The sequence below is a fragment of the Watersipora subatra genome, chromosome 9, assembly GCF_963576615.1.
Source record: "Watersipora subatra chromosome 9, tzWatSuba1.1, whole genome shotgun sequence".
Taxonomy (NCBI): Eukaryota; Metazoa; Bryozoa; class Gymnolaemata; order Cheilostomatida; family Watersiporidae; genus Watersipora; species Watersipora subatra.
The window spans coordinates 30,281,768-30,531,950 of record NC_088716.1 but is presented as its reverse complement, the minus strand read 5'-3'; the positions used below and the strand labels follow the sequence as shown (position 1 = coordinate 30,531,950).

At 35.3% G+C, this 250,183-nt stretch overlaps 6 protein-coding genes, 1 long non-coding RNA gene and 1 pseudogene across 10 annotated transcripts; 4 read left to right on the top strand and 4 right to left on the bottom strand.

Annotated features, from left to right (window-relative positions):
- The first annotated feature begins 12,338 nt into the window (after window positions 1–12,338).
- LOC137404494 (uncharacterized) lies at window positions 12,339–23,903 on the top strand. 4 transcript variants are annotated; one of them, XM_068090715.1, is made up of 7 exons: window positions 14,165–14,194; window positions 17,451–17,515; window positions 21,513–21,732; window positions 21,862–22,122; window positions 22,826–22,909; window positions 23,205–23,327; window positions 23,479–23,903. In XM_068090715.1, exons 4-7 carry the CDS (start codon window positions 22,047–22,049, stop codon window positions 23,721–23,723), a joined length of 528 nt encoding a protein of 175 aa, XP_067946816.1. In that variant the 5' UTR covers window positions 14,165–14,194; window positions 17,451–17,515; window positions 21,513–21,732; window positions 21,862–22,046; the 3' UTR covers window positions 23,724–23,903. The 4 variants fall into 4 exon arrangements, with proteins under 4 accessions (XP_067946819.1, XP_067946816.1, XP_067946818.1 ...); XM_068090717.1 differs by lacking the exons at window positions 14,165–14,194; window positions 17,451–17,515 and adding an exon at window positions 18,404–18,463 and having other exon boundaries at window positions 21,539–21,732; XM_068090718.1 differs by lacking the exons at window positions 21,513–21,732; window positions 21,862–22,122; window positions 22,826–22,909; window positions 23,205–23,327; window positions 23,479–23,903 and adding exons at window positions 12,339–12,423; window positions 12,756–13,052; window positions 13,239–13,302 and having other exon boundaries at window positions 14,080–14,194; window positions 17,451–17,523.
- A 6,291-nt stretch (window positions 23,904–30,194) lies between these two features.
- On the bottom strand, window positions 30,195–37,963 carry LOC137405392 (uncharacterized). The gene is made up of 6 exons (XM_068091634.1): window positions 37,920–37,963; window positions 37,214–37,345; window positions 36,491–36,550; window positions 32,901–32,997; window positions 30,528–30,596; window positions 30,195–30,328 (listed from the first exon to the last, which is right to left on the bottom strand). The coding sequence occupies exons 2-6, from the start codon at window positions 37,216–37,218 to the stop codon at window positions 30,230–30,232; spliced, it is 330 nt and encodes a 109-aa protein (XP_067947735.1). The 5' UTR covers window positions 37,219–37,345; window positions 37,920–37,963; the 3' UTR covers window positions 30,195–30,229.
- A 3,587-nt stretch (window positions 37,964–41,550) lies between these two features.
- Window positions 41,551–86,308, top strand: LOC137403916 (uncharacterized). The gene is made up of 19 exons (XM_068090024.1): window positions 41,551–41,690; window positions 42,887–43,152; window positions 44,973–45,058; window positions 49,581–49,751; window positions 52,177–52,348; window positions 57,998–58,088; window positions 58,575–58,742; window positions 64,471–64,631; window positions 65,308–65,434; window positions 66,465–66,662; window positions 73,747–73,861; window positions 75,974–76,315; window positions 77,641–78,053; window positions 80,271–80,411; window positions 82,438–82,556; window positions 83,451–83,537; window positions 84,294–84,513; window positions 85,026–85,197; window positions 85,590–86,308. The coding sequence occupies exons 2-19, from the start codon at window positions 42,916–42,918 to the stop codon at window positions 85,873–85,875; spliced, it is 3,306 nt and encodes a 1,101-aa protein (XP_067946125.1). The 5' UTR covers window positions 41,551–41,690; window positions 42,887–42,915; the 3' UTR covers window positions 85,876–86,308.
- On the top strand, window positions 73,888–75,901 carry LOC137404077 (streptococcal hemagglutinin-like; annotated as a pseudogene).
- A 404-nt stretch (window positions 86,309–86,712) lies between the features above and the next one.
- LOC137404075 (uncharacterized) lies at window positions 86,713–134,098 on the bottom strand. The gene is made up of 12 exons (XM_068090232.1): window positions 133,949–134,098; window positions 133,435–133,548; window positions 130,111–130,179; window positions 129,079–129,122; window positions 120,764–120,902; window positions 101,779–101,895; window positions 95,753–95,812; window positions 93,216–93,284; window positions 91,783–91,953; window positions 91,121–91,239; window positions 90,385–90,575; window positions 86,713–87,038 (listed from the first exon to the last, which is right to left on the bottom strand). The coding sequence occupies exons 1-12, from the start codon at window positions 134,096–134,098 to the stop codon at window positions 86,926–86,928; spliced, it is 1,356 nt and encodes a 451-aa protein (XP_067946333.1). The 3' UTR covers window positions 86,713–86,925.
- On the bottom strand, window positions 109,186–114,579 carry LOC137404076 (uncharacterized). Its single transcript, XM_068090233.1, is given in 4 exon segments — window positions 109,186–112,602; window positions 112,604–112,646; window positions 113,210–113,552; window positions 113,709–114,579. Coding segments are annotated over 4 exon segments (4,674 nt in total).
- Window positions 134,099–140,683: 6,585 nt separating the features above from the next.
- LOC137404073 (connector enhancer of kinase suppressor of ras 3-like) lies at window positions 140,684–150,487 on the bottom strand. The gene is made up of 7 exons (XM_068090229.1): window positions 150,473–150,487; window positions 150,056–150,115; window positions 147,069–147,137; window positions 145,638–145,808; window positions 144,976–145,094; window positions 144,356–144,546; window positions 140,684–140,796 (listed from the first exon to the last, which is right to left on the bottom strand). Exons 1-7 carry the CDS (start codon window positions 150,485–150,487, stop codon window positions 140,684–140,686), a joined length of 738 nt encoding a protein of 245 aa, XP_067946330.1.
- A 40,949-nt stretch (window positions 150,488–191,436) lies between these two features.
- Window positions 191,437–194,343, top strand: LOC137404426 (uncharacterized). Its single transcript, XR_010979684.1, has 2 exons — window positions 191,437–191,556; window positions 193,435–194,343. It is a non-coding gene; the product is annotated as an uncharacterized lncRNA (long non-coding RNA).
- The last annotated feature ends 55,840 nt before the right edge of the window (window positions 194,344–250,183 follow it).

Below are 250,183 nucleotides of genomic sequence, written 5' to 3'. Positions count from 1 at the left end.
GCTACTCGATTCGAGAAAATAATAAATCATGTTTTTTCAACACATAGAGATAACCCATTAGATAGGTACCAGTTTTGCATTTTATTAAATTGTTCTATTGATAGCATCTGAGAATATATCTGAGTACTTGCTGCAGAAATAATTACTGTATCATCTGCATAGGAGTAAGCATTTGGATTTTTATCTAACATGTCGTTAACCATCATGTTAAAAAGTAAAGGCCCTAAAATAGATCCTTGAGGGACACCTTTACGAATAGCTAAAAATTCTGACAGAGTATTACCAATTTTCATTGCCTGGCTGCGGTTGGTCAAATAAGACTGAATTAATTTAGTAGCTGATGAACTAAATGAAAAGAAATAACTAAGTTTTGGTCAACTAGAAGGGAGTGGTCAACTGTGTCAAATGCTTTCTTTATGTCAAGAGACACAAAGGCTACATATTGTGAATCTTTTTTATCAAGGTTATAAGCAATAATGTCAAATATATAATGAAACATTTGTGCTGTTGAGGTCCATTTTTGAAAACCGAATTGTCTACTTGAAAATTTTTGGTTTGCATCTAAAAATGATTTAATCTGTAAAGATATAATCTTTTCAACAATCTTAGACAAAATAGGAAACCTTAATCTAACAAAGCTGTATAGTTTTTCAATAAAAATACCATATCATTGTCACTAAACCAACGAATTGAACAATACCAAACTCATGCACGTCGACTGTTTAACTAAAAGCTCACAACAAACAAATCTGTAACATACATAATAAGACTAACTCGTCTGAACAGTAGCCTAAGGGATGAAATGTGACAGCCACGCCCGATACGATTAAAAGCATTGTATTTAGCTAAGTTCGCCGCACCATTATTGGTAAATATTTCAAAATTAATTACGATATTATTTGACTTACGACCAGTATTTAAACCAAAGTTATTCATGTAAAATAATGCGTTTTGTTACAAATAATGTTGCAGAGCTTTTTGCTAGATGTGGAAAATCCCAATGGTTTCTGACTGCGCGATTGGACCTGAATGATAGACCGAGCATTCAGGTTTATCATAAGCAAGCACGGGCTTCTGCACAGGAGCGGATGGGATGAGTGAGAAAAGCATATATAGGGCCGATGTCAGTAAAACCGAATCGCATACCTAATGTTACAACCATTGAACTTAAAACTCGCGAATGACCTTTATTTTCCATTTCAGGGGTTTGACAAACTGTCTTGACAAACTGTTGTTTTTGCGGAGTTGTCCCCCGTCGAGCAGGCGAGCAACACAGCAGTGTGTTACTCGCCCGCGCGACGGGGGACAACTCCGCAAAACAACAGTTTGTCAAGACAGGCTAGGGTTTTGAGTTCAATGGTTTAAACCAGTTATTAAATTACACAAAAACAGACCCTAATCCTTGCTAAGGTACTTTGAGTTATTCACCCATAATAAAACCCTCAAAACAAAAGGCTTTTAGCATTTATAGTATTTGACATGGTGAACTATTTAACGCATTTTATCATTTAGGTATAAGAGAAATATTTATTAGTGAAAATGTGTATAAAGGTAGGTCTTTTTGTAGAAATAAATGTAATTACGAAGCCTTTGTTCTCCAAATATTTTCCGATGTGAGAAGAGAAGAATCAAAGAAACACACAAAGAGAAGAATCAAAAGCGATATTGGCCAAAAAATGGAGACTACTTCTCCCGTTCATCAATGCAGGATTAAAGCCATACTATTCTAAAAGGATACTAGAATCAACCATAATGCCGAAAGTTTTTTACAATAGTTTTACATGGGATCAAAAAGCTGACATCTCTCTCCATAGTTGTTTAAAAGACATACTAGGAGCAAAGACTAATCCCTCAACGGAAGCACTCCACCATATCACAAACATACCTACAGCTGAGTCTTTAAGCTCCAGAGACATATACACATACTGTAGATTGGCAATAGGACAAAGATATTTTGCAAAAACTTTGTTATCTACAAAAAGCAAACTTCAGAAAAAAATACATTCCCACATTGTAAGTTTAAATGGTAGAAACACAACTATAGCAGTAGTATGTAGAGAGCAGATCTACACAAAAAAGTGACGGATCCAGCGGGGGGATAGAAAAAGGGGGTTGCGAACTAAATTGGCTAGGGGTGTAGATTGAATTGCGTGGAGTTGAATGAGATGTTGGGGTTTGGGGGGAAATTGTGGTGTAGAGTAGGGGGTTGAATTCGAGGGGGTATGGATCCGCTCCTGGCGTAATCGGCGGATTATCTGTGGATGAGTCATCCGATTAGTGGGGGATGAGTCATCCGATTAAACGTGGATTATCGCGGGATTAGTCGGGGGAATCGTTGCGGATTAGTCGGCCGAATCGTCGCGGATTATCGGTGGATTAGTGGGGGTGAATATCTGGGACATCGAGGGCTGGTTGGTTTTCCGGAGTGGATCTCGCGGATTATCGAGGAGAGCGAGAGATTACCGGATGAGTGAGGGGGTTAATATCTGGGACACCGAGGGGTTGATTTTCTGGAGATTGTTATATATTTGAAACATTGAATATATATGAGAAAGTGTTTATGTACAAAGTTATTTTTATGAAGATTTGATGTTTTTGTAATGTTGAAGCTCTTGAATGGTTAAGAATTTTAAGGAATTTATTTTTTGGTTTTTTTTTTGTATTTTTTTTTGTATGTAAGATTGAAATTTGTTGGAGAAATTAATATGTTGAATGAAAGATCAGTTTTATTACAAAATTATTCACTTTAAAAGATATATTTATATGTATTATTCATTATTTCCATCATCATTTTGTTTCAATAAAAATAAAATAGTTTATGTTTAACTTGAAATATATGAAAATGTTCAAGTAGATAGGTCACAATAAAGATAATATAGTATAAATGAAACATTGAATATATATATAAGAAAATGATCATGTACAATCTTTAAAACGAAGTTTGTATCGAGTTGTTCATCAATCACTCATCGTCATCGGAAATATCTATGATAGCAGGATCCTTTTTGCATTGTGCCGAACTCTCGTAAAATCTGCTTGCTTCTTCATGTCCCATGACTACTACATCGTAGTATTCGCGAGTATTGTGAGATGTTACTAGTCTCTTGTATATAATGATACCCGGATAATTTTCTTTCAACGGAAGGGCATATCTCGAAGGCATCGTTAAAGTTCCTTGAACTTCCTCTCCATCAACTTTGGTTGAAAATGCTACAGTTGGTACCACATTCACCTTGCCTTCAGCATCTTTGTATTCACTTGTTCCAACATTGTGATAGTAGAAAATAGATGGTGCTTTGAACTCCTTGAGATGACGAGTCTCGAAAAGTTGTATAAGTTTTTCAAGTCTCTTCGTTCTCAGATTGGCTAGAGTGCGTTTCATGTCCAAGGGAGTTGAGGTTCCTTCTGTTACTCGTCTTAAGTCATGGTAACTTCCCTGTCCATTACTCTTAGGTTTTAATCCAAGATATACCATAATACTTGGATAAGACAGCGATTCATCTAGAAATCGTTTTGGAGCAAATACAGCAGTAGATTTACTAATCCCATTTTCCACATAGTTGAAGTGAATGATACAGCACGCTCCATGGATCGAATGAGCTTCTTCCGTTTTTGTCACCTCCATAATCAATCCTACTGAAAGGTCTGTCATTTTCTGCAGTGATTTTGCTTCCATTAAAGTATCCTTACTTAATGTTCTTAACTTGTCTGCCACATCTTTTGCCCTTTGCTCCAAATTCGTTTCGATTTGGTTGGATTTCTTCTTCTTCGTTGGAGGAGTCGTGTTAGAAAGAGTTACAGGTGAAATTTTCTTTTTCGACATCTTCACTGAACTATTCGATCCAGGTTTTATCACTCCAGATTGAGTATTATCCTCCATAGTTGTGTAGTGTGTTAATTCTCTGAGTTTGAATGAAGAATTGATATCGTTTTAGTAAAATTCTGCTGGTTATATACAATTCTCCTCATCAAATGATTAATGAGTTTTGATAAATTTAGCTGCATCATCCATAATATCAGAAGACTTTTCGCGAAATTAAAAAACGCGAAATTCAATTTCGCGAAAGTTGACTTTATAATATATAATATGTAATTTCGCGAAATCCAATTTCGCGAATTCACTTTCGCGAAATTCAATTTCGCGAAAGTTGACTATATAATATATATGTGTAATTTCGCGAAATTGGATTTCGCGAAATTCACTTTCGCGAAAGTTGACTATATAATATATATAATGTGTAAATTCGCGAAATCCAATTTCGCGAAATTCACTTTCGCGAAACTCAATTTCGCGAAAGTTGACTATATAATATATATAATGTATAATTTCGCGAAATCCAATTTCGCGAAATTCACTTTCGCGAAATTCAATTTCGCGAAAGTTGACTATATAATATATAATGTGTAATTTCGCGAAATCCAATTTCGTGAAATTCAATTTCGCGAAAGTTGACTATATAATATATATAATGTGTAATTTCGCGAAATCCAATTTCGCGAAATTCACTTTCGCGAAACTCAATTTCGCGAAAGTTGACTATATAATATATAATTTCGTGAAATCCAATTTCGCGAAATTCACTTTTCGCGAAATTCAATTTCGCGAAAGTTGACTATATAATATATATATAATGTGTAATTTCGCGAAATCCAATTTCGCGAAATTCACTTTCGCGAAATTCAATTTTCGCGAAAGTTGAGTGAGACAAGATGGATTAGAAGTGATTTATAGCTTTTGTCCGGGTTCCACCTCCTTGAACTTGACTAGTATAAATACAGCCAAGTTTGATGGGCTCACCATTATCGAGACTTTTTTTTTTCCTGGAGTTATTATACATGAAATTCTCAGAACTTCGAACTATTTCTATACCTAACTGGATTATATATCTCACAAAAGTTTGGATTAATTCTACAATTTGGATATCTACGTATAATCTTCTCTCAGAACTTTGGATTATATTTCTCCGAACTAACTGGATTATATATTTCACAAAAGTTTGGATTAATTCTACAATTTGGATATCTACGTATAATCTTCTCTCAGAACTTTGGATTATATTTCTCCGAACTAACTGGATTATATATCTCACAAAAGTTTGGATTAATTCTACAATTTGGATATCTACGTATAATCTTCTCTCAGAACTTTGGATTATCTCTGTTTCACTGGATTATATTTCTCTGAACTAACTGGATTATATATCTCACAAAAGTTTGGATTAATTCTACAATTTGGATATCTATGTATAATCTTCTCTCAGAACTTTGGATTATCTCTGTTTCACCGGATTATATATCTCCGAAATTTGAATACAACAAAGAAATGTATCCGGCATCTTCCCATTCAGAAGGAGACTGGAGCAAATCTGATGCGGTAAGTTGATTTACAATAATTGGTGGAAAAAATTTTTAATGAATGAATAAATGTAGAGAGAATAGTAAAATGAGATTTTTAATTCTTGGCAGCTGGAAATCTTCCTCAAAGATGTTCAAGCTTTCACGAGAGTATAATTTAATTTCATCGGAAAATTCTACTCCTTCCACTTCAATTGATAATAGAGAAAGAAGCAGAAGTAGGGAAAGAAGTGCATCATCCGTTTCAGCTAATAAATATATCTGCTTAGAATGTTCGACTTCATTTAACAAAAAATCAATCCTCAAAAGACATGTTAAACACATTCATCTTCAATCGAATGAAAGTTCAGACCTTCATTTTATGAATGGTGAATCATAATCTGTAACTTCGACTTATAACCGAATAGAGCATTTGCAAAATCTCGAACACCACTTCAAGATATACTTATTTCAGAATTTTATCAATTGGATTTGTTATCAGCTCTGACTCATTTAGTCTCCCAAGTAGTTCAGTGTCAGTGCATGGAACTAGCAAGTCTACTAGTTTAATCTAATTAAAAGATCTATGGGTGCTTTACTACTTCATGGAATAATTCTCAATGTACTGATTACTCATGATGATCTCTCACAGTGAATGGAACTAGCAAGTCTACTAGTTTAATCTAATTAAAGGATCTATGGGTGCTTTACCACTTCATGGAATAATTCTCAATATACTGATTACTCATGATGATCTCTCACAGTGCATGGAACTAGCAAGTCTACTAGTTAAATCTAATTAAAGGATCCATTGGTGCTTTACCACTTCATGGAATAATTCTCAATATACTGATTACTCATGATGATCTTTCGCAGTGCATGGAACTAGCAAGTCTACTAGTTTAATCTAATTAAAGGAACTATGGGTGCTTTACTACTTCATGGAATAATTCTCAATATACTGATTACTCATGATGATCTCTCACAGTGCATGGAACTAGCAAGTCTACTAGTTTAATCTAATTAAAGGATCTATGGGTGCTTTACCACTTCATGGAATAATTCTCAATATACTGATTACTCATGATGATCTCTCACAGTGCGTGGAACTAGCAAGTCTACTAGTTTAATCTAATTAAAGGATCTATGGGTGCTGTACCACTTCATGGAATATTTCTCAATATACTGATTACTCATGATGATCTTTCGCAGTGCATGGAACTAGCAAGTCTACTAGTTTAATCTAATTAAAGGAACTATGGGTGCTTTACTACTTCATGGAATAATTCTCAATATACTGACTACTCATGATGATCTCTCACAGTGCATGGAACTAGCAAGTCTACTAGTTTAATCTAATTAAAGGATCCATGGGTGCTTTACCACTTCATGGAATAATTCTCAATATACTGATTACTCATGATGATCCCTCACAGTGCATGGAACTAGCAAGTCTACTAGTTTAATCTAATTAAAGGATCCATGGGTGCTGTACCACTTCATGGAATATTTCTCAATATACTGATTACTCATGATGATCTCTCACAGTGCATGGAACTAGCAAGTCTACTAGTTTAATCTAATAAAAGGATCTATGGGTGCTTTACTACTTCATGGAATAATTCTCAATATACTGATTACTCATGATGATCTTTCGCAGTGCATGGAACTAGCAAGTCTACTAGTTTAATCTAATTAAAGGATCTATTGGTGCTTTACCACTTCATGGAATAATTCTCAATATACTGATTACTCATGATGATCCCTCACACTGCATGGAGCTAGCAAGTCTACTAGTTTAATCTAATTAAAGGATCCATGGGTGCTGTACCACTTCATGGAATATTTCTCAATATACTGATTACTCATGATGATCTCTCACAGTGCATGGAACTAGCAAGTCTACTAGTTTAATCTATTTAAAGGATCCATGGGTGCTTTACCACTTCATGGAATAATTTTCAATATACTGATTACTCATGATGATCTCTCACAGTGCATGGAACTAGCAAGTCCACTAGTTTGATCTAATTAAAGGATCCATGGGTGCTTTACCACTTCATGGAATAATTTTCAATATACTGATTACTCATGATGATCTCTCACAGTGCATGGAACTAGCAAGTCCACTAGTTTGATCTAATTAAAGGATCTATGGGTGCTTTACCACTTCATGGAATAACTCTCAATATACTGATTACTCATGATGATCTCTCACAGTGCATGGAACTAGCAAGTCTTCTAGTTTAATCTAATTAAAAGATCTATGGGTGCTTTACTACTTCATGGAATAATTCTCAATGCACTGATTACTCATGATGATCTCTCACAGTGCATGGAACTAGCAAGTCTACTAGTTTAATCTAATTAAAGGATCTATGGGTGCTTTACCACTTCATGGAATAATTCTCAATTTTAAAGTGAATAATTTTGTAATAAAACTGATCTTTCATTCAACATATTAATTTCTCCAACAAATTTAAATCTTACATATATACAAAAAAAAAAACCGAAAATAAAATCCTTAAAATTCTTAACCATTCAAGAGCTTCAACATTACAAAAACATCAAATCTTCATAAAAATAACTTTGTACATAAACACTTTCTCATATATATTCAATGTTTCAAATATATAACAATCTCCAGAAAATCAACCCCTCGGTGTCCCAGATATTAACCCCCTCACTCATCCGGTAATCTCTCGCTCTCCTCGATAATCCGCGAGATCCACTCCGGAAAACCAACCAGCCCTCGATGTCCCAGATATTCACCCCCCTAATCCACCGATAATCCGCGACGATTCGGCCGACTAATCCGCAACGATTCCCCCGACTAATCCCGCGATAATCCATGTTTAATCGGATGACTCATCCCCCACTAATCGGATGACTCATCCACAGATAATCCGCCGATTACGCCAGGAGCGGATCCATACCCCCTCGAATTCAACCCCCTACTCTACACCACAATTTCCCCCCAAACCCCAACATCTCATTCAACTCCACGCAATTCAATCTACACCCCTAGCCAATTTAATTCGCAACCCCCTTTTTCTATCCCCCCGCTGGTTCCGTCACTTTTTTGTGTAGATCTGCTCTCTACATACTACTTATAGCAGACATGTCAGCAAGTCATTTTAATAGATCCACTATTCAAAAGCAACTAATTAATGATCGACAACGCCGATGGAAAACTCATCTCATAACAGGACAATGTTCCACTGGTTTATTAAAGGACCTAGCATCAGATCATCTGGAGAAAAACCCTATTCCACTTATATTACCAAGGAGACAAATATCAATTTTAACTGGGCTCTTCACAGGCCACACAACCTTACAATATCACTTATACAAACTCAATTTAACATATACACCAACATGCACATGCCTGGATGAGGACGAAACAGTAGACCATTACCTATACAGATGCAACAATTACACCAACCTAAGAAAGAAAATATTCCCTAACACTCACAACTATCAACACCTGCTAGAATTTGTACATGAAAGCGGCGATTCAATTGAAAGCATAATTAACCCACTGCAGATAAGCCATAGAAGTAAACATCAAAGATACTTACCCAGACAGATGGTACAGACCATATTATAGTCATTCAATTATTAATAACAATCAATCTTGCCACAATCAATACTCATAGAGGATCTATTCTTCAAACCTGAACCCTTGTATATAGTACATATCAATCAATTTATCTTTGTATAAGCTATCCTGCATTACTTATTTGAAGTCATCCTCTCATGTAAATTTTCTTTTAACTTTTACACAAATAATCTCAAACTAAATATGAATTGTTCACTACTATCTTGCATTCAGGATTCTTCTACAATTTCCGTTTTATTGAATAATATGCCTGCAAATAGAGGCTTTTTGTTATTTTGTTATCAGCAAAATAAAAGATTACTAACTAACATTATCCCCATAACCGAGATGGGGGATCACATTATTCCGCCAACCCAGCCTACTAAATTATGTCAGCACCTACCGGACTACCACTTAGATGTCTGCCATAGAAGTAATGCCATTCTGGGACAGAATGAAGTTTTAGGGGAGGATAGTGTTGTAAACGTAAAAATAAAGCGAGATATTCTAAAGAACAAACTCTATGAAAGGAGTGGTGGCCATGAAAAAAGACCGTGGAGGAATAACTCCGAAGAGTTGTCTTATTTGGATGCTATCGGTCCTCTGGACGTCAGGCTCATCAAGGCGCTCCGGACACCCGTCGCAGAAAAAAACATGGTGAACTGATCAAAGGGAAAAGGTGACGTAGCCAATATATATATATATATATAGAGAAGAGACTTCTGGGATAGTGGTTGACCTAGAAAAGATAACAGACGCCATTTATTAAGGCTTTTACGCAGTGAACAATCTTCTATAATTTATTTTTTACCGTTCACTCATTGGAAGACATTTTTTATGTTCATGGTTACATGTCAAAATATTCTAAGTTTCTGTTATAATTAATTGTTAGTGGTTTAAGATTACTTAAACAATATTGTTTCCGTTTTTGTTCTACGTTTTCTCGAGATAAGATTTTGTAATTAGCCCTTTTTGTTATCGAAATATGTCTTAATGTTTTTTTACACTTACTGTTCGCTACCCAGTATATGTAGAATTTCCTGGGTTTTTTGTTAGTGTTTAGATTGTTATGCTATAATGGCTCATTGTCTAGCAATAATTTTTTATTGTTCTGTATGTGAAAATTCTTAGAAACTCGGCAGTCAGCAAGACTATATGATTGGTCGGTTTGAACGATAACCGTCAATTTCTAGGCCAATCGCTTATGTAATATAAATACTGCCACTAATTTTTGGGCAGTTCAGCTTGGGTGTGACTCTTGAATTGGATGCATGATTAGTATTACTATAATAAAGTCGTTATTGTTGGAGAAATATCGTTTATAATCGTCACTAACAGCAAGCTCACACAAAATGACTACAAATAAATAGGATAATTAAATAATTATCCTTACAAGAGTTGTGTTCTCTCCTGTTGGTTTCAGCAGGTTACAGCGTTGGTTTCGGCGCACTCTGTTGGTTTCAGCAGAACGGAAGTGAGTTGGGTTCAGCTCCCTTCTGTTGGTTTCAGCAGGTTGTACAGTCAGCAGCGTTGGGTTCAGCGCACTCTGTTAGGTTCAGCAGAGCACAAGTGAGTTGGTTTCAGCTCCCTCCTGTTGGGCTCGGCAGGTTGTACAGTTGGCAGCGTTGGTTTCAGCGCACTCTGTTGGTTTCAGCAGAACGGAAGTGAGTTGGGTTCAGCTCCCTTCTGTTGGTTTCAGCAGGTTGTACAGTCAGCAGCGTTGGGTTCAGCGCACTCTGTTGGGTTCAGCAGAGCACAAGTGAGTTGGTTTCAGCTCCCTCCTGTTGGGTTCAGCAGGTTGTAGCGTTGGTTAAAGCGCAGAGAACTAGAGCTAGGGATTGTCCCCACCCCACTCTTGCGAGTTTTCTTCATAACACATTTCCCCAATGCTTGGTTAGCAGGTCTGCTGTGATAAGTTTTAAAATAGTCCCTAGACCTGGCTTCCAGTGGGAACCACCAACACTAAAACAATCTTTATAGTCTTACTCCACCGCCACGGACGGCATGTCACATATGTTGGGAATTGTTGTACTTGTTGTTGTAGTAGGCCTACTTGTTACTATGGTGTTGGGTCAGGAGTTGTAGTAATTAGCAGTAGTAGTAGACACAGTCAACCTTGGATAGACTGGTTTGTGGCTTTAGTTTGTGGATGCCTTTATTATCATTCATATAGGGCCTAATATAGTAAATTGGTCCAACCTAAGTGACAATCCATTCCAATCCAAAGTCATGTAATTGTTTTTGTTTATGTGGGTGTGCTGTTGTTGTGATGTTGCTCGATAAATACTATTAATACACAGTGTACATAGTGGACAGTGTACATAGTGGAACGTTTTAACGGTATGTAGTGGAGTACACGGGCACATTATGGAGGATTAGTCCTAAACTTGAAGTTCACAATCAACCCTGTTCTGCTATAGTGTAGAGTACAGAGTATAGCCGCATAGCCATAGGCAAGTATTCGAGGCCGTGTGTACGATATGACCCTATCCTGAACAGTATAACCATATGCAGCAAGTTTTAGAGGCTTGTACCATGTAACCATAAAACCCTAACCTTGTGCAAGGAAGCAAGGACTAGGGTCTCCTTGGGCCCCATATCACATGCGCCACTGTAGTAACAGTATACTAATAGGGTTTACTTGGAGCTGTGTGTTATGTTTTAACCCTCCAGAATGTACGAAAACCGGGTCCAGTTTGGATTGTGTATCTGATCTAGCGCATGTGATATGGGGCCTAAGGAGACTCTAGTCCTTCCTTCCTGAAACTCCTGGGTATGGCTATATTGTGCAGGATTAGGGTCATATATGATACCGGTACTAACCTATAATCCTTGCATACGGTATGGCTATACTGTGCAGTATTAGGGTTATATATGGTACCTGTGCAAACCTCTAATCCTTGCATACGGTATAGCTATACTGTGCAGGATTAGGCTCATATATCTTACTTGTACAAGCTTTTAATCCTTGCATAGGGAATGGCTATGCTATACTGTGCAGGATTGGGTCATATCTGGTACCTGTACAAACCTCTAAGCCTTGCATATGATATGGCTATATTGTGCAGGATTAGGGTCATATATGGTACCTGTACAATCCACTAATACTTGCATAGGTTATACTTTGTACCGTGCAGGATTTGGATCTTATATAATGGTACCTGTACAAGTCTCTAATATTTGCATATGGTATGGCTATGTTGTGCAGGATTTATTAATGCCTTGCCATTGCAAAATGATGGCTCACCCATGGCTGTGGGCTTGTTCTTTTGTCATTGGCTTTTTACCATAATTGGTCTAGCCAACAATTGCTTTTTAAGTTCATTTGGTTACAGACAAGAAGAGTCGACCCTGAAAAATAGGCCTACGGCTAGATTAGAATAGACCGAGGCTAGATTAGATATATCCATGGTTTGAAGATCTCCAAAGTATATGGAAATAATCGTACTAAAATGTCTAAACTTAGGCCGTAACAGTTTACACTTGAGGTGAGTGTGGCATTTTATATATAGTTTTAGCATTGAAAATCTTTGGGTAAGGGAGGCTAATATGTTTGTTTATTTTGCCATTACTTAGGTAATGGAGGCATGTGGATTTTGTTTATTATATTTTGGTATGTTAGAATTTATCTTTCAGGCTCATGAAGTCAATTTAAGTATTCCTTATATACTTTGGGCATACAATGTTTATGGTACACAATCTTGATTTTGGCTTGTCTGTCACAAATCTCTTTCTGTATAAGATGACGCAAAAAATATCAAACGGCATAGAGTCAGTCTTATTAATATGTAAAACTTGCCCGTCATCTGTATATTTTTAGGTTTGTGAAAGTTGACGGAAAAGAAATGGAAGATAATCGTGACTATATCAAAAAGGTGAGTATGTCTACAGATACACTGCTCATTGAGTGTGAACAAATACTTTCTTGGTTTGGGTTAGAACGTCTCTACTGTTTAGTCGAGAAGCTGTAATTAATGTTTTATATCTTTATCTATTTTTCAGATAAGAAGGCTGTGCAGGACAGCTAGAAGTAATGTGTTAACATCAACTAGTGCAGATGGGGAAAAAATGTTCCGTATTGAGAAGAGACATTTCCCTTACCAATTCTCATGCGCTGGTATTTATCTTAGCTGCAATGTGCATTACCTGCTTTGTAAACAGAGGTGCATGACACGGAGAGTAACTGCTATTTGTGTGTGATTAATATTTAAGTATTTATGATGCCTAGTCAAAGGCAACCTTTATGTATTAAAACTAAGAATGTAAACTAAAAGCCTTAAAACTTGAATTTGTATGATTTTAGACAATGAGAAACAAAATATTGGTAGGACTACATCACAAGCAGTCGGTAGTCAAGAACCCAATGCGTAAGTTACTATTTTCATCGTGAATGTTTGTGCCTAGCTAATTGTCAACTTTCTCTGGCCTCAGAGCTGCATAGATGACTCAGATTACCCATAGTTTGAGTAACCTTTTGCTTGCTTTAGTTGAGTACTCTCCATGTAGTATTGTACCATCCTGTAGCATATACTAAGCACACAGTTTGCTGTTTGAGCACTCTTGACAGGGTCCACGGATAAATACTGTGGAGCAAATTTATTTGACACTCATGGAAAGGGTTTGTCCTAGTGCGGGGCAAGGTTGTCATGATCACAAGGATAACGGTTTGTCTTTTCAAGCTCGGGTTTTGGGTTCTTCGAGTACGGTAGTGAAAGTTACTATACCCGAGTAAGTTGGGTAGTCGGATTATCGCCCCTAGTTTGTCGTCGTCCCCATGGTCTCTGAGCTGCGCTGATGAGAAGTCAAACTCCAAAACAGTACTGTCCGCAGATTAAGTATTACACTCCCTTTGCTTGCGTTAGTTGAGCACTCTCCCGTGTGGTGGTGTACTATCCTAAGGTGTATACCATATTTGCTGTTTGAGCACTCTGGGATGAGTCTCTGAGCTGCGCTGATGAGGAGTCAAACTCTGAAAAATTTACTGCCCACTAATTAAGTGATTGCGATCATTATAGTTTTAGTAATATTTTCTATGAGGAGTGCCCAATCTTTCTCCCTACAACCTAGTTGCTATTACTCGTGCAATGTGCTGTAAAGGAGGTGGTGAAATGACCAGTAATTTATAAACCACCTTTTGGTTTTAGCAGTCAAGTTGTGAGAGATGAGGTTGCAGGTAATAGTGAATTGCTGAATAATGGTGATTATGTAGAAAAAACAAGATGTATTGCAGCTAAGGATTCTATTGAAACCCCGTGTATGGTAGGTATTATGGCAGTTGATAACTGTTTTCAGAATTAACCTACATGTCCTTATAAACCTATGTTACATACTTTTAGTTTACATTATGTAAACTGAGTTACCTACATATGAAAAAAAGGTGTATATAGTTTAATTCTTCCTCATTCAATGTACAATTTGTGTGGCATGTACGGAATGTTCTTTCTATGATGTTTTTGTAAATTGATGCTCGAGAAAAATTAACTGCACAAAAGTGTGTTTCGGATTCATCCAAAGTTAGCCTTCATTTTAGTGTAAAACTATTAGAGTGCCCAAAAGTTGTATTACATCTTTCTCTTTAATAGTATTGTTTGTACTTGATATCACCAAAATGGTACCCTTCTTGCAACTTATCAAGACAAAACACGCAAGTTATAATTATGTATTGGTATGCAATATATATATATATATATATATATATATATATATATATATATATATATATATATATATATATATATATATATAATAGTAGTGAAATATTCGTTTCATTAGCTTTCATTTTTGAGGCTGTTTATTAAAGTGGGATTGCAAGGTATGCATATGGAATAGGTCGTGTGCCATCTATGAAGAAATAATAAAATGTCCTTGTAAAACGCTTCTTTGCAAAGTAGTTATTTTCTTCTGCCACTTTGGCCTAACATTGTGAAGACGAGTAAAAGCATTTTTCGTTATTTTATTTGATAATATAGTGAGACTAGTGAGATGGCTGATGAGACTATAACATACAGATCAGCCTTATCTGTGCATGACTGCATCACAGTTTTTGAGAGGATGCTAGTCTCACCTGAATTTGATAGTGACAATTACAAATTAAAGGTATGTTTGCATGTAAACGCATTTAACTCTTTTGTTGGATTAGAACTTTTACCCGTATGTTTACAGGGATTAGGTCATTTTCAGGTCATAAGAGGGTGTAAATACTAAATGTTTGGTGTACTTTTCCAACACTACGACCCGTAAAACAACCTGTATTAAGTTGTAATATAAGCATTCAGCCCTGTAGAAATGCATGTCTTTCCTTCATTCTGTGTGATATAGGTGTAATGTGTTTAGGAACATGAGTTAAGAGTCATCATAAATATCCGTGGTTCATACTATTCCTCTTACAATGAACAAGTGCAGCAGGTGATGTTGTCCAGAGCTGTTATCCACGCATGGAGCACTGTTCATGAGTGCAAACATATAGATGTGCTCAATACTAACTTATTACAAGGATTAAGTAAGTATCTTTGTTATTTAACATAACATCTACTCAACTAACATATTCGACTAATTTAACATAACATCTACTCAACTAACATATTCGACTAATTTAACATAACATCTACTCAACTAACATATTCGACTAATTTAACATAACATCTACTCAACTAACATATTCGACTAATTTAACATAACATCTACTCAACTAACATATTCGACTAATTTAACATAACATGTACTCAACTAACATATTCGACTAATTTAACATAACATCTACTCAACTAACATATTCGACTAATTTAACATAACATCTACTCAACTAACATATTCGACTAATTTAACATAACATCTACTCAACTAACATATTCGACTAATTTAACATAACATCTACTCAACTAACATATTCGACTAATTTAACATAACATGTACTCAACTAACATGTTCGACTAACTTAACATAACATCTACTCAACTAACATATTCGACTAATTTAACATAACATCTACTCAACTAACATATTCGACTAATTTAACATAACATCTACTCAACTAACATATTCGACTAATTTAACATAACATCTACTCAACTAACATGTTCGACTAATTTAACATAACATCTACTCAACCAACATATTCGACTAATTTAACATAACATGTACGCAACTAACATATTCGACTAAAGTAACATAACATCTACTCAACTAACATATTCGACTAATTTAACATAGCATGTACTCAACTAACATATTCGACTAATTTAACATAACATGTACGCAACTAACATATTCGACTAATTTAACATAACATCTACTCAACTAACATATTCGACTAAAGTAACATAACATCTACTCAACTAACATATTCGACTAATTTAACATAACATGTACTCAACTAACATATTCGACTAATTTAACATAACATGTACGCAACTAACATATTCGACTAATTTAACATAACATCTACTCAACTAACATATTCGACTAATTTAACATAACATCTACTCAACTAACATATTCGACTAATTTAACATAACATCTACTCAACTAACATATTCGACTAATTTAACATAACATCTACTCAACTAACATATTCGACTAATTTAACATAACATGTACTCAACTAACATGTTCGACTAATTTAACATAACATCTACTCAACCAACATATTCGACTAATTTAACATAACATCTACTCAACTAACATATTCGACTAATTTAACATAACATCTAATCAACTAACATGTTCGACTAATTTAACATAACATCTACTCAACTAACATATTCGACTAATTTAACATAACATCTACTCAACCAACATATTCGACTAAAGTAACATAACATCTACTCAACTAACATATTCGACTAATTTAACATAACATGTACTCAACTAACATATTCGACTAATTTAACATAACATGTACGCAACTAACATATTCGACTAATTTAACATAACATCTACTCAACTAACATATTCGACTAATTTAACATAACATCTACTCAACTAACATATTCGACTAATTTAACATAACATGTACGCAACTAACATATTCGACTAATTTAACATAACATCTACTCAACTAACATATTCGACTAATTTAACATAACATCTACTCAACTAACATATTCGACTAATTTAACATAACATGTACTCAACTAACATATTCAACTAATTTAACATAACATGTACTCAACTAACATATTCGACTAATTTGGATCACTTCATGGGAACCGTGATGCTGACATTAATATAAATGAGATACAATGATTATGCTAAATGATGTTTTCAAAAAGCATTAAAATTCCTTTTTATAAATTCCAGGTGCATTCCCATTTTCTGTATTTCCATGTGCAGAATTAATTTAGCAGAAACTATAATGACTAGAGAGCATTTGTTATTATGAAATTCGCGAAAATCTTTTTTCAAATTTTTTACCATTTGCATTCACTTGTGCTTATTTATTTGAGGCTATTGAGGTAGAATTCACATTCACACTTCATTCTGTACTCTATGATATTTGTATGCAATGTACTTGTAGATGATTGGAATGGAGAAATATATTCAGAACACCTCTATGCATGTAATTCAACTGAAGATTCCATAGTATGTTGTCATTTGTCTTCTCTAATCCTTTTGACAGTTCAAATTCAATATTTAGATAGACCACTGCAATTGCGTGTTGAAAAACAATATTATGAATGAGGTAGTTGACATGTAATGATACCGGAAAATGTCTTTCAATTGGTGCACGGATTTTTTGCAAATTTGCATGCTGGAAAAAGTATCATCAGAATGCAACAGACCAAATAAAAAAACTGGTAAATTTTTTAGTTTCGCAACAAATATACATCTATAGTACAGTATCAAATGTACAAGCAACAACTGCCCTAAATATCTAAAATACTCATTTAGGGGCTGAACAATTTTACTGGCTATCATGTGTACCTGGAATTATTGTAAGTTAAACCTTTAGCTGCTGCAGATGTAGTTGTGTTTGATCCTATAGAGAAGCACTTTAGAACAGTGTTCATTAGCCTCGGTAATCTTAAATGCAGCTATGGCCATCACCGAGGTCTTTGTTCATACATTAACATTGTGAGAACAAGATTATCAGCAATGGATGATGACGACCATGAGCTTTCTGAGTTTAAAGCTAATCTAATGGCAAAACCTACGCTTATTACAGTTCATGATCGATCCTCCGTGTCTTGGAAAAAGTTTGATATGGCTGCAACCAGGAATGGAAATGTGATGGTGGTAATAATCTTTATCAGTTTGTGCAGAGATATTTGGAGATATGGAAAATAATATGTTATATTTTGCAATGGTGTAAGCCACGCATTTGATAGTATCATTTACATATTCTGCTCTCACTTCATATTCTTTAGATATCATTAAGTTTTGAAAATTCTTATTGTTTTAGTATAAAACATCTGTCCGATGGCGTAATATCACTCGAAGAATGTGATGGGTGCTCTCAAATGGAGTTCACAGGTGTCTCGCTTGTTGAGACACGTTCATACGATTTCAACAGTGTTACTGCAGTTAAAGGTATATTATTCTTCAGTAAGGTGTAACCTTCATTTTTTCCAACTGAGATTTATAGGGCTTCTAAAATTGACATTGATTGCCTTGCATAAACCACAACCATAAATCTGGAAAACAAAATTACTTTTCATAAGTTGGTCAGCACACTTTGTGGGTTTAGGTTCATGTTAAATAATTTTTGTATAATATTAAGTTTCAATTATAAAACACGTTCAACGTTTCTTTATATTGAATTGTAGCGTGGGTGTTTTGTAAAAATGTTTTTCTTAAATTTCTGATTTACTTTGCTAGTAATAATACATATGTTTGAACATGTCTATATTTTCCAGTTGAAGTGGGTTGTTGCGAAATATGCAAAAAGATGTCTCAGCCGGATGGTTTAGCCGTAGGTATTTTGAACATGGGTGACTTTGTTATTACTCATAACTTGCTGAGAGACTATGTTAAGGCCTTTGTGTTCAATGGGTAAGTAGGAAAATTGTAAGGGGATATAATGCAGTGTAGGTAATGCCCTGATGTTATCATTTCACTGGAAATAGAGCAATAGTCGCTCATTACAATATCTTTGGTGAGGTGGCTGGCCATGTTAAAAACATTTTTTTACTTTCAAAAGTTTAACATAGCAATGTATAATGTAGGGAATATCATATGTTGTATGGAACTATTATCTTTTCCTCTTGTACGTGTTTGATTTTGTACCTATTACTAAAATGTCATGAAACTTTCTTTCTTTGATTCTAATTATCAGATGTTTTTTTACATTGGTGCCACTAATAGGAATCGCTGAGGTATAATATATTTACATGTTCTTAATTAATCTTGTAAGAAATCAGGTAAAGATAATAACCGTATATTTTAAAGCAATGTTTTGTATTATTTATAGCTTACCACTGCACTCATATTACAAACAGTGGATATGGCGCTTGATGGAAGCGTATGTTATTACGAATGAGATACCGTCATACCAGCACTTGAGGATGAGATACCGTCATACCAGCACTTGAGATACCGTCATACCAGCACTTGAGGATGAGATACCGTCATACCAGCGCTTGAGGATGAGATACCGTCATACCAGCACTTGAGTATGAGATACCGTCATACCAGCACTTGAGATACCGTCATACCAGCACTTGAGGATGAGATACCGTCATACCAGCACTTGAGATACCGTCATACCAGCACTTGAGGATGAGATACCGTCATACCAGCGCTTGAGGATGAGATACCGTCATACCAGCACTTGAGTATGAGATACCGTCATACCAGCACTTGAGGATGAGATACCGTCATACCAGCACTTGAGGATGAGATACCATCATACCATCACCTGAGGATTAGATACTGTCATACCAGCACTTGAGGATGAGATACCATCATACCAGCACTTGAGATACCGTCATACCAGCACTTGAGGATGAGATACCGTCATACCAGCACTTGAGGATGAGATACCGTCGTACCAGCACTTGAGGATGAGATACCGTCATACCAGCACTTGAGGATGAGATACCGTCATACCAGCACTTGAGGATGAGATACCATCATACCATCACCTGAGGATTAGATACTGTCATACCAGCACTTGAGGATGAGATACCATCATACCAGCACTTGAGATACCGTCATACCAGCACTTGAGGATGAGATACCGTCATACCAGCACTTGAGGATGAGATACCGTCGTACCAGCACTTGAGGATGAGATACCGTCATACCAGCACTTGAGGATGAGATACCGTCATACCAGCACTTGAGGATGAGATACCGTCATACCAGCACTTGAGATACCGTCATACCATCACTTGAGGATGAGATACCGTCATACCAGCACTTGAGGATGAGATACCGTCATACCAGCACTTGAGTATGAGATACCGTCATACCAGCATTTGAGGATGAGATACCGTCATACCAGCACTTGAGGATGAGATACCGTCATACCAGCACTTGAGGATGAGATACCGTCATACCAGCACTTGAGATACCATCATACCAGCACTTGAGGATGAGATACCGTCATACCAGCACTTGAGGATGAGATACCGTCATACCAGCATTTGAGGATGAGATACCGTCATACCAGCACTTGAGGATGAGATACCGTCATACCAGCACTTGAGGATGAGATACTGTCATACCAGCACTTGAGGATGAGATACCGTCATACCAGCACTTGAGATACCGTCATACCATCACTTGAGGATGAGATACCGTTATACCAGCACTTGAGGATGAGATACTGTCATACCAGCACTTGAGGATGAGATACCGTCATACCAGCACTTGAGGATGAGATACCGTCATACCAGCACTTGAGGATGAGATACCGTCATACCAGCACTTGAGGATGAGATACTGTCATACCAGCACTTGAGGATGAGATACCGTCATACCAGCATTTGAGGATGAGATACCGTCATACCAGCACTTGAGGATTAGTTGGATATCTCTTGCCAGGCTACTTAATAAAGATTACTTTTCATATATTAAATGTGGAGACATTCCTGAAACAGTTGTGTGTGATGGCATCATATTGGCTTTCAAGAAACATTTCAGAATAAAGGTTCAAGAGGATGTTGAATGTCAGCTTCCTCTGCTGAACGGCTGCAAGTAAGACAATGGGCACTACAGTTGATAACACAAACATATTACAGCAACACTTTTCACTGTAAAACACATGTAAAATATTTTGATAGAAGTAATGAACTCGTGTCGAACTAATCTATGCTTGAAAATCTATTACCTATGCCATCTTTATTTTCATTCAACGGCTTGAAATAGTTCTGATACGGTAATTATAAGTTTGGTAAGAAATGTAACAGTAATTTATGTATGCTATGTATGTATGTTATGCGAGGTGAAGATGACATGAATAAAATAAATGTTTGTACATTTTAACCATTGCTATTTCTTCACAATATTGTCGCACAGTGTTAAAAACACATGCAGACAATGTGGCATTGGAAGAGTGTTATTAACACTAGTGTTGACATGGGCTTAGCCTTTCTTTCCATAAAATATACGGTTATTATCTTTACCTGATTTATAGGTTTGGTGAAACACTTTTTATTGAAGAAAGGAAGACGAGAAAGCAGCTAAAGGAGTCAATAGAGAATTCAGAGTTTTCAGCTAATGACACTGAAAGCCTGATTACTTTGTTTACTATGACGGCACTTTTCCTGACTCCAGCGCTCCAACATATCTCTGACTGCAAATCACTGCCCGATCACTGGCAACAGTTGCTGAGACAGCTGTCAAAGGATTCCTCTGTAAGAGGCTTCAGTCAATCTTCAAAAGAAGCACTTGAAATGACTTGTGACAATTTTACGGCAGAGAAGTTTTTCGGGAGCATTAGTTGAGCTAAAAAGATTATGCCCTCTATAACTTTTATGTTTTAGCTAGCAGAGATGACATGCCTGTAATACAGCCTATTCTAAACCAAATCTATGACAGATTGGCATATATAGAAGGCATTCAGGAACATAAGCTGTCACCATCAACTTGTTGCTGGATACTCATGGTAAATTCCCTTCATTGCCCATCATTCGACAATGAGATGGTTATGCTATGACCAAGAAGAAAGATGACCCAATGTACCAAGTTGAAGCAAGGGCATAAGACTTTGCTACCAGGGTTATTCCTCCTTCACTGTCCGCATGGTGAAATTTTCTTACTGTTTAAAGAAGCGTATCACATAGAGAATCTAACATATTGAGCAATTTATATACATGTGCTGCTGCAGCTGAAAAGTTGATTGGTAATATTAACAGTGGTGCATCGGTACATGAATGATCAGGAATAGTGCTCCTGTTGGCCTGACTCAACTTGACTGAACAAATGGTCTTGTTGAATCTTTTGGCTTTAATTTTATTCTGCCTATAATAACGGTCTTTGTGAGATAACCTTCCCTGTTAAAATAGTCCTGTCTCAAATTTTCATGTAAGTTAATGGAAATGGTTTTAATCTTCTGTGTAGTAAGCCGTAATAGCCAAAATACTAATAATCTATCGACACGAATTTATCAAAGTGTAGGGGATATTTAAATATTCCTGGCCATTCCTGTTGCGGACAATTTACCAATAAACCGCTGGATATTCGGCTAGTCTGTTTTGTCAAGCCTGTTTTCAGGAGAGAAGATCCTACCAATAATTGTGGTAGTGTTGTAGGATGGCGTGTGTGGGTAGCTTTCAATTATCTAAAAAAATATACTCGTTTCAAATAAAGAATTTTTGTATTAGTTTTTCTTAGTTTAATCGAGTTAATCAGATTAACCAGACAATTATTCTGATTAATTTGAAAACAAGATGAACAGTATGGAAACATTAAAGCTTTACGCTAAAATTATGAATATGTATATTATAGGAATACCCTATGGATATGAGGTCAAAGATGACAGTGAATCTCCCAACATTCCATTCTCTGTCTCTGTATCTAGATTCCAAGTTGGTAAGCAATACGAACTGGTGTCATATTTGTTATACACTGTTACATTTGTGTGTAAAGGCTATCTATTAGTTGGCAGTTTTAGTTAGCATCACTGTTAGAAACAACATAATTTATTGGCTATAAGTAGTTAATGCGTGCGAGTCAGACTAACCCGAATATATATATATATATTATATCAAGAATATGGTCCAAAACATCTAACATCAGTATTCACCTCCATGTTGTCTTTATATATTAATATTCAACTTTTTCATAATGAAGCAATGCCATGTTTTGAACATTTCTTTTATTTTAGCACCTAAGATTGTCATCTACGACAATGCTTGTGCATTACCCAGGTGTGCTCTCAATCGAAATCCGGGCTTCTTCAGAGAGACAAAGTTTCTGGTAGATAGATTTCACTGGCACAACCATACTGGTAAGTGGCGTATAAATATAGTCATCATAAATAGTATAACAGTATTTGGTTACAAATAATGTTATATTACATTTTTTGCTATATTACATTATTTGCGTCATTGAGAGACGCATCTGTATTGCTGATCATGCTCGACCAATTTTGATTTCAGGTTGCTGCGGTGGATATAATATAAATGCATACGACCATCTAAAAACTATCAACACTCAAGTTGCAGGTCAACAGAACGCAACACTTGTGAAGCTAAAATCTTTTATAAGCTATCAGCATCAAGACAATTTCTTTCTCTTACAAACATTCTTATCCTTCCGTAACATGACCCATTCACTTCAACTACGAGAGGCGCTTACTAACTGTGAGCTTATTATTAAGCAGCTGGTATCTTTCCTAAAATAAACTTTGAATAAGGTGATTTGCAGTTAGAATTTATTAGTATTTTAAATGGCAATCTGAAAAGCTATTATTCTACTAGATTTTAGTTTTTATTTTGCACTTCATCTCGAGTGTTAACCAAATGTATAAAAAATTTTACTTAAACCATTAGTTAAGTTTTTATTTATATTTATTTATATTATATATATATAAGCGATTCTCAGTTATATAAATGAAGCAGTGTGTACATATATGATTAACCAATTCTACTAACGAGTAAGTATAATATTGTGGTAATTTGTAAATAAATAATAATTCATGATATCGGCATGTGTGAAGCGTATGAATTATATATGTCTAAGAAGTATTTATGTATATGGGAAACAATTATCTTGGAAATAGCTAGGGTACTGGTTTTTATGAGTTCATGCGCCCATCTGTGAAAGTCAGTACCCGCTTGGCATTTAATTCCCTGTTTAAAATCTGTTTTTTTATGGAGTTGTCCACATGCCACTGTAGAACAACTCCATAAAACTGATTGGCAACTGAGGGTATAATATACATATATTATAATATGTAATATATAATGTAACGTAATATATGTATGTTAGACAAGTTCAAATCATGCAAGAAATCCTGTGAACCTTGTTGTTGGAGTTGCCTGTTCGCAGGCAGGCAACTCCAACAACAAGAGTTCACATGATTTGAACTAATATGTTAGACATCCAAGCAGTAATTTTCTAGGGCGGAAATACAGTCTTCTGACCCATCAATTAATTATGTATTTACACATATGGAACAAGTTGTAGATGAGGTGCCTGTGACAAGGCAGTGAATAATGACATATACAAATATGTCTGATTGCATGTTTGTATTTGGAGTTGCCTTTTCAATAGATATTTAATTTCTAATATTGCATAGATATATGTTAAACTAACCATTACAAAACTCAAAAACGCATAACTAATAAGATTACAATATCAAAATATTTTTATAAGGTTAAAGCAAAAACCTGTATGTATAGGTTGTTGAAATAAAGGGAGGACAACTTAAAAGGATAAAGGAACTAGCCAATTGCTGAGACTTAGCCCAATTGCAAAGTTTTTCATCAATTTTTTTGTCCGACAATAGCAATACTGCTTGCTAATAAGTAATATCACTTGCGTGATAGATTATTATATGTTTTCTTAAAACATTGAATTTTGTGATAAAATAATGTAAAAGTAGCAAAATGTGTGTATAATGCATATATGTTCGAAAGTTAAAATTGTCCTAGTTATGTAATTATGTATTGTAGCAGTGAAATAACATTGGCTAATTAACGATTAATTAAAATGCAGGATTAAAATCTATAAAAATATAGGACATTTACAGCTATAACAAGCTCTGTGTTCTCTCTCAAGAGTTGTGTTCTCTCAAGAGTTGAATTAAATAATGTGTTGAGGATATCACCAGACAAAAATTGTACAGTGAGTATAACAAATATTAATGTACATAACAATTCTTTGATTTTCTGCAAAATACATCTAGTTGTTAAGTAATCTTTGTACAATAATGGGCAACAATGTATAAAAATATAAGCATACATTTACTTCCACTTGTTATGCAAAAATTCATCAAATTCTCTCAGAGTATTACATATATAATACATGTAAATATAGTGTTGTAAATAATCTACTGCTACAATGAACAAAGACTCTTGTAAGGTGGTGGTACAAGTCCTTGGGTGGTCTGTGCAATTTATTCAGCTAGCTCATCCCTCAAGAAGTGTGAAGACGAACTATTTCTGGCCTGTGGACTCCCGCTTTTATAGCGTAAGTACAACAGTTGTTAAACGAAATGTCACAAAAGTATATGTCACTTTTAGTGCTAAGGAAATTTGAGAAAAATGGAGATAAATATAGTAGTAAAAATTATGGAGAGCAACTATAATTTATAAGCTGTTTTAGTGGCAGGTGTTTTAAATGATCTCTAGCGACTCAAGCACAAAAGTTCTTGGCGCAAGTCCATATAGGTAGTAGCTTATAAATAGATGTTTAATTAGTGCTCACGTTTCGAAAGACAAACACATAAGCAGATAAACTCAGGTGAAATTGCAACCGAATAATAAGCGTCTATTTAGTGAGCACAAAATATTTTCTAAATATTGTAGAAATAATACTTTTCTTTCAGCATAATAAAACACAAGTAATTAACACTTAATCTGCAATTAAATTAGCTTTTCTACAAAATAGCTATTCTTCCTCATTAGCTTTGAAGAGAAGCAAGAAAGCAAGAGAAAAGGTTCCAGTGTAACTTTTTAACACAATCATATTTACTAACTCCTATGACTCTTCTGTTTATATGTAAGTACATAACTGTTTATTTAATTTATTAAATGTAATGTATTTTTGTCTATTGTATAATTGCACATACCTGATTGATATTATTTGTTGTTTGCTATAATTGTATGATTGTTTTCAATAACCATTGTTTATTTTAGATGTTATAATTTACTCTTATTATCAACTTATTTGATTGGTCAACAAGCCTATTATTGAAATAGTTGTAAGTTTTTTGTTAACTGTTATATATGTATACGTAGTTTTAAACTCCGCAGTATGTTTACTATTATGTATATCAATGTGAATGCTTAATGTTAATTTTATGCTTTCTAATGCTTTATTGTTAATATGTATCCCGTGTTTATCTTTGTTTTGTTTTTACAGAGATCTTTATACAATTCTGTCAGTACTAATACCAATATCAATAAGCCTGACCAATAAGATGTGCAGGAAGCCTGACCAATAAGATGTGCAGGAAGCCTGACCAATACAAATATCCCCTGCTTTGCTGCTATTTATTTAGTGCTAAGTGTTCTGAATACTATCAGAATAGCAGGCAGAATTAGACATTTGAGAGCGCACTTTGTCCTCCCTTTAAAATTTTTTGATTTTATAACGATTTTATAGCATATATAAAATCCAATTATTTCTTTAATGAAATGAATTTTGATAAAATTATCAAAGGCCTTGCTAAATAACTCATTTGCAAGAACTAAAACAAGTTATAGTTCTGAAAAGTAGTCTGTCATTGGATGGTTCTGCTGTATAGAGCAATACCGCCCTGTATATAATTTATATTATATAATTATTACCCTACACGACAAAAGTATACAGGGAATTTAATTTGTTGACATGCCTAAAAAAGTTTGATTATGTGAAAAAAAAGTACGGCGAATTTTGGAATAGCTAAACCTACATAATCAAATTTTTGTCTTTTACTTTATAAAATGTAAAAAAATTTTTACCATATTAGGTATGAATTGCGTGTTTATGCGGAAAAAAGTTTCAGCAAATTTTACTTTGGGCAAAATGAGGGAAATTTCATTTCAACCAAAACTTTTGTCCAGTAGTAGAGTATATAATTATAATAATTATATGGTGCTCGCATTTCCAGAATTTGAATACCATGTATCTATCTATCTGTCTATCTATCTACCTATCTATCCATCTATCTATCCATCTATCTATCCCTCTATCTATCCATCTACCTATTTATCTATCTATCCATCTACCTATCTATCTACCTATCTATCTACCTATCTATTTACCTATCTACCTACCTATCTATCTATCTATCCATCTACCTACCTATCTACCTACCTATCTATCTACCTATCTATCTACCTATCTATCCATCTACCTACCTATCTATCTACCTACCTATCTTTCTACCTATTTATCTACCTATCTATCTATCCATCTACCTACCTATCTATTTATCTATCTATCTACATATCTATCTACTTATCTATCCATCTACCTACCTATCTATCTACCTATCTATCTACCTACCTACCTATCTATCTACCTATCTATATACCTATCTATCCATCTATCTACCTATCTATCTACCTACCTATCTATCTACCTATCTATCTACCTATCTATCTACCTATCTATCTATCCATCTACCTACCTATCTATTTATCTATCTACCTATCTATCTACCTACCTATCTATCTACCTATCTATCTATCCATCTACCTACCTATCTATCTATTTACCTATCTATCTATTTATCTATCTACCTATCTATCTATCTACCTACCTATCTATCCATCTACCTATCTATCTATCCATCTATCCATCTACCTACCTATCTATCTACCTATCTATCTATCCATCTACCTATCTATCTACCTATCTATCTATCCATCTACCTACCTATCTATCTACCTATCTATCTATCCATCTACCTACCTATCTATTTATCTATCTACCTATCTATCTACCTACCTATCTATCTACCTATCTATCCATCTACCTACCTATCTATCTATCTATCTATTTACCTATCTATCTATTTATCTATCTACCTATCTATCTATCTACCTACCTATCTATCCATCTACCTATCTATCCATCTACCTATCTATCTATCTACCTACCTATCTATTTATCGAGCACTAAATATTCATCACTTTAGTAAATATTATCTGCACTAAAATATTCTCCACAGAAGTTAATCTAGTCTATTCAATGTAAGATTTTGTGGCTATTCTACTGACAGTGGTCACTTGCTGATTGCAGTTGACTTGTCAACGACTCCATGATGTAAAAATACGTGTTCACCACAGTACTAATAATTATGAAACTGTTACATTCTTTGTTCATTAATCTATGTTGTAATGAAGGTATACAAGCGAGTATTCTCAATATTTTCAGTGAAATTGATTTTTTCAGCAAATTTAAAGTTTACGCTAGGAAAACCAAACCATTTTGGCTGTTTTATAGGCTGTGTTACGCTAGTCAAACTTAGTTTTGTTGACACCCACATTATTCATATGTTACATACACCCACCTCACATGCTACGTACACCCACCTCATATGCTACATACACCCACCTCATATGCTACGTACACCCACTTCATATGCTACGTACACCCACCTCATATGCTACATACACCCACCTCATATGCTACATACACCCACCTCATATGCTATGTACACCCACCTTATATGCTACGTACACTACATTTTAAAATATTCAACTCACTTGTTTTTCCGAATAATTGAATAATTACAATGTCTATCACACTATCACATGTGCTTACTGAAATGTCTATCACACTATCACATGTGCTTACTGAAATGTCTATCACACTATCACATGTGCTTACTGAAATGTCTATCACACTATCACATGTGCTTACTGAAATGTCTATCACACTATCACATGTACTTACTGAAATGTCTATCACACTATCACATGTGCTTACTGAAATGCCTATCACACTATCACATGTACTTACTGAAATGTCTATCACACTATCACACGTGCTTACTGAAATGTCTATCACACTATCACAGGTACTTACTGAAATATCTATCACACTATCACATGTACTTACTGAAATGTCTGTCACACTATCACATGCGCTTACTGAAATGTCTATCACACTATCACATGTGCTTACTGAAATGTCTGTCACACTATCACATGCGCTTACTGAAATGTCTATCACACTATCACATGTACTTACTGAAATGTCTATCACACTATCACATGTACTTACTGAAATGTCTATCACATGTGCTTACTGAAATGTCTATCACACTATCACATGTGCTTACTGAAATGTCTATCACACTATCACATGTACTTACTGAAATGTCTATCACACTATCACATGTGCTTACTGAAATGTCTATCACACTATCACATGTGCTTACTGAAATGTCTATCACACTATCACATGTGCATACTGAAATGTCTATCACACTATCACATGTGCTTACTGAAATGTCTATCACACTATCACATGTGCTTACTGAAATGTCTATCACACTATCACATGTGCATACTGAAATGTCTATCACACTATCACATGTGCTTACTGAAATGTCTATCATACTATCACAAGTGCTTACTGAAATGTCTATCACACTATCACATGTGCTTACTGAAATGTCTATCACACTATCACATGTACTTACTGAAATGTCTATCACACTATCACATGTGCTTACTGAAATGTCTATCACACTATCACATGTGCTTACTGAAATGTCTATCACACTATCACATGTGCTTACTGAAATGTCTGTCACACTATCACATGTGCTTACTGAAAAGTCTATCACACTATCACATGCGCTTACTGAAATGTCTATCACACTATCACACGTACTTACTGAAAAGTCTATCACACTATCACATGTGCTTACTGGAATGTCTATCACACTATCACATGTACTTACTGAAATGTCTATCACACTATCACATGTGCTTACTGGAATGTCTATCACACTATCACATGTGCTTACTGAAATGTCTATCACACTATTACATGTGCTTACTGGAATGTCTATCACACTATCACATGTGCTTACTGAAATGTCTATGTAGTTAATGCAGACTTTTGTATTTATTTTCAATTCAACCTACTAAAAATCCGGACTTGCGAGTGGTAATATGATGCAGTAGAATTTATTAAAATGTTATGATAACAACATGATTTAAATGAGCATTTTCAGAAGTTATCTCATTCAATTCGCCAGCAGAGTCTCTGTTGCCAGTAACTCCGACCACACAGGAAGCCTGTTTCTACACTTTCCTTTTGTAACGTCAGAATATTCTTCTTCTAAAATATGTAAAATTCATATTTTTATAATATCTTCTGACAAACTACAAAAGCAAACTATACTGAGAAGAAAATTGCACAAATTGCGAGCCGTTAAAAGCTACAAGCTGACAAGCCTGATTTAAACGAGTGAAGTCATATATAATGAAATGCTCAGAAAGGGAACTCACAATAGAAAGAACAGGTTAGATTCACTCACCTGAACCAACCACTGTAGAAATGACAGCGCATAAACCCCACAGTCATTAGGGTTTGTTTGCTGAGGCACCTGAAAATAGGTAACCAACACAATTATAATATATAGAATGCGAATAAATGTTACCCTTTTTATTACCATGTGATAACAGTACTCGGTGATGCGATTCTAAAATGCTTTGGGTAGTTTAGGACTACACAAACTATTAAGAAATACCCCACTGACCACATTGTTATGGAGTTTAGCTAATAGCTCATTGTTTTACATGGTTTTACAAAGATGGCAGGCTAAGCTGGGTTAGGCACATTTGTTATCCAGTCGAGCCCTAGTCAATAGGGCGTTGGCAAAACTTCAAGGCAGTAAGTTGCTTGCTGGTCTCAGCGAGAGCCATGGGAGCACTTTAGTTATGTCTAGCCTGGGCATGGCTCTCGTGGGGATTGGGAGAGAGACTCTCCCCCCCCCCCCCCCGAGAGCCATGCCCAGGCTAAGTTATGTTCATCTCAATATGGTCAATTAAATACAGTCAAACATGGATAGCTCGAACACATGGTTAATTCGAACAGTTTTTTTGGTCCGTTCCCACGTAATGATAAATTGCTATAGATAACTCGAACTCAACACTGTTAACTCGAACTGTTTTTTGCCCAACGACTACCAAAACGGTTGTTATCGCTTTAGAAAATCACTTTATTCCAAGCCATAAAGGTAAACCTCAACTTTTCGTAATTCATAAGCGTCGTTATTACCACCATCGGCAAAGTATTTTTGTCAACGACTTTTCTAAAGGTTTGGTGAAATTTGATTTATCCAAACATCCGCTTAGCGATCACCCTTCGGAAGCAAGGAAAGTGGTATTCGATCAATTTTGCCGATTTTTCTTGAAGTTTATGCAAAGATTACCTCACTTTACCTGGGATTCGTTAAGAGCAACACTGCGAGGCAGTTCAATTAAAAGTTTTACGAGGTTTTACGGTACATTGTATATCACTCTATCACTCACGCTTTTTGAATGGATACTTATTGAACGTACATGTATTCTGTGTTTAGGTCAAACGATGAATAGTTTTCTGACGTTGATTCCGTGTTGGATCAACGTCGGAATGTTGAATGTTTAAAACGTCTTAAAATTGTTGTAATTAACCGTATACGTTGTCTTAGCTAAAAAAAAACTATTCATCGTTTGACCTAAACACAGAATACGTGTGTACATTCAATAAGTATCCATTCAAAAAACGTGAGTGATATAGAATGTACCGTAAAACCTCGTAAAACTTCTAATTGAACTGCCTCGGAGTGTTGCTCTTAACGAATCCCAGGTAAAGTGAGGTAATCTTTGCATAAACTTCAAGAAAAGTCGGCAAAATTGATCGTGCTCAAAAGAAAAAGATGCCTTTACTTTTGAGCATTTCAACAACGATCAAGTTTTGCCAATGTCAATCTAAAAAAAACGTCCTGGCAATAACATCACCTATACAACAAACCAATCTCAAGTGATAGAGAAATCTCTATACTTTTTGATAAAAACATTTTAAACTTTACATTAGAAGCATTTAATTTGAAACAAGCCATTTGTGCTTTTGATTTATATTATAGTTTGTATATGTACATGTATCTACTAATAAATAAGTAAATACATGGACTTGTGACAGTGCTCTGATAACTTGAACGCTCTGATAATTCGAACACTTTTGCTCGGTCCCTTGAAGTTCGAGTTATCCGAGTTTGACTGTAGTATGTGAGGCACACAACCCTTACAATATCGAGTTTTGTTTTAAAATGTTAAAACTTAATTAATAAAAATATAACAGAATTTTAAATCTGAGTTTTCAAGCTTGAATTCAGTTCAAATTTAGATGCATAATACATTTATATTGGTATAAGTTTAAGCTGACTATAGAAGCTAGCTATAGTCAGCATTTGCAGTCTGCAGCATGCACTGCAACTAGGTAGTCAGCATGTGCAGTCTGCATGCACTGCAGCTAGCTATAGTCAGCATGTGCAGTCTGCAGCATGCACTGCAGCTAGCTATAGTCAGCATGTGCAGTCTGCAGCATGCACTGACATTAATACCATAAAATCAGTACATTCAGTTTTTATAAAAAAAACCTTACCTTTTGATACTGCTGGATCACTGACCCTCTAAAGCACAGCCCAGACTCATATATCATAGAACCCATATTTTATCAAAATTATCATGAATTATTGATACTACTTATGTTTCAAACCATTACATCAAATCAAAATTGTGAGTGCGTTTCGTTACATTGTAATTAATAATGTTAATAAAGACCGATTCCTATGCAATATGTTAACCTCGTTTTTTTTACCACCTGCCGGATGCCAAATCAACGAGAATGTCAAAGTGTAGCAGCATACCTCTTTAACTTGGGGAAATCGCATGGTGTCTGCTGTGCATGCACTGTCATAAACTAAAATGTACCCTGGTGTGAATGCAGCCACAAGCCAATGTAATCTAAAACAATCTGTAACGAGCTTATCAAAAAAGCAACATTTCATATCCTTTCACATATTTCACAAAAGATAACAAGTATTGCAAAAATAAATTATGTTCATCATTAGACTAAACGAAATATATACATGGCAATATATACATGGCAATATATACATGGCAATATATACATGGCAATATATACATGGCAATATATACATGGCAATATATATATGGCAATATATACATGGCAATATATCCATGGCAATATATACATGGCAATATCTACACGGCAATGTTTACACGGCAATATATACACGGCAATATATACACGGCAATATATACACGGCAATATATATACGGCAATATATACATGGCAGTATATACATGGCAATATATACAGGGCAATATATATATGGCAATATATATATGGCAATATATACCTGGCAATATATACATGGCAATATATACATGGCAATATATACCTGGCAATATATACATGGCAATATATACATGGCAATATATACACGGCAATATATACACGGCAATATATACACGGCAATATATACACGGCAATATATACACGGCAATATATACACGGCAATATATACACGGCAATATATACACGGCAATATATACACGGCAATATATACACGGCAATATATACACGGCAATATATACACGGCAATATATACACGGCAATATATACACGGCAATATATACACGGCAATATATACCTGGCAATATATACCTGGCAATATATACATGGCAATATATACATGGCAATATATACCTGGCAATATATACATGGCAATATATATATGGCAATATATACATGGCAATATATACATGGCAATACATACATGGCAATATATATATGGCAATATATACATGGCAATATATACATTGCAATATATACATGGCAATATATATATGGCAATATATACATGGCAATATATACATGGCAATATATACATGGCAATATATACATGGCAATATATACATGGCAATATATACATGGCAATATATACCTGGCAATATATACATGGCAATATATATATGGCAATATATACATGGCAATATATACATGACAATACATACATGGCAATATATATATGGCAATATATACATGGCAATATATACATTGCAATATATACATGGCAATATATATATGGCAATATATACATGGCAATATATACATGGCAATATATACACGGCAATATATACATGGCAATATATACACGGCAATATATACACGGCAATATATACACGGCAATATATACACGGCAATATATACACGGCAATATATACCTGGCAATATATACCTGGCAATATATACATGGCAATATATACATGGCAATATATACCTGGCAATATATACATGGCAATATATATATGGCAATATATACATGGCAATATATACATGGCAATACATACATGGCAATATATATATGGCAATATATACATGGCAATATATACATTGCAATATATATATGGCAATATATACATGGCAATATATACATGGCAATACATACATGGCAATATATATATGGCAATATATACATGGCAATATATACATGGCAATATATATATGGCAATATATACATGGCAATATATACATGGCAATATATACATGGCAATATATACATGGCAATATATACATGGCAATATATACATGGCAATATATACCTGGCAATATATACATGGCAATATATATATGGCAATATATACATGGCAATATATACATGGCAATACATACATGGCAATATATATATGGCAATATATACATGGCAATATATACATTGCAATATATACATGGCAATATATACATGGCAATATATACATGGCAATATATACACGGCAATATATACACGGCAATATATACACGGCAATATATACACGGCAATATATACACGGCAATATATACACGGCAATATATACCTGGCAATATATACCTGGCAATATATACATGGCAATATATACATTGCAATATATACATGGCAATATATATATGGCAATATATACATGGCAATATATACATGGCAATATATACATGGCAATACATACATGGCAATATATACATGGCAATATATACATGGCAATATATACATGGCAATATATACATGGCAATATATACATGGCAATATATACATGGCAATATATACATGGCAATATATACATGGCAATATATACATGGCAATATATACATGGCAATATATACATGGCAATATATACATGGCAATATATACATGGCAATATATACATGGCAATATATACATGGCAATATATACATGGCAATATATACATGGCAATATATACATGGCAATATATACATGGCAATATATACATGGCAATATATACATGGCAATATATACATGGCAATATATACATGGCAATATATACATGGCAATATATACATGGCAATATATACATGGCAATATATACACGGCAATATATATACGGCAATACATACACGGCAATACATACACGGCAATATATACATGGCAATATATACATGGCAATATATACATGGTAATATATACATGGCAATATATACATGGCAATATATACATGGCAATATATACATTGCAATATATACATGGCAATATATACATGGCAATACATACATGGCAATATATATATGGCAATATATACATGGCAATATATACATTGCAATATATACATGGCAATATATATATGGCAATATATACATGGCAATATATACATGGCAATATATACATGGCAATATATACATGGCAATATATACATGGCAATATATACATGGCAATATATACATTGCAATATATACATGGCAATATATACATGGCAATATATACATGGCAATATATACATGGCAATATATACATGGCAATATATACATGGCAATATATACATGGCAATATATACATGGCAATATATACATGGCAATATATACATGGCAATATATACATGGCAATATATACATGGCAATATATACATGGCAATATATACATGGCAATATATACATTGCAATATATACACGGCAATATATACGTGGCAAATGGTAAAATAAACATGTTTAAGCTATGAACAGAAAGCTGATGACATTGAAGCCTCATCAGTGCTGCGCAGATCTATTAGTAGTGAGAGTTGACTTCAGCGTAAAAAGAACTACCGGTAAGTTACCCTAGACTTCAAATAGCAAGTGTTTAATGGCAGATGACACAGTTTAAATCATATGAACTTTTTTGGAGTTGCCTGCCCACCACGCTCGCAACTCCAAAAAAGGGTTCACATGATCCTTGCATGATTTGAACTATGTAACTCAACTCATGTATTTACGTAAAACAAGCACTGTTACCACTTCACAAAATCTAAATAATACCTAAATCCTGGATTACAACACTGAAGGTACAGACAGACCGACTAAAAGCATGTACCAGTTATACTTATCTTTCGTATACCGATTGTTAGTCACATGTACACATGCCTTATGTAATATGTAACCATGCAGAGAATTTATGGTAATAGAACATACCCTGTGTTAAAGACCATGATAGCATGATCTTTACCCTCTTCTTTCCTTGGTAGGCATATCCTATAATAGATAAACATGTCCTGTATAATTCAATTTTATACTAGATGAAGCTAGGAAGTAGTTTACAAAATTTGCAGCTAGTTTTCATGCCAACTATGCACTATCTCGAATCCTGAACTTGTCTACTCAATTACTACTTATTCACTAAACCAAGAACCGAGTCGTTTGGCACCTGGACAATTACACTTGAGTTAGAAAAGTTCATGCTAAAGATATTTGAGGTCGTATTATAAATAATAATAATTATTTTTATTTATATCGCGATTAATAAAGCAGCATGCTTTTTCCAAATAAAAGACTACTATTTAAGCTAAACATAAAAGTAGAACATATTAGAAATATGTAGATGCACTAAAAAGATAAGTCTTTAAAAGTGATTTAAGAGCTCTAAAATTATCTAAAACTCTAATATCTGAGCAACAACACCTGAAGAAAATTACACTCTTCTTCTCAATATGTTCATTAGATAAATCAACAGACGTCTATAATTTCCATTGCCCACAATCAATGTTTATTATACTTGGAGATTGTATCTTAGAAAATTACATACCTAGTGTCATCTAGCTGATATAGACAGCTAGGTATTTACACCCCAGAGGCAAACATAAGAACTAACAGTCATGCTAAGAAGAGTGGATAAATCCCATAAAGCAGTCAACTCACCTCATAATATGTGAAATGCTTTGAATAAAGGATAAACATGGCAGAGAAGTGCAGTTTAGCTATAGACAATAATTCTGCACCTTGTGCGTTGTGACAAGTTTGAAAATTGTCTTCTTTCATAATAATCAGCACCTGTAATGTAAATGCTGCACAATACATTGTAAATTCTATAAGTTAAAATAAAGTTATCAGATATATCTGGCTCACCTAGGTATTACATCAATCACGCCATCATCCAGTCACGCTCTGTCGGCTAAAGTGCGGTAAGATTGAACACTTAAGCTCATTCCATGACAACACTTAAGGTAGTGCAAAAAGAAAAGTAAATTTTGAGTTGATAAGACTTATCAGATGCATGCATACACATTTTATAATAACTATATAATTACATACATGTCAATGAATTTAGTGAAATGCATTTATAAATGGTTTAAGTAACTCATAACGTACATTAACTTTCAAGCCACCTTATTGTATATTCAGAGTGTAACTAGCCCGAGTTTCGGCCCCTACTGGTTGGGTGCAAACTGTTGGCTCTCGGACTATAACAACACCAATAGTCCCCATCCAACAAGAGGACACATAGCCTGGGCTAAATGTAACAACTGTTTTCCTTACAAACATAACTCAAATTTGATACTGTGCATTTCTTCACTGCCTCTTTGTCACACCAATCTATCTATATAAGCTCAGTTGAAGATTTTACCTGATACATCCTTCTTTGATGTTATCCAGATCAGTACAAGTTCTTCTGGATACATACGATGAGGATGCAGATTTCTCATGTTTGATAGGTTTGGTAGGTAGAGCTAATATACATGTAATCGGCACCGTATGCACTATCTCCTCTTCCTCTAAACAGTCCTACAATGCAAAATGTTTTTAAAATTGCATAATTTTGTCATAATATCTGCATGGAATCTAACCAAAGCGAATATTTCAGAAATTGATTCATTTACAACGTAAAAATATAGAGGAGAGAAGGAATATGTGTTAGCATCACACACACCAGAGGAGAAATAAAGGCTATGTATGTCTAATTACCATAGTTACAGTAAAATAGAAAAGTAAAACAACACTATGGTAGAGTTTTTTCTATTGCAAGTGCTTGTTTCGGTGAGGAAGCAGAAAAAATAGTTTAGAGACGTAGAAACTATATATTATGATAATTCTTACAGTATCCCTTTGTTGACCTAATAACAAATCATACTTATATGCATGTAGTTGATTAAACATGCATAAACAATGTTCAAGTCCAACAGTTTGGTACAATGTTTGTGATAGTATAGTACATAAGCTTACTATGTCTGTAATAGGCTTTTATCACTCTAGCCAGAGTCCCACTGTTGTGGACAGCCACAGTCTTCCCATTTACAACTGAAGATTACAACTTTACCTGTAGATCCTACAAACAAAGGTAAGTAGCCGTAATATGCGAGCTCAAAAGCAAATGCTAATTTTGGCGTATAGATTACACAAGACTTCTGCCCTGACCAGAAAGCAATGAGGCGAAACTTGTTTGAGATATAGACAGCCTTTAGTTGTCTCTGAAAATGCGTAATCTATAATACCACGTAACCATGGTACCAGTTCTCACACTGGACCCGCAGAAAGACTATAGCTCAACCAAGACTCAGGAACCAAGCTTCAGACAATATTACAAAATCCTTGAATGGTTGTTCCATGATATACAAAAACGATTAGTAATCCTATTTTAATTAATGATTAATTAATAAAACGCTTCATGGTTTATGTCCTTTATATTATTTATTGTTGAAAATATAACCTAGCTGGGAATAAGAATGAATCAAAATGTTTTATTTGCAGCCTTATATGCAGACTCTAATGCTTCGCCTCCTAAGGTTATGACCTTTACACAGAAAAATAGGAAGACAACATATAATAAATGGGATAACTCTCTATAATAGAAAAACTCAATAATATCCAATAAAGTTTCATCCTTTATAAAATACTTTCCAGCTGGCAATTTGTAAAATGAGTAAAATATTCATGAAATTTGTTCATTGAAAAACCTAGCAGTATTCTAAGAGACAGACGTAACTCCATGACTTACTATTTTAATTCACAAACAAGCTCACGAGAGCTCGTTTATTGTCTAGTGTCATGACATCAATGTCACAGGTGCTCAACTTCTCAATATTTTGAGACTGAATGCTGCTCTGCTGGTCGCTGCCATTAGTTTGGCACTCTGCCACAAGATCTGGAGTACCTCTTAATAAAGGTAATTGAAAGAGAGGACAGCTAGTTTATCTTTGTCATTGATTATAGGGCGCCTGCATTAATGACCGGCAAAGTTGTTTTTTTGGAGTTCACCGGAGAATGCATGCCCAAAAGGTGTTAACTAATATATGCCATCTTATCAAGTATATCAAACAGTGTAGAGTTTGACTACTTTGTTGTTTTATTTTCTAGAAATAAAGACATGCTAAATATTTAAAAATAAACATACCGACTTTCACCAATTTGTTTCTGGGACGGACCACCACAACACACTCTACTCCTTTTTCTGCCAACTTTTCACCCTACATAAGAGGAAACCACGCAAATCATGTAATCAATTGAAGGTAGAACACGCCACAAGATTATTTATCTTATCTTGTTATTTATATGCAACCTATTAGTTTTACAAACTCATGTACACAAGCTCTTCCGTTCTCTTATTTAGAATATTTGTGAACATAATCTTAGTGGCATATTGTGCATTGAGTAAGACTCTGTACATAAGCAATGTCACTTATATGGCAAATTACCCAGCTAAGAAATTGCTGCATGCTATGTCGGTGAGACCAGTCACCAGTTAAGAATGACAGCAGAAAATCATATACAATTAAATGGACAATCAGACATGGGCAAATATTAAATTAAATAGTTAAAAACCATCATACATACCCGCTTCAAAAGACTGTTCAAACCTCTTCTATGGGACCTTGTGATTGCTTTGGCCTTTCGTTGGGATTGTTTCTGTAACAAATATGAAGTACACATGTATATGGGCTATGTTTTGTGCAATAAACACAAATACATGTATATAAAAATAATGCGGTTAACTCATGCAATTATGTACAGGTACATGAAGCTTACACTGTTAACCAAAACAACTAAAGGGAAACTATATGCGTTCATTCGCGCTGTTACCTAACGTAAATGAAGTAGTGACCCGCATTACATAGATATTTCGTGAAGCGCTCTTCATATTGAATGTTTCAACTAAAACATACAGATATCGTATTATTAGGTTTTGAAGCCTGTACTGGTACCCTATTCCTGCTCAGCACCGATACCACATATAACCCTAATCCTGCACAGTATAGCCATACCATATGCAAGAATTAGAGGTTTGTACAGGTAACAGATATGACCCTAATCTTGCACAGTATAGCCATACCATATGCAAGGATTAGAGATTTGTACAGGTACTAAATATGACCCTATTCTTGCACAGTATAGCAATACCATAGGCAAAGATTAGACTAGAGGTTTGTTCAGGTACCATATATGACCCTAATCCTGCAAAGTATAGCCATACCATATGCAAGGATTAGAGGTTTGCACAGGTACCAGATATGAGCCTAATCATCCTGCAGAGTATGACCATACCATATGCAAGGCTTAGAGATTTGTACAGGTACCAGATATGACCCTAATCCTGCACAGTATATCCATACCATAAGCAAGGATAAGAGGTTTGTACAGGTACCAGATATGAGCCTAACCCTGCGCAGCATAGCTATACTATATGCAAGAATTAGAAGTTTCTACAGGTACTAAATATGACCCTATTCTTGCATAGTATAGCCATACCATAGGCAAGGAATAGATTAGAGGTTTGTCCAGGTACCAGATATGACCCTAATCCTGCACAGTAAAGCCGTGCAATATGCAAGGATTACAAGTTTGTACAGATACCATATAAAAGCAATATATTTATCCTTTTTGGTAAAACTACTAGTGCTACTAGTAGTAAACTACCACTACTACTAGTTCTATTAATAGTAGTAGTAGAAGAATCCAGGGGCAGGGTGAATAAAGTACCCTAATCCTTGATGGCGTTGCAATCAGATAGGCACGAATAAGCATGAAAACTAGATCTAAGTTCCTATTTATTTGGAGACAGCTTTATAGAAAATTTGAGATTACGCATGTATTAAATTTTTCTTTCCTCTTACACTAGTTAACGTTGTAGGCGAAGCTAATTTGAATGGGGGCGTTGCGCAGGAGCCCGTTGATAATATACATGCAGTAGGATCTACGCAAGTATCTTAGCAGGGAATAAGGTTATTTTCTGTTTAGCTATTATAGCTCCTATATATGCTCGGTTCATCGTTCAGGACGAATCGAGCGAAGTCAGAAACCACGGGATTTTCCACAGTTTTTTGCAAGAAGATAACAGCTCTGCAACATTATTTGTAAAAAAACGCATTATTCTTCTTGAATAACTTTTGCTTGAATACTGGTCGTAAGTAAAATATTATCGTAATCAATTTTTAAATATTTACCAGTTCCGTGTGCTGGAAACTAAATACAATATTTTTAGTCGTATCAAGCGTAGCTGTCACATTTCATCATTTACTGTTCAGATGCGTTTTTTATGTATGTTAAACATTATCTATGCTGTGAGCTTTTAGTTAAACACTCGATGTCCAGGAGCTTTTTATTTTTCAATTTGTTGGTTCAGTGACAATGATATAGTATTTTGATTGGAAAACTATACAGCGCTGTTAGATTATGGTATAGTGCCCAACAACTGTTTGTGCTTTTGTAGTGAATTTTTGCGCTTGCCTCTCGCTAATGTAGCGAATTACGGCACTTGCAATCACTACTAAGTGGGCCCTGGTTACAAGTTGTCTTATACTGAATGAGTATTAGCTCTCATGCACAACTGTAATTGTTGCAGCAAGATGACTGGTGAATGATGAGTATGGCTCTTTATTATGCAAGCTAAAGCTGCACAGAGATTAATTAATGTTCAAATAATCCACAAATGTCCATATATAGTAATCCACAAACATCCATATATAGTCGCATCGCTTGTAGACAGTATCTGGTGCTCTGTACTCTTTGTTCTTCTGTTTCATAAGCGTATCTTCCTCGTTACTTATAATTACCCATTCTGGTCTACAATGTTTTACATATCCTTATATACAGCGTTCTGCGATAGTCCATTGGCTTTCCATGAAAGCTGGCTTGCATATTACTCTGCTAATCCCAGAACAGCTTGATGCATAAGGCTATTAGAAATAGTTGAGTTTAGCAAATCCATCACACTTTATCTTCGAACTGACTTAGGTGTCGGTTCAATAATCTTAGCCAGTTAATTAATTTTATATTGAACTTGTTCGATCCATGACACTTTGATTAAGTTTTTTGCGATGAACAATTAAGTTTTTAACTACTTTGTGAAGTTCATAGATTGGCCCGACACGCCATACCTCAGCTTCTTTCCCGAAATTTGATAGCTGTGATTGAGCAGTAGCGTTAACTTTCATTTTTTATTCAGCAGAAAAATGCCTTGATGCATTATCATTTTCAAGATGACGCTAAGTTTTTGTATGAGAATGTATCTTGAGGCTTGATATTAAAAACTTAATAGATCTTTACCATTACACAGGAACATCTTTTGCTTGTTCTGATATGGTGCTGTACCATTTTTAGTTACTACACATGAAAGGTGGGATTAAAAAATGGCTACAAGACCATCACAACCTAAGGTGCCTTCTAAGCAGGTTTATAGGCAGCAACAGAGCGAACGAGCTGCTTCCAATTTTATAAGAGAACTTATAAAAGGCAAAGAGAAACCAGAGAAACTTTTTGAGAACCTCGCACTTGCATTTGATGATCAAATTTCGAATGGAATACATGTTAAACGGTACCTTCCACATGATCTCGATTCAATTGACAAACGGCTCTGTTTCAAGCGGGTAAGCTCTTAGTCCCGAGTCATTACTTTGTGCTTTAGCCATTTGTCTTTGAGGTTATCTTTTGTTTATGAGTTTCAAACCTTTTGCTGATATAAATTATTAGGAGTGTGTGTGTGTGTTTAAGGAATCTAAGCATCAACTCTAGTAAACCCAGTCGATGACTATGTAGTCTGTCAGTTGTTGTTCTTCAAATACTATTATATCACTATATATATACTATATACGATCACTTAGCTGAAATCGAAACGATGATTGCTTATTCGTTTTTTATAGCTCCACTGGATGTCCAGTCAGTTAGATCAGCAGTGTAGCCTAGGTTGCTTGCTGCTTCAAATCAATTGTAGAAAAATTGTTTTTAGGAGGCCAGAAAATTGTTCATATAATACACAAAGGGCTGTCATCAGCAGAGGTTGTTATGAGGCTTGTGGCTCATGTCATGATATCATGAAATTATCCAGTGCTCATGAGCCTCATCTACAAAATAGTTCTTTTCCAAATCTTAAAATAATTTTCTTCTCTGCACAACCTTTTTGGAGTATATTTATTAGAGATGCCCCGATTCTAATTTCACTTGCCGATTCAGATACCGATCCGATATACCGATTTTTATTGAAAAATAATCCGATTCAGATACCGATTCAGATATTTTGTGTTGCATAGATAATTGCTAGTCTTATTATGCAAATATAAATATAATGCAAAGAAAATATAAATATTGATGTATTTTTTTGTTTGTATTTATGGAAAAAAGATATATGTATATCGTGTATATTCACATACTGACATACCGTGCATCTACTAACAAAACAGTCCATGTTTCTTGTAATTTTACTAATTACTGTTAGTGGTACATCTTTCTTTGTGATAATGGAGTCTCTCTTCTATCGCTGAACGAACTGCTGCACCTGTACAAGTTTAGAGCAAATAAATGTTTCTTTTAATTACGGTTAGTGATTCAATTCTTTCAGTGAGATGTCTCTATTTTCTATTACTATCGATGTAGCCAGTCGTACTGAAGAAGCCCTCACTTGCCACAGATGATGGAAGACAGGCTAAATACAGATAAGCCACTGAGGTTATTTTATGCGATACAAACGACACAATCTATCGTCAAGATCAGGAGAGAGATAGATAACTTTATGCATTGACTGCTTAAATTACTTTCGTAATGCTAGTAAATAAAAATATTACACCGCATTCATGTTTCCCATCATTGTTATCTTGTTCGTGATTGGCTGCAATAAATTATATCGCTGTAATTGGGAAAAACCGCACTTTGTGATCACGTCCTGACTAAAGCCAAAAGATTCCTCAGCTGTGTGGATGTTTATCAGACTATAGCCATGAAATAGTCTTTGTGACAGGCTTGGAATTTATTACGTACAAATAAGGAACTTGCAGCTGATAATTTTTTATTAGTGTAGCAGGCTGAAATACGGTTTTCTGCTAAATTGTTGATCTGTGAAAAGTATCTGAAGTTTCCGATTTTTTAAGAAAAGATCGGCCGATACCGATTCAGATACTTAATACCCATATCGGCACCGATACCTATTCCGATATTAAAATCGGGGCCACTCCATTATTTATAACAAAGGCATCTTTTATTGTCACTGTGATTGGCTGATCGATTGAATGCATCTTTTATCACACTAGGGTTTTTCCGGTCTAACTAAACTCTTAGATTAGAAATCTGTTTACAGTTTCACTTTTTCCATTTTCCTGTCTAAGACTGAAACCATAAAGCCATCTTAAAATCGTCACTTTCTAACATTCCAACCATTACAGAAAACAATTCGTTAACATCTCGTATTGCTTAACAGGAAGCGGCCCTCTACAACAGGAAGATGCATAACAAGTTCTTCGTGCCGATATGGGCTGCTGCCATGAATGCTGATGAGTCTACTGGGTAAGTTTTTGTACCCTTAAAAATAACATTGATCACCCTTTGAATTTCAAAAGGATAACATGGACCATCCTTTGAATTCCATGAGGACAACATGGACCATCCTTTGAATTCCATGAGGACAACATGGACCATCCTTTGAATTCCATGAGGACAACATTGATCACCCTTTGAATTCCATAAGGATAACATGGACCATCCTTTGAATTCCATGAGGATAACATGGACCATCCTTTGAATTCCATGAGGACAACATGGACCATCCTTTGAATTCTACGCTTATAAATCTGTAGATAGTTCTCTCATCATATGCAGCGGTTTTTCATAGTTGCAGAGTATCATAGAAATGTCTGCAGCCGTCACACCAACTATAACTCACATGTGTTCAAGAAAGTATGATAGCGGCAGAGTCTACGCGCTTAGTAAGATTGGTTGGACACACAAATTGCGCAAAATCAGGAGTTATTTCCTCATAGACCAATTTATTGTTTGGCTAACTAAGCTTACAGTAGCACTGGTCGATGAGATTTATCGTCATAGCGATTACATAGCCGACAGACTACTCATACGATTGGCAAAATTTCCGTTGTTCGATGCATTTTTCGAACTTATTAAAAATGGCGTAATATTCATAGTCTTACTAGCAACATAATTCTGGTTGCATTGTTACTCAACATAACGTTTTATTTACACATTGTTTTTGATTCTAAGTTTATTATATCTGCTGTTAATAAATATGTTACTGTCCACGACACAAACTCGGTTGTGTCGTGGACACAAGTCTCTACACAAGCCTAAAGATTAGAAAATCAATAATAATAATATACCGTAGCCATGAACCGACTGACAACAATTGACAGGTTGACAGAAATTAGATTCTGTTGAAATAGCGATCTTGATGAGAACATAACTTGTGGAAGAGCTGAAATATTTACATGATTGTGCAAGAAAATAGCTTTAACATTACAGATTGATCAATGTGGCTGAAATATTGTACACACAGGTGCAGAGTAATCTACGACTGACTCTCACCGACTGACTTTCACCGACTGACTCATTCTTACTGACTGACTCTCACCGACCGACTCTCATTGACCGACTCGTACCGACTTTCACCGACTGACTCTCGCTGACCGATTCTCACTGACTGACTCCAGAAATATGAAAGCACTATCATGTCTGTAAGAGTTTTAAGGACAATATTGTCTAAACTCGCAGTCTACTCATAGCAAATTTAACAACTGGACAGAGCTTGTTGAAAACTCAAGTGAGAAGATGGGGAGTCAAAAGGGTTGGCTCTATTCCTATATCGAATGTTGGTAAAGCTAAACAAGACCGAAGGCCATTCATTTTATTTGTTATATCTGGTATCATTTCCTTATTCAATTTGCATCCATTCATATTCAATATTGTCTTTTATATCATCATGCTCATTCTCTGCTAATATGACTTAAGAAATATTGTTTTATCTTTTCTTGAGCGCAGGCATGTCAAAGTAGATTGATGGATGTTGGTCAATCCATCTGGCTGTTGATTCGTCTTAAATGCGTTTAATTGAGTGTTTTTCTTACCGTGTCGAGAGCAGAGATGTTGATAAATCAACTAGTAGGCTGACCAGCTCTACTAATTCTTGTTAACTGTCACTTACTGAATGCTGACTCAAACGGCAACTTATCAATGGTATCGGTGTTACGGTTTTATTATCAAGGAAACAATCGTGTTCATCCATGTATGATAATCACAAGTCTATTTACTTCCTTGTCTTGTGTTGCATCATATACATAGTTTATATTGAACATCGGTTTCCTTTGGTCACATGAGGCGTTCCATCATTGCTTCACATTTTTGTCATCCACGTGTCATGTCAAATAGAGGGGATGTGAGTCTACTGTAACTAGTGTATTATATGGGTAACATTTGTGTTCTTAATCATATGAGTCCCTCACCTCTCCTTTGCCCCAGAATCAGCTTTATGCTAAATCTGCAAAAGGTATCATCTTTTTCAAATAAGTAATCACTAAATTATAGCTTCTATACATTTCAAAAATGGTTTTTACACATTCAACACATTTTATCTTTCTAAAAATTAAATTATAGATTATATTTAATTAAATCATGATTTTATATATCACTCTCTTGTAGTCGATCATTGCGACAATGTCACTCGTGTCGACCATGTCTGTCTTATGGTTTAGACTTGATCACTGACTTTCATGCAGCTCTGTTTCTCTCTTCTCTTACCATCTGTTTGTATATCAACAAAATAATTGCTTCCTCAATCTGGTTTACCCGAGTGGGTGGTAATGTTTACTCAAATTCATCCTTACCCAAACACCTGGGAGTGGGACCTGGGACTTTTCAATTCTCTATTTTTATATTTAAATCACAATTTACCAGATTTTTATTTTTACTTGCGCATCAAGCGTGTTTGATGTGCAAGTGTTATTGCCCCAATGACTGTCAGAACTACAGTTGTTCTGACATGCTCTGACAGTTGCTCTGGCATGCTCTGACAACTGCTCCGACATGCTCTGACAGTTGCTCCGACATGCCTGAGCTTCTCCCTCTCGTCTATTTTTATATGTAAATCCAATTTTCTAGATTAAAAAAATATTTTCATGATTTTGGCATAGCAATCATAAAACAATCAAACAGCAGAAATTTCAAATTCTATCCTAGAACATGTCACATGTGTGCACTAGTATATGCGCTGGTAATTTAATCCTATCACTTCCTGATAAATTCATAGCCTTGAATTGTGGAATAACGAGGATAACAGGAATACGAGGTATATAAACCAACACAAATCACATGCTCATTATCTAAAAGCTTTCCAATCTTTTGCCGGCTACACTGCATTTATAAGAAAAGTAAAGTGTTGAAGTAAAATAATAGTTTTCTATCGCACCAAAACTTGACTTGTTATGAATGTATCTACCGCGGTCAAATGTTTTGCCTAATTTGTATATATAAAGGAATTCATTCGTTACTTGTCAACGAATCTTTTGTATTGACATTTCTTCACTTTTATCACTGTTAGTAATTTCTCTGCCATTGTAACTCACTTTTAGCACGGTATGCAGTGCATGCTTGCTAACTTATCCCAGTTTCTTTTGGGAACCGATTTGTACTACCCTGGTTAGAGGTAGAACCCTTGTTTAGACACGCGTGAGTTTAATATATTCAGCGGGTGTATGTTGTTATCAGCCTTTCACTGAACATTTATCGCTCATGCGTACAACTGTGGCATACAGAGATGATTGTATCTCATGACCTGCCATAAGATGGCTGTGTAGTACTTGAGTTTGGTTTATCATGTTTACTTAGAGAGATACTCCTGACTTGAGGTGATCGGAGCCAAAACACAAGTACTCTACATACATGTCTGTCTTCCTATCTAATACAAGTACTCTACATACATGTCTGTCTTCCTATCTAATACAAGTACTCTACATACATGTCTGTCTTCCTATCTAATACAAGTACTCTACATACATGTCTGTCTTCCTATCTAATACAAGTACTCTACATACATGTCTGTCTTCCTATCTAATGCAAGTACTCTATATACATGTCTGTCTTCCTATCTAATACAAGTACTCTACATACATGTCTGTTTTCCTATCTAATACAAGTACTCTACAAACGTGTCTGTCTTCCTATCTAATACAAGTACTCTATATACATGTCTGTCTTCCTATCTAACACAAGTACTCTACATACATGTCTGTCTTCCTATCTAATACAAGTACTCTGCATACATGTCTGTCTTCCTATCTAATACAAGTACTCTACATACATGTCTGTCTTCCTCTCTAATACAAGTACTCTATATACATGTCTGTCTTCCTATCTAATACAAGTACTCTACATACATGTCTGTCTTCCTCTCTAATACAAGTACTTTATATACATGTCTGTCTTCCTATCTAATACAAGTACTCTACATACATGTCTGTCTTCCTATCTAATACAAGTACTCTACATACATGTCTGTCTTCCTATCTAATACAAGTACTTTATATACATGTCTGTCTTCCTATCTAATACAAGTACTCTACATACATGTCTGTCTTCCTATCTAATACAAGTACTCTACATACATGTCTGTCTTCCTATCTAATACAAGTACTCTACATACATGTCTGTCTTCCTATCTAATACAAGTACTCTACATACATGTCTGTCTCCTATCTAATACAAGTACTCTACATACATGTCTGTTTTCCTATCTAATACAAGTACTCTACAAACGTGTCTGTCTTCCTATCTAATACAAGTACTCTATATACATGTCTGTCTTCCTATCTAATACAAGTACTTTTTGCTTTGCTACTTATAATAGAGGTTGAGTTTGTCTTTCCTAGAGCTATAAAAAGCCTAGCCTCTACATCAATTACATTAAGAAATGTCTTCTCTGCTTACAACTGTTGGTTATGGGAATATTCTTTTTAAACCTGAGATTGTTACTCGTGTAATCTTGTTATTTCGATGTTGATCTCTCATTCTAGCCTGCATTCTTTAGGTACATAATGTACCCTCGATTGACACCCCTGACAGAAGTACTGCCAGGTTTGAGGGTCGAAATGACTCCGATTGCTAAAACAGAGCAGAGGTTAATGGAAGTGCTGCGGCGGTGTTTTCCTCCAGTAGCCTTATCACTGGATGCTCTCCACACACCTGTACCTAACAGAAGGTACTTGTTTCATGTACATATCTTGGTTATGTTGGTTAGTCCTGTCATAGCAGATTTCAAATTCAAAATTGATATTATATATGGTGCTAGGACGTTATTCTTTTTTTATAAAGAATATTTGAACTGGTTTTGTGAGTTGAGTGTCCAGATTAGTCTGCTAATCATCCATGCCTATCCAATTCACAAACAATATTCTGGAATAAACTTTCTATATAGATAGATAGACAGACAGATATATTGTTATATATAGATATATATATATAGATATACATGTATATATAGCTATAAATATATATATATATACTCATGCTACAGACAGTACTGTTTCGGCTATTGAAGCCTCATCAGTGCAGCTCAGAGCTTAGGCAAGGGACACAAATCCCATTACCAATGAGAGTTGACTTCCTGCCATGAAACAACTAGGTTGCCTCACAGACTTTAAGAAAGTCAATGTGCTGACACCAGAGTGCTCAAATCACAAAAGTGATGAGCATTGCACATAGGCTAATGGTGCCGCACCTATATATATATATATATAAAATTGTTTCCTCATCCTGGATACCCCTTATAGGTGGTAATTTCTGCTCTAACTCGGGTCTCCTACCAGAAACCTGGGAGTTTAAGCACTCGCCTCAAGATCTTAGCCATTCCCAATAGCGCACTTTTCTGCAACTCACCTGAGTTGATTGCTGTTGGTATTTGGGCAAGCAACATTTTATGCGCCGGTGTTATTGCGCCCAGTGCCCCAATGACTACTGGGATTACAGTTGTTCTTACATCCCAGTATTTTTCAACTTCTTCTCCAAAAGGGAGATATTTCTCTATCTTTTCTTTTTCTTTGCTGGCTATATTGTAGTCATTGGGTACTGCTATATCTATTATAGTAGCCCTCTTGTTCTCCTTGTCCACCACCACTATATCTGGTTGGTTTGCTCGGACATGCTTGTCAGTCCGGATGTAGAAGTCCCAGAGGATTTTAGCGCGGTCATTTTCATTGACCTTACCAGGAGCTTCCCACCAGTGTTGTGGTTTGTTAAGGCCATACTCGTCACATAGACTTCTATACACAACACCCGCGACATGATTATGCCGCTCAGTGTATTCGTTTCCTGCTAGCTGCATGCATCCACTGATGATGTGTTGGATGGTCTCAGGTGCATCTTTGCACAGTCTGCATCTAGGATCGTCTCTAGTGTGATGGATTTTTGTTTGGAGTTGCTTGGTTGGGAGCACTTGCTCCTGGGCTGCCATGATTAGCGACTCTGTATTGGCCGTTAAGTTTCCTTTGTTCAGCCACATATATGTCTGGTGAAGGTCGCCAACCTTACACATTGGTCGGTGGTAAGCACCATGAAAAGGTTTCGTGTGCCAGTCAATTTCCTCATCATCAGGGCGTAGGTCCATTGTAAGAGCAGCCGATTGAAATTCAGCTAGCAACTTATCTGAAGTGGCCATGGAGGCTGCATATGCTTTGATGCTTTGCTCCTCCTCTTTCACTGTCTGCTGTACACTTTTGAGTCCCCTACCGCCATCTTTCCTATCGAGATACAATCTAGTAGTATCAGTGTCTGATGATCTATCACGATGAAGTAGAATGTCAAGGAAGTTGTATATATAATAGATATAACGATATATGCACATCGTTTTTTTTCTTGCTAGTGCGGCGAAATAGATTACAATTTAAATTGAATTTGAAAACTCGCCTTACTTTACATGGAATAGAATTTTTTACACAGTAGGAACCAAAAACTTCACATAAATTTCTTTATGTTATCTGGTATTTAAGTTATAGGAGATATACATGTAAGTTATAGAAGGTATATGTTATAGGAGCGTCTACTGTATATAGATTTATTTATAATATTAAATGCATAGAGTATTTAGATGTTAGTCAATCACAACCATTATTTTCAAGTAGATATATATCTGCTCTTGTCAGGTGATAATATATATAATATTGTAAAGGATCACCAGATCACTTTACCAGCCACTTGTTGGAGTAGTATCAATTATATTTGTGTCAATATAATAGGCTAATATAGTGTTGAGTATGCAACATGTACACACAACTCCCTGCCCTGCTCTCTTCTGTCCTGACAGCTTCTTGTTATACTGGTAGCTCCGCCCTTGTCTCTCCGGAAGACGTCGGGTCTCTCTAGCACAGGCTGGTGCTCAGCTGGTCACTCTCTCATCCCGGTCAAATGCTTCTATTCTCAGCCCATCCACGCTGAGCCGTATCTCTCAGCCGGCGAGGCTAAGCTCGAGCTGAGGCTGGCCGGGCTACCGAGTGTCCTGCCAAGATTTCGATCAGCTGGCATCCCTTACAATATATATAATATAATATTAACTGTGTCTGTTACACCCGTGAAGTTTGTGGCTACTTATAAAGTACATCATACAGGTGATTATTTGATGACTACTTTAGGACAATGTACTACCACCGAGACCTCTCTATCAAGAAAATATACTTGTGTGAGAGTCAGGCTTCTGGAGGTCAAGCTATCTATGGGGATGCTATGCTCAAGCTATCTAAGTTCACTCGTGCCTCACACGAAGAGGAGATGAATGTATCACATTCTATTGGAAATTTCTCCTTTGTATGTGTCTTGTCTTTTGCTTCTTCGTTTATTACTTGACCATCTTGTAAGCATTCATATCATTCCTAGTCTACATCAAAATGAGATGTCACTTCTAATCTATAGCATACATGTACCTCAAAGTAACATTTCATCTCTAATCTATAGCATACATGTACCTCAAAGTAACATATCAACTCTCATCTATAGCATACATGTACCTCAAAGTAACATCTCATCTCTAATCTATAGCATGCATGTACCTCAAAGTATCAACTCATCTCTAATCTATAGCATGCATGTACCTCAAAGCAACATCTCAACTCTAATCTATAGCATGCATGTACCTCAAAGTAACATCTCAACTCTCATCTATAGCATACATGTACCTCAAAGTAACATATCAACTCTCATCTATAGCATACATGTACCTCAAAGTAACATCTCATCTCTAATCTATAGCATGCATGTACCTCAAAGTATCAACTCATCTCTAATCTATAGCATGCATGTACCTCAAAGTAACATCTCAACTCTAATCTATAGCATGCATGTACCTCAAAGTAACATATCAACTCTCATCTATAGCATACATGTACCTCAAAGTAACATCTCAACTCTAATCTATAGCATGCATGTACCTCAAAGTATCATCTCATCTCTAATCTATAGCATGCATGTACCTCAAAGTAACATCTCAACTCTAATCTATAGCATACATGTACCTCAAAGTAACATATCAACTCTCATCTATGGCATACATGTACCTCAAAGTAACATCTCAACTCTAATCTATAGCATACATGTTCCTCAAAGTAATATTTCAATTCTAATCTATAGCATGCATGTACCTCAAAGTAACATCTCAACTCTAATCTATAGCATACATGTTCCTCAAAGTAATATTTCAATTCTAATCTATAGCATACATGAACCTCAAAGTAACATCTCAACTCTAATCTATAGCATACATGTACCTCAAAGTAACATATCAACTCTCATCTATAGCATACATGTACCTCAAAGTAACATCTCAACTCTAATCTATAGCATACATGTTCCTCAAAGTAATATTTCAATTCTAATCTATAGCATACATGTTCCTCAAAGTAATATTTCAATTCTAATCTATAGCATGCATGTACCTCAAAGTAACATCTCAACTCTAATCTATAGCATACATGCTCCTCAAAGTAATATTTCAATTGTAATCTATAGCATACATGTACCTCAAAGTTACATCTCAACTCTAATATATAGCATGCATGTACCTCAAAGTAATATTTCAACTCTAATCTATAGGATACATGTACCTCAAAGTAACATCTCAACTATAATCTATAGCATACATGTACCTCAAAGTAACATCTCATCTCTAATCTATAGCATACATGTACCTCAAAGTAATATTTCAACTTTAATCTATAGCATACATGTACCTCAAAGTAACATCTCATCTCTAATCTATAGCATACATGTACCTCAAAGTAACATCTCAACTCTAATATGTAGCATACATGTACCTCAAAGTAACATCTCATCTCTAATCTATAGCATACATGTACCTCAAAGTAACATCTCAACTCTAATCTATAGCATACATGTACCTTAAAGTAACATCTCAACTCTAATCTATAGCATACATGTACCTCAAAGTAACATCTCAACTCTAATATGTAGCATACATGTACCTCAAAGTAACATCTCATCTCTAATCTATAGCATACATGTACCTCAAAGTAACATCTCAACTCTAATCTATAGCATACATGTACCTTAAAGTAACATCTCAACTCTAATATATAGCATGCATGTACCTCAAAGTAACATCTCATCTCTAATTTATAGCATACATGTACCTCAAAGTAACATCTCAACTCTAATCTATAGCATACATGTACCTCAAAGTATGATCTCAACTCTAATCTATAGCATACATGTACCTCAAAGTAACATCTCAACTCTAATCTATAGCTTACATGTACCTCAAAGTAATATTTAAACTCTAATCTATAGCATACATGTACCTCAAAGTAACATCTCAACTCTAATATGTAGCATACATGTATCTCAAAGTAACATCTCATCTCTAATCTATAGCATACATGTACCTCAAAGTAACATCTCAACTCTAATCTATAGCATACATGTACCTCAAAGTAACATCTCATCTCTAATCTATAGCATACATGTACCTCAAAGTAACATCTCAACTCTAATCTATAGCATACATGTACCTCAAAGTAACATCTCAACTCTAATCTATAGCATACATGTACCTCAAAGTAACATCTCAACTCTAATCTATAGCATACATGTACCTCAAAGTAACATCTCATCTCTAATCTATAGCATACATGTACCTCAAAGTAACATCTCATCTCTAATCTATAGCATACATGTACCTCAAAGTAACATCTCAACTCTAATCTATAGCATACATGTACCTCAAAGTAACATCTCAACTCTAATCTATAGCATACATGTACCTCAAAGCAACATCTCAACTCTAATCTATAGCATGCATGTACCTCAAAGTAACATCTCATCTCTAATCTATAGCATACATGTTCTTCAAAGTAACATCTCAACTCTAATATATAGCATACATATACCTCAAAGTAACATCTCAACTCTAATCTATAGCATACATGTACCTTAAAGTAACATCTCAACTCTAATCTATAGCATACATGTACCTCAAAGTAACATCTCAACTCTAATATGTAGCATACATGTACCTCAAAGTAACATCTCATCTCTAATCTATAGCATACATGTACCTCAAAGTAACATCTCAACTCTAATCTATAGCATACATGTACCTTAAAGTAACATCTCAACTCTAATATATAGCATGCATGTACCTCAAAGTAACATCTCATCTCTAATTTATAGCATACATGTACCTCAAAGTAACATCTCAACTCTAATCTATAGCATACATGTACCTCAAAGTATGATCTCAACTCTAATCTATAGCATACATGTACCTCAAAGTAACATCTCAACTCTAATCTATAGCTTACATGTACCTCAAAGTAATATTTAAACTCTAATCTATAGCATACATGTACCTCAAAGTAACATCTCAACTCTAATATGTAGCATACATGTATCTCAAAGTAACATCTCATCTCTAATCTATAGCATACATGTACCTCAAAGTAACATCTCAACTCTAATCTATAGCATACATGTACCTCAAAGTAACATCTCATCTCTAATCTATAGCATACATGTACCTCAAAGTAACATCTCATCTCTAATCTATAGCATACATGTACCTCAAATTAACATCTCAACTCTAATCTATAGCATACATGTACCTTAAAGTAACATCTCAACTCTAATATATAGCATGCATGTACCTCAAAGTAACATCTCATCTCTAATCTATAGCATACATGTTCTTCAAAGTAACATCTCAACTCTAATATATAGCATACATATACCTCAAAGTAACATCTCAACTCTAATTTATAGCATACATGTACCTAAAAGTAACATCTCATCTCTAATCTATAGCATACATGTACCTCAAAGTAACATCTCAACTCTAATCTATAGCATACATGTACCTCAAAGTAACATCTCAACTTTAATATATAGCATACATGTACCTTAAAGTAACATCTCAACTCTAATATATAACATGCATGTACCTCAAAGTAACATCTCATCTCTAATTTATAGCATACATGTACCTCAAAGTAACATCTCAACTCTAATCTATAGCATACATGTACCTCAAAATATGATCTTAACTCTAATCTATAGCATACTTGTACCTCAAAGTAACATATCAACTCTAATCTATAGCTTACATGTACCTCAAAGTAATATTTCAACTCTAATCTATAGCATACATGTACCTCAAAGTAACATCTCAACTCTCATCCATAGCATACATGTACCTCAAAGTAACATCTCAACTTTAATATATAGCATACATGTACCTCAAAGTACCATCTCAACTCTAATCTATAGCTTACATGTACCTCAAAGTAATATTTCAACTCTAATCTATAGCATACATGTACCTCAAAGTAACATCTCAACTCTAATCTATAGCATACATGAACCTCAAAGTAGCTTCTCAACTCTAATCTATAGGATACATATACCTCAAAGTATCATCTCAACTCTAATCTATGGCATACATGTACCTCAAAGTAACATCTCATCTATAATCTATAGCATGCATGTACCTCAAAGTATCATCTCAACTTTAATCTATGGCATACATGTACCTCAAAGTAACATCTCAACTCTAATCTATAGCATACATGTACTTCAAAGTAACATCTCAACTTTAATCTACAGCATACATGTACCTAAAAGTAACATCTCAACTCTAATATATAGCATGCATGTACCTCAAAGTAATATTTCAACTCTAATCTATAGGATACATGTACCTCAAAGTAACATCTCAACTATAATCTATAGCATACATGTACCTCAAAGTAACATCTCAACTCTAATCTATAGCATACATGTACCTCAAAGTAACATCTCATCTCTAATCTATAGCATACATGTACCTCAAAGTAATATTTCAACTTTAATCTATAGCATACATGTACCTCAAAGTAACATCTCATCTCTAATCTATAGCATACATGTACCTCAAAGTAACATCTCAACTCTAATATGTAGCATACATGTACCTCAAAGTAACATCTCATCTCTAATCTATAGCATACATGTACCTCAAAGTAACATCTCAACTCTAATCTATAGCATACATGTACCTTAAAGTAACATCTCAACTCTAATCTATAGCATACATGTACCTCAAAGTAACATCTCAACTCTAATATGTAGCATACATGTACCTCAAAGTAACATCTCATCTCTAATCTATAGCATACATGTACCTCAAAGTAACATCTCATCTCTAATCTATAGCATACATGTACCTTAAAGTAACATCTCAACTCTAATATATAGCATGCATGTACCTCAAAGTAACATCTCATCTCTAATTTATGGCATACATGTACCTCAAAGTAACATCTCAACTATAATCTATATCATACATGTACCTCAAAGTATCATCTCAACTCTAATCTATGGCATACATATACCTCAAAGTAACATCTTAACTCTCATCTATAGCATACATGTACTTCAAAGTAACATCTCAACTCTAATCTATAGCATACATGAACCTCAAAGTAGCTTCTCAACTCTAATCTATAGGATACATATACCTCAAAGTATCATCTCAACTCTAATCTATAGCATGCATGTACCTCAAAGTATCATCTCAACTCTAATCTATAGCATACATGTACTTCAAAGTAACATCTCAACTCTAATCTATAGCATACATGTACCTCAAAGTAACATCTCAACTCTAATATATAGCATACATGTACCTCAAAGTACCATCTCAACTCTAATCTATAGCATACATATACCTCAAAGTAACATCTCATCTCTAATCTATAGCATGCATGTACCTCAAAGTAATATTTCAACTCTAATCTATAGGATACATGTACCTCAAAGTAACATCTCAACTATAATCTATAGCATACATGTACCTCAAAGTAACATCTCAACTCTAATCTATAGCTTACATGTACCTCAAAGTAACATCTCATCTCTCATATTTGTTGTAATCTGTCAGTTGTCAAATGTCTGTATAATTACTTTCAGCCTAGAAAGTACTTCCACCACCCAGAGCCATGGAGCTCTGAAGAGGATAGCATCTACCGAAGGATGCATGACTGGTTCTCTTTTGGAGTCTGTAAGTTATCTACGGTGTTTAATATTTACTATAACTACTCGAACTGTATCTCTCCAGTTACGGTTTCTCATTGCAAACTATTTATTTATCATCGCTGTTTTGCTCATAGCTGTCTTCTGTAATTATTTCTTGATTTCAATCGGCTTGTGTTATTCGCTGCCTTAAAGGTTGAATATATTTTCATTGCCTCATTATTATGTTTCCTGGGTTTAGACTACTTTTGTAACATTAGCATCTTCTGTCTTTGCCCAGACAGAGCTGTTGATAGCCAGTCTTTTAATATGTTAAGTGCTGTTCTCTCAATCTCTTCGACAGCTATCCTTGTTGAACACATTACCCGCAGTCTGTCAGTTTAGACAGAGCGCAGCAATATACAGGTAACTGCTGACTGCATATGTCTTGCCATTAACGGTGTTTGTTTAGGTTTAAAATCTAGTTTTTAAAATATATTTTAATGCTGATTAAGTTAGAAGTTGAATTTTTTAGATATTTTGGAAGTGCTGCTGAAAGTGCTGCCGATAGAGTCAGCTCCTCAGCTTTTCTACCAACATGTTGAGGATTATGTAAATTTGGCTGAAGAGATCGAGTTCTGTGTGAATTCTGAAGTGAAATGGAATAACCCCCGTTCACGTGATATACTCATGCAGTACCTGTGTAAGACACTTTGATTGCTGTAGTTTATCATACTTGTTAGGGCAGGCTACTCTCGCACTGTGGTGATTGGTTGGTGCTGGTCTAGTTGAAGGTTAACTGACAGTTTTTTATAATCACATCTATTCATAACAATGTGGTCATGATATTTCATTTTTCAGCGAGGAATTCCATGTTAGTTGAACACAGAATCAGTTTCGGGACAAAACGGGGTCATTTTGTTGGCAAGTCATAGGCGTAAGAATTGTGATTTAATGCAAAATCACTTCTGTTGGCCGCCATTCTGATACATTTTCCCTATTTAGTCGTCATGCGACTCGCTTTGGTTACTTACCATGGCAGATGACAGCATAAGATTGAATCAGATTCTACAACTACCGAAAAAGTCTGCGTCGTATTTATCTGTCCTGGATTAATTGTCGAGCAGCAATTTTAGGATTACACCAATTGTGGAGTCTGCTAGCAAGAAATTCTTTCTCTACACAAAATTGAAAATTTAATAAATTGTTTGTAAAAATTAGCTATTTTCAGAAGTCATCTGTTGAAAAACTACCCAAGCATGCTCTGCTTTCAGGCTTGAAAAGTTTGAATGAACTACCTTTTAAATAATCTAGTTAAAAAGTAAGCAATTTTAATCTAGTCAAATCTCTACGTACGAGTGCCCCGACCTGCAAGAAACTCAAGATACGAGCTGACTTTTTGGCAAGTTTCTTCCCTCAAATATGAGTAATCTTAGAGATACGAGCATATGAGCCGTTTTCAATCACCGCTACACTATATGGCCAGGTATGTGAGAGGCCAGGTATGTGAGAGGCCATTTTCAAGAACAGCATCGCTTGGTCTTTCTTCTTGAATCAGTTTGAAAAAAGTTTTTAACAGGCTAAAGTTATAGTGAACTCGAGGCAAAAATCGCTCAACCGGTCACAAATAATAAAAAGAATACGTCGATAAAATTGAAGTAAGTTTAGTCAAAGGTTAAAACTTTTGCTCCAAGTGTGTGTTTAGTAAGCTAAATTTACTGAAGTTAAATCCAAAGTTTTTACATAAGGTTACAAAAGTTTAGTGTATCGATCGCATTGCTCTCAAATCTCTCTCAGACAGCCACTATTCACAACAACTGTGTCTCAAAGGAAAAAACTTCCTACAATAGTGCACAGAGCAGTGTTACATTTTATTGCCCATCATAACAACTAAATAGGTATTGTAGGTACCGAATTAAAACAATATCAACAAATAAAAAAATGTCTTTTCACCGTAATGTATATATACTAGCTGTATTACCCGGCGTTGCCTTGGTAATAACAATTTCTTTGGATAGAAAATTTATTTGTATTTAACATATAACAACATTTGCCATTGCTAGCTTGATGCCTGGCATTGCCCGGGTATTAAAAATCAGCTTATAAACAATGAGAAGTAATGAGTGTTGCCTGCCATTTGTTATTAGCCTGGCATACTGCCAATGGAAAATTTTTGTGCACTTACTAATGAGAGCAAAATCGTTGGGTATTTGCTCTCATATAGCAACATATATCAGCCACTGAACAATCTCTGTGGCCTTAATAGTACGGTGTCGGACTGGTGGATGGGAGAGTCTGAGATCAAATCTTCTTCCGTACAGATTCTTTATTAAAGGATTTTAATAGCTATAGCCAGAATGACAGATCCACAGATCGATAGACATACGACATACTTTGAGAAATAGGTATAATAAAGTATTGGCTAAAAGTCAGCATAAGGTGCTCGATACTAAAGTAGAGCTTACTATAAATTTGGTAAGAACTTTATTAAAATTTGACTCAACATAAAAATTACTAAAAGTTTTATATTACACAACAGGTGTGTGTAATATAATACTCATAAGATAAAATGCTTAGTGAGGACTGTACATGAAATTCTGCATTAGCTGGTAAACTAAAATAGAAGCTCAGGTATTAAAAGCTAGATGGATTGGGTCTATTATGTAACGCTATTTTGTAAAAGATGTTTCTTAGAATGTCTACACATAGATATTAGTTTACTTCGTTTGTTTAGAGTTGCCTTCTCAAGTCTGTAAATGATGAAATATTTTTCCAAAGTACATAACTTGCAATTTCCGCTGTTTTAAGAGTAATGCTTCGCATGGGATAAATTTTCCAGGTTATGTGGTATTCGGTGCTGCTTTCTTTAAGGTCCCATATGTAGCTGCTTAGCTCGGTAGAGTGGCGTTTAGATATGTCCTTGAATGTCGATTTGTGATGGTTATATCTAGTTTTGAATCTGTTTTCGGGGGCCCTACATATGTGGCTACAGGTTAAGAACACCTGCCCATTACCAGACAATTGCCTAGCAAAATCAGTGATATACCAGGCAAGCGTAACAACTATCGATAACACAAAGCCGGTAGCCAATGGATCGATGCTCATAACTCCACTTCTATTGCACATAAAAAGCTAGTTTTGATTGCAAACTGTAGCAAGCACATCAGTGAGTGCAATGAGCTTTTATTCGACAATGTTAAACATAGATATAAAATAAAAATATGTCTTCAACTTTAGAATGAAATAAAAATTGAAATGCCAACAAATTGCAAAGAAGGACACAGGCTATAATATCATCGCAGGTCAATTGCAAGCAATAGATATCAACTGGTAGAGATATTTCTCAGTTTCTTGATGTACATTTATTAAGATTTTTGACAGGTTAGAGGTATGTTAGCGAATTTATTGCATTCAAAATGTTTAATGTCGGTTCACCGAAAAAAGAGGGCAAAATATAGGTGACATTCGCTTCCCCCGTAGAAGGGCTAAATTTATCTTCCGAAAATTCTGACGAGCCAGTTGAAAAATAACCCGCCCAGCCTCTATCTGAACGCTGCCGCTAATTGCCCGTCACTATCGAGGAAGGGTTGAAAAATAGAGCATCATGGCGTTCAATTATAGGTTTTACGGTAAGTTGCCTCACAGACTATATACATTATATATAGTCTGTGATGGAACTTAGTTGTTTCACAGCAGTAAGTATATATATATCGATATAATCGATATATCTATATATCTCTCAAAGTATTTCGTCTGTAATCTGTCTGCATTCCGACTATAGATCTTAAAATCTTGATATTTTAATTACGCATTCTGATGGATTCGAACTCGTGACGAATGCATCGACAAGTTTCTAAACCAGACGCTCTACCACTGAGCTAGAACACCATAGAGATCAGATATGTTTTCATTTAATGGACCCTTTGGTCTATGATTTACTATGCTTCTGTTAAGAAATATTTTGGGAATACAGTGAAACTCGGATAACTCAAACTTCAAGGGACCGAGCAAAAGTGTTCGAATTATCAGAGCGTTCAAGTTATCAGAGCACTGTCACAAGTCCATGTATTTACTTATTTATTAGTAGATACATGTACATATACAAACTATAATATAAATCAAAAGCACAAATGGCTTGTTTCAAATTAAATGCTTCTAATGTAAAGTTTAAAACGTTTTTATCAAAAAGTATAGAGATTTTTCTATCACTTGAGATTGGTTTGTTGTTTGAGGTGATGTTATTGCCAGGACGTTTTTTAGATTGACATTGGCAAAACTTGATCGTTGTTGAAATGCTCAAAAGAAAAGACATCTTTTTCTTTTGAGCGTTTTACCCACGATCAATTTTGCCGATTTTTCTTGAAGTTTATGCAAAGTTTATGCTTACTTTACCTGGGATTCGTTAAGAGCAACACTCCGAGGCAGTTCAATTGAAAGTTTTACGAGTTTTTACGGTACATTGTATATCACTCACGCTTTTTCAATGGATACTTATTGAATTTACACACGTATTCTGTGTTTAGGTCAAACGATGAATAGTTTTTTTAGCTAAGACAACGTATACGTTTAATTACAACAATTTTTAAGATGTTTTCAACATTCCGATGTTGATTCAACACGGAATCAACGTCGGAAGAATTTTCGCCACGCAATTACAAAACAAAAACGACATGCTGTTTTTGTTATGTGCGTGGCGAAAATCCTTGCGCGCGTGACCCGGCTAACCCGTGCTATTCATCGTATAGCAGTATAAATCAAATTTCACCAAACCTTTAGAAAAGTCGTTGACAAAAATATTTTGCCGATGGAGGTAATAACGACGCTTATGAATTACGAAAAGTTGAGGTTTACCTCTATGGCTTGGAATAAAGTGATTTTATAAAGCGATAGCAACCGTTTCGGTAGCCGTTGGGCAAAAAACAGTTTGAATTAACAGTGTTGAGTTCGAGTTATATAGAGCCATTTATCATTGCGTGGGAACGGACCAAGCAAATCCAGTCGAGTTAACCATGTGTTCGCTATATCCGAGGGCGAGTTATCCATGTTTCACTGTATACGCAACGCGATGCTTATTCGTCTTTTTTCAATAGAACTAATTTATTCGGGCTCACGATATCGACAGTAATTTATTTCGAACTTAACATTGTGTACTGATTATATACAGTGGAACCTCGGCTCTTGGACGCTTCAGTTCTCGACCAACTCGGTTATCAACCAAAGATTTTGAGATTTCTTCGTCTCAGGTCTCGAACATATATTTGAGAGCATGCGCATTGAAATTAGAACAGCTCCGGAAACCGCATGCAAACATTTGTTAACAAACGCAGAAGCTTACGCTTCATAAACTCTTTACAAAAAGGGAGGAACCATCTGGGACGAGGAGATTTACCGAATAGATTTGCTAGAGAGATAACCCCTCTAGTCGAATTACCCTAAATTGATTTAGAGGAGGATTCTCCTTCAAAGGTGTGAAATAAACATGCATTGCTGTTTATATTTTCCTTTTCCTACGATTTTTGATGTACCTGATCTGGTGAATTTTTTTGCTGTTTCATTATCAATTTCTGCAATTTTTGTCATTGTATGTTTTTGATGTTTTTAGAGCAAACATATGAAATGTTTACTTTTGTTTTCTCTTCTCATCATCATAAATAGAAACCTTTCTTTAAAATTAAACACGATCTATATCTACCCGTTTTTATTTATAGTATGCAGTATACAGTACAGTTTATGGTGTCAAATACTTTACTGAAGTTCATTTCTCGCCTTGGAATGGATTGAAATTTACTTACCTTCATTCTAAGGGAAAAAATTGTTTCGGATCTCCAACAACTCGGTTTTCGAACCAAGGTTTCACTGTACGTTATTAAATTATATATGCTGCTGAAAGTTATGAAATTTTAAATTTACAGCTGTTTGAAAACATTTACAGTGGTTTGAAAACATTTACAATTGTTTTATTAATTTTTAATGAAGTTGTCCCTCACAAAACATTTTCTTCATGATATGAAGTTTGAAAGATGCAGTTGCTTGACAAAGTTTGAAAACCTTTACAGTTGTTTTTATTTTCTTTTTTAATTTATTTCAATTACACAAAACACTTCTCTCATGATATGTAGTTTGAAAGTTAGAATGGCAAATGTTGTTTTATGTTAAATACAAATCAATTTTCTGACCAAAGACTTTTTTATTACCCGGGCAACGCTGGGTAGCACAGCTAGTATATTTATATATATATATATATATATATATATATATATATATATATATATATATATATATATATCAGTTGCAGAGCTTATCAAAACTTTTTAATGACTAAATTGCTAATCAAATTACATTATGTAGATGTAATTGATCTAAGAAGATTGGGACTGTCAGTATTACAAGAACATGACTATCACAATTTATGTATTTTTTTTTCTCGGCAGCTGTAGCCAAGAAATGCATTTCTCTTGAGCAAGACAATGAACAAGAGATGCACCATGAGTTCTCTGCTGAACTAAAAGACCGTTTTCCAAAAACAGCGAGACGGAATTTTGATCCATACAACTTTGAATACGGTCTCAGTGAATGGACTGCTGATCTATTGGTACGCATCTCTGATCCATACTCTATTTGTACAAGTTCTTGAGGCATCTCTGATTCATACTCTATTTGTACAAGTTCTTGGGGCATCTCTGATCCATACTCTATTTGTACAAGTTCTTGGGGCATCTCTGATCCATACTCTATTTGTACAAGTTCTTGGGGCATCTCTGATCCATACTCTATTTGTACAAGTTCTTGAGGCATCTCTGATCCATACTCTATTTGTACAAGTTCTTGAGGCATCTCTGATCCATACTCTATTTGTACAAGTTCTTGAGGCATCTCTGATCCATACTCTATTTGTACAAGTTCTTGAGGCATCTCTGATCCATACTCTATTTGTACAAGTTCTTGAGGCATCTCTGATCCATACTCTATTTGTACAAGTTCTTGGGGCATCTCTGATCCATACTCTATTTGTACAAGCTCTTGGGGCATCTCTCATTTATATTCCAACTCTCCAAGTTGTTGGGGCATCTCTCATTTATACTTCATCTGTCCAAGTTCTTGGGGCATCTCTCACTCATATTCCAAATGCCCAAGTTTTTTATCAACTTTGCTCTGAGTTTTCAGTGTGCCATCCAAAGAGGTTGGATCTTGTTGAATGTGTCTATGAATTGTTAGTCTATGAAATGTCAAATTCATGCAATGTTGCAGCTAAATTAGATACATTTCAGTGGCTGTATGATGAATCTTGGTCTGAGTCAGCAGCTGACTTTGTGCTGTCACGGCCGAGCTCAGTCTTCATGAAGAAGATTGAGAATGAAAGGAAGTTGTGCCAGGCCTGCCTCCTGCGTGATGCCGGTTGGTGGTTTAGCTTTTTGTCATGACTCATTTCAGTTTCACATACATTTCTGGCATTGGAGAAGTTTCCAGTTAGTTCAATCCTGCATAAAGCATGCTTCATTTTTCAGTTTTTATGTGATTTTTGATATTTTGATTTATTTGATATAGACTATAATAGGCTAAAATAGAAATGATGTACACAATGGTAATAATTCTAAGTTATTATAGTAACCCTGCTGCTCTAACATTAGATCGCTGTGACAACAAACTATAAATTATTTGTAGGAATATGTTTGAAGCTCATCATTATTAATACCGAAAGTGACACTAAATCGCAGCAGCAAAGTTTATAAGTTGTTCTAAGTGCTATTATATTTAGGGTTTGTTTTATAATATTAACAATAGCTCTCTCTTTTCTCATGAACAATTCTTAGTCAAACATTTTAAGCCTGTCTTTGTATCACCCAAGAGGTCCATATTAGAATACTGTATCTCTAAATGAAGAAGAGACAGAAAGAAAATGGGAAGATTATGTCCTCACAGTTTATAAACTGCCGTTCTTAGACTGTTTTTATTGCCTCTTAAGCAGTTGTTCTAGCTGTTATTATATTCATTATTTGTTTTATAATAATGTGTAATAATAATTATTATAACTGCTATTTAGCGTTCAAATATTTCTTATTCAGTTCACTATTCAACATGACCTTTACCTGTGCACACCCATATCCGTTATTATTAATGCTGCGTGTTATTTGTATTTTGACCTGTACTAGTGTCTGTAGGCTTGAGTGGATGATCATCTGAATGTGAACTTATTTGGCTCACAAGATAGTCTGGTAGCACCTCTTGTTTCTTGCTGGTTCTAACATTGTATATTATATTGCAGACATAATTCTAAATGCAACAGACAATAAACCCATTTCATTGTAACATTGTTAATAAACCTAGCTGATCAGCATCCAAAGAGGGTTTATACGCTGTTCTTCCTGAGACTTCCTGTTGCCTTCATTTAACAAACCAGTCAATTGTTTAGCTTATTTCACCACAGTTAAGATTCCTACCCGGACATATCGACGCCCTCGAGACAAACCAGGAAAGGAAGGAATGTCGGATGATGCAACTGATGAAGATGACGAAGTGATAGAATGCGATGAAGAAACATGTGGTGTATACTACTGTGCCTCGTGCCACACAAATAGAGAAAGACTTTTCTGTCCTGACCATGGCACAACAAGCAGCGAACTCGGTGAGCTCTATGGAATTGTAGTGACCTTTGACCTAATGTTTCTTTCTACAGGGTCTTTTATTAAAATTCAAACAGTTTAGAAAACTACGCTGCTTAAAACTATGCTTTCTCTGAGATGACCCAACCAAGCTTCTCAGTTTAAACTTACATAAAACATACATAACTCAAAGTCTGTCATTCCGCGTGTCCAGCTATAGCTATCAAAATCTTGGAATGAAGACTCCGTATCGCAGATTTGATCTCAAAACCTCCCTTTCCCCTAACCATATGCTACACCATTGAGCTAGGGGAGATTTCTGAATTCGTTGGGCAATATATGCTGCTATGTGGTGAAAATATGCATACCGCTCTGCGTTATGGCACATCATCATTTTGAGCTTGCTCTCACTGCTTTTATTAGTAAGTTTAGCAATACGGATACTAGTTTGCACAAATTAGCCATTGGCAATGTGCCAGGCTAAAGACTAGTGGCAGGCAACTACATAACCCACCACCGTTTATCAGCTGTTTTTAATGCCCATGCAACGCCGGTAATTTGGCTAGTATATATATATATACATATATACAGGCGAACAACATAACTCGCCTCAGATAGCTCGAACACATTGTTAACTCGAATGGATTTGTTTGGTTCGTTTCCACGCAACGACAAATTTCTTTAGATAACTCAAACTTAACATCATTAACTCGAACAGTTTTTTGCCAACGGCTACTGCGATGGTTGTTATCACTTTAGAATATCACTTTATTCCAAGCCATAGAGATAAACCTCAACTTTTAGTAGTTCATAGATGTCATTATTACCATCATCGGCAAAATATTTTCATTAATGACTTTTCTAAAGGTTTACAAAAATCAAATTTTGTCAAACATTCGCTTAGCGATGGCCCTCTGAAAGCAAGGAAAAGTGAGCTAACCTTCGAATAAATTTTAAGAAAAATCGGCAAACTTGATCTTGGTTAAAACGCTCAAAAGAAAACGATGTCTTCTCTTCAGAGCATTTCAACAGCGATCAAGTTTTGCCAATTTTAATCTGAAAACGTCCTGGCAATCACATCACCAAAAACAACAAACCAATCTCAAGTGATAGAAAAGTCTATACTTTCTGATGAATTTTTTTTAAACTTTACACTAGAAGCCTTTTAATTGGCAACAAGCCATCTATGCGTTTGATTTACAATGTATATATAGTTTGTATATGTACATTTATCTACTAGTAAATACATGGACTTGTGACAGTGCTCTGATAACTTAACCCTCTGATAACTCGAACACCTTTTCCTATCCCTTCCCACAATCCTCGATCTTTTCAGGCACGATAATAGGATAGTTTTACCAGCTGCCAAGTCACTCGATAACTATCGGTGAACTCTGTCTGCTCATTGATAATTCGATACTATCGCTATCGGTAGGACAACTCCAATGATAGTCGATAACACCTTTTTAAACAACAAATGCCATCCCTAGTATTTGCTCTCATATAATGACTTACATCGGCTATAAACTAGAAAGCAACTCAATCTCGTTGGCCTAATAAAGGGTACTGCGTTGGACTCATGAATGGTAGGGTCTGAGATCAAATCTTCGTCGGAACCTATTCTTTATTCCAAGATTTTGATAGCTATAGTTGGAGGGACACACATACACACATGCTTTGAGAAATATACAGATTATAGCAATCAATGTATCATGTTTATCTTTTAAATTTTAATATTTCCCAAAATGATTTAAAAGAAAACGAGTTATTGCTTGTATGTTAAAGTATTTAGGTATATGCAGCAGTCAGATGTGCTTAAAAGTTTTCAAAATCTACCAATGTGGCTCCATGTCCGTAGTTTTAAACAGCAACAGGTCAGATTTTACTGCTCTTGTTCACAAGTATCGTTTACCGAGTTCATAAATTAGATCGACAGCAGCTGCACGCGCTGACAACATTTGAAATGAGTGTCACAAAGAGGGCAGGCAGTTGTTTATTTAAGATTGTTCCTTGCTTTCAACAGCTAGAGGCTGTCAGACGGATGTGAGATTCGTGTGAATAGATCAGGCCATAACACTAGAGTAATCTGGGCTCACATGTCTGTCTCGTGAATCACCTGATGGCGGAGTCATCCTTGGCAGCCAAGTTTTTGAAACGGCTCACAAATTGTTGTGCTATGGTATTTTATTGTCTTATAGTTCAGATGAGATAAGTTATGACCTGATCGGGTGAAGAAAAACACCAAACAGGAAATGTGAGATTTTCATGGTTACAAACGAAGTTTATGAAGACTCAAACCTAGATAGATAATATCCTGACGATTCATGACTGTCTCCTACCTCATTATTATCTACTGTCATGTGCACAAGTATAGCACCTACAATAACCTAGTACTTCTGAAATATATATAACCAGTTGTAATCCGTCTTAAAAACGGATAAAAATACAGAAACTTGATGTCATTCTCGCTCTCTGTTTTTTGTTACGAGTTACAGTGAAAACGAAACCGGAAACAGAAAGGGGATGAAATTTTAGACGATGACAAAATTAAAGTTTAGTAAAATACATACTAAAACTAAGCTTTAAATGTGTGTTTAGTAAGCTAAATTCTTTCAAGTTAAATTCAAGGTTTATGTTATGCGTTTGCCTTGAAGGTGAGAACTCCCCATGGTACATACTGTACATAGTACATTGTAATGTTACGTATTATTGCAGATCATAATCACTAAATACACGAATGTTACTGTAGGTAACTATAGTTACTAAGGTTAACATATTATTTTGTTACTATTTTTTAATATGTACAGCACTTATAAAATTTTTTTTATGTTTTTTACCAAGGGATGTTTGCATTAGATAATTGCTGTGGGTTTCTATACCCCTCCATACGACATTTATTCTGAGCCATAGAGATAAACATCAACTTTTAGTAGTTTTTAGACGTCGTTATTCCCATCATCAGGAAAATATTTTTGTTAACGACTGTTCTACAGGTTCAGAAAAGTTCCAATTTTACCAGACTTCGGCTTTGCGATGGCCTCTCGAAAGCAAAGGGACAGCCTGAAAGCCTTCGGATAAACTTAAAAAGTAAAATCAGCAAAATTATTCTTGCTTAAAACGCTCAGAAGAAAAAGATATCTGAGATATTAAGATAAGATATAAGATATTTTAACAGCGATCAAGTTTTGCCAATTTTAATCTGAAAACGTCCTGACAGTCACATCACTTAAAACAACAAACAAATCTCAAGTAATAGAAAAATGTCTATACTTTCTGATAAAATTGTTTAAGTTTATATGAGAAGCCTTTTAACTTGCAACAAGCAATCTATGCTTTTGATTTATATATAGTCTGTATATGTTCACGTATCTACTGATAAATACATGCACTTGTAACAGTGCTCTGATAACTCCAACACTCTCGCTCGGTTCCGTGAAGTTTGAGTTGTCCATTTTTGACTGTATATATGTAGATATATATATATTTCTTGCAGAATTAGATAAAAACGGCATCATTCGGGCCAACATCTTGCAGAATTAGGTTGAAAGTTTTAAACAAGTCCGCTAAAAGTTATAGGAAAAGTGAAGATGGAAACTGATCAAGTGATAAAATTGTAGTGATAAAAAGTTGAAATTCAGTAAAATAGTTAACAATACATGCTGAAACTTAGCTTTAAATGTGTTTGTTTAGTAAGCTAAACTTATTTAAGGTGAATTCAAAGTTTATGTTATACTTACGTCTATTTTGAAGGTAAGGACTCCCTTTAACAAATGAAATAAATGTCATTCATATATATGTCGTTCTAACGCGTATCTACTGAAAGCTTTCAATTTGAGAGTTAGATAGATTGCGAGTGAAAATTTCCAAACGAATAAATGTTTAACAAAAGCATAAATATACCCAGCCAACAATTCGAAGCTTTGTTTCTGAGAGTTAAAGATCAGCATCGATCAATCGATTTTTCTCACTTTTGACACACGGAACATAAATTCTAAGCATGAATCTAGTTTACTAGCTAAAAATGCCAAAGAAAATGTTATAGCTAGGTGAAAGGATAAAAAGTTGTGAAACGATTAAAAAGTTATGAAACGATGATTTGTGATAGCAAAAAGTTATAATTGTACTTATTAGTAGATGTATTCGTGAGTACTGAAATTATTACCATTAATTTAGAATATAATTATGTATACGATACTCACAGTTGAAGATAAATTTACCTCCATTCTCCTATCTTCCTCTACAGAATAACTCTGCTAATGCCTGTTAGCTCCAACCATAACCTGTCTTCATGTCTGATGATTAATGTAACATAAATATGTCGATGCATGTAGCTACTAGAATTTACTAGTAGTCGACCCGCATAACTAACTAGTAAGGAGTAATCTCCCTAACAACGAAAATCTTCGACATCACAGACAACTGGTTTTACTACGAGCGATAAAATTTAATATGACCTATATAAAAACTTCGTCCTGATGATTGTCTAAAGAAGAGATCTTATACCCTAGGACACTTATGTATTCGCGGCATCTAACTTCCGCGTTTTCGCGGCAACAGCCTCTCGCGAAAATGTCATGAGCGAAACTAAACTATCATAACGAACGAGCGAAAACGCGAAATTAAATGGCTTTCTTCATTGATATTCACAATAAAATCGTCATATTAGAAATGCAGGCAATTTTCGTGTGTGGTTGGCTCATTGGGCAATTTTTGCTAAACTCATTATAGCTAGTACACCGACTGAGCAGCTTGGCAAAACAAATTAAGATAATCAGGTTTTTTTGGAAAAGCCTAGACAAATGAAGAAGATGATGATATTAGTTTGGTCATTGAATTTGCAACTGATGAGGATGACAGTCTGGTAGGGAAAGTCATAAAATTGAATAATAATTATTGTGGTGATGAATTTTATTACCAACCAAAAGCAATAACAACCCAGGGCCATGGCCACTGCGGCACCGCATGCTATAAATACTTGAATTCTAATATTGGTACAACATCAGTCACTGTGGCAGGGTCCTTGACGTCATTGATAGTCCAGGAGACAAACTGCAGCAAGCGATCAAATTGCATTAATGATCTCGCCTACACATTTCTACCTGCGGTTCACAAATACAAACTACCGTACTTTTCGGACGATTAGCCGCTACTTTTTTCTGATGATTTGAGCCATGCGGCTTATAGGTAGGCCTACAAGGGTGCGGCTAATCACTGTGGCTTATTCTGTGGCTTTTTCTTTCACCGCTAGGGCGCACTAACGGGAATCTCCAATTAGTGCCCTTCTAGCTGTGAAAGAAAATACGAAACAATGCCTCACGGTACTGTCCCGTTAGGCACTAAGTTAAAAAGCGTCAGATAATACGAAACTGTGCCATTCTGCACTGTTCCGTTTTAAATGGCAAAGTTGCTGCCACGTTAAAAAGCACAGTCCTTAGTTCTGCGGCCTATAGTAAGGTGCAGCTTATGTATTGTTTTATTATCGTTTTCGAAATTATCGAAAATAAAGCACATGCAGCTTATATAGAGGTGCGGTTTATAGTCCAAACAGTACGGTAGTCCCAAATTGAAAAAATATTTCGTACCAGTGAACTGGACCTGAGGAATCTAATGTTTGTTCCACTGCATTTATTTTCACATCACTATATTTTCGCACTCATCAGAGCAGCGAAAATAAGTTCCAGCGAAATTTTACTCTGTATGCTACTCACGAAACTAAATACTAGCGAAATATAAGTGTCCTAGGGTATTTATCGCTTGTAAACTCTTTTCACATGTATCACTCGTTATGTCACGAATGAAGCACCCACTGGAATCTGAGCTTTTTAAAAGATTGCCTCATTCAAACGCTTATATCTCTGGACAGGGTTAGTCTATAAAGACAAAAAAGACATCAAATTGCAGCTGATGTTTTAGCCTTTCATTGGTCTTAATTTCATTAAATCGACCTTTTTTGACGCAACCACATCTTTAACATACTATTTTATTACTAATTTTCAATATGTCCAGTACTTACGGTATATAAGATTTTGATGATTGTTACTAGGGGATGTTCGCATTATATAATCACTATGGTTTCTATACCCCTACATACGATTTTTTTCACCATACGATGCCAACCCTGGAACGGATCATAATCGTATCCTGAAGGTGCACTGTACATACATACACTAGCTGTACTACCTGGTGTTGCCCAGGTAATAAAAAAGTCTTGACAGAAAATTAATTTGTATTTAACATAAACCAACATTTACTGCTCTAACTTTCAAACTACATATCATGAGAGAAGTGTGTCGTGTAGTTGAAATAATTTAAGAGAAAATAAGAACAACTGTAAAGGTTTTTAAACTTTTTCAAACAAATGTAACATTCAAACTTCATATCATAAGGAAACTGTTTTGCGCAGGTCAAATAAATTAAAAAAAATAAGACAGCTATAAAAGGGTTTAGATGTAAATGTGGAATCATTAACAAGTAATAGCTAAATTGAGTCGGTTTTGCTACGATTACAATAAAATATGATTCCATAATGATACAAATTGAAAAAAAAACAAAATAACAAGCCTGAATATGTCATATTAATAATAACAATTCTTGCATAGAAGTGTGTGTATAAAAAAGGTTACTGTTCTATCAGAAGCTATCCATCAAAACTTTGAATACGGCGATACTGGACGTCTGGATACAGGTACAAATGTGAAATGAGATATTGTACTGTATTTGCCTGACTGAACGGAGAGGGAATATTGAGGCTCTTCTTACAGAAATGATACGTTCCGTGTGAAAAGAATTAGCCTTGACCGCAATATAGCAATTGAACCTTATGAAAAACCAAAAATAAAAACTCAAGAAAAGACGAAAAAGCCTCGTGTTTTATAGAGTTAATAGAATTCATCGAGTTTAAAATAATATGTCATTTAGCATGTGCATACGGTATACGGTATATGGTATACGGTATACGAAAGGGCCTTTAATCATTACGCCTTGTACGGCTCAGTGGTAGAACGTGTGGATTGAACTCTTATGGTGATATAGTGAGAACCAGTCTTAAATGAGTTTTTGGTGGCCATTGCAGTTAATATCCCAATTTGTACTGGTGTACTGATTTAGGTCACTTTTCGAGCTATGCCCTCATACTCTATGGAGATGAAAAAGATGGTATCTTCAAAAAGGATGCCCACACATTAGAAAATGCTCTGAAACACAAGCTTGTCGTTGGCATTCCGTGAGTTATCTATTCTGATAGTTAGAATGCTGCAGCCACTAATCTAGCACCTCTTACAGGGAGAGTAACTCTACAGGAGCTATTATAGGTATCTCTTATAGGGAGAGTAACACTACAGGAGCTGTTATAGGTATCTCTAATAAGGAGAGTAACACTACAGAAGCTGTTATAGGTATCTCTAATAAGGAGAGTAACACTACAGGAGATGTTATAGGTACCTCTTATAGGGAGAGTAACACTACAGGAACTGTTATAGGTACCTCTTATAGGGAGAGTAACACTACAGGAACTGTTATAGGTATCTCTTGTAGGGTGAGTAATACTACAGGAGCTGTTATAGGTATCTCTTATAGGGAGAGTAACACTACAGGAACTGTTATAGGTATCTTTTATAGGGAGAGTAACACTACAGGAGCTGTTATAGGTACCTCTTATAGGAAGAGTAACGCTACAGGAACTGTTGTAGGTATCTCCTATAGGGAGAGTAACACTACAGGAGCTGTTATAGGTATCTTTTATAGGGAGAGTAACACTACATGAGCTGTTATAGGTATCTCTTATAGGGAGAGTAACACTACAGGAACTGTTATAAGTATCTCTTATAGGGAGAGTAACACTACAGGAGCTGTTATAGGTACCTCTTATAGGGAGAGTAACACTACAGGAACTGTTATAGGTATCTCTTATAGGGAGAGTCACACTACAGGAGCTGTTATAGGTACCTCTTATAGGGAGAGTAACACTACAGGAACTGTTATAGGTACCTCTTATAGGTAGAGTAACACTACAGGAACTGTTATAGGTATTTCTTGTAGGGTGAGTAATACTACAGGAGCTGTTATAGGTACCTCTTATAGGGAGAGTAACACTACAGGAACTGTTATAGGTATCTCTTATAGGGAGAGTAACACTACAGGAGCTGTTATAGGTACCTCTTATAGGAAGAGTAACGCTACAGGAGCTGTTATAGGTATCTCTTATAGGGAGAGTAATACTACAGGAACTGTTATAGGTATCTCTTATAGGGAGAGTAACACTACAGGAGCTGTTATAGGTACCTCTTATAGGGAGAGTAACACTACAGGAACTGTTATAGGTATCTCTTATAGGGAGGGTAACACTACAGGAGCTGTTATAGGTACCTCTTATAGGGAGAGTAACACTACAGGAACTGTTATAGGTATCCCTTATAGGGAGAGTTACACTACAGGAACTGTTATAGGTACCTCTTATAGGGAGAGTAACACTACAGGAGCTGTTATAGGTACCTCTTATAGGGAGAGTAACACTACAGGAACTGTTATAGGTACCTCTTATAGGGAGAGTAACACTACAGGAACTGTTATAGGTATTTCTTGTAGGGTGAGTAATACTACAGGAGCTGTTATAGGTACCTCTTATAGGGAGAGTAACACTACAGGAACTGTTATAGGTATCTCTTATAGAGAGAGTAACACTACAGGAGCTGTTATAGGTATCTCCTATAGGGAGAGTAACACTACAGGAGCTGTTATAGGTACCTTTTATAGGAAGAGTAACGCTACAGGAGCTGTTATAGGTATCTCTTATAGGGAGAGTAACACTACAGGAGCTGTTGTAGGTATCTCCTATAGGGAGAGTAACACTACAGGAGCTGTTATAGGTATCTCTTATAGGGAGAGTAACACTACAGGAGCTGTTATAGGTATCTCTTATAGGGAGAGTAACACTACAGGAACTGTTATAGGTATCTTTTATAAGGAAAGTAACACTACAGGAACTGTTATAGGTATCTCTTGTAGGGTGAGTAATACTACAGGAACTGTTATAGGTATCTCTTGTAGGGAGAGTAACACTACAGGAGCTGTTATAGGTATATCTTATAGGGAGAGTAACTCTACAGGTGCTGTTATAGGTATCTCTTATAAGGAGAGTAACTCTAAAGGAGCTGTTATGGGTATCTCTTATAGGGAGAGTAACTCTACAGGTGCTGTTATAGGTATCTCTTATAAGGAGAGTAACTCTAAAGGAGCTGTTATGGGTATCTCTCATCTAAAATAGCTGCACAGGCATCTTACAACAGCTTTAGTTGCACTCATAACCCTCTTAATCTTGCATAAGATTTCTTTGTAGGGAAGATAATGTCGTAGTTGCTCCAGTATTTGATAAGCAGCATCCAGGAAAGGAAGAGGACTGCTTGGAAAAAGCATGCACTGAAATTCGAAGACGGATTCATAACCGCCAATACCTTGGCAACACTTTGCAATACTCTGATGTCTGTGTGAATGATGCCAGCTATACTCTTTTCATATTTTATTCTGGGCATGGTTCTAAAGGTGGTAAAAAAACATATGGAGGGCACTGGTGCCCTGTGACCGAAGAGCATCTTTTGACATGGGATGTTATCAACAAACACTTAGATCTCCTGCGTCATTGTACCAACGAGAAAAATCCCGCTTGCGAAGCTTCCTGCTTGTAAGTTACCATTTTATCTTTACAACATAATAGCTGACCCACTTTTCATTTGAGCGATCATGTTGTCCTTGACATTAATTTTGGCTACTTCTGCAAATAACGTTTGGTTCATCCTATAATATTGCTTAGTTTGGTCATAGAATGACATTCTATGAGCTGGTATTAGCTCAGAGTTCCCTAAACTGGATAATTTCATTAAAGTTCTACGCGACCGCCCAATAAATATTCAAGACCAGATAGGTTTGAGTCAAAACATTAGCTTATGTATTTGAATTTGCAAATTTGTTGTGGAATTAAACTCACATGGTTAAGGGACTTACATTTGGCTTTGTTAGAGATCACCTCTATTAATAACCGTTTTTGGGAAGCGCACAGGAAAAAAATGTGCCGAAATGGCGTCACAAGTAGCGCAGCTGCCTGTCTCTTTCATTATTATTGTTTTATTCATATTGGCTATTATCATCTATATTCTGTTTGTTTCTTAGTCGATGCACTACTATAACGTCACAATCGCACCTTCGCTTGATTCTGAGCATTTTAACCTCAAGTTTTACTGATTTTAATCTTAAAACATCAAACAGTCACAAATGATAAAAAATTACCCGATACATTCTGATGAAATCGAATCAAATGTTGTAAATTTTTTTAATGGCCTTGCGTAATAGTCCAGCCATCAGAATCAAGTGAAAGGATCAGTTTCCCACAATGCACAATAACTAGATTATCCGCCGTGCGTGTTGTTGTAATTGTTCAGGGCTTCTAAAATTATTCCGCTATAAGCTTACCGTCATTGTTGTTAGGCAAGTTGTCACTGTTTTGCCTCTCACTACTACAATTCTTTGTAGTATGTATGTTAGCTATGTGTTATATATAGTTAAAATATGTTAACATAGTTATCATATGTTAACTATGTTAGCATATGTTAACACCATATGTGACCATATGGTAACATTATATGTTACCATATGTGACCATATGGTAACATGTAATGTTAACACCATATGTGACCATATGGTAGCATGTGATAATAACACCATATGTGACCATATGGTAACATGTAATGTTAACACCATATGTGACCATATGGTAACATGTAATATTAACATATGGTCACATGTGGTGTTGAAATATGCTAACATAGTTATCTATCGTATGTTAACTATGTTAGCTTATATTAACACCATATGTGGCCTTATGGTAACGTGTAATGTTAACTTAATTATGATGATTAGTTAACACATTACTTAACATTTAAAGTGCCATAACATGTTAGTTAGCTCTGACAGACCTAAAGAACAACTAGTGAAATATAATGGATATTGCAGGAAGGTTATCTCTCTGATGGACCACTGCGGAACTATCAAAAAGAGTTTCTCTCTCTCCGTTGAACCAAATCCAGATGGAGAACCTCCCTTGAGTCTTGCAGCATCACCTTCTCATTTTAAAAAGACTGATTATTCAACCAAGACTAACAGCGAAGTAACCAAATGGTTTTGCAACTTTCTCAGAAGCGAACTGTGTGAAAAAAAAACCGATTGCCGGCATTGCTCAGAGATTCGAAACCGTGTCGCTACCAAATGCTACAATGCCTATCTCGATAGTGGTTCACTAGAACTCTATAGCCAGCATTTCCCTAAAGCTGAAAGACCAGAAGTTGTTGGTCTTCAAACTGAGAAGGCCATTTTGGCTCACTATTCCCCTTCGGGAATTCGCTACAGGATTTTCCCATACCGGGAGGGTAAGCCTAGCAGTGCCTCAATTGATATTTGGTTAGCATCTTTGATATGTGTTTGACTCATATGACTTGTGGTCAACTCATACTGATATATACATATACAGTAGATAGATATATCGTAGATAGTTTTGATATGCTACATGTACTAGCTGTGTTACCCGGCGTTGCCCGGACAATAAGAAAGTCTTTGGACAGAAAATTGATTTGTGTTTAACATATAACAACATTTGCCATTCTAATTTTCAAACTGCATATCATGAGAAAAGTTTCTTGTGTAGTTGAAATAAATTTAGAGAAAAAATAAAAACAACTGTAAAGGTTTTCAAACTTTGTTAAACAACTGTAACTTTCAACTTTATATCATGAGGAAAATGTTTAGTGCAGGTCAAATAATTTGAAATAAAGCAAGTAATAGCTAAATTAAGTCTGTTTTGCTACGATTACAATAAAAGATGATTCAGTAATGATACAATTAATACAAACTGAGAAAACAAAATAAAAATCCTGAATATATTGAATGAATAATAACAAGTCTTGCATAGAAGTGTGTGTGTATAAAAAAGGTTACTGTTCCACCAGAAGCTATCCATCAAAACTTTGAATATAACGATACTAGTACCTCTCGATACTGGTACAAACGTAAAATTAAGATACCGTACTGTCATTGTCTGACCAAATGGTGAGAGAATTTCAAGGCTTTTCCTAAGGAAATAATACAATTGTCCGCTTGAAAAAATTGGCCTTGACCGCAGATATAGCAATTGAACCTTACAAAAAAGCAAAAATAGAAGTTCAAGAAAATACGAGAGCATCGTGTTTCATAGAATTCATAGATTTTCAAATAATACATCATTTATGGTGTGCATACGGTATACCATATATAATAGTGCCTTTAATCATTATGCCTTGTATGGCTCAGTGGTACTGCGTGTGGATTGAAATCTTGTGGTTGCACTCTCCGTGAGTTCAAATCCATCAAAATGCAAAATTTTAATATCCAAGAATTTAATTGCTATAGCTGGACATACACTACAACAAATACACAGACACACAGCAAACTTTGAGAAATATATATAAGTATATAAGGTATATATATACAGGTATGAGTTGACCACAAGTCAAACCGATATATATATACCCTATGCATAGAACCTACAATATATATGCATATATAGAAGATACATATATATAGAAAAATATATATATGTTCTATATATACACACCGGGTATATATACTGTATGTTATATATATATATATTCCATATAGAATATATGTATAGAACATATACAGGGTCAGAGCCATAGAAGGCATGTTGCTTCAACCATCCCATTAGTAGCCTTTTTAAAAACCCAAAGCAAGTTTGTGTACATATAGCAGCATTTAAGTTATCAATAGCCTCATATCTACATCACTTGACTCACGGTGTTAATTTCAGCTCCACAACGGTTTGAAGAAATAAAAAAGCTAACTGTTAGCCTATGAGCCTTTTGAGTTCAAGGTCATTAAGTATTAAGTATATCTCTAGAAGACTTAGGGCAACTTATTTGAAAATGGTTCCTTCATTTATATGTGCGCTCATGCCTGCCTTGCCTGTGAATTATATTTGTATGTAACACAGCATTAAATGTATCAGAATTGTTTATTTGGACGTGACTTGAAAGTTTTCACGTAGACATGTGGACCGCCTGGGCACCCTACAACCCGATATGTTTCCATGATGCAGTCAATCTGCAAGTCATTCGCAAAATGTAAATCGCAAAAATCTGCAAGTCAAGCGAGTTATGTTACTTGCAAATTTTTGTCTAATGCCTCATTCGTGCGAATGATGAAAACGGCGCTTGCGAATGATGCGGAAAACTGGTCATGCAAGCTATTCAACTTTGAACATTTTTCACTCTTCAGGCGTTTCTATTTTGATATGATGAAATGGGATTGCGCCGATATGGCGTTGGGCATAGAATTCCTTGTCTCTTTTAATAAAGCACCCGTGTTAATCCGCAACATGCGAATGTCAATTAAAACACTTATCACATGGTAACTCAACTTGAGCACACAACTCTAAATCTGTATCACTCATACCATGGAAACATAGTGACTCACCCTCTCTTCTTTAGGCATCTACCTACTGTGTACCCCATGTACTTACCATGTACACCAATAGCATAGTTTTATGTGTAACCTAGATTTGTGTATTTTTATGTTTTGTATGTTTTGCACAGCGAATGAGGTAGTCGAAGTGAAGTTTGACTTCAGAGTGTCATGCGATGAGTTAAAAAAAAGGGTGAAAGAGGAGCTGTTGTATCAAGACAGACAAAAAAGATTGCGATATTATAAAGGTCAAGAAGACAAGATACAGATAAGTAAGTACACAAAGCTTTTCAATTGTATAGCCAGTGTGAATGTACAACTGTTTATTGGCATTGCATTAACAAAATGTTATTTTTCGTTAAAAGCAAAACAAAAATACATACAAATACAGTCAAACATGGATAACTCGAACTTCACAGGACTGAGCGAAAGTGTTCGAATTATCAGAGCGTTCAAGTTATCAGAGCACTGTCACAAGTCCATGTATTTACTTATTTATTAGTAGATACATGTACAAACTATAATATAAATCAAAAGCACAAAGGGCTTGTTTCAAATTAAATGCTTCTAATGTAAAGTTTAAAAGGTTTTTATCAAAAAGTATAGAGATTTTTCTATCACTTGAGATTGGTTTGTTGTTTGAGGTGATGTTATTGCCAGGACGTTTTTTAGATTGACATTGGCAAAACTTGATTGTTGTTGAAATGCTCAAAAGAAAAGACATCAGTACATATACAAACTATAATATAAAGCAAAAGCACAAATGGCTTGTTTCAAATTAAATGCTTCTAATGTAAAGTTTAAAACGTTTTTATCAAAAAGTATAGAGATTTTTCTATCACTTGAGATTGGTTTGTTGTTTGAGGTGATGTTATTGCCAGGACGTTTTTTAGATTGACATTGGCAAAACTTGATCGTTTTTGAAATGCTCAAAGGAAAAGACATTATTTTCTTTTGAGCGTTTTACCCACGATCAATGTTGCCGATTTTCCTTGAAGTGTATGCAAAGATTTCCTCACTTTACCTCGCTTCCGAAGGGCGATCGCTATGCGGATGTTTAGTATAAATCAAATTTCACCAAACCTTTAGAAAAGTCGTTGACAAAAATATTTTGCTGATGGTGGTAATAACGACGCTTATGAATTACGAAAAGTTGAGGTTTACCTCTATGGCTTGGAATAAAGTGATTTTCTAAAGCGATAACAACCGTTTCGGTAGCCGTTGGGCAAAAAACAGTTCGAGTTAACAGTGTTGAGTTCGAGTTATCTATAGCAATTTATCATTACATGGGAACGGACCAAAGAAACCGTTCGAGTTAACCATGTGTTCGATCTATCCGTGGGCGAGTTATCCATGTTTGACTGTACATGCAATTCACTTCTGTGTCGCACAAATTTGGGTAAGAGAATAGCTGAATTTAATCTGTATGTCCATGTCATTTAAACTAGTTTTATATACCTATTAACATGCTTAGACTGTTATACTTCATACACATACTTATGGATAATAACTTAAATATATATAATACAGTATAAAGTAAGTCTATGGATAATGATAACCTTAATATATATAATACAGTATATAGTAAGTCTATTGATATGATAACCTTAATATATATAATACAGTATATAGTAAGTCTATTGATAATGATAACCGTAATATATATAATACATTATATAATAAGTCTATTGATATGATAACCTTAATATATATAATACAGTATATAGTAAGTCTATTGATAATGATAACCTTAATATATATAATACAGTATATAGTATGTCTATAGATAATGATAACCTTAATATATAGTGATAACAGAGTTGATCCATTTAGATTTGACAGAATACATTTGAACTAAGAAAGTCTTGTGAGCGGAACCTTTACTTAGGAAAACATTTTGTTCTGTAAGCTGTAGAAAAGCATGTAGGAAGCTTCATATATCAAAACACATTTTATCACATATATGCCTTAGTCTGCTTGAAGCCTCCATATAACTTGGACATAAAATTTGTATAGATTATAAAGACATATAATAGTTAAAATTGTAACAAATACATGTTAGAATTATATAAATTTTTACACAGTAAATATAAAATCTTTGTAATCTCTCTTAAACACGAATCAATCCTTAACACAGCACGAAAACCTCATTACTCCGTTTATCTTTAATGGTAGTACTACTTGGAAAATTTTTAAATGTTGTTAGTATATGATTCTGGTCTTTTTGTGGTTAGCTGTATTTTTCACATAAAAGCATACGGTGCACATTATTTACCAAAAGATAACAATTACCTGTAGGTTTGCTGGCCAATCAGCAGAATGATTACTCAAGGTTCACTCTTATTTCGGACTCCACCATTAGACATCTTTTGGATTCGTCTCTCCTCTACTACACTGTCGTCTTAGAACCTGCTAAGGTTTGCAACCTTTATGGTGTTATTGGATGCAGTTTATCTGCATAGTTGGCTGCGTCTATTGTGGTATTTATTTTGATGCTTTTTTATTTTGGTGTTCAGAAAAGTAAAGTATTACAACTGTATCGTCTAGAGATTTAAAAAACCAAACACCGAGTATTAATTTCAGAAAAATCATATTTTATAAAATAATTGTTTATACTAAAAAATTTTTTTATCTTGAAAAGTCGTAAAGCTGGACAACATGAAAAAAGGAAGCGGGATGATTGATCTGTCTATGTGTAAGGAAGCGCATCCAGCCCTGCTTTTGGGCAACCCCTGGTGATTTTAGAGTTTTCATTTAGCATTCAAGTTAATTCAACTGTCAACTTATTTTCCTATTGTTCAGAGAATACATCTGTTTTTAGAAGCTTTGTACGTAATTTCTATGTACTTCAATGAGGATGCAGCATTTCTACTCTCTTTCTCAACGATATCTTACATAGGGCTACAAATCTTATGATTTCTGGCGTTTCATTCTACAGTCATAGCTCGACAGATTAGCGCCCCAGCATCGAGAAATTTGAGCAAATATTTGCTTTGAGATACTTGACAACCTTGAGATAGGAGCATACGAGGCGGTTTTCAAAATAAAGTCAAAAAATTGAAAATTAACACTAAAAGTAAGCTGAGTAATATAAGATTAAAACTTATGTTTAGGTGTGTATGTGGTCAGCGAAATTCATTTAAGTTAAATTTATGTCGAGAAAGATCGAGCAATACTGTTTTCGTAAGCATTTGTCATGGACCTTTGTGACAAATGTTTCACAGTGATCAGGATATTCTGTCATTGCATCTCAATTGAATTAATACTCGAGTTAGAATGCTTAACCAAGCCATTCTAAACTGGCATTGCAGGTGATCCTGGAAGCTGAGTACAAAGGAAGAACATTGTTCGAAACTCTGGACAATATGGAACTTGAAGCATCTGATCTCTACAGACTGGCAAGTTACATGTGTTTATTGCTTTTAAATTCCTGAACTTCTCGCTTTCTTCTCTGTCTTGGCAAGGCTTTCCTTCATCAGCTTTCAACCACCTTTAAAGTCGACTGAAGACAAAAATCTTACTAATTCTGTATAAGAATAACCAATTTTTGGCAACTTTAACCAATTTTGTTTGTTCGGATTTATGCGAAAACCAAATTTAGATATGCCTTCTGCTGACCTGCTGCTGACCTGCTGCTGCTGGTTGCATACGAACCAATCCCATTGCTGCCTATACTTTGTTTGCTATATTGACAGAAGCGTATAAAGCAAGCAATTCGCAATACGAGTTATTTTCATATAATGTATGTAGTTCAGCTAGAGATCGGACTAATGCTGTTTTTATTTTATTTGATCCAATTTAGAAAAAAAAGCAGAAATCAAGTATAGTGAACTTTCTTGACTTGAAATATTGCAATAGCGATATAATATTGCTCACCATTATAGACGTCAGTGCATAATAGGCTAGATTTTTTAGCGATGTTTACCAGAAAATTAGTCTTGGCTTAATGACCCAAAAAAATTTCTTCAGTTGGGTAGGTAACCGTCTACATAGCTACATGTATAACGATAATAATTTGTATTTCTCATTGAATTTTGCCACATCTCGTGCGGTTGGCTCGTGTGGTGGTCAATCAGTGCTTCTTACTATACATTTTTGTTCTAGACCTTGACCAAGGTTCTTTACCAAGACACAATCTGTAATTGCCTTTGCAGGCTAATGAATGCTCTGAAGAGGACAGTAGTCTGAGGAATTTGGGTGGCAGTCAGCTCCCCAACCTGCTTGTGCATGTTGTACATCACATTAGGTACAAGCACTACAACGGGGGTATCCCAAATGACCTTACATTGACCAGACAAACCAGCGCTACAGCTAGTAAAATCCATTCTGTACAGGCAACTACATCACAGGATGACTCTGACATTCCTGAGACAGGTATCTTTGTGCATACACCACTGCTGTCTTACGGTTTGCCCATGGCTTGAATTTCAACTAAGTCTATTCATCAGAGGACGGTCTTAAAATGCCACCTGCTGTGAAGGCTGTACATCATTGGGTGATCTTTTTCTTTTTACTTAGCAGTAATTTTTCATCCATGTGAGCTACACCCTGCTCACTGCCTGCCAATTAGATTTTGCACCTCGATTAGCCAATCTATTGCGCACATGAAGCCTTCATCAATGATTTTTATGGTGTATTTTTTAGTAACTGTCATAGTTAATTAATGGAAAAATAAAACTCAATTCAAGACGAGAATCAGCAAAGATGAGGTATATTTTTTGCCAACTTTTTTTGACTATTGAGATATTCATCCTACTAGCAGAGGTGTTAGTGAATGCGACCATCGTCCGCTTCAAGTACAGGTGTTTCATGGTAGTGTGAACTTACTATAGTGTCTTCTTAATGCATGTAGGTAGACCTTACATATTCTATTCATCATTTTGCAGAACTATTCTGGAACAATTTTGTTGGTTTGCTTTACAAACCCCCACGCTTCCGGCAGCGAGTAAAAGAGTTTACCTCTGTGCAATGGAGAGAACTGGAGGAAGAAGCGACACAATATTTGAGGCAACAAAGAGCTCGTGTGTTTAAAATACAGCCAAAAGGCAACTGTGTGTGGTATGTTATTTTGAGGAGTTGTCCACAGCTGCACAATTTTAGCTTCAAGCTTTAGAAGTGTTGGATCATGCGTAAATCGTGTGATTCATTCTTAATATTAGGTTGTTCCTGATTATGATGTAGCTAGAAGCGTTATAGCTTACAGTCGTTGCGAATCCACATATTGAAGGATCAAAGCAGTATAAAGCTCCGACTATCTCCCGAGGACATGCATGATTCTTATACTAGGTGATAGTTCTGCAATCCACAATATGAGAGGTTATTAAATGATGGAATCGCTTGGGAAAATTTGCTAGAATATTTGCAGGCCGAAGGTTTCACTGACCAAGTTATAATTTTATAACATTTTTCCCTTTTCGCCAGATAAGGTTATGAACGTTTTTGTATTCCAGTGTAATGTGGGACATGAGCTTATTGAGTCCTCCTGCGACTGAACACTTGCCAACTTCACTCGAGACCCCAGCTGAAATAGATATAGGAGAACTTGAGGAGGAAGATAATTACCTATCAAATCCAGAAGGCGAGAATGACAGAGGCGCACCGAATGATCTTGGAGATACGGTACGTGAAGGTGAAGTTGAGTACAATCAAGCCATTTCAGAACGTGATGAGGATGACTACAGTGTTGGCGGTTCAGAATACAGAGGTGCATGTAAAGTGGATGAGGAAGGTGACTAGGTTGTTGATTCAAATGTTGTTTTCAACTGAGTGGAGACTTCTAACAGGCTTGTGTTGAGATGAAAGATGATATTTATCACTGATCAGTAAAGTGGCACTGGACTAGAAAATGTCTCACAAGTTAACCACATTACATTAACTATATTTTGTTGACTATATATATTTTGATGAATATATTAACTATATTCCTGATTTTTCATATGATTATTAAATATGGACACTTATCATGTTACTAAAGGTAACATATTTAATGCAACATATCTATAACATGTTTTATATGGAATAGTCTGCATCTGCAAATACATGCATGTTTATTTATCACGCGATAAGTGTTTGCTCGCTTGTACAGTTTATACATTTGATAACAAGGATATATTGTTATTATGGGGTTTCTTTTGCTCAATGGCATACCCTAAAACATGAATAAAATATGTGTCGGCATAACTATTAGTTCCAAGGTCATACCATTCTCCAGGTCAGAAGCATCGGTATCAGGAATAAACATCAAAATTAAAACAGACTTTGGAACAACTGACATGGCGGAATATAATGTTATATGCTTTGTCAACATGGCATCGTAACTAAACAGCACTACATCTTTGTATTTATTTACTAAAGTATGTAACAATCACCTGTAGATTACCATGAAGGTATCTACAGCTACTCCAGTATATAACAATCTGTTAATCTTATCATTCTCTATATTGACCACAATTATAGATAAAATATAATACAATTAATTTACTTGGACACAGAAAACACAATATTTCAACTACTTATACTTAATGAGTTTCAAAGTATGAAAGAATCAGTCATTAGCACTGACCATTTCTCTCCTCTAATTGTGATCTCTTTAAAGAGTTGATTCGAGGTGCTCACGGAGTAACAACTAGCAGGAATGTAAGATGATGTTGATCCTGTATTGTTAATTAATACATATCATTTTCCCTCAGTAATGCTAACAGAATTGCTCACTATTATGGCTACGACAGCTCCAGATAGCTGAGGCAAACTCCTGCCCAGAAAAGAGAATAATTGAGATAGTAACACTCATGTGCGGATGTGGGATGGTAGCTGCTTTGACTCAGAGGTTCGCAACTCCGGTGTAGACATGACCACATTGTAAGAACTCAGCACCTCTTTTTTACCTGTGTTTCCCACCGCTGCAGCATATTTTAAAGCAATAGTTAATCACAATTCAGCAACAATTACGCAACGTTTAATAGGAGGATCTCAGCCAATTCAAAGTGAAACACATTTTAAACAGCATGGTGAGTTTCACTACTGCAAAGCAGACGATCTTGTCATTGACTCCGGTGAAAATTTTGCATCACCTTTCCAAGTTTTCTAAAACAGTGACTCGGAAAGACTTTACTATTTTACAACTTATACTCTCATGCTTTCCTTGAGACCTTCACCAAAGACTATTTTCTCTTTGTCTTTCCCTAATCAGCAGTTTTACACTTTACTCAAGCATTGTACACTGGCTACAAGGCTCTTACCAATCAGCTATACATTGTATATGTATGTGTGTATATATATATATATATATATTGTGAAACCACTATTTGAACACCACCTTCATTTAAATGCCACTTCTATGTGAACGCCACCTCTATTTGAAAGCCACCTTTATTTGAACGCTACCTCTATTTGACCGCCACTAAGGAGAAGGGTTAAAAAATAAATCGCGACCCTTTAAACGAACGCCACTTCTATATGATATTCTACGACCTTTACGAACCGATAATAGCGAACTATCAGTAGAAAGGTGTATCAGGCTAATGGTAGCTCCTTGTTTAACATGGTCCTGATACTTCGACGTATGTGAAAAACAGTTTAGCAATTACTCTGGAATCTGTACTACTATTTTGAGGCTAAAACTTCTGCTTAGCAATACATGCACAATTTTACATGTTATTAAATCTTCACCTTTATTTGTGCAGAAAGTGTATTCTAATTGACACAAGAGGTTTTTTCTGCTAAAAAATTGTTTGGACAATAATATTGACTAAGTCAGCTGTGCATGAAAAAAGTAGAAGTCAGAGAACACTGGAAGGTTTTGCACAGCCAGATGATAAAATGGGTCCAAATGAAAGCAACAGTCAGAACGAAACTGGCCAAGCAAACGATGCAAATATTTTTGTTTCTGTGTTCCGATTATGGTCTGTTCATGTCACCTGTTCATGAATATATATTGGTAGCATTTGTTAGATTATTATTATATAACTTATAAATTTGCAAATTTGTAGCATATTTGATAACATAATTGCCATTATCTAAACTCGGCTTTTGATAGATCGACGCTCATAATTCCTCTTCTATTGCACAAAAAAGATATTTTCGGTGGTAAACTGTAGCAAACGTATCAGCGAGTGCAATGAAAGTTTATGTAAAATTGTTAAATATGGTTATAAAATAAAAATATGCCTTCAAATTTAGAATGAAATAAAAAGTTAAAGCAACAAAGCTGCAATGTAAGCTATAAGGTCATTGTAAGGTCATTGTAAGTTAATTGCGGGCAATAGATATCAACTGGGCGAGATATTTCTAAGCTTCTCAATGCACATTTATATAAAACTCTATGACAAGTTGGAGGTAAGTTATAGCGGGTTTCTGGCATCCCACAGGGTTAATGTCGCTCTGCCTGTAGCGGGGTGCAAAATTTAGATGGCATTCGCTTCGCCCGTAAAAGGGTTAAATTGATCTTCCCAAAAGTCTGACGAGCTATTCGAAAATATACATATACAGTATATATATGTATACAGCATATACATATATATACATACAGTATGTATATGTATACGGCGTATACATATACATACAGTATATATATGTATACAGCGTATACATAGCTTACCAGTAGTTGCCTCTAAAACAGAAATAATCGATAATGAGAATGTTTACGTTATAGGGTATCGGATTATCAAGCATCTTGAGGCATTTTAGAATAGCTGGGCGTATAATTATTCTCAAGAAAGAAAGTTATACTTTTACGGCTAACTATGGGACTCGTGTTTATCAATTCGAATTTTAAAACTTACACTGACTTGATGCTTTACGTTATGTGGACTTTCTTACATCATGCAATGCAAAAACTTTACATAAATTCTTTCCTTTAAGTAGAATTCATGTAAAAAAAGGTTTACTATATAATAGGGGCGTCTACTGTATATAAGTGTATATAATATTTTATTTAATATACTGTGCATATATATCCTACATTAATCCAGCACGCCCAAGCTGTATTTTATGTACTAAAGTCTTTTAGAATATTTAACGCTATCTTTAAATTCAACATAATTCTATGAACAGATAACTCCAAATGTGCGATGATGAAAGATCTAAAGTTTTTGTTTGCTATAAGCTTTCTTCTTAATCAGCAGTAAACTTCGGATGAAATTACCTCGATGATCGGCCATAATTCCTTCGAATTTGATGTTCGAGTTGCGATTTGCTGAAAAACTGAGACCCATTTGTCCATTAGAAACAATGCTAAGTATTTCAATGCATTTTTATCTCCAAGCAAAATACCTAATATTTTTTGCTTTCTTTTTATCACATGAGTTGTTTTGTTAGACTAATTATCAAGGGCTTAAGCAACACAAAAAAGTAGACAACTGGCAAAGAACTTCAACTAACTGTCTGTCTTACTTGGCTAACAGTCCGAGTAGATGCTTACCGAATGGTGAAGAAGGGCCGAGGAGTGCGTTCGGGGTTCCCACTCGGCATTCTCAAGCTCAAGCTCGCTAATTTGAGCGTCGAAAACCTGTTCGAATTTATATGCATTTGCTACTGGATTTTTGGTTGAGCACTGAATTGTTTGAGTGAGGAGGTCAAGCAGCGTGATTTCACTGTACAGTGGACTGTAACGTATAACTCCTATAACCTAAATTCCAGATAACATAAAAAATTTATGCAGTTTTTGCTGCGCAATACGTAAAAAGTCCATATACTTCAACTGCAACTTCTCAAATTCGATTTGGATGGTGACGTATCTCGCGGCATTCGCGAGGGAAAAAAACGACGTACGAAGAGCATTATATCTATTATATATTAACAACTTCCATGACATCTTTGTTTGTTGTGATAAATCGTCAGATGTGTCGACAAAACAGAGAATAGGTAGCTGCGCATGTGTTAATAAATACTTAAAAACGATCGATTGGGGGTGTTACAGCGTTGGTCTAACAATCTGAATAGTAGTCTGAATAGTGAGTCCCCCATCAACCCATCATTGTAAAATAACCGCAATCATAGTATATAAAGGAGACAAGTTGTTGATGCTATCAAATAATAACACAGTTACGATACAGCCAACAAATTAAAAAGTTGAGCCTAGTTTTTTTTAATGGCGAAAGTGGGAGTTTGAAAAGATCTTGGAACGGATTAGGCAATTTACATGTATTTCACTGTTCGTATAACGTAAAATCCCTATTATGTAAACAATCCTGGAATGGACTATTTACGTCGTAGGAGCACCTACTGTTTGCATTCATGTTGATGTACCTGAGCTGGAAGAGGGTATGTCCAAAGAATTTTGAGGATCCCAGACATCATTGACGAGAATGGTTGGTCTACTAGTTCTCCTTGGAATTGGTTTCACCTCAGCTCCTGACTGCCAAGACTCTTGCATATAACCGGACAACTGAGAAGTATCTGAGGAACTAGGGCTAAGAGAGAAGACTTCATCTGCTGTACTGCAAAAACAGGAGTTGTGAAAGCATAAGTTTGTGCAAACCTCTGCAACTACGTTTAAGCTAACCATTGTCTAAACTCAAACTAAACATGCAATACACAACACATATTATTGTTAATGCTAATAGAGAGAACAGGTAAAACATTTTTAGGGACAGAATTCATAATCTTTGTTTCCCTCAAGGACCCAGCCATTTGACCTCTGTTTAATGGTTGATGAAGCATTAACTACAGAGACGTATTTCGTCTGATTGTGATGTCGAGGCTGACAATCAAAAGCTTTGTTTCTCAGTTCCTAGAGATACATTACAGGAAGGTCGAGTCTTAACTCATCCTATATAATACGAGCATATCTCAAATTTATAAGGAGTCATCCAGCTATAACATTTAAAAAACCAAAAACCATCCTTCTGCCTTTCAAAGTAAATCCGTCTTTCTTCAAAAGTGGCTAAAAACTGATTCAACGTGTTCATCTGATTTACAATAATGAAGAGTTTGTGTAAATTGTATTTAAAAATGTAAACAAGTAAAATATTTTTGTTAGAACCTGCTAGGAGTTGCTACAGTGTCAGTCATGTGACTAGCAGCAACAGGTGCTTCACCAATCGAACATGACTTAGCCTTGCCATCAAATGACCCTTCCTCTGATAGGTGCTTGCTTGCCCTCTAAAAATATCAATGTTACTATATGTATGTAGGAAGTATAAGGAATATGAACTTACCAGTAACTGTTAGGGGCGTAACATCATTGCTGATTGGTGCATCCATGTTAATTGGCTCACATATGTTACTATGCACTCTGATTGGCTCACATATGCTAGCATACACTTTGATTGGCTCAGATACACTAACATGTGTGTCAATAGGCTCATATATGCTAACATGTTCTGTGAATGACTTATATGAGCAAACAACAACTTTGATTGGCTCACACATACTAGCAATAGTTTGATTGGCTCATATACGCTATTGAGTATCTCAATTAGCTTTATATACATGTATGCTAGCATACACTTTGGTTCGTTCATAAATGCTAGCGAGTACTTTGATTTGCCATTATAAGCTAGCATGCACTTTGATTGGCGCACACATACTAGCAAGTATTTCAATTAGCTCACATATGCTAACATGTACTTTGATTGGCTCACATCTGCTAGTGAGTATTTTGATTGGCTCAGTGGTGCAGTGATTGTAAATTGCAGTGTGTACCTTAGGGAAGGTGCTCTGTTTGAGGTTAGTACCCAGAGTCTTTGGATTCTTCGCTCTCCTCTGATTGAAACTCTGTAAGTTGAAATGTCGCGGAGCTTTTCTCACGGTGAGAATAACTTCCTTTGGATTCTTTTGCAGAGCTTTTACCACACCGTTTAGCTGCCAGCCAACCTAAAGAGAATCAGCAAATCTAAAACAGTATTCAACTACTTATCCTGAGTTCTCCGTATGTCTGTATGTCTGTAGCAAGCATGACGGTAAATTATTACAATTTCAGCTACAATTAAGCATTTACAGACAAAGTTAATATATTTTAATATGTACTTAATATTATAATAGTTTGTTGTATTTCCTTAATTCTTTTAACAGCTTATAAAATTTTAGCATAAATGCTTCAAATAACCACATAAAAACCACTACAATAGATGAAACTAGGAAAAGAGTATATAAAGCTAATCTATGTGGAAGAAGCTTAATAAGAAGTGAAAATCACTCTGAGAGGTTTTAATGTCACCTTTACAAAAGAGACAGACAAAGTGAGGTGTAACTTTGGTGATACAAGATATGGACTGCATAGACAGTAACCTTCAAGGTAACATAAGTTATTATAGTTTTACAGTAAGTTTAACATTTTTAACACTTGATCTTTATTAACTCAGCTGCCTTATCGCCTTTACCAGTATATCCGTATAAAACTTTCCTTTCTCTGTATCACTTTTATATACCTCTCCATCACCGCTAGATGGCTTTATAGATTGGTTGAGGAATTGATCCAAGAGTTGTCCACCCATGGTTTACTATTATTTCTGGTAATGGTATGACTTTTTCCATTCTTACCATAAACTGCACTAGTCTTCTAGGTATCCAAAATTTTAAAACAAAAAATTGGAGGTACGAAACACTGTTATAGTATTCGAGCACCTGTGGAGCCAAACCATGTGATGGAGAAGTATCTACAGCACTCCGATGTTTCAAGAAACTTTGGACAGCAGATGCTAAAAATGATTTCATCTGGTTGCACTATTAATGGGTCAAATGACACGCAATATTGATGAATTAATATAATGAGGTCATAACAAGTTGAGGTCTGACCAAACCTACTTTGCTCAAGTCTGATCACTTCAATATTCTTTCTCACCATGAGATGCATGAGCTGTTATTAATAATCGTCATGGCAACAGTAAATATTGGGTTGAAATTAAACAGCTTTCTTTGGGACTTCCTTTAAACTCTTTCTCTCCATTCACGAAACAATTTATACTATAACTGAAAAAAGAACCTAAGACTTAATTTCTAAAACAAGAATATAACAACCAAAAGGCATAAAGTAAAGCTAAAAATAAGGACAATTAGTAAGTAAAAATAGTTCAACAGAGAAAAGGTCACGAGAGATGGTTAGCAGGTAAAATGATATAATAAATGTAAAAGCTCACCACAACCTGCTGATTAATCTCAACTATTTGATCTCCGGGCTCTAGTTTGCTGACGCCGTCACACGCTGTCTGCAAATATGACCATAATATTGAACAAAGTTGAAAACTCTACTTTATGTAGGAATTGTCTCCTCCTAAATTAGCCATCCTAGACTACTTACCAATATAGGGGGGTGAAATACGGCTATATGTACACGATTTGATGAATTTACAATGTTATATGTGGTTATGCAGCAATGATTGTTATATACATGTTGATGTACAGAACTCAGTGCTGCAGATAAAGCTGTCAAGCATTTGTTGAGTACGACATATAATTATATAACGACATTTAGTTCCTTTAATTATACATGCATGGATGTATATTAGGATATAGATATATGCATGTACAAATACACACATGCAGGCATACACATTTATAAACATATGCATACGAACACGTGCACACAAACGCACTGAAATTCTGAATAATTGTGCACCTACTTATTATCTGTGCTTTATTGGCACACCTGACTATCTCTCGATACGTATGATACACTAATCACAAGCAATAGATATTAACTACCTGGCAATGCCCAGGTAATAATAAAGTCTTTGGACAAAAACTTTATTTGTAGTTAACATATAACCACATTTGCCATTCTACCTTTCAAACTACATATCATGAAAAAAGTGTTTTGTGTAGTTGAAATAAATTAAGATAGAAAATAAAAACAACTGTAAAGGTTTTCAAACTTTGTTAAACAACTGTAACTTTCAAACTTCATTACTTGAAAGAAGAGTTTTGTTGAAATAAATAAGGAGGAAGAATAAAAATGTAAAGTTGTTTAAATGTAATTGTGAAATTATTAGCAAGTAATGGCTAAATATAGTTTGTTTTGCTACGATAACAATGAAAAATTATTTGGTATACAATTATATAATTTTAGTTCGTTTCAGCATACTTGCCAAGTAGTTGAGAGAAAAAAGCGTGAGATGTAGTAGTTTAATCTGAAGCCTAGATTTATTTGTGAAGTTTTTTTTTCTTCATCTGTACCTACATAGGAGTCCCTTCCACATATTTATTCAAAGTTCAGGTACTCTATTATCGATGAGAGGTCATGGTCGTTTGCCAATGATATGTCACAGTTTCATGTATAGTCTTTGTTTATTGATGAAAAACTGTAGAGCAAATCGTTAGACATCAATGTTGCTAAACCTAAATAGCCCAGGTTTAATGGCAAGCATACGGTTTAATAGTGGTCTGTTTCATTGTTGCTAACTTTGTATGATGATGAAGGCTTACAACTAGTAAACAAAGGGAAAACGACAAGTAAAAAACTTAAACCACTACTTTTATTGAAAAAGCTGGAGGAAAACGAGAGATTTTGTGCAAAAGGGAGACGGACTTAAAAAACTGGAGGGTTCCGGCCAAACCGGGAGACTTGGCAAGTATGCGTTTCAGTGTTGGCATGCAAACATTGGCATGCCAATTTTCGGGTGCCAGTGTTGGTATGCAAAAATATTGTATTATTATATCGAAACTATTAGATGTACATAGAGTGGTATAGAAACTCATATTATCCAATACAATCACCTGCTAAACAAATTGGCCCTAACGAAAAAAAAGTTGTAAAAACATTGTGTTGCAAATACGTATACCAAAATATTTCTTAACAGGGGCAGCGTAATGCATGGGCGCAAGGCTAAAATAATTAGCGTGTGCATACGCTATACAGTATATGATAGTGCCTTTGAACAATATGCCATGTTTAGCTCAGGAGTAGATTCTAAACTTGGGGTTGGAATCTCCGTGAGTTCACATCTATTTTTAATACCAAATGTTTAAATTTTAATATCAAGATTTTAATAACTATAGCTGGACATACACAGATACATATACACAACTCTGAGAAATAGATATATACATTGTATACACATATATATACTTATCTATATATAACATATATCTAGTAACTAAAAGCATATAAAAAATAACTCTACACTAAAATGAGGGAACGAGTTATCTTCCAATTGCAGACAGGTTAGGAGTTATCTTATCAGTCACGCTAAATCACATTCCTGAGCCCATTCCTAGCATTTTGGTACAGATTTTCATTTTAGTCAAACCTTGTCTGAGGAGCGCATTGCACAAAACAGATTTCTAGTGCTTTTACTGAGAATTTACTTTAATCCTAATATTTCTCCTATTACATACATACATACGTGTATGTACCGTAATAGAGGAAATATTAAATATGTATGTATATCTATATATGCATATATACATATACACACACTACAAACTATATAGTGTATACCATAAACCATATAGTTTATACTACAAACTTGCTAAGAACTCGACTGTTGGTGCACCCTAGACATAGTGCTGATAACATAACATCCATGTCTATGTTCTTACACTCAGTCACACTCAGCTCAGCACTGAAAAGTCTAGCAAATGTATTTTAATAACATCAAGAGACAAAACATTTTCATATATTGATCTACACAAAATAGATTCGTATTTGCCTCTTTTGCCTGAGAACCTAACTCACATTGTCTCTTATCAGCTCAATAGTATGAACACCTTGCTGACTGGAATGCAGGTGTAGCCCCTACAAAAGAGAAAACTATTTGCTGTCTCAAGAAACAATATCACTTTCTAAAATTGATGAAATTTACATTTTTATACGATATTCACGGTACATCACAAACCATTACAGTCAAACCAGTGCAGTTAAATCGGTTAGACCAGTTAAATCTCAACTGAAATCAGTCTTTCTACATCAACATTGAGTCGGTGTTTGTTTCGACACACAATGTCATTTTTACTATACATACGATGTCAGAAATTTTATAATGTACAAATGTACAAATCATATATAAAACTTGAAAACAACTATTCGATACAATGTACCTATATATTAGGTTAATCTAAAACATGTTTATTATGTGATAGGGGTAAGTTACACCAGATATCTATATCATTTACTCTACCACAGAACTTAGGTTTTGCCGAGTATACACGTCTGTTCACGCGTCTCTAACGCTACGTTACAATAAAAATATCATTTTACTGATTTTCACATTATCAACACTTTGGAGCCTGGTCCCGAGATAAATCCGAGAAATTGTTTTCTCATCTGATTCTATTCCGGAGTAAACTCAATTGTGTAGTTTCTCTTTGTACCCAGCTGTGCAGTTTGTTTTTGTACCCAGCTGTGTAGTTTCTCTTTGTACCCAGCTGTGTAGTTTCTCTTTGTCTTTTGCACTTCTTGTTAATGTAGGATTATGATTAATTTAGTTTTGACATACAGTGGAATTTCAGTTCTCGAACGCGCCGGCTCTCAACCAATTTGGTTTTTGACCTAAAAAAATTAAGATTTGTTTGTCTCGGATCTCGAACATAAATTTGGTTTGCGACCGAACCAGAGCATGCGCCTTTGAATTAAATGTTCCGAACAGCTCCAAAAACAGCATGGAAACATTCGTTAAAGGTTGACTTGCAACAAAATTCACATTACCGTTAATTGATATAAAAAGATTCACCATGTCTTACTCTGTTGTGTTGTAGGTGCAAAATATGGGGAAAGGTGATTACAAGCTCTTAAAAGGTAAAAAACGAACAGAAAATCGAAGCCACACAAGACCGCCGTAGTTGGATTCCCTTTTCAAAACGGCTCAAATGTGATGTAGTTGTGAGAGATGGTTTCTGTTTACACTTTCTTGCAACCTTATTCGTCGAAATATTTTCACAAATATACTTCACGCATTCAATAAAACTATGTCTATTGTTCTTACGCATCTGTTTTATCTTCATTGTAATGCTGTCATTTTTAGCACTGATATCTTATAACTTACCGTAAAAAATCATTAAACTTTTTAACCTTAGCTCGAAGGAGTACATATCATTGTCTGATAATCATGACGAGCCTGTTGGTCACCTGTGATAATCGAAAAGTGCTGCAAAAATTATTTGCGAAGTATTGAGTCACATGATCAGAGAACGACTTGACGATTGAATAACGCCGAACCAAAACTGTAAAGTAGCGAGCATCGATATTTGATACGGGGTCTTCGATAAAACCCAAAGTGTTTGTCATAAACTAGTACTACGATAAGTTTTATATTGAGCTTTGAATTAGCCTTTCAATTGACGTGAGAACATACGTGACAAGACGATAACCAAATTTTGTGGTTACGTCATCGAAATAAAGAGATTCCAATTTACGCCGGCTTTTCGTTTTTGAGCTTTTAAGAGCTTGTGATCACATTTCCACATATTTGGCACTTACAACACAACAGAGTAAGACATGGTGAATTTTTGGATACCAAATAACTGTAATGTGAATTTTGTTGCAAGTCAACCTTTAACAAAGGGAGAAGCAAGTTATGCTTCATAAATTCTTTACAAAAAAGGGATCGTCTGGCATGACGTCCCTCAACCAAGAGATTTGCTAGGGAGACAACTCCTCCGGTCGAGTTACCCTCAATAGTTTTGGACGAAGATTTTCCTTCAAAGATGTGAAGTAATCGTGCAATTGCTGTTTATATTATTTTTCAGATGAGTTCTGATGTAACTGATCAGTTGCAATTTTTACTGTTTCATTATCAATTTTTGCAGTTTTTGGTATTGTATCTTCAACTAGAATGTTTTCCAGGCCCATATTCCCTGTGGCAGTTTGTCAGCTGAGCCGTCCCAACTTTTTAATGATTTTCGGCGGCTAAATACTAGGAATTGCAGTCTAATCTCATTCACTTGAATTTCCAAAAACTAACTTACTAGCAAATAGCGTTCTATAGTGTCTCGTGGTGATCTCGCCAAATGAGTGATCTTGTGACACTTCGTTAAGACTTGGAAACTGAACTTTATTGCATATAGTGGGGGTGTGAAAAAGACTTCCAAACTTGCAATTTCCTTATCATAACACAACCGAATCAAAACATTGATAAGGAGCACTATGGGGCAGGTTCGTCTAAATAATCTTCTAATATTACACATACATAAAGATGTTGAAATAGATGCAGATTCAGTTGTGAAAGATTCTGCCAGGTACACATTGACAGAAAGAGAGCTATTACAATAAAGATGTAATAGCTCTTGTTCTGTCAATGTCCCTTACAGAAATCTGTAGTGTCATGAGTTTTATATCGTTTGTTGAATAAAAAAAGGTTTTGCCTACCACAAACAATATATTTATGTAGATTTTGATGCTTACAATTGATTGCATTTACGCATACTTTGAGGGTTGTTGATGCTTAAAAGGTCCAGATCTTTGGGGTGCTGCCCCAAACCCAGTTGGAGGGCTTACACCGCCACCAAACTTCCAGGTGTTTATAAGAAGTCGCCTAAGATTTGCAGCCGCCCCAACTTGCAACCATGGAATACAGGCCTGAAGTTTTCGATGTTATAAGAGCAAAACATACGAAATATTTACTTTTTTGTTTTCTCTTCTCATCATCATAGATAGAAAAACTTTCATTACAAATAAACACAATCTATATTTACCCGCTTTTATTTTTAGTATGTAATATACAGTACAGTTTATGATGTAAAATGTTAACAAAATACTAAGTAGATAATCATTCAAAGTTTCAACTGTTTATTGGACGATTCATATCTCGAGGTGAGAAGTTGATGGCTGACTGTGAAATGTTATTTTAATCAAGCTTTTACAAAGGCTCTGCGCATATAAAACTGAGCAGCGATAATACATAGTAAATGGTGTGAAGTTTTTCAGCAAGCCTAGTTGAAGCTGGTTCACAATATATCCCCGTATATTGGTGTTAATCACACAATACTTCGGTGTTTGTCTCTAATAACAATATTCAGACTATCACAAACCCATTCATGTTTACACCAGTAAATAGTCCGTAGCATAGTGTTCTCATTATACAATGTGGTGATGGAAATACTAGTCCCGCAGCAACTGTTTTCATGTCTCTAATAATTACATCAATTTTTGAAGTGACTGTTTAAAGATTAACTTTGACAAAACTTTAGTATAATTATTTTATTTTAGCGATTGTCCTTCGCGTCTGAAGTCACCAGAACTCCCAGAATATTTCATGATTTAAGTCGAAAACATTAATTTGGATCACAGTTAAAGCGCTTAGAGGGAAAATGCATGAAAAAATGACATTATCAGTTGGTATAGTTGATATCAGCTGTTGTGTTCAAGTTGCAGCGTTATGTGTCTCTATTCGGTCAGTCTCTTGGCATCTATAAGTGTCATAATAGCTACAATATGTCTATAATATACGTTATAATAGTACTTTCACTTAATCTCATCGTTTGAACCACAATCTCAGTGTTTGAACCACAATCTCAGTGTTTGAACCACAATCAAGTATTGTCAATTTTGTTAATCTATAAACATCCTGACAGTCAGATCAGCTCAAACGTAAAAAAAATCGCAATTAATAGAAAAATAACCCGATACTTCTTAATAAGATTTACTAGAACTTTGTACTAGAAATACTGGATTTACTAAAATTCAACAAAGGTTGCAGCGTTATGTGTCTCTATTCTGTCTGTCTCTTTGCAACTATAAATGTCATAATAGCTACAATATGTCTATAATAGACGTCATAATAGTACTTTCACTTAATCTCAGTGTTTGAACCACAATCTCAGTGTTTGAACCACAATCAAGTATTGTCAATTTTGTTAATCTATAAACATCCTGACAGTCAGATCAGCTCAAACATCAAAAACAATCGCAAATAATAGAAAAATACCCGATACTTCTTAATAAGATTTACTAGAACTTTGTACTAGAAATACTGGATTTACTAAAATTCAACAAAGGTTGCAGCGTTATGTGTCTCTATTCTGTCTGTCTCTTTGCAACTATAAATGTCATAATAGCTACAATATGTCTATAATAGACGTCATAATAGTACTTTCACTTAATCTCAGTGTTTGAACCACAATCTCAGTGTTTGAACCACAATCAAGTATTGTCAATTTTGTTAATCTATAAACATCCTGACAGTCAGATCAGCTCAAACATCAAAAACAATCGCAAATAATAGAAAAATACCCGATACTTCTTAATAAGATTTACTAGAACTTTGTACTAGAAATACTGGATTTACTAAAATTCAACAAAGGTTGCAGCGTTATGTGTCTCTATTCTGTCTGTCTCCTTGCAACTATAAATGTCATAATAGCTACAATATGTCTATAATAGACGTCATAATAGTACTTTCACTTAATCTCAGTGTTTGAACCACAATCTCAGTGTTTGAACCACAATCTCAGTGTTTGAACCACTATCAAGTATTGTCAGTTTTGTTAATCTTGAAACATCCTGACAGTCAGATCACCTCAAACATCAAAAACAATCGCAAATGATAAAAAAATACCTGATACTTTTTAATAAGATTTACTAGAACTTTGTACTAGAAATACTGGATTTACTAAAGTTCAACAAAGGTTGACTTGCAACAAAATTCACATTACATTTTTACTCTGCAGTGTTGTAGGTGCAAAATATGTGGAAATGTGATTACAAGCTATTGAAAGCTAAAAAAACGAACAATTAATCGCAGCTATTACGAAACCGCCGTAGATTGGAATCCCTTTCCATAACAGATCAAATGGAACGTAGCTAAACACAATGGCTTCTGTTTACACTTTCATGCAACCTCATTCGTCGAAATATTTTCACAACTGTACATCACTCATTCGATAAAACTATGTCTATTGTCTTTACACCTCTATTTCATTGTCATTGTAATTGTAATGCTGTCACTTTGAACACTGATATCTCAAAACCAACCATAAAAATTTGTTTTATATTTTAACCTTAGCTCGAAAGAAGGCATATCATCCTCTGATAAACATGACGAGCCTGTTGGTCGTCCGAGATAGTCGAAAAATGCTACAGAAATTGCTCATGATATTTGTCAGAAAGTATGGGTCACATGATCAGATTACGACTAGATCATTAGACCAAGCTGAAACAAAACTGAAGTAGCTAGCATCTATATTTGGTACGGGCTTTACGGTAGAATGCGAAGTTTTTGTCATAAACTAGTGCTACTAAATGTTTTATATTGAGCCTTTTATTGGCCTTTCATTTCACGTGATACCATCACGTGTCAAAACATTAACCAAAATGTTTGAGTATGTCATCGAAATGAAGAGATTCCAAACTACGGCGTTTCCCTGATGGCTGCGATTAACTATTGGTTTTGGAGATTTTAAAAGCTTGCAATCACATTTCCACATATTTTGCACCTACAACGCAGCGGAGTAAGACATGGTGAACCTTTTGATACCAAATAGCTGTAATGTGAATTTTGTTGCAAGTAAACCTTTAATATAGAAAAGTCTTGGCAGTCAGACCACCTCAAACATCAAAACCAATCGATCGCAAATAATAGAAAAACGCTTATACTTTCTAATGAAATCTACTAAAATTTTGCGTAAGTTGATCGTTAGAAATTTGAAGAAATGATGAGCTATATCAATATATTAAAGCTGCAAGTATTTCAGTTTGAAACTGAAAGCTCTTTCCGTTTCATCATTGCTTCACCTTGAAACAGCTGGAAGTTATCACACGATGCTCACCAAAGGTTCATCTGGCCTTTTCCTGATTGTCACATTCTCCAAGGTGGCTGGCGTCAATATAATTGGGTTAGCGCAATTCTTTATCAGATCATCGCATCTACTCTCGACCTCTCGCAACTGCAAGTTCATTCTCAATGTGTGATATCTTTGCAAAACGGGATGCCTATTGACAACTGAAGGTGAAGGGTCAACATCATATACATTTATATGCAACCATATAGTTACACAATATGGTTTAATATAAATATGACTCCAGGAAGTATATACAACCATATAGTTACACAGTATGGTTTGATATAAAAAATACTCCAGGAAGTATAAACAACCATATAGTTACACAGTATGGTTTAATATAAATATGACTCCAGCAAGTATATACAACAATATAGTTACACAATATGGTTTAATATAAATATGATGTTAAAATACATTTGCTAGACTTTTCAGTGTTGAGCTGAGTGTGACTGAGTGTAAGAACATAGACATGGATGTTATGTTATGTTATTAGCACTATGTCTCGGGTGCACCAACAGTCGAGTTCATAGCAAGTTTGTAGTATAAACTATATGGTTTATGGTATAAACTATGTAGTTTATGGTATAAACTATATAGTTTGTAGTGTGTGTATATGTATATATGCATATATAAATATACATATATATTTAATATTTCCTCTATTACGGTAATATAAATACGGTAATATAGATATGACTCCAGGAAGGATATACAACCATATAGTTACACAGTATGGTTTAATATAAATAATACTCCAGGAAGTATAAACAACCATATAGTTACACAATATGGTTTAATATAAATATCACTCCAGAAGGTATATACAACCATATAGTAACACAATATGGTTTAATATGAATATGACTCCAGAAGGTATATACAACCATATAGATACACAATATGGTTTAATACAAATAAGACACCAGGGGTTATATAAAACCATATAGTTACACAATATGGTTTAATAAAAATATTACTCCAGGAAGTATATACAACCATATAGTCACACAGTATGGTCTAGTACAAATATGACTCCAGGAAATATATACAACCATATAGTCACACAGTATGGTCTAGTACAAATATGACTTGAGGAAATATATACAACCAGAGAGTTATAGTTGTATACTATGGAACAAATTGGGCACATCCTTATTGATTGTACATGCCAATCTTTCATGGCTTCACGCTCAACATTGCAGGTAGCATTATGCAGATAATGCTAGATAAATGCAGATAAATGCCACACACCAGATATATGCGTGTTCATCTACATGTACATACATGAAATCCTCAATGTTTTTCTTTCATTGTCTGTTCAGGTGTGTAGTTATAACAATAAAGTTTCAGAAACAAAAAATCCACTTCGCAAAGGTTTTCATTTTGGAACCTCCCATCTCAGCGACAGTGAGCTTACCCATTAGACTATGCATCCAACCTAACATAGGGATGAATAATAGTGAAGAAATTCATTGTATCGGTTAAAATACTAACATTTAGAGCACTTGCGATTAATAACTAGCACAGTCTATCATTACACGCAAAGTACCGATTATAAAGCTGGCTTCAAACGTGACTATTGTTTTTGTAAAGTTTTATACAACAAGTTTACTAGGTCGGTTACTCAAATTCATTAGGTAATAAATTTATCAACCCCGCAATGCCGAGAAGTAACCTAGTCCGATAGGAAAATGTTTAATTTCACGTAGCCAACAAAACTAGTGCACTCGGTATAGATCTGTAGTAGGCACTGCAGCCTGTACAGTATGAATTACACAGAAATAAACACAGCAGAAATAAGCAAAACACCTTGATTTAAAATTTACAGTATTAAATGTTGTATAAGTTTAATAAAAATAATTTTTTGTGAAAACAATCTTTTTATCGCCTGTGCAACGCCGGCCATTCAGTAATAGACTAGAATATTACTGTAGTCTCCTGACCCAAGGTTGTTTACCCTCCATACAATCATGCTATTATTTCACACGGCTTTAGTGTAGAACTGAATTGGTTCATTACATGCTGCATGGCAGCAGTGCCAGCAGGTTATCACTGACCACTACAGAGTACAGACTTTCCCTTGCTGATACCTACTCTATGTCCTATAGAGAAGATCCTAATTGCATTAATCAATATATTGCTAGAAGAATCAATTTTAATCATTTACAACCTTCAAATGGCTTTAACTTGAATTTGTAACGCTTGCTCAAAACCTACAACTTTTTAAACCAGCTCAAATTCTTACATCATCAAATTATATGCATAATAAAGGGCAATAAGAGTACATTACTTATAGGTCATGAATTCTGCAGAAATTAGTGATGTCACAGATCTTGTTGCAATAGACAGAAGCGACAACAAAAGCTGCCTTTCCGAAGATTTCTAGTTGTTATCCTCTGTAACCAGATTGCTTACAAGCCAGTCACCACTGCCTTATTCAGATGTAAGTTTTGTACAAAGTCACAAGTTCAATGCTAATACTATTGCTGTTTACTTACAAGTTTGCTATTTAATTTCTCTTTTAAACTGAATTAGATTATTTAGGCCAAAGACTCTTCGACTCGTTAATAACTACAGTGACAAGAGATGATAACTCATGAAGATCAACTATTTTTATTTTAGATTTCGAATTGTAATCATTCGAAGATCACGACTTTGACGCTGAAGTATCATTCAAGATGATGTCATCATTCTGTCAATATCGATGTCAGAATAATTATTGCAAAATATGCAACCATAAGTATGGATGCCACCAGGATGGCACGAAAAGTAAGTGTAGATGTCAAATTTACTGCTTATTGTAGCTAGTAATCATCTGAGTTGTTACTTTGTATCCAAGCAGATCCTTGAAAAGGTTAATGGAAGACATAAAAAGTAAATTAACAAAGATGGCTTTTCTACGGATAGAATTAAGAGTCACTGATTATAATGTGGTCCCGCTAACGTGTGCAGAACTTACAACATTGTCAGCAGTTCATCCAAAGACATCTGAATTGTGTGACATTATAACTTTAATAGGCTTTTTAGTTTCAAGTGAGCTCAAATATTGCTTTCCATGCACTGAAATAAAACCATCATTTTCGGGTTTGTAATTCATGGTAGTCGTCAACGCCAAAAAATATAATATGATTAAATCTGTTTGTAAACGGTCAACTCTGTTTTCCCTTTGACAGGAAGTCTTCATGAGCTGAGAGAAGGTTTCTTCGCAAGTTCATCGAACAATTTTTATTTCTCTACACTTTCCGATCCCAGTACTTCAATCACCACTTCAACCAACTCCACCGACGCTGCAAGGCCCAGTCCCATGCAATGTTTTCGCGACTACGGAAATAAAAATAGCTTCAGGGCATACGCATTAGCACTACCCGACCATCCGACTATTGACTCTACGACAAACACTCGGACTAACTTGATGAATACTTGGACTGAATCGACTCAAACCGACCCGACTACATCTAGCTATACGCAGACTTCGACACATGCGACAGACAAAATGACTATGACAACACACATGACACCGACTTTTCGGGACTGGGCCTTGCAGCTCCTTCATACCTGTTTTATTTCATTTTTATCATTTCTCATTTACTAAATATAACTACTGTTTATCCTCTCCTAACAAGTTTGGCCTCTATCTTTCTAATCACTGTCTACATGCTCTTGATTATAAAACTGACAGTTACTTTTCGCAGAGTTCTAGCAAAAAAACTAACGAGAAAAAGCAATTTGGGCTAAAGGCTAAAAGTTCCAAGGAAATTATTTTAGCTAGTATTATTAGTTTACTTCAAAACGTAAAAATCAAAACATATCGGAATATTTGATGTTCATGAAGTTATCTTAAAAGTGTTGCAAGCATAAGAACCATGGCAAAACCTCCTAGCACTTGTCAGTATGAGACCTCATAGATCAATCTAACTGTAACTACTTCTAAACTTGTGAATATTTTCCTATTACTAACAACAGCAAGGTGTTGTTGCTAATACCGTTGTTAGAAAGTATGTACCTTTCTTTTTAGAAAGGTACATACTTTCTAAAATGGATGCGCCTTCAAAAACTTAATTGGCCAAGGTGTGACAACTCAAGCTTAAATGTGTATATTCACCACGAACAATAAATTATTTAGGATAATCTATACACTACAGCATGATATTTTCAAACCATGTTACAAATTCGCGGCTAGACACTCCATGAATGGTTAAAATCTATAAACAATTAGAGTTGCTGGCTCTCTATTTGAAAAAAGGGGAGAATAATTAGGACATAAAATTAAAGAATAATCTCCCGGCGTAGACAGTAAACATAGCTGAGCTCTAAACTTTGTTGTAACTATCATCAGGGGTTAGAATTGCACGCATTGCCAATGCATCGCAACTCTTTACAAAATTATCCAAGGTTGTCACATTTTCAAAATTCAGCATGTCGTCATAAATCACTCTTGCAGTTTCTCATTCTAATGCTGAAGTAAATGATGAAAATGACAATAATCATCTTGATTTAGACATGGTATGTATACAATTTGCATTGCAAATACGTCTATCTATAGAATAAAAAAAGTCATACATAAGGTTAAACATGTGTTATACGAGTGTGAGCTGGCTGTTATTGCTAGCCGGATTTACGGATTAATTTATTCGCGTACGCGTTCCTCCGCGAATAAAATAGTCCACGAAAATGCATGAAAAGATAAATTTCACGAAATATAACTCTGTTAATAGTATTGCCCCGTAGGAGTATATAAATCTCAGTGTTTGTCTTTTTATCTGTCACCTCCGTGTCCCATTATAGTGATGAAAATCTAGCAATAGAAAATCTGCTTCGCAAAGGATTTGATCTCGGTACCTCCAGACTTGAAAAACTAGCGATCTCAACCAATACCATAGGCGCTCCTACAACGTAAATAGTTCGTTCCAGGGATTTTACGTTATACGAACGATAAAATCCACGTGGATATTAGTGTTCCAAGATAATTTCAAAGAAACCGTTCCAAGATATTTCGAAACTTATCTCTTGGGGCATAACAAAAGAAAAAACTTGGCTTAAAGGTTGACTTGCAACAAAATTCACATTACAGTTATTTGGTATGAAAAGATTCACCATGCCTTACTCTGTTGTGTTGTAGGTGCCAAATATGTGGAAAAGTGCTTACAAGCTCTTAAAAGCTCCAAAACGAACAGAAAATAGCAGCCACACGAGACCGCCGTAGTTTGGATTCCCTTTCCAAAACGGCTCAAATGTGATGTAGTTGTGAGAGATGGTTTCTGTCTACGCTTTCATGCAACCTTATTCGTCAAAACATTTTCCCAAATATACTTCACGCATCCAATAAAACTATGTCTATTGTTCTTACACGTCTGTTTTATCGTCATCGTATATAATGCTGTCACTTTCAGCCGTGACATCTTATAACTTACCGTAAAAGTTCGTTTAATTTTTTAGCCTTTGCTTGAAGGAGTACATATAATTGTCTGATAATCATGACGAGCCTGTTGTCACTTGTGATAATCGAAAAGTGCTGCAGAAATTATTTGCGAAGTATTGGGTCACATGATTAGATTACGACTTGCCAATAAGACCAAACTGAAACAAAACTGTAAAGTAGCGAGCATCTATATTTGATACGGGGTCTTCGGTAAAACCCGAAGTGTTTGTCATAAACTAGGGCTACGATAAGTTTTTTATTGAGCTTTTTATTGGCTTTTCACTTTTCGTGAGAACAACACGTGACAAGACGATAACCACATTTCGTGGCTACGTCAGAGAAATAAGGAGATTCCAATCTACGACGGCTTTTCGTTTTTGAGTTTTTAAGAGCTTGTACTCACCTTTCTACATATTTGGCACCTACAACGCAACAGAGTAAGACATGGTGAATCTTTTGATACCAAATAACTGTAATGTGAATTTTGCTGCAAGTCAACCTTTAACTTTTTAATTGGTGGGCTGTACCGTAACTTCAATATTATTGGTTTGCATCGACAACTTTTCGATTTTCTCTGATTCACCTCACTCGTTTTATGAACCATGACTGCGGTAACTTCACAATAAAATAAGTTGATGGGAAACGCACATCTTCGACGGTCATTTACAGCAATTCACTAAACAGCAAAGCCTGTTCTGCTAAGTAAAACTAATAACAAATATTTTATACGTCTACCTGAAACCAAAACGAAAAATATTTTTATTGTTAAAAAAGCAGTACTACCTGTTCGTCGTCTATCTGTACGGAAGGATCAAAGTTAGGATAAAATATAATTTTCAATGATACTCCAACTCGTAACATTCAGGTTGATCGACCGACGCTGTAACGCCTGCACCAATAGATCGACTTCAAGCATTTACGAACATTGCGCAGCTACCCATCTTCTATTTTGTTGACACACATCACGATCTATCACGACGAACTAGAATGTCACACAAGTTGTATATATAATAAATATAACGCTATACACACGTCGTTTTTCCTCTCAAGTGCAGCGATACACGGTACCATACAAATCGATATTGAGAGCTCACCCGACGACACTTCATGTTATATGGAACTTTTTACGTAATAGGAAGAAAAAACTCCACATAAATTCTTTACGGTAACTGGAATTTACGATGTGGAAGGTATGCGTTAAGAAGCTTCTATTGTACACTATGATCGTTCAACTGACCCTAGCGATGAATGATTATAGCTACATTAATTACATTGAATAAAACATTCACACTCGAAGCACGAATTATTAACTAGCACTGGTGATCGCTACCTGTAGAGTTTTTTGGAAACTCTAAATATTGAGTTCACTCAGGATTTTAAGAGAGACGATTTCACTGGTTAAGTGTGCGGTTCACAATCTTTATTTTTACCGTGAAACCTGAAATAACATTTCAGTACCATTTCTATACCAACTTGCAAAGCACAATAATTATGAATTCAATAAAGTATAAAAAGTTACAGTACAATAGCAAGTAAAAGTACTGAACATCAAATGAAAAGTGACAAGAAACAACATAACATGGTATAATAAAATAAAATAGCATATGCAACTAACCTGTAATCTCTAATAAATAATCCTTTAGTAATTGACAATTGAATAATTAAGAGTAATTATTCAAATCTGGCTGCCTTCTACAGAAGTTAGAGAACGTCACGCTATGAGTTGAGCAAAACCTTAGCTTATGACTCAACGCCGGCAACTATCATTGGTCATCACGTATTAGGCCAATTTGACTTGGCCTCAACTCTTGGAATGCTAAACTAATAAAATTTTCCTACACTCCCATCTAAATTTCTTAAATTTATTGTAATAGGCCTTCATAGTTTTTGTTTGTTTTTGGTTTATTGATTGTTGATTAATTCACACTAAATTATGGAAAATGAATAATCTTACATGATATATAGTTGCTAATCTAAGTGCTCAGCAAAACTACTACACTGTGTACTGACCTCTGCAGAACAGTTGGTGGGTGCATGGGTAAACCTTTTTTATCAAGAAATCGGTTCCCTATTTTGATTTTTAGGTTGCGCACCAAGCCGCCTGAGCCTGAAATAGTTTCAGTCACTCTACCTAGCTTCCAATCATTTCTAGCTGCCTGGTTGTCTTTGACAATGACAATGTCTCCTTTTTTGACATTTGGTCTCGTCCTTGTCCATTTCTGACGAATTGTTATGCTGTTTAGATACTCTGTTTTCCAGAACTCTTCTGCTGCTGTTTGGACTATCTTCCACCGTTTGCTGCTATACAAATCATCTTCGGTAAAGTTTCCAGGCGGTGGTGCCAGTAATGATTGACTTTTCATGGTCAAGATATGATTAGGTGTAATCGCATGATCCTTGGGATCGCTTGTCGAGGTGGCGGTCAGGGGCCTACTGTTGATGATATTCCCTGCTTCATAGAAAAAAGTTCTTAGGGTTTTGGTGTCTAGTTTGTTTTTCAGCATGAAGGTCATTGCATTGAGTACTGCTCTAACCGAACGAATCATTCTTTCCATGGCTCCTCCTTGATGACTTGCCTCAGGTGAGTTGAATTTGAAATGAATGCGGTTCTTTAGCAAGTATTGCTTAGTTTCCTTACCGGTTATCTCTAATTGCTTTTCAATCTCATTCTTTGCTCCAACAAAATTAGTTCCATTGTCACAATATATTGTTTGAACGGGCCCTCTTAAGGCCATAAAGCATCTCAGGGCTTGTATTAAAGTGTCTGCGCTCATGCCGTCTAAGACCTTTATATGAACTGATCTAGAGTAAAGACAGGTTATCAGAAGTTCCCATCTTTTCAGCTTTGTGCGCTTGTCCTTCACATAATAAGGTCCAAAATTGCCGATTCCAATGTTTGTGAATGGAGGAGTAGCCTCCATCCTTTCTTTGGGGAGTTCTCCCATAAGTTGTGTCTCTGGTGCCTTTCTTAGTCTAGCACAGCCTACACACTGGTTAAGCACGCGCTTTACCACACCACTTCCATTTACCATCCATATTCCAGCATTTCTAATTGCTGCGAGTGTGCTTCTCCTTCCTAAATGTGATATTTGTTTATGGTAATGCACTGTCAAAAGATATGCTAGGTGAGAGTTCTTAGGAATGATGATAGGGTATTTCTGCTGATAACTCAGTGTTGAAGCACTGGCTCTCCCACCAACATGAACTATACCTTCGTCATCAATCTTAGGGTTGAGCTTGATGAGAGACTTCTCCTTCTCCTTCATAGGATAACTCTCTGCTTGCGCCATCTTTAAGATAAGCGATTCAGCTTCTTTCAGATCATTGGTTTTCAACTCTTTGTACATCCACTGTTTCTGTTTGACAAAGCTCTTTAGCAATGGTATGCTGTTCACTAGTTTCTTCCAACTACTGAATCGAGTGAATTTTCTCGTTATGCTTGGTGTGTTGAAAGTAGCCATGGTAACTAGTCTCTTTTTTCGTACTTCTGGGTCAGATTCATTAACTGTTGTGTTGACCCAATTTCGCTTATTGAAATCTAGCGCAACGGGGTCTCTGAGAAAGGAGGGCCCATTCCACCACATGTCATTATCAATGATTTCTTTAGCACTTATTCCACGAGAAGCTATGTCTGCTGGATTGAATTCTGTTAGAACGTAATTCCATTGTTTGGGTTCAGTTGTCTTCCTAATTTCACTTACCCTGTTGGCAACATTCAGATGAAACTTTCTGACATCATTGGATATGTACCCCAGAAATATTTGAGAATCACTCCAAAAAGTTTCTTTGTCTACACTAAGCTTTAACTCCTTCCTTAGCACATTGGCGAGGCGAGTTGCAGTTACAGCTCCCTGCAACTCAAGCCTAGGAATAGTGGGCTTTTTTAGTGGGGCTACTCGTGATTTGGCTAAGATCAGGTTGCACAAAATTTTTCCACTGTCATTAACCTGTTTAATATATGAGCAAGCTCCATAACCATTCAGACTTGCATCACTGAAGTGATGCAACTCAGTGCTCACTATGTTGGTTTCTGTTTTGAAACATCGTGGTATGCTCAATGCTGTTAGATTGGTTATTTCAGTTCTCCAATCTTCCCATTTTTGTTTGTCATCCGGACACATGAGTTGGTCCCATAGTTGTTCTGAGGCAACTACTTTCTGGAGAATTTGCTTTCCTTTCAAAACCAAAGGTGAAATGAGCCCCATAGGGTCGTAAATTTGAGCTATGGTTGAGAGTGCGCCTCTTTTAGTTGATGGTTTGTTTTGTTGTTCTGGGATGCCAAAGTGAAAGGTGTCAGTCTCTAAGCACCATTTCATTCCAAGCGTTCGTGCACTAGAAAGTGTTTCGGTGAGTAAGTCTATAGCTTTAGTAGATTCACCACGCTCAGAAATAGGTACTGTGGCTAGTACTTCTTTGTTATTAGAGAGAAATTTGTGCAGTCTTATGTTCCCTTTTGAGCACATTTTTCTTGAGGCTGTGATTAGGCCTTCAGCACCTTCAGCAGTAGCAACGCTCGTTACACCATCGTCGACGTAAAATTCATTCTGTAGAAACTTTGAGGCAAGTGGTGAGAGGGACTTGTAGTCATTGGCTAACCTTCGTAATCCAAAGGTTGCCACACCTGGTGATGATGTTGCACCAAACAGGTGGACATTCATTTTAAACTCTTTGACCTCACCCCCATCATTCATCCACAGAAATCGTAAGTAGTCTCTGTGCTCCGGAACTACCAGAAAGTTGTAGTACATTTGCTGAATGTCGCATGTTACTGCTACAGGCTCTCGTCGAAATCTGATTAGTATGCCAAGTAAGGAGTTGATGTGATCTGGTCCAGGTAACAGCATGTCATTTAATGAGACTCTATCGAACTTGGAACTAGCGTCAAAGACCACGCGAAGTTTTCTTTTCTGTTTATGTGTGACACCAAAATGAGGTATGTACCATACTTGAGCCTCCGCAGCAGCCGATGTTGCCTCTTCAGCATGCCCTGCCTTGATCAGGTTGTTCATAAATGTTGTGTATTCGCATTTGTATTCGAAATCTTTGGAGAACTTTCTCAGCAAGATGTGTAGACGATGTTCAGCTTGTTTCTTGTTATTGGGTAATATAGGTAATGGTGATTTGAATGGCAAAGGCATGACATAATTTCCAGCTGAATTCTGCTGAGTTGATGTCTCTAAAATTTTTGTAAATTTGACATCGTTGGACGAATCCTCATTTGTGTGTTGGAAGTCTCTTTCCAGGATATTTAGCAACCGTACATCTTTGGACGTGTCTGCTTTATAGGCTGTTTTTCTAGATTTGTAGATGGTTTCTAGTAAACCTCCACACATAGTCCACCCAAATAGCGTTCTTACTCCATAGGCTTTGCCCATTTTTCCATTAACTGCTGGTCTTGTTTCTAAAGGCTGAATTACTTCGGTGGAGTTCATTCCTATTAGAAGTCCAACTGGTATGTCCATCAAGGGTGGGAATTGTGTTGCTATTTTATTTAGGTGGTCTAGTCTAGCAGCCTTTTCTTTAGTGGGTAACTGATTTCTGTCACAATATATGTATTCACGCTTGTAGGCACTAATATGTGCATAGCTATTTGTTAAATAACCACACAGCATAATGTCGTCAAATCTTTCGATGTCTTCAGTTACTGGTCCGTTAATGGTGTGTATAGGGACGTTTTTCTCTGTTTCACTAGTTCTCGCTTTTAATGTTGCTACTACATCCTTTGATACATAACATGCGTCCGACATGTTGTCAAGAAGAGCGTAAACTAGCATTTCACAACCTGCGCCTGCTGAGATATAAACAGGTACAGCCATGCTAGTTAAATTGTTCGCTTCTGTTATTTGACATTTCAGTACCTTAGTGGTACTGTGAGCTTTCATTGTTTTTTGTGGCTTTGTTTCAGCATCAGCCCGATTAGATCCACCAGTGTTTGAAGTTGCCTTGCCATACTGGTAGTTGGAGTCGTGATTAGCCGTAGCATGTCCTTTTTTACACTTCATACAACTTATCTTCTTATCACAATCCTTCGATCGATGGCCATGCCTTAAACATTTGAAACATAGTCCATTCTTTCGAATAAGTTCTTCCTTTTCTGGTTTGGACCTTTTTTGGAGACGGTAACAGTCTGCAGTGTTGTGGTTAGTTGATTTGCAACAAATACATTCCTTCTTTTGTTCAATGGAAGCTGCAAAACTTTTAATGGCTCTGTTTTTTGTGCTAAGTTTATCACTCTGATTATGTTTGCTTGGTTTATGACTAAGTGATATCATTGTTTGTGATATTGGAAATGTCATGATGTGAGCTTCTTCATTGATAAATTCTGCAAATTCTTTGAAGTCTGGATAGGTTTTGTTAGCCGAATCAGCTTTTGCTACTGCTTTTATCCATTAAAGCCCTAGCCACTCAGGAAGCTTTTGCACCATCCTTTCATTTTCAATGCAATCGTTGAGAACTTGCAGCATTTTAACAGACTGCATGGCACTCCTTAAGTGACTCAAAAAATCTCCAAAGTCTCTCAGGCCTAGCCCATCTTTGGAAACAATTTTTGGCCACTTATCCAGCTTCATTCTGAAAGACCGAGCTATGTTTTGTTCATTTCCATACCGGCTTTTTAAAGTTGTTCTAGCTGCCAGATAGGCATCATTTGTGTTTGTGCTGAAATGTCCTTCAACACACAACTTGGCTTCTCCTTTCAGAAATCTTTTGAGATGTCGAAGTCTGTAGCTACCCTCTATATGTTCAGCACAAAAGTAGGAATCCAGGTCTACTTTCCAATCATTGAATTCTAAGACATTTCCTTCAAATACACTGGGTTCTACGGATTTATGTGAATTTCCAAATGTTGCTGTCAGGCAGGCTGCTAGTTGTTCTACAACTGATAGTTCTGACTTTGTGGTGTCAGAAGTAGCCATGGTACTTTTTGACTTATCTGGTAGAGCTCTGGTTGGGTTTCTTCTGCTCTGATCATTCACACCTATCTGCTCAGTAATTCTAGCTACTTCTCTGCATGATTGTGCTTGTTCTTGTTTTATTCTGGTTGTGTTGTGTCTGTCTCCTTCAATAGATGGCAACTCAGGTTCCTTTGTTTGGTTGACAGCTCTGTTAATTTGTTCTACGCTATGCATTACAGAGGATGTTGAAGAATAGTTAGAGCTAGATTCTCTCTCTCTTACCATCTCCTCAAACAGCCTTGCTTGTTCTTCTATTTTTCTGTTGGCTTCAGCAATTTTCTGTTGAGCTTCCCGCAGTTGCAATTCTTCAAGCGTCTCCATGTGTTCCTCTACTGAATCTTTCAGAGAATTAGCTGTGATCACAAGGCCATCATACATGGGCTTTATTGTTTCTATCATTTTATTTGATGCCATATCAGTACTAGATAGAGCGACTAACTCATTATACATATCATGAGTCTCGATAATTCTAGCATCAACGTTGTCACAAATTTCATACAATGTGTCAATAGAAGTTTCTCTTATTACATTATGCTGGACCTTATAAGTTTGTACTGAACCATGATTTGTTTGGTTAGTTTAAGGTTTAACTCAGAAATTCGGCTTTCTCTCCCAATGTTAGAAAGTTTTACCTTTCGTCGCAAGCGCATGCTTTCGCCGACTACACTGGAAGTGAGAGCGCTATTGAATTCCCTATCATTATTTGAATTGGCTATTTCCTGCGTTTTATTAGAAGTCAAGTTTTCATTACTGTCATCTATTGAATCTATGTTTAGCATATCATTATGCACACCATCAGTGTCGTCAGTATGTGGCATCGCGGAAGCGTCCCCAACCTCAGACATGCTGACGTAAATGGCCAAAAGCGCGCTGTTTAAAGAAATCGCCGACGTGAGTCACAAGCTACAGGTTGCCAGAAGATAGGTACATATATAGCAAAGTTAAAATGAAAACTGCATGACAATAATGCCTAAATCCAGAATAACCAATTGTATGTATATTAGTAAAATGTTAGTTTAAATTAATGGTTCTATCCAGATACTCACAGTTGACTTTTGCTAAGATGTAATGCAGATCCTGATGTCTAAAACGTAAATGAGTTAATCTTAGTGTTTGTAGTTCAGCTCAAGTGGTTTTTTTCACTTTGGCTGTATGTTTCTGGTGCACCTCACGTGTTGTCTACACTGTTAAGTGGATGGAGTTATCTTTTCTTGCAGTTCGAGAACAGCTCTTATGTTGTCTACACTGTGGCTGACTAAAGTTATCTTCTCTTTATAAATTCGGAACAGCTCTTGTGTTGCCTACACTGTGGCTGACTAAAGTTATCTTTCCGTTATAGGTCCGGAACAGCTCTTGTGTTGTCTACACTGTGGCTGACTGGATTCATCTTGTCTTTATAGGTCCAGAACAGCTCTTGTGTTGCCTACACTGTGGCTGACTGGAGTTATCTTTTCTTTATTGGTCCGAAACAGCTCTTGTGTTGTCTACACTGAGGCTGACTGGATTATCAATTGTCCTCACAGTTGATTAGAGGAAGGTTTCACTGTAGACTTTTTTGGAAACTCTAGATATTGAGTTCACTCAGGATTTTAATAGAGACGATTTCACTGGTTAAGTGTGCGGTTCACAAACTTTATTTTTACCGTGAAACCTGAAATAACATTTCAGTACCATTTCTATACCAACTTGCAAAGCACAATAATTATGAATGCAATAAAGTATGAAAAGTTACAGTACAATAGCAAGTAAAAGTACTGAACATCAAATGAAAAGTGACAAGAAACAACATAACATGGTATAATAAAATAAAATAGCATATGCAACTAACCTGTAATCTCTAATAAATAATCCTTTAGTAATTGACAATTGAATAATTAAGAGTAATTATTCAAATCTGGCTGCCTTCTACAGAAGTTAGAGAACGTCACGCTATGAGTTGAGCAAAACCTTAGCTTATGACTCAACGCCGGCAACTATCATTGGTCATCACGTATTAGGCCAATTTGACTTGGCCTCAACTCTTGGAATGCTAAACTAATAAAATTTTCCTACACTACCCGTAACGAATAAATTTCCTTTGTTTTGTGTCTCACGGTCTTATTAGCTCTAAACAGCAACAACACTGGTGTAAATAAAGTTTACACCTATCTGTATCAAAGTTGTAATGGTTAATGTTGTAGCCTATATGTTTATTAAAAATAAATATTTTGCGCAAGAACGTTTTTCAATGTCTGCGCAACGCTGGACATTCATCTAACAGATTACAATATTACTGTAGTCTCCTGACCCAAGCTTGTTTAGCCTCCATACAATCATGCTATTATTTCACACGGCTTTAGTGTAGAACGTAATTGGTTGATTACATGCTGCATGGCAGCAGTGCCAGCAGGTTATCACTGACCACTAGAGTACAGACTTTCCCTTGCTGATACCAACTCTATGTCCTATAGAGAATATCCTAATTGCATTAATCAATATATAGCTAGAAGGATCAATTTTAATCATTTACAACCTTCAAATGGCTTTAACTTGAATTTGTAACGCTTGCTCAAAACCTACAACTTTTTAAACCAGCTCGAATTCTTACATCATCAAATTATATGCATAATAAAGGGCAATAAGAGTACATTATTTATAGGTCATGAACTCTGCAGAAATTAGTGATGTCACAGATCTTGTTGCAATAGACAGAAGTGACAACAAAAGCTGCCTTTCCGAAGATTTCTAGTTGTTATCCTCTGTAACCAGATTGCTTACAAGCCAGTCACCACTGCCTTATTCAGATGTAAGTTTTGTACAAAGTCACAAGTTCAATGCTAATACTAATGCTGTTTACTTACAAGGTTGCTATTTAATTTCTCTTTTAAACTGAATTAGATTATTTAGGCCAAAGACTCTTCGACTCGTTAATAACTACAGTGACAAGAGATGATAACTCATGAAGCTCAACTATTTTTATTTTAGATTTTGAATTGTAATCATTCGAAGATCACGACTTTGACGCCGAAGTATCATTCAAGATGACGTCATCATTCTGTCAATATCGATGTCAGAATAATTATTGCAAAATATGCAACCATAAGTATGGATGCCACCAGAATGGCACGAAAAGTAAGTGTGGATGTCAAATTTACTGCTTATTGAAACTAGTAATCATCTGAGTTGTTACTTTGTGTTTAAGGAGATCCTTGGAAAGGTTAATGGAAGACTTGAAAAGTAAATTAACAAAGATGGTTTCTCTACAGATAGAATTAAGAGTCGCTGATTATAATGTGGTCCCGCTAACGTGTGCAGAACTTACAACATTGTCAGCAGTTCATCCATAGACATCTGAATTGTTTGACATAACTTTAATAGGCTTTTTAGTTTCAAGTGAGCTCAAATATTGCTTTCCATGCACTGAAATAAAACCATCATTTTTGGGTTTGTAATTCATGGTAGTCGTCAATGCCAAAAAAATATAATATGATTAAATCTGTTTGTAAACGGTCAACTCCGTTTTCCCTTTGACAGGAAGTCTTGATGAGCTGAGAGAAGGTTTCTTCGCAAGTTCATCGAACAATTCTTATTTCTCTACACTTTCCGATCCCAGTACTTCGATCACCACTTCAACCAATTCCACCGACGCTGCAAGGCCCAGTCCCATGCAATGTTTTCGTGACTACGGAAATAAAAATAGCTTCAGGGCATACGCATTAGCACTACCCGACCATCCGACTATTGACTCTACGACAAATACTCGGACTAACTTGATGAATACTTGGACGGAATCGACACAAACCGACTCGACTACATCTAGTTATACGCAGACATCGACACATACGACAGACAAAATGACTATGACAATACACATGACACCGACTTTTCGGGACTGGGCCTTGCAGCTCCTTCATACCTGTTTCATTTCATTTTTATCATTTCTCATTTACTAAATATAACTACTGTTTATCCTCTCCTAACAAGTTTGGCCTCTATTTTTCTAATCACCGTGTACATGCTCTTCATTATAAAACTGACAGTTACCTTTCTCAGAGTTCTAGCAAAAAAACTATCGAGAAAAAGCAATTTGGGCTAAAAGCTAAAAGTTCCAAGGAAATTATTTTATCAAGTATTATTAGTTTTCTTCAAAACGTAAAAATCAAAACATATAGGAATATTTGATGTTCATGAAAGTATCTTAAAATGTTGTAAGCTTAAAAACCATGGCAGAACCTCCTAGCACTTGTCAGTATGAGACCTTGTAGATCAATCTAACTGTAACTACTTCTGAACTTGTGAAATTTTTCCTATTACTAACAACAGCAAGGTGTTGTTGCTAATACCGTTGTTAGAAAGTATGTACCTTTCTTTTTAGAAAGGTACATACTTTCTAAAACGGTTGCACCTTCAAAAACTTAATTGGCCAAGGTGTGACAACTCAAGCTTAAATGTGTATATTCACCACAAACAATAAATTATTTAGGATAATCTATACACTACAGCATGATACTTTCAAACCATGTTAAAAATTCACGGCTAGACACTCCGCGAACGGTTAAAATCTGTAAATAATTAGAGTTGTTGGCTTTTTTCTTGAAAAAAATGGGAGAATAATTAGGACATAAAATTAAAGAATAATCTCCCGGCGTAGACAGTAAACATAGCTGAGCTCTAAACTTTGTTGTAACTATCATCAGGGGTTAGAATTGGACGCATTGCCAATGCATCGCAACTCTTTACAAAATTATCTAAGTTTGTCACATTTTTTTTAATAGTCGAATAATTATTCTTATAATTAAGTATTGTAAAAATCTTATAAAAATCGTTAGAAAAATATCATGGTCATTTCCTTTACTTTCACTGCTTTGGACATCAGTTGGAGTATCAAAGAACTCATTATAAATGTCCAAAATCTCACTTACTTGAAAATTGGCAAAAAAGAAAAGATTACTTTTCAGTACTTCTACGTTAATTACAGAAACCTTCGGCAATCGGACAATGCCATAGACTAGTGAAATGTGCACGCTTTTCTCGTTAAATGCGCACAACTTGATGGTTCTACTCTCTGTTGCACGGCCTTATCGGCCTTTCGTTTGCTAGTCCTAACTTTGATTAAAAAAGGCTTGTCAAGTTTTTATTGCGACTTTAGGCCAAATTAATCTGTCTATTTATGTATAATCCGATCAGATGAGTTAGTTTTAGAATATTGTCTACAAATGATAAAGACTTGGTAACATATTTAAATACAGTAGGTTTATATGAGTTTTGTATCGTTATTATACTTAAATGACTCCGATGGTTAAAAAAAACCGATGGTTAAATTTGTTGATGAGATTTGGGCACAAGGGTTTGGTTCAGCCGTTCATGAATAATTTTCGTGTGTTGCGTGCACATATCTATTTATCATAAAGCTCCCAAACAATCGCTTCGCTCGTGTTTGGTTGCGGGATAATAGAATCCTTTCTATAAACAATTTTACCTTGTAATTTATTAAATAGCATTCGCTTTTTATATACCATACATTATTTCTTAGTATAAATTATGCTATTAAAATAATTAATATTATATATTTTAAGATAAAAGAAACATTTTATATACAATAGCATTATATACAATAAAGCATATCTTATAAATTGTTACAATGTCTTACAACATAAAACAAAATAGAAAATTTGTTGTTATATACGTATTTTCATATGTTATAAGTTTTATAATATATGATAACTATTAGGCTCTAGTACAAGAAAACAAGCTGGGTGTAACCACACTTCACACAAATGGTTCTTTTATGCTAAAGAGAGGAATACAAACTGATGAACCTCTTAAATTAACTCTTTCGCTATGGAAAGCCGTTATAATGACCCACATTAATACCTATACAAAAGACTCACATTAGTACATACACAAAAGACTCACATTGGTACCTATATAAAAGACTCACATTAGTACATACACAAAAGACTCACATTGGTACCTATATAAAAGACTCACATTAGTACATACACAAAAGACTCCCATTAGTACATACACAAAAGACTCATATTAGTACCTATATAAAAGACTCACATTAGTACATACACAAAAGACTCATATTTGTACCTATATAAAAGACTCACATTAGTACATACACAAAAGACTCACATTTGTACCTATATAAAAGACTCACATTAGTACGTATACAAAAACATTGCTCACGGACCACTGAGTTAACGGAATTGACAGATCCACCTAAAACTTTGTTGCAATAAATTTAAGATATTAGCTTATCATTCGGCAATAGGAAAACCAGTTAGTTTTCATTTTACGCGGTAAGGACAGCCTAATATTAGTACCTAAATTGGTTTAATTTGGATTTAGGAGATAAAAACAAAATTTGTAGAGTGACCTATATGAATTTCTGCTAGTAAATTCCTTAACATTAGGCCTAAAATATTACTGGTAACTCCATCCTTATATCGGAGAATGGGAGTCTGTATTTAAGAAAACTTTGAAAACGAAAGCGTTTTTCTTTCGCAGCTGGTTTCACTAACCTAAAAGTAATATTAAACATTCCTACCAGAAAGAGCAAAAGCCTCTGTAGTGAAAGAGTTAATAATTCTTCTAGTGTGTAAGGAGTTACCTGCTCTTGCATAAACTCCTCATTCCTGGTTATTGACTGCACCCGACTTGACTTGCTGAACAAGCTGACAATGCTGGGTGTTGCCTTTCCAATGTGCTCATGCAACGTCACAAACTTGTCCAATGTCGTGAAAGGTCGGCTAAAACCATGAAGAGACTGGAAAGAATGCACCGGTGGTATTATTCAACTGCTAGTAGAGGTTTACTGTGTCCTCGCAACTCTTCTATGGACGTACTATAATATACCTCTACCGATAAATGCTATAATATTAATTGAATCATGTTTATTATAAACTATGTATACTGAGTTACAATATGCTACTTTACATATGCATTGTAATAAAATCAATTAACAAATATCATACTATGAATTAAATGAAATATATTACATAGTTCTACAGTGTTATGTTACCAAATCTTACTGCTAAATATATATTATAAGATATATCTAATAATTTATATTATAATGTAAAACTAACCAAGATCATTAAAATATTTTATTAATGGTTATCATCTTCACATTCTACTCACATGAGTGAAGAGTAAAACTGCATTTAAAATTACAGCTACGTTATAAAAACTGTCTGCTTTGAAAGATTATACACTGCGGGAAATACGAAGCTCTACATTTCAATTCAGAGTCATGAAGTCAATTAAATAGTGTAAACCAATTATAAAACCACTAGCTGCAAATACCTGTCTATGCAACAAAACCACAGCAACAGAGGTTTTCTGAGAGTTGTCTTTTATACCATAGAATAACTCCAAATATGCAGAATTGACTAAAAGTGTTGCACTGCTCAGACTATGCAAACACACATATGCAGTCATGCATGTCAATTAATAACGGTGGGAAGACCAATACAAGTTTATGTTACAGTATCAAAATGTTTGAAGTTATTGGAGTTGTCTTGTTATTGTAGAGACAACTGATAATAAAATTTACATAGGTAGGTGAGCCCAAGTACTTGAAACTACCGTAAAATTTCTATTTGACCATCATGATGCTCTATTTTTTGACCCTTTCCCTATAGTGGCGGTCAAATAGAAGTGGCGCTGTATTTTTTCGAACACATCGTTAGAATTTTGGGAAGAAAAGTTTAACGTATTTTTTTAATGGTTTTACCGCCTATATTTCGCACTCTCCTTTGGGAGGAGCAACATTAACTTTTTGAGGTGCGAGAAATCTGCTAACTCCCCTCCAACTTGTCTTAGATATCTAAGTAAATTTGCACTAGGAGACAGAAATATTATTACTATTTGATACCTATTGCTTGCAATTAATATTTATAGCTTGTGACATGCTTTGCAATTTGTTGGAGCTTTCAATTTTTTTTCTAAATTTGAAGGCATATTTGTATTTTATAACTATTTTTAACAGTGCTGCATAAAATCTCATTGCCCTCATTGATATGTTTGCTACAGTTTGCAGCTAAAGCTGGCTCTTTATTTACAATAGAACAGGTGTTATGAGTGTCAATCGATTTTAAGTTGAGTTTAGCTAACAGCAATGACGCTATCAAATAATATGATATAAATCTGCAAATTTATAAGTTATATAATAATCTACCATCTGCATCTTTTGCTCGGCTAGTTGCGAACTGATTGTTGCTTCCGATGGAACAAACATCTTCTGGCTGTTCAATACCCTCCAGTTTCTCCTGACCTCAACTATTCTTCTGCACTGCTGAACTGTATTAGCTGATATTAGTGTCAAAAAAAATTTTTTAAAAGCAAAACTTTTAAAATTGTATTAAAAATTGTATTTTACATAGGTTCTAAGCACAAATTTTAGCCTAAAACTAATAGTACAGATTCCATTGTAAATGTAAACACAGACTTCGATACGAACAAAAACAACAAAATAATTAGTTGTTATATATGTAACCGAGTCATTATTAGTACGATTTTGAAGACAATTTCACTGATCACCTGTTATTATGGGTTTGTAAAGATCAAACAATGTCAAAATGGAGGTCAAATAGAGATGGCATTCAAATAAAGTTGGTGTGCAATTAGAGGTTTTACGGTAGGTTTTATGTCGGTAAGCATTTCTCTACAGCACTAGAAAGTCTCCTACTCCTGACATGTGAGAGAAGAAATCATAACGTGTACATAAGAAGCTAACTAGTGCAAGAATGATCAGCATTTGAAATATTGATCTGAGCTTATACCTTTTACTTTACTTTCTAAATAATTACAAGATTATGCGCATACGAACAGAAAACAGACTCCATAGTTCATTCTTCAGCCATATTGGTATTAAGAGCAGCAAGAAGTGTCGCTTGAAATGAGACAATACGACACATTAGCATAATTTTATACCAGAACGGTTGAAGGTGTGAGCCCACTTTAAATGATTTGTCGGAGTTGTGTTTTCTCTGAGAGAGTTGGAGTTGAAAAGGCCCCTAGCCTGTATACGATTTGAATTACGTTTTTTAACAACTTCATATTTAACCAATTCTAAATCCGACGATAAAAATGTGTCACCCTTTTTAACCAATGAAATATCACATCGCCAGTCATTCCATATTGACTGCTTCTCAACATAAATACAAAAGAGAGTCACTCTGTTGCTACATGCCATGTACATGTATGCATGATAATTATAGTAATTAGTAATTACTTATTAGTATTGATTTTAAATTGTCCTGGTGTATACACAGCTAATGCTATTTTTAATTGATCTTTTGGGTGAACAAATACACCACCATTGCACTTCCTGTGCTATTACAAGATATGATGGGTCAATTCCATGTTGTACTCCGTCAATGGTATGAATGCACCTTTATGGTGGTAACACCCTAAAAGTTAAAGGTTGACTTGCAACCAAATTCACATTACAGTTATTTGATATGAAAAGATTCGCCATGTCTTACTCTGTTGTGTTGTAGGTGCAAAATATGTGTGAATGTGATTACAAGCTCTTAAAAGCTCAAAAGCGAACAGTTAATCGCAGCCACACGAGACCGCCGTAGTTTGGATTCGCTTTACAAAACGGCTCAAATGTGATGTAGTTGTGGGAGATGGTTTCTGTTTACACTTTCTTGCAACCTTATTCGTCAAAATATTTTCACAAATATACTTCACACATCCAATAAAACTATGTCTATTGTTCTTACGCGTCTGTTTTATCATAATGCTGTCACTTTTAGCAGTGATATCTTATAACTTACCGTAAAAACTTGTTTAATTTTTTAGCCTTAGCTTGAAGGAGTACATATCATTATCTGATAATCATGACGAGCCTGTTGTCACTTGTAATAATCGAAAAGTCCTGCAGAAATTATTTGCGAAGTATTGGGTCACGTGATCAGATTACGACTTGCCGATTAGACCAAACCGGAACAAAACTGTAAAGTAGCGAGCATCTATATTTGATACGGGGTCTTCGGTAGAACCCGAAGTGTTTGTCATAAACTAGTGCTACGATAAGTTTTATATTGAGCTTTTTATTGCCCTTTCAATTCACAGGAGAACATCACGTGACAAGACGATAACCAAATTTCATGACTGTGTCAGAGAAATAAAGAGATTCCAATCTACGGCGGCTTTTCGTTTTTGAGCTTTTAAGAGCTTGTAATCACATTTCCACATATGTGGCACCTGCAACACAACAGAGTAAGACATGGTGAATCTTTTGATACCAAATAACTATAATGTGAATTTTGTTGCAAGTCAACCTTTAATAACAAAACAATCCATCGTTTTTTGACGTCATCAAGCCGTTTGCACATGCGCTCGTTCATAAAAAAGCCACCATATTTGTAGAAAATGATCGTTATTCTTATGTTTAATAGTACTTTTTGATGTTGTTTTGATACTATAGTAAAAGATTGCAAACCAAAGCATCGTTTTCAAAACTTCATTTCAAAACCTTCATGTTTTTAATGATAAAATTGTTCATAAAGATGGCTGACAACAATGAAATGATGTCACGAAAGAACGAAGGATAAGATAGTCGGCAATCGTAGTATTCTTAGCATAGTAGTCTCCAACAATAGAATAGCATAATATTCATTGGTTGGAGGAACAGAATCACTTGTGTATCAAACTTATTCATTGGTTGGAGCAACAGAATCACTTATGTATCAAACTTATTCATTGGTTGGAGCAACAGAATCACTTATATATCAAACTTATTCATTGGTTGGAGCAACAGAATCACTTATATATCAAACTTATTCATTGGTTGGAGCAACAGAATCACTTGTGTATCAAACTTATTCATTGGTTGGAGCAACAGAATCACTTATGTATCAAACTTATTCATTGGTTGGAGCAACAGAATCTCTTATGTATCAAACTTATTCATTGATTGGAGCAACAGAATCAGTCATGTATCAAACTTATTCATTGGTTGGAGCAACATCATCAGTCATGTATCAAACTTAATCATTGGTTGGTAAGAAAACGCTGGTGATAAACGCCTGCCATAGGAATCTATAATCAAAATGTTTCCACTATGCGGCTAATAGGCAGGTTTGCGACGTCTGAAAGATAGAAACCGGAAAAATCCGCAAGTCAAGCGAGTTTTGTTACATACAAACTTTTCCAAGTGTTTCACGCCTTCACAGCAAGCAGCACTTACGAACCATGTACAAGAAAGTTCAACGTAAGCTATTCCATTTAAAACATTTTCCATACTTTTCATATTTTCCATTCCTATTTCGAAGCGCACGGCTAAACGAGACAGGAGTGCGGCGCCACTATGACCTTTGCGTAGAATTCTTCACCATGTTTAGCAAAGCGCCTGCATTAATCCACACCATACGGATGTTCGTTGAAACACTCAGCGCGCAGTAACTCTATGTGCGCACAATTCCAAATCTACAACATCCGCACAACGAAACCACAGTGAGTAATATGGTACAAACAATAAAGTATAACCCTTGACGAGAGCTAGCACCTGCCCAACCAGCTCATCATCCTTTTAATGCCTTCGATGAGATAATAGACAGCACCACAAGCTTCCTGTTGTACTCGACATCTGTTTCAACTGCATGTCTCTCAAACACCTTTTGTAGGTAACTTATACGGCAAGTGACAACCAGGGCAAGTGACTGCAGGTTGTATGAGTGTAACTCATTGCTCTACAATAAGGAGACAGTTTTACATTTTGATTAGTTTTAAATATGAAAACTTATTGTAATAGGTCAGCCTGTCAAACAAATTAGATAATTATTATTATTACAACTACAGTATTATTAAACTTTAATGAGCACCAGCACATTTGGCATCGAAGCAACAATCACTGCACTTTAATGCTTCAAATGGATTCAGAGTTGCTTCCACAATGAACCATAGAAGTAGGGAAATCCGAACGCATTCGACACTATTTTGCTTCGGTAAATTAGTGAGAAGAAATTTACTGTGAGCGTACTTCAACATCATAGAAACACACACTGCTGATGTATCCAAATGTTCACTACTAGTACTACTACTACTATCGTAAGCTCAACTCATCATGTGGCATCATGTGTCAAATCTCATCAACTATTTTTTCCTGCAAGAATTCCAAATGGTAACCTTTTTTCGACCCATTGTATACCTGAACAGCAATGGGCATAATTGTGTGTAATAGTGGTTTTTAGTGCCAGTAATAAAGTGTTGGCTAAGGCTATGTATTGTATCCAGTTTTTCCCACGACAGCAAAAATGAACATCACCAACATGAGCAGTAACATTTGGTGTAGTAGTAGCCATGGTAGTAGTAGCCGTAGTAGTATTACTACGGCTACTACTTCATTATTTAGTAGTCTACAGTCTCCATTTGCTCATAGCATTTCCTATTTATCTCCGCCCTTCATTCATTATTTGAACATATGATTGGCATCTAGTAAAGCAGCTCTTGAGTGTTCTAAGCACCGTTGATGCTGTTAGACAGCGTCGCTTTATATAAACTTAGCTCATCTTAGCTTTCCCTTTCCCATATTTTAAATGCTTTCACAAACACAGTTCATTTCAAATCATGAACAACAACAATCATGTAATATTTTGTTTTGGTAATCAGGACAACCAGGAGCAACAGGACCTCAAGGAGCTTGCGGACTTTGGGGTCCAAAAGGAAGTTGGGGAGCACAAGGCCCATCAGGTATGAGCAAAGCTGGAGCTATATAACGTCTCCATTTTCTATTATCTTGTGTTAGCAGACCAAAGTCGCCAAGCTTGATTGCGTTTTTTTGCAATAGCATAAAGCAAGTAATAGTGATAGCATAAAGCAAGTCCTAGTGATAGCGTAAAACAAGTCCTAGTGATAGCGTAAAGCAAGTCCTAGTGATAGCGTAAAGCAAGTCCTAGTGATAGCGTAAAGCAAGTCCTAGTGATAGCATAAAGCAAGTCCTAGTGATAGCATAAAGCATTCCATAGTGAAAGCATAAAGCATTCCATAGTGATAGCATAAAGCATTCTATAGTGAAAGCATAGAGCAATTCATGTGATACACTGAAATAGCTCAAGTTTTGGGTGTTTTCTGTAGAAAAGTGTTAAACAACTAACTAGTTAGAGTAAAGCTGAACTATAGGCTAGCTTATGAGCACTAGCCAATCGATCACTCTGTATTGTAAACTAGTGAAGCAGTAGCCAATCGATTACTCTGTATTATAAACTAGTGAAGCAGTAGCCAATCGATTACTCTGTATTGTAAACTAGTCAAGCAGTAGCCAATCAATAACTCTGTATTATAAACTGATCAGGGAGTAGCCATTCAATTCTGTCTCACAAGCAAATTAACATGTAACTCAAGACTTCCATAGATGGCCATCATTTTAAAATTGTCTACCCATTCTTTAATTCTAATGTTTTTCGGAGTTAGCTTGTATATTCTTAACGGTTAGTCATGTCATAAGGAATCTTTAAAACCTTATAATAATAAATAATATAGTAATAATAAAAGTATAATAATAAAATTCAGCATGATATGCTTGATGCCTAGTATAAAATAATGCTTTAAAAACTTTTATTAACGACTTGCTGTACAATAACAATCGTTAGGCCAACGATTTAAAGATGTTGAACATTAATATTCTCATATTTTAGCAGGCAAGTATCACCATCTTTTTATAGGTGAGAGTTTGCGATAGTCACTTAACGTGTTTGTTATACATGTATATAGTTGCAGAGCGTAGCCAGTTTTGAAACACCCCAGAAAAATTCAGGCTGTAAAGCCTGAGAGATTGAGATGGGTTGGTCAATGTTGGGCGTTGTTCAACCTGCTTGTTCATATTATTGACTCCAAATATATAAACTGATTTTTTCATTTTGAAACCAAATATTTTTTGGTTGCAATATCATGCTCATGCAAGTTAGTGAAACCAAATGAACAGATTTGATAAACATCTGCTATGATCGATTTAGGGCATTGGGTTCCACGTGACAAGCAAGGACCACCTAAACCAGTAGGGGCTAAAGGGTCACACGGACCAAAAGCACCAGCTGGCCCTCCTGGACCGGCAGCATACCCATCAACATACTAAGACAGGCAACGCCGTCATTTTATAGTAAGTCAGTGTTAGGCAATTATTGTTTTTAATAGCTAAAGCAGCAAGTGCTGTCGTTGCTGCCGGCATGTAACTAGTCTGTGTCTACTAGCTGCTGGTGAATTCTTTGAATAATAATATTCGGTGTCTGAGAAAAGACGACTCCATAATTTCTACATGAAGCAATGGGCTGAGATTACACTGCGAATACTTGCATAGTTGCTAGTAATTACTAAAATTATATGAGATTTAAACCTTCAAAGGGTCATTTAGAGTTCATATAAAGGTCATCTAGAGTTGCATCCATTGAAGAAAACAACTGTGAAGGTAATTGTTGACTCATTATTGTGCATAACATAAGATGGAGTTGTTCTCCCTCTACAGCATATTTCTACCGGCACACATGGCTGCGGTTTGTGTTCTTTTAGACTTACACAACAAGGTGAAAGGAAGATGAAAGAGAATCTATAAAAGTTTTCGTTAGTTAAATAATTAATATATTAACAAACTACGATGACCACTTGTTGAAAAATATTAACTACAAGACTCTGTGTGATACTATCCAACATGGAATGAAGATAAACTTTATAGTCTTTAATGTGAATAAATTAATTTGAGCTTTTTGAAATAGAATTTTAGCAAGTCTGATCTTGGTTCAGTACTCAGTAAACATCTCTTATAAGTCATTCGTTATTTAAATTTCTCCGTTTATATAGAATAACAAAATAATACATTTTACTGACAACTGATTGTCAAGTTGATACGCAAGGGATACATACTGAGGGCATACAAGTATTTCCATGAAGAGAAAACACTTGTAGCACTAAATCTATACTTACTTGTTCATTGCACGCCAGAAACCATGAAACATCAACTGTCCTCTCTAATAGCGCATCACTGGAGATTGTCTCCCCCGCACCAGACTGCATAACATTGACATACGACATACGGGGAGACATCTTGAGCAGTCCGATGTCTATGTTTAGCTGTTCAGCTAGATCTTTCAACAAAAGCACCTGTGAACAGTAGCGATGCATTACTAGAGTGTGCCAGTCGCATTGGCTAGCGCAGCTGCAATTGATAGCGAGTATTTTCTAGAGAACTTAGCAACATTGTTAGCAGTAGGCATTAGAGAACAGATGAAGTCTATTGTGTCAAATGTCAGCTGTTGGATAACTCACCGTAAATGAAGGTCAAACAGATCATACAACTGTGGTGAACAGATCATACAACTGTGGTGAACAGATCATACAACTGTGGTGAACAGATCATACAACTGTGGTGAACAGATCATACAACTGTGGTGAACAGATCATACAACTGTGGTAAACAGATCATACAACTGTGGTGAACAGATCATACAACTGTGGTGAACAGATCATACAACTGTGGTGAACAGATCATACAACTGTGGTAAACAGATAAAAAATAAAAGCAATTTTATAAAAGTTCTCCGCTTGGTGTGACGGGACTTGTCAGAATAAAGGTTGACTAACATGCTATATACATGTAGATTGGAACCCGGCACACCTAAGCAGTGCCCGAGCACTATCTACACGCTGCCTGACCCTGAAACACTAAATAACACAAAATATTTGACATCAAATATGGGTTAGTGAAGACAATTTCTATCTTGTATAACTATGTACTCAGACAAAGCTGTTTTGGGCTGACTCTCCTCAACAATTAGTGACATAGGCTAGAAATGCTCAGCAATAAAATAAAAAGCCATCGGCATAAGCGGGTTGGAATGAGTGGCAGTTATAAACAAGGACTTGCAGTGAGCAGCTCTAGTGTACAGAGAATAATCATATCTATAAACATAAAGTTATAGCTATAAATATGAAGTTGATCTCTACACAAACGCTTACCCTCTGCTCATTCTTTAAAATTGCTGGACGACCAAATCGAAGAACAACGGATATAGGGTTGTCTTGTGCCTTAAACCGGGTATACATAGCTGTTATTACATCTGGGAGATGGTCAGTGCCTTATACCTCCAGGATTAAAGTTAGTGTGTGACAGTGAATGCATTGCTGGTTAGTTGTTATTATCTACAACAGACAAATATTAACCAAATTATATGGTCTGCCTGAAGTCATCCCAGCCAAGCTAGGTTAGAATATCAGTAAGTTTATGTTACTAGCTCTACTGTATACAATGCGATCGATTGATCTGTTACTAGCTCTACTATATACAATGTTATCAGTTGATCTGTTACTAACTCTACTGTATACAATGCTATCAGTTGATCTGTTACTAACTCTACTATATACAATGTTATCAGTTTATCTGTTACTAACTCTACTGTATACAATGCTATCAGTTGATCTGTTACTAACTCTACTATATACAATGCTATCAGTTTATCTGTTACTAGCTCTACTACATACAATGCTATCAGTTTATCTGTTACTAGCTCTACTATATACAATGCTATCAGTTGATCTGTTACTAGCTGTACTATATACAATGTTATCAGTTGATATGTTACTAGCTCTTCTATATACAATGTTATCAGTTGGTCTGTTACTAACTCTACTATATACAATGCTATCAGTTGATCTGTTACTAGCTCTACTCTGTACAATGTTATCAGTTGATCTGTTACTAACTCTGCTATATACAATGCTATCAGTTGATCTGTTACTAACTCTACTATATACAATGCTATCAGTTGATCTGTTACTAACTCTACTGTATACAATGTTATCAGTTGATCTGTTACTAACTCTGCTATATACAATGCTATCAGTTGATCTGTTACTAACTCTGCTACATACAATGCTATCAGTTGATCTGTTACTAGCTCTACTATATACAATGCTATCAGTTGATCTGCTACTAACTCTGCTATATACAATGCTATAAGTTGATCTGTTAGTAACTCTACCATATACAATGCTATCAGTTGATCTGTTACTAACTCTGCTATATACAATGCTATCAGTTGATCTGTTACTAACTCTGCTACATACAATGGTATCAGTTGATCTGTTACTAGCTCTACTATATACAATGCTATCAGTTTATCTGTTACTAGCTCTACTGTATACAATGCTATCAGTTGATCTGTTACTAACTCTGCTATATGCAATGCTATCAGTTGATCTGTTACTAACTCTACTATATACAATGTTATCAGTTGATCTGTTACTAGCTCTACTCTGTACAATGTTATCAGTTGATCTGTTACTAGCTCTACTATATACAGTGGTATCAGTTGATCTGTTACTAGGTCTACTATATACAATGTTATCAGTTGATCTGTTACTAACTCTACTGTACACAATGTTATCAGTTGATCTGTTACTAACTCTACTGTATACAATGTTATCAGTTGATCTGTTACTAACTCTACTGTATACAATGTTATCAGTTTATCTATTACTAGCTCTACTATATACAATGTTATCAGTTGATCTGTTACTAGCTCTACTCTGTACAATGCTATGAGTTGATCTGTTGCTAGCACCATTCTGTACTAATTCCATAAACTTTACCTCTATCACCTTGTAATTGGAAGAGAAAGAAGGAAGAGTAAAAATGAGGTGGTGCTATAAGTTACTAAACTGGTAATTATCAAGTGATGGGTTGTTATCCATCATTTGTTTAAAATAAATACAGTGATACAACTGTGCGCAATACACTGCAACACAATATGTAATGGACTACCATTATACAGTTAACTCTGATTACAGTAGAAGCTTCTACAACATAAACCTTCTATAGCATAAACCTACAACATAAATTTCACCTAACATAAAGAATTAATGTACAGTTTTTGCTTTGTGTTACATAAGAAATTCTATATATCGCAAAACGCCAAGTCGGCGCAAGTTTTCAAATTTGGGAGCTCCATAATTAGCCTTGAAAATATCGTTTTCTCTTTTAGCTCACCCGAAGATACAACGGCATATAGAGACATAACTATTGTATATATTGAGGCCATCATAATCTAGCGCTTTGAGAGACCGTCAGGTATACCGATAAAGAGAGTAAGTAGCTAGAAAATTACATATTCAGAAATACTTTGAGCCGGTCAATCAATCCGAATGACACAAATTAAAATCTCATTGAATCTCGTTGAAATCAATCTTCCATCCTAACCTCTAACCCCAGCTTTGGACAAAATGACGGACAGATGCTGCTCTTACTCTAGTGAATATATTTTTGTTTATTTTAGACATACGCAACACCTTTAAATTTTCTTCTTTCCATCGTAGACATTGCTGACTAGAAGAATATGAAGAAATTGATCGATTTTAATTAATATTGAAAGTGTCAATTTAAATCTTAAGTTTAAAGGTTCCCTTAACTTAACACAAAATTTCCGTAATACTCTAAACTAAGTGAAAGTGATAAATAAAGTTTTTGACATAAACCAATGGTTCACCGTTACTGTACATGAAATTAAAAAATGAGGTTTAGTTTTTTTCCTTTTTGAAGTGCTGAAAGGGTGAGTTCGGGATGATTTTGGAATGAACTACGGAATATGCATATATTTCACAGTTCATATAAACATAAAATCCCTATAATGTAAATGTTCTCAGAGTGGATTATTTATGTTGTAGGAGTATCTGCTGCATATTTTCAATCGCGTTTTAAATTGACTGATCAACATCCCTTCATAGCTACAGGCTAGTAGCTGATCTAGTAGTGAGTAGGCATAAAACTATAGTGACAAGTGCTACGCTTAGTGACAAAGGCAACAGCTCGCATTTCGACAATCAGCTGCTGGTTCTCTTCATCGAAGGCTGCCAGGCTAGAATATTATGTTTACCTGACTCCCTGATGGCCTGTGCTAATGCAATATACTGATTGAACTAAAGTCATTGGTTGAACACGAATAGATAAATGAGTGAAATTTTGATTGGATTCGCCTCGATGTTATCATTTTTACAGTAATCAATAACTCTCTATAATTTGATGCAACTTTAGCTGCTTCTAAATCCACATTCTATAATCACACTAATGGTTCATTAGACTAAATAGTATTGCGAAACTATATGAGCTGCGCAATACTCATGAGGTTTCAGACAAGACAGAGCACGGCACTAACAGATTTTTCTGACTTAGCAATACTGTGGCAATATGTTTTCTTACTTTTGTAGTTAGCCAAAAGGACAGTCGGCCACTCGGCTACACTCTACAAATAAGGCTGTAGCATTGAATTGATAACAAATAAGAGAAACCTGAGTGTGATGAGCCAACTCCAAATTATCCGGAGGAACACCTCGAAGGCAATGACACGCCTCGTCATAATATATCCAAGGAGGCCCTCCTTCAATCCTTTTAACAAATTCCACCTGTAAAGCATTTATAGATGACAACCCTAACACTCTTAGTCACAATCTTAGGCATAAGAACTAGTCAAAGTTTGGGCAAGTTAATAGGAATGCTGAAACTGAAATGACCAACAATACGCTGAGGTGAAAAGATACAAGCTTTTGTAATGGTTAAAAAAAAAGATTGCTGCCAGTGTGAACCTCTAAAAAGCAGAATAGATAGAGCCTGTGGTAGAATGATAATAATCTTCCAGTTGTCTACGTGACACAGCTATGCAAACATATAAAGGAACATACTAGGGAATATCGGAAATTATGTGGAACAACAATGTGGAAATAGCGTTTAATTTTAGCAAAACCCATCACTTTGGCCTATCTCATTTGCAGTTAATTAAGCTACAAATTGACAAGTACAACTTACCGTCTCATTTTTAGCGAGAGAGTATTGGAAATATTTGCCTCGGGGCACCAGCAGATGCCGTCCGTCTACTGTGTCCCGACTAATTTTCCCAGAACCAACCAGTAGAGAAGTGCTCAGGAAGAGCACTAAAGGCAAGACTGCTGACCCCATCTCTATTCATCACTGGCTACAACACATTCTTTGATCAACAGCATATACGGAGCAATTATGGCCCTAATTGACAATCTTAGTCAAGTCACACTTTATTAAAAAAGGGATAAAGTCGCGATTTGATAACAAAAAGCTGTAGCACTAGTGCTATGAATACATTAATATCTAAACTTTTAAATGTCTTTCCTGTAAACCACACCTAAAACAGGATATGAGTACATCACATCACATTCAGTGTCAACTTAATAAATAGATACCAAAAGTTCAACACCAAAAACGAAAGTTATTTTTACTAGCCAATAAATTTATTAACTAAAAGCATATAGTTTATTTAAAAAAGAAACCTTAAAACCAAGGAGTGTTCTGAAAAAGCATGCAATCAATTAAAAAACAACAATCTTATCTGTAAAAGCATTATATTAATTAAACTATATTGTAATAGATTCTACTACTATATAAATGATTGAGCACCAAAAAAGATTTTTGTAAAATTTTTAGCAACTTCCATAGACTTTGTAACTCACCATGTTTCTCATATAAAAGACTACCTGTTCAAGAAGGCCAAATGTCACAGCTCTTTGACTATTTAAAACAAAAGGCTAATATATAAGTTGAGAGACCTTTTACCTGCAGTGGCAAATACAGGCAAACCTGACTATCAACTCAGTCAACTGGCAGCGATTTGCAACCCATGTTAGTACTTACATTCCATTTATGTAACCAACTACCAGGAGAGCGAGAGAGTTATTTGCTCTCCAACGGTTTGCAGGCTGACATAAAGGTTAATAAGAATGCACAAAACCACTGCACTTGACTCAGGTAAACAACTGCATTTGATTCTGGTAAACAACTGCATTTGACTCTGGTAAACAACTGCATTTGACTCTGGTAAACAACTGCACATGACTCTGGTAAACAACTGCACTTGATTCTAGTAAACAACTGCACTCGATTCTAGTAAACAACTGCACTTGACTCTGGTAAACAACTGCAATTGACTCTGGTAAACAACTGCACTTGACTCTAGTAAACAACTGCACTCGAGTCTGGTAAACAACTGCACTTGACTCTAGTAAACAACTGCACTAGACTTTATAGTAAACAACTGCACTCAACTCTGATAAACAACTGCACTTGACTCTAGTAAACAACTGCACTCGAGTCTGGTAAACAACTGCACTTGACTCTGGTAAACAACTGCACTTGACTCTGATAAACAACTGCACTCAACTCTGATAAACAACTGCGCTCGACTCTGATAAACAACTGCACTTGACTCTGGTAAACAACTGCACTTGACTCTGGTAAACAACTGCACTTGACTTTAGTAAACAACTGCACTTGACTTCGGTAAACAACTGCACTTGACTCTAGTAAACAACTGCATTTGACTCTGGTAAACAACTGCATTTGACTCTGGTAAACAACTGCACATGACTCTGGTAAACAACTGCACTTGACTCTAGTAAACAACTGCACTCGATTCTAGTAAACAACTGCACTTGACTCTGGTAAACAACTGCAATTGACTCTGGTAAACAACTGCACTTGACTCTAGTAAACAACTGCACTCGAGTCTGGTAAACAACTGCACTTGACTCTAGTAAACAACTGCACTTGACTCTGGTAAACAACTGCACTTGACTCTGGTAAACAACTGCACTTGACTCTGATAAACAACTGCAATCAACTCTGATAAACAACTGCGCTCGACTCTTATAAACAACTGCACTTGACTTCGGTAAACAACAGCACTTGACTCTAGTAAACAACAGCACTTGACTCTGGTAAACAACTGCACTTGACTCTAGTAAACAACTGCACTTGACTCTGGTAAACAACTGCACTTGACTCTGGTAAACAACTGCACTTGACTCTGATAAACAACTGCAATCAACTCTGATAAACAACTGCGCTCGACTCTGATAAAAAACTGCACTTGACTTCGGTAAACAACTGCACTTGACTCTAGTAAACAACAGCACTTGACTCTGGTAAACAACTGCACTTGACTCTAGTAAACAACTGCACTTGAATCTAGTAAACAACTGCACTTGACTCTGGTAAACAACTGCACTTGACTCTGGTAAACAACTGCATTTGACTCTGGTAAACAACTGCACATGACTCTGGTAAACAACTGCACTTGACTCTAGTAAACAACTGCACTCGATTCTAGTAAACAACTGCACTTGACTCTGGTAAACAACTGCAATTGACTCTGGTAAACAACTGCACTTGACTCTAGTAAACAACTGCACTCGAGTCTGGTAAACAACTGCACTTGACTCTAGTAAACAACTGCACTTGACTCTGGTAAACAACTGCACTTGACTCTGGTAAACAACTGCACTTGACTCTGGTAAACAACTGCACTTGACTCTGATAAACAACTGCAATCAACTCTGATAAACAACTGCGCTCGACTCTGATAAACAACTGCACTTGACTTCGGTAAACAACTGCACTTGACTCTAGTAAACAACAGCACTTGACTCTGGTAAACAATTGCACTTGACTCTGGTAAACAACTGCACTTGACTCTGGTAAACAACTGCACTTGACTCTGATAAACAACTGCAATCAACTCTGATAAACAACTGCGCTCGACTCTGATAAACAACTGCACTTGACTTCGGTAAACAACTGCACTTGACTCTAGTAAACAACAGCACTTGACTCTGGTAAACAACTGCACTTGACTCTAGTAAACAACTGCACTTGACTCTAGTAAACAACTGCACTTGACTCTGGTAAACAACTGCACTTGACTCTGGTAAACAACTGCACTTGACTCTGGTAAACAATTGCACTTGACTCTGGTAAACAACTGCACTTGACTCTAGTAAACAACTGCACTTGACTCTGATAAACAACTGCACTTGACTCTGGTAAACAACTGCACTTGACTCTAGTAAACAACTGCACTTGACTCTGGTAAACAACTGCACTTGACTCTGGTAAACAACTGCACATGACTCTGGTAAACAACTGCACTTGACTCTAGTAAACAACTGCACTCGATTCTAGTAAACAACTGCACTTGACTCTGGTAAACAACTGCAATTGACTCTGGTAAACAACTGCACTTGACTCTAGTAAACAACTGCACTCGAGTCTGGTAAACAACTGCACTTGACTCTAGTAAACAACTGCACTAGACTTTATAGTAAACAACTGCACTCAACTCTGATAAACAACTGCACTTGACTCTAGTAAACAACTGCACATGACTCTGGTAAACAACTGCACTTGACTCTGGTAAACAACTGCACTTGACTCTGGTAAACAACTGCACTTGACTCTAGTAAACAACTGCACTTGACTCTGGTAAACAACTGCACTTGACTCTGGTAAACAACTGCACTTGACTCTAGTAAACTACTGCACTTGACTCTGGTAAACAACTGCACTTGACTCTGGTAAACAACTGCACTTGACTCTGGTAAACAACTGCACTTGACTCTAGTAAACAACTGCACTTGACTCTAGTAAACAACTGCACTTGACTCTGGTAAACAACTGCACTTGACTCTGGTAAACAACTGCACTTGACTCTAGTAAACAACTGCACTTGACTCTGGTAAACAACTGCACTTGACTCTAGTAAACAACTGCACTCGACTCTGGTAAACAACTGCACTTGACTCTGGTAAACAACTGGACGTAAATCAGCTCGTACCAAAACTAACTCTGACAAATAAACAAACTGGCAATAAGTCATTCCATTGTGAGATACAAAATTGAGAATAGCCAATTTTTAGTAAAAGCTAATAGTAAATGAAATATGCTAGACCTACAATAGTAGCATATACAATCTTTTACAGCAAAATAAGCACTTACTGTACATAATGACAGTTAAACAGTTAAAAACAAACCTCTACAATTCGTCCATCATACATAATATGTTTTTGTAGGCTCAAATATAAAAGAACCTTAAAAGGTGGCTCATTGCTTTTTATGTTAATATAAAACCTTCAAAGGTTCAATTTTAAACTACTTACTAGACAAAACAATAGTAGGTTGTTGTTGTGTGGAACACGCATTACAAGTGCATGCTAGGTTTTTACCAGAGCATTGATGGAAAGTGCTAAAAAGCTTTACTCAGTAAAGTGCAGGCAAATATTCGTAACAATAAGCCAGAAATTATGATGGCATTTTTAGTTTGCTGGTAACTAAAGCTTTACAGTTTGCATATTTAATAAGTTTTCAACTAACCAATTAAAAGTCGATATAAATCGATAGCTTTATTATTTGAGAATACTGCAACTTTAGGCTCTACAATAAAATCAACACTCACAAATCATCTATTGTGACCTGGTACATAACTAGTAACTTTTTCCCGAGCGTGGTAGCAATGATATACAGCCCCCCAAGGATAGCCGACGGCTATCATACAATACGCGGACTGGCGTGTAGCCTACAATTATCTAATTGGTGCAAGGTTTTGGTTCGCCAATAGAGAAGCTCCATAGGCTGAGAAAATACGTCGACAGTGAAGCTAAAGAAACAATAAGTGGATACTTCTGCCTTACTAGACGGAAGATGCCTACCAAGAAGCCTTGCAAACCTTGGATGAGGAGTTTGGAAGGCCCGATCTTGTAGAAGACTGCTATCATATAGTGTTTTCTTAATGCATGTAGACCTTACATATTCTATTCATCATTTTGCAGAACTATTCTGGAACAATTTTGTTGGTTTGCTTTACAAACCCCCACGCTTCCGGCAGCGAGTAAAAGAGTTTACCTCTGTGCAATGGAGAGAACTGGAGGAAGAAGCGACACAATATTTGAGGCAACAAAGAGCTCGTGTGTTTAAAATACAGCCAAAAGGCAACTGTGTGTGGTATGTTATTTTGAGGAGTTGTCCACAGCTGCACAATTTTAGCTTCAAGCTTTAGAAGTGTTGGATCATGCGTAAATCGTGTGATCCATTCTTAATATTAGGTTGTTCCTGATTATGATATAGCTAGAAGCGTTATAGCTTACAGTCGTTGCGAATCCACATATTGAAGGATCAAAGCAGTATAAAGCTCCGACTATCTCCCGAGGACATGCATGATTCTTATACTAGGTGATAGTTCTGCAATCCACAATATGAGAGGTTATTAAATGATGGAATCGCTTGGGAAAATTTGCTAGAATATTTGCAGGCCGAAGGTTTCACTGACCAAGTTATAATTTTATAACATTTTTCCCTTTTCGCCAGATAAGGTTATGAACGTTTTTGTATTCCAGTGTAATGTGGGACATGAGCTTATTGAGTCCTCCTGCGACGGAACACTTGCCAACTTCACTCGAGACCCCAGCTGAAATAGATATAGGAGAACTTGAGGAGGGAGATAATTACCTATCAAATCCAGAAGGCGAGAATGACAGAGGCGCACCGAATGATCTTGGAGATACGGTACGTGAAGGTGAAGTTGAGTACAATCAAGCCATTTCAGAACGTGATGAGGATGACTACAGTGTTGGCGGTTCAGAATACAGAGGTGCATGTAAAGTGGATGAGGAAGGTGACTAGGTTGTTGATTCAAATGTTGTTTTCAACTGAGTGGAGACTTCTAACAGGCTTGTGTTGAGATGAAAGATGATATTCATCACTGATCAGTAAAGTGGCACTGGACTAGAAAATGTCTCACACGTTAACCACATTACATTAACTATATTTTGTTGACTATATATATATATATGTTGTTGAATATATTAACTATATTCCTGGTTTTTCATATGATTATTAAATATGGACACTTATCATGTTACTAAAGGTAACATATTTAATGCAACATATCTATAACATGTTTTATATGGAATAGTCTGCATCTGCAAATACATGCATGTCTATTTGTCATGCAATAAGTGATTGTTCGCTTGTTCAGTTTATACATTTGATAACAAGGGCATATTGTTATTATGGGTTTTTTTTTGCTCAATGGCATACCCTAACACATGAATAAAATATGTGTCGGCATAACTATTAGTTCCAAGGTCATACCATTCTCCAGGTCAGAAGCATCGGTATCAGGAATAAACATCAAAATTAGAACCGATTCTGGAATAACTGACATGGCGAAATATAATGTTATATGCTTTGTCATCATTGCATCATAACTAAACAGCACTACATCTTTGTATTTATTTACTAAAGTATGTAACAATCACCTGTAGACTACCATGAAGGTATCTACAGTTACTCCAGTATATAACAATCTGTTAATCTTATTCTATATATTGACCACAATTATAGGTAAAATATAATACAATTAATTTACTTGGACACAGAAAACACAATATTTCAACTACTGAAACTTATACTTAATGAGTTTCAAAGTATGAAAGAATCATCAGTCATTAGCACTGACCATTTCTCTCCTCTAATTGTGATCTCTTTAAAGAGTTGATTCAAGGTGCACACGGAGTAACAACTAGCAGGAATTTAAGATGATGCTGATCATGTATTGTTAATTAATACATATCATTTTCCCTCAGTAATGCTAACAGAATTGCTCACTATTACGGCTACGACAGCTCCAGATAGCTGAGGCAAACTCCTGCCCAGAAAAGAGAATAATTGAGATAGCAACACTCATGTGCGGATGTGGGATGGTAGCTGATTTGACTCAGAGGTTCGCAACTCCGGTGTAGACATGACCACATTGTAAGAACTCAGCACCTCTTTTTTACCTGTGTTTCCCACCGCTGCAGCATATTTTAAAGCAATAGTTAATCACAATTCATCAACAATTACGCAACGTTTAATAGGAGGATCTCAGCCAATTCAAAGTGAAACACATTTTAAACAGCATGGTGAGTTTCGCTACTGCAAAGCAGACGATCTTGTCATTGACTCCGGTGAAAATTTTGTATCACCTTTCCAAGTTTTCTAAAACAGTGACTCAGAAAGACTACTATTTTACAACTTATACTCTCATGCTTTCCTTGAGACCTTCACCAAAGACTATTTTCTCTTTGTCTTTCCCTAATCAGCACATTTACACTTTACTCAAGCATTGTACAAGTCACTGACTACAAGGCTCTTACCAATAAGCTATACATATGTATGTGTGTATGTATACCGTAAAACCAATATTTGAACGCCACCTTTATTTAAACACCACCTCTATTTGAAAGCCACCTTTATTTAAACGCCACCGCTATTTGACCGCCACTAAAGGAAAAGAGTTAAAAAATAGAGCATCACACTTGAAACGAACGCCACTTCTACATGATATTCTACGACCTTTACGAACCGATAATAGCGAATTATCAGTAGAAAGGTGTATCAGGCTAATGGTAGCTCCTTGTTTAACATGGTCCTGATACTTCGACGTATGTGAAAAACAGTTTAGCAATTACTCTGGAATCTGTACTACTATTTTGAGGCTAAAACTTCTGCTTAGCAATACATGCACAATTTTACACGTTATTAAATCTTCCTTTATTTGTGCAGAAAGTGTATTCTAATTGACACAAGAAAAGTTTTACTCTGCTAAAAAAATTGTTTGAACAATAATATTGACTAATAAAGGTTGAAAAATAGAGCACCATGGCATTCAAATATAGAGGTTTAATGGTATATACATACAGTATATATATGTATACAGCATACACATATATATATATACATACAGTATATATATGTATACAGCGTATACATATATATACTGTACATACAGTATATATATGTATACAGCGTATACATATATATATATACATACAGTATATATATGTATACAGCGTATACATATATATACATACAGTATATATATGTATACAGCGTATACATATATATACATACAGTATATATATGTATACAGCGTATACATATATATACATACAGTATATATATGTATACAGCGTATACATATATATACATACAGTATATATATGTATACAGCGTATACATATATATACATACAGTATATATATATGTATAGTTTTAGACGAGAGAAGTTTTACTCTGCTAAAAAATTGTTTGGACAATAATATTGACTAATTCAGCTGTGCATAAATGCATAAAAAGAGTAGAAGTCAGAGAACACTGGAAGGTTTTGCACAGCCAGAAGATAAAATGGGTCCAAATGAAAGCAACAGTCAGAACGAAACTGGCCAAGCAAACGATGCAAATATTCTTGTTTCTGTATTACGATTATGATCTGTTCATGTCACTTGTTCATGAATATATATTGGTAGCATTTGTTAGATTATTATTATATAACTTATAAATTTGCAAATTTGTAGCATATTTGATAACATAATTGCCATTATCTAAACTCGGCTTCTGATAGATCGACGCTCATAATTCCTCTTCTATTGCACAAAAAAGACATTTTCGGTGGTAAACTGTAGCAAACGTATCAACGAGTGCAATGAAAGTTTATGTAAAATTGTTAAATATGGTTATAAAATGAAAATATGCCTTCAAATTTAGAATGAAATAAAAATTTAAAGCAACAAAGCTGCAATGTAAGCTATAAGGTCATTGTAAGTTAATTGCGGGCAATAGATATCAACTGGGCGTGATATTTCTAAGCTCCTCAATGCATATTTATATAAAGCTCTATGACAAGTTGGAGGTAAGTTATAGCGGGTTTCTGGCATCCCAAAGGGTTAATGTCGCTCTGCCCGTAGCCGGTGCAAAATTTAGATGGCATCCGCTTCGCCCGTAAAAGGGTTAAATTTATCTTCCCAAAAGTTTGACGAGCTATTCGAAAATATACATATACAGTATATATATGTATACAGCATATACATATATATACATACAGTATGTATATGTATACAGCGTATACACATACATACAGTATATATATGTATACAGCGTATACATAGCTTACCAGTAGATGCCTCTAAAACAGAAATAATCGATAATGAGAATGTTTACGTTATAGGGTATCGGATTATCAAGCATCTTGAGGCATTTTAGAATAATTGGGCGTATAATTATTCTCAAGTGAGAAAGTTATACTTTTACGGCTAACTATGGGACTCGTGTTTATCAATTCGAATTTTAAAACTTACACTGACTTGATGCTTTACGTTATGTGGACTTTCTTACATCATGCGATGCAAAACCTTAACATAAATTCTTTCCATTAAGTAGAATTCATGTAAAAAAAGGTTTACTATATAATAGGGGCGTCTACTGTATATAATAGTGTATATAATATTTTATTTAATATACTGTGCATATATATCCTACATTAATCCAGCACGCCCAAACTGTATTTTATGTACTAAAGTCTTTTAGAATATTTAACGCTATCTTTAAATTCAACACAATTCTATGAACAGATAACTCCAAATGCGTTGAGTTGTTTTGTCAGACTAATTATCAAGGGCTAAAGCAACACAAAAAAGTAGACAACTGGCAAAGAACTTCAACCAACTGTCTGTCTTACTTGGCTAACAGTCCGAGTCGAGTAGATGCTTACCGATTGGTCAAGAAGAGCCGAGGAGTGCGTTCGGGGTTTCCACTCGGCATTCTCAAGCTCAAGCTCGCTAATTTGAGCGTCGAAAACCTGTTCCAATTTATATGCATTTTCTACTGGATTTTTGGTTGAGCACTGAATTGTTTGAGTAAGGAGGTCAAGCAGCGTGATTTCACTGTACAGTGGACTGTAACGTATAACTCCTATAACCTAAATTCCAGATAACATAAAAAATTTATGCACTTTTTGCTGCGCAATACGTAAAAAATCCATATACTTCAACTGCAACTTCTCAAATTTGATTTGGATGGTGACGTATCTCACGGCATTCGCGAGGGAAAAAAACGACGTACGAAGAGCATTATATCTATTATATATAAACAACTTCCATGACATCTTTGTTTGTTGTGATAAATCGTCATATGTGTCGACAAAACAGAGAATAGGTAGCTGCGCATGTGTTAATAAATACTTAAAGACGATCGATTGGGGGTGTTACAGCGTTGGTCTAACAATCTGAATAGTAGTCTGAATAGTGAGTCCCCCATCAACCGATTGTAAAATAACCGCAATCATAGTATATAAAGGAGACAAGTTGTTGATGCTATCAAATAATAACACAGTTACGATACAGCCAACAAATTAAAAAGTCGAGTCTAGTTTTTTTTAATGGCGAAAGTGGGAGTTTGAAAAGATCTTGGAACGGATTAGGCAATTTACATGTATTTCACTGTTCGTATAACGTAAAATCCCTATTATGTAAACAATCCTGGAATGGACTATTTACGTCGTAGGAGCACCTACTGTTTGCATTCATGTTGATGTACCTGAGCTGGAAGAGGGTATGTCCAAAGAATTTTGAGGATCCCAAACATCATTGACGAGAATGGTTGGTCTACTAGTTCTCCTTGGAATTGGTTTCACCTTAGCTCCTGACTGCCAAGACTCTTGCATATAAATGAACAACTGAGAAGTATCTGAGGAACTAGGGCTAAGAGAGAAGACTTCATCTGCTGTACTGCAAAGACAGGAGTTGTGAAAGCATAAGTTTGTGCAAACCTCTGCAACTACGTTTAAGCTAACCATTGTCTAAACTCAAACTAAACATGCAATACACAACACATATTATTGTTAATGCTAATAGAGAGAACAGGTAAAACATTTTTAGGGACAGAATTCATAATCTTTGTTTCCCTCAAGGACCCAGCCATTTGACCTCTGTTTAATGGTTGATGAAGCATTAACTACAGAGAGTCAAATTTACAATGAGTCATCCAGCTATAACATTTAAAAAACCAAAAACCATCCTTCTGCCTTTTAAAGTAAAACCGTCTTTCTTCAAAAGTGGCCAAAAACTTATTCAACGTGTTCATCTGATTTACAATAATGAAGAGTTTGTGTAAATTGTATTTAAAAATGTGAACAAGTAAAATATTTTTGTTAGAACCTGCTAGGAGTTGCTACAGTGTCAGTCATGTGACTAGCAGCAACAGGTGCTTCACCAATCGAGCATGACTTAGCCTTGCCATCAAATGACCCTTCCTCTGATAAGTGCTTGCTTGCCCTCTAAAAATATCAATGTTACTATATGTATGTAGGAAGTATAAGGAATATGAACTTACCAGAAACTGTTAGGGGCGTAACATCATTGCTGATTGGTGCATCCATGTTAATTGGCTCACATATGTTACTATGCACTCTGATGGGCTCACATATGCTAGCATACACTTTGATTGGCTCAGATACACTAACATGTGTGTCAATAGGCTCATATATGCTAACATGTTCTTTGAATGAATTATATGAGCAAACAACCACTTTGATTGGCTCACACATACTAGCAATAGTTTGATTGGCTCATATATGCTATTGAGTATCTCGATTAGCTTTATATACATGTATGCTAGCATACACTTTGGTTCGTTCATAAATGCTAGCGAGTACTTTGATTTGCCATTATAAGCTAGCATGCACTTTGATTGGCGCACACATATTAGCAAGTATTTCGATTAGCTCACATATGCTAACATGTACTTTGATTGGCTCACATCTGCTAGTGAGTATTTTGATCGGCTCAGTGGTGCAGTGATTGTAGATTGCAGTGTGTACCTTAGGGAAGGTGCTCTGTTTGAGGTTAGTACCCAGAGTCTTTGGATTCTTCGCTCTCCTCTGATTGAAACTCTGTAAGTTGAAATGTCGCGGAGCTTTTCTCACGGTGAGAATAACTTCCTTTGGATTCTTTTGCAGAGCTTTTACCACACTGTTTAGCTGCCAGCCAACCTAAAGAGAATCAGCAAATCTAAAATAGTATTCAACTACTTATCCTGAGTTCTCCGTATGTCTGTATGTCTGTAGCAAGCATGATGGTAAATTATTACAATTTCAGCTACAATTAAGCATTTACAGACAAAGTTAATATATTTTAATATGTACTTAATATTATAATAGTTTGTTGTATTTCCTTAATTCTTTTAACAGCTTATAAAATTTCACCATAAATGCTTCAAATAACCATATAAAAACCACTACAATAGATGAAACTAGGAAAAGAGTATATAAAGCTAATCTATGTGGAAGAAGCTTAATAAGAAGTGAAAATCACTCTGAGAGGGTTTTATTGTCACCTTTACGTAAGAGACGGACAAAGTGAGGTGTAACTTTGGTGATACAAGATATGGACTGCATAGACAGTAACCTTCAAGGTAACATAAGTTATTATAGTTTTACAGTAAGTTTAACATTTTTAACACTTGATCTTTATTAACTCAGCTGCCTTATCACCTTTACCAGTATATCCGTATAAAACTTTCCTTTCTCTGTATCACTTTTATATACCTCTCCATCACCGCTAGATGGCTTTGTAGACTGGTTGAAGAATTGATCCAAGAGTTGTCCACCCATGGTTTACTATTATTTCTGGTAATGGTATGACTTCCTTCATTCTTACCATAAACTGCACTAGTCTTCTAGGTATCCAGAATTTTAAAACAAAAAATTGGAGGTACGAAACACTGTTATAGTATTCGAGCACCTGTGGAGCCAAACCATGTGATGGAGAAGTATCTACAGCACTCCGATGTTTCAAGAAACTTTGGACAGCAGATGCTAAAAATGATTTCATCTGGTTGCACTATTATTGGGTCAAATGACACGCAATATTGATGAATTAATATAATGAGGTCATAACAAGTTGAGGTCAGACCAAACCTACTTTGCTCAAGTCTGATCACTTCAATATTCTTTCTCACCATGAGATGCATGAGCTGTTATTAATAATCGTCGTGGCAACAGTACATATTGGTTTGAAATTAAACAGCTTTCTTTGGGACTTCCTTAAAACTCTTTCTCTCCATTCACGAAACAATTTATACTACTGAGAAAAGAATCTAAGACTTAACTTCTGAAACAAGAATATAACAACCAAAAGGCATAAAGTAAAGCTAAAAATAAGGACAATTAGTAAGTAAAAATAGTTCAACAGAGAAAAGGTCACGAGAGATGGTTAGCAGGTAAAATGATATAATAAATGTAAAAGCTCACCACAACCTGCTGATTAATCTCAACTATTTGATCTCCGGGCTCTAGTTTGCTGACGCTGTCACACGCTGTCTACAAATATGACCATAATATTGAACAAAGTTGAAAACTCTCCTTTATGTAGGAATTGTCTCCTCCTAAATTAGCTATCCTAGACTACTTACCAATATAGGGGGTGAAATACGGCTATATGTACACGATTTGGTGAATTTACAATGTTATATGTGGTTATGCAGCAATGATTGTTATATACATGTTGGTGTACAGAACTCAGTGCTGCAGATAAAGCTGTCAAGCATTTGTTGAGTACGACATATAATTATATAACGACATTTAGTTCCTTTAATTATACATGCATGGATGTATATTAGGATATAGATATATGCATGTACATATACACACATGCATGCATACACATTTATGAACATATGCGTATGCACACGTGCACACAAACGCACTGAAATTCTGAATAATTGTGCACCTACTTATTATCTGTGCTTTAGTGGCACACCTGGCTATCTCACGATACGTAAGATACACTAATCACAAGCAATAGATATTAACTACCTGACAATGCCGGGGTAATAATAAAGTCTTTGGACAAAAACTTTATTTGTAGTTAACATATAACCACATTTGGCATTCTACCTTTCAAACTACATATCATGAAAAAAGTGTTTTGTGTAGTTGAAATAAATTAAGATAGAAAATAAAAACAACTGTAAAGGTTTTCACACTTTATCAAACAACTGTAACTTTCAAACTTCATTACTTGAAAGAAGAGTTTCGTTGAAATAAATTAGGAGGAAGAATAAAAATGTAAAAGTGTTTAAATGTAATTGTGAAATCATTAGCAAGTAATGGCTAAATATAGTTTGTTTTGCCAGGATAACAATGAAAAATTATTTGGTATACAATTATATGATTTTAGTTCGTTTCAGCATACTTGCCAAGTAGTTGAGAGAAAAAAGCCTGAGATTGATGGTAAATGTAGTAGTTGAATCTGAAGACTAGATTTATTCGTGAAGTTTTTTTCTTTATCGGTACCTACATAGGAGTCCCTTCCACGATTTTATTCAATGTTCAGGTATTCTATTATCAATGTGAGGTCATGGTCGTTTGCCAACGATATGTCACAGCTCCATGTATAATCTTTGTTTATTGATGAAAAACTGTAGAGCAAATCGTTAGACATCAATGTTGTTAAATCTAAATAGCCCAGGTTTTATGGCAAGCATACGGTTTAATAGTGGTCTGTTTCATTGTTGCTAACTTTGTATGATGATGCGGGCTCACAACTAGTAAACAAAGAGAAAATGACAAGTAAGTAAATTAAACCACTACTTTTATTGAAAAAGCTGGAGGAAAACGAGAGATTTTGTGCAAAAGGGAGACTGACTTAAAAACCTGGAGGGTTCCGGCCAAACCGGGAGACTTGGCAAGTATGCGTTTCAGTGTTGGCATGCAAACATTGGCATGCCAATTTTCGGGTGCCAGTGTTGGCATGCAAAAATATCGTATTATTATATCTAAAATATTAGACGTACATAGAGTGGTATAGAAACTCATATTATGCAATACAATCACCTCCTGGTAAAAACCATCAAAATCGTCATCATTAAAATATAGTAACAAAACAATATGTTAACCTTAGTAACCATAGATACCTACAATGACTTTAGTGCATTTTGTGGTTATGATCTGCAAGATAATATAACATTACAATGTACTACGTGGAGAGTTCTTACCTTCAAGACAGACGTATAATATAAACACTGAATCTAACTTAAATGAATTTAGTTTACTAAATACATACTTTAAGAAAGTTTTAGCATGTATTTTGATGAACTTCAAACTTGTAATAAAATTTTTATCATTTATCCTTTGCGAATGGGTTTTTACCATAACGGATAACGCTAAACTCGCCATAGCAAGCAACGTATATCTCTTAATAACGTATATAATCAGTACACAAATCGCCAAATTTTAAGTTCGAGATAAATTATTGTTGATATCGTGGGGCGGAATAAATTAGCTCTAGCGAAAAAAAAAATTGTAAAAACATTGTGTTGCAAATACGTATGCCCAAAATATTTCTTAACAGGGGCAGCGTAATGCATGGGCGCAAGGCTAAAATAATTAGCGTGTGCATTCGCTATACAGTATATGATAGTCCCTTTGAACAATATGCCATGTTTAGCTCAGGAGTAGATTCTAAACTTGGGGTTGGAATCTCCGTGAGTTCACATCTATTTTTAATACCAAATGTTTAAATTTTAATATCAAGATTTTAATAACTATAGCTGGACATACACAGATACATATACACAACTCTGAGAAATAGATATATACATTGTATACACATATACATACTTATCTATATATAACATATATCTAGTAACTAAAAGCATATAAAAAATAACTCTACACTAAAATGAGGGAACGAGTTATCTTCCAATTGCAGACAGGTTAGGAGTTATCTTATCAGTCATGCTAAATCACATTCCTGAGCCCATTCCTAGCATTTTGGTACAGATTTTCATTTTAGTCAAACCTTGTCTGAGGAGCGCATTGCACAAAACAGATTTCTAGTGCTTTTACTGAGAATTTACTTTAATCCTAATATTTCTCCTATTACATACATACATATGTGTATGTACCGTAATAGAGGAAATATTAAATATGTATGTATATCTATATATGCATATATGCATATATACATATACACACACTACAAACTATATAGTTTATACCATAAACCATATAGTTTATACTACAAACTTGCTAAGAACTCGACTGTTGGTGCACCCGAGACATAGTGCTGATAACATAACATCCATGTCTATGTTCTTACACTCAGTCACACTCAGCTCAGCACTGAAAAGTCTAGCAAATGTATTTTAACATCATCAAGAGACAAAACATTTTCATATATTGATCTACACAAAATAGATTCGTATTTGCCTCTTTTGCCTGAGAACCTAACTTACATTGTCTCTTATCAGCTCAATAGTATGAACACCTTGCTGGCTGGAATGCAGGTGTAGCCCCTACAAAAGAGAAAACTATTTGCTGTCTCAAGAAACAATATGACTTTCTAAAATTGATGAAATTTTCATTTTTATACGATATTCATGGTACATCACAAACCAGTGCAGTTAAATCGGTGAGACCAGTTAAACCACAACTGAAATCAGTCTTTCTACATCAACATTGAGTCGGTGTTTGTTTCGACACACAATGTCATTTTTACTATACATACGACATCAGAAATTGTTTGCAACACTCAAGCTTTGTACGCAAAAAGCTTGTACAAATCATATATAAAACTTGAAAACAACTATTCAATACATTGTATATATTAGGTTAATCTAAAACATGTTTGTTATGTGATAGGGGTAAGTTACACCAGATATCTCCATCATTTACTTTACCACAGAACTTAGGTTTTGACGAGTATACACGTCTGTTCACGCGTCTCTAACGCTACGTTACAATAAAAATATCATTTTACTGATTTTCACATTATCAACACTTTGGAGCCTGGTCCCGAGATAATTCCGAGAAATTGTTTTCTCATTTGATTCTATTCCGGAGTAAACCCAATTGTGTAGTTTCTCTTTGTACCCAGCTGTGCAGTTTGTTTTTGTACCCAGCTGTGTAGTTTCTCTTTGTACCCAGCTGTGAAGTTTCTCTTTGCACCCAACTGTGTAGTTTCTCTTTGTCTTTTGCACTTCTTGTTAATGTAGGATTATGATTAATTTAGTTTTGACATGCAGTGGAATCTCGGTTTTCGAACGCGTCGGCTCTCAACCAATTTGGTTTTTGACCTAAAAAAATTAAGATTTGTTCGTCTCGGATCTCGAACATAAATTTGGTTTGCGACCGAACCAGAGCATGGGCCTTTGAATTAAACGTTCCGAACAGCTCCGAAAACAGCATGGAAACATTCATTAAAGGTTGACTTGCAACAAAATCACATTACCGTTATTTGATATGAAAAGATTCACCATGTCTTACTCTGTTGTGTTGTAGGTGCAAAATATGTGGAAAGGTGATTACAAGCTCTTAAAAGCTCAAAAACGAACAGAAAATTGCAGCCACAAGAGACCGCCGTAGTTTGGATTCCCTTTCTAAAACGGCTCAAATGTGATGTAGTTGTGAGAGATGGTTTCTGTTTACACTTTCTTGCAACCTTATTCGTCGAAATATTTTCACAAATATACTTCACGCATTCAATAAAACTATGTCTATTGTTCTTACGCGTCTGTTTTATCGTCATTGTAATGCTGTCACTTTTAGCACTGATATCTTATAACTTACCGTAAAAAATTGTTAAAATTTTTAACCTTAGCTCGAAGGAGTACATATCATTGTCTGATAATCATGACGAGCCTGTTGGTCACCCGTGATAATCGAAAAGTGCTGCAAAAATTATTTGCGAAGTATTGAGTCACATGATCAGAGAACGACTTGACGATTGAATAACGCCGAACCAAAACTGTAAAGTAGCGAGCATCGATATTTGATACGGGGTCTTCGGTAAAACCCAAAGTGTTTGTCATAAACTAGTACTACAATAAGTTTTATATTGAGCTTTGAATTAGCCTTTCAATTGACGTGAGAACATACGTGACAAGACGATAACCAAATTTTGTGGTTACGTCATCGAAATAAAGAAATTCCAATCTACGGCGGCTTTTCGTTTTTGAGCTTTTAAGAGCTTGTAATCACATTTCCACATATTTGGCACTTACAACACAACAGAGTAAGACATGGTGAATTTTTGGATACCAAATAATAGCCTTTCAAGGAAACCGCCGTAGATTGCAATCCCTTTCCATAACAGATCAAATGGAACGTAGCTAAACACAATGGCTTCTGTTTACACTTTCATGCAACCTCATTCGTCGAAATATTTTCACAACTATACATCACTCATTCAATAAAACTATGTCTATTGTCTTTACACCTCTATTTCATTGTCATTGTAATGCTGTCACTTTGAACACTGATATCTCAAAACCAACCATAAAAATTTGTTTTATATTTTAACCTTAGCTCGAAAGAGGGCATATCATCCTCTGATAAACATGACGAGCCTGTTGGTCGTCCGAGATAGTCGAAAAATGCTACAGAAATTGCTCATGATATTTGTCAGAAAGTATGGGTCACATGATCAGATTACGACTAGATCATTAGACCAAGCTGAAACGAAACTGAAGTAGCTAGCATCTATATTTGGTACGGGCTTTACGGTAGAATGCAAAGTTTTTGTCATAAACTAGTGCTACTAAACGTTTTATATTGAGCCTTTTATTGACCTTTCATTTCACGTGATACCATCACGTGTCAAAACATTAACCAAAATGTTTGAGTATGTCATCGAAATGAAGAGATTCCAAACTACGGCGTTTCCCTGATGGCTGCGATTAACTATTGGTTTTGGAGATTTTAAAAGCTTGCAATCACATTTCCACATATTTTGCACCTACAACGCAGCGGAGTAAGACATGGTGAACCTTTTGATACCAAATAGCTGTAATGTGAATATTGTTGCAAGTAAACCTTTAATATAGAAAAATCTTGGCAGTCAGACCACCTCAAACATCTAAACCAATCGATCGCAAATAATAGAAAAACGCTTATACTTTCTAATGAAATCTACTAAAATTTTGCGTAAGTTGATCATTAGAAATTTGAAGGAATGATGAGCTATATCAATGTATTAAAGCTGCAAGTATTTCAGTTTGAAACTGAAAGCTCTTTCCGTTTCATCATTGCTTCACCTTGAAACAGCTGGAAGTTATCACACGATGCTCACCAAAGGTTCATCTGGCCTTTTCCTGATTGTCACATTCTCCAAGGTGGCTGGCGTCAATATAATTGGGTTAGCGCAATTCTTTATCAGATCATCGCATCTACTCTCGACCTCTCGCAACTGCAAGTTCATTCTCAATGTGTGATATCTTTGTAAAACGGGATGCCTATTGACAACTGAAGGTGAAGGGCCAACATCATATACATTTATATGAAACCATATAGTTACACAATATGGTTTAATATAAATATGACTCCAGGAAGTATATACAACAATATAGTTACAGAGTATGGTTTAATATAAAAATACTCCAGGAAGTATAAACAACCATATAGTTACACAGTATGGTTTAATATAAATATGACTCCAGGAAGTATATACAACCAAATAGTTACACAGTATGGTTTAATATAAAAAATACTCCAGGAAGTATAAACAACCATATAGTTACACAATATGGTTTAATATAAATATTACTCCAGTAAGTATATACAACCATATAGTAACACAGTATGGTTTAATATAAACATTACTCCAGTAAGTATATACAACCATAATTATAGTTACACAGTATGGTTTAATATAAATATGACTCCAGGAAGTATATACAACCAGATAGTCACACAGTATGGTTTAATATAAATATGACTCTAGGAGGTATATACAACCATGTAGTTACACAGTATAGCTTAATGTAAATATTTCTCCAGGAAGTATATACAACCATATAGTTACACAGTATGGTCTAGTACAAATATGACTTGAAGAAATATATACAACCAGAGAGTTTTAGTTGTATACTATGGAACAAATTGGGCACATCCTTATTGATTGTACATGCCGATCTTTCACGGCTTCGCGCTCAACATTGCAGGTAGCATTACGCAGGATGACACACCATATATATATGCGTGTCCATCTACATACATAAAATCCACAATGTTTTTCTTTTGTTGTCTGTTTAGGTGTGTAGTTATGGCAATAAAAATTCAGAAACAAAAACCCGCTTCGCAGAGGATTTCATCTAGAAACCTCCAATCCTGGAGACAGTGAGCTTAACATTAAATTATGAATCCAACCTAACATAGAGATGATAATAGTGAAGATAATCATTATATCGGTTAAAATACTAACGTTTAGAGCACTCGCGATTAATAACTAGCACAGTTGATCATTACGCGCAAAGTAACGATTATAAAGCTGGCTTCAAACATGACTATTGTTTAAAAGAAAAATGTTTAAACTCACATAACCAACAAGACTAGTGCACTCGGTATAGATCTGTAGAAAGCACTGCAGCCTGTACAGTATGAATTACACAGGAATAAACACAGCAGAAATAAGCAAAACACGATGATTTAAAAATTACAATAGTTATTGCTGTATGAGCTTAATAAAAATAATTTTTTGTGAAAAAAATCTTTTTATTGTCAGTGCAACGCCGGCCATTCAGTAATAGACTACAATATTACTGTAGTCTCCTGACCCAAGCTTATTTACCCTCCATACAATGATGCTATTATTTCACACGGCTTTAGTATAGAACGTAATTGGTTGATTAGATGCTGCATGGCAGCAGTGCCAGCAGGTTATCACTGACAACTACAGAGTACCGACTTTCCCTTGCTGATACCAACTCTATGTCCTATAGAGAAGATCCTAATTGCATTGATCAATATATTGCTAGAAGAATCAATTTTAATCATTTACAACCTTCAAATGGCTTTAACTTGAATTTGTAACGCTTGCTCAAAACCTACAACTTTTTAAACCAGCTCAAATTCTTACATCATCAACTTATATGCATAATAAAGGGCAATAAGAGTACATTATTTATAGGTCATGAACTCTGCAGAAATTAGTGATGTCACAGATCTTGTTGCAATAGACAGAAGTGACAACAAAAGCTGCCTTTCCGAAGATTTCTAGTTGTTATCCTCTGTAACCAGATTGCTTACAAGCCAGTCACCACTGCCTTATTCAGATGTAAGTTTTGTACAAAGTCACAAGTTCAATGCTAATACTAATGCTGTTTACTTACAAATTTGCCATTTAATTTCTCTTTTAAACTGAATTAGATTATTTAGGCCAAAGACTCTTCGACTCGTTAATAACTACAGTGACAAGTGATGATAACTCATGAAGCTCAACTATTTTTATTTTAGATTTCGAATTGTAATCATTCGAAGATCACGACTTTGACGCTGAAGTATCATTCAAGATGACGTCATCATTTTGTCAATATCGATGTCAGAATAATTATTGCAAAATATGCAACCATAAGTATGGATGCCACCAGGATGGCACGAAAAGTAAGTGTGGATGTCAAATTTACTGCTTATTGTAACTAGTAATCATCTGAGTTGTTATTTTGTGTTCAAGCAGATCCTTGGAAAGGTTGATGGAAAACTTAAAAAGTAAATTAACAAAGATGGCTTCTCTACAGATAGAATTAAGAGTCGCTGATTATAATGTGGTCCTGCTAACGTGTGCAGAACTTACAACATTGTCAGCAGTTCATCCATAGACATCTGAATTGTTTGACATTATAACTTTAATAGGCTTTTTAGTTTCAAGTGAGCTCAAATATTGCTTTTCATGCACTGAAATAAAACCATCATTTTCGGGTTTGTAATTCATGGTAGTCGTCAACGTCAAAAAAATATAATATGATTAAATCTGTTTGTAAACAGTCAACTCCGTTTTCCCTTTGACAGGAAGTCTTCATGAGCTGAGAGAAGGTTTCTTCGCAAGTTCATCAAACAATTCTTTATTCTCTACACTTTCTGATCCAAGTACTTCAATCACCACTTCAACCAATTCCACCGACGCTGCAAGGCCCAGTCCCATGCAATGTTTTCGTGACTACGGAAATAAAAATAGCTTCAGGGCATACGCATTAGCACTACCCGACCATCCGACTATTGACTCTACGACAAATACTCGGACTAACTTGATGAATACTTGGACGGAATCGACACAAACCGACCCGACTACATCTAGTTATACGCAGACATCGACACATACGACAGACAAAATGACTCTGACTATACAAATGACACCGACTTTTCGGGACTGGGCCTTGCAGCTCCTTCATACCTGTTTCATTTCATTTCTATCATTTCTCATTTACTAAATATAACTACTGTTTATCCTCTACTAACAAGTTTGGCCTCTATCTTTCTAATTGCCGTGAACATGCTTTTGATTATAAAACTAACAGTTACCTTTCTCAGAGTTCTAGCAAAAAACTATCGAGAAAAAGCAATTTGGGCTAAAAGCTAAATGTTCCAAAGAAATTATTTTAGCAAGTATTATCAGTTTACTTCAAAACGTAAAAATCAAAACATATCGGAATATTTGATGTTCATGAAGTTATTTTAAAAGTGTTGTAAGCATAAGAACCATGGCAGAACCTCCTAGCACTTGTCAGTATGAGACCTTGTAGATCAATCTAACTGTAACTACTTCTGAACTTGTGAAATTTTTCCTATTACTAACAACAGCAAGGTGTTGTTGCTAATACCGTTGTTAGAAAGTATGTACCTTTCTTTTTAGAAAGGTACATACTTTCTAAAACGGATGCACCTTCAAAAACTTAATTGGCCAAGGTGTGACAACTCAAGCTTAAATGTGTATATTCACCACGAACAATAAATTATTTAGGATAATCTATACACTACAGCATGATATTTTCAAACCATGTTAAAAATTCGCGGCTAGACACTCTGCGAATGGTTAAAATCTGTAAATAATTAGAGTTGTTGGCTCTTTTCTTGAAAAAAAGGGGAGAATAGTTAGGACATAAAATTAAAGAATAATCTCCCGGCGTAGACAGTAAACATAGCTGAGCTCTAAACTTTGTTGTAACTATCATCAGGGGTTAGAATTGCACGCATTGCCAATGCATCGCAACTCTTTACAAAATTATCCAAGGTTGTGACATTTTTTTCAAAATTCAGCATGTCGTCATAAATCGCTCTTGCAGTTTCTCATTCTAATGCTGAAGTAGATGATGAAAATGACAATAAGCATCTTGATTTAGACATGGTATGTATACAATTTGCATTGCAGATACGTCTACCTATAGAATAAAAAAGTCATACATAAGGTTAAACATGTGTTATACGAGTGTGAGCTGGCTGTTATTGCTAGCTGGATTTACGAATTAATTTATTCGCGCCCGCGTTCCTCCACGAATAAAATAGTCCACAAAAATGCATGAAAAGACAACTTTCACGATATATAACTCTGTTAATAATATTGCTCCGAAGGGGTATATAAATCTCAGTGTTTGTCTTTGTATCTGTCACCTCCGTGTCCCATTATAGTGATGAAATCCTAGCAATAGAAAATCCGCTTCGCAAAGGATTTGATCTCAGTACCTCCAGACTTGAAAAACTAGCGATCTCAACCAATACCATAGGCGCTCCCACAACGTAAATAATTCGTTCCCGGGATTTTACGTTATACGAACGATAAAATCCACGTGGATATTAGTGTTCCAAGATAATTTCAAAAAATCCCTTCCAAGATATTTCGAAACTTATCTCTTGGGGCATAACAAAAGAAAAAACTTGGCTTAAAGGTTGACTTGCAACAAAATTCACATTACAGTTATTTGGTATGAAAAAATTCACCATGCCTTACTCTGTTGTGTTGCAAGTGCAAAATATGTGAAAAGGTGATTACAAGCTCTTAAAAGCCAAAAAACGAACAGAAAATAGCAGCCACACGAGACCGCCGTAGTTTAGATTCCCCTTCCAAAACGGCTCAAATGTGATGTAGTTGTGAGAGATGGTTTCTGTCTACGCTTTCATGCAACCTTATTCGTCGAAACATTTTCCCAAATATACTTCACGCATTCAATAAAACTATGTCTATTATTCTTACGCGTCTGTTTTATCGTCATCGTAATGCTGTCACTTTTAGCCGTGACATCTTATAACTTACCGTAAAAGTTCGTTTAAATTTTTAGCCTTTGCTTGAAGGAGTACATATCATTGTCTGATAATCATGACGAGCCTGTTGTCACTTGTGATAATCGAAAAGTGCTGCAGAAATTATTTGCGAAGTATTGGGTCACATGATTGGATTACGACTTGCCAATTAGACCAAACCGAAACAAAACTGTAAAGTAGCGAGCATCTATATTTGATACGGGGTCTTCGGTAAAACCCGCAGTGTTTGTCATAAACTAGGGCTACGATAAGTTCTTTATTGAGCTTTTTATTGGCCTTTCAATTCACGTGAGAACAACACGTGACAAGACGATAACCAAATTTCGTGACTACGTCAGAGAAATAAAGAGATTCCATTCTAAGACGGCTTTTCGTTTTTGAGTTTTTAAGAGCTTGTACTCACCTTTCCACATATTTGGCGCCTAAAACACAACAGAGTAAGACATGGTGAATCTTTTGATACCAAATAACTGTAATGTGAATTTTGTTGCAAGTCAACCTTTAGCTTTTTAATTGGTGGGCTGTACCGTAACTGCAATATTATTGGTTTGCATCGACAACTTTTCGTTTTTTTCTCATCCACTTCACTCGCTTTATGAACCATGACTGCGGTAATTTCACAATAAAATAAGTTGATGGGAAACGCACATCTTCAACGGTCATTTACAGCAATTTGCTAAACAACAAAGCCTGTTCTGCTAAGTAAAACTAATAACAAATATTTTATACGTCTACCTGAAACCAAAACGAAAAATATTTTTATTGGTAAAAAAACTGTACTACCTGTTCGTCGTATATTTGTACGGAAGGGTCAAGGTTAGGATAAAATATAACTTTCAACGATACTCCAACTCGTAACATTCAGGTTGATCGACCGACGCTGTAACGCCTGCACCAATAGATCGACTTCAAGCATTTACGAACATTGCGCAGCTACCCTATCCTCTATTTTGTTGACACACATCACGATCTATCACGACGAACTAGAATGTCACACAAGTTGTATATATAATAAATATAACGCTATACACACGTCGTTTTTCCTCTCAAGTGCAGCGATACAGGGTACCATACAAATCAATATTGAGAACTCGCCCGACGACACTTCACGTTATATGGAACTTTTTATGTAATAGGAAGAAAAAACTCCACATAAATTCTTTACGTTATCTGGAATTTACGATGTAGAAGGTATGCGTTAAGAAGCTTCTACTGTACACTATGATAGTTCAACTGACCCTAGCGATGAATGATTACGGCTATATTAATTACATTGAATAAAACATTCACACTTGAAACACGATTTATTAACTAGCACAGGTGATCTTTACCCGTAGCGAATAACTTTCCTTTGTTTTGTGTCTCACAGTCTTATTAGCTCTAAACAGCAACAACACTGGTGTAAATAAAGTTTACACCTATCTGTATCAAAATTGTAATGATTAATGTTGTATATGTTTATTAAAAATAAATATTTTGAGCAAGAACGTTTTCAATGTCTGTGCAACGCTGGACATTCATCTAACAGACTACAATATTACTGTAGTCTCCTGACCCAAGCTTATTTACCCTCCATACAATCATGCTATTATTTCACATGGCTTTAGTATAGAACGTAATTGGTTCATTACATGCTGCATGGCAGCAGTGCCAGCAGGTTATCACTGACCACTACTGTCAGAGTACAGACTTTCCCTTGCTGATACCAACTCTATGTCCTATAGAGAAGATCCTAATTGCATTAATCAATATATAGCTAGAAGAATCAATTTTAATCATTTACAACCTTCAAATGGCTTTAACTTGAATTTGTAACGCTTGCTCAAAACCTACAACATTTTAAACCAGCTCAAACTCTTACATTATCAAATTATATGCACAATAAAGGGCAATAAGAGTACATTATTTATAGGTCATGAACTCTGCAGAAATTAGTGATGTCACAGATCTTGTTGCAATAGACAGAAGCGACAACAAAAGCTGCCTTTCCGAAGATTTCTAGTTGTTATCCTCTGTAACCAGATTGCTTACAAGCCAGTCGCCACTGCCTTATTCAGATGTAAGTTTTGTACAAACTCACAAGTTCAATGCTAATACTAATACTGTTTACTTACGAATTTGCTATTTAATTTCTCTTTTAAACTGAATTAGATTATTTAGGCCAAAGAGTCTTCGACTCGTTAATAACTACAGTGACAAGTGATGATAACTCATGAAGCTCAACTATTTTTATTTTAGATTTCGAATTGTAATCATTCGAAGATCACGACTTTGACGCTGAAGTATCATTCAAGATGACGTCATCATTTTGTCAATATCGATGTCAGAATAATTATTGCAAAATATGCAACCATAAGTATGGATGCCACCAGGATGGCACGAAAAGTAAGTGTGGATGTCAAATTTACTGCTTATTGAAGCTAGTAATCATCTGAGTTGTTACTTTGTGTTCAAGCAGATCCTTGGAAAGGTTAATGGAAGACTTAAAAAATTAAATTAACAAAGATGGCTTCTCTACAGATAGAATTAAGAGTCGCTGATTATAATGTGGTCCCGCTAACGTGTGCAGAACTTACAACAATGTCAGCAGTTCATCCATAGACATCTGAATTGTTTGACATTATAACTTTAATAGGCTTTTTAGTTTCAAGTGAGCTCAAATATTGCTTTTCATGCACTGAAATAAAACCATCATTTTCGGGTTTGTAATTCATGGTAGTCGTCAACGTCAAAAAAATATAATATGATTAAATCTGTTTGTAAACAGTCAACTCCGTTTTCCCTTTGACAGGAAGTCTTGATGAGCTGAGAGAAGGTTTCTTCGCAAGTTCATCGAACAATTCTTATTTCTCTACACTTTCCGATCCCAGTACTTCAATCACTCCTTCAACCAACTCCACCGACGCTACAAGGCCCAGTCCCATGCAATGTTTTCGTGACTACGGAAATAAAAATAGCTTCAGGGCATACGCATTAGCACTACCCGACCATCCGACTATTGACTCGACGACAAATACTCGGACTAACTTGATGAATACTTGGACGGAATCGACACAAACCGACCCGACTACATCTAGTTATACGCAGACATCGACACATACGACAGACAAAATGACTCTGACTATACAAATGACACCGACTTTTCGGGACTGGGCCTTGCAGCTCCTTCATACCTGTTTCATTTCATTTCTATCATTTCTCATTTACTAAATATAACTACTGTTTATCCTCTCCTAACAAGTTTGGCCTCTATCTTTCTAATCACCGTGTACATGCTTTTGATTATTAAACTAACAGTTACCTTTCTCAGAGTTCTAGCAAAAAAATATCGAGCAAAAGCAATTTGGGCTAAAAGCTAAATGTTCCAAGGAAATTATTTTAGCAAGTATTATTAGTTTACTTCAAAACGTAAAGATCAAAACATATCGGAATATTTGATGTTCATGAAGTTATTTTAAAAGTGTTGTAAGCATAAGAACCATGGCAGAACCTCCTAGCACTTGTCAGTATGAGACCTTGTAGATCAATCTAACTGTAACTACTTCTGAACTTGTGAAATTTTTCTTATTACTAACAACAGCAAGGTGTTGTTGCTAATACCGTTGTTAGAAAGTATGTACCTTTCTTTTTAGAAAGGTACATACTTTCTAAAACGGATGCACCTTCAAAAACTTAATTGGCCAAGGTGTGACAACTCAAGCTTAAATGTGTATATTCACCACGAACAATAAATTATTTAGGATAATCTATACACTACAGCATGATATTTTCAAACCATGTTAAAAATTCGCGGCTAGACACTCCGCGAATGGTTAAAATCTGTAAATAATTAGAGTTGTTGGCTTTTTTCTTGAAAAAAATGAGAGAATAATTAGGACATAAAATTAAAGAATAATCTCCCGGCGTAGACAGTAAACATAGCTGAGCTCTAAACTTTGTTGTAACTATCATCAGGGATTAGAATTGCACGCATTGCCAATGCATCGCAACTCTTTACAAAATTATCCAAGGTTGTGACATTTTTTTCAAAATTCAGCATGTCATCATAAATCGCTCTTGCAGTTTCTCATTCTAATGCTGAAGTAGATGATGAAAATGACAATAATCATCTTGATTTAGACATGGTATGTATACAATTTGCATTGCAGATACGTCTACCTATAGAATAAAAAAGTCATACATAAGGTTAAACATGTGTTATACGAGTGTGAGCTGGCTGTTATTGCTAGCTGGATTTACGGATTAATTTATTCGCGTACGCGTTCCTCCACGAATAAAATAGTCCACGAAAATGCATGAAAAGACAACTTTCACGATATATAACTCTGTTAATAATATTGCCCCGAAGGGGTATATAAATCTCAGTGTTTGTCTTTGTATCTGTCACCTCCGTGTCCCATTATAGTGATGAAAACCTAGCAATAGAAAATCCGCTTCGCAAAGGATTTGATCTCAGTACCTCCAGACTTGAAAAACTAGCGATCTCAACCAATACCATAGGCGCTACTACAACGTAAATAGTTCGTTCCCGGGATTTTACGTTATACGAACGATAAAATCCACGTGGATATTAGTGTTCCAAGATAATTTCAAAAAATCCCTTCCAAGATATTTCGAAACTTATCTCTTGGGGCATAACAAAAGAAAAAACTTGGCTTAAAGGTTGACTTGCAACAAAATTCCCATTACAGTTATTTGGTATGAAAAAATTCACCATGCCTTACTCTGTTGTGTTGTAGGTGCAAAATATGTGAAAAGGTGATTACAAGCTCTTAAAAGCCAAAAAACGAACAGTAAATAGCAGCCACACGAGACCGCCGTAGTTTAGATTCCCTTTCCAAAACGGCTCAAATGTGATGTAGTTGTGAGAGATGGTTTCTGTCTACGCTTTCATGCAACCTTATTCGTCGAAACATTTTCCCAAATATACTTCACGCATTCAATAAAACTATGTCTATTATTCTTACGCGTCTGTTTTATCATCATCGTAATGCTGTCACTTTTAGCCGTGACCATAGAGTTATCTCCCCCTAGAGTGATAACTACCCTAGCGTTTCCGGTGCCATCAAGGAGCGTTTAGGCCACGACTATTTTTTGTGCTAGTCACTCGTAGTGATTGACAGAACAATAACATCAGCCATGAGAATGATCATTAATTTGCACAGTTAAGATAGTAATTAATGCTCATATTAAAGAAATGATGATTATAGTTTATTACTCTGATATATGCTTATTATTTGAAGCAATTCAATACCTACCAGGGATCGCTAAACATATTATGGAAATGTTTACTTTTTCCTATCCATTTCCATCAATGATATGCGACCCCCCACAGCCCCATACAGCAATGATATACAGCCAATGATATACAGCCCCCCTGTATATCATTGTTTTCATAAACATAAATATTTCCATAATTTTAGGGAGATGGATATGGAAATTTTATTTTAGAAATATGGAAATTTTATTTTAGAAATATGGAAATCTTATTTTAGAAATATGGAAATTTTATTTTAGAAATATGGAAATGTTATTGAAATGGAAATAATATGGAAATGTTATTGAAATGGAAGTAATATGGAAATGGAAATAATATAGAAATGAAGTAGGGAAATGTTATGGAAATGGAAATAATAAGGAAATGAATTATGGAAATGTTATGGAAATGGAATTATATGGAAATGAATTATGGAAATTTTATGGAAATGGAAATAATATGAAAATGAATTATGGAAATTTTATGAAAATGGCAATACTATGGAAATGAAATAGGGAAATGTTATGGAAATGGAATTAATATGGAAATAAATTATGGAAATTTTATGGAATTGATATGGAAATGAATTATGGAAATGGAAATTGTGACATACACGTAATCCCTGATATCTATTTGACTTGCAAAGGCACTGAATAGATAGTGTTAAGTAAGTGAGTTAATGCAATCAGTTACTCATAGATAAGATAGATAGTCATACTGAGGTTGTATTGCATTGGTGTGTTGGGAAGCTAATCGACTGCCACCAACTATGAGCTGTACTACCTGAGTTGCCCGAGTAATAAAAAAGTCTGGACAGAAAATTTATTTTTATATAACATTTACCATTCTAACTTTTAAATTTCATATCATGAGAAAATATTTCTAAGCAGTCCAAATGAATTAAGAGGAAAAAGAAAACTACTGTAAAGGTTTTCAAGCTTTTTCAAACAACTACAACTTTTAAATTTCATATCATGAAAGAAGTGTTTTGTTGAAATAAATTAGGAAAAAAAAACTGTAAATGTGTTTAAATGTAAAATAATTGACAAGTAATGGCTAGATATAATCTGTTTAGCTATGATTACAATGAAAAATTATTTAATAAATAAGGTAATAAAAGAGTCTATTTTATTTTTATATAATTATAATTTAGTATAATTAAGTACTTTATAATTTATTTTTATTTAACATATAACAACATTTGCCACTTTAACTTTCAAACTACATATTATGAGAAGTGTTTTGTGTAATTGAAATAAATGAAGAGAAGAGAGGAAATAAGAACAACTGTAAATGTTTTCAAGCTTTTTCAAACAACTACAACTTTTAAATTTCATATCATGAAAGAAGTTTTTTGTTGACATGAATTAGGAAGAAAAATGAAACTGCAAATGTGTTTAAATGTAAATGTGAAATAATTAGCAAGTGATGGCTAAATATAATCTGTTTAGCTATGATTACAATAAAAAATTATTTAATAAATAAAGTAATAAAAAAGTCTTTTTTATTTTTAAATAATTACAATTTAGTATAATTAGGTATAATTTATTTTTATCTAACATATAGCAACATTTGCCACTCTAACTTTCAAACTTTTTGCTTGCTTACATCAAGCAAAGATGTCCACTAACTAGTGGACATCTTTGCTTTAAGCTAGTCTATGTATTTGATTGATATGTATTGAAATCTAATATTACATGCAAGGGCTGTTTGTGAACTGTGGTGTCAATGAATCACTCTATCACCATACAGTGTCAATACTTTCAGTTGATGGCAGTCGATTAGCTTCCCATTACACCAATGTAATACAACCCCAGTATGATTATCTATCTTACCTATGAGTATCCAATGATATACAGCCCCCCATGTGTGGGGGCTGTATATCATTGGAGTAACTGATTGCATTAACTCACTTACTTAACACTATCTATTCAGTGCCTTTGCAATGCATATAGCTATTGAATTGCTTTAAATAATAAGCATATATTAGAGTAATAAACTATAATAACTTCTTTAATAAGAGCAATAATTACTATCTCAACTGTGGAAATTCATGATCATTCTCATGGCTGATGTTATCGTTCTGTCAATCACTGCGAGTGACTAGCACAAAAAAGGGGCGTGGCCTAAACGCTCCTTGTTGGCACCGGAAACGCTCGTGTTGTTGATGGCACAGTTATCACTCTAGGGGGAGATAACTCTATGGCCGTGACATCTTATAACTTACCGTAAAAGTTCGTTTAAATTTTTAGCCTTTGCTTGAAGGAGTACATATCATTGTCTGATAATCATGACGAGCCGGTTGTCACTTGTGATAATCGAAAAGTGCTGCAGAAATTATTTGCGAAGTATTGGGTCACATGATTAGATTACGACTTGCCAATTAGACCAAACCGAAACAAAACTGTAAAGTAGCGAGCATCTATATTTGATACGGGGTCTTCGGTAAAACCCGAAGTGTTTGTCATAAACTAGGGCTACGATAAGTTCTTTATTGAGCTTTTTATTGGCCTTTCAATTCATGTGAGAACAACACGTGACAAGACGATAACCAAATTTCGTGACTACGTCAGAGAAATAAAGAGATTCCAATCTAAGACGGCTTTTCGTTTTTGAGTTTTTAAGAGCTTGTACTCACCTTTCCACATATTTGGCGCCTAAAACACAACAGAGTAAGACATGGTGAATCTTTTGATACCAAATAACTGTAATGTGAATTTTGGTGCAAGTCAACCTTTAACTTTTTAATTGGTGGGCTGTACCGTAACTGCAATATTATTGGTTTGTATCGACAACTTTTCGTTTTTCTCTCATCCACTTCACTCGTTTTATGAACCATGACTGCGGTAACTTCACAATAAAATAAGTTGATGGGAAATGCACATCTTCGACGGTCATTTACAGCAATTTGCTAAACAACAAAGCCTGTTCTGCTAAGTAAAACTAATAACAAATATTTATACGTCTACCTGAAACCAAAACGAAAAATATTTTTATTGGTAAAAAAAACTGTACTATCTGTTCGTCGTATATTCTTGCGGAAGGGTCAAGGGTAGGATAAAATATAACTTTCAACGATACTCCAACTCGTAACATTCAGGTTGATCGACCGACGCTGTAAGGCCTGCACCAATAGATCGACTTCAAGCACTTACGAACATTGCGCGGCTACCCTATCCTCTATTTTGTCGACACACATCACGATCTATCACGACGAACTAGAATGTCACACAAGTTGTATATATAATAAATATAACACTATACACACGTCGTTTTTCCTCTCAAGTGCAGCGATACAGGGTACCATACAAATCGATATTGAGAACTCGCCCGACGACACTTCACGTTATATGGAACTTTTTATGTAATAGGAAGAAAAAACTCCACATAAATTCTTTACGTTATCTGGAATTTACGATGTAGAAGGTATGCGTTAAGAAACTTCTACTGTACACTATGATCGTTCAACTGACCCTAGCGATGAATGATTATGGCTATATTAATTACATTGAATAAAACATTCACACTTGAAACACGATTTATTAACTAGCACAGGTGATCTTTACCCGTAGCGAATAACTTTCCTTTGTTTTGTGTCTCACGGTCTTATTAGCTCTAAACAGCAACAACACTGGTGTAAATAAAGTTTACACCTATCTGTATCAAAATTGTAATGATTAATGTTGTATATGTTTATTGAAAATAAATATTTTGAGCAAGAACGTTTTCAATGTCTGTGCAACGCTGGACATTCATCTAACAGACTACAATATTACTGTAGTCTCCTGACCCAAGCTTATTTACCCTCCATATAATCATGCTATTATTTCACACGGCTTTATTATAGAACGTAATTGGTTGATTACATGCTGCATGGCAGCAGTGCCAGCAGGTTATCACTGACCACTACAGAGTACAGACTTTCCCTTGCTGATACCAACTCTATGTCCTATAGAGAAGATCCTAATTGCATTAATCAATATATAGCTAGAAGAATCAATTTTAATCATTTACAACCTTCAAATGGCTTTAACTTGAATTTGTAACGCTTGCTCAAAACCTACAACTTTTTAAACCAGCTCAAACTCTTACATCATCAAATTATATACATAATAAAGGGCAATAAGAGTACATTATTTATAGGTCATGAACTCTGCAGAAATTAGTGATGTCACAGATCTTGATGCAATAGACAGAAGCGACAACAAAAGCTGCCTTTCCGAAGATTTCTAGTTGTTATCCTCTGTAACCAGATTGCTTACAAGCCAGTCGCCACTGCCTTATTCAGATGTAAGTTTTGTACAAACTCACAAGTTCAATGCTAATACTATTGCTGTTTACTTACTACTATTTAATTTCTCTTTTAAACTGAATTAGATTATTTAGGCCAAAGACTCTTCGACTCGTTAATAACTACAGTGACAAGAGATGATAACTCTTGAAGATCAACTATTTTTATTTTAGATTTCGAATTGTAATCATTCGAAGATCACGACTTTGACGCTGAAGTATCATTCAAGATGACGTCATCATTCTGTCAATATCGATGTCAGAATAATTATTGCAAAATATGCAACTATAAGTATGGATGCCACCAGGATGGCACGAAAAGTAAGTGTGGATGTCAAATTTACTGCTTATTGAAGCTAGTAATCATCTGAGTTGTTACTTTGTGTTCAAGCAGATCCTTGGAAAGGTTAATGGAAGACTTAAAAAATTAAATTAACAAAGATGGCTTCTCTACAGATAGAATTAAGAGTCGCTGATTATAATGTGGTCCCGCTAACGTGTGCAGAACTTACAACAATGTCAGCAGTTCATCCATAGACATCTGAATTGTTTGACATTATAACTTTAATAGGCTTTTTAGTTTCAAGTGAGCTCAAATATTGCTTTTCATGCACTGAAATAAAACCATCATTTTCGGGTTTGTAGTTCATGGTAGTCGTCAACGTCAAAAAAATATAATATGATTAAATCTGTTTGTAAACAGTCAGCTCCGTTTTCCCTTTGACAGGAAGTCTTCACGAGCTGAGAGAAGGTTTCTTCGCAAGTTCATCAAACAATTCTTATTTCTCTACACTTTCCGATCCCGGTACTTCAATCACCACTTCAACCAATTCCACCGACGCTGCAAGGCCCAGTCCCATGCAATGTTTTCGTGACTACGGAAATAAAAATAGCTTCAGGGCATACGCATTAGCACTACCCGACCATCCGACTATTGACTCTACAACAAATACTCGGACTAACTTGATGAATACTTGGACGGAATCGACACAAACCGACTCGACTACATCTAGTTATACGCAGACATCGACACATACGACAGACAAAATGACTCTGACTATACAAATGACACCGACTTTTCGGGACTGGGCCTTGCAGCTCCTTCATACCTGTTTCATTTCATTTCTATCATTTCTCATTTACTAAATATAACTACTGTTTATCCTCTCCTAACAAGTTTGGCCTCTATCTTTCTAATCACCGTGTACATGCTCTTGATTATAAAACTGACAGTTACCTTTCTCAGAGTTCTAGCAAAAAACTATCGAGCAAAAGCAATTTGGGCTAAAAGCTAAATGTTCCAAGGAAATTATTTTAGCAAGTATTATTAGTTTACTTCAAAACGTAAAAATCAAAACATATCGGAATATTTGATGTTCATGAAGTTATCTTAAAATGTTGTAAGCATAAGAACCATGGCAGAACCTCCTAGCACTTGTCAGTATGAGACCTTGTAGATCAATCTAACTGTAACTACTTCTGAACTTGTGAAATTTTTCCTATTACTAACAACAGCAAGGTGTTGTTGCTAATACCGTTGTTAGAAAGTATGTACCTTTCTTTTTAGAAAGGTACATACCTTCTAAGACGGTTGCACCTTCAAAAACTTAATTGGCCAAGGTGTGACAACTCAAGCTTAAATGTGTATATTCACCACGAACAATAAATTATTTAGGATAATCTATACACTACAGAATGATATTTTCAAACCATGTTAAAAATTCGCGGCTAGACACTCTGCGAATGGTTAAAATCTGTAAATAATTAGAGTTGTTGGCTCTTTTCTTGAAAAAAAGGGGAAAATAGTTAGGACATAAAATTAAAGAATAATCTCCCGGCGTAGACAGTAAACATAGCTGGGCTCTAAACTTTGTTGTAACTATCATCAGGGGTTAGAATTGCACGCATTGCCAATGCATCGCAACTCTTTACAAAATTATCTAAGTTTGTCACATTTTTTTCAATAGTCGAATAATTATTCTTATAATTAAATATTGTAAAAATCTTATAAAAATCGTTAGAAAAATATCATCGTCATTTCCTTTACTTTCACTGCTTTGGACATCAGTTGGAGTACCAAAGAACTCATTATAAATGTCCAAAATCTCAGTTACTTACTTGAAAATTGGCAAAAAAAAAAAGATTACTTTTCAGTACTTCTACGTTAATTACAGAAACCTTTGGCAATCGGACAATGCCATAGACTAGTGAAATGTACACGCTTTTCTCGTTAAATGCGCACAACTTGATGGTTCTACTCTCCAATGCACGGCCTTATCGGCGTTTCGTTTGCTAGTCCTAACTTTGATTAAAAAAAGGCTTGTCAAGTTTTTATTGCGACTTTAGGCCAAGTTAATCTGTCTATTTATGTATAATCCGATCAGATGAGTTAGTTTTAGAATATTGTCTACAAATGATAAAGACTTGGTAACATATTTAAATACAGTAGGTTTATATGTGTTTTGTATCGTTATTATACTTAAATGACTCCATAAACCGATGGTTAAAGTTGTTGATGAGATTTGGGCACAAGGGTTTGGGTCAGCCGCTCATGAATAATTTTCGTGAGTTGCGTGCACATATCTATTTATCATAAAGTTCCCAAACAATAGCTTTGCTCGTGTTTGGTTGCGGGATAATAGAATCCTTTCTATAAACAATTTCACCTTGTAATTTATTAAATAGCATTCGCTTTTTATATACCATACATTATTTCTTATTATAAATTATACTATCAAAATAATTGATATTATATATTTTAAGATAAAAGAAAAATTTTATATACAATAGCATTATATACAATAAAGCATATCTTACAAATTGTTACAATGTCACACAACATAAAACAAAATAGAAAATTTGTTGTTATATACATATTTTCATATGTTATAAGTTTTATAATATATGATAACTATTAGGCTCTAATACAAGAAAACAAGCTGGGTGTAACCACACTTCCCACAAATGGTTCTTTTATGCTAAAGAGAGGAATACAAACTGATGAACCTCTTAAATTAACTCTTTCGCTACGGAAAGCCGTCATAATGACCCACATTAATACCTATATAAAAGACTCACATTAGTACCTATATAAAGACTCACATTAGTACATACACAAAAGACTCACATTGGTACCTATATAAAAGACTCATATTAGTACGTATACAAAAGACTCACATTGGTACCTATACAAAAGACTCATATTAGTACGTATACAAAAACATTGCTCACGGACCTCTGAGTTAACGGAATTGACAGATCCACCTAAAACTTTGTTGCAATAAATTTAAGATATTAGCTTATCATTCGGCAATAGAAAAACCAGTTAGTTTTTATTTTACGCGGTATGGACAGCCTAATATTAGTATCTAAATTGGTTTATTTTTGATTTAGGAGATAAAAACAGAATTTGTAGAGTGACCTATATGAATTTCTGCTAGTAAATTCCTTAACATTAGGCCTAAAATATTACTGGTAACTCCATCCTCATATCGGAGAATGGGAGTCTGTATTTAAGAAAACTTTGAAAACGAAAGCGTTTTTCCTTCGCAGCTGGTTTCACTAACCTAAAAGTAATATTAAACATTCCTACCAGAAAGAGCAAAAACCTCTGTAGTGAAAGAGTTAATAATTCTTCTAGTGTGTAAGGAGTTACCTGCTCTTGCATAAACTCCTCATTCCTGGTTATTGACTGCACCCGACTTGACTTGCTGAACAAGCTGACAATGCTGAGTGTTGCCTTTCCAATGTGCTCATGCAACGTCACAAACTCATCCAATGTCGGGAAAGGTCGGCTAAAACCATGAAGAGACTGGAAAGAATGCACCAGTGGTATTATTCAACTGCTAGTAGAGGTTTACTGTGTCCTCGCAACTCTTCTATGGACGTACTTTAATGAACCTCTACCGATAAATGCTATAATATTAATTGAATCATGTTTATTATAAACTATGTATACTGAGTTACAATATGCTACTTTACATATGCATTATAATAAAATTAATTAACAAATATCATACTATGAATTAAATGAAATATATTACATAGTTCTACAGTGTTATGTTACCAAATTTTACTGGTAAATATATATTATAAGATATCTCTAATAATTTATATTATAATGTAAAACTAACCAAGATCATTAAATAATTTTATTAATGGTTATCATCTTCACATTCTACTCACATGAGTGAAGAGTAAAACTGCATTTAAAATTACAGCTACGTTGTAAAAATTGTCTGCTTTGAAAGATTATACACTGCGGGAAATACGAAGCTCTACATTTCAATTCAGAGTCATAAAGTCAACTAAATAGTGTAAATCAATTATAAAACCACTAGCTGCAAATACCTGTCTATGCAACAAAACCACAGCAACAGAGGTTTTCTGAGAGTTGTCTTTTATACCATAGAACAACTCTAAATTTGCAGAATTAAATAAAAGTGTTGCACTGCTTAGACTATGCAAACACACATATGCAGTCATACATGTCAATTAATAACGGTGGGAAGACCAATACAAGTTTATGTTTCAGTATCAAAATGTTTGAAGTTATTGGAGTTGTCTTGTTATTGTGGAGACAACTGATAATAAAATTTACATAGGTAGGCGAGCCCAAGTTTTTGAAACTACCGTAAAATTTCTATTTGACCTTCATGATGCTCTATTTTTCGATCCTTTCTCTATAGTGGCGGTCAAATAGAAGTGGCGCTGTATTTTTTTCGAACACATCGTTAGAATTTTGGGAAGAAAAGTTTAACGTATTTTTTTAACGATTTTACCGCCTATATTTCGCACTCTCTTTTGGGAGGAGCAGCATTATCTCTTTGAGGTGCGAGAAATCTGCTAACTCCCATCCAACTTGTCTTAGATATCTAAGTAAATTTGCACTAGGAGACAGAAATATTATTACTATTTGATACCTATTGCTTGCAATTAATATTTATAGCTTGTGACATGCTTTGCAATTTGTTGGAGCTTTCAATTTTTTTTCTAAATTTGAAGGCATATTTGTATTGTACAACTATATTTAACAGTGCTGCATAAAATATCATTGCACTCATTGATATGTTTGCTACAGTTTGCAGCTAAAGCTGGCTCTTTATTTACAATAGAACAGGTGTTGTGAGTGTCAATCGATTTTAAGTTGAGTTTAGCTAACCGCAATGACGCTATCAAATAATATGATATAAATCTCCAAATTTATAAGTTATATAATAATCTACCATCTGAATCTTTTGCTCGGCTAGTTGCGAACTGATTGTCGCTTCCGATGGAACAAACATCTTCTGGCTGTTCAATAACCTCCAGTTTCTCCTGACCTCAACTATTCTTCTGCACTGCTAAACTGTATTAGCTGATATTAGTGTCAAAACAATTTTTTTAAAAGCAAAACTTTTAAAACTGTATTAAAAAATTGTATTTTACATGGGTTCTAAGCACAAATTTTAGCCTAAAACTAATAGTACAGATTCCATTGTAAATGTAAACAGTTTTTCATATATGTCAAAGTATTAAAACTGCATTAAACAAAGAACTATTATTAGCCTGATACAGTTATTAATAATTTTTATAGTGTTGCTTTCAAAGTTTTCACAAAAAAAACTTTCTCAAAGTTTTCACGAAAGAAAATTTTTGAAGTTGGAAAACAGACTTCGAAACGAACAAAAACAACAAAATAATTAGTTGTTATATATGTAACCGAGTCATTATTAGTACGATTTTGAAGACAATTTCACTGATCACCTGTTATTATGGGTTCGTAAAGATCAAAGAATGTCAAAATGGAGGTCAAATAGAGATGGCATTCAAATAAAGTTGGTGTTCAATTAGAGGTTTTACGGTAGGTTTTATGTCGGTACGCATTTCTCTACAGCACTAGAAAGTCTCCTACTCCTGACATGTGAGAGAGGAAATCATAATGTGTACATAGGAAGCTAACTAGTGCAAGAATGATCAGTATTTGAAATATTGATCTGAGCTTATACCTTTTACTTTAGTTTCTAAATAATTACAAAATTATGCGCATACGAACAGAAAACAGACTCCATAGTTCATTCTTCAGCCATATTGGTATTAAGGGCAGCAAGAATTGTCGCTTAAAATGAGACAATACGACACATTAGCATAATTTTATACCGGAACGGTTAAAGGTGTGAGCTCACTTTAAATGATTTGTCGGAGTTGTGTTTTCTCTGAGAGAGTTAGAGTTGAAAAGGCCTCAGGCATGTATACGATTTGAATTACGTTTTTTAACGACTTCATATTTAACCAATTCTAAATCCGACGATAAAAAATGTGTCACCCTTTTTAACCAATGAAATATCACATCGCCAGTCATTCCATATTGACTGCTTTTCAACATAAACACAAAAGAGAGTCACTCCGTTGCTACATGCCATGTACATGTATGCATGATAATTATAGTAATTAGTAATTACTTATTAGTATTGATTTTAAATTGCCCTGGCGTAAACACAGCTAATGCTATTTTAATTGATCCTTAGAGTGAACAGATACACCACCATTGCACTTCCTGTGCTATTACAAGATATGATTGGTCAATTCCATGTTGTACTCCGTGAATGGTATGAATGCACCTTTATGGTGGTAACACCATAAAAGTTAAAGGTTGACTTGCAACAAAATTCACATTACAGTTATTTGATATGAAAAGATTCACCATGTCATACTCTGTTGTGTTGTAGGTGCAAAATATGTGGGAATGTGATTACAAGCTCTTAAAAGCTCAAAAGCAAAACAGTTAATCGCAGCCACACGAGACCACCAGAGTTTGGATTCGCTTTACAAAACGGCTCAAATGTGATGTAGTTGAGAGAGATGGTTTCTGTTTATACTTTCATGCAACCTTATTCGTCAAAATATTTTCACAAATATACTTCACGCATTCAATAAAACTATGTCTATTGTTCTTACGCGTCTGTTTTACCATCATCATAATGCTGTCACTTTTAGCAGTGATATCTTATAACTTATCGTAAAAATTTGTTTAATTTTTTAGCCTTAGCTTGAAGGAGTACATATCATTGTCTGATAATCATGACGAGCCTGTTGGTTACCTGTGATAATCGAAAAGTGCTGCAGAAATTATTTGCGAAGTATTGGGTCACGTGATCAGATTACGAATTGCCGATTAGACCAAACCGGAACAAAACTGTAAAGCAGTGAGCATCTATAGTTGATACGGGGTCTTCGGTAGAACCCGAAGTGTTTGTCATAAACTAGGGCTACGATAAGTTCTTTATTGAGCTTTTTATTGGCCTTTCAATTCATGTGAGAACAACACGTGACAAGACGATAACCAAATTTCGTGACTACGTCAGAGAAATAAAGAGATTCCAATCTAAGACGGCTTTTCGTTTTTGAGTTTTTAAGAGCTTGTACTCACCTTTCCACATATTTGGCGCCTAAAACACAACAGAGTAAGACATGGTGAATCTTTTGATACCAAATAACTGTAATGTGAATTTTGGTGCAAGTCAACCTTTAACTTTTTAATTGGTGGGCTGTACCGTAACTGCAATATTATTGGTTTGTATCGACAACTTTTCGTTTTTCTCTCATCCACTTCACTCGTTTTATGAACCATGACTGCGGTAACTTCACAATAAAATAAGTTGATGGGAAATGCACATCTTCGACGGTCATTTACAGCAATTTGCTAAACAACAAAGCCTGTTCTGCTAAGTAAAACTAATAACAAATATTTATACGTCTACCTGAAACCAAAACGAAAAATATTTTTATTGGTAAAAAAAACTGTACTATCTGTTCGTCGTATATTCTTGCGGAAGGGTCAAGGGTAGGATAAAATATAACTTTCAACGATACTCCAACTCGTAACATTCAGGTTGATCGACCGACGCTGTAAGGCCTGCACCAATAGATCGACTTCAAGCACTTACGAACATTGCGCGGCTACCCTATCCTCTATTTTGTCGACACACATCACGATCTATCACGACGAACTAGAATGTCACACAAGTTGTATATATAATAAATATAACACTATACACACGTCGTTTTTCCTCTCAAGTGCAGCGATACAGGGTACCATACAAATCGATATTGAGAACTCGCCCGACGACACTTCACGTTATATGGAACTTTTTATGTAATAGGAAGAAAAAACTCCACATAAATTCTTTACGTTATCTGGAATTTACGATGTAGAAGGTATGCGTTAAGAAACTTCTACTGTACACTATGATCGTTCAACTGACCCTAGCGATGAATGATTATGGCTATATTAATTACATTGAATAAAACATTCACACTTGAAACACGATTTATTAACTAGCACAGGTGATCTTTACCCGTAGCGAATAACTTTCCTTTGTTTTGTGTCTCACGGTCTTATTAGCTCTAAACAGCAACAACACTGGTGTAAATAAAGTTTACACCTATCTGTATCAAAATTGTAATGATTAATGTTGTATATGTTTATTGAAAATAAATATTTTGAGCAAGAACGTTTTCAATGTCTGTGCAACGCTGGACATTCATCTAACAGACTACAATATTACTGTAGTCTCCTGACCCAAGCTTATTTACCCTCCATATAATCATGCTATTATTTCACACGGCTTTATTATAGAACGTAATTGGTTGATTACATGCTGCATGGCAGCAGTGCCAGCAGGTTATCACTGACCACTACAGAGTACAGACTTTCCCTTGCTGATACCAACTCTATGTCCTATAGAGAAGATCCTAATTGCATTAATCAATATATAGCTAGAAGAATCAATTTTAATCATTTACAACCTTCAAATGGCTTTAACTTGAATTTGTAACGCTTGCTCAAAACCTACAACTTTTTAAACCAGCTCAAACTCTTACATCATCAAATTATATACATAATAAAGGGCAATAAGAGTACATTATTTATAGGTCATGAACTCTGCAGAAATTAGTGATGTCACAGATCTTGATGCAATAGACAGAAGCGACAACAAAAGCTGCCTTTCCGAAGATTTCTAGTTGTTATCCTCTGTAACCAGATTGCTTACAAGCCAGTCGCCACTGCCTTATTCAGATGTAAGTTTTGTACAAACTCACAAGTTCAATGCTAATACTATTGCTGTTTACTTACTACTATTTAATTTCTCTTTTAAACTGAATTAGATTATTTAGGCCAAAGACTCTTCGACTCGTTAATAACTACAGTGACAAGAGATGATAACTCTTGAAGATCAACTATTTTTATTTTAGATTTCGAATTGTAATCATTCGAAGATCACGACTTTGACGCTGAAGTATCATTCAAGATGACGTCATCATTCTGTCAATATCGATGTCAGAATAATTATTGCAAAATATGCAACTATAAGTATGGATGCCACCAGGATGGCACGAAAAGTAAGTGTGGATGTCAAATTTACTGCTTATTGAAGCTAGTAATCATCTGAGTTGTTACTTTGTGTTCAAGCAGATCCTTGGAAAGGTTAATGGAAGACTTAAAAAATTAAATTAACAAAGATGGCTTCTCTACAGATAGAATTAAGAGTCGCTGATTATAATGTGGTCCCGCTAACGTGTGCAGAACTTACAACAATGTCAGCAGTTCATCCATAGACATCTGAATTGTTTGACATTATAACTTTAATAGGCTTTTTAGTTTCAAGTGAGCTCAAATATTGCTTTTCATGCACTGAAATAAAACCATCATTTTCGGGTTTGTAATTCATGGCAGTCGTCAACGTCAAAAAAATATAATATGATTAAATCTGTTTGTAAACAGTCAGCTCCGTTTTCCCTTTGACAGGAAGTCTTCACGAGCTGAGAGAAGGTTTCTTCGCAAGTTCATCAAACAATTCTTATTTCTCTACACTTTCCGATCCCGGTACTTCAATCACCACTTCAACCAATTCCACCGACGCTGCAAGGCCCAGTCCCATGCAATGTTTTCGTGACTACGGAAATAAAAATAGCTTCAGGGCATACGCATTAGCACTACCCGACCATCCGACTATTGACTCTACAACAAATACTCGGACTAACTTGATGAATACTTGGACGGAATCGACACAAACCGACTCGACTACATCTAGTTATACGCAGACATCGACACATACGACAGACAAAATGACTCTGACTATACAAATGACACCGACTTTTCGGGACTGGGCCTTGCAGCTCCTTCATACCTGTTTCATTTCATTTCTATCATTTCTCATTTACTAAATATAACTACTGTTTATCCTCTCCTAACAAGTTTGGCCTCTATCTTTCTAATCACCGTGTACATGCTCTTGATTATAAAACTGACAGTTACCTTTCTCAGAGTTCTAGCAAAAAACTATCGAGCAAAAGCAATTTGGGCTAAAAGCTAAATGTTCCAAGGAAATTATTTTAGCAAGTATTATTAGTTTACTTCAAAACGTAAAAATCAAAACATATCGGAATATTTGATGTTCATGAAGTTATCTTAAAATGTTGTAAGCATAAGAACCATGGCAGAACCTCCTAGCACTTGTCAGTATGAGACCTTGTAGATCAATCTAACTGTAACTACTTCTGAACTTGTGAAATTTTTCCTATTACTAACAACAGCAAGGTGTTGTTGCTAATACCGTTGTTAGAAAGTATGTACCTTTCTTTTTAGAAAGGTACATACCTTCTAAGACGGTTGCACCTTCAAAAACTTAATTGGCCAAGGTGTGACAACTCAAGCTTAAATGTGTATATTCACCACGAACAATAAATTATTTAGGATAATCTATACACTACAGAATGATATTTTCAAACCATGTTAAAAATTCGCGGCTAGACACTCTGCGAATGGTTAAAATCTGTAAATAATTAGAGTTGTTGGCTCTTTTCTTGAAAAAAAGGGGAAAATAGTTAGGACATAAAATTAAAGAATAATCTCCCGGCGTAGACAGTAAACATAGCTGGGCTCTAAACTTTGTTGTAACTATCATCAGGGGTTAGAATTGCACGCATTGCCAATGCATCGCAACTCTTTACAAAATTATCTAAGTTTGTCACATTTTTTTCAATAGTCGAATAATTATTCTTATAATTAAATATTGTAAAAATCTTATAAAAATCGTTAGAAAAATATCATCGTCATTTCCTTTACTTTCACTGCTTTGGACATCAGTTGGAGTACCAAAGAACTCATTATAAATGTCCAAAATCTCAGTTACTTACTTGAAAATTGGCAAAAAAAAAAAGATTACTTTTCAGTACTTCTACGTTAATTACAGAAACCTTTGGCAATCGGACAATGCCATAGACTAGTGAAATGTACACGCTTTTCTCGTTAAATGCGCACAACTTGATGGTTCTACTCTCCAATGCACGGCCTTATCGGCGTTTCGTTTGCTAGTCCTAACTTTGATTAAAAAAAGGCTTGTCAAGTTTTTATTGCGACTTTAGGCCAAGTTAATCTGTCTATTTATGTATAATCCGATCAGATGAGTTAGTTTTAGAATATTGTCTACAAATGATAAAGACTTGGTAACATATTTAAATACAGTAGGTTTATATGTGTTTTGTATCGTTATTATACTTAAATGACTCCATAAACCGATGGTTAAAGTTGTTGATGAGATTTGGGCACAAGGGTTTGGGTCAGCCGCTCATGAATAATTTTCGTGAGTTGCGTGCACATATCTATTTATCATAAAGTTCCCAAACAATAGCTTTGCTCGTGTTTGGTTGCGGGATAATAGAATCCTTTCTATAAACAATTTCACCTTGTAATTTATTAAATAGCATTCGCTTTTTATATACCATACATTATTTCTTATTATAAATTATACTATCAAAATAATTGATATTATATATTTTAAGATAAAAGAAAAATTTTATATACAATAGCATTATATACAATAAAGCATATCTTACAAATTGTTACAATGTCACACAACATAAAACAAAATAGAAAATTTGTTGTTATATACATATTTTCATATGTTATAAGTTTTATAATATATGATAACTATTAGGCTCTAATACAAGAAAACAAGCTGGGTGTAACCACACTTCCCACAAATGGTTCTTTTATGCTAAAGAGAGGAATACAAACTGATGAACCTCTTAAATTAACTCTTTCGCTACGGAAAGCCGTCATAATGACCCACATTAATACCTATATAAAAGACTCACATTAGTACCTATATAAAGACTCACATTAGTACATACACAAAAGACTCACATTGGTACCTATATAAAAGACTCATATTAGTACGTATACAAAAGACTCACATTGGTACCTATACAAAAGACTCATATTAGTACGTATACAAAAACATTGCTCACGGACCTCTGAGTTAACGGAATTGACAGATCCACCTAAAACTTTGTTGCAATAAATTTAAGATATTAGCTTATCATTCGGCAATAGAAAAACCAGTTAGTTTTTATTTTACGCGGTATGGACAGCCTAATATTAGTATCTAAATTGGTTTATTTTTGATTTAGGAGATAAAAACAGAATTTGTAGAGTGACCTATATGAATTTCTGCTAGTAAATTCCTTAACATTAGGCCTAAAATATTACTGGTAACTCCATCCTCATATCGGAGAATGGGAGTCTGTATTTAAGAAAACTTTGAAAACGAAAGCGTTTTTCCTTCGCAGCTGGTTTCACTAACCTAAAAGTAATATTAAACATTCCTACCAGAAAGAGCAAAAACCTCTGTAGTGAAAGAGTTAATAATTCTTCTAGTGTGTAAGGAGTTACCTGCTCTTGCATAAACTCCTCATTCCTGGTTATTGACTGCACCCGACTTGACTTGCTGAACAAGCTGACAATGCTGAGTGTTGCCTTTCCAATGTGCTCATGCAACGTCACAAACTCATCCAATGTCGGGAAAGGTCGGCTAAAACCATGAAGAGACTGGAAAGAATGCACCAGTGGTATTATTCAACTGCTAGTAGAGGTTTACTGTGTCCTCGCAACTCTTCTATGGACGTACTTTAATGAACCTCTACCGATAAATGCTATAATATTAATTGAATCATGTTTATTATAAACTATGTATACTGAGTTACAATATGCTACTTTACATATGCATTATAATAAAATTAATTAACAAATATCATACTATGAATTAAATGAAATATATTACATAGTTCTACAGTGTTATGTTACCAAATTTTACTGGTAAATATATATTATAAGATATCTCTAATAATTTATATTATAATGTAAAACTAACCAAGATCATTAAATAATTTTATTAATGGTTATCATCTTCACATTCTACTCACATGAGTGAAGAGTAAAACTGCATTTAAAATTACAGCTACGTTGTAAAAATTGTCTGCTTTGAAAGATTATACACTGCGGGAAATACGAAGCTCTACATTTCAATTCAGAGTCATAAAGTCAACTAAATAGTGTAAATCAATTATAAAACCACTAGCTGCAAATACCTGTCTATGCAACAAAACCACAGCAACAGAGGTTTTCTGAGAGTTGTCTTTTATACCATAGAACAACTCTAAATTTGCAGAATTAAATAAAAGTGTTGCACTGCTTAGACTATGCAAACACACATATGCAGTCATACATGTCAATTAATAACGGTGGGAAGACCAATACAAGTTTATGTTTCAGTATCAAAATGTTTGAAGTTATTGGAGTTGTCTTGTTATTGTGGAGACAACTGATAATAAAATTTACATAGGTAGGCGAGCCCAAGTTTTTGAAACTACCGTAAAATTTCTATTTGACCTTCATGATGCTCTATTTTTCGATCCTTTCTCTATAGTGGCGGTCAAATAGAAGTGGCGCTGTATTTTTTTCGAACACATCGTTAGAATTTTGGGAAGAAAAGTTTAACGTATTTTTTTAACGATTTTACCGCCTATATTTCGCACTCTCTTTTGGGAGGAGCAGCATTATCTCTTTGAGGTGCGAGAAATCTGCTAACTCCCATCCAACTTGTCTTAGATATCTAAGTAAATTTGCACTAGGAGACAGAAATATTATTACTATTTGATACCTATTGCTTGCAATTAATATTTATAGCTTGTGACATGCTTTGCAATTTGTTGGAGCTTTCAATTTTTTTTCTAAATTTGAAGGCATATTTGTATTGTACAACTATATTTAACAGTGCTGCATAAAATATCATTGCACTCATTGATATGTTTGCTACAGTTTGCAGCTAAAGCTGGCTCTTTATTTACAATAGAACAGGTGTTGTGAGTGTCAATCGATTTTAAGTTGAGTTTAGCTAACCGCAATGACGCTATCAAATAATATGATATAAATCTCCAAATTTATAAGTTATATAATAATCTACCATCTGAATCTTTTGCTCGGCTAGTTGCGAACTGATTGTCGCTTCCGATGGAACAAACATCTTCTGGCTGTTCAATAACCTCCAGTTTCTCCTGACCTCAACTATTCTTCTGCACTGCTAAACTGTATTAGCTGATATTAGTGTCAAAACAATTTTTTTAAAAGCAAAACTTTTAAAACTGTATTAAAAAATTGTATTTTACATGGGTTCTAAGCACAAATTTTAGCCTAAAACTAATAGTACAGATTCCATTGTAAATGTAAACAGTTTTTCATATATGTCAAAGTATTAAAACTGCATTAAACAAAGAACTATTATTAGCCTGATACAGTTATTAATAATTTTTATAGTGTTGCTTTCAAAGTTTTCACAAAAAAAACTTTCTCAAAGTTTTCACGAAAGAAAATTTTTGAAGTTGGAAAACAGACTTCGAAACGAACAAAAACAACAAAATAATTAGTTGTTATATATGTAACCGAGTCATTATTAGTACGATTTTGAAGACAATTTCACTGATCACCTGTTATTATGGGTTCGTAAAGATCAAAGAATGTCAAAATGGAGGTCAAATAGAGATGGCATTCAAATAAAGTTGGTGTTCAATTAGAGGTTTTACGGTAGGTTTTATGTCGGTACGCATTTCTCTACAGCACTAGAAAGTCTCCTACTCCTGACATGTGAGAGAGGAAATCATAATGTGTACATAGGAAGCTAACTAGTGCAAGAATGATCAGTATTTGAAATATTGATCTGAGCTTATACCTTTTACTTTAGTTTCTAAATAATTACAAAATTATGCGCATACGAACAGAAAACAGACTCCATAGTTCATTCTTCAGCCATATTGGTATTAAGGGCAGCAAGAATTGTCGCTTAAAATGAGACAATACGACACATTAGCATAATTTTATACCGGAACGGTTAAAGGTGTGAGCTCACTTTAAATGATTTGTCGGAGTTGTGTTTTCTCTGAGAGAGTTAGAGTTGAAAAGGCCTCAGGCATGTATACGATTTGAATTACGTTTTTTAACGACTTCATATTTAACCAATTCTAAATCCGACGATAAAAAATGTGTCACCCTTTTTAACCAATGAAATATCACATCGCCAGTCATTCCATATTGACTGCTTTTCAACATAAACACAAAAGAGAGTCACTCCGTTGCTACATGCCATGTACATGTATGCATGATAATTATAGTAATTAGTAATTACTTATTAGTATTGATTTTAAATTGCCCTGGCGTAAACACAGCTAATGCTATTTTAATTGATCCTTAGAGTGAACAGATACACCACCATTGCACTTCCTGTGCTATTACAAGATATGATTGGTCAATTCCATGTTGTACTCCGTGAATGGTATGAATGCACCTTTATGGTGGTAACACCATAAAAGTTAAAGGTTGACTTGCAACAAAATTCACATTACAGTTATTTGATATGAAAAGATTCACCATGTCATACTCTGTTGTGTTGTAGGTGCAAAATATGTGGGAATGTGATTACAAGCTCTTAAAAGCTCAAAAGCAAAACAGTTAATCGCAGCCACACGAGACCACCAGAGTTTGGATTCGCTTTACAAAACGGCTCAAATGTGATGTAGTTGAGAGAGATGGTTTCTGTTTATACTTTCATGCAACCTTATTCGTCAAAATATTTTCACAAATATACTTCACGCATTCAATAAAACTATGTCTATTGTTCTTACGCGTCTGTTTTACCATCATCATAATGCTGTCACTTTTAGCAGTGATATCTTATAACTTATCGTAAAAATTTGTTTAATTTTTTAGCCTTAGCTTGAAGGAGTACATATCATTGTCTGATAATCATGACGAGCCTGTTGGTTACCTGTGATAATCGAAAAGTGCTGCAGAAATTATTTGCGAAGTATTGGGTCACGTGATCAGATTACGAATTGCCGATTAGACCAAACCGGAACAAAACTGTAAAGCAGTGAGCATCTATAGTTGATACGGGGTCTTCGGTAGAACCCGAAGTGTTTGTCATAAACTAGGGCTACGATAAGTTTTATATTGAGCTTTTTATTGCCCTTTCAATTCACAGGAGAACATCACGTGACAAGACGATAACCAAATTTCATGACTGTGTCAGAGAAATAAAGAGATTCCAATCTACGGCGGCTTTTCGTTTTTGAGCTTTTAAGAGCTTGTAATCACATTTCCACATATGTGGCACCTACAACACAACAGAATAAGACATGGTGAATCTTTTGATACCAAATAACTGTAATGTGAATTTTATTGCAAGTCAACCTTTAATAGCAAAACAATCCATCGTTTTTTGACGTCATCAAGCCGTTTGCACATGCGCTCGTTCATAAAAAAGCCACCATATTTGTAGAAAACGGTCGTTATTCTTATGTTTAATAGTACTTTTTGGTGTTGTTTTGATACTATAGTAAAAAAATTGCAAACCAAAGTATCGTTTTCAAAAATTCATTGCAAAACCTTCATGTTTTTAACGATAAAATTGTTCATAAAGATGGCCGAAAACGATGAAATGATGTCACGAAAGAACGAAGGATAAGATAGTCAGCAATCGTAGTATTCATAGCATAGTAGTCTCCAACAATAGAATAGCATAATATTCATTGGTTGGAGCAACAGAATCACTCATGTATCAAACTTATTCAATGTTTGGAGCAACAGAATCACTCATGTATCAAACTTATTCATTGGTTGGAGCAACAAAATCAGTCATGTATCAAACTTATTCATTGGTTGGAGCAACAGAATCACTCATGTATCAAACTTATTCATTGGTTGGAGCAACAGAATCAGTCATGTATCAAACTTAATCATTGGTTGGTAATAAACGCTGGTAAGAAAACACTGGTAAGAAACGCCTGCCATAGGAATCTATAATCACAATGTTTCCACCATGCGGATAACAGGCAAGTTGGCGCCGTTTAAAAGATACCGGAAAAATTCGCAAGTCAAGCGAGTTTTGTTACATACAAATTTTTTCAAGTGTTTCACGCTTGAACGGCAAGCAGCACTTGCAAACCATGTACAAGAAAGTTCAACGTAAGCTATTCCATTTTAAACATTTTCCATACTTTTCATATTTTCCATTCCTATTTCGAAGCGTGCGGCTAAACGAGACAGGAGTGCGGCGCCACTATGACCTTTGTGTAGAATTCTTTACCATGTTTAGCAAAGCACCTGCATTAATCCACACCATACGGATGTTTGTTGAAACACTTAGCGCACAGTAACTCTATGTGCGCACAATTCCAAATCTACAACATCCGCACAACGGAACCACAGTGAGTAATATCATAGGACAAACAATAAACTATAACCCTTGACGAGAGCTAGCACCTGCCCAACCAGCTCATCATCCTTTTAATGCCTTCGATGAGATAATAGACAGCACTACAAGCTTCCTGTTGTACTCGACATCTGTGTCAACTGCATGTCTCTCAAACACCTTTTGTAGGTAACTTATATGGCAAGTGACAACCAGGGCAAGTGACTGCAGGTCGTATGAGTGTAACTCATTGCTCTACAATAAAGAGACAGTCTTACAATTTGATTAGTTTTAAATATGAAAAGTTATTGGAATAGGTCAGCCTGTCAAACAAATTAGATAATTATTATTATTACAACTACAGTATTATTAAACTTTAATGAGCACCAGCACATTTGGCATCAAAGCAACAATCACTGCACTTTAATGCTTCAAATGGATTCAGAGTTGCTTCCACAATGAACCATAGAAGCAGGGAAATCCGAACGCATTCGACACTATTTTGCTTCGGTGAATTAGTGAGAAGAAATTTACTGTGAGCGTACTTCAACATCATAGAAACACACACTGCTGATGTACCCAAATGTTTTACTACTAGTACTAGTACTACTACTACTACTACTATCGTAAGCTCAACCAAGAAATCTGCTATAGCTTACCTCCAATTTGTCGTAGAGCTTTATAGTAATACTAGCTGCATTACCCGCCTACAGTAACAGATTCACGGGCAGCATAAGGTTTTTTGAGAGTTGGCTTTCATACTGTAAAACAACTCCAAATATGCAGTTACATCTCCCTCTCTCCATCTCTCCCTCTTTCCCCTCTCTCCGTCTCTCATCCCCCCTCTCTCTCTCCCCCTTCCTCTTCCTCTTCTCTCTCTCCCTCTTTTTCTCCTTCTCTCTCCCCCTCTCCTCCTTGCTCTCCCTCTCTCTCCCCTTCTCTCCCTCCCTCTCTCTCCCTCTCCCCCCTCTCTCTCTCCCTCTCTTCCCCCTCTCCCTCTCCCTTTCTCTCCCTCTCTCTCTCCCCCCTCTCCTCCTCGCTCTCTCCCTCTCTTATCCCTTCTCTCCCTCCCTCTCTCTCCCTCTACCTCTCTCTCCCTTTCTCCTCCCTCTCTCTCTCCCTTTCTCTCCCTCTCTCTCTTCCTTAGTTCAACGCAACACTTGCGGATAGACAACATTTTTGGTTTTTCTGTCGGGCGTATGAAGAAACAGTTTTCGGCGTGTGCTTACTTTTGAGCAGGCGATGTATAGCTGGTCATGGCTGATGCAGGGTGACAGTAAGTCGATAGCAGCTGCTCTCTTTCTTTTCACAATAGCGTATCGCAACCCTCGGAGTACTCGTGAAAGTTCTGTAATAGTAAGTTACAGTAGGCCTACTCGTAGCTGGAAAAAAATTAGTAACTCGGCTGCTGAAGGAAATGAACATGACCCACTATCACGAACAGCAGCAAATCCAACGTTATTAAGTAGTGGAGATGTGGCAATTCATATACAATACAACATCGTATAAGAAACACTTACCTTTTTGATGTGGAAATTTAGTAAGTGAGAAATGCGTTTTTCCAGTGGCTCCAAAAAACAAACGTTTACGTGACCTTCTCGATACACGTTGGCAGTAAATATTAATTGCATGTAAATAACTACTCGTTAATTTATTTAATTTAATAAATAGTACATTTGTATAGCTGTATAGACACCTTTGTATAGGCCGCAGAACTCAGGAAGGCACTTTTTAACACGGCAGAAAATTTGCTGTTTAAAAAGCGTGCTAATCGGGGATTTCGGTTAATGCGCCCGAGCGGTGAAAGAAAAAGAACAGAATCGCCACACCTTAATATAAGCTGCTTGGCTCAAATCGTCAGAGAAAAGTAGCGGCTAATAGTCCATATTACGAAATTACGATATTTAGTATTCATATTAGTTCGGTTGGCTTCGTTCGACCGAATGGAAAAAGAAAGACCGCTCTATAATTTATTTACCGTTACTACACATATTAATTCAGTTCGCTCCGTACGACCGAAATTCGTACGACGATAAAAGGAAAGACCGCTCTATAAGACGGACACTCAATCAAACAGACAGACAACGATTGCAGTTTATATAGTAGATAGAGAACAGTGTTTTTCTAGTGGTTGCAAGAAACAAATGTTCACATGACCTTCCCGGTACACATTGGCAGTAAATATTAATTAGATGTAATTTACTACTCATTAATTTATTTAAAGAGTAGTAAATTTTATTTAATTCACTACCAATATTTACTACTAATTTAATTTTACTACTTACTCATATTAATTAAGTTTGCTTCGTACGATCGAATCTGTTACAATCTTGCCACAATCAATACTCATAGAAGATCTATTGTTCAGCCCTGAACCCTTGTATATAGTACATATCAATCAATTTATCTTTGTATAAGCTGTCCTGCATTACTTATTTGAAGTCATCCTCTCATGTAAATTTTCTTTTAACTTTTACACAAATAATCTCAAACTAAATATGAATTGTTCACTACTATCTTGCATTCAGGATTCTTCTACAGTTTCCGTTTTATTAGATAATATGCCTGCCAATAGAGGCTTTTTGTTATTTTGTTATCAGCAAAATAAAAGATTACTAACGATCGAATCGAAAAAACAGGAATAGATAGGTACAGAATCCGTCCTAAGATCCCCAATACATAAAACCATATTAAAAGGCGCTGCAAGGGTGAGTGTGTGGAGATAATAGCAGCCAAAAATATATTAAATAATAATATAAAGGTGTAAAACATTGCTATTTCTCTGGGCAATACTAGACTGCGCGATCGATAGCTCTGTATGATTGCACTAATGTGCGATTTTAGTTTAGTGATTCCCTTAATTTCATCTTTATATTCTCACACATGCGCTTCATTTTTAAATTTTTGTCATTTTTTCAAAAACTTTAAAAAAGCTAATGATAACTCTTTGCTAAAACTGAGTACTTCTACTATCTACTAATAGATCTAGATTACCACATACAGTTTCACATTGGAGGTCAACTTCAGTTCAGTTGGTATGTATCTACTAAGTGGCACCACCAACGGCCACAGCACAGGGTTTGGTGTACTTCACTACTACTAGGCTACTACTACTACTGCCACTACTACTTTTGCACAACTACTCTGCAGCATTAGTAGCAGCAGCAAGCAGGTCAGGCTTTTTACGTAATAAGCTACTTCAACATTTTTTATAACAACAGTATTTATTTATTTGTTTAGCTTGGCCTAATTAGTAATTACAGTGTAATAAATCTTCATACTTAGCCTACAACACAACTTGTCATTGACAACCTTTCTTGATCATTTTGGAGACTCCTGGTTTTGGATGCAACCTCCCTGGTTCTCCTTGCTTCCCTGGTTTCCACCCATTTATCCAAAATAATTTTTTTCTACCAAAGACTACCAAATCATTTTCATTCATTTGTAATATACTACCGGTTTTATCAATTCATTAGGCGAGTTTGGTGCTCAAAACGCTATAATAATAGAAAGATTTGGTTTTTTTACAGCTTTAATAAATTGGTAGTAAATACAGTCTTATAGAGTCCTTATTACACGCTTGCTTATTATATTAGGAGTTGTGCGTATGGCAGTTTGATCTTATAGCCCAGTTTCATTTTACTGCTGCTAGCACTGTATTGCTAACTGGCATTCAATGCAGCAAAATTAAAATCCAGTAAATATAACATTTTTGTGTGACCGCCAACTTATTGATGAAATAAAACTAGTAGTTGTATAGGGTAATGTAAAAATGAGTACGTTTTACTACAATAATTATGAATATGTTTATTGCAGTTCAGGTATTCTGGCTGCTGATGATGTCAGAGTCTGATTACAACAAGCTGGTAAGTAAAATAACGGTGTTAATAAAATTTCTATATGGAAGGGAATGATGTTTCTTTGTTAATGTTAATGTTAACATGCTTTTGATTTTTTATCCTAAATGATTATAAACTGACAAGCCTTGTAGGTGAGATCAAAGCGCCGTTCCTTGCGACAAGTAATATCAACAGATGGTACTATTACATTTCGTCACTGTCCTTACCCACGGGATAATAAGACAGGATCACCAGGATCATCGTTTAAAAGAGTAAAAGAGTCTAAAAAATTACAGTCCGATAGTGCAGGTATATATAGCATACTGGTATTCTAAAGATGTTATTGTGCTAGCGTTGTTTGATCGTAATATTTATAAAGTTGTAACAAGGAGCTCTACATGTTAACCTACTGATAACTACTGATAACCTACTTCCCCCTACTGATAACCAGATTATGCTTAAACTTTTATTTTTATATATATATTATATTGTTAGTTGATCTTCATTGTTGGAAGTGGCCTACAAAATAACATAAACATCACTGTAGTTACAGGCATTGGGGACAAAGCTAGAAGTGTGAATGAACATGGTGAAGTCCACGATGAACATGATGGGGTTATTCATCATAAGGATGAGGAGTCTTCAACATCAACTCCCAAGTTAATGTATGTTTAATCAGGTTTAATCATGGGGAAGTTTGTGTTATAGAATACGAATCTATAGTTTCCGTTACATAGCCCATTGCTACCTACTATCATTAAAGATATTTGAGAACATACATCAGATGACTTGATATATACTTACTTACTTTACTTGGAGAATAATTGCTTTTGCAAAAGGCTTGAGCAATATGGCAAAATCACTGTATCTAATATAGATCTAGGTCGGCAACAAAGGATGTTTTTGGGCTTTACGGTTACGGATGCTTGCTGTATATATATATATATATATATATATATATATATATATATATATATATATATAAGCTACAGCCTGAAGCTTACAGGAAGCTTACAGCCTGAAGAATGCGCCAGCAGGAGACTGACAGTAGCTGAAAGATAAGTAAACTATTTGACTTTCCAATTTATATATATATATATATATATATATATATATATATATACAGCAAGCATCCGTATATATATATATATATATATATCTCTTATTGCTGTTGGTCATGTTATTTTAGCCTACCGTTATCTAAGATGTGCTAAGTTGCCGCTACCTCATAGTATGTCTGTTGCATTATGTGTGTATTGTATTATGTTTTAAAGATCTGTTTACTCTTATGCGTTGAAATACACATTAATTTACTGTGTTAATCTCATATTATGTTTTGTTTTAGAGAGACTTTTGAGATTCCTATAAAGACTTTATATTTTAAACTGCTAAATAACAGTGAAAATATAGTCTTGGTGGAGTCCAGAGTGTTAGCACTACCAGAATTAGATGACAAAAGCAAAAGGCTTACAGTGAGTTCTATCATAAGTTGGATTAGGAGCACGAATAATTTATGTAATTAGTATACAGAAATATAATTTTATTTTTATTGTTGATGCATTTGGATTTTATTGTAGGCTATAGGTCAAACTGTGAATTCTCAAATTAACAGTAGTAAATCTCCAAGTAATTAAATGAGAAATTTGTTGTAACTTCATTCAACATGGCTGAAGTGGCTGGCTCAAGTGCCAATAACAGAAAATTGGTTGTGTTTTTTGTCACTCACATCGGCTTAGTAAATTGACAATGTGAATAGACAAAAATAGTGTCTTTTGCGGGCATTTTATTGTAGTTTATTTTTAGTGTATTTTTGTGCTTAATACTAACTAACTTCACACTATATATTTGCAACCTTTTTTGCAGCTGAATGGTGTGCAGTTAATAGTGATGAAAATGACCATGCTTACCCACAAAATGATGACTTCGGTGTTAAGGTATTATAATTATTATGAGTTTCTTAGTTTTTCATGGTACGCTATTCAATCTACTAGTTCTAACCTATTTGCTTGCTCTTTTTTTTATTTAATTTCTTAACACTATTAAAGAAATATTAATTTCCATATTAACTTCCACTTAATTTCCATTTGCTTTATTTTTAGCAATTTAAATTTTTCAATTCTATTACCTTGGTACTGCGTAGATTTCATTACCCTCTAAAACGTATAGCTAGGTGTGTTAGTATATTATTATTTACTAGCTATATCAATAATTGTAGATCTTTTCAATTACTGACAGTGTGGTCCTGGTTCTGCTCAAGAACAAGTTTTCATCAGTAGCTGTATCAGCTCAGAATTCTCTAAAATGTTCTTGTTGCAACTTGATGTCTAGCTGTCCTGCACTGCATGCTGTTAAAAGAGCTTTAACATCTGTTGATCTGTCACCTGGATTGTTGATAATGAAGGAGATATTGGCACTGGAAACCCGTATGGCAATATCAACCAAACCTCTCACATTCACCTTAACTGGGTTTGTTTGTTTTATTACTACCCAGTGTTACATAAAACTAATACAGGAAATATTTGCATTTATCAATGACTTTTCATCTCTGATTAAGTTTTACATAGTATGCCTTTTAGCTTTAGGAGATACAACTTGGAATTATTCTTCTATGTGAAAATGATATTTTTTCACTCATTTTAGATCTTCAACAAACTTAAGAGAAATACCACCTTCTCCATGCAATTGTGGCTTTATGTCTGAAGACTTTCTCAAGACTACCGTAGTATGCTTTGATTTACTAGAAGCTTATAATGTGACTGGTGAGTGTGTAGGCCTTCGTCTATTTTTATTTGTATTTATGTTGGCGGATTAGTGTTGATTTAGCAGTTAAAAATTTAGCATACATAGTAGGTACTAGTTTTATAGTTAAATCCATAGAGTTATCTCCCCTAGAGTGATAACTGTGCCTTCAACAACACGAGCGTTTCCGGTGCCAACAAGAAGCGTTTAGGCCACGCCCCTTTTTTGTGCTAGTCAGTCGTAGTGTTTGCCAGAACAATAACATCAGCCATGAGAATGATCATGAATTTCCACAGTTAGGATAGTAATTATTGCTCATATAAAAGAAATGATGATTAAAAGTTTATTACTCTTATATATGCTTTTTATTTAAAGCAATTCAATACCTAGATGCCTTGCAAAGGCACTGAATAGATAGTGTTAAGTAAGTGAGTTAATGCAATCAGTTACTCCAATAATATACAGCCCCCACACATGGGGGGGCTGTATATCATTGGTTGCTCATAGATAAGATAGATAGTCATACTGGGGTTGTATTACATTGGTGTGATGGAAAGCTAATCGACTGCCATCAACTGAAAGTATTGACATTGTATGGTGATAGAGTGATTCATTGACACCACAGTTCACAAATGGCCCTTGCATGTAATATTAGATTTCAATACATATCAATCAAACACATAGACTAGCTTGAAGCAAACTAGATGTCCACTAGTTAGTGGACATCTTTGCTTGATGTAAGCAAGCAAAAAGTTTGAAAGTTAGAGTTATTGTGTCAATGTGTTATTGTCAATGTTGTTATATGTTAAATAAAAACAAATTATACTAAATTATAATTATTTAAAAATAAAATAGACTTTTTTATTACTTTATTTATTAAATAATTTATTGTAATCATAGCTAAACAGATTATATTTAGCCATTACTTAAAATTAATTAATTTAATTAATTAAAATTATATAATTCATTTCCATATTATTTCTATTTCCATAAAATTTCCATAATTCATTTCCATATTATTTCCATTTCCATCATTCATTTCTATATTATTTTCATTTCCATAACATTTCCACAATTCATTTCCATATTATTTCCACTTCCAAAAAAAAGTTGCATAATTAATTCCCATAATAATTCCATTTCCATAACATTTCCATAATTCATTTATATATTATTTCCAATTCCATAAAATTTCCATAATTCATTTCCATATTATTTCTATTTCCATATTTCTAAAATAAAATTTTCATATCCATTTCCCTAAAATTATGGAAATATTTGTTTATGGAAATGGATATGGAAAAGTAAACATTTCCATAATATGTTTAGCGATCCCTGGTAGGTATTGAATTGCTTTAAATAATAAGCATATATTATAGTAATAAACTATAATCATCATTTCTTTAATATGAGCATTAATTACTATCTTAACTGGAAATTCATGATCCTTGTTTAACCATTCTCATGACTGATGTTATTGATCTAGTCAATCACTACGACTGACTAGCACAAAAAGGGGGCGTAGCCGAAACGCTCCTTGTTGGCACCGGAAACGCTCTATAGTTATCACTCTAGGGGGAGATAACTCTATGGTTAGACCCTTGGCTATACACATTACATATTACAAGGATTATAGGTACATATTTGGTACTAGTTTTATACATGCATAAAGTCGAGTATATTTCATTGAGTCGAGTAGACAACCCCTTTATTTAGAATTGATTTGTAAAAGCTTTATAATTCCTATTTGATAGCCTACCCCGTTTTGAAGTAGTAATAAAATATTTTTGATACAGAGGTAGTGCAAAAATATGGATTATAAGGTTTACTTCTGTAAGGTCAATTATAACATTATATTAATTAGTTGCATACTTTCTGCTGCTTGACTATTATTGTAGATCCGTCTGGACACAGTACCATTATTGTAAAGGAAGGACAAATCCGACGTGTCAATTACCAATAGTCCAGAAACTACCAATAGTCCAGATACTACCACTTTAAACCTCAACTACCAAGAACGAACAATGATTCTTATACAATTATTTTCAATCCGACTATGGAAGCCAGATTACACTGACATCACCACACGGAATGTGTACCACAAATTATTATACTCTACCTGTCTATATATACATATATACCTTTTTTATTCTTTACTATTCTGGGACAGAATGGGTCTCTAAGCTATATGTAGAGCTAGAGACTCGTTGGCTGGGGAGATGTGAAGCGCCCAGCATTTGTAATCTTCAGTTACACAGCCCATGAATACCTGTCATTATGAGACAAAGGAACTCATAATGTTATTCAACTTCTATATTAGTATTTATGCATCCTGTCCTAAGAGTATTATACACCTCTTACGGAGCCACTCATACCCTTTTATTTAACCATTTTTGATATGATTAAGAAACAGCTTTCTGGACTCTTGGTAGCCTGACACACCGATTTGTTATTCCACCTTCCTAGCACCTGCTATTTTACTGCACAGCATAAATGTTATCTGCTTCTTTGTACTTACTCGCTTACTGCCTAGGAAGTTTTGCAGCGCCCAATCGTCTGTGATCTACGGATTTGACGGTTGCCTGACTGATTAGGCAAACGTATATGAGCCTGTGTAGATCAGAAACAATTCGAATTCCATATTTTACTCACGCTCTAGGTATTACTCTGCTCTTGTATTACTTTTTATATTTTTAGACTTGCGCAATTAGCATCAGCCATTGATTTGATTAGCCTTCATATATTTTATGTTTTATTGCCTTTTCTATTGAAAGTTTGAATTTTTAATAAATATAATCTGTTTTTAAGTTTTCAGCTAAAACAAACCAGTCTAATTCTCAGCATTAAATCTACACCTCGTATACAGTCCTCTAAATTCGCAAATGATAAACCAACTACTTGAACCACCAATCCAGCACTTACAGTTAATAATCCTTAAAACAGAGGATCATTACAATTATAGGTACATATTTGGTACTAGTTTTATAGTTAGATCCTTGATTGTAAACATTACATTACATAGTACATTGGTTTACAGTGCAAACTTTTGTGTGTCCAAAGTGCCACAATCTGGTTCAACCTGATGGTGGAGATGTAGGAGTTCTGAATATGGGAGATTTTGTTATCACCCATAAGCTGCTACGTCACTATCTAAAACTGTTTATTACAGCAGGGTAAGTTGAATCCTTTGTGTATGTGTTTAATTCCAGGTGCGTTCTCTTTTTTTCATATATTTCAATTTCTAAGCTTTTCTTATGATTTTAAAGGGTAGAATTATGAAGACATTAAAACACGAATTATGTTGAATACATACCAATGGTAAATTTTAACTCAGTTAGTCTCTTGGTTAGTCACTGACTAACTGATAATACTCACCTCTACATCACTGATACATACATTATGTTAGGCGGTTTTTATGACTACGTTTTTAGAATGACATTACATGGCTTTTATAAATTTGCCACATGGAGTTGCTGGGAATTGGGACAATCAGCATCTCCAAAGTATCATCAGCTGAGAATGTCTTGGAACTCCTTCATTCGTCTTTTGCCATCAAACAAGTACTTTTCCTGTCCTCTTTGCACTACTTCTCCCAACATAATAATTTGTAATGGCCTCACTCTTGGATTTAAAAAGCTGCACCGAATTCCTGTGGAGAGGACAGAGATGGAAGGAGAACTTTTAGATGGCTGCGGGTAAGGCTAATTAAATTAGAGTAGCTTTTCCTTGATAAAGACCAAGCATCGGTTTCTTTCACATAGATTGGAATGGGTGGTAATTGTAAAAAAGTCTATATTCATTTCTTATCTGTTAGACTCTGGTTTTACTACAGGTCTGCAAGCACACATGTAATTCCAAGTAAGGTGGCTCGGGCAGCAATAATGTCTGTAATAAAGAAAAAGGACTTTGATGCTGAAAATGTACAGGAGGTAAATATGTCTGATTAAGATAACCATTTGTAGCTTCACTGCAGCTTGCCCACTTATTTGGTTACACGAGCATATTATCATATACCAAATGACACTTGTGTAACCGGGGCATTACCCATTATGATTAGATTCCGTAAACTTAACAATACTCTAGCACAATATTGAGATTTAAATTTTAATTATTACTCACCAAAGCATGTTCTATCTTTAACTCATTCGCACCCGCCGAATTTCTAGGCGATTAGCCCCAGATACCGCTAATTTTTTAGAAAATTGTCTTAACTCAACTTACTACTACAGGAGACAGACTTGAGATACTTTATTCAATCAAATTTCAAAAGAACCAACCAAGTCTCTTCTTTCAAAATATATTACATTCATATAGACACCTTGTATCCCTTTTATGTAGATCCGTGCCTCAAAGAAGGTAGTTTCAGGAAATTTCCAATTTTGAAAAAATTGTCATTTGCTGAAACAAAGTTAGATTTGCACCATAAAAATTACAAAATATACAAAATTTGACTGAAATTACTTATTTATTACAGACAATACATATTTATGATTATTATTTATACATTTGCAGTTAGTCATGAACATAAAAATCATGAAACTCTAACTTCAAACTTTTACTCACGAGCATCATTCTTCAAACAAAATCATAGCAAATCTATATGCCAATATAACTAAAATAAAACATCATGAAAATGTTTCAAAAAATACAAATATGTTCAATAACTCTGTTCTTGACTTTTCAGACTTCATAGATAGCTCTAAGAATCAATATGATTCTATCGAAACTGAAAGATAACGTTAGTCCGACTACGGCTGGCAGCGTGAAGAGTGTGTTAGATCCTGCGACCAACACGTAGAGGCGACTAGGTCGGCTTACTCTACCGGTCTGCATTCACTCTTCACAGGGGCTGTGTAAGGGTTGCCCGTGACCAACACGCGGAGGCGACTAGGTCGACTTACACCACCGGTCCACATCAACCACCTTACAACAGGAATTGCTCCCTGAGTGGTACTATACTAGTTCGACAAGGTCGACCTGAGGTCGACGGGGTCGACAGTGTTTCTGTGGCTTTACTCCCAAAGCACAGTCCATAGACTGAGTCTTGGAGTAAAGTAAGTGCTCGGTGTGGTTCTGCTATTGCGCAAGTAACAGAAGAGTATGGTTCCAAATGCAAGGCATATATTGAACAACGTAAATGAGCCGAGGCTCTGCCTTAAATACAGCTGAATATGCAAAGAAGGTAGCAAGGGCCAGCCTCCTTTAGGGGCGTGGTTACATAAATGAAAAAGAGAATACAACTCCAAATGTTATAAAGAAAAAAAGGAGATGGCAACATACGTTTCCATCACACCCGCCGCCCCTATAGACGACCATCGGCTATATAAAACAAACCAAAAAGAAAAGAAAAATAAAATAATATGAGAGAACACCAACTAACTAAAACATACCAAGAAAAATAGGGATAAACAATGTCTTTCGGTCGCATCTTCTATGGGGTCGACATTCGGTTCGCCAGGTCTTCTAGACGGCGAGCCGTCCGTCTGAGATTGGAGGCCTCTTCCCGCAAGACGTCCACTGTGACTCGGGGTCGAATATCCCCCAGTCGGCTCTGGACGCTTCCGACCGTGGTTAGTTTCCTGGGAGCTGGGATCGGCCGTTCTACCTTGAGCGGACTACACCACTTTTTCTTCGGGGGAGAGGGAAAGGGCGCCTGGGGCCCTCTTCGCACAGGCGGCTTCGCTTTAACTGGCCCGTAGGGTGTGGGTTTCTCGAATGCCGGGGGGTTAGTCAGTTGGACCTTCTGGCTCCATGCGGGGTAGCTAGTGCGGTCGACTTCATAAATAGTGATGCCCTTTCCGCCGTGGGCTTTTCGTGTCTCTGCATCTCTGATTCGTGACTGATGTTTCGCGATAGTGTCTCGGGAAGAGGAATTCCTCCCACATTTACAAAAAAATCTAGTGAAATGCTGCGCGATATGTATCCGGCGCCGTCGGGGGGTAGACAATAGCTGCTGACACAGTGGGCAGTTAACACCATTTTCCCGGCATAATCTTAAGATCTTCCTGGCCGTCTCTTCAGAGATCCACTTGGTCGGCAGGTGGGAGAGTGGAGAGGAATCCTCTTTCACTGAGTCTGACTCCGTGTCGTCCAGGGTTTCGTTAGGAGCTGGGTGGAGCTCCAGTGGAATGATCAATTCGGATAATAGCGGCAAGGCTCCGATGATTGGAGAAGCCTTCTTTACTGTCTCTTTCGTTACTTCCATAGTTAGAGGAGGTGCAGATGTATACGCTTCGAGTTGACAGCAAGCAATGAGCGCGCTCTCTCTGGTGTCCAAGATGGCCGCCCTCTGACCTTGACCTCTGGTGGCTTCTCCTGATTGGACGGCGCTGGTATCATAGTCGGCTAAATACGCAGGAGGCTTTCTTATTCGTTGGGGCCGTGATGTGTTCCCAGCCCCGGTGTTACTAGTCTGGGCTCCTATATTTCCCGTGGTTCTTACCTCCTCGGTCGTCAATACGCAGCCAGGGTCGGGGTCAGCCCTCGAGTTAGGGTTGCGTTCCCCTGGAGAGACCAAGGAATCTTCGCCGGGAAACCGAAGTGATTCCAATCTTCCCGGCGATTGGAGTATTGGTAACTCCATTAGTCGGCTAGGCAGGAGTGATTCTAGAATAACGGCATCCGCATTATTGTTTCCTCGTGAGACTCGTCTCCGGGGGTGATCTCTCATGTTAGGACGTTGGGCAGGCTCGACTTCAACTGGGGCTCGTCTTTGTTGCACCGGACTAGGGCGACAGAGCCTTAACCTTCCTTCAGCTTGAGTGGATCGCTGTCCATACCTTTCTATTTCGTAAGTATGATTTTCGTGACTCCTTAGTACGCGATAGGGTCCCACATACTTGGCCGCTAATTTTGGATTTTCCCCTTTTCTCCGCCGCTTGCTTAGTAACCATACGAGGTCACCCTCATTGAATAGCGGAGGCTCTCTCACATCGGTTGACACAATTTCTTTCTGTCTATCTCGGAGGAGAGTATGGGCTTGCATCAACCGGTCGTGAACAGTCTGGACATACTCGTGTATGCTTGTAAATGATTCCAGCCTGTTTCTATACAGCAACTGGTCAGGAAGACGAAGCTCTCGACCCAACATCAAGTAATTGGGTGTTTCCTTAGTGGCGGAGTGCGGTAAACCTCGCAGCGTCCGCATGATTTGTGGCAGTAACTGATCCCAATCTTCTTGTCCTCTGCCCAGTAAGAGGGCTTGTAGGGAGTCACCCAGTACACGATTATTTCTTTCAACCACACCATTCCCTTCGGGGTGGTACGGAGTGGTCCTAGATTTGTCGACTCCCACAAGTCACATAGCTCTTGGAATAAAGAGGACTCGAATTGGCTCCCCTGGTCGGTGTGGATAATTTCGGGCAGACCGAAGTAGCTGAATATTCTCTCGTCCAAGACCTGAGCTACCGTTGGGGCTGTAGCGTCGGGGATGGCTAAGGCATCTGACCACCGAGTGAAATGGTCAGTGAGCACCAACACCCAGCTATTTCCTCGAGGGGTCTGAGGTAGGGGTCCCACCAAGTCTACGGCTAGGCGTTGCCATGGCCTCCCGGCGTACAGCCGTTGTCTGTTCCCGGAGGTCCGGCCTTTTCCCGTCTTGGCCCTCTGGCAAACTTCACAAGAGAGAACTGCCCTCCGGATATCTCCAGCCATGCCCGGCCAGTACCAGTCCAGTTGGACGCGTTTCAGGGTCCTCTCCACACCGCAGTGCGTTTGTTCGTGGGCTTTCCACAGGATTTCCTGTCTCAGCGTTTGCGGGCATACCACCACCACCCTTTCTCGCCCATTCTGAATGAGATGAAGGGTCAATACACCTGACTCGTCGAGCTGGAGCTGGTGGAACATCCGGGCCAATCGCTGCAGCTCGGGGCTGCCTACTTGCAGCACGGCCTCTTCTATTCTCTTCCGGTTCCTGACGGCCTGGTAAATTATCCCTAGGTCGGTAGCGGGTCTCTGTTGTAATGCCCGTACTTCATCTAGCGAAGTCTGCACCACTGTCAACCGTTCTGGGACCTTTGGGACCGTGCTTTCACCAGCTCCCTCAACGACTCCGGTTTCACCTGCCATCTGGATGGCCCGTGACCGAGGGTCTTGAAGCCTTCTGGGAGGGTCGTCCAACACTCCTGGTGACCCCGCACCGCCTGGCAGCCGTACTGGAACTGGGCTGGCTGGTGTGGGAATCGGGAGGCCGGGCCTTGAGGCATGTCCGCTGCTGGGTAGTCGAGGCCATTCGTCTTCATCCAACTGGCGGGCGTTGGGACTGGGTGTTCCTGTACCTCCTGGTGGCTGTACCGGAACCTGGTCCACCGGTACAGTAGTTTCCCAATTTGTTCCTGGGGTTACTAGAGAGTCACACACTTGTGACCTAGTTGGCCCCTGATCCCGCTTCTCAATGGCAGCACACTGCCGGCAGTCGATGCACTGTCGTCGACTCAATCTATCGGCGTTACCGTGCTTAACACCTTTTCGATGGATAATTCGGTACTTGTGCTCGGCCAGGCTCTCCAGCCACCGGGCCACCTGGCAAGAGGGTTCCTTCCTCCGGTGCAACCAAACCAAGGAGGCATGATCGGTCCGGATCGTAAATTCTCTGCCATATAGGTAGGGCCGGAAATGTCGGACAGCCAGCACAACTGCCAGCAGCTCTCTTCTAGTCACGCAGTAGTTGCGTTCGGCGGAGGAGAGGGTCTTGCTATAGTAGGCTATAGGTCGCTCCTTGCCTTGCTGGACCTGGGATAGCACAGCCCCGGTCCCTACGTTACTAGCATCGGTATCGAGCACGTAGGGCAAGGAGGGATCGGGATATGCCAGTACTGGAGCGTGCGTCAGTGACCACTTGAGCCTAAGGAAAGCTTCCTGTTCCTCTTCCTCCCACTTCCAGAGGACCCCTTCGCTTGTCAACAAGGTGAGAGGTTTGGCGATCGAGGCGTAGTCAGGTACGTATCGGTGATAGTACCCAGTGGTACCCAAGTATGACCTTAACTGCGTCACATCCTGGGGTGCTGCCCATCCACTGATGGCCTGAATCTTCTCAGGGTCGGTAGCCACTCCAGTGTCGCTGACTATGTGGCCCAGGTACTTAACTTGGGTCTGGAACAGACTGCATTTAGAGGGCTTTAGTTTCAGCCCGGCCTGTCTCAATCGCTCCAACACCTCTGCCAGCCTAGTTACATGACTAGAGAAGTCTGCCGACATGACGATGATGTCATCCAGGTACAACAGCAAGGTTTTCCAGTGTAGCCCTTGGAGGACGCGTTTCATTAGCCGCTGGAAGGTCGCCGGGGCGGAGGTCAGTCCAAAGGGGAGCACCTTCCACCTCCATAACCCACTGCGTGTGGCGAACGCTGACCGTTCCTGGGCCTCGGCGGAGAGGGGTACCTGCCAGTATCCGCTCATCATGTCCAAGGTACTGAAAAACCTGCTGTCGGACAAGGCGTCCAAACTCTCGTCAATCCGGGGGAGGGGGTAGGCGTCCTGGCGAGTGACACTATTGAGTTTTCTATAGTCTACACACAATCGCCACGCCCCGTCCTTCTTCCTCACCAAGACCACCGGAGAGCTCCAGGCCCCGTGAGTGGGCTCAATCATGCCTTGTTTCTCCAGGGCCGAAACCTGTCGCTCGATTTCGGCTTCTTTCTCGTGTCCTACTCGATATGGGTGTTGACGGATGGGTTGCGCCTCTGGAAGGAGGGGGATCTCGTGCTGTACCAGGGTGGTACGCCCCACGTCCTTGCTTCCTTGGCTGAATACATCCGCATAACGGACCAAAAGGTCTTCCATCCTTCGGTGCTCGGTAGGGGACGAGCAATGTGGCGCCGCCTGTTGGAGCAAGTCTAGCATGTGGGGAGGTACGCTGGAAGCAGAAGGGGGAGGTTCCTTAGAAATCTCGGCCTCTCCTCTCGCTGTCCAGGGGACCCCTATTTCGTCCGGCCCGACTCCAGTGTATTGTCCCACGACCGTCCCTGCCGTCACGCTGACTGGATGGTCGGTGGGATTCATGCAGCGGATGGCCACTCTCCCCTTCTCACCGGGTTGATGTAGGCTGGCGGCCACCATATAACCGTTTCTTATTCCCTCGATTAACCCGACTGGTTGATAGGATGAGGACGTGAGACGTCCGGCAACCAAGACCTCAGTTCGAGGGGGAAGCGTTGTGGCTCGCATTATTTGAACTCTACTTGTCAGAGGTCGACCCTCTCGGTCAGTGCAAGTCAACTTCTGCCCATTTAACACCAACGTGGGTTGCTGAAAGTTCATCTCACAGTGGTGGTCGACCAAGAAGGGCATGCCCAGGATGGCGTCCTCCTTCAAGGCACACACCACGAGAGATACAGTAACCTGGACACTCCTGACTCTGACTGGGAGAGTGATGAGTCCGTGAAACTGCAGCCGGGTACCATCTGCCATCCGTCCATAGTCTTCCCGAACCTCTAATTGGCTTTTGACATCCTTGGGTAAGCGCTCAAAGACATGTCGTCCCAACAGATTAGAGGTGCATCCGGTGTCCACGAGAAACTGGACGGGCTGACCTCCGATGCGACGTGGCAAGAAATAGCTGCTATTATGCGGCTTCCATGATTCGTCTCCGTGAGTTCGTCTGGCTTTGCTCATTCTCTGGGGGCCTTTTTTGGAAGGCCGAGACGGCTTTGGCCAGACGTACGTTTCTTCCTTGGCTTCTGAGGGTGGGAGACCTGCACACTTAGGTAAGGGTTGATACTGGTTATGCAAGGGGACCGGTGGCGAGCAGGGGGGGAGCCTGTGTCGCCTAGTCCGTCGTGGCCGTTGCCACTGGCCTTGCAGGGGTGTATTCGATCCACAGTCAGTACTTCCCCCTACTGCTGTGGATGGGAACCGTTTCCCGACCTCGTGGCTTAAGGTGGTCGTCCTTGGGAGACTTGAGGGCACCGGCGTTGGGTGTGCCCTGTCTGGCCGCAACCCCAACAATTCGGTCCCCTTTTCTCCACTCCCCGTTGTCTCAACAGATTCCCTTCCCTTAGTCCATCCGCTAATCCTTTTATAGCCATCAGGACGTCATTCAGGGTGGCTGATGGGGGATCCGAGTGAACGGGGGCGACTGTAGCAGGGGTAGCCTCCTCCTCCTCCACTGTCATTATTATGGGTCGGGCACCAGGCCGAGGAAGAGTGGGCTGAATTTGCAGGAACTCATTCCCTGCCTGCACTGCTTCCTCCAAGCTCTGGGCCTTCATTGCCAAAAGATGGCGTTGGAGGGGCGTGTTTCCCAGGGTCAGGGAAAACGCATCCATGGCCATACTGGATTGGTAGGAGTCTAGAAGGTCAGCGTATGCTATCTTCACCAGACGCTCCATTTCTGTTGCGTGTTCTTGGAGGCTCGTCTTTGGTTCCCTCTTGAGGTGGAGCCTACTCTTAGCCTCTCTCGGGGAGAGCCCGTACTTTGTGCGTAAAGCCGAGAAGATGGAGGCAGGCGAGTCTCCTCGACTACAGCTTCTGGCTCCCTCCTTCAATGTCTCACGCAGGTGGAGGAGAGTGGCCTTCTCACTCCACTCATTAGCTTCCGCAACCTCCTCGAACTGGGAGATGAACAACTCTACATCTTCACTCCCATCGAACTTCGGTGGCTTGAAGCTAGCTTCCTCCTTAGGTATTTGTAAGGCTCTAGTAATAGCCTCTGTCAGTTGACCAATCTGGTCGACATGGTGTAACTCTGCCTCAGCCAGATCTCTGGTAGCACTCCGTCGGCTGCTTGGCATGGTTACAAGGGTTATCTTAGAAGTCCGTGGTCAAATCCCACTGCTGCCACCAGTGTGTTAGATCCTGCGACCAACACGTAGAGGCGACTAGGTCGGCTTACTCTACCGGTCTGCATTCACTCTTCACAGGGGCTGTGTAAGGGTTGCCCGTGACCAACACGCGGAGGCGACTAGGTCGACTTACACCACCGGTCCACATCAACCACCTTACAACAGGAATTGCTCCCTGAGTGGTACTATACTAGTTCGACAAGGTCGACCTGAGGTCGACGGGGTCGACAGTGTTTCTGTGGCTTTACTCCCAAAGCACAGTCCATAGACTGAGTCTTGGAGTAAAGTAAGTGCTCGGTGTGGTTCTGCTATTGCGCAAGTAACAGAAGAGTATGGTTCCAAATGCAAGGCATATATTGAACAACGTAAATGAGCCGAGGCTCTGCCTTAAATACAGCTGAATATGCAAATAAGGTAGCAAGGGCCAGCCTCCTTTAGGGACGTGGTTACATAAATGAAAAAGAGAATACAACTCCAAATGTTATAAAGAAAAAAAAGGAGATGGCAACATACGTTTCCATCACAAGAGTGCATTTTTTATCTAGCATAACGATTCAAATTGGCAAAATTAAAAGTTAATAAAAACTTTGAAACACAAAAAAAAATGTTTTGATTTGATTTATGCAGTCTTTCAATGTCTTACCACTTCTGAATCTGCATATTTACTTCTGGAGTAGAAAAAAAATTATCACGAACGATAAAATTTCGAGTCGGCATGATGATTTCCGGTTGTGGTAGAAACTGAGATGGGTGTACTAATTTGGTTATAACTTTTGCTGGAGACGTCATAGAGGCAAATTTTTAAGTTTGTCTGATTGGCCAGAAACTTTTCTTTCTAACTAATCCAAAATATTTTTTATAGTTTAAAAATAACGATGCAAGGAGTTGGTAAATTTCAGACGCGAGTTAATTCGCGTTGGGTGCATAGCAACGCTATAAATATGCGAGTTAACTCGCGCCTGGGTGCGAATGAGTTAAAACTATCAGATAGAAAAAATGGAAAGTGCCATAAACTAAAAATTTTTTGCAGCTAAAAAGACTATCTGTAGCCCACTTTCCACCACTCATTCACGTAGCCATCTTCTTAGAGGCCAAAGAAAGACTTTATGATCATTGGCGAATTTTCTTAAAAGAACTGTGTAAAGACTCTCCAGCCGTGGGCATACAATGTGCAGCAGAAGAACTGGATACATCCTTGGAAACATTCTTTGAACTTAGAGGTATGACTGAATGATTAGAATCAAGAAAACAGGACAGCCACTCAATGTTGATTATGCGCTGTCAATCTCTGTTTTGCGATTCAATTGTCATGGTTCAGCACTAGTATATCGTATTATAAATTGTAAGGTTTGCGGTTTTTTGTTAATTTTGTGTCCTCGCTTAAACTTGATTATTTGACCTCCATTTAGTGTTTCTCGCAATGTTCAGATGATTTGTTTGTTATTTCTAGATTCCAAGAGTCTTTCAGCTATCAGATTCCTTAGCCCACTGCTGTATGATCTCTTGAAAGAAGCTACCGTCGAGGAGTTTAAGCTAATTAGACCCATTACAGATATCATCATACAAAGATTACAGTATATGCAGAATTATACGCCTCATGACCTAGAAGTCTTACCTCCTCAGCAAAAAGATCGTGAAGGAAGTTTTCCCGACTTACCCAAGTTAACAGTAAGGGGAACCTATGCTTTAGATAGGAAGAGGGAGTCAATCTGCTCCAAGATTGGAAAGCGGCAGAAAAATCTACTTCCTGGGGTGTTTCTTGTACACTGTCCACACGGTATGGTATCCAACTATGTTCAGGCCATGATTTACCAATACATATTATTATGCGCAAGATAAAAATTGTAATTTGTTTGCTTCTTTGCACTTAGCCTGTCTTGACAAACTGTTGTTTTTGCGGAGTTGTTCCCCCATCGACCGGGCGAGCAACATAACAGTTGTGTTGCTTGCTTGCTCGACGGGGGAACAACTCTGCAAAAACAACAGTTTGTCAAGACAGGCTACTTTGCACTCTGCTGTCTCATCATCTTCAGATTTTTACTCAAATGGTGAACCAGAGAGAGAGTGAATGAAGTTCATGATATGTTTAGTATCTTAGTATTTTGCATATCAGCTGATAGCTAAAAAATCTCCTCTAGACTTTGGTGTAATATTGGTAACTGTGAGATGAGTGATTTATTTTCATAGAGGAAACAATATACTCTACTTTCGGCAAAATATTGTCTTTTTTGTTTAAATAAACCGTACTTTGTGACCATTAATTTTGTGTCATTAAATTTTAGCTGTGTGCTATGGCTTTGAAATCATGGATAATCACGAGTCGCCCAACACCCCATTTACCGCTATTCGAACTAGATTCACAGCAGGTAGGTTATATTAGTTCTACATGTGGTTCTTAGGCAATTGTGTTGCCCTGAAAGACATAAGTGTGCCATGTGAAGGCCTTATCAAACTAGTAAGGTTAACAATATTATCACACTGTCAATCTTGAAAAGTGTGTAAACAAAATCACACTTGACTAGTATGCAGGGACTATTATAGCATGGTATGAATCATTAAACCATATTGGTCAATTCTTCAATTTTGCATTTCATTTGTTTATTGATGATTTGAAACAACAAATGATTTTACATCTAAGCATATATACTTATCATTTATTTCAGCTCCTGAGGTAGTAGTCTATGACAATGCCTGCAACTTGCATAAATATGCCATAAACAGAGATCCTGGGTTCTTTGCAAAGACAAATATTTTGGTGGATGGGTTTCATTGGGGTAATCACACAGGTTAGTATTCTCATTCTGTAAGATTTAAAACATGTCACTGAATAATTAATTATGGTTCCAGATTATATCTGGAAGACTATTGTTTTTGTCAGTCTTACATCTTTATTTTTATTTCATAAAACTTTAGCCTCAGTGATCTCAGAACTAGCCAGACCCTTGGGCTAGTACATGAACCTCTCCCCTTGATAATTGATTATTTTTTAGCAGAGACGGAAGGGGTCTCTGCAGCAGTATCGGCAGCCAAAAATTATCAGAAATTAAGTATCAGGAATCATTATTTGGGAATAAACTGTGTCATCAATCCTTTTTTCGAAGATGGCCTCAAAGTTTCAGTTGTAATTCCATTACTGGATAAGAGTTCATCTCTATGTTGCATCGCTTGAGTAATGGCTTGTTAAACTGCACAGAAAACCAGCCTGGAACCTAGACTTCTTGTTGGATATTATATTATTGGAAAGTAGAGTCTCTACTGTGGTGCAATGGGTATTGGCTTTGTCTCCAAGTGGAAAGTCGAGTTCAATCCTCAGAGTATTCATTTTGCCTACACATATATTCCCTTTCGTAATGCTCTCAATGTTATTGCAATAAATGCAGCTTTTACTCGTTGATTAAATTCAGTGGTATCTGGAAGCCTTTTGATTTTTGCGTAGGGAGATCAGTTATATCTAGTTTTGCATAGCGAAATTATACTTATTGACCGCCCACTTTCTGTTTCAAACGAAGTGTATTCCCAAGTAAATTGCAAAACTTTTTGGCCAAAGAGAAAGATTACATTATTCGTTGCATGTTAGCGGTGCTGTAAGTAGTAGGCTACGTTTATTTATCAGTAATAACAATCAGGTGTAGGTAATATAAATAATATATATATTCATAACTGTTACATGAGGATATGATTACTTTTTGTACAGGATGTACCACAGGATACAACTCAGGATGCTACATTCAGTACAAGGACCTCAACACTCAGGTTGCAGAGCAACGCAATGCTACACTAAAAAAACTTAAAAGTTCACTCAGCTACATGCATGAAGAGAATTTCTTTGAACATCTCAGAGTCTTTCTGTCATTTCACAATGCTATTGCTATAACTAATATGAGAGATCCTTGCAATGCTGATGAAAGTCTTATAAGAAGGCTTAAAAGTTTGTGATAACTCCAGATTCTGGTGGTGTGAAACCAATGACTGTTGCAATGCTTATGAGAAACTTTCTGCAGTCTGTTCAAGGAATAGTATCAAATAAAAAAATCACCCAGATACTTTCATGGTGGGAAGGAGTTGCGGAGAGGTGACTGACTGTTGGTAGATAATTTTTAATGATATGGTTTATTGAGATACCTACATATATTTTATGTATTGCTGTTGATGAAAGCTTAAGTGTTGTACATGTAGTATTAAGCTTTTATATGGAGCGTCTGTCAATTTTTTTGTAAATTCATATTTATGGCGGAAGTAGTGGAATCAAACCTACGTCCATTTTTTTCCCATATCTTTAAGCTTACTTTTTTTATCCCTTGTTGAATTGTGGAAATGAGGTCTTCATATTTTTGTCACAAACAAAGCATACACTTTTCATTATGTAGTAGTATATGCTTTGCTTTGCATTGGTAGTCACAAATGCTGATGTTGCATTTTCATGTGTGTTCACCCTATAATATCCCACTTCAGCTTTACTGCTTTTATTTGTATCATACTACTATAATATAAATAGCTATATGATACAAGATTAGTACTGTTTGTCACTTTGCTTTTAGATTAATCTGATTAATCTTCACGGTGAGCTAATAATACTAATCAGTTATTCATATATTATTATACACTTCTGATACTCTAAAATCATACAAATAAACAATAAATGATAATGTTTTCTGGACAGGTTCGCCAAGTACTTACCATTAACTTAACCTTGGAGTTAGTTATGAGATTAACTCGATTAATTCAACATTAATTTGAAATAATCGCTTAATCTTTATTACTTGTGTTAAAAACAAACACTTTCACATGTCAACTTGTTACTATGAGTGCCTTTCAAATTACTCGCATTAATATAACAAACTTTTTATTTTATTGGTATTTTATTTGGCAATTTACACATCCTTTTTCATTAACCCGATAGCTCCTAAAACGCCCTCAGCCGCTCTGACATAGGCGATTTTCCAAGCTTTGTAGCTCTCACAATATTTGAGTTACAATTTTGAAAGCTAGCTCAGTTTGTAGGCAAATCTCTATTCTACAAGATACATTTTTAGATTTATGTCCCACTTACAGTGAATTATGTTTTATAAAAAAAAAGGCAGAGGTATGTTTGATCTTTGAGAAAATTTCTAGGAGCTAATGGGTTGAAATGTTGAACATTTTAATCATAAATTGGTCCAAATTCAATGATTTATCATGATAAAGCATCTACCGAGTCACAAATTTACAAGGGGTGTGACTTTTTTATTAAGCGTCTCAGCTAAAGTGAAAATTCGCATTAAAAAGAAAGGATATTGTACAATAATGAGCTGTAACCACATTTGCCTCCTAAACATGTTTGCTTTCTATACACATGAGAGTGCCATTGGCATGTATACTGCATATAATAGTGTGGCATGCATACTGCATATAATAGTGTGGTATGCATACTGCATATAATAGTGTGGTATACATACTGCATACAATAGTGTGGCATGCATACTGCATATAATAGTGTGGTATGCATACTGCATACAATAGTGTGGTATACATACTGCATACAATAGTGTGGCATGCATACTGCATATAATAGTGTGGTATACATACTGCATACAATAGTGTGGCATGCATACTGCATATAATAGTGTGGCATGCATACTGCATACAATAGTGTGGCATGCATACTGCATATAATAGTGTGGTATGCATACTGCATATAATAGTGTGGTATGCATACTGCATATAATAGTGTGGCATGCATACTGCCATTGGTATCAGCTAGAGCTACCATATAATTATAATATAGCCTACCTATTTCCACACTCTTATACTAAGATAGAAACAATGCACATGTATACTGCCTGCAGTCAGCTGCTTAAAATACACTATTTGAATATAATATACATGTAACATTTAGAATAAGCAAAGTTTCAAGTTTTTACAAGTCATTTGTTAACCAAATTCAGTTCTATATTTCTCACTGGCCCTCACCTATGCTAATATTTTTTGCAAAGACATTTACATTGTATTACATGGAGATATATACTACAGTAAGCTAGTTATATCTTAGGTAAAATAAATTTACTGCAACGTTGTGATTGAAGAAGAAAGCGTGAATCTGGTTAAAAAATGATGTTAACAGAAGAGATTGTGAAATTGGTTAAATATGATTCGCAGAAATTTTTAAACTTTCCTGTTACAAATCATGACAAATCATGGCCAATCATATTTAATCAAATTCTCTCTTCCTTTTGATATATTTTTATGATTGAATTGTACAGCACAATGATCACACAGCAGATATTTGCGAGCAATACACATGTACTACTATGCCGTACGTGCGCCCAACATCCAGTTGTTATCAAGTAACAGTCTTCCTTTAAACGGTGCATATCAGTGTGCTGTACATTTTAAATGCAGAAAAATACACATCGGAAGCAGTAAATGCATAAAATGAAACCTTAATTTTGTGTTCTATTTACACTGTGCTTTATACTAATGTATGTCGATGGTACAAGCCTAGTGAAAAATTCCCAGTGAGTTTGTTTTTATGTATCATGTCTACTTGTATGACTTTAATAAAAGAAGTAAATTCATGATCTAGTTTCTTGGTCTTACCATTCCAGAGAAGTATAAGATAATTTGTTTAGTTTGTTATTGTGTTGAATAATGAATTATTTATCAGTTGAACCTTTAGCTAGTTAATACAGGATCATCAGCTTCTGAGCTCTCCCCAAGTTTTCTTGATGTGTATTAATGGTTGGTATGAGAAAGTCAATATTGTCCTATCGACTTTACTCATGGATATAATATTTCACTAACTTATCCTGAGAAGCTTTGTTTCTTACCCAAGAAACAAAGCTTTTCACGATAGGCCAAATTTCTCCATGTATGTATTTAATTAATATATCATAATGATGTTGATCTACATTAACACTTACACATTATTTTCCGTTGACATCAAGACAATTATAATCTGTATATATAAATGTATGTTATAATATATACATGTATATATTATAATATATATATAATCTGTACTGTAAGCAGTTAAGCCTGATTAATTTTGCGAAATAAAAATTTATTAAATAAAACAGTGCCTTGCTTCGTGTCCAGCTTTTTATCACTTCCTATTCGTGCTCTTAGCAGCATTGCAATTGTTAAGCAGAAAAAGCTGGTACAGTTGCCTAACAGGCTAATCAATGAGTTCTCGTATTTAACTGCTTGGGCTAATACACTTTTGCTTTCTTGTCACAATAAATGTAACAGCTACTCTTGGCAGCTTTGATCTGAAAAGAAATCATGTATGCCTACTCGGTTCTCAAAATACTAACACTCCTTATGGACTTGTACCTGTTTCGGGAAATTTGCAGTCAAATGCAGCTCTGATATTAATAAAGCTAATCTTCAACATGCGATGTGTAAGTAAATATGATAAAATCCACATATGTTTTTATGCCCAAATGAGTTATATTATAATCAGCTCATCAAATTGAACATTTAGCCAACTGACTGAACTGTTAACAGCATGTATAAAATTAGAGAAAGAAATGAATAACCATTAAGAAACTAGTATATCATATTACAAACATGATTTTAATCCCTTCAAAGAATAATCTTCGATTAGAAGACAGCACTAACAAAAAAATATTTTAAATTGACTGAATTGGCATGAGTACTTTACCACTTGAAAATATAAAACTAATACCAAAAATATGTACATATAGTCCTTGTACTATGTAATGTATAATAGCTAAAGATCTCACGATATAAAACCATATAAAAACTATATTAAAAATCAACCTAATGAGTAAGATGTGTTTACAGTCCAGAGTTCAGTTTCACGTCCAACCTACTCTATAACTGCACGAGATTGCAGCCAATGAAGCCAGTATTTCCTGGATAAAATTACGTTTAAGCTGCTGGCAGCTATTTCTTTTGTGCATAACACATCTTTTGGGGCCCTCTACAAATACATATGCATTATAATTAGTGCCTGTGGCTGCAATAGAATGAACTATTAAATTAATGGTGGTAAGTCATCTAGCTTACCATTCTTGGCTCGCGAAATGCCACACAAGGATGTCTCCAATTGTCGCTTCAAACCAATAATACTCTAAAGCTCTGGATTCCATGTCGCGCGGGCAACATAAATATTAATAATACTTAATAATGTAATCAATATTCGGAAGAAGTACATGTAAGAGCAGCAGCAAATGTTACAAAATAAATTAGATTAAACATGTTCATCATAATACAGGATTTGGTAACATAACATGTTGTCAAGACAGGCTCATCTTACTTACATGGGAGATCCATTTACTAAATGCCATGGCATACACCCCACAGTCAAACCCGTTTGGCTGTGTTGGTACCTGAAAGTAATAAATGCAATATTTTCCACTTGATGGATTGAATAGGAAAAAGTGATATGTTGAGGGATGGACACAAAATATTATTTTATTGTCTAAAGGTATATTGTGAATGATATACGGTAGAAAATTAAGGCAAGCATAGTAATGATAACATTAAGCGAGACAACCAAAAAACACTCAGTTAATATTAATGCATTAGAAACAAGAAACATTGCATTTTTCATTTATCAACTTGTAAAATGTATTTGTAGAGTGCTAACTTGAGTTATTGATACAGCTAGTATAATATAAAAATAACTAATTATTACCTTCTTATTGATCAGTGAAGGCCTTGCTTCATAGCCAAGTTTAGTGTATATACTGAAATAATTATAAAATATACATTTGATAAATAGAGAAAGAGACAAAATAGAGAGAGACGGCACACTTTGAACAATGTGTTTATACTACTGAAAAAGAAAATATTAGAGCGGTAGAGGAGATGAGGGTGCAGGAGGAAAATAGAAGGATACCCAGGCAAAAATGTTGTGATACAGTTTAGAGAGAAGGCGAAGTGTAGCCTGAAAGAGGAAGACACTGACAGAATAAGACGGCAATAGATGACAGGAATGCCACCAATCTCAAATCATGGCAGACTAGATGAGAAAAGTTAAAAAGATGCTCCTGCCGAATTGAGGCATTTTCAAAACAAAGACTAGCCATACATAATTTGGAGCCACTAGACATACACAAATACTTCAATATATAATAACTGCAGTAACAGTTCACAAACAAACATTTAAACTCTCACCTCATTAGTTTGGTAGACATCTCCCGTTTAGGATTTAAGCTATCGAAAATGACTACTGTGCCTTCCATGAGAACAGCAACAAACCAGTGAAACCTAAAATCGTAGCATGTAATTGCTTTAAATCATGTTTACCTAGTTTACAGCAAAATATTACACTAAAGCCATAACTTAAAACAAACAAATAGGTCAATCTGTAAATACTAAATAGTGACTGTTTCACTTTTATAAGCAAGAAGCAATCACTATAACGGCTCACAGTAGCATAGCTCACACTGGAGTGTGAGTGTCTAAGCCTGACCAAAATGCTACAAGAGGAATGCACTTGGCACAATGCGGCAGTGGTCTAGGTACGGACTAGCAGACTAGCAGTCCTGCGCCAAGCGGAGTTTTGTTTAGTTTACTATACGTGGCACAAGCCTGATGGACGCACCTAAATTTAAAATTATTTTTGCAGATCAGAAGTTAGTTAATGAAAAACGATAAACAAATTTTTTAGTATATTCATCTTTACCCTGGATTGCAGATTATCACTGCTCCTACTCCTTCACAGGGCAGATCTGGAATTGCATCACTGCTGCAAACACAAACATACAGCTATCCTATGCGTCTGAGGAAACATTGTCAAGATACTAACATATAGGTTTATTTTATTGTGTATTTAGGACTATCAAAGCCTCATACTCGACCTCACCCAAACCCGAGAGACTAAAACCGAAATTCAGGAACAGGACCAAATTCTGACCCATGGCTAATAATGATGTACCAGTCTAGTAGCACACATGGTAAATGATTATACACCATACTGCTGTATTCCTTCCATATAATTGCATTGACTACAAAAGGAGAAAACAACGTCATCACACCACTACAATAAGATAGCCACAAAGGTTACTACAATGTCAACTTTGGTTTGATTACTTACTTCTCATAGTTATATATATAGGGCGATAGAAATTTCCACTGGCAACTCCTTTGACCTTGCAGCAGACTACAACCCATACTCACAAGTCACACAGCAATTTATGATAATTTACCAAAGTGAAAAAAGAGGTTATTTTGTCATCGTAAAGTCATATAAAACAAGTAAATACAAACACAAAACTTTGATTGCAAATAACAGCGAACATTACCTATGTGTCACAGAGATTCCTACATTCTCTATAATAATTTAGTAAATCATTCAAGATAGTTTTCGTCATTTTACCGAAATAGAAACTAATAATGTCATAAGATACTGACTGTCATTGTTGCAATTTAGGATAGCAATAAGCTTTGTTTATTCAGTCTTACCTTGATGTCAGATCCATGAGGTCACTGTCAAGCCACTCATCAGTGTCCAGCAAAGCCAGTGATTTTCTAGGAATGGAGAAGCTTCCGGGAAACCTGATATTATTGGATCAGAAAAGTAGTGTACGTCCAATGCGACCATAGAATGATAAGCTATACCTAAGGATCTCTATGATCATGCACTAAAGGATATCGAGGTCATCGGGATAATGGCACTAAACTAGTGGATTGTATCATAAGTCGTGCAAGGACAGTAACAAGAACAGTAAACATCAATAAAAATGTAAAGCAACTATATGAAGTAGCATAATAAGAGTGTTAATATTCAAATAATCTAAACTCCGAAATGATACTCAGTACAAGCAATAGCAACTTAGGTAATGCATGCATACATACCTTACATAACTAGTACTAGATGTTGTGGGCTTAAAACAGACAAAAGCATAAGTAGTACATCTTACCATACAATTCTATTCGGAGTATAAGACAAAACATCGTAACTCTTTGGTCCAATTTCATTTTCGTATTATTCTTGGTGATTGGTTAACTAGAACTGTTTCCATAATTCTTGTAGTTAAATAAAAATAATCGCGACGAAACTTGACTAAATTTTGGATTGATTGACGTAGCATGACATAGTTTCAAATATCAAAACTTTCAGTTGCAACACACATTCCAATAAAGCTGCCAATTATCACCAAAGTGTGCTAATTAGACACACGCCATCAAAATTAACAGCGTTACAGGAATCAAATACAGCTGAAGACATCAAGTGTACAGGTGTCCCAAAGTCTGAAGCCTGAAAATCACTGCGCAGTGCCCACTACCTGTCAACAAAGAACAAAAAAATGAAAATATGGCATTAATTACAAGAAAGTGTCGTACCATTAGATCCTCCTGGTCAGTATCAGCAATAACCTCAATTGGCTCATCCAAAACAACTTTAGGAGTTTTTAACTTCTATAAATATGACAGAAAAAACAATACCATTAATTGTCCCCTGAATGCATGTATCTGTATTCAGACTACAACATTATATATCACATGTAGGCCTATTAGGAATTACTTATATCTAGATATATAAAATAAACTATAAATAACTATGGATTTGTATTACTAAAATTAGAGTGCTCAACAATATTAATAATACTGGGGCAAGCTATATACTGTACTAATAATATATTAGTATCAAGTAAAATATATTATTAGTATATACATATCAAATATATATTTATATATATACAACTTGTTTCCTTTAATGTCAAATGTCATGTGGAGGTAAATTGTCGGATTTCACCTTAGTTAGACTAAATATATGAAAGTCTTGTAACTCGCTGATTTTGTAATTCGTTATGGAACATAGAAAATCTTTGCAAAAGTCCTATATTATATACTAATATTTCGACTATTGACTGTAACTGTACTAGTCATCATCATCATTTGGATTCTCTTGATGACTAGTAGTATCTCACTAGTCAAAATATTAGCATAGAGTATATATACATGTATAAATACAAAAAAAAATGCTTCTAATTAAACTTGTTATCCATTTGATACGAACCTTTCTGTAAGTGAAGTAAGCTTTGAGCACCATGGCCAGAGTTTCTGCATTATGCACACATTTACCATCTAGAAACATGTCAATTCAAATACATTATTTGTTGAAAATATCATTTGTTGACCATTGTAAGCTAAGAAATAAGAAAAGTATTTGTTTGAAACACAATATTCTTTCAGAAAATCTTAAAAGGCTAGTAACTTTTTAACTAAAAACATTATTTCAGGTAATAGAATTTGTTTACCTATCTTCTCTTTAGGTTGAACAAAGGGAATGATAGCAGGCCACCAAAATGGCCTACACTCCTCCATTCCCCAGATGCTCTTAGCTTTCTCTGTAAAGTGAACAGAAAAAAATTACTACCATCTTAATGAAAGGCCGAAGCTTTACAAATTGATCACCTTGCATAATTATATACGTGTGTGTACTGATCGTAATGCATCCATTGTTATAAAATAATTAGAAAATAAAATAATAATTATATTCAATATATAGAAAAGAGATATAATGGATTGTAAAATATAACAATGTGGCCGTACTTGGATTTACTGCCTGGCTGACCAAACGCCTCTTTGTGTCCAGGGATAAAACATCAATCTCATGATCAGAATATATGTGTGGATGCTGCTCGGCTCTGCCCGCTCCATCATCACCACAGGTTAAAACAGCTGATGCAGGTTCTGACAGATGTACCTGATGTGCTGATGCAGGTTTTGACAGAACCTGCATCAGCGTATCACTTTGTGTGAGAAACTCCTCACTGCCTGTAAAACAGTACAAAACAGTTAGCTTATACAAAGATTAGAGTGATATTTTGAAGAACTCGTAATTGGCCAAACACAATGTAAACTAGATATGATTGGCTTCCGGATTAATTCCTAGAAAAAAATAAAATGATTGCTGATAATGAAAAATTTAATTGACAAGAAAATCATGCGAAATTTAAAAAGATATTTTTCCACAACAAAATTGAGAGCCATGAGAAAGAAAATATGACAATGCCAAGGATTGAATGCCAAACTTTTAACTTCAGTGGCAAACCCATTTAGCCAGGGTCTGGCTCTCCGGAGCCAGAGAGCCAGATCCTTTCTAAAACCCATTACCAATTGCCAGAATTGGCCCAAAATAAATGTAATTGGATTATTTTCAAATCAAATCACCCAAATCACGATTTGATTGATTTGGTGAGTTGATTTGGACGTAAAACACCATCAGCTTGATTTGTGAATAAATCAATTATTTTAAAATGGTTTAATATTTTTTCCAAATGATGTTTCATACAAACTATATTTTTTAAGCTGCTAATAGCAAGCAAGCATGGCAGACTGCAAGCATGGCAGACTTAGATTATTATTACTCAACAAGAGGCGAACGTTTTATGGAATAAAAAGAAAAGCATTTTTCTTGCTATGTATCTGCCTAACCACTTAGCTACAATGTTGTATTTGTGTCAGTATTCTTTCTAAGTGGTTAGGCAGATATAAAGCAACAAAAATACTTGAGGTACCAAAACTGCTTCTCAAAGAGTAACCGTAGTTTAATAAGAAAATAGCCTTGAATAATCTTCGGAAGATAATCTAATATCTAATAGATAAACTCTTACCAGACATCATAATTTGGCCGCCTATTCTGACAATAGCTAGACAAGGCAAGTTCCTCCCTAGCACCTGAAACTATAATAGCAATAAGATCAAGAAATGTATTTTACTTTTCAACTCTCTACAGGGGAGAAATAAACAGTTACAATAACATTTACATGCATATGAAAAATATTACCTGTTACTAAATTGTACAGCAAATTTATCATACATAGTTATCGTTAAAATCGTAATGGCGTAGCCTATAAGGGCTAGGCCTGCAACGATTTTTTGACAAACAGCTCTGATTCGATACGATTCAATTCGATATTTGTCCACTAGAAATAGAGAACCGAATCGAATTAACAAACCTCAATAACACAACTGTTTTTGTATAGTTATTGAAAAATGGGCTATATATTTTATGTTATCTACAACAAACTGCCACACATGACATACATAATGCAATTTTTGTTATAAAATCAAATTGGTTTTTGAATCGAATCAATAAAATTTTCTCTTTATCGAATCAGATTGAATCATTTTCAAATTTGGTGAATTGTTGCAGCCCTAATAGGGGCCTATAAAATCTGAAACAAAAATACATGTATAATAGGTTTCCATTAGATGGCACCAATGGTGTAACGAATAGCCCACCAGGGCAAAGTACTGTGAAATACCACTGACAGTTCTAATCTTCTGCTGCCCATGGAAAAGCTGAAAATATAATTTCATTTTGCCATTTTATACAGCTAAAAGCTGCTATGAGGCTTGCCATATTTTTGTAATATGATTAATGATTGATGATTAATGGTGCTCAGAATGAACTTTTCTATTATTATTATTACCTGTGCAGTTTTCAATGAATATGAAACATTTTCTAGGAGATCATTGCTGCAAGTGGTGTGCTCCAGAGTGAAAATCATCATTGGAAAACCACATAGTTACAAAAAACTGACACTAATCACTTTATTAACTTCAATTTTTCCACTTGAACCATGTTAAGACCAAATGTTAGACCGTTACTATGCTGTTTCCAATGCACATACCGTAGCCTCCGAAAACTATCTTCACTTTTTACGCAGAAGAAAAAATTGGGCGAATATTCCGGAGACCAATCCGGAATGGTGGAAACATGTCTATATAGCATTCTGGTTTATGCTCCTAACTGGGCATGTTTCGGCCTGTGAGAAACATAGTCCTAGAAAGAAGGTCAAGATAATTGCATTTCCATACATACCCGCTCTAAAACAGCTTTCAATGTCCGTTTTTCTTTCTTTGACTGCTTGTTCTACCATGAAAAAAAAGAAATATATACTTGTAAGATTTCCATTTATACGAATATGTGACTGTGAAAAATGTTATATCAAATGACCTATATTTTGACCAGCAGGGTGTTGGTCAAAATATTAGTCTTTTAATATAATAACCTCGTGACTACAAATATACATCACAAACTAGCAATGCTTCCAGCTATATTCATATTTATTTGTAATCAACAAAGAAGATTAACAGTGAGGTCAATATACTGTTAACATACCTGGGTGCCAATAGATGCAGAAAAGGCAGCCAATCTCTTGCGGTACCTGTTTTCAGTAGCCATATTTCTGTCAAAAAAGTTTGCCACAGCTAACAATGAAAAAGGATTTAACATATGGAAAAGGATTTAAACACTAAAACTGAACCAAATAAGTGCTAAAATCCTTATAAATAATAACTGCACATAGCCAAGGACTTTACAAACAGAAAAGTACCAAATATGTCCCAAGATCCTGATGAGTATAAGCGCCATATAGGGAAGGATTTAAACACTAAAACTGAACCAAATAAGTGTTAAAATCATTATAAATATTAACTGCACACAGCCAAAGACCATACAACCAGAAAAGTACCAAATATGTCCCAAGATCCTGATGATTATAATCTTCATATGAAAAAAGATTTAAACACTAAACCTGAACCAAATAAGTGCTGAAATCCTTATAAATATTAATTGCACATAGCCAAGGACTTTACAACCAGAAAAATACCAAATATGTCCCAAGATCCTGATGATTTTAATCTCCATATGGAAAAGGATTTAAACACTAAAACTGAACCAAATAAGTGTTAAAATCATTATAAATATTAATTGCACATAGCCAAGGACTATACAACCAGAAAGGTACCAAATATGTCCCAAGATCCTGATGAGTATAAGCGCCATATAGAGAAGGATTTAAACACTAAAACTGAACCAAATAAGTGTTAAAATCATTATAAATATTAACTGCACACAGCCAAAGACCATACAACCAGAAAAGTACCAAATATGTCCCAAGATCCTGATGATTATAATCTCCATATGGAAAAGGATTTAAACACTAAAACTGAACCAAATAAGTGTTAAAATCCTTATAAATGTTAATTGCACATAGCCAAGGTCTTTACAACCAGAAAAGTACCAAATATGTCCCAAGATCCTGATGATTATAATCTCCATAAGGAAAAGGATTTAAACACTAAAACTGAACCAAATAAGTGCTAAAATCCTTATAAATTTTAACTGCACAAAGCCAAGGACTTTACAACCAGAAAAGTACCAATGATGTCCCAAGATCCTGATGAGTATAAGCGCTATATAAAGAAGGATTTAAACACTAAAACTGAACCAAATAAGTGTTCAAATCATTATAAATATTAACTGCACACAGCCAAAGACCATACAACCAGAAAAGTACCAAATATGTCCCAAGATCCTGATGATTATAACCTCCATATATGGAAAAGGATTTAAACACTAAAACTGAACCAAATAAGTGCTAAAATCCTTATAAAGATTAATTGCACATAGCCAACGACTTTACAACCAGAAAAGTACCAAATATGTCCCAAGATCCTGATGAGTATAAGCGCCATATAGAAAAGGATTTAAACACAAAAACTGGACCAAATAAGTGTTAAAATCCTTATAAATATTAACTGCACACAGCCAAAGATCATACAACCAGAAAAGTACCAAATATGTCCCAAGATCCTGATGAATATAATCTCCATATGGAAAAGGATTTAAACACTGAAACTGAACCAAATAAGTGTTAAAATCATTATAAATATTAACTGCACACAGCCAAAGACCATACAACCAGAAAAGTAAAAATATGTCCCAAGATCCTGATGATTATAATCTCCATATGGAAAAGGATTTAAACACTAAAACTGAACCAAATAAGTGTTAAAATCATTATAAATATTAACTGCAAACAGCCAAAGACCGTACAACCAGAAAAGTACCAAATATGTCCCAAGATCCTGATGATTATAATCTCCATATGGAAAAGGATTTAAACACTAAAACTGAACCAAATAAGTGCTAAAATCCTTATAAATATTACTTGCATATAGCCAAGGACTTTACAACCAGAAAAGTACCAAATATGTTCCAAGATCCTGATGAGAATGAGCGCCATATAGAGAAGGATTTAAACACTAAAACTGAACCAAATAAGTGTTAAAATCATTATAAATATTAACTGCACACAGCCAATGACCATACAACCAGAAAAGTACCAAATATGTCCCAAGATCCTGATTATTATAATCTCCATATGGAAAAGGATTTAAACACTAAAACTGAACCAAATAAGTGTTAAATTCCTTATAAATGTTAATTGCACATAGCCAAGGTCTTTACAACCAGTGAAGTACCAAATATGTCCCAAGATCCTGATGGTTATAATCTCCATATGGAAAAGGATTTAAACACTAAAACTGAACCAAATAAGTGCTAAAATCTTTATAAATATTAACTGCACATAACCAAGGTCTTTACAACCAGAAAAGTACCAAATATGTCCCAAGATCCTGATGATTATAATCCCCATATGGAAAAGGATTTAAACACTAAAACCGAACCAAATAAGTGCTAAAATCCTTATAAATATTAATTGCACATAGCCAAGGACTTTACAACCGGAATAATACCAAATATGTCCCAAGATCCTGATGAATATAATCTCCATATGGAAAAGGATTTAAACACTAAAACTAAACCAAATAAGTGTTAAAATCCTTATAAATATTAACTGCACACAGCCAAAGACCATACAACCAGAAAAGTACCAAATATGTCCCAAGATCCTGATGATTATAATCTCCATATGGAAAAGGATTTAAACACTAAAACTGAACCAAATAAGTGTTAAAATCCTTATAAATGTTAATTGCACATAGCCAAGGTCTTTACCACCAGAAAAGTACCAAATATGTCCCAAGATCCTGATGAGTATAAGCGCCATATAGAAAAGGATTTAAACACTAAAACTGAACCAAATAAGTGTTAAAATCATTATAAATATTAACTGCACACAGCCAAAAACCATACAACCAGAAAAGTACCAAATATGTCCCAAGATCCTGATGAGTATAAGCGCCATATAGGGAAGGATTTAAACACTAAAACTGAACCAAATAAGTGTTAAAATCATTATAAATATTGACTGCACACAGCCAAAGACCATACAACCAGAAAAGTACCAAATATGTCCCAAGATCCTGGTGATTATAATCTCCATATGGAAAAGGATTCAAACACTAAAACTGAACCAAATAAGTGCTAAAATCCTTATAAATATTAACTGCACATAGCCAAGGTCTTTACAACCAGAAAAGTACCAAATATGTCCCAAGATCCTGATGATTATAATCTTCATATGGAAAAAGATTTAAACACTAAACCTGAACCAAATAAGTGCTAAAATCCTTATAAATATTAATTGCACATAGCCAAGGACTTTACAACCAGAAAAGTACGAAACATGTCCCAAGATCCTGATGATTATAATCTCCATATGGAAAAGGATTTAAACACTAAAACTGAACCAAATAAGTGTTAAAATAATTATAAATATTAACTGCACACAGCCAAAGACCATACAACCAGAAAAGTACCAAATATGTCCCAAGATCCTGATGATTATAATCTCCATATGGAAAAGGATTTAAACACTAAAACTGAACCAAATAAGTGTTAAAATCCTTATAAATATTAATTGCACATAGCCAAGGACTTTAAAACCAGAAAAGTACCAAATATGTCCCAAGATCCTGATGATTATAATCTCCATAAGGAAAAGGATTTAAACACTAAAACTGAACCAAATAAGTGCTAAAATCCTTATAAATTTTAACTGCACATAGCCAAGGACTTTACAACCAGAAAAGTACCAATTATGTCCCAAGATCCTGATGAGTATAAGCGCTATATAAAAAAGGATTTAAACACTAAAACTGAACCAAATAAGTGTTCAAATCATTATAAATATTAACTGCACACAGCCAAAGACCATACAACCAGAAAAGTACCAAATATGTCCCAAGATCCTGATGATTATAATCTCCATATATGGAAAAAGATTTAAACACTAAAACTGAACCAAATAAGTGCTAAAATCCTTATAAATATTAATTGCACATAGCCAACGACTTTACAACCAGAAAAATACCAAATATGTCCCAAGATCCTGATGAGTATAAGCGCCATATAGAGAAGGATTTAAACACAAAACTGGACCAAATAAGTGTTAAAATCCTTATAAATATTAACTGCACACAGCCAAAGATCATACAACCAGAAAAGTACCAAACATGTCCCAAGATCCTGATGATTATAATCTCCATATGGAAAAGGATTTAAACACTAAAACTGAACCAAATAAGTGTTAAAATCATTATAAATATTAACTGCACACAGCCAAAGACCATACAACCAGAAAAGTACCAAATATGTCCCAAGATCCTGATGAGTATAAGCGCCATATAGAGAGAGATTTAAACACTAAAACTGAACCAAATAAGTGTTAAAACCCTTATAAATATTAACTGCACATAGCCAAGGACTTTACAACCAGAAAAGTACCAAATATGTCCCAAGATCCTGATGATTATAATCACCATATGGAAAAGGGTTCAAACACTAAAACCGAACCAAATAAGTGCTAAAATCCTTATAAATATTAATTGCACAGAGCCAAGGACTTCACAACCAGAAAAGTACCAAATATGTCCCAAGATCCTGATGAATATAATCTCCATATGGAAAAGGATTTAAACACTAAAACTAAACGAAATAAGTGTTAAAATCCTTATAAATATTAACTGCACACAGCCAAAGACCATACAACCAGAAAAGTACCAAATATTTCCCAAGATCCTGATGATTATAATCTCCATATAGAAAAGGATTTAAACACTAAAACTGAACCAAATAAGTGCTAAAATCCTTATAAATATTAACTGCACATAGCCAAGGTCTTTACAACCAGCAAAGTACCAAATATGTCCCAAGATCCTGATGATTATAATCTTCATATGGAAAAAGATTTAAACACTAAACCTGAACCAAATAAGTGCTAAAATCTTTATAAATATTAATTGCACATAGCCAAGGACTTTACAACCAGAAAAGTACCAAATATGTTCCAAGATCCTGATGAGAATGAGCGCCATATAGAGAAGGATTTAAACACTAAAACTGAACCAAATAAGTGCTAAAATCCTTATAAATATTACTTGCATATAGCCAAGGACTTTACAACCAGAAAAGTACCAAATATGTTCCAAGATCCTGATGAGAATGAGCGCCATATAGAGAAGGATTTAAACACTAAAACTGAACCAAATAAGTGTTGAAATCATTATAAATATTAACTGCACACAGCCAATGACCATACAACCAGAAAAGTACCAAATATGTCCCAAGATCCTGATTATTATAATCTCCATATGGAAAAGGATTTAAACACTAAAACTGAACCAAATAAGTGTTAAATTCCTTATAAATGTTAATTGCACATAGCCAAGGTCTTTACAACCAGAAAAGTACCAAATATGTCCCAAGATCCTGATGATTATAATCCCCATATGGAAAAGGATTTAAACACTAAAACCGAACCAAATAAGTGCTAAAATCCTTATAAATATTAATTGCACATAGCCAAGGACTTTACAACCGGAATAATACCAAATATGTCCCAAGATCCTGATGAATATAATCTCCATATGGAAAAGGATTTAAACACTAAAACTAAACCAAATAAGTGTTAAAATCCTTATAAATATTAACTGCACACAGCCAAAGACCATACAACCAGAAAAGTACCAAATATGTCCCAAGATCCTGATGATTATAATCTCCATATGGAAAAGGATTTAAACACTAAAACTGAACCAAATAAGTGTTAAAATCCTTATAAATGTTAATTGCACATAGCCAAGGTCTTTACCACCAGAAAAGTACCAAATATGTCCCAAGATCCTGATGAGTATAAGCGCCATATAGAAAAGGATTTAAACACTAAAACTGAACCAAATAAGTGTTAAAATAATTATAAATATTAACTGCACACAGCCAAAAACCATACAACCAGAAAAGTACCAAATATGTCCCAAGATCCTGATGAGTATAAGCGCCATATAGGGAAGGATTTAAACACTAAAACTGAACCAAATAAGTGTTAAAATCATTATAAATATTAACTGCACACAGCCAAAGACCATACAACCAGAAAAGTACCAAATATGTCCCAAGATCCTGATGATTATAATCTCCATATGGAAAAGGATTTAAACACTAAAACTGAACCAAATAAGTGCTAAAATCCTTATAAATATTACTTGCATATAGCCAAGGACTTTACAACCAGAAAAGTACCAAATATGTTCCAAGATCCTGATGAGAATGAGCGCCATATAGAGAAAGATTTAAACACTAAAACTGAACCAAATAAGTGTTAAAATCATTATAAATATTAACTGCACACAGCCAATGACCATACAACCAGAAAAGTACCAAATATGTCCCAAGATCCTGATTATTATAATCTCCATATGGAAAAGGATTTAAACACTAAAACTGAACCAAATAAGTGTTAAATTCCTTATAAATGTTAATTGCACATAGCCAAGGTCTTTACAACCAGTGAAGTACCAAATATGTCCCAAGATCCTGATGGTTATAATCTCCATATGGAAAAGGATTTAAACACTAAAACTGAACCAAATAAGTGCTAAAATCTTTATAAATATTAACTGCACATAACCAAGGTCTTTACAACCAGAAAAGTACCAAATATGTCCCAAGATCCTGATGATTATAATCCCCATATGGAAAAGGATTTAAACACTAAAACCGAACCAAATAAGTGCTAAAATCCTTATAAATATTAATTGCACATAGCCAAGGACTTTACAACCGGAATAATACCAAATATGTCCCAAGATCCTGATGAATATAATCTCCATATGGAAAAAGATTTAAACACTAAAACTAAACCAAATAAGTGTTAAAATCCTTATAAATATTAACTGCACACAGCCAAAGACCATACAACCAGAAAAGTACCAAATATGTCCCAAGATCCTGATGATTATAATCTCCATATGGAAAAGGATTTAAACACTAAAACTGAACCAAATAAGTGTTAAAATCCTTATAAATGTTAATTGCACATAGCCAAGGTCTTTACCACCAGAAAAGTACCAAATATGTCCCAAGATCCTGATGAGTATAAGCGCCATATAGAAAAGGATTTAAACACTAAAACTGAACCAAATAAGTGTTAAAATCATTATAAATATTAACTGCACACAGCCAAAAACCATACAACCAGAAAAGTACCAAATATGTCCCAAGATCCTGATGAGTATAAGCGCCATATAGGGAAGGATTTAAACACTAAAACTGAACCAAATAAGTGTTAAAATCATTATAAATATTAACTGCACACAGCCAAAGACCATACAACCAGAAAAGTACCAAATATGTCCCAAGATCCTGATGATTATAATCTCCATATGGAAAAGGATTTAAACACTAAAACTGAACCAAATAAGTGCTAAAATCCTTATAAATATTAACTGCACATAGCCAAGGTCTTTACAACCAGAAAAGTACCAAATATGTCCCAAGATCCTGATGATTATAATCTTCATATGGAAAAAGATTTAAACACTAAACCTGAACCAAATAAGTGCTAAAATCCTTATAAGTATTAATTGCACATAGCCAAGGACTTTACAACCAGAAAAGTACCAAACATGTCCCAAGATCCTGATGATTATAATCTCCATATGGAAAAGGATTTAAACACTAAAACTGAACCAAATAAGTGTTAAAATCATTATAAATATTAACTGCACACAGCCAAAGACCATACAACCAGAAAAGTACCAAATATGTCCCAAGATCCTGATGATTATAATCTCCATATGGAAAAGGATTTAAACACTAAAACTGAACCAAATAAGTGTTAAAATCCTTATAAATATTAATTGCACATAGCCAAGGACTTTAAAACCAGAAAAGTACCAAATATGTCCCAAGATCCTGATGATTATAATCTCCATAAGGAAAAGGATTTAAACACTAAAACTGAACCAAATAAGTGCTAAAATCTATATAAATTTTAACGGCACATAGCCAAGGACTTTACAACCAGAAAAGTACCAATTATGTCCCAAGATCCTGATGAGTATAAGCGCTATATAAAGAAGGATTTAAACACTAAAACTGAACCAAATAAGTGTTCAAATCATTATAAATATTAACTGCACACAGCCAAAGACCATACAACCAGAAAAGTACCAAATATGTCCCAAGATCCTGATGATTATAATCTCCATATATGGAAAAGGATTTAAACACTAAAACTGAACCAAATAAGTGCTAAAATCCTTATAAATATTAATTGCACATAGCCAACGACTTTACAACCAGAAAAATACCAAATATGTCCCAAGATCCTGATGAGTATAAGCGCCATATAGAGAAGGATTTAAACACAAAACTGGACCAAATAAGTGTTAAAATCCTTATAAATATTAACTGCACACAGCCAAAGATCATACAACCAGAAAAGTACCAAACATGTCCCAAGATCCTGATGATTATAATCTCCATATGGAAAAGGATTTAAACACTAAAACTGAACCAAATAAGTGTTAAAATCATTATAAATATTAACTGCACACAGCCAAAGACCATACAACCAGAAAAGTACCAAATATGTCCCAAGATCCTGATGAGTATAAGCGCCATATAGAGAAAGATTTAAACACTAAAACTGAACCAAATAAGTGTTAAAACCCTTATAAATATTAACTGCACATAGCCAAGGACTTTACAACCAGAAAAGTACCAAATATGTCCCAAGATCCTGATGATTATAATCACCATATGGAAAAGGGTTCAAACACTAAAACCGACCCAAATAAGTGCTAAAATCCTTATAAATATTAATTGCACAGAGCCAAGGACTTCACAACCAGAAAAGTACCAAATATGTCCCAAGATCCTGATGAATATAATCTCCATGTGGAAAAGGATTTAAACACTAAAACTAAACGAAATAAGTGTTAAAATCCTTATAAATATTAACTGCACACAGCCAAAGACCATACAACCAGAAAAGTACCAAATATGTCCCAAGATCCTGATGATTATAATCTCCATATAGAAAAGGATTTAAACACTAAAACTGAACCAAATAAGTGCTAAAATCCTTATAAATATTAACTGCACATAGCCAAGGTCTTTACAACCAGCAAAGTACCAAATATGTCCCAAGATCCTGATGATTATAATCTTCATATGGAAAAAGATTTAAACACTAAACCTGAACCAAATAAGTGCTAAAATCTTTATAAATATTAATTGCACATAGCCAAGGACTTTACAACCAGAAAAGTACCAAATATGTTCCAAGATCCTGATGAGAATGAGCGCCATATAGAGAAGGATTTAAACACTAAAACTGAACCAAATAAGTGCTAAAATCCTTATAAATATTACTTGCATATAGCCAAGGACTTTACAACCAGAAAAGTACCAAATATGTTCCAAGATCCTGATGAGAATGAGCGCCATATAGAGAAGGATTTAAACACTAAAACTGAACCAAATAAGTGTTAAAATCATTATAAATATTAACTGCACACAGCCAATGACCATACAACCAGAAAAGTACCAAATATGTCCCAAGATCCTGATTATTATAATCTCCATATGGAAAAGGATTTAAACACTAAAACTGAACCAAATAAGTGTTAAATTCCTTATAAATGTTAATTGCACATAGCCAAGGTCTTTACAACCAGAAAAGTACCAAATATGTCCCAAGATCCTGATGATTATAATCCCCATATGGAAAAGGATTTAAACACTAAAACCGAACCAAATAAGTGCTAAAATCCTTATAAATATTAATTGCACATAGCCAAGGACTTTACAACCGGAATAATACCAAATATGTCCCAAGATCCTGATGAATATAATCTCCATATGGAAAAGGTTTAAACACTAAAACTAAACCAAATAAGTGTTAAAATCCTTATAAATATTAACTGCACACAGCCAAAGACCATACAACCAGAAAAGTACCAAATATGTCCCAAGATCCTGATGATTATAATCCCCATATGGAAAAGGATTTAAACACTAAAACTGAACCAAATAAGTGTTAAAATCCTTATAAATGTTAATTGCACATAGCCAAGGTCTTTACCACCAGAAAAGTACCAAATATGTCCCAAGATCCTGATGAGTATAAGCGCCATATAGAAAAGGATTTAAACACTAAAACTGAACCAAATAAGTGTTAAAATCATTATAAATATTAACTGCACACAGCCAAAAACCATACAACCAGAAAAGTACCAAATATGTCCCACGATCCTGATGAGTATAAGCGCCATATAGGGAAGGATTTAAACACTAAAACTGAACCAAATAAGTGTTAAAATCATTATAAATATTAACTGCACACAGCCAAAGACCATACAACCAGAAAAGTACCAAATATGTCCCAAGATCCTGATGATTATAATCTCCATATGGAAAAGGATTTAAACACTAAAACTGAACCAAATAAGTGCTAAAATCCTTATAAATATTAACTGCACATAGCCAAGGTCTTTACAACCAGAAAAGTACCAAATATGTCCCAAGATCCTGATGATTATAATCTTCATATGGAAAAAGATTTAAACACTAAACCTGAACCAAATAAGTGCTAAAATCCTTATAGATATTAATTGCACATAGCCAAGGACTTTACAACCAGAAAAGTACCAAACATGTCCCAAGATCCTGATGATTATAATCTCCATATGGAAAAGGATTTAAACACTAAAACTGAACCAAATAAGTGTTAAAATCATTATAAATATTAACTGCACACAGCCAAAGACCATACAACCAGAAAAGTACCAAATATGTCCCAAGATCCTGATGATTATAATCTCCATATGGAAAAGGATTTAAACACTAAAACTGAACCAAATAAGTGTTAAAATCCTTATAAATATTAATTGCACATAGCCAAGGACTTTAAAACCAGAAAAGTACCAAATATGTCCCAAGATCCTGATGATTATAATCTCCATAAGGAAAAGGATTTAAACACTAAAACTGAACCAAATAAATGCTAAAATCCTTATAAACTTTAACTGCACATAGCCAAGGACTTTACAACCAGAAAAGTACCAATTATGTCCCAAGATCCTGATGAGTATAAGCGCTATATAAAGAAGGATTTAAACACTAAAACTGAACCAAATAAGTGTTCAAATCATTATAAATATTAACTGCACACAGCCAAAGACCATACAACCAGAAAAGTACCAAATATGTCCCAAGATCCTGATGATTATAATCTCCATATATGGAAAAGGATTTAAACACTAAAACTGAACCAAATAAGTGCTAAAATCCTTATAAATATTAATTGCACATAGCCAACGACTTTACAACCAGAAAAGTACCAAATATGTCCCAAGATCCTGATGAGTATAAGCGCCATATAGAGAAGGATTTAAACACAAAACTGGACCAAATAATTGTTAAAATCCTTATAAATATTAACTGCACACAGCCAAAGATCATACAACCAGAAAAGTACCAAATATGTCCCAAGATCCTGATGAATATAATCTCCATATGGAAAAGGATTTAAACACTAAAACTGAACCAAATAAGTGTTAAAATCCTTATAAATATTAACTGCACACAGCCAAAGACCATACAACCAGAAAAGTACCAAATATGTCCCAAGATCCTGATGATTATAATCTGCATATGAAAAAGGATTTCAACACTAAAACTGAACCAAATAAGTGTTAAAATCATTATAAATATTAATTGCACATAGACAAGGACTTTACAACCAGAAAAGTACCAAATATGTCCCAAGATCCTGATGAGTATAAGCGAAATATAGAGAAAGATTTAAACACTAAAACTGAACCAAATAAGTGTTAAAACCCTTATAAATATTAACTGCACATAGCCAAGGACTTTACAACCAGAAAAGTACCAAATATGTCCCAAGATCCTGATGATTATAATCACCATATGGAAAAGGGTTCAAACACTAAAACCGAACCAAATAAGTGCTAAAATCCTTATAAATATTAATTGCACAGAGCCAAGGACTTCACAACCAGAAAAGTACCAAATATGTCCCAAGATCCTGATGAATATAATCTCCATATGGAAAAGGATTTAAACACTAAAACTAAACGAAATAAGTGTTAAAATCCTTATAAATATTAACTGCACACAGCCAAAGACCATACAACCAGAAAAGTACCAAATATGTCCCAAGATCCTGATGATTATAATCTCCATATAGAAAAGGATTTAAACACTAAAACTGAACCAAATAAGTGCTAAAATCCTTATAAATATTAACTGCACATAGCCAAGGTCTTTACAACCAGCAAAGTACCAAATATGTCCCAAGATCCTGATGATTATAATCTTCATATGGAAAAAGATTTAAACACTAAACCTGAACCAAATAAGTGCTAAAATCTTTATAAATATTAATTGCACATAGCCAAGGACTTTACAACCAGAAAAGTACCAAATATGTTCCAAGATCCTGATGAGAATGAGCGCCATATAGAGAAGGATTTAAACACTAAAACTGAACCAAATAAGTGCTAAAATCCTTATAAATATTACTTGCATATAGCCAAGGACTTTACAACCAGAAAAGTACCAAATATGTTCCAAGATCCTGATGAGAATGAGCGCCATATAGAGAAGGATTTAAACACTAAAACTGAACCAAATAAGTGTTAAAATCATTATAAATATTAACTGCACACAGCCAATGACCATACAACCAGAAAAGTACCAAATATGTCCCAAGATCCTGATTATTATAATCTCCATATGGAAAAGGATTTAAACACTAAAACTGAACCAAATAAGTGTTAAATTCCTTATAAATGTTAATTGCACATAGCCAAGGTCTTTACAACCAAAAAAGTACCAAATATGTCCCAAGATCCTGATGATTATAATCTCCATATAGAAAAGGATTTAAACACTAAAACTGAACCAAATAAGTGCTAAAATCCTTATAAATATTAACTGCACATAGCCAAGGTCTTTACAACCAGCAAAGTACCAAATATGTCCCAAGATCCTGATGATTATAATCTTCATATGGAAAAAGATTTAAACACTAAACCTGAACCAAATAAGTGCTAAAATCTTTATAAATATTAATTGCACATAGCCAAGGACTTTACAACCAGAAAAGTACCAAATATGTTCCAAGATCCTGATGAGAATGAGCGCCATATAGAGAAGGATTTAAACACTAAAACTGAACCAAATAAGTGCTAAAATCCTTATAAATATTACTTGCATATAGCCAAGGACTTTACAACCAGAAAAGTACCAAATATGTTCCAAGATCCTGATGAGAATGAGCGCCATATAGAGAAGGATTTAAACACTAAAACTGAACCAAATAAGTGTTGAAATCATTATAAATATTAACTGCACACAGCCAATGACCATACAACCAGAAAAGTACCAAATATGTCCCAAGATCCTGATTATTATAATCTCCATATGGAAAAGGATTTAAACACTAAAACTGAACCAAATAAGTGTTAAATTCCTTATAAATGTTAATTGCACATAGCCAAGGTCTTTACAACCAGAAAAGTACCAAATATGTCCCAAGATCCTGATGATTATAATCCCCATATGGAAAAGGATTTAAACACTAAAACCGAACCAAATAAGTGCTAAAATCCTTATAAAGATTAATTGCACATAGCCAAGGACTTTACAACCGGAATAATACCAAATATGTCCCAAGATCCTGATGAATATAATCTCCATATGGAAAAGGATTTAAACACTAAAACTAAACCAAATAAGTGTTAAAATCCTTATAAATATTAACTGCACACAGCCAAAGACCATACAACCAGAAAAGTACCAAATATGTCCCAAGATCCTGATGATTATAATCTCCATATGGAAAAGGATTTAAACACTAAAACTGAACCAAATAAGTGTTAAAATCCTTATAAATGTTAATTGCACATAGCCAAGGTCTTTACCACCAGAAAAGTACCAAATATGTCCCAAGATCCTGATGAGTATAAGCGCCATATAGAAAAGGATTTAAACACTAAAACTGAACCAAATAAGTGTTAAAATAATTATAAATATTAACTGCACACAGCCAAAAACCATACAACCAGAAAAGTACCAAATATGTCCCAAGATCCTGATGAGTATAAGCGCCATATAGGGAAGGATTTAAACACTAAAACTGAACCAAATAAGTGTTAAAATCATTATAAATATTAACTGCACACAGCCAAAGACCATACAACCAGAAAAGTACCAAATATGTCCCAAGATCCTGATGATTATAATCTCCATATGGAAAAGGATTTAAACACTAAAACTGAACCAAATAAGTGCTAAAATCCTTATAAATATTACTTGCATATAGCCAAGGACTTTACAACCAGAAAAGTACCAAATATGTTCCAAGATCCTGATGAGAATGAGCGCCATATAGAGAAAGATTTAAACACTAAAACTGAACCAAATAAGTGTTAAAATCATTATAAATATTAACTGCACACAGCCAATGACCATACAACCAGAAAAGTACCAAATATGTCCCAAGATCCTGATTATTATAATCTCCATATGGAAAAGGATTTAAACACTAAAACTGAACCAAATAAGTGTTAAATTCCTTATAAATGTTAATTGCACATAGCCAAGGTCTTTACAACCAGTGAAGTACCAAATATGTCCCAAGATCCTGATGGTTATAATCTCCATATGGAAAAGGATTTAAACACTAAAACTGAACCAAATAAGTGCTAAAATCTTTATAAATATTAACTGCACATAACCAAGGTCTTTACAACCAGAAAAGTACCAAATATGTCCCAAGATCCTGATGATTATAATCCCCATATGGAAAAGGATTTAAACACTAAAACCGAACCAAATAAGTGCTAAAATCCTTATAAATATTAATTGCACATAGCCAAGGACTTTACAACCGGAATAATACCAAATATGTCCCAAGATCCTGATGAATATAATCTCCATATGGAAAAAGATTTAAACACTAAAACTAAACCAAATAAGTGTTAAAATCCTTATAAATATTAACTGCACACAGCCAAAGACCATACAACCAGAAAAGTACCAAATATGTCCCAAAATCCTGATGATTATAATCTCCATATGGAAAAGGATTTAAACACTAAAACTGAACCAAATAAGTGTTAAAATCCTTATAAATGTTAATTGCACATAGCCAAGGTCTTTACCACCAGAAAAGTACCAAATATGTCCCAAGATCCTGATGAGTATAAGCGCCATATAGAAAAGGATTTAAACACTAAAACTGAACCAAATAAGTGTTAAAATCATTATAAATATTAACTGCACACAGCCAAAAACCATACAACCAGAAAAGTACCAAATATGTCCCAAGATCCTGATGAGTATAAGCGCCATATAGGGAAGGATTTAAACACTAAAACTGAACCAAATAAGTGTTAAAATCATTATAAATATTAACTGCACACAGCCAAAGACCATACAACCAGAAAAGTACCAAATATGTCCCAAGATCCTGATGATTATAATCTCCATATGGAAAAGGATTTAAACACTAAAACTGAACCAAATAAGTGCTAAAATCCTTATAAATATTAACTGCACATAGCCAAGGTCTTTACAACCAGAAAAGTACCAAATATGTCCCAAGATCCTGATGATTATAATCTTCATATGGAAAAAGATTTAAACACTAAACCTGAACCAAATAAGTGCTAAAATCCTTATAAATATTAATTGCACATAGCCAAGGACTTTACAACCAGAAAAGTACCAAACATGTCCCAAGATCCTGATGATTATAATCTCCATATGGAAAAGGATTTAAACACTAAAACTGAACCAAATAAGTGTTAAAATCATTATAAATATTAACTGCACACAGCCAAAGACCATACAACCAGAAAAGTACCAAATATGTCCCAAGATCCTGATGATTATAATCTCCATATGGAAAAGGATTTAAACACTAAAACTGAACCAAATAAGTGTTAAAATCCTTATAAATATTAATTGCACATAGCCAAGGACTTTAAAACCAGAAAAGTACCAAATATGTCCCAAGATCCTGATGATTATAATCTCCATAAGGAAAAGGATTTAAACACTAAAACTGAACCAAATAAGTGCTAAAATCTATATAAATTTTAACTGCACATAGCCAAGGACTTTACAACCAGAAAAGTACCAATTATGTCCCAAGATCCTGATGAGTATAAGCGCTATATAAAGAAGGATTTAAACACTAAAACTGAACCAAATAAGTGTTCAAATCATTATAAATATTAACTGCACACAGCCAAAGACCATACAACCAGAAAAGTACCAAATATGTCCCAAGATCCTGATGATTATAATCTCCATATATGGAAAAGGATTTAAACACTAAAACTGAACCAAATAAGTGCTAAAATCCTTATAAATATTAATTGCACATAGCCAACGACTTTACAACCAGAAAAATACCAAATATGTCCCAAGATCCTGATGAGTATAAGCGCCATATAGAGAAGGATTTAAACACAAAACTGGACCAAATAAGTGTTAAAATCCTTATAAATATTAACTGCACACAGCCAAAGATCATACAACCAGAAAAGTACCAAACATGTCCCAAGATCCTGATGATTATAATCTCCATATGGAAAAGGATTTAAACACTAAAACTGAACCAAATAAGTGTTAAAATCATTATAAATATTAACTGCACACAGCCAAAGACCATACAACCAGAAAAGTACCAAATATGTCCCAAGATCCTGATGAGTATAAGCGCCATATAGAGAAAGATTTAAACACTAAAACTGAACCAAATAAGTGTTAAAACCCTTATAAATATTAACTGCACATAGCCAAGGACTTTACAACCAGAAAAGTACCAAATATGTCCCAAGATCCTGATGATTATAATCACCATATGGAAAAGGGTTCAAACACTAAAACCGAACCAAATAAGTGCTAAAATCCTTATAAATATTAATTGCACAGAGCCAAGGACTTCACAACCAGAAAAGTACCAAATATGTCCCAAGATCCTGATGAATATAATCTCCATGTGGAAAAGGATTTAAACACTAAAACTAAACGAAATAAGTGTTAAAATCCTTATAAATATTAACTGCACACAGCCAAAGACCATACAACCAGAAAAGTACCAAATATGTCCCAAGATCCTGATGATTATAATCTCCATATAGAAAAGGATTTAAACACTAAAACTGAACCAAATAAGTGCTAAAATCCTTATAAATATTAACTGCACATAGCCAAGGTCTTTACAACCAGCAAAGTACCAAATATGTCCCAAGATCCTGATGATTATAATCTTCATATGGAAAAAGATTTAAACACTAAACCTGAACCAAATAAGTGCTAAAATCTTTATAAATATTAATTGCACATAGCCAAGGACTTTACAACCAGAAAAGTACCAAATATGTTCCAAGATCCTGATGAGAATGAGCGCCATATAGAGAAGGATTTAAACACTAAAACTGAACCAAATAAGTGCTAAAATCCTTATAAATATTACTTGCATATAGCCAAGGACTTTACAACCAGAAAAGTACCAAATATGTTCCAAGATCCTGATGAGAATGAGCGCCATATAGAGAAGGATTTAAACACTAAAACTGAACCAAATAAGTGTTAAAATCATTATAAATATTAACTGCACACAGCCAATGACCATACAACCAGAAAAGTACCAAATATGTCCCAAGATCCTGATTATTATAATCTCCATATGGAAAAGAATTTAAACACTAAAACTGAACCAAATAAGTGTTAAATTCCTTATAAATGTTAATTGCACATAGCCAAGGTCTTTACAACCAGAAAAGTACCAAATATGTCCCAAGATCCTGATGATTATAATCCCCATATGGAAAAGGATTTAAACACTAAAACCGAACCAAATAAGTGCTAAAATCCTTATAAATATTAATTGCACATAGCCAAGGACTTTACAACCGGAATAATACCAAATATGTCCCAAGATCCTGATGAATATAATCTCCATATGGAAAAGGTTTAAACACTAAAACTAAACCAAATAAGTGTTAAAATCCTTATAAATATTAACTGCACACAGCCAAAGACCATACAACCAGAAAAGTACCAAATATGTCCCAAGATCCTGATGATTATAATCCCCATATGGAAAAGGATTTAAACACTAAAACTGAACCAAATAAGTGTTAAAATCCTTATAAATGTTAATTGCACATAGCCAAGGTCTTTACCACCAGAAAAGTACCAAATATGTCCCAAGATCCTGATGAGTATAAGCGCCATATAGAAAAGGATTTAAACACTAAAACTGAACCAAATAAGTGTTAAAATCATTATAAATATTAACTGCACACAGCCAAAAACCATACAACCAGAAAAGTACCAAATATGTCCCACGATCCTGATGAGTATAAGCGCCATATAGGGAAGGATTTAAACACTAAAACTGAACCAAATAAGTGTTAAAATCATTATAAATATTAACTGCACACAGCCAAAGACCATACAACCAGAAAAGTACCAAATATGTCCCAAGATCCTGATGATTATAATCTCCATATGGAAAAGGATTTAAACACTAAAACTGAACCAAATAAGTGCTAAAATCCTTATAAATATTAACTGCACATAGCCAAGGTCTTTACAACCAGAAAAGTACCAAATATGTCCCAAGATCCTGATGATTATAATCTTCATATGGAAAAAGATTTAAACACTAAACCTGAACCAAATAAGTGCTAAAATCCTTATAGATATTAATTGCACATAGCCAAGGACTTTACAACCAGAAAAGTACCAAACATGTCCCAAGATCCTGATGATTATAATCTCCATATGGAAAAGGATTTAAACACTAAAACTGAACCAAATAAGTGTTAAAATCATTATAAATATTAACTGCACACAGCCAAAGACCATACAACCAGAAAAGTACCAAATATGTCCCAAGATCCTGATGATTATAATCTCCATATGGAAAAGGATTTAAACACTAAAACTGAACCAAATAAGTGTTAAAATCCTTATAAATATTAATTGCACATAGCCAAGGACTTTAAAACCAGAAAAGTACCAAATATGTCCCAAGATCCTGATGATTATAATCTCCATAAGGAAAAGGATTTAAACACTAAAACTGAACCAAATAAATGCTAAAATCCTTATAAACTTTAACTGCACATAGCCAAGGACTTTACAACCAGAAAAGTACCAATTATGTCCCAAGATCCTGATGAGTATAAGCGCTATATAAAGAAGGATTTAAACACTAAAACTGAACCAAATAAGTGTTCAAATCATTATAAATATTAACTGCACACAGCCAAAGACCATACAACCAGAAAAGTACCAAATATGTCCCAAGATCCTGATGATTATAATCTCCATATATGGAAAAGGATTTAAACACTAAAACTGAACCAAATAAGTGCTAAAATCCTTATAAATATTAATTGCACATAGCCAACGACTTTACAACCAGAAAAGTACCAAATATGTCCCAAGATCCTGATGAGTATAAGCGCCATATAGAGAAGGATTTAAACACAAAACTGGACCAAATAAGTGTTAAAATCCTTATAAATATTAACTGCACACAGCCAAAGATCATACAACCAGAAAAGTACCAAATATGTCCCAAGATCCTGATGAATATAATCTCCATATGGAAAAGGATTTAAACACTAAAACTGAACCAAATAAGTGTTAAAATCCTTATAAATATTAACTGCACACAGCCAAAGACCATACAACCAGAAAAGTACCAAATATGTCCCAAGATCCTGATGATTATAATCTGCATATGAAAAAGGATTTCAACACTAAAACTGAACCAAATAAGTGTTAAAATCATTATAAATATTAATTGCACATAGACAAGGACTTTACAACCAGAAAAGTACCAAATATGTCCCAAGATCCTGATGAGTATAAGCGAAATATAGAGAAAGATTTAAACACTAAAACTGAACCAAATAAGTGTTAAAACCCTTATAAATATTAACTGCACATAGCCAAGGACTTTACAACCAGAAAAGTACCAAATATGTCCCAAGATCCTGATGATTATAATCACCATATGGAAAAGGGTTCAAACACTAAAACCGAACCAAATAAGTGCTAAAATCCTTATAAATATTAATTGCACAGAGCCAAGGACTTCACAACCAGAAAAGTACCAAATATGTCCCAAGATCCTGATGAATATAATCTCCATATGGAAAAGGATTTAAACACTAAAACTAAACGAAATAAGTGTTAAAATCCTTATAAATATTAACTGCACACAGCCAAAGACCATACAACCAGAAAAGTACCAAATATGTCCCAAGATCCTGATGATTATAATCTCCATATAGAAAAGGATTTAAACACTAAAACTGAACCAAATAAGTGCTAAAATCCTTATAAATATTAACTGCACATAGCCAAGGTCTTTACAACCAGCAAAGTACCAAATATGTCCCAAGATCCTGATGATTATAATCTTCATATGGAAAAAGATTTAAACACTAAACCTGAACCAAATAAGTGCTAAAATCTTTATAAATATTAATTGCACATAGCCAAGGACTTTACAACCAGAAAAGTACCAAATATGTTCAAAGATCCTGATGAGAATGAGCGCCATATAGAGAAGGATTTAAACACTAAAACTGAACCAAATAAGTGCTAAAATCCTTATAAATATTACTTGCATATAGCCAAGGACTTTACAACCAGAAAAGTACCAAATATGTTCCAAGATCCTGATGAGAATGAGCGCCATATAGAGAAGGATTTAAACACTAAAACTGAACCAAATAAGTGTTAAAATCATTATAAATATTAACTGCACACAGCCAATGACCATACAACCAGAAAAGTACCAAATATGTCCCAAGATCCTGATTATTATAATCTCCATATGGAAAAGGATTTAAACACTAAAACTGAACCAAATAAGTGTTAAATTCCTTATAAATGTTAATTGCACATAGCCAAGGTTTTTACAACCAAAAAAGTACCAAATATGTCCCAAGATCCTGATGATTATAATCCCCATATGGAAAAGGATTTAAACACTAAAACCAAACCAAATAAGTGCTAAAATCCTTATAAATATTAATTGCACATAGCCAAGGACTTTACAACCGGAATAATACCAAATATGTCCCAAGATCCTGATGAATATAATCTCCATATGGAAAAAGATTTAAACACTAAAACTAAACCAAATAAGTGTTAAAATCCTTATAAATATTAACTGCACACAGCCAAAGACCATACAACCAGAAAAGTACCAAATATGTCCCAAGATCCTGATGATTATAATCCCCATATGGAAAAGGATTTAAACACTAAAACTGAACCAAATAAGTGTTAAAATCCTTATAAATGTTAATTGCACATAGCCAAGGTCTTTACCACCAGAAAAGTACCAAATATGTCCCAAGATCCTGATGAGTATAAGCGCCATATAGAAAAGGATTTAAACACTAAAACTGAACCAAATAAGTGTTAAAATCATTATAAATATTAACTGCACACAGCCAAAAACCATACAACCAGAAAAGTACCAAATATGTCCCAAGATCCTGATGAGTATAAGCGCCATATAGGGAAGGATTTAAACACTAAAACTGAACCAAATAAGTGTTAAAATCATTATAAATATTAACTGCACACAGCCAAAGACCATACAACCAGAAAAGTACCAAATATGTCCCAAGATCCTGATGATTATAATCTCCATATGGAAAAGGATTTAAACACTAAAACTGAACCAAATAAGTGCTAAAATCCTTATAAATATTAACTGCACATAGCCAAGGTCTTTACAACCAGAAAAGTACCAAATATGTCCCAAGATCCTGATGATTATAATCTTCATATGGAAAAAGATTTAAACACTAAACCTGAACCAAATAAGTGCTAAAATCCTTATAAATATTAATTGCACATAGCCAAGGACTTTACAACCAGAAAAGTACCAAACATGTCCCAAGATCCTGATGATTATAATCTCCATATGGAAAAGGATTTAAACACTAAAACTGAACCAAATAAGTGTTAAAATCATTATAAATATTAACTGCACACAGCCAAAGACCATACAACCAGAAAAGTACCAAATATGTCCCAAGATCCTGATGATTATAATCTCCATATGGAAAAGGATTTAAACACTAAAACTGAACCAAATAAGTGTTAAAATCCTAATAAATATTAATTGCACATAGCCAAGGATTTTAAAACCAGAAAAGTACCAAATATGTCCCAAGATCCTGATGATTATAATCTCCATAAGGAAAAGGATTTAAACACTAAAACTGAACCAAATAAGTGCTAAAATCCTTATAAATTTTAACTGCACATAGCCAAGGACTTTACAACCAGAAAAGTACCAATTATGTCCCACGATCCTGATGAGTATAAGCGCTATATAAAGAAGGATTTAAACACTAAAACTGAACCAAATAAGTGTTCAAATCATTATAAATATTAACTGCACACAGCCAAAGACCATACAACCAGAAAAGTACCAAATATGTCCCAAGATCCTGATGATTACAATCTCCATATATGGAAAAGGATTTAAACACTAAAACTGAACCAAATAAGTGCTAAAATCCTTATAAATATTAATTGCACATAGCCAACGACTTTACAACCAGAAAAGTACCAAATATGTCCCAAGATCCTGATGAGTATAAGCGCCATATAGAGAAGGATTTAAACACAAAACTGGACCAAATAAGTGTTAAAATCCTTATAAATATTAACTGCACACAGCCAAAGATCATACAACCAGAAAAGTACCAAATATGTCCCAAGATCCTGATGAATATAATCTCCATATGGAAAAGGATTTAAACACTAAAACTGAACCAAATAAGTGTTAAAATCCTTATAAATATTAACTGCACACAGCCAAAGACCATACAACCAGAAAAGTACCAAATATGTCCCAAGATCCTGATGATTATAATCTGCATATGAAAAAGGATTTCAACACTAAAACTGAACCAAATAAGTGTTAAAATCATTATAAATATTAATTGCACATAGACAAGGACTTTACAACCAGAAAAGTACCAAATATGTCCCAAGATCCTGATGAGTATAAGCGAAATATAGAGAAAGATTTAAACACTAAAACTGAACCAAATAAGTGTTAAAACCCTTATAAATATTAACTGCACATAGCCAAGGACTTTACAACCAGAAAAGTACCAAATATGTCCCAAGATCCTGATGATTATAATCACCATATGGAAAAGGGTTCAAACACTAAAACCGAACCAAATAAGTGCTAAAATCCTTATAAATATTAATTGCACAGAGCCAAGGACTTCACAACCAGAAAAGTACCAAATATGTCCCAAGATCCTGATGAATATAATCTCCATATGGAAAAGGATTTAAACACTAAAACTAAACCAAATAAGTGTTAAAATCCTTATAAATATTAACTGCACACAGCCAAAGACCATACAACCAGAAAAGTACCAAATATGTCCCAAGATCCTGATGATTATAATCTCCATATAGAAAAGGATTTAAACACTAAAACTGAACCAAATAAGTGCTAAAATCCTTATAAATATTAACTGCACATAGCCAAGGTCTTTACAACCAGCAAAGTACCAAATATGTCCCAAGATCCTGATGATTATAATCTTCATATGGAAAAAGATTTAAACACTAAACCTGAACCAAATAAGTGCTAAAATCTTTATAAATATTAATTGCACATAGCCAAGGACTTTACAACCAGAAAAGTACCAAATATGTCCCAAGATCCTGATGATTATAATCTCCATATGGAAAAAGATTTAAACACTAAAACTGAACCAAATAAGTGTTAAAATCATTATAAATATTAACTGCACACAGCCAAAGACCATACAACCAGAAAAGTACCAAATATGTCCCAAGATCCTGATGATTATAATCTCCATATGGAAAAGGATTTAAACACTAAAACTGAACCAAATAAGTGTTAAAATCCTTATAAATATTAATTGCACATAGCCAAGGACTTTAAAACCAGAAAAGTACCAAATATGTCCCAAGATCCTGATGATTATAATCTCCATAAGGAAAAGGATTTAAACACTAAAACTGAACCAAATAAGTGCTAAAATCCTTATAAATTTTAACTGCACATAGCCAAGGACTTTACAACCAGAAAAGTACCAATGATGTCCCAAGATCCTGATGAGTATAAGCGCTATATAAAGAAGGATTTAAACACTAAAACTGAACCAAATAAGTGTTCAAATCATTATAAATATTAACTGCACACAGCCAAAGACCATACAACCAGAAAAGTACCAAATATGTCCCAAGATCCTGATGATTATAATCTCCATATATGGAAAAGGATTTAAACACTAAAACTGAACCAAATAAGTGCTAAAATCCTTATAAAGATTAATTGCACATAGCCAACGACTTTACAACCAGAAAAGTACCAAATATGTCCCAAGATCCTGATGAGTATAAGCGCCATATAGAGAAGGATTTAAACACAAAAACTCGACCAAATAAGTGTTAAAATCCTTATAAATATTAACTGCACACAGCCAAAGATCATACAACCAGAAAAGTACCAAATATGTCCCAAGATCCTGATGAATATAATCTCCATATGGAAAAGGATTTAAACACTGAAACTGAACCAAATAAGTGTTAAAATCATTATAAATATTAACTGCACACAGCCAAAGACCATACAACCAGAAAAGTAAAAATATGTCCCAAGATCCTGATGATTATAATCTCCATATGGAAAAGGATTTAAACACTAAAACTGAACCAAATAAGTGTTAAAATCATTATAAATATTAACTGCACACAGCCAAAGACCATACAACCAGAAAAGTACCAAATATGCCCCAAGATCCTGATGAATATAATCTCCATATGGAAAAGGATATAAACACTAAAACTGAACCAAATAAGTGTTAAAATCCTTATAAATATTAATTGCACATAGCCAAGGAATTTACAACCAGAAAAGTACCAAATATGTCCCAAGATCCTGATGAGTATAAGCCCCATATAGAGAAGGAGTTAAACACTAAAACTGAACCAAATAAGTGTTAAAATCATTATAAATATTAACTGCACACAGCCAAAGACCATACAACCAGAAAAGTACCAAATATGCCCCAAGATCCTGATGAATATAATCTCCATAAGGAAAAGGATATAAACACTAAAACTGAACCAAATAAGTGCTAAAATCCTTATAAATATTAATTGCACATAGCCAAGGAATTTACAACCAGAAAAGTACCAAATATGTCCCAAGATCCTGATGAGTATAAGCGCCATATAGAGAAGGGTTTAAACACTAAAACTGAACCAAATAAGTGTTAAAATCCTTATAAATATTAACTGCACATAGCCAAAGACTTTACAACCAGAAAAGTACCAAATATGTCCCAAGATCCTGATGAATATAATCTCCATATGGAAAAGGATTTAAACACTAAAACTAAACCAAATAAGTGTTAAAATCCTTAAAAAAATTAACTGCACATAGCCAAAGACTTTACAACCAGAAAAGTACCAAATATGTCCCAAGATCCTGATGATTATAATCTCCATATGGAAAACGAATTAAACACTAAAACTGAACCAAATAAGTGTTAAAATCATTATAAATATTAACTGCACACAGCCAAAGACCATACAACCAGAAAAGTACCAAATATGCCCCAAGATCCTGATGAATATAATCTCCATATGGAAAAAGATTTAAACACTAAAACTGAACCAAACAAGTGTTAAAATCCTTATAAATATTAATTGCACATAGCCAAGGACTTTACAACCAGAAAAGTACCAAATATGTCCCAAGATCCTGATGAGTATCAGCGCCATATAGAGAAGGATATAAACACTAAAACTGAACCAAATAAGTGTTAAAAGCCTTATAAATATTAATTGCACATAGCCAAGGACTTTACAACCAGAAAAGTACCAAATATGTCCCAAGATCCTGATGAGTATAAGCGCCATATAGAGAAGGATTTAAACACTAAAACTGAACCAAATAAGTGTTAAAATCATTATAAATATTAACTGCACACAGCCAAAGACCATACAACCAGAAAAGTACCAAATATGTCCCAAGATCCTGATGATTATAATCTCCATATGGAAAAGGATTTAAACACTAAAACTGAACCAAATAAGTGTTAAAGTCATTATAAATATTAATTGCACATAGACAAGGACTTTACAACCAGAAAAGTACCAAATATGTCCCAAGATCCTGATGAGTATAAGCGCCATATAGAGAAGGATTTAAACACTAAAACTGAACCAAATAAGTGTTAAAATCCTTATAAATATTAACTGCACATAGCCAAGGACTTTACAACCAGAAAAGTACCAAATATGTCCCAAGATCCTGATGATTATAATCACCATATGGAAAAGGGTTCAAACACTAAAACCGAACCAAATAAGTGCTAAAATCCTTATAAATGTTAATTGCACAGAGCCAAGGACTTCACAACCAGAAAAGTACCAAATATGTCCCAAGATCCTGATGAATATAATCTCCATATGGAAAAGGATTTAAACACTAAAACTAAACCAAATAAGTGTTAAAATCCTTATAAATATTAACTGCACACAGCCAAAGACCATACAACCAGAAAAGTACCAAATATGTCCCAAGATCCTGATGATTATAATCTCCATATAGAAAAGGATTTAAACACTAAAACTGAACCAAATAAGTGCTAAAATCCTTATAAATATTAACTGCACATAGCCAAGGTCTTTACAACCAGAAAAGTACCAAATATGTCCCAAGATCCTGATGATTATAATCTTCATATGGAAAAAGATTTAAACACTAAACCTGAACCAAATAAGTGCTAAAATCCTTATAAATATTAATTGCACATAGCCAAGGACTTTACAACCAGAAAAGTACCAAATATGTCCCAAGATCCTGATGATTATAATCTCCATATGGAAAAGGATTTAAACACTAAAACTGAACCAAATAAGTGTTAAAATCATTATAAATATTAACTGCACACAGCCAAAGACCATACAACCAGAAAAGTACCAAATATGTCCCAAGATCCTGATGATTATAATCTCCATATGGAAAAGGATTTAAACACTAAAACTGAACCAAATAAGTGTTAAAATCCTTATAAATATTAATTGCACATAGCCAAGGACTTTAAAACCAGAACAGTACCAAATATGTCCCAAGATCCTGATGATTATAATCTCCATAAGGAAAAGGATTTAAACACTAAAACTGAACCAAATAAGTGCTAAAATCCTTATAAATTTTAACGGCACATAGCCAAGGACTTTACAACCAAAAAAGTACCAATTATGTCCCAAGATCCTGATGAGTATAAGCGCTATATAAAGAAGGATTTAAACACTAAAACTGAACCAAATAAGTGTTCAAATCATTATAAATATTAACTGCACACAGCCAAAGACCATACAACCAGAAAAGTACCAAATATGTCCCAAGATCCTGATGATTATAATCTCCATAAGGAAAAGGATTTAAACACTAAAACTGAACCAAATAAGTGCTAAAATCCTTATAAATATTAATTGCACATAGCCAACGACTTTACAACCAGAAAAGTACCAAATATGTCCCAAGATCCTGATGAGTATAAGCGCCATATAGAGAAGGATTTAAACACAAAAACTGGACCAAATAAGTGTTAAAATCCTTATAAATATTAACTGCACACAGCCAAAGATCATACAACCAGAAAAGTACCAAATATGTCCCAAGATCCTGATGAATATAATCTCCATATGGAAAAGGATTTAAACACTAAAACTGAACCAAATAAGTGTTAAAATCATTATAAATATTAACTGCACACAGCCAAAGACCATACAACCAGAAAAGTAAAAATATGTCCCAAGATCCTGGTGATTATAATCTCCATATGGAAAAGGATTTAAACACTAAAACTGAACCAAATAAGTGTTAAAATCATTATAAATATTAACTGCACACAGCCAAAGACCATACAACCAGAAAAGTACCAAATATGCCCCAAGATCCTGATGAATATAATCTCCATATGGAAAAGGATATAAACACTAAAACTGAACCAAATAAGTGTTAAAATCGTTATAAATATTAATTGCACATAGCCAAGGAATTTACAACCAGAAAAGTACCAAATATGTCCCAAGATCCTGATGAGTATAAGCCCCATATAGAGAAGGATTTAAACACTAAAACTGAACCAAATAAGTGTTAAAATCATTATAAATATTAACTGCACACAGCCAAAGACCATACAACCAGAAAAGTACCAAATATGCCCCAAGATCCTGATGAATATAATCTCCATATGGAAAAGGATATAAACACTAAAACTGAACCAAATAAGTGCTAAAATCCTTATAAATATTAATTGCACATAGCCAAGGAATTTACAACCAGAAAAGAACCAAATATGTCCCAAGATCCTGATGAGTATAAGGGCCATATAGAGAAGGGTTCAAACACTAAAACCGAACCAAATAAGTGCTAAAATCCTTATAAATATTAATTGCACAGAGCCAAGGACTTTACAACCAGAAAAGTACCAAATATGTCCCAAGATCCTGATGAATATAATCTCCATATGGAAAAGGATTTAAACACTAAAACTAAACCAAATAAGTGTTAAAATCCTTATAAAATTTAACTGCACACAGCCAAAGACCATACAACCAGAAAAGTACCAAATATGTCCCAAGATCCTGATGATTATAATCTCGATATAGAAAAGGATTTAAACACTAAAACTGAACCAAATAAGTGTTAAAATCCTTATAAATATTAACTGCACATAGCCAAGGTCTTTACAACCAGAAAAGTACCAAATATGTCCCAAGATCCTGATGATTATAATCTTCATATGGAAAAAGATTTAAACACTAAACCTGAACCAAATAAGTGCTAAAATCCTTATAAATATTAATTGCACATAGCCAAAGACTTTACAACCTGAAAAGTACCAAATATGTCCCAAGATCCTGATGATTATAATCTCCATATGGAAAAGGAATTAAACACTAAAACTGAACCAAATAAGTGTTAAAATCATTATAAATATTAACTGCACACAGCCAAAGACCATACAACCAAAAAAGTACCAAATATGCCCCAAGATCCTGATGAATATAATCTCCATATGGAAAAGGATTTAAACACTAAAACTGAACCAAATAAGTGTTAAAATCCTTATAAATATTAATTGCACATAGCCAAGGACTTTACAACCAGAAAAGTACCAAATATGTCCCAAGATCCTGATGAGTATAAGCGCCATATAGAGAAGGATTTAAACACTAAAACTGAACCAAATAAGTGTTAAAATCCTTATAAATATTAACTGCACATAGCCAAGGACTTTACAACCAGAAAAGTACCAAATATGTCCCAAGATCCTGATGATTATAATCACCATATGGAAAAGGGTTCAAACACTAAAACCGAACCAAATAAGTGCTAAAATCCTTATAAATATTAATTGCACAGAGCCAAGGACTTCACAACCAGAAAAGTACCAAATATGTCCCAAGATCCTGATGAATATAATCTCCATATGGAAAAGGATTTAAACACTAAAACTAAACCAAATAAGTGTTAAAATTATTATAAATATTAACTGCACACAGCCAAAGACCATACAACCTGAAAAGTACCAAATATGTCCCAAGATCCTGATGATTATAATCTCCATATAGAAAAGGATTTAAACACTAAAACTGAACCAAATAAGTGCTAAAATCCTTATAAATATTAACTGCACATAGCCAAGGTCTTTACAACCAGAAAAGTACCAAATATGTCCCAAGATCCTGATGATTATAATCTTCATATGGAAAAAGATTTAAACACTAAACCTGAACCAAATAAGTGTTAAAATCCTTATAAATATTAACTGCACACAGCCAAAGACCATACAACCAGAAAAGTACCAAATATGTCCCAAGATCCTGATGATTATAATCTCCATATGGAAAAGGATTTAAACACTAAAACTGAACCAAATAAGTGTTAAAATCCTTATAAATATTAATTGCACATAGCCAAGGACTTTAAAACCAGAAAAGTACCAAATATGTCCCAAGATCCTGATGATTATAATCTCCATAAGGAAAAGGATTTAAACACTAAAACTGAACCAAATAAGTGCTAAAATCCTTATAAAATTTAACTGCACATAGCCAAGGACTTTACAACCAGAAAAGTACCAATTATGTCCCAAGATCCTGATGAGTATAAGCGCTATATAAAGAAGGATTTAAACACTAAAACTGAACCAAATAAGTGTTCAAATCATTATAAATATTAACTGCACACAGCCAAAGACCATACAACCAGAAAAGTACCAAATATGTCCCAAGATCCTGATGATTATAATCTCCATATATGGAAAAGGATTTAAACACTAAAACTGAACCAAATAAGTGCTAAAATCCTTATAAATATTAATTGCACATAGCCAACGACTTTACAACCAGAAAAGTACCAAATATGTCCCAAGATCCTGATGAGTATAAGCGCCATATAGAGAAGGATTTAAACACAAAACTGGACCAAATAAGTGTTAAAATCCTTATAAATATTAACTGCACACAGCCAAAGATCATACAACCAGAAAAGTACCAAATATGTCCCAAGATCCTGATGAATATAATCTCCATATGGAAAAGGATTTAAACACTAAAACTGAACCAAATAAGTGCTAAAATCCTTATAAATATTAATTGCACATAGCCAAGGAATTTACAACCAGAAAAGTACCAAATATGTCCCAAGATCCTGATGAGTATAAGCCCCATATAGAGAAGGATTTAAACACTAAAACTGACCCAAATAAGTGTTAAAATCATTATAAATATTAACTGCACACAGCCAAAGACCATACAACCAGAAAAGTACCAAATATGCCCCAAGATCCTGATGAATATAATCTCCATATGGAAAAGGATATAAACACTAAAACTGAACCAAATAAGTGCTAAAATCCTTATAAATATTAATTGCACATAACCAAGGAATTTACAACCAGAAAAGTACCAAATATCTCCCAAGATCCTGATGAGTATAAGCGCCATATAGAGAAGGGTTTAAACACTAAAACTGAACCAAATAAGTGTTAAAATCCTTATAAATATTAACTGCACATAGCCAAAGACTTTACAACCAGAAAAGTACCAAATATGTCCCAAGATCCTGATGAGTATAAGCGCCATATAGAGAAGGATTTAAACACAAAACTGGACCAAATAAGTGTTAAAATCCTTATAAATATTAACTGCACACAGCCAAAGATCATACAACCAGAAAAGTACCAAATATGTCCCAAGATCCTGATGAATATAATCTCCATATGGAAAAGGATTTAAACACTAAAACTGAACCAAATAAGTGCTAAAATCCTTATAAATATTAATTGCACATAGCCAAGGACTTTACAACCAGAAAAGTACCAAATATGTCCCAAGATCCTGATGAGTATAAGCCCCATATAGAGAAGGATTTAAACACTAAAACTGAACCAAATAAGTGTTAAAATCATTATAAATATTAACTGCACACAGCCAAAGACCATACAACCAGAAAAGTACCAAATATGCCCCAAGATCCTGATGAATATAATCTCCATATGGAAAAGGATATAAACACTAAAACTGAACCAAATAAGTGCTAAAATCCTTATAAATATTAATTGCACATAGCCAAGGAATTTACAACCAGAAAAGTACCAAATATCTCCCAAGATCCTGATGAGTATAAGCGCCATATAGAGATGGGTTTAAACACTAAAACTGAACCAAATAAGTGTTAAAATCCTTATAAATATT

Coding starts and splice junctions, on each gene's coding strand:
- LOC137404494 (XM_068090715.1), top strand. CDS start 22,047: ATGACCCAATGTACCAAGTTGAAGCAAGGGCATAAGACTTTGCTACCA. Junction 22,910..23,204: donor TGTATCTAGATTCCAAGTTG/GTAAGCAATACG, acceptor CTTTTATTTTAG/CACCTAAGATTGTCATCTAC. Junction 23,328..23,478: donor TCACTGGCACAACCATACTG/GTAAGTGGCGTA, acceptor TTTTGATTTCAG/GTTGCTGCGGTGGATATAAT.
- LOC137405392 (XM_068091634.1), bottom strand. Junction 32,998..36,490: donor ATCATGGTCTTTAACACAGG/GTATGTTCTATT, acceptor AGATTGTTTTAG/ATTACATTGGCTTGTGGCTG. Junction 30,329..30,527: donor TTCTACAGTGGTTGGTTCAG/GTGAGTGAATCT, acceptor TACATATTTTAG/AAGAAGAATATTCTGACGTT.
- LOC137403916 (XM_068090024.1), top strand. CDS start 42,916: ATGGCTACAAGACCATCACAACCTAAGGTGCCTTCTAAGCAGGTTTAT. Junction 65,435..66,464: donor CTGCCTCCTGCGTGATGCCG/GTTGGTGGTTTA, acceptor ATTTCACCACAG/TTAAGATTCCTACCCGGACA. Junction 83,538..84,293: donor CATCTGATCTCTACAGACTG/GCAAGTTACATG, acceptor TTGCCTTTGCAG/GCTAATGAATGCTCTGAAGA.
- LOC137404075 (XM_068090232.1), bottom strand. CDS start 134,098: ATGGGGTCAGCAGTCTTGCCTTTAGTGCTCTTCCTGAGCACTTCTCTA. Junction 133,549..133,948: donor CTCTCGCTAAAAATGAGACG/GTAAGTTGTACT, acceptor AATGCTTTACAG/GTGGAATTTGTTAAAAGGAT. Junction 93,285..95,752: donor TTGAGCTGATAAGAGACAAT/GTGAGTTAGGTT, acceptor TCATATTTGCAG/ACAGCGTGTGACGGCGTCAG.
- LOC137404073 (XM_068090229.1), bottom strand. Junction 145,809..147,068: donor AGATTAATCAGCAGGTTGTG/GTGAGCTTTTAC, acceptor GATTCTCTTTAG/GTTGGCTGGCAGCTAAACAG. Junction 140,797..144,355: donor CATACCCTCTTCCAGCTCAG/GTACATCAACAT, acceptor AATATGCTGCAG/CGGTGGGAAACACAGGTAAA.